The 255,915-nt window shown below is 45.8% G+C and overlaps 8 protein-coding genes and 1 non-coding gene across 29 annotated transcripts; 3 read left to right on the plus strand and 6 right to left on the minus strand.

The window, feature by feature from the left end:
• Positions 1-513: 513 nt before the first annotated feature.
• TCF20 (transcription factor 20) lies at positions 514-134,283 on the minus strand. Of its 14 annotated transcripts, none has more exons than XM_030479638.1 (7): positions 133,993-134,283; positions 121,532-121,645; positions 44,237-49,861; positions 20,893-20,986; positions 14,038-14,087; positions 10,966-11,093; positions 514-1,156 (listed from the first exon to the last, which is right to left on the minus strand). In XM_030479638.1, exons 3-6 carry the CDS (start codon positions 49,826-49,828, stop codon positions 11,010-11,012), a joined length of 5,820 nt encoding a protein of 1,939 aa, XP_030335498.1. In that variant the 5' UTR covers positions 49,829-49,861; positions 121,532-121,645; positions 133,993-134,283; the 3' UTR covers positions 514-1,156; positions 10,966-11,009. The 14 variants fall into 14 exon arrangements, 12 of the variants coding, with proteins under 12 accessions (XP_030335498.1, XP_030335502.1, XP_030335492.1 ...); XM_030479642.1 differs by lacking the exon at positions 514-1,156 and adding an exon at positions 5,615-6,957 and having other exon boundaries at positions 10,966-11,060; XM_030479632.1 differs by lacking the exon at positions 514-1,156 and adding an exon at positions 5,615-6,957.
• Positions 134,284-143,867: 9,584 nt separating this feature from the next.
• On the minus strand, positions 143,868-159,668 carry NFAM1 (NFAT activating protein with ITAM motif 1). The gene is made up of 6 exons (XM_030479646.1): positions 159,463-159,668; positions 157,007-157,345; positions 155,884-155,993; positions 153,182-153,280; positions 148,472-148,558; positions 143,868-145,831 (listed from the first exon to the last, which is right to left on the minus strand). Exons 1-6 carry the CDS (start codon positions 159,515-159,517, stop codon positions 145,772-145,774), a joined length of 750 nt encoding a protein of 249 aa, XP_030335506.1. The 5' UTR covers positions 159,518-159,668; the 3' UTR covers positions 143,868-145,771.
• A 15,696-nt stretch (positions 159,669-175,364) lies between these two features.
• LOC115605196 (suppressor of cytokine signaling 1-like) lies at positions 175,365-190,662 on the minus strand. 2 transcript variants are annotated; one of them, XM_030479276.1, is made up of 3 exons: positions 190,586-190,662; positions 180,371-180,495; positions 175,365-176,850 (listed from the first exon to the last, which is right to left on the minus strand). In XM_030479276.1, the coding sequence occupies exon 3, from the start codon at positions 176,782-176,784 to the stop codon at positions 176,101-176,103; it is 684 nt and encodes a 227-aa protein (XP_030335136.1). In that variant the 5' UTR covers positions 176,785-176,850; positions 180,371-180,495; positions 190,586-190,662; the 3' UTR covers positions 175,365-176,100. The 2 variants fall into 2 exon arrangements, with proteins under 2 accessions (XP_030335136.1, XP_030335137.1); XM_030479277.1 differs by lacking the exons at positions 180,371-180,495; positions 190,586-190,662 and adding an exon at positions 180,062-180,087.
• Positions 190,663-203,232: 12,570 nt separating this feature from the next.
• SERHL2 (serine hydrolase like 2) lies at positions 203,233-211,469 on the plus strand. The gene is given in 14 exon segments (XM_030479489.1): positions 203,233-204,646; positions 204,649-204,687; positions 204,760-204,862; positions 205,155-205,165; positions 205,968-206,009; positions 206,750-206,769; positions 206,973-207,047; positions 207,842-207,923; positions 207,926-207,950; positions 208,209-208,288; positions 208,642-208,676; positions 209,420-209,501; positions 210,257-210,348; positions 210,642-211,469. Coding segments are annotated over 14 exon segments (909 nt in total). The 5' UTR covers positions 203,233-204,540; the 3' UTR covers positions 210,759-211,469.
• Positions 211,470-212,259: 790 nt separating this feature from the next.
• RRP7A (ribosomal RNA processing 7 homolog A) lies at positions 212,260-216,481 on the minus strand. The gene is made up of 7 exons (XM_030479488.1): positions 215,536-216,481; positions 215,317-215,459; positions 214,992-215,117; positions 214,604-214,727; positions 213,875-213,972; positions 213,266-213,464; positions 212,260-212,782 (listed from the first exon to the last, which is right to left on the minus strand). The coding sequence occupies exons 1-7, from the start codon at positions 215,585-215,587 to the stop codon at positions 212,697-212,699; spliced, it is 828 nt and encodes a 275-aa protein (XP_030335348.1). The 5' UTR covers positions 215,588-216,481; the 3' UTR covers positions 212,260-212,696.
• Positions 216,482-217,787: 1,306 nt separating this feature from the next.
• POLDIP3 (DNA polymerase delta interacting protein 3) lies at positions 217,788-233,540 on the minus strand. Of its 5 annotated transcripts, none has more exons than XM_030479480.1 (9): positions 229,940-230,161; positions 228,951-229,338; positions 226,485-226,562; positions 224,575-224,670; positions 222,821-223,003; positions 221,822-221,899; positions 221,125-221,254; positions 220,165-220,231; positions 217,788-219,795 (listed from the first exon to the last, which is right to left on the minus strand). In XM_030479480.1, exons 1-9 carry the CDS (start codon positions 229,999-230,001, stop codon positions 219,621-219,623), a joined length of 1,257 nt encoding a protein of 418 aa, XP_030335340.1. In that variant the 5' UTR covers positions 230,002-230,161; the 3' UTR covers positions 217,788-219,620. The 5 variants fall into 5 exon arrangements, with proteins under 5 accessions (XP_030335340.1, XP_030335344.1, XP_030335345.1 ...); XM_030479481.1 differs by lacking the exon at positions 229,940-230,161 and adding an exon at positions 233,382-233,540 and having other exon boundaries at positions 218,561-219,795; XM_030479484.2 differs by lacking the exons at positions 226,485-226,562; positions 229,940-230,161 and adding an exon at positions 233,382-233,540.
• A 252-nt stretch (positions 233,541-233,792) lies between these two features.
• Positions 233,793-233,941, plus strand: LOC115605976. Its single transcript, XR_003990776.1, has one exon. It is a non-coding gene; the product is annotated as a U12 minor spliceosomal RNA (small nuclear RNA).
• Positions 233,942-239,645: 5,704 nt separating this feature from the next.
• LOC115605264 lies at positions 239,646-247,879 on the minus strand. Of its 2 annotated transcripts, XM_030479486.1 has the most exons (9): positions 247,645-247,879; positions 246,328-246,437; positions 245,829-245,895; positions 244,697-244,783; positions 243,680-243,763; positions 243,034-243,211; positions 242,288-242,392; positions 241,652-241,732; positions 239,646-240,800 (listed from the first exon to the last, which is right to left on the minus strand). In XM_030479486.1, the coding sequence occupies exons 1-9, from the start codon at positions 247,737-247,739 to the stop codon at positions 240,549-240,551; spliced, it is 1,059 nt and encodes a 352-aa protein (XP_030335346.1). In that variant the 5' UTR covers positions 247,740-247,879; the 3' UTR covers positions 239,646-240,548. The 2 variants fall into 2 exon arrangements, with proteins under 2 accessions (XP_030335346.1, XP_030335347.1); XM_030479487.1 differs by having other exon boundaries at positions 244,697-244,786; positions 245,841-247,695.
• LOC115605262 (heat shock 70 kDa protein 12A-like) lies at positions 246,890-254,937 on the plus strand. 2 transcript variants are annotated; one of them, XM_030479479.1, is made up of 5 exons: positions 246,890-247,064; positions 248,243-248,359; positions 250,608-250,832; positions 251,190-251,361; positions 252,322-254,937. In XM_030479479.1, exons 2-5 carry the CDS (start codon positions 248,279-248,281, stop codon positions 253,365-253,367), a joined length of 1,524 nt encoding a protein of 507 aa, XP_030335339.1. In that variant the 5' UTR covers positions 246,890-247,064; positions 248,243-248,278; the 3' UTR covers positions 253,368-254,937. The 2 variants fall into 2 exon arrangements, with proteins under 2 accessions (XP_030335339.1, XP_030335338.1); XM_030479478.1 differs by lacking the exon at positions 246,890-247,064 and having other exon boundaries at positions 248,078-248,359.
• Positions 254,938-255,915: the final 978 nt, after the last annotated feature.

Below are 255,915 nucleotides of genomic sequence, written 5' to 3' on the forward strand. Positions count from 1 at the left end.
AGTCCATCTTTACATTTGTGTCATGGTTTAAGCCCGGCCATTTAACTCGGAACCACCAGCCGCTCACTCACTCCCCCACTTCTTCCTCCCCCCGCTCCCAGAGGGATGGGGAAGAGAATCAAAAGAATGCAGCTCCCCACGGGTTGAGGTAAGAACAGCCCAGTAACTAAGATATAATACAAAACCACTACGGCTACCAACAATAATAATAATGTTAAGGGAATAACAAGGGGAGAGGATACAATTGCTCACCACCAGCCGACCGATACCCAGCCTGACCCAGGCAGCGATCTGGGCCTCCGGGTAACTCCCCCCAGTTTATATACTGGGCATGATGTGCTGTGGTATAGAATACCTCTTTGGCCAGTTTGGGTCAGATGTCCTGTCTCTGCTTCCTCCTGGCTTCCCCTCCTCCCCCGCAGAGCATGAGGACTGAGCAAAGTCCTTGGTCGGAGTAGACATTACTTAGCCACAACTAAAAACATCGGTGTTATCAGTGTTGTTCCGAGGCTGAAAATCAAAAACACAGCACTGCACCAGCTACTAAGAAGGAGAAAAAATGACTCCTGTAGCTGAACCCAGGACAATTTGTCATAAGGAATGCTTACATTTCTGCTGTAACAGCACCTTTTCCAAGTCTTTTGTGTTCCTGTGGCAGTGCGCTGCTGTTGTTCTTAATACAAACCAGTTGTGTGGCTTAAGTAGGCCATGATGACTGCAGCCATCAATACCCTCTTTTGAGGCTGCAAATGCCCGCTTCCATCTCTAAAACTCTGGAAACCTGTTTCTTCTCCCAGCGCAATCTCCTGCCCTGTGAAGCTGAGAACGTTTCATACTTGGAGCAGAACCGAACACAACCCTGGGAAATCTGCTTAGTCTGCAAAATCAGTCCATTCTATATGGCATCTGCTTTTGGTTGCTGGAAATGTCTCCATCAATGGTGTTCACATGCTTGTGCTGAACTTCTTTGCAGTATGCAGCTCTTTTGGCTTCATTTCCAAATGGTCACTTATAGTTTTTGCCATCTATTGCCTGTACAAGTAGCAGCAATTCCTCCTGCTCAGATGTTTTAGCCACACCAGGAACAGACAGGACACCAGCTGAACAGACAGACTGCAACATCTATTTATGTACGGTAACCTCCTCATCTTTGTTTCCGAAACAGTAGATATATTACAAGCCCCAGAAGGGTTACATTAAATCACAATCTTTGTTCTGCTTAGACACATGGTCCTTTCTTGCCTGTTTCAGATCCATTTCCACCTGCCAATTCCTAATTCCGTTTTCACCATACAACACTGAACAATAATTTGCTTTTCTGTATTTCTTACAACTACAAATGGGAATCATGGGATTTGTCTTACTCGTAAGGTACTTTGACACCAGCTGATGAAAAAGTGCATGAGAAGTAGATACACTTATGCCCCATAATCTAGGGCAAGTTATCTATTCAACATCCAAGTATCATTCCAACATCCCCAAAATAATGTCCTCAAAATAATCTACAATGTGTAAGAACTTCATGATCCACCTTTCTTCTGAGAGGAAAACACAGCTCAGGTGCAGGAACTCAGGTGGAAGTTAAATTTTCCTAATACAAATGCTATAAAATGTCCAGACGTTTCCCTTTTTAATACAACCATTAGATGTGGTGACACTCCTCTGATAGAGTAGCTTCAGCTCATGGTACTCTCATGGAAAGATGTGGTACTGAAAAGAAATAATTTCAATAAAACTCAGAAAAACAATATCATGACATAGCTCAAAAGCCAGGGTTGCTACCTCCAAACCTTCCTTCACAGGAGATTTGCTATGAGCTAAAAGATTTATTTTTCTTTTCCAAATTATTTAGATGGGAGATAACTCTCTCTAGGGCTCCTAAGAAATACCAGCATTTCTCTAAAGCGAGCCAGGTAAGGTTAAGAACCTGAAACCATAGCATTAAACTGAGTGAAGCGATAAATTACAATTCTAGAGGACAAGCAGGAAAGGGGAAGCAATCTTGGCTCTCTATATAGCCCCATGAAAGAAGCCAGCAAACAAGCAATGCTTTTCCTCTAATTCAGGCTGCCTCCTGTAGAGTACTTAACTAGGATACTTAAGAAATTAAATCCTACAAAAAGACTCTGTAAGCAGCACCCTGGTTCACTTTTCAGCTGGATGATGGAGCGAACTTTCTGGATCTGACCAAAAGTACAGGCAGAGTGAAAAATTAAAACACTTGCGTATAATGACAGCAACTACTCCATTGACCTTTACACAGTAAAGAAAGCCTCATTCTTTCCTTTACAGCTTTACATAATAACTTCCAGCTGAATAGTGCAGGCCAGATTGGGAGCTGGGTAGGGTGCAGGGTATCCGTATGGAGGTGATTTTTCAGTCATATGTATTAGCCGAACTCTCTTTGGCAGGCAGCAACGCCATAAAGAAAGTACTGGAGTTATTGGTCTCCCACAATACTCTAATAATTACTTGCGCCCTCTACTTTTATTGACTGAATTGTCTGACTCACAATATACTGCAGTAGCTCTATCTACAAAAATCCCTAACTAAACCAACAACCAACCAACCAACCCCCTCAAACCTATTTGTTAGAAATACTACACAGCCAAACAAGAATCTTACCCTGTTTCACAAGAGAGGGATTTCTAACTCAAAACTCTGATTGTAACTACACCTCCAAATTCCCACATGAAAGTCAGTAGAGCCACAAAATATTTGCCTTATCTTCGTATATTCTACATCTGTAACTGTCCCTCGATTACCTGTACATTTTTTTCACACAACTTTTAACCACTAAAAAGAAATCCAGACCAATGATGATTTATTCATCCTCAACCATCTAGATGTCCTGTTCCACTTCCAAAGGTCTGATATTTAAACTTCATTTTCTACATTTCTAGATAGAGGACTGCTTCTTCCAGTCATTCCGATAAGCCAGGGACTAGGTCAGACAAAGGCAATTTTTGTGTCCCTCTAAGCAAGCATTTCTACCATGTCCAGGACAACCACTGCACTAAAGATAGCACAGGTAATTCCTGATGTGATAACACTGTCATCAGGCATGATGATTTAGAAAGTTTGTATCTGAGCCCCAAAATGTTCTCCCTGTCGCAGTTTAAAGGTATTATCTTTCCTCACATATGTTCTTATGTACATTACAGTTCATACTGCACATTGAACAGTCAGAATACCAAAGCTGTCATTTAGTTGCCCATATCTTGACAAACTACTCTAAAAAATGCATGTCCCACCAAAAATGTTTTTCTTTAGCTTGGCACTAGCTGGACTCCATGAACTGGATGCACAACATGCTTTGGCAGATGCTCCGCCCTGAACCCCTTAACATTCTTTTATTTCAACACCGTTATGGATCTTCAGTTCGCTTTGGTCTAAGACTGAGGTTCAAGACCATCACAACCCCAGGTAAAATCCCACTCATACCTAGGTGACACACAAGTTAGGGAGGATGGCCACCACCACCTGCAGTGACAGCTGAGCCTGCTTTCTCCTGTGCTGCGCAATCTCACTCACTATAAACTCCACAGGAGTCTATGCCTTGGACTGACAAGGGTAGATTTCACATGCAATTGAAATCCATGATGAATGCATCAATCAGCAGCTCCTGGAATTGAGATACGCTTGCTGTACACATCCCAGGGCCTCTGTCAGTTCCTGTAGGAGGACTTCCTTTATCCTTGTCTCCAGCTGAACACTGATGAGCATATAAGACATCCTTTTCAAGTTGAATCCATTGTATATCCTTTATGGAAAACCATGTGTTTTTTTCTTTGACCTTGTTTAGCAGTGTTGGATCACTCAGGTTAGTTGTGGAGCTTCCTTTTAAAATGGCAACCACGCACTTCAGAAACACCATCGCACACGTTCCCCAGCAAACTGGTGCAAGTCTTTTTCCTCTCAGAGATCCTGATGGGAGTCAGTGTGGAGAAACACTTGAAAAATAAGCTGCCTTATCCAAAGTCTCATCAGTTCATTCCTCACCCAAACAGGTAATTCCCAAGTGGCTGGCAGGCCACTCATTTTCCTCTTTACACAATATCCATGGTTTTAATGTTCTGCCACAGGTGATTTCTGTCCCACAAACTCTAAATTAGCCAAGATTTCCAAACCTTGCAAGTTTGAGGTATCCATAATATCAGCTGTTAATTGCTGTTGCAGGATGGAGCTGGCAAACATTTTGTACAACGGCTTTCCAGAATCCGCTCAGGCACTGTGGGTCTTCTTTCCAACTGGATTTTATGAGTGTTCTGAATCGTTTCCAGGCTGTCCTAAGAAGCCATTACACATTGCTTTAGATTCCTCCTGGCCTTGGTTTTAGAGAATCATGGCAGTTCTTGGTTTCTGTGAAGATTTGACCAACAAAGACGACCAAATCACAAGACCCCCCCTCTACTAGAGCACACCCCTTACCTCTGACAACAGCACTGATGAGAGGCTAAGCAGCAGCTGATTTAAAAGCTTTAAGCACTCCCCACTGAGAAATACTTCTCTTGGAGCCAAGTGTGGTGCGTCACAGAACACCAGCACAACAGAACAATTGCCACAAGGAGCACCACAAGGAACACCTCCAAGACTCCCTCCCAGCTACCCAAACCCCTTCCTCAACTGTGTGACACCACCCTGAAGAGCCAGAAGTACCAAATCGAGCAGTTTTCACCACACAGTTCTCTGCTGTGATAGTACTAAAATGTTGATTCTTCACCAACATAAATCAGTGCGATAACAGTTACTCTTTTTTCCAGAACAGGTAGAATAGAAGAGACACTAGGAAAAAAAAAAAACCAATTTTTTATCAGTTGAAAAGAAGTCATTTACTCAATCACATTAACTATGCTAAAAATTATTTTTTTTCTGACTACACCAGCAGTTTAAATATTTTCAGCACCAATTCAGGACACATTAGTGACATTTATCACAACAGGTCTATTTCTTAATGTAGAAGGACATACTAACTCAAATAGCTGCTACTGGGAAAGGAGTAGGCAGAAGACTGCCCTTTCTTTCCAAATATTTATCAGTGAGAGTAGCAACTTTCAGAAATAAATAAATGCCAAATTAGCTCCCAAATCTTTAAATTGATCTTTAAAAATAGAGTTAAAATAGATATCTTAATATGAGCTATCATAGATTGTATTTTTTATGTGCTGAATACTCACAACTATGTGAGTAGTTGAGCAAGCATCCAGTACATAACTTTTTAAAATAGTTCTTCCCTCCCCACAATATCAACCCCATTTTTATCCAAGTCATGCTGGTTAGATCCCTATCTCTAGTGACTTCCCAATAAACACCACGCTGTTTGATATTGCTAGGATATGGTACCATCCTACGAGTGAAAGAAGTCAGTGACTTGGTGAAATACCACCAACTCACATGAACAGAAAATTCATCCAGTCATTGGCTCTTTATCTCTGAACATCATATAATTCCTAAGCTTTAACTTTTAAAAGCTTTTGTGGTCTTCCTCTTGCTGGGCCAGTTCAGAAGGTCATCACTGAAGGCAGAACTGATGAAGGCAAAGAAACCAAAAAGCAGCAGATAGTACTGTCTCTCTGTCCTTTGAAACAAATCAAGTTCGCACAAAACAAAAGGAGACAAGGTTAAAATGAAGTTTATTAGTTTTTTTGGTTTTTTTTAAGCTTTTTTTATATAAAACTGTTTGTGAAACAGCTATTTTATTCCCATGGCAGAGTGACCCCTGAAAGATGCACTAACCCCTTTCTTAAGGCCTTAACAAGAAAAAAAAAAATAGGATTTTGTTGTTGTTCCTTAAAACCCAAATGTTTCAAAATTACATAATTTACAAAAAAAAAAAACAAACCAAAAACCAAAAACCAACCAATAAACCAAACCAAACCACCACCCCAAATAACCATATAGTGTAGGCTTTTACACTGACATTCCCTCTTCCTGCCTCAGGAAAAGCAAAACGTAAATTAAATAAAGGGCTAAGTGGATTTTCTGATCAGTTTGAAAACACATTGACTCCAAGAACGTTCAGACTTCCTTTCCAGTTTCCCCATCTGGCAGGTAAACTGTATCTTCCTTTCACCTGCCTTCAAAACTGAAGGCAGCTCCCTCCAATGATTTGGGAGTGCATGTTCTTGCCACAAAGGGCAGATACTCCTTCCAACTGTGTGGTACAGACATTCCCACGCAAACAAGGTGTACGGGATCTAGCAAGCGGCAGCTACCTCGTACTTCACGAGCCTCATGACCTAAGAGTGTTCAGATGTTTTTCAAGCTTCCACTACTGATATATAGTGTTTCTCAAAAATTATAACCTCCCTACCCTGCATAGACAAGTACTGACACCCCATCACCTGCAACCATCCAAGCCTTCTTCCCAGACCCTACAAACAATTTATCACGCCCTTACTTGCCTTTTAAAATTGAACTTCCTTGGATGTTGTGAGAAAGCAAACAAGAGGAAGGGAGACAAGTCCTATCTGGAGTACTCCCAGTTCTGTTCTTTCCCACAAAACGTTAGGCTCCATAAGCCTTGCTTTGATTTTGGATTTAATATTTACTTTAGCTACAGTTTTCTTATTTAATTTATATGGGGGTTTTGGTCATTTTAATTAAAAGCATCAAAAGGGATATAGCGCACCTTTCATTTAAAACAAAGTCTTTCAAGACTAAAAAATAGATCTTTATATATATATATATATATTTATCCCTCCCTCTTGAATTCCCCCCACCTGTATCCTTTTCCCCCTCCCCTTCCCACTGTCACTATGGAGATTGTGTCCATGGAAACAGCTGGTTCAGACTCCTTGGTCAGATTCTGTGATGTCCTCAGTCTTGAGTGTGATGTAAGAATTTATGAAGGAAGTGCTGGCATTGGCAGGCACGTCGAGAGGGGGCATGGCTGCACAGTGGGAGAGATTCCATTCACTCACGAATGTCCACCGCTTTTTATCTCAACAGCCTAACCTGAAAAACAAAGTGAAAAAGTAATATTGGAATGGATCCTTCCCTCTGTCTGCCAACACCCCCCTCCCTGGTTTTGGAAAAACTCACTCAGCAGCCTACCACTGCAGTAACACCAAGAGCTCTTTAGTTCTGCGGGCGAAAACAGGTGTGAGCACCACAGTGCATAGTTTGTAAAAGCAAATCCATGTGATTAAAAAGGAAAAAAAAAAAAAAAAAAAAATAAAAGAAAAATTACTTTAGCAACCAGCAGAAAACTAACTAAGCCCAGTTATGGAGAAGGTCAAGGATGACATACAATCTGTGCCATCACAATGGCATAGCACTCTTATGGAACAGCTACCTTCAGCAGCCAGAAAGGAGCTTGGTCACCTTATTCATGTTTGCTCCTCATCTTGACTATGAAAACTGGAAACGGAGGGGCCACATGTGTCCAAATGCAATGACAGCTTCTGGGATGCCACACCTTAGGGACTGGACCCAACTGTTTTCATGCAGGTCACCAAGCTACCATCTGAACACTTGTTTTCAGTGAACATGTAGCAGATAGGGAAATTGGTATCAAAATTACGTGAGCCCAGCTGCAGGAACCAAATTTGGGAAATGCCTAGATTTCACAAGCTAAAGGCAAAGCTGCAGTTAAACTAATTGGAGGACTGATAATACTGTTGGGTTTTTTGTTATTTTAATGTTGGGATTTTTTGTTCTAATTGCCAGATGACGGAGGTGTCGGTAGTTCAGGCAAGGACTAAGCTTGTGATGTCTTTCGAGATAAATGTGGAAGTGTCCAAGGGCTTAGCATGCTCATTCTCCCTGTCCAGAAATTCTGGGAGGCGAGAAAATGAACTTCAGGAGTTTGCTAAGTTGGTGGAGGCTCAGTTCAAAAGAGAAACTGCAAAGTTAAAATTTCATTTCTCTAAGATACGGTTCTTACTCGTAAATCTGCACAGCAAGAAAGCAAAGCTTGAAACAATATATTCCTTTCTTCCCTTCTCCCATAGCACAAGGAAGCCCAGAAGCAATTTGTTTATTTAGTAGGGTTACTTACTTGGATATAGCTTAGATAAATCCCTTCTCACCAGCTAGTGAGCTTGGGAAAAGGAAAAAAGCTCTCTACATAAGTGACACATATGGAAAGCAGTTAATGGCATTAGAGGTGTGCCTGGGAACGAAGCAACACCCATGTTCATTCATAGCTGGCAATTAAACTCCCGCAACCCTAACTAAGTGTCATACAGAAGTCAACGCTGTTCCGATTATCAGCACACCAATTAGATTACATCCCAGCAAGCTTACCTCTTGGCTGCAAATATCCCCTCATAGAGGGGTGCCAGGCTAAGAGCGAAGAAAGAGTCAGGCGACTAAGTATGAAAAACAGAGCGGTAAGCCGCGGAGCTACAGCTAAGGAGGAAAGGAGGGAGGTTCCTAGAGCGTTCAGGCAGCTGACCTTTGTGGTATTCATTACTGTGCAACTGTGAGCCCTCGCTGAAGGAGTGTCAAGGCCGTGTTGCTGTCTCTGGCTCCTGTACAACTGCAGCTTGCCCATGCCTGGAATCGGTCCAGAGCATTAGGCACTGGCTCAGGGAGGAAATAGGCTCAACACACAGAGAGAGTCCTTCCCCGTTCCTGGACAACATCCAGAGCACCAGACTCACTCACACAGTCACTCCTCAGATCTGGAGTTGATCCAAATGTTCTAGAGGCAACTGGCTCAGGGAGAGAGAAGCAACAGAGACAGAATACACTGACTTGCCTGGATGTTATCCAACGTGCAGGATTTTTCTTAACTTGCTGGGCCTAGGCGAGAACCAGGAATAAACCAACCCAATAATCCAACAGCTGAGTGCCCATTCTATCTTACACCAAGGCCAGCAGAAAGGCAGCTCCTGCACTACCAGGACTGCTACAGGATTCCTCTAAACTTCTCACCACAGCAATGCAGCAATTCATTTTATTTTAAACAAGTGGATCTTTTAGATTTACATGGTTTTTTATTTTGGGATGCAAGGCCAGGTTGGAGAAATTATTTTTCAAGGCATAGTCAGCATCAAAAAGGGGAGGCTAAATAAGATCTTCAGATAAAAACTAACTGAGGCAAAAGTGAATTTGGAAAGAAGTGATGCCTTAGGGAGAATTCTAGAGCACACAGTGAATATGGTGCAGAGATTCCACAGCCTGTAAGGTCTTAAGCCAATACATCCCTACGATAAAATAGAGTTTGCACTGGAAAATAATGCAGGAAACAAAGCTGTACAAAGGTCTCTTGCACACAGTAATGTTCACCAGCGCCTCAAAGAAATGGCCCAAAAAATCATCACTGAGAAAACCTCTCCAGCGTTAAACAGTTGTAACAGACACCTTGTCTGTGAGACTATCATCCTGTTGTAACATTATGAATTCTATTGCCTTTTACACTCCAAGGAAAAGACAAAAGCTTAAAAGAATCCCAGTGACCTTTATCATGGAAGCAAAAAGTTACTCAAATAATGAACTTTAAATGCTGTTTGCATGGTAACTGTTCTAACAACACTCCAAAGCTAAGAAAGAATGCTGTTAAAAATGAGAAATCACAGAACACAGCAGAGCTAACCCAAGTCAGCTGTCAGTCTACAAAGTGTTTATATGACATACTGTCTTCTGCTACTGCACTAAAAAAAAACCCCAGAATTCTCAGATGAACCTCTCATCCTTCACAGAAAACACCATTAAAAGCACTTCACAATTACTTAACTTGAGAAACAGGTAAGATCTTAAGGTAAGGGAGGTGCCTGGGAAGCAAGGGAATGGCAGTGAGGGTAAGGAACTGTTATAATCAGCTCAGAGAACAGATATGAAAGAGTACCTTCACCTGCATGGTTGCAAGACACACAGAGAAGCAACTAGCTTGCGTAAGAAATGCAACTGAGTAGTGAAATGAAGGCACGAGACCTTCTTGGGCTGCAGTTTATGGGAAAGGGTGCCAGCAAGAGTTAATCTGAAACCTAACACTTATCTCATCTAGACCTCCCCGTTGCCATCAAATGGCAATGCACTTGGTGGAAATGAAAGAAGAAATCCCAGCCTCATCCCCTTCCCTGGGTGCTAACTCCCACCACCTCTGTGCTGCCCTCTCCCTGTGCCAGGATATTTGCCCAGCCACACCATGAACCAGATTAGGAAAATAACCCAGCTCAGTTGCTAACATGACTAAATGCAGTTTGAGACAAACTGAATTCCCCACCATACAGTTCATACATGGCTGTATGAATGCTGTGATGAAGGAGAAGGCAAGAAAGGACAGTGGGGGACCTGAGGTGTGAGGGCAAAACCGCTGCTTTCCACAGCGGTGCTGACTTACGGCAGCCACAGCCCACACTGGATCCAGAGCGGGGGAAGGTGAAGGACCAGAGGAAACATTACAAACTTAGAAAACTGGGGCCACTTGTGGCAATAGTTCCACCTTCTATCACCCACGTCTGTTTGCGAAACAGAGGAAAATGATAGTCCAAAAGGAATGTAATGGGCTCCTGACAAGATTAATGTACTTATCCCCATATTTACATTTCCAGAAGACAGGGGATTGGAGATTACAATAATCTTGAACTCATCAGTATTCTTACATGCAAAATTTAAGATACTTTGATGAATTTACTTATATGAAAGCTTACTATTAACTACTCTGAGACTTACAGTAATAAACCCTTCAGATCCTTATGGACATGACCATGGCAATATGAAAGGAGATTTCTGCCACTGGTTTAGCTGAGAGAGTAATCAGGCAGTTGTAACAGCTAACAAGATTTGCCTTTCACTTCTAAACGGAAGGAATTATTGCAGAAATACAAAAAGGTGAAGTCACTAGCCTGAACAGAATGGTAGCAGGAAAAAACCCAACCAAACAAAACACCAGTTATTACAATTTTTCTGAATGTACACAAAAACACCTTGATTTCTTATAGATATGGGGAAGGTACTGGAGGTAAGGAGCCACAGAAGAAGGCAGGTGGAAACTGGAAACTCTCCCCAACTCACCTGTGCTTGCTTTTATTTCCATTCCCAGGAGTACACTTCCCCCCTCACCCCCGTTCCGACTGCTCTGTGCTGAGGCTGCCTTTCACCATCTTGTTCTGCAAGGAGGGAAGAGAGCAAGGAAGGAGGGGCTGACAAACCAGCAAGCCAAAAGGAGGAGGAAAAGAAAATGAGGGAGAAAAGGAAGACAGGGGGGAGGGAAAGTGAACATATAGAGAGTGAGAGAGAGAAAGAGAAGTCAGTATCGGAACCAGACAGATTTTTCAGAGTGAGTTTTCCCTGTGACAAAAGCAGGCAATTCTGAAAAAGTAAAGAGTTTGGGATAAGAAAGCCTGGTTAATTTTAAAAAACACCAAACTTAACACAAAAAGGTAGAAAAAGCTGAGAAACATCACTTACAATTGCCCCATAGATGGTTTAATACAATCTAAGACTGCAGTGCCCCCAAAAGGCAAGGTTACCCCATCCCTTTTATATCCTCCTCAGTGCCTTGGCTTCCTTATCAGTTCTGTTGCACCACCACTTGATGCGGTGCAGACACACAGCGAGTTGGATTTGCGAGAGGAAGCTAACCCTTCAAAAGATGATTAGTTTTCAGACAGCGTTTTCTCTGTGATAAAAGCTGCTATTTTGCAAAAGCAGCACATTCAGGACATGGATGGTTGAAGCATTAATGCTGACAGAAGGAAATGGGAAAGCTCACTGGGGAGTACGGGGAAAGGCAGGACCAGTCCCTCTGGACTTAGCTCGCTTATGCCTGAAGTGTCAAGCGCAGTTAATGAGGCAAGAAGCACCTTTGCTCTCCAGGAGCCACTTATTATGATGAGGTGTATTTACTGATGTGAGGCATGGACTGAAAAAGGGTAAGAGGCATTACACCAGGGGACTTACTTATTATATTGTATTTATGAGGTTAGTTCTTCCACCCATTAACTACAGAAGAATGAGGTATTAGACAGCTACTAATTAGCTCCTAATGTTTAACTGGCATTACCTAAAAGCACAGTTTTAAATGGTCTAGTCTTTCTTCCTCTCGATTGCTTACATCATGCAATTTCTTCTCCAGTCATTCTAGAGCAATAGCTTTCAACCTTCCTGTTCCTGCCTCGCAACTGGCTGGAACTCCTCTTTCCAGCCAGTGCAATGGAAGGATCAGGGTGATCCTACATTCTGCCTTGCAGAAGGATCTGGAACAAACCAGCAATGATCAGTGAACTGCAGGACAAGGGCAGAGTCACAGCCAAGGCAAAGAAAACTCTGCTTGACTTCAAATAAAGGATTCATGTCTTTACTAAACAAAAGCCAACAAACTTCAGTGTCAAAGAAAGGCTGCTGGTGTTGAATTTCCATAGCGACGCAACACAGAAAATGATCTGCAGTGGGACAGTTTTGAATGAAGTTCAAAATTTTATTGCCTCATGAAGTACTTTTATCAATTTAATTGGCAGTTTTCCCCCTCCCATTCCCAAGATTACTTTGGAAATCGATGTGCCTGCTCAGTATCTTCTTCGGGAGGCTGGAGTCTGTCGTTTCCTTCCGAGGTTCAAGCACCATAGCTGTAAGGACATATACAGCAGCACTGACCCAAGCTAGCTATGAAAAGCTTAACACTACGTTTCCCTGCAATACTTCAGGCAATAGGCAGCAAAAATAAAACAGCCTTCAAAGACATAACCTTCCTATTCTCTTTAGTCAAGTATCCAAAGCTGGGCACTTAGGTAGTTCCATTCCACAGTAAGGGGAGCTCACCCTTCCCACTTTTGTCTGGCAAGATCTGCAGGTTCATGAGGCATTAATGCATCAATTTAAGCCTGCTGTACACTTTCAACATTATTCCTTAATTATGCAGCATAATTTATTTCCTTGTACATGACAACAAGTAGGCCAGTTCTGGATAACTGCCTGAATGCCCCCAGAATCTTCCACAGCATTTTAAGTACATGGGTATAAACACATCATATTGTGGTAGAACATTCAGAAAGGAATATGAGACTAATTCTTGTATGTTTACAAAAGACAGATTAAAAGATAATCTGTGAAGACAAAAGACCACCAGATGTCAGTCTAATTCTAGGCAGAGAAGAGATCCGCAGAGAAGACCTGAATGGACACTAATCCCTGCTAGAAAGAAACACCATTCTTCCCTACTATCATTTACTTTCCAGCATAAGCCATCCACGCTCTTGCACAATTCCTCTTGTAACCAACTGGTCACGAAAGTAGCCATTTTCTCGATGCTCTGAGCATTTAAAACTGATGGAGAGTTTTAAACTATCCACAGCCTCCCAGAGACATATCCTCCCTTATGGGCCGGGAGGCATATTCCCAGCACTGCACCATATTGCTTATATGCGCAAGAGAGTATGTACTGTCTGCCTTGTCTCCTCTTTCCATACGGACAGAGCAACAGCAGCCCAGCTCTTAGCACCATAGTGCTTGCAGGCTCCAGGAACACTCAGTAAAGCATGCCCAAACCCTAGGCAGAAGCAGCATGCTGAAAATGAGGATGGGTCTTCTGAAGAGTCAAAGATCTACAGAACAACTAAACAGATATATTGAAGGCTGAGTGGTAGAACTCAGTCTAGCTACTAGACTAGACTATATAAACTAGAACAAGGTGCTTCAGGTTCATCACTATACTGGTTCATGATGTAGTCTATGTGTTTCCAAAAGCTGCTTAAAACTTTTCCATGAAGCATTTTTCTTCCTCCTTGCATCCTCAGTAAATCCAAGGAGAAAACCAGTTTCAATGTAGCACTCAAACAGAAACAGCGAGCAATGTACTGACTCTATCACAAAAGACAGGAAATGAAGCCGGGTTTTCTAAAGAGTCATCAATGATCTCAAGAACAACTGAACAGATAAGGCAAAAACTTAATTTAGCTTCTTAAACTCTCTGTATTCTTCTCAAGTTGATGTTTGCCCCCAGAATATACTACCAGTACACATCACAGAAGAACTGATCTAACAGCATCTGTGACTACAGATGTGCCCAGGTATAAAATTACTAATCCAAGACTAGACACCACAAGGGGGCAGCAAAAAAATAGGTCTAATGCAGGAGAGGATTCTTACCTTGTGCTTGGGGCACCTCACTGAGAAATTCTCTTCGTTTAGTAAACAATCTAGAGGAGGAGAAGACAGCAATTTATTACTTTTTTAATAAACCCCAACTTGAATAATACATCACGTGTTAATCTTGCCTCACAGGTATATATTTTTCATTCAAAGATCTCTTGAAGGAATACTGTCTTAGTAGCAGGTTCATCCCTTCTACTCCTGAAGTTTTCGCAAATAAAATTACTGAACACCCCAAGTGCCAATGTTGCCTGGGTTACCAAGACAAGTCCAAGCATCCCCAGCCTCCCTGATACTCTGTATGGAGTAAGAATCACAACAGCAAGTCTACAAATCCTGTATCCCAACCCCCTTCAGCTATTCCAGCCTTCCTTCCTACAGCACAAGATGGATGCATCCATCCAAACTGAACAGATGATCCCTGCTCTACACTCCACAGACAAATCGCTGCCTTTCATCCTTACCCCACAGCCCTGACAACATCAAGGGGAGAAGGGGTGTATGTCTCTAGGTATGGGTGTGTATGACAGTTTATCTGCAGTCCCAAATCCTGGTGATCAGTTTACACTTTGATACTATGTCTAGTAGTCAGGTCACTCGTGCTGCTCTTGGATCTGCTTCCATGACTTCTATATGTGAAGTTCCTATGATATAAGTAGTAGTTTAATTAATGATTTAAACCTATTAGGGAAAGCAGGGTGCCTACGCAGAATTGCTTATTTAGGAACAAATCGAGCAATACTATCATTTGAAGAGCATTTCTTTCGTGGCACTGCCAGTGTAAAGTGCTGCTTCTCCTCTCAGCCTCCCTCCCAGACTATGCCTCTAAGGGACGTCAGGTAGGAAGTTCCTGAAACCTCAGGAGCTATGCCCACACCAGGAGCACTACCGGTCAGCTCTCTGCCTTCCATTTGCGTCTTCAGACGCCCTGTATTTGGGCCTCACAGCCAAGTGAAAAAGCAGCACTCTCCTGAGAGAATTCAGCTGCCTCCCCTGGACACCCTGAACTGCAGGGCCACCTCTCAATCAGCCCAAAGTTCTGACACTGTTCTTTCCAACTGCCCCATGTACCAAAGGCAGGCTGGCCAAACACTACCAATGCATCAGTAGGACTGAGCGCTATCACCACCTCAGTGCGACCACCACCACTGAGAATTCAGCAAGGTGGCTGTGACCTCCCACCTGCTCCAACCTACCCAAACAGCTAGCAAGTGAAGAAGCACAATGGTAAATAAAATGTGCTAATTTAAAACGCTCTTAAGTATGTAGCATAACCAGTGCTACCTGCTGTTTCAATCTGCTGGAAGAGTTTAGCAGACAGCAGGAGACTGCAACTAAAGCTTGAGGGAAAAGCTTTCTAGACACCCAAGCTTTGGCAGAGCATCCCTCTGCTACGAAACGCTTATGTTTCAACATGAATGCCTCTGGCCTGAATCAAAGGGAAACAGCATGCAATGGGCTAAGTTACTTGAGAGATTTTAGCAAAGGGGAGTAAAACCCTTAATCCTGCCACAGATAACAATTTCAAGTGTAGTATTAGCAAATAACAGGGAATAAATAAAATGTTGCCTCATTATAAGGGCAGGAATTGTACATTTACACTGCAGCATGAATTATCACTGCATAATACAGCAATCATCAAAAATATACAGAGCAATCATCAAAAACACACACAGTATGTTAGAACAGGATGGAGTTTTCTTCTTTCTTGGAAACCCAACATCGGTAACGAATGCACTTCTCTAGCTAGTACATCAGAAAGGAAGACTGTACCACGATCGGGAATAACTGTCAGAAACCTCATACCTCGCACTCCATCTGCATATGGAGCTCAATTTCTTACTAAGGTTGTCATTTTTGTTGCAAATACAAACAGCAGATCCAATTATGAGCGATCTTTTTGTTTCTATTAAGGGACAACTATGAAAAATTTCGTCAGCTCACTGTAGAAAATCAGCTGAATACCAATAAGGCAAAAATTGTTCATCTTTACAAAGCTGGCCTGCATTTCAGTTAGCAGTTCCAAGTACTTTATATCACAGATTACAATTCATCATGAAGTCACAAGACGCATAGCTATGATCAGCTCATTGTGGCAGAAAGGGAGAAGAACCGAGACTTGTCCTTGTTTATACAGACTTTTCTCCATAAAGTAGTCAGGGAAGATCTAAAACATTTTTAATAGAAGCAATTATTCTTCTGTAAGCTTCTCATTTTGTCTCACCCTCTGTGTTCTGCCTGTTACTCATCTTTAACAATACTTGGGAAGACACAGGATTTCTGTTCTCTGAAAATTCGTTCTATTTTTCTGCTAGTCTTTTCCTAATTTACAGTCAAAAATCTTTTGTATGTGAAACTGCCCACGATCCACGTCGTGGAGACAAGTGTGCTGCAGCAATCAGGATCTGACTCCAGGTGGGGAGGAACAAGCAGAGGGAGAGGATATAAAATTTCAGAAAACAAAGATCCTGTTTCCATGGAGACATCCCTAGGACTAAGTTATCTTGAGACACCAGAGGCTCTTCATAAATTTGGACAGACGAAAGCCAAACACAGACAATGTTAAATTAAATATAAAAATTATTTAAGTGGCACTACTGATTTTGATTTTTATGCAAATGGCTAAGAGGAGTTCAGCTCCCTTGCACCCTATATTGCCAAAGATTACTTTCTATGAAAGGAGATTAAAAGGAAGGCTGAATTAGGCTATATAAAAACATCCATATGTACAAACTGGCAGCTTATGAAGCCACGTGCCTTGCATAGCAGGCAATTAGCAACAGCGGTGCAAAAGCTGGCTCCTCACCAGCGTGCGACTGGAAACCAAGCATCAGCGCAGAAGCCAGAGCCCAGGTCACACCGCAGGGCCAGCCTTCAGAGCTGCAAGTAACTGAAGCCCTTTCCAGATATTCCACCCCCCAGACCTTTACAGAAAACGTACTGCCTTTCCAATGAGGCACAGTAACTGACAGGGCACTAACTTCTAACTCACACCAGTGAAGAGGTAAAAAGACACTTCAGCTCACAATGCAACTGCCTAGCAGTACCATATCCATACTTCATCCCAGCTGAGGCATAGTCACTTTCAGGGATGTTACAATCAAACACCAAGTGTTTAGGACTCGATGTACCCTAAAAAACACTTCAGCGAGTGTTTTCTGATTATTTTTTTTTTAAAGATACAAAACCAGTCATACATATTCCAAAGGCCCAAGAGCAGTTGCAAATGTCAACACGAGCTTGAGGATTCAGAAGAGATCTGTCCCAGAACCTTGATAAAGCAAACTGGCACCATCCGTCAAAGCAGGATAGCCACCTTCAAATGAAACTACCAAAGAACTTGAGAAGTATTTGTATCTGATTCACTACAGAAAGACAGCAGCACTGCATAACCAGTAACAGGGTTTTATAGGTAGACAGCAGGCTGAGGAAAAAGAAAAGAATGCTGATTTGCTTCTCAATAAAGCCTACAGTTTCTCCTTGCGCACAGCCAAAAACCAAGTCCCACTGCATATACTTTGCTTGTTTCTTTTATACAGATTTATTAAAAGAGTGGCTATAGATTAAGACAGCTTGATTACACCCAAAGATAAAACCAATTGCAAACAAGGTCTTTTACTGTTGTACCATCAGGCTGAAATTTTGAACGCTGAGAATCTACTTCAAGCTGGGCTCTTTTATTTGTTTTGGTTGAAAACTTCAGCTGAAGCAGCCTAACAATTTCCTTAAGACTCTTCCTCAGAAAAAGTTATTCTGCCCATGTTAAACTTCTCTGGAAAGTTCTAGCATACCTTGATTTTCAGTAGGACCTCAATTCTAGCTAAGGCATGCCCTTGCCAGCTTACCACAAAGTTAGCAAATCTAACTCTTTGAAAGGAGGAATGGGGATTTTAATCTGCACATCTTCAGGTGAGGCTTCTTAAGCTTTTAGTACTCAGATCCTTCAAAAATTCCACCAAATATACTTTTGTTTGGGGGTGAGCAGGTCTTTCGTGTAAATGAACCTCTGGGCTCAGACTTAAGCACCCGACCCAAAGGCACTTCAGCTGTCAGGGGACATTTCTAAGGCTGAGATAGTCTGAAGGACTTTTGAAGTTCTTCAGGAGGACAGTCTGAAGAACATTTCAAAAGTGCAAAATGGGAAGCACTAGTCCAGAATGCAGCAGAAGTGAGAAAGGCAGTCTGGTACTGGAGAAGAGTGGAGGCTAGCAGGATGAGGAGACCAGTGCTAGTAGAAGTTAGGAGCAGGGAATTAAGGATAAGTGCCAGCAGGATACAGCCAGAATACTGGAGACCAAGAACTAGTGGGATAAGGCACAGAATAGTGAAACAGAAGAGATCAAGGACAACAGACAAGAGCAAACAGTGTGACAAGGGGCTAAGTTAGGAGAACCACAGGGGAATAAGAAGCCCAGAGAGAAAAAACAACAAAGAGCTAGAAGCAAGAAAGGAGAAGAGTAGGTGATGCAAGAGCAGAGAGGAGGACACCAGAATGACAGCTAGAAATCTGGGCAAAGGAAAAGCTAGAATGGAGTAAGGAAATTCAGATCTTACAGAAGAGACTGGAATGAGAAATTTGAGAAGAGGAACCTGAGACCAACTAGATAAAGAACTTGTGAGGGGTATAAAGAGCCAGAGTGGAGAACATATCAGATACATCCAGACTGAAGAGGAAGAAACAAAAAGGAAAATGCAAAAAGAAACAAAGAGAAGTCTTTGTCCTCACTAAATCCTACTCTTTCAGGAGTGACACCAGAGATTCACCAGTTTTACCAACTCTTCTGCTATTATTTAAATATGTTTGTGAAACTCACAGTTCAAGTATCCCATCTCCATGCAGCTCTTGCAATTTATTACTGCTGTATTACTCAAAGGAGGGAAATTAGCTTGGAATGGTGCACTCCGACAGATGGCCACATGACAACATGTCTCGTAACAAAATTACAAGAAAATGAAGCAAGCACAGCCTTGGAACTTGAACACAAAAAGCTACTCTAAAAAAAAAAAAACAACCAAAAAACAAAACCTCAAAGGCTGCAAAGTCAAGACAAATGCAAGGAAAAGCCAAATTTAACATAGCCCTCTTCTATGTATTACAGGCAGACATATTATATTACATTTAATATGGTGCAAATAGTATGATTATGTACTATTTCTTGCAGAGGACACTGCCTCTTCCATGCATGACAGAACTGCTCTTGGGAATCAGTCATGATTGTTCAATATATTTGTCATCTGGAAGATCCTACTGCATTTGCTGAAGTGGAGTAGAGTTAATGAGGAAGGTATATCTGAAGAAAAAGGACAATATCTTAATTTTGATACCTGTATTTAGAACATGGAAAATACAACATACTGTATCTAGTAACAACAACTCAGATTAAGCACCCCAAAGTATCAGGAATATTCCCTAAAATTTATTTGGGGTTTTTTTTTCATGGTATTGGAAAGGGCAAGTCACAAACCAGAAACAAATTACTAAACACAATATGAATGCAAATCTGATGATTCTGTCTCTCAAATGTATGAACAAAAAGGTGTTCATGTTCATAAAACTCTTAGGCATGACAGAGATGAACATCACAGAAAATTTCACAGTTCTATTTTCAGAACTGAGATGGACTCATATACAGCAAGTAAAATACAGAATCAGTGACGACAACATATGTTCATGAATGAGTACCCTTCCATCCTACAGGCTGAGGCAGGGTCTTACGGAAAAAGATGTCAGCCTTTAATTAGGTAATTACTGTTTTATAAGGTACATTCATAAGAGACCAAAATCATACTTACACAGACACCCTTAATTCTGGCATTTTTGGAGCGTGTGATTTTTGCAACCCAAATAATATTTATTTAACACCTTATTGCATGTAAAATCAAGGATTCTCTATCTATGTGGTACTGGTAGCATTCCACTGCAATATTAATTTAATTAAAAACATTTCTATTAGAATAAAATAAGGTGCTCCAATAGGGTGGGATTTCACACTGAGAGGTGCAATGCAGTCATTCAGAAATGAGCATACCTACTTAAAATACTGTAACATTTCGAAAACAGCATAAAATACCTGGTGAAACAAGCGAGCTGCTGTGGAATTGGTATAACAAACAGGAAGCTTGCAATTATTTGACAGTCTAGAGTTGCTAACTGCTTGTTATCAAACTATGTTTTGTATGACAGAAGTGAGTTACAGAGGACTGGAACCATGGGATATTATTCATTCTGAGCTGGAATTTTTTTTAACCCAAGAATAAAGTTTATTTCCGTGAAAAACTTTCACCATTGTACACAAAACACCAGCTCACAACCCCAGGCTAGAGACAATACCATCCAAACCATTAGCTTGTTTGGTGATGAAAACTGGACCTACTCAAGAGACTGGCTGAAATGCTTCTAAGGCGGGAGAAGGAAGGTTGTGCTGCAAGTGGTACTGATGATTCTAACAAACCCTTTGCACTTGAAATCATTACTATGACTATCCACAGGACTGTAAACCTGAAAGAGCAGACACCTTTCTGGTTACTTGCACCCTTTTAACAAAGGGTTTCTAATTTTTGCAAGAAAAGAGTGGTCAGTTCTCATACTGCAGCCAAATATGAATCACTGCAGCTACATTCCCCCAAACCAGGTATTTTCCTGTGCTTTCAGGCAGAGTCTTTTTCATTACAAGTTCCATCTTGTCCAAATGCGTTATTTATCTGATGCCATTTCTCACCATTTATATTACTGTATCTTCATGGTAGGTGAAAAACTGAGAGGGAATAAAATCGTAAAGTACCTGAGAATTATTTTGTGTTATGTGGTTTTGAATAAACATGAAATAGAGTTAGCATGCCATTTGTTCTTACCTGCATCGATGGCACATGGGCAATGGTATCGGAAGGAGCAGCCTTTGATGTAGCAGCCTAAGGTGGCTCCCGATTCCTGGCAATGGGAACATTTCTGAAATGGAAACCAACAAATGGCAATGAAGACTGCAACCATTTTTCCAAATACCCGTATTTTCCTGGGAATTTTAGTTAACCCCATTCCAGAATAAACTTCTCAAGTATCACAATGTTAGAACTGTATCTTTCAACACCATATGACTAAAGGCCCTTTGAATAGGCAACAATATAAGCTCTTTCAAACAGTAAACTTTTCAGGTGTACTAACCAGGCAAGAGATACCAAACCTTCAAACCAACCACAAAGAACTCGAAACACTTCTCAAATCTGTTTCTCTGGCCCATGTTTCAGTACCTGACAATGACATCAGTGTTAAAATTGGAAGAAAAGAGCTTTTTTTGAATCTACAGCAGCTTTAAAACGAGAATTAGCATGACAAAGAATGATTTAGAAGACACCATTAGCGTAAAAGTAATTTGGTTACATCATTTTCATTATCACTAAGCAGCCCAAAAAGATCAAGGCCAAGTTGAATATTTTTTCAGAGATGATTAAAAAAGGTTTATCTGGAGCAGGAGAAGATGCCACCAAGGAGAAAATAGTTCACCATCACAGAAATGGCACATCTCCAAAAGAAATGCTTGCAATACTACAAGGATGCTCATACATTTATTGTCAAAGTAGTTAAGACTCATCTGATGTCCACCTTCAATTTTCATTACTTAAATCCCATTATCTCAACTGGTCAATGATATATTTAACCATATTAACAGCCAGATGTGAATGCAGCAGAATGAAAGCCACTCGCCCATTTACTTCATCCTGAATGACTTAAGGAATGACCTATGGAAGCTGGCCTATAGTGCATCTCATTTAGACAGCAATTTTATTTCTTGAAGGTATACAGTAAGTGATTTTCATTAACTAATCTAAGATTCTGATGAAAACTGATTTCTGACAGGTTGACATTCTTCTCTTCAAAAAAGAAAACAAGCCACATCTGGTAGAATGCACCAAAGGCTAAGAGACTGCTACTATTTAAAAATTAAAATCAAATAGACTATTCTCAGAAAAGATGACCTACAATAACTTTTGAGTCACACAGAGAAATTTTGGTTTTGCTGATAAACTCAACTAAAAACACAATAAGGCCTGGTACAGCTGCTACAATTCACCTTCAATTCAGGCTAAGAGAAGTTGGCTTTGGTCACTGACTGCGCACAGATAGATGATGACATGATCTAAACCCTCTTTTTCCTGTTGGGAAAGCTAGTATCAAACTCTGTGTGCAGTACTAACACTATCAGCAAGTGACACCTGTACAGCACACAGAACAGATGTGCTCAACCCAGCAGTGCGAAGACGGCACTGGACAAAAGCATGGTCTTTTACCATACAGGGAGATGGCCACACCATGCTAGACCACACTTCTTCACAGCCCCAATGAACACACATGCTGCAGTGGAGATCTGCAGAATAGATGTGGCCAATGTGGCCAATAACAGCCACAGCGAAGATCCTTCCTCTGCATACTAATCAGGGTTTTGATTAAACTATTTCAAAAACCACTGAGAATATCCGACAGTTATTGCTTATCCTACTCTTCTATGCTATGCAGAGATGACTACAGTTTGTATTTAAATGACTGAATGAGGATGAAAGCAAAACTAGCTCCAGCCATAAACCAGGTGGCCTCCTTCAAATCAAAGCAGATGCAACTAACAGAAAAGCTGGTGAGACGTCAGTTCTCACGACACCTGCAACTGCAGTCTTGAATACTGCCTTCTCTTTTTGGTTATGCCAAAGCATCCAGAGCCTGATCTCCAGTGCTCCCTACTTAAATTGTGTCCATCTTCTAAGCAGAGAATGTGTATCATGACAAACTGTTGCAGTATTCATGATGTAAGGAAAGTGCCCCTGAGGCCTAGAAAGAGACACTCAAGCAGCTTATTTTTGCCTGTCAGAAAATGAATGCTAGTTTCCAAAGATAAAAAACCCATCTAAACCAATATTTTAATGTACACCAAAATGTATGGACCCTTTTAATGCCCATCGAAATGTATGGACCCCTAGCCAAACTGCAATGTTCTTCTCTTTCTCATGGGAATAAAACCAAGTTTCATGTGCAGAAAAATATCTCTTTCTGGCTATGAAGTCAACCCTAGAAGAATATTGTGTACTGGCAATAGTCCCAGATTCACCTATGCCAAATATTCACAAAGTGCAGCTTGAGGAGTTCTGAACCAGAGCTCTTTACCTGTACACTTTATTCTTTTAGATGTGTCTGACTGAGATTAATTATTCCAACAGGACAGAACCCAAATTGTCTATTCTTTTTGAACACAGATACGAATTTCTAGGTTTTTTCCTCAGAGGCATTCTGTCCTCCCCACTTTATCTGGTCTTTGAAGCACCACCACACTGTTGCAAGAGAAGAGGTCATTCTTCCCAGGAACACTGTGTCCTGTACAGAGCAGTCAGTAAGAGCATAAGAACTACAGCAGCAAAGATTAAACTGCAGCTGTGTAAAATATTTCTTAACATTAAAAAGGCATGTCTTAGAAGAGCGTGCTGTGTGATACAACTGAAAACAAGATGACAAATTTTTTGATACTTTTCCAAATGTTAATTTAGTCTTTGAACTTATTCTTTGCTCTGTCTAGCATGGTTCATCTTGCTATTCTGAAACTTGAAGCAGAAACACGACAGGCATTTTGAAGAATTTCAAGTATGCCTATAGTGCTCAGCTGAGAATGGGTACAGAATACTTTCAAATCAGTTGTAGTTAGGGCTGCTTAGACAGTAAAAGCAAGCAGTTAAGATGCCAGAGCACAAGCATCAAGCCTTCATTTCCCTTTTTTCAGCCTGCCAGACCAACCAGATTATTACCAAGGTTACCTGCAGCTACGCCCACAACAGCAATTCCCCAGCGACTACTACACCATTGACTGCTCAAGGCAGAGATCATCTGCTGCTGCTGGCTCCCCTGCTGCTGAACAAGTCTCCATTCTGGCAGATGCTTCTGCTTTTCACAAGTCACTGACAGTCTAATGGCCCCATTTCTGCTACCTCCTGGGACCCCCGACCATCTGCTTCTTTCAGGGGAAGCTGGGGGAACCACATACACAATAACTACTCTTTTTTTCGAGTTCTTCCTTCTTGACACACTACAGAGTGACTGAACAAAGCAGACATCCTACAAAGCTGTATGATTCTAAACCAACTTACAAGTCTATCATTTAATCTTTGAAAGAGAGTATCATCAAGTAGTGCCACATGGTTTCCAAATATATCCAGGTGTTTCTAGAAAGACATAATAAAGTGATTAAAAGATTTCTGGATGGTCTCAGTCTGCTTTTGCAAGACATCATTGCTGTGCTTTAAAAGATAAAACTATGCATAAATCCTGCTGGTACTTTCTACGGCTTTGGTTAGAACCCTTATCTTAGGCATTTATGTTTCAAAAAACCCCAAAAATTACACCACAATTAGAAAACATTCTAAAGACAAAATGAAATCGTGGAACTTCATACAGGAAATGTGTGAACTGGGCTTAATGACCACTAATTGTTCTCTTTGGTCCAAGAGCAAATCTTCACCCAAACTCCACCATCCTGCAGCCATTCACCAGCAGATGGTAGCAGCTTGCTTGTCACTTGTAAAGGAATTATAGCATTCTTAGCCAGGGAAACAGCACTCAGGCTCTCGTGGGAAGAGAAATTCCTTTTGCTCAGTAAGCAGCCTGCTTAACCTCCCCTGCTTTAAAGAGCTGAAGGCTGGTACTTGGAGTGTGCTCCCAATGGGATGTGCCAATGGATAGTAATCATTGCCAGGCATCTAATCAACTCCTGTCTTAAATTAAAAAAGAGAAGGGGAAAAAAAAAAAAAGGAAAGAAAAAAAGGGGGGGGGGGCGGGAAATACCACACAGCAGAGATTGATTCAGAGGTCCTATCTCCACAATTCATCTCTGGCCACAAGGCACATATATCTCACTTAGAATAGGCTGAAGAGACTGAAAAGTGCCATTTAGAAGAGACACTCCATCCCTTGAACTAAATTATCAATAGCATTAAAGCCAGATACATTGTCTCTACCTCTCCATGCTATTAGCAGCCCATCTCTTCCTTGCTACAGCTCATCATTCTCTGTCTACCAAAATGAAGTAACACCCAACCTGGAGGCGTGAACGGTTGGGGGACAGCCACCACAGCAGCAGCGGAGCTGCTCTGATTCATTCCAAATGCTAAACCATCCACTAGTTCTACTTCTTTTGCTTGAAGATTGTGGGCTTTCTTTCCCCGTGCCGTTTGTATTCCTTTATTTCTACAGGACTAAACTCTTCTCAGAGCACACTGCTCTAAATGTAACAAACAGAGGTGTGGATTTTGGGTAGATTTCTTTTTTTTTGCCTCCCTCAGATTGGTATCCAACTCCACCTAGGTGTTATAACACAAACGTGTCCTGAGTTACCTACCTTCCTCCTCCCAGTCAAGCACAAGTTCTCAGGGTTGTGAAAAGAAGTGCCCCAAGCTGCTCAAGTGAAATACACACACCTTAACCTTCCTCTTTGGCTGTGCACTGACAGAGATGATGCCTGTCTAGGTGTACTGGAATCCCACAGTGGACAGGGTTTGGCTGGTGGGAGGATGGGAGCTGCCAGACTAGCCCTTCCAATATATTCTGGGTAGCGGCAGGAACAGTTGATGAGAAGCAGAAATTAACTGCTTCTGCCTAACAGTAATATAAGGTGTTTTCAGATGATTCTTCCACTATCTTTTTGGTGGAACAACTACAGAAGCAGTTTAAGCAAGGACATTCATGACAGATGCAACTGTATCGTATTTTCTGTATATCTATAATCTGGAGAGTCTTTTAATGCTGATTGGTTGTTTCTTCCAGTTTGCTCACCTGCACCCCACACTCAGGCCTCATTCTAACTTCCTCTCTTCCAAGCACCAGTCTTTCTTTTGCTCTATGTTTTCTTCCCTTTCCCTTTCTTTGCTTTCTAGGCACCTCCTTGGTTTTCCCCTTCTTGCATACCAGTGTCAAGAATGCATAAACAGAATAAAATGGAAAGCAACTACTAAAGGTTACTAAAAAAAAGGCAAGCAAAAAAATGAAATACATGTGGCATTAATTACATAGGTACAAGTCTTCACATGTTATATGCATTTTTCATACTCTCTCCTTCGTCTGTTTAAATTATAAGCTTTTAGGAAAATAATTGCTTCTGCATAATTGCACTGCACAAATGCAGATGTCAGATAATGAGGATTTCAGAGTCAGCTGCAATATTAGGAAGGAGGGCCTTCTGACTATTTCTGGTTAAGCAGTTGGCAGGCTAGGCAGAGGCTCAGCTTTAATATCCAGGCAAAAGGGCAACAGAAGCAGCAGGCAGCCGCATTCTCTTTCCTGGAAAGCAGGATGCAGAGACAGCTTACTCCAACAAGCTACAAGGAAAGCTAAACCAAAAAACATTTGGACTGTTTGCTACAGGAGAAAGGAATAAGTGATTCTTTCGGAAGACTGCTGCAGAAAGGGACTGAGATGAACAAGAGCAGGGTGAGCAGACATTTTTAGAAGCAGGAGAGGAAAACAGCACTGCCGCTCTGATATGCAGATACCGGTTAATGAAAAAATCTGCTTATGTGACTGGGGCTAGAGATAACAACCAGTCCTGAAGAATACAGAATTATTAGTTTCCATTTCCTGTCAAACAATTGAAGTTTTCCAAAAAAACCAGGCACAGAATATCAGAAAAAACACAAACCCCACAATTAAAAAGATAAAAATCCTTTAAACTTGCATTATTATAAAGTATCTCTTGCCAACGATGATATACTCCTGTAGCAAGCAAATCAAGTAATAACAAAGGAAAATAGTCACTGAAGTAAAATTGGGCAGCTATCTTCAAAGCCAAGAAACTAAGGACAAATTTAGATTCCAAGATTTCAGCAGACAAATCAATGATCTGGAAGATGCTATACTAATAAAGCTGCATTAGGAACCACAGTAAGAAGTCAGAACTGCAGTGCTGCACAGGCTGCTGAAGCACAAAGGGAAGCTGCAGCTCAAAATGGATGGCATGGAAAAAAATAAAAAAACACAAGAACTGAAAAATGTCTTAAAAAAGGGAAATCCTATTCAATACACACAAAACCGATTAAAGTACAACAGAAGCACTTGAAATGAAAAACAGAGCATTTTATTTCCCTCGACTCGAAAGAAAAAAAAACAATAACAAGAACAGAAATAAATTGTTCGTTTTGACAAGGAATGGTTTGCCAGCAGAAATTTCTAAGGTCTTATGCAGACATCTAACCTTTTCAGCTGTACTTATACAGACCCTCAAAAAAGGGGGTAAACAGTAAGTTGTGAAAGTTATGAAGTTTGTGAAATTATCCAAGGTAAGTCAGATCTCAAACTGGTGGTAAACAGCTGCAAAAACATCTCACAATCCTGGATAACTGTATGATAAAATGGAGATGAAAATTAATGTTGTTAAGCACAAAGTGATACACATGGGGGAAAGATTTTTACCTATGCACATACATGATGAGAGACTCTAAATTAGCTTTTACTACTCATGGGAAGGTATCGGTAGTCATCCTGGACAAAACAGTCATGCAGTCCCTGCAACCACAAAAACAAGACAGCCAGAACCTAAGAAGTTATTAGGAAAACAAATCAATAATGAAACCCAAATCTTCATTATGTCTGTCTGTTACTGTTGTAGTATCCTGACATCTTACTATTGTGTGTGGTTCTGGTCACCCTATTAATAAAGGAACACAACAGACCAGAAAAATCCCCAAACAGACTGCAGAGAGAACATAAAGAGCTTCCATATGAGAAAAAACTAAGTATTTTGGAAAAGAGGTAACTGAAGGGGGATTGAGATTTACAAAATCAAATATAGTGGGCATAAGAGAATGATTTTTGGCCATTTCCAAGAAGGAAGAGCAAATAACAGGTTTCAACTTAAGATAAATCGGCTTCCTTTTTTTTGTTTTTTTCCCCTCCACACAGCAAATAATTAAACTACAAAGTCATTGTCAAAGAACACTGCCCTGGCTAAAAGATAAGTGAGTTCAAAATCAGATGAGACAAGTTCATCAAGGATAGGTATGCCACTGCCTGTTAAGCAGAGTGATGCAAAAGAGACTACTCTAAAGCTGTGACTGCTGAAAGGAGGGAGAAAATATGCAAGTAGCACTCTGTACATGCCTGGTTTACCACACATCTCCAAAGATAAGTGCTCCTGGCCACTGCTGGAGATAGGACACCACAACAAAACATACTTTTGCACTTGCCTGGAATGGCAGTTGTTTTGTAGACTAAGATATTTGATTGTTAAATTCCACAGTGAACAACAAAAAACACCCCATGATCATTAAAAACAATGTAGGCACTCAGAAATTACAGTGTTAGGTTACAAGTTTCTAAGCCTCTTCAGTCTTACCTCCAGAACAGGAAGGCTGAGCTGAACTGTAACACCATATCAAAGAGCTGAAATCTGATCTAAGCGATAAATTCATGTTCACTACTCCATACAAGCCTAAGTGTTTCATTCACTTGGTGGAGTGATCAAAGGCTTAAATGTGCATGAACATACTCTAGGAGACGAGACTGGTGAAAAGCTGAGAAAGTCATGGAGAAGGATGAACCATCCTTGCCTCTCACACAATGGAAGGAGAAAAAGACCTAAACAAAATAAGTACCAAGCATACCTGAACCAGGATAGAGGTCTGATACTTCAGGAGTAAACTGATGTTAACTAAAACCTATTCAGCAAAATTAACAAAACCCAGTAACTATAAATGGTCATGAAAAAGCATGTTTAATTTCAAATTAAGCAGGCTAATGAGTACACACCTTTGTTGCCATTTCATGTTTTTAAAAGGGTGTTAAAGTAATACATAGACTACCAAGTCCAAGAAGACAAGAAATGTATAAATCTTGTTTCCTTTGATGACAAAGAGCCACCCTGAATGAGAGAAACGTTTCAGACAACCACTTAGATGTATATGGATTTGAATTTGCTAAAGTATGCAAGTCTAGCAGAAAAAAATTACACAGTTTATGTTATCTTGGCTATTCATTTGCGGAATTAAACGTGCAACAATAAGTGCAATTTAGTTACGAAAAGGTCTGAAAGATAGAAGAACAGACTTAAAAGAGGAAAAAGAAATTCAAATTTTCCAGCAGTGATTAGGTGATAAGGACACACAGAGTTGTGGGAACAGCAGAGTCAGCAAGAGAGAGCATTCACTCCAGTTGGGTTTTCTGCCAGTACTAGGTTTTTTTCCTGACCATCTAGGGTACTGATTACAGGAAATATCCAAATATATAGTGTATTTCCATTTAGCACAAGGTCTGCCACGTACAGTATAAAACAATAGCATGTGGTTGCCTTAAAACAAAGCAAGGGAAGAGGGTTAAATTAAATAATTACTAAAAGTTCCCCCTGTAAAGCAATACCTTTGAATATCAATGATTACACTGACAACAAAGGATAAAACTGACATTAACAAGAAAAAAAAAAAAAAAAAAATGGATGACATTATCTCCTCAAACAAAAAAAAAAAAAAAAAAGTCTAGTTCATTAAGGACACAATTACTATGTTATTAGTGGCAGTGGATTCAACAGAAGCAAAACCTTTGTAAAGGCTTAAAAATAAGGAAATGCTTTTGAGCAAAGTGAACAGTAAATGGAAGAGATTTTTACAAGGTATTAAATACCCATGCAACCTGGCAGGAAAAAGGGTGCAGCACAAATCCACCCAGCCAACGACTCAAAGACCTGTAACATCGGACAGAAATGAAGGATTTGTCATTATTTATACTAATCTGTGCAAGCCCTTGTCATAAACAGAGCCCCACTGTGCAAGACACTTCGGTAATACAGAACAAAGCGGTGGATGCTAAGGGATGAAACGGGACTGGTGGGACTGAGCCAGCAGCATTAGGCAGAGTCCATCACAGCAGCAGGCGAAGCATATCCAATTGTTCAGCTGAAATCCCAGACAAGAAAGGCTTTGAAGAAATGTGTGAAGGAAAACAAAGGTAAACATGCAGGGTGTTGAAAGTGAGGCACTTCATTTAGGAAATTATAAAATTAGCCAGGATGCAGTGAGGGGAAGCAGATCACAAGTTCTTGAAACTGAAAGAAGAAAAAGCAGCAGGATGAAGGCAGATAAAATAATGATGAGTAACTTATGTTTGGGCATAAGAAAAGAGGAAGTCAGCAGATGAATATGAAAGAAGTAGGTATTTGAAAATGATAGTTTAGAAAAAAAATATTTGTAATGGGATTCCAAATGGACAGTTGCTCATTAATAAAACCATCAATTCTGAAATTCAGACCTGAAGAGCTGCTCCTATTGCACAATCAAACTATAGCCCACTGCAAGTAAGGATAGGTGTAAAAGGTAGAATGCTAATTTTACTAGAAAACTAACGACTAGAGAAAAGGTAGCAAATAAATATACTACTGAATACTGTTAAAAAGAGAGAAGGATGAGAAGAAGACAGTTCCTCCAGAAGCAACAGTCAGCAGCAGAGCTATAATAAAGAGTAGCAAATTGCACACAAGTATTCCTGAGGTCACTGGTGGCGGTTGCTACCACCCAGGAAAAGCAGCCAAAGATGAGCAACAACAGCAGACAAAATGAATCCAAGAGAAGAGGTAAAGGTGCGATGCTTGCAGAAAGAGAAATGCCTGAGAGTCAGTACAGTATCAGTACAGATACTAGCTTATCTAGTAAGTATAAGATAAGCTGTCAAGTAACACATCAGTGTTAAAAAGAAAATTGAAAAGAAGATAGAAGCTCATGAACTACAGCAATAGATAATCACAGTTGAGGAAAACTAAAGAAATTAGTAACACACATTGATGAAATTATCTCAGATACAGAGGAGATGCTGTATGTAAAATAACGTTTGCTGGCCAAAAATCTGAATGGGTTTAAAGAGGAATATGTTATTGCACTATTCAATATTCACCAGGAAAAACCCCATAAACCATAATGACATGTGCGCTGCCTAAACTGCCCATTACAATAATAGCTACTTCTCATGAATTCTAAACTGAATTTATTCAAAAACATCTAGGGTCAGGAGGCTTGCCAGAGACACACGACCCAGGAAAACTTCATATGAGCTAGCAGCAGTTTAGAAGCAGCAGCAAATATAAATAGCAGCAGAAGTCCAAGGCCGGATGGCATTCCAGCTGGATATTACAAAGCTGCTGAGGCAGTGTCAGTAGTTTCCTTAAAGGACAGGCTTAATGTTGCTCTCCTGGGGGAAGAACTTCCTCCGATGAAGGATTAAGGAGCTGTCTGGTTCTCTGAAGGGAAAATACCTAACAAAGATCTCTTGGGCTCAGAACACTGCTGAATCATGGTAAAAGCAATAATATCTAACTATTTGCAAGCCACATCTTCAGTTTTTATAAATCGAGATCAATCTATACTAATATAGAAAGGACTGGCATGAGCCATAGACAACTAGAAATAATTCACTGTGCAAGATCAAAGAGGAATTTCAATCTTCTTTTCACCTGAGGCAGAAATTGAAGGATACAGGCATTTTTGGTTTGTTTTTCATTTATTTTACAAGGGCACACCCTCTTCTCACTACTTATTCCTCCACCTTCTGAAAGCTGCAGCCTAAAAAGCGTAAGTGTAAGTCAGCAGTAAAGTCTTTGTTAGACAGCTTCAGAGACTCGGAACAGATAATTCTTCTTCTGGCATTACCACTGAAGTTAATTTGTCCAGAAAACTGAATTTATTGGTAACTATCCAGTTACTCCAAGAACTGCCTCTGAAGATTTCTTAGAGGAATAGTACCATGTGGTACAACTAAAGAATCCTTATTCTTCCCAGTGTGACGCTTCAAAGGAGGAATAATTAAATTCAAGTATAGGGGTTAAGACTGCACTAAAACCTTGCAGAATAGTTTTATGTACCTATAATGTGCATATTGGATTTTTTCTGATCTAACCTGAAAAATTTTCCAACATCTTAAAAAAAAAAAAAAAAAAAAAAAAAAAAAAAAAAAAAAAAAAAAAAAGAGCTTGTTTTTCTGGAAAACATCAGTTATGCATTGTGTCACCTTTGAAAGTTTAGTGTTAAAATTTAACTTGAAAAGTTATTTCCCCAGAAAGCATCTAGCAAACGTAATAATGAATGTACATATGGTACCAGTGCATTCAAGTTAGGATCTTCAGCATTTTAACTTTCTACTAGAAAGGAGAAAGCCAACATCAGATGAACACCTTCTGTGGACCTGACTCTAAATGATACATGAACAAACTTTAACTTAGCCTCCTCCCATTATACTTATGCAATTAAAACAGGCAACCTTGTATCAGCTCCTTCATCTTCTCATTTAAGAAGATCTGATAATTTAAAAGCATACTGTACTTTCAATTTTCAAAGCACCCTACAAATTTGTCTTAATGGTCACAAAATAAGTGGTTTTTACACCTACTTTGCAGATTAATTTGTCAAAGGCCACATAGGGAATTTTTGATAGCACAGGCACAAAAGTCTGAAAAGTTCACAGCTCTCAAACCTGAACTCAAGTAGATGAAGTTGCCTTTCCCTCCCATTCCCACCCCTTCCTTTTCCCCGCTTTCCCTCTCCTTTTAAGTTTCCCACTGAGCAGCAATGTCCTTCAGAGAAAGTCCCCATTTCGAGAGATTCATGTCAGGACGCCCTCCTCCTTCTTTCCATTCCTTAGTAGTAAGTCTTTTATGAAGACGGACAGTCTCCTTTAATCATCAATAACTTTCTGAAACTTAGCAAGTGTGAGCTCTCAGTAAGAATAAAGGAGTCAGAGGTGCAAGAAAAGCTGCAATTAACAGCAGTACAGTGCAAAGTACCAACAAACCCACATTTTGTGAAATGATAACCCATGAGAAAAAGGCAAACAGAGCTGAGAACTAAGGGAGCTAAGCATAAATCAAAAGAAAAATCAAATGGAAGGAGCTTGAAACATAAAAAAAAAAAATAAAAATCAGCAAGTGTAGACTGCACAACCAGTTTTTAACATCAACCTTTAGTATTTCCTCAAACAGAAGGAAAGCTTAAGACAGAAAATCAGCTGGTTGAGACAAGACTTAAGTGTGTTTATGCTACAATCAGTTGTGGAACCAGACCTCATCAAGACATGCACGCTCTATTTTTACCACTAGTAGCTCAGGTACTGACGAAGGGCACAGCTGCAGCATGCAGAGCCCTGGGTGGGCTTTGACACTCAGCAGTCTCTGTGTCTTGAGTAGGGTTGGTATTTTATGCTAAGACCTACGCTGTTATGTCTACTCTTACCAACATTTCACAAGTTGAAGACAACTTAAACAGATCTTCATGATTAAAGTCACACCCTGAGCACTACTGAATTTCTCAAAAGAAACTGCAGGTATTTTTGTGCTTTTAACTGAAGACAAATGCCTGCTTTAGGTTACTCCAACTAGCAAAGTAGCCCAGAGGAGGGGAGGGAGCATTCAGTCCCTAGTGCTTCTAGATTGTGCATAACAATAATGAAAATCCCCTACCTTCTCAAATGTCTAGACAACTAGATGGTTGTGCTTGACACCAGTAAGAAATGCTGCAAAGCTGTATATGTTTGAGAACCGCCTTGGACAAATTTAAAAATGTACCTTTTACTGAATCTATTAGTTTGTGTAACTAGTAATATTGTTCTGGAAAAACATTCTATCTGAAGTCACGATCTTGACTGGTCCACTCGTTTCCAGACCACTTTATGATATCATTTTGTACTTGCACAGCCTGCTGCCCCTCCTATCCCTAAGCTGGGGTATTTCCCTGTATCAGTACTGACACTAAGAGTCAAGAAAGTTGGTCCAGCCAAAAAAATAGCTTGATAAAAATAAGGGGGGCAGGTGTGTGTCTTTAGAATTCGCTGGCCAGATCAGCTACCTGACTTGGTTCAGACACAGTGCAGTTGTGCTGGCAGGTCATTGCAGTGCTGGCAGAAGAAGGTGTGGGGGAGAAAAATGGCTTCTAACAACTCTAACTTAGCTGAGATAAAATTACTGCCATATTTCATCTTCACAACAGACTCCTCAGTGGAGCAGAAGTGGTTTACAAGGGACACTCTTCACTTTTTTGTACCTTTAACAGCAAAGGAGCCCTACCTCCCTTTACCCTCATCTTAATTCCACTTACTGCCTCATCTATTTCACTTCCCCAAGCCTAATGTCTAATCTAAATCTTCCCTCTGTCAGTTCAAAGCCATTCCCCCCATGTCCTGTCACTACATGTCCTTGTAAAAAGCCCCCCTCCAGATTTCTTGTAGGCCTCCTTTAGGCACTGGAAGACTGTTCCAAAGTCTCCCTTGAGCCTTCCCCTCACCAGGCTGACCAAGCCCAACTCTCTCAGCCCATCCTCATAGGAGAGGTGCTCCAGCTCCTGCAGCATCTGGGCTAACAACCTTGTGCCCACATCTTCAGCTACATACCTTCCCAACATGGCTCAAGCCACTTTTGCTCATCCATAGCTCCAGCAATACAAGACTGCTGTTAAATGCTAATTGCTGGCTAATGAAAACTAATCATCATGCAATTAAACTTCAATCGCCAAGCAGCTGGCTGAGATCCAATCCCTAACAATGAAGGCTCATTAATAACTTTTTTTCCAAAGAACTCTATCCATGAAGACCATACCAGAGTCCAGCTAAGTGTATGGAGTTGTTTGGAAAATATTTCCTCTGCCTAGAAAGAAAAACTACCCAGAGCATAACAGTGCAAGAATAGCATAGTTTAGATTAGCTGAAAAGGATGGTTTCAAGATTCAGGGAACCCAAACTCCGTTCCAGGCTTTTTCCATGACCTCAGGCAAAATGCGCAGCACAGACAAAGCCTCTTTTCTCCAATTCGTCTTCCTGCAGAGTAACCGAGTTTTAATTTTGCTGTAGTTTCTAAAATTATTACATGAATACTCATCATACTTCAGGTTGACTTTCACTCACCTTTCTAAATCTAGGGAAATTAATCTAACCACTTTCAGAACACATTTCTCTAATTAAAAAAATGTATTTGGGTTATATAACTAGGTTTATAATGGGCAGATAGATGAAAATTTACTTTTCAAAAGAAAAAAAGTTTAAAACCTTCTTTTTACATGGTCTTAAATCTTACACCACTACCAGTAAATGTCTCAGTTTTGTCTGCACCATTCCTACCCCACGCTACTGTACAAAGCATTATGCTTCTGTGGCTTTTCATGAACTTGGTTTGCACTGAAATATTTGGAGAGCTTTTCTTTATCACGAATGACAGAACATTAGTATAGCTGAAGCCTTATTTTTGCCTATTCAGCGATGGAAGGATTCAGGATAATGTTTATTTTAACAATAAAATAGATAAACAATAAATTTTTATTTTAAAAGTCTTACAAAAGATAGACTGTAACTCTAATAATCCATATAATATTATACAACAGAAAGTCATGAATTCTTACCTCTACAAATAAACCTCTTATCAAACTGAAGAAGCAAAGAAAAATTAAATATATATATATTTTTTTTTTCCCCAAAATCAAGGAAAGTATTTTTCAAAGTTTGCATGTTTGCCTGGTTGTAATAAAATAGAGGCCATCTTAAACACAAAGGCATGGAGCAAAATAAGCTTCTGAAGTTCTTGAGTGTCCTTCAACACTCATTTGTTAGAAGCATTCTTCTAATGAAGTTAAGGGGATACAGCTCATGACTACCATCTGGAATTTGTCTTAAGTTAAAAAAAAAAAAAAAAAGCACCTTAGTTCACTTTAAGTTAAAACAAAACACAAACAGAACAACGACCCTTCTCCACAATTTTAGGGAATCTTAATCTTTTTACCAGCCCAGCTTAAAAAGATTCAAGCTAAAATGATGCATAAATGGATTGTATTCAGTCACTACTGAGAATTTAGCAAGAGTTTGGCATCTCTACAAGTAACACGCAACTTAAAACTTACAAAAAGGATTGTGTGAGCTTACGGATGGTCAGACAAAAAGCTCTAAACCTTTGTTTAGAAATCTCCTGCACAGAGAAGGCCCCATTCACATTTGGAAGAGCTTCTTAGAAATTAAAGATACTTAAATGTATTTTTAAATGAAAATTGTACATACATTTTGAGGATCCCTGACGCTTTACAGAAAGGCCACAACTGTGGAATGAGCAAGCTGGTTTTTTACATGCAAGTTTCCAGTGCTCCTGGCTACAACTAATGTAAGTGATTAAACATCCTATTCTTTCCCAACAGTCTATTGTCAGTAAATCTATTTTCCACTTTCCTCACCCCACATGCTAGACAAACAGTAAAATACAAAACCACATGCAAGCATGGTCTTAATACCCATACTTCGGGATAAAATAACGGCAAAGGAGTCTGACAGTAAAGATGCACAAGAATTACTTCCCTGCCTACCCTCCATCTTCTCTCTGCCCCCCTACAAAAGGGGAGAATTCTCAATACCGGAGAAGTCTTTCCTCTTTTCCCAGTTATCATCTTGATGTCTGAAACTTCAACTAAGCTGTACCTCCTGCCATCTACAATTCATGATCACCAATACACTGCACCAGTTTGACCTGATTTCTACTCACAATAAAGCAAATTAAAGCCAGCTCCAGGTCACAAATGTAATCAACGGCTTCCAGTCACTCAAGATATTGAAATATTCGCATCAGAAATGTAGATGTCGATTCTGCCTGCTCACCTCTTCAGCATTTGAGGCTTGTGATACCAACACACAGAGCTGGTGTGAGCTACGAAGTGCTGTAGCACCAGTCATTCACACTTCTAGGTCTCTACCAGAGGAAGACAACAACTGAGATACAACAGGGGCTCCTACCAGGTTTTCATCTCTGTGGTGGCACTCTCTTACAGACCAGAAGTCATGACAGCACAGAGAGTTTCAGTAGTGCAGCAGATGGCAATGCCTTTCTGAGAAAACAGAATCTGAAGTTCATTATTCAGCCTGTCTTTCAGAATTTCTTCTCCACCCGAGATTTCATGCTTTCTTATTTCTGTAACACTGCGGAAGAATACTAAAGATGCTGCCATTTCCTGAGGAATGAAAATGAATGTTAAACTAATTGTATTAAAGGCTGTCATTGAGAAAGAGCGAGCACACTTCCAGCTCAGGCAAACAAGGTGTTTGGACACAGCCTGTCAATGAAAACCAAGAACTCAACCACTTCAAGGGTAACTGCAGAAGGTGCCTCAACATTCAGTGGCACTCCTCACTCGAGGTGTTAAAGCATACTAAAAGCTGTTGCCAAAGATAAAAATAAGCAGACAATGTTCTCAATACACCCCTTTTTCAAAGACTGCTAACAGTTTTTGAATTCATTACTGGTTTCTCCTTCTCCACAGTGAAAAATCAACAAGCTCCAGTGTCACTTCTTCCTATTCTGGAAATTTCTCCTTACTAGTACAGGTTTGGGTGTAAGAAACACAGGTTTTCCTTACAGTGTTTGTCAGGCACGTGGTCTTTGAAGCAGCAGATTATTTCAGCTGAACCCTGACTTGATGCTGACCTTCAGTTGAGGGGCTTTTTGGAGGGAAAGAGAAAAAAAAAGTCAGGTTCTGCACATTTTTCTTCTCTAAAAAGAAGGGTAATGAATTTAAAAGTCAGCATTCACCTCCCAACACTTAGAAACAGTAGCACTGTAGGTTTAAACCACTTTCAAGTGGTGGTGTCACCTGGGCACAATTTTGTGTTACAGCTAACTTGATCTAATGGTTCTAATTACCAGTGGAAAGGGCCTTCCCTGTCAGAGGCAGTCAACGTGGTTCAGAGAGTAAGTGGATTCAGATGGCTGATGTGGCACAAAGATCCCCACCCCAAGCTAGTCTTCTGATGGATTAGCTAGCTAAAAGTCAACCCACCGTGCAAATGCAGCTCTAGCACAGGGGAAGCAAGCAGCTCGCAAAGAGGATGAAGTAGGATCACCCCTCTTGACAGCAAATCACTCCTAGCCTGGCTTAGGGATAACAAAGCACATCTGTGCCAAATGAGACATTCAGAATAAAATGACACCTTCAGACTCATGGTGACACACTACTTAGGTTTCTGGGGCTAGAAACTGTTTTGCCAGAGGCAGCTAACCTTCCACGATTTTCTCAGTTCATACTGATTCTCTAGCTTAGGCATTTGATTAGCCACACAGTTAGGAACCTTTTAAGAGCAATTACTTACAGAGTGTGGGAATGTTTTTGTTGGGCTTTGATTTCCCAAATCTGAGAATATAAATAGTGTAATTCCTATTGATCCCTGTAGGCACCCTTCTTTACCCAATTTACAGCTAGGGTCCAGAATGGTAGAGGTAAACAGAAGAAAATGGTTCTATAAAAGCAACAGAGTAAACAAAGTAGTATAAATAGGCAATCCGTTTTCCCTCTGTGGCACAGATTCCCATGTATAAGATACCATGGGAGGTCAGGAGTCTTAAGTGGTCCAGTACAGTGTGTGAAACCAGAAGCTGTTCTCCATACAACCTGGATAGCTATGTAGGGCTGCAAGTAGGTTTACAAACTAAAGACACACTCAATGTGAGCCAGAAGGCTGCCACTGCTCAACTGTACTGGGAAAAAAAACCATTACTTTAAGTATCCATTTGCAAAGAGAGAGACATGCATTTAGGTTCTCAACTTCTGTGAGCCTGTATGTGGTTTTTAAGAACTTTCTCCAAAGCCAGTCTGACCTTCCGAACAGGCTTGTTAATGGCTCTAAAGCAGACAGATTTCTCATCTTCAGGTAAGCAGCAAACTTTGAAAGATAATGCATGGGCAGCGGAACAGACAAAATTCCAGATTGGTGAGAGAAAGCCCAGAATCTCCTTCCATTATACCGTAGACCATGGGCAGATTTTACCTTTCACCACTTGTAACTCTGAAGTTCTCCTGACTGAAACCCAAGATGATCCTTTCAATAAGAAGCAACATAGGAAACAGGTTCCAAGGACTTCTTTCCATGTATAAGGATTAAAAGATTTCTCAAGCTGGGAGCAATGCAGAGATTGATGAGAAAAGCATTAAATTCTTCAGACCTTTTAAAAGAGATCTTTAAAACAGGGATAAACAAGTTTTCCTTTCACAGAGCACTGTCAGCAGAAACAAAAGCTACATTTACCTTCAGCAAGGTCAATTCTGACAAGGGGAGGTGGGGAGAATAAAAGAAGAAGAAACAAACCCCAAAAAACAACACATGAAAAAAAGCCAGAAGTAATACCTGTGTCAGGCCAGAGCCTCTGCCTTGGAAACATAAGTGTTTTATAAAGAAATTTCACCTCCTAGTGAACAGCTTTTCAGAAAACAACAGCAGAACTATTTTCAACCTAACAATGTGCTCTGCACTGTTCTTCACTCACAGCTTCTTCAATTTAATAATGAGAATAAAGACCATAAATTCTTTTGAATGTTAAATCTGCTGACAACTACCGAAGTGACTCCATAATTTTGCCAGTTTCAAAGGTAACCAAAGATTTCATCTTGCATGAAAATAAGTTTCTGATGAATAGGAAAACAATGAGAGGATAAACAAGATGGGAAACTGTTTCCTTAAAGGTATTTACAGAAAACTACATGCAACTCTTAGTTTTCCAAATCTATAAATGCAAAGAAATGGTTGACATCACTCTAAGAAGAGAGACCAAAAATTTTCCAGAGGAACAATACGGATATATTTTCAAGCCTGCTGCAGGAATACCTGCTGTAAGTTTCTTAATATGAGAAAGCAAAGATCTAATCCCAGATCACTTACAATCTGCTTTAACTAGCCCAAAACATGGTGTCTGGATATCTTCAATATTTGAAAGAAAGCATTTTATAGGCAACAGGATCATCCAGAACTAAGGAGATGGTTCATCAGTTCAAGGTTTCATTAGCCTTGGAACCAAAAATGTCTAACTCTAAGAAGGCCAGTTAGCACCCTTACTATGGTTTTAACACAGTTTAAGAGAGAAAGAAAGGCTACTTGGCAGACAGGTCCATCTGCTGGGGTATCTAATTTGAACCTTAAAATAAGGAGAAGGATTAAGCCATTCTGCATCTGAAGCAGCGTAATTACTCTGCTCAGCTATTCACATTCTCAGAGCCAAAAAGCCTTCCAGAGAGGCCAGAGTAAGAGGAACACCTTTTCTGCCTATGAGAAAAGGAGATTCCAACACTGGGTTACTGCTTAGAAGACAATACATTCGCATTTTCAGTCTAGGGTGAAATCATACTTTAAGGCAAGCTCAAAGCTCAGGAGAGTGACTTCGCAGTTTGATAAACCTTTTTAAGATAATACCTTCTCCTCTCAAATTCTTCTACAGCATCTGGTAGAAGGTGATCTTTGAGCAACCTCACAGGCATTCTAAGCCTTCCCTGAGACTGACTATGGGGCTGTTCTGAAGAAAAACCCTGCAGTAGGAATCGGACATTTATTCATCTAAGGAACAGAAAACTTAACATAGCAAGAAAAATGTTTCAAATTCCTTCCTGATTCTAGAAGGCAAATGAGAAACAGAGGTGTTGGGGGGAGGGGGAATAAATCTGTAATAACCTTCTATGTGAGAAAACACAAGTGAGTTTGTCTGAGAACAAGAAACAGAGAATGGGGTTACTTATGCCACTACATCTGCATTATGGTTTGATGGTTTACTGCCTTTGACTAGAAGTTTAACTTTCTTATTTCTACACTGGGATGCTGCAAAAGCAACAACAGAGTCAGGTCTCTAAAGAAAATACTTCAACTCAATGGTATGGATTCCATTTAAATTTGGTGCACATTCGCCCTTTGCGGGTATTACAAGCAATTTACATAGATTCTGAATTATGGCAGTATTTCATTTGCACAGAGTGAGTTACATAAATGAATTATTTACTTCCAAGCTCATGACCCTTCACATGCTATAAACTAATGTCTTTACTTACCCCGGTCAAAATCTAACACCTAGATTCCTGTATGCTTCTGCACCCATTTGTCTACTCTCTCCTGCTAGAAGCAGCTACATGGTTTGCACATCTGCTTTTCCAGACACTAACACTGATGAACTCCATGTCACAGAGAACGAAGAGAAAATGCACTTGCAAAGCAAGGAAAAGGTAAAGAAAGAGCATAACAACAAGCATAGGAAATTAGCTGTCTGAGCCAGAAGGCTATCCTCAGGCAGTGGGGCAAAAGAGTCTAGTTCAGCACAGCCTTTCCACTGCCTGGGGATGGCTTCTGGCAGGTACACCTCTGAATACCCTGACAACCATCTTCGTGTTGCACATAACCCTCTCCTATCTGAAGAGGGAGGATATACTGCTTCCACAGGAGAATACAGAACTACAATTTGCTACTTAGGATAAAAAGGTTAAGGAGAAAAAAAACCAACAATGCTGAAAGAAAACCTATTCCATTATTTGTGACAGAGGTGAAAGATGGATTAGTCTTACAGACATAAGGCAGAAGAGCCCAGCATTCAGCTAGGACACCTCTTAATGTGTTTGTGTAAGACATAACCATAACAAAGCACACACAAGAAAATAGTCCCTGCCTCAGTTCAGAGTCTTGTAACTAAATTAAAACAGACACAAACAGAACAGTGCAGAGCACAGAAAGACTACATATTACTTCTCATACACAGAAAAGCAAGCAGCATTTCTTACAGCCTTAAACAGCCTTAAAATTAGGAAGAAATAATTTTAGAATCAAATGAGACTCTAAGTCTGAGTGACAAGAAAAATCAGAACAAGATGGTAATTGATGGATTAAGGATGGTGTAAATTAAGTCACATTTCGAAGTGAGAGTCCGAGAACTCACCACGAGTTCCAGACAATTTAAATTTGTGGCTGAAGAACATGAATCTGGACTAAAAAGGAAGCTCTACAAGACTCCAGGAAGAAAAGCTACTGGGTTACCAAAAGCTCTCCGAAGACATGGTGTTCCAGGATAAAGAGAAGGAAAGCACAAGCAGAACTTCAGTGAATGCCACATAAAAAGCTGGGAGTAATGAACAACAGCCTCTGCAAAAGCAGTGGAAAGAAAGGAGGTAATCAAAAGAGGACACAGACAGGCAACAAAGGTGGAACAACACTTCAACAGCAGCACAGCTGATGGTGATAAATGTAGCTGACAGGGAAAGGAACATTAAGTACTGGATCTGAACCTTAGCTAGAAAGAGTTCACCATTAACACTGATTACAATTGTAGTAAAGCACAATCAAAACCACAGCGGAGGACAAGAGCCCCAGACAATGCACTCAAAGAATTTTGAGATAAAAAAGGGAAAGGAAATTAAGAGGTAGCCGCAAAGGCAAAAGAGGCCACAGGCATTTTGTAGTCATCTTTTTAAAAAAAAAGGCAAACACTCATGTCTACAGGTACTAGTAGGAAAAGAAAAGCTAGGAGTTAAGCAAGTGATTGAAGGAAAGAGGTAAAGAGAAAGTACACAATGTTCAAGGGATAAGGAGATATTCTTGTACAGTGCTGTAAGAGCAGATGAAAGGGTTAAGAAAAGGAGTAAAAAAATGTTCTATTTGTGACAAAGAGATGATCACAACACTTGGAAGAAAGTGATAAAGGGTAGGCCAAAGTAAATTCAGTCAGAAAGTCATCAAGATCCCACGCAGAGAAAGAACTACATGTCAAACAACATGCAAAGCCCATAAAAAAATGTTGTGGATAACGCTGCCATTTGACAAGTTTGATTACAGCCTATCAACATAGCATGTTTCTGCTGGGCTTACACCCCTTGCAGGTACAGGAACACAAAATGGATTGCTGGAGGACAACTCCAGTGCTTCAAGAACTTGGCATTTGCTATTAGAGAAAAGCAAGAATCATAAAAAAAGAGGAAAAAGGGAATATCAGGCTGGAGCAATCCAAATTCAAAATACTGGTGAACTACAATACATATGAAAGCACGGCCACATCGCAAGTAGAATCCAAATGGTGGTGGAAATCCTGAAAGAAACCTTGCAATTATCAAAGATAAGAAATTCAACAGTTGCATCAGAACAAGCACACAGGCACGGCTCGATGAAAACCAAATTAAATTAACTGACTTTGTTTAATGAGAGGCTAGAAAGAAGAATGCAGGCCAAATCAAGTTAGGGCAAAGCAGTATGTAATTACTGTCAAAGAACAGTAAGTGAAAATTCAGAACAAGCCAGGAATCAAACTTGAAGGGAAAAAGCTCATGGGGAGGAAACGAGCACGCTGTATGTAACAATACAGAGGGAAGAGAAGATACAAAATGGATCCCAACACTGTTTAGAGAATGGAAGAATCTGAAGGCAACAGGAAAAAGTAGTCTAACACCTCCTCTTCCATGGTCTGGCTGAGGACAGAGAGCATGAAGCAAAAGGTGACCATAAATAAAGAGACGCAACATACTGATGACGGCAAACCAAGCCACCTAACTGTGGTTAGGTTTTAAAGCATCAGCTTCTGTCTTAGAAAATCAAGAATAGTGAGTGTCTCCATCCACAAACAGGTCCCTGCTTTAATTTTACCTATTTCTTCTCACGCTTTTACACATGCACTTTGGAGGAAGTCAGTTATCAGTATAATTTATGGTATAATCCATACTAATCAATACTAAACCCACCCACATTTCACTTAAAGCTTGCGGACCTCTGTGCAATTCTACTCTATCTACCTTATAAGGGCTCTAAGTTCTTCTACAGTTGTGCAATATGTATTGCAATCACAAAATAACTTAAGTTGGAAGGGACCCTTGCTGAAAGCAGAGTCAATTCTGAAGCTAGATCCAAACTGAGAGGTAAAGTGGGTTGCTTATGGCCCTGCCCAATCACATTTGCGCATCTCCAATATTCCACACCTTCTGTCATTCCTCCTTCCTTTAATTCAATGTCTGACAACCTTCACTGTGAAATTTTTTGCCTAATATCGAATTGGAATTTTCTTTGTTGCAATTTGTGTCTGCTCCTACTTGTCCTTTCACTGTATGATTCCAAAAAGAGCCCTCAAGAATATTAAATATGTAATAGGATAGAATAAGGGGGGGGGGGAGATCACTGTAGTCATCAGAAAGCCTTTAGACATCCAGAACATTTAGTAAGTAAGGAGCATCCAGCTTTTTGATGCCTGAAAAAAAAAAAAAAAAATCTATCTGATCAGGTGTGGCAGAGATCTAAACAAGGTCATCAAAAGGACATCACTAGAAATATATTCAAGATGGAAGATGATTGTTCAAGACATAAGAGAAGAACAAGAAAAAATGGTATTCCAAATGATATACATATTGCAAATGGAAAAAAAAAAAAAAAAAATCATTAGATATAGCAAGGTTAGGTACTCACCATCTCTTTTGCCATCTCCACAGCTTCCTGCAGCCCATAGAGCCTGCCACAGACCAGGTAGATTCCATTGGCCCAGAGAATACAACCCTCATGGACCCAAAATTCATTGCTGTCAAGAGGTAGTACAGGAATATGTAACTCCAGCTCAGTGCCACCTTCTGAAGTGGGCATAGACGGTTTTGAGTCCAAAGGAGTCTTTTCACCACCACTGCCACTGTCAGTGGCTGCCTTTTTACAAGCAGGTCCCCTTGAAAGTGACCGAGAGGCTCCACTACAGTCCTCAGAGCGGTGCCGCCTCTTAAAGCGGGGATGAGCAGCTAGGCTTCTTTGTTCCTTCTGTTGTTGTTGTTCCTCTTCCTCTTCCGTATCTGTCTTGGAACCATTAGCAGCACTTTTGTGCCGTACCTTGACTTTGCTCTGCATTTCTGTGGCCCTCTTTGGAGGTGGGTTCTTGGGCAAGGTGGCTGCATAATCCTGGGGGTAGAAAGGGCCAAAGAGGTCACCCATGTTACGATAGTTGGCCCATTTGCCACACAGGCAGCAAACCAGAGGCCCTAAGACAGAAGACTCTGTTACTACAGGGCCTTGCAGCACAAAAGTTGAGGTGGGCAGCACTTTGCTCTCCACATTGCTAGGAGGGGGTGTTGAAGACCGCTGTCCTTTCCGACCTCTCACCAATTTGTTCTGCTCTTCTTCCTCTGCATTAATGATTGTGCACACAGCGCCTAAGTCACACTTGTTTACCACATGAATATAAGGGAAAAAGAACTTATTCTTGGAGTCAGTTTTATCTACAGACTGGGTAGCATATTTAAGCTTGATCTCTGGTTCTTGAGGTTCCACTATTGGAGCAGCCCGTCTAGGCTTCCGCTTCCGTGGCTGTGCTGCAGGTTTTCTCCTCTCCCTCCTTTGCCTCTTCGGCTTTGGCTCACCAACAACTTCCCCATCTGAAGACTGTGAAGGTACTGGTGGGGGTGGTGGCGGTGGGGGCAGTTGCTGCTGTTGCTGCTGTTGCTTCTTCTGCTTGTTCACGCTCCCAATTGGCCTCCCCTTTTTCTTTCCAGAGGGAAAATATCCCTTTGGAGGGAAACCATCTGGCTTGGGTGAAATGTTTGTCACATCTCCGTCTTTTTCCTCAGACTTTGGATTTGGTTCAGAAGTAAACACACTGGAAGGGGAAATTGGTTTTGAGTCAGAAAAGGTCAGAGTTCCAGCTCCGCTTACAGATCCATCTGACCTTCCCTGACCAAATGACTTCTGAGAAGATGGTGCTGCTGCACTGGATCCTGCTCCCTCTTTACCAACACTGGCAGTTTCAGGGACCTTTTTCTTGGTTTTATCATCCTCACTGCTTTGCCACTCTTCTGAAGATCTTGGAAGAGTTATTTCACCAGTTGTGTCCTGGCTGGCTGGCCCCACTTGATCTGACACGTCTCCTTTTCTCTTTTCAGCCTCTGGTCCATGTCCAGTCATATTTCCTCCTTCAGGTCCACTCTTAAGGGACAGGATGTCATCAAGAGTGACAGTATCTGCACCAGTTTCAGCACTATTGGTAGAAACGCTTCTCCTAATATTAGGAGACGTAATTTTTTGAACAATAGCTTCCAGTTTTAATCCTCGCCCCTTTCTTGGGGGCAATATTTTGGTCTTAGCCGGGCTTGTGAGGGCAACAGCAGGGCAATTCCTATTATCAGGACTTGGCAGATTCTTGAAGGAATCTCCCTTTGCAACTGACTTGCCAACATCTTGGCTTTGAGATGAATGGGCATAGGAGTTGTACGTTTTATCAGCTCCTTCTTTTGCTGAAGTCATCAGACGCCCTTTATCATCACTGCCACTGTGCTTCATATCATGTGGCTGCCTTTTGGTAGGGATAGGCGAGATGAAAGAACGGACTCTCCTCCTCATAATTAATGGATTTTGAGGAGACTGGTCTTCCTGGCCAGGAAGCCTGAGCATGGCATTGCTTGGCTTGGGCAAATCTGTAGGTTCTTCTCGTCGATGCCCATCGCTTTCTTGAGGACAGTATCTTTTCTGGTTGGGTCCGAGAGGGCCACTGCTTTTGGCCGGAGAAGTCTGCCGAGAGAGGTCCCAACCAGATTCATGATGCTGCAACTTCTGGTTGCCATGTTTCAGTTCAGTACATTTGCTCTGAGTACTGTCACTCCCCATAACACAGCGGCCAGCCTCCTGGCTTCCAGTATCGTGGTAAGAGCTACCTTGAAAGTACATCATTCCATCCTTGTCATTTTTTACAGGACTCCTTACTCGTTCCAGAAACTGCTGTTGTCTTGGGCTCTTCCTTGCTCCTTCCTGCCTGTGCTGAGCTGCAGCAATCACACCCTGAGCAGTGCTGCTTGCCCAATCTTTGTACTCTTCTTGCTGTTGCTGGTACATCTGTCTCTTGTAATGGTACTGGGAATTTAAACTCTGGTTAGGGTCACTGAAAGCATGAGGCCTAGCATTTGTGTGATATGCTGAAGCCAAAGATGGGCCTTCTGAATTCTGAGGGTAAGCAGAATGCAAGGAAGCCCTGTTGACTCTTTCAGATAGTGTCATATGTGGGTTCATGTGATGCAGATCTGTCCCTGGGCCTCTGCTTCTTCCTGGTGACATTTTCAGCTTATCAGCAAGATCCTGAAACTGAGAAGGCGATTTGCCCCTGCTGCTTCCAGTTCTGCCAGGTCCTCGTCTCATCTGCATTGATCTGCTGTCCTGCTGGGGAATGTAATCTGGAGTAGCATCGGAAACTGCAGCTCCAGGGCTAGCATTGCCTCGGAAAGATTCATGCTTGATGCCAGCAGGATGACAATGGTCTCCCGTTTTTTTACTGTTGAGACTAGCTGAGCTCTTTGACTGTTCAAAATCTTCTTCTTTTATTTGCCCACTGTGAGCTTTCATCTTGGTTTCCATGGATACTAAACCACCAGGGAGTATTACTGACTGGCTCAAGCCAGGAGCAAGACGTTCGCTCCTTCCACTTCTGCCCTCAGGACCCATGTGCCCCATTGGGTGAGGGCCAGGATCTCTGACAAGTTGCCTTAATGGAGATATGTCACAGATCACTGACCTCCTCTCTGAGAGGGTTCCCCCTTCATGGGCAGAAGACTGAGACTCCACATCAAACTTTCTAGCAATAGGGTAATCAGCTAGATTTATCTGCTTCATATCAGGAGCTGCACTGCCAGACTTCCTATCCCAGGGACCCCAGTGAGGGCTTTCCAGGAGAGACCCCATGCTTTTATTTAAGAGGCCTCTATTGGTCAATTCATTGGTTTGACTAATTAAGATATTGGGCCTCATGGCTCCCTCCAAACTCCCAGCCATCCCAGAATGTTCTTGTGCGTTCCTGGAGTACCTTCTGTCTGGATGGTGGTGGTGGTACCCTTGCAAGACCTCCTGCAGGAGGCTGGGAAACTTCTCATTCCGGCCTTTGCGTTCACTGTGCCCCGGAAAATCCAGTTTTTCTTGACTAGAAGGATACTGTGGAAAGCCACCGATATTTCTCTGTATACCAGCTGCTACATTATCCTTGTAACTGTACCTTAAACTGCCAGGAGATTTGGAAGGTTCTGTTCTTGCAGGAAAATTTGGCCCAACAACTGCATGACCAGGCTGGCTGTTCCCCTCTCCATTATGGTTAGTGTTATCTCCACTTTTGCTTCCTTTGCTTCCTCCTTGAGTTTCTGGCTGCGTCCCTGCCTGCCCAGGTTCTTTTGCTCCACTACCACTAGCTGGTGCCTGAGTGGCTGTGGAAGCATCATCTTGTGCAGGTTTATCTTGTCCACCTGACTTTTCTACTCTTCCTGTCATGGCTTCCCGGGAGACAATCACCCCAACTGCCTTTTCATTTACTTTGGGGGCATTTTCTACAGCCACCACAGCTTCCTTCGCACCAGGGGAGGCCACATCTTCCCTAGCTGCAGGGCTGCTGCTGAGTTTTGATGGCTCGTTCTGAGAGCCTTGTGCTGGTGAGGAGTTGGATCTCTCCAAGTTACCCCCTTTGTAAGTGGTGTCTGAGCTGGTGCTCTGGCCACTTAGCTGTCTCACCCTTTCCCCATGGTCCTCTGAACTACTGGAACAGCCACCATCAAGGGACTCTGCCAGGGGAGACTTGAGCTGCTCCTCTGCCTGGGAGGAGCCTTCTGAGTTGGTGCAGCTGTCGGCCTTCTTTGAAGAGGATGACCTTTTGGAACTTTTCTTCTGAGGTGCCAAGGCATCCGAGAGCAACATGTGCTGGACAGTGTTGGGCAGATTGGCCACCTGAGAACTTAGAGCACTCAGGCTGCTCAGCCCTGGATCTGTAAGCCTTTTTTCCTGGAGTCCTTCCATCCCAAACCCCTTGAAACCTCCTCCATGAGCATTGGGGCTTGGCATCATAGATGGTGTAGGACTCAGCTGAGGCATCATCTGCAGGATTCGGTTTCTAGAACCCATGGACATGTTGCCTTGCCCACACTGGAGATTATCTCCACCTGGCATGAGTGGAGAAGGGGTAGAGCTGCAGCTTGGAGACTGAACCACAGATGCAGCAGGAGATGGGTTAGAGATTGGACTGAAGTTTTGGTGGAACTGCATCGGCGACCTTACAGGAACTTCGGTCTGGCTGTACTGTCCCACTTGACTTTGAAGAGAGAGTTTGGTAGCAGCATTTGAATACTGCATTACATGCTGAGGTGGATGCTGTTGCTGCTGCCCCTGCTGCCCACTCTGGGGCAGCTTTGACTGCTCAAAGCTTTTCATTGGTTGAGTCTGAAAGCTGTAGTTTGACTGGGTCCCATATGCCTGTGCATTGGAACCCACAGCATGGCCTTCATACTGCGAGCCAGAATTCACATTGTAGCTTCCGTCATAATTCTGTCCCGACTGGCCAAAACGCTGTGGGGACGGGAACGAGGAGGACGACGACGATGAAGGTGGCTGATAGTGTTGGCTGAACTGACCCACTCGTAACTGGTATCCAGAAGCAGAGGAAGGCAGGGTGGATGGACGCTGCATTGGCTGTAAGTGCGAGGTGCTAGAAGCAGACTGGCTGGAAGCCTGGGGTAAAGGCTGATGAGATTGATAGATCTGCTGTCTCAGCTGCTGCACTTGCTGCTGGCTAGAAGCCTGCTGCTGATATTGGGAACTCCCTGGAGAAAAAGGACCAGTATAATCCTGTTGATAGTGGGATACACCCCCAAGGGTTGAGTGCTGTGTTTGAAACTGGCCCACATGTCCCTCACTTCCATACTGACTCCCAAAGCTACTCCCTTGAGGGGGGCCATAGCTCTGTACTGGTCCAGAAGGCCTGCGCTGAGGTGGCTGCTGCCCTCCTGACACTACTGGATCTTTATTGGCAGCCATATAGTAAAACTCCCCTGTTTCTTTTCTGAAACCTTGATAGCTCTGATGGCCAGAGCTTTCACCAGGCATTGCTGTAGAGGCTCCTGTTGCTCCGCGACGTCCACTGCCAGCACCTCCTCCAAAGCTCTGGAACATCTGGGCCTGCTGCCGGGGGCTGAACTGCTGCAGTCGGGATGAACCGTGCACTTCCTGCGGGTAGCTCTGCTGGTTTCCGTGATAACTATTCTGCTCCCGGAAGGACTGCATGCTGTTCAGCAGCCAAGCAGCAACTGCGAAGCCCTGAATGGGGAGAAAAAGAGAGGAAAAAAAGGTATAGCATCCACATCTCCCAGTCACACCAACACCACTGTTTAATTTCACTGTTTTAATGGCTATTAAGTTTTTGTTTCCTACACCAATGTGTATCCCCTCTCCTTGCAACTTTCCATCCTTCTAAGTAGTGCAAGTAAGAGGACGGAATCACTCACTTTCAAGAACAAAAGTCACTAGCCTACTACCAGCTGGAGCACATATTCAGCATTAATAATTCCCCGCAGGCATTTACTAACTGGGACTGTTTATGTGCCCCTGAAGAAACAAACTTCCAACAATATTTTTACAAAGCAATGAAGAACAATCCTTACCCTCCAGCTATCTTTCATGGCTAATACTGGGAGTAATCAAGCAGTTGCTACCATGTTTAAAGATGCAACAAGAACCCTGCAAAACACTCAAACCACACTTGGATCTACTGCAGGAATTATATCCAAGGCCCATAGTTCATTTGGGGAAAGATCTTTGTCAGAAAACAAGATACAGTTGATCAAAGCTCAAACCAAGATACTCCAATTAAAGGATCTATGGGAACCTGTGAAAGAACTGGCACTAGCATGCCCAAAGACATCTGCTCCATGCTCTGTTCCTGACTACTCAAGGAACTCTTTAGTGAAAAGGAACATGGCAAGACAACACATGGTGTTTCCCCCCATGGAAAGTCAGAACAAGTCCACTCTTATTTGAGCAGAAGGGTCTACAGCTTTATCTCTTGGGACTTTTATATTACCCCAAATGACACTTAACTGAAAACATTCGCCAGCCAAAATATATACTTTGGAATACCATGTATGATCATCCACATTAACATAATCAACTCTTAAGCAAATGCATTTCGGGAAGGCTCTTTATGTACTTCAATCTATTATTCAGTATGTGGAACCATAACTCTTCCTTCAAGGACTAGCCTTACAGCTACAGAATTGTTCGGGGACCCTGGCTAGCCCCTTTGTAAAAGCCTGATATCACTATACACATTAAGTATGGTAATGAACAAGTATATGCATATACCCTGTCATTATTGTTATTTACATAAATAAAATCAATAAACAGATGACAAAAACATTTAATTTCTGAAACACCTTATGGTTTTCTCTTCCTGAAAACAAACTGGATAAAGCCACCTGCAGAGAGTCCTTCCTTTAAACAGAGGTTGAGACAATGCTCCTACTTTTCCAGGAAACAGAACACCAACTCCTCAGACTGGAGACTTCCTGGAAGACTTGCCTGAATTATGTTTTCTCATTTAACCATGTTTTGTGCTTACCACATTCAACTGAACCCATTTAGAATTAAAGTCTAGTTTTGCACTTTAAAAGTTTTGTTCAAGTAGATCACCAAAGAGCCCCAAGAAAACAGGAATACAAATGAAGAGACGCGGGTGATGTCTGGCATCATGCTCTTTTCCCATTTGGCTCTCAATATGTATTATATATTTTAATTAATATTTAAGTTAGATACAGAAGGCTCTAACTCTACCTTTAGAGTCATTCAGAAAGGCACCCTGGTTATAGCTGGGTTTCTGCTATCTGTGCATGCAAGCTACGGAACACACACAAAACCCCCCCCACTGCAGTGCATGTCTCCACAATCCCTCTCTGCTAACTCAATGGCATCTTCGTGTTGCAGCCTTGGTTCACGTAGCTTGATGTCCACAAGAATATTACTGAAACATCTACTAGAATAAGAAAAGAACTTTCAAATTGTTAGGAATTCCAATTCTACCTTTCCCCTTCCTGAAAGTCAACTTTATTGCTGTTATAATATTATACTCTTTTAAGTATCATACTATAAGAGAGATCTGCTGTTCTGCTGAACTTCGGCTTTCATAGCATTTTAAAGACTACACATATCACACAAATAACACTTCCATGAATGCCAGTCCAGTTTGAGCTTCTTATGGAGAAACCCCTCCTTTTCGTCAATTATTCCCTTTGATGTTTCATCAGTTTGAAGCTCCTGCCCTCAAAACTGGGATACCTAATGCAAGCTTCTTTCTCCCTTTTTGTACTACTTGCTGTTAAGATGAAAAATAGGACCAAATAATAAAAGCAGGAAAGAAAACATACATTGAAATAAAAGGGAGTTACCAAACTAAAAGTAAGAGAACATTTACTGTAACTGGCAGATGTTAGAAAGCAGCTTCTCTAGATAAGCAGTTTGGGGCTTTGCAATCAGCAACATTCATGTGCTATGGAGATGACGTGCACGCCCTGGCAGTCAGTGCTCTGCATCCCCTTCTCATGAAAGCAACATTTCCACCCTCATCACAGCCTCGGTCTCTCTCAAAATCTCAACCTCATTTTTAAATATGACTTTACTAAAGCTTACTTTACATAGCCTGAACGAGGTCTCAGGAAGTCTCTCTTGCATTACATCATACAAAAACTTTCGTCGCTGATGATATTCATTCTTCTGTAATACTAACAAAGGGTTGAAAACTGCTAACATACTTTAACAATGGTAGGAAACATCCTTAAGACTTCCTCACTATTAAAAAAAAATCATTTTAATCACATAATGGAAGAGAAACAGCACAAGATGTTGGAAAATACCTTTAGGAACAGAGATCCAGTAAAGATCAACCTCAGGCAGAAATTTCTATCCTCCATAATATCAAGCAATCACAAAATATTTACTGAGTCCAGAAAATATATACGCTAACTCAAAACATGTTTTTATCCTTCAGTTTATCGGGGTTTTGTTTGTTTGGGTTTTTTTAATCTCGGATTTTACCTTGAAAAATAAATGAAAAGTTTTCATCCACAGAACTTAAATCACTGGTGCTCTAAGCAAATGGGTTCTGTGTTCATGTCTCCTACAGACCACTTGCTTTGAATATCTCACAAGAAGCTTGAGTAACAGAACAGTAGAATAGCAGCCAATAAAACAAACAAACAAACAAAAAAAAAGGGTATTTAATTAATAACAGGAATAAGACAGGAGCTGCTTCAATCCATTACATCATTGATAACTTAAGACATAGAGTGCACTCCTGTCGTTAATGTACTATAAATATAGGACTATTACAATTACTATTGTAAAATAATCTTTCTTAATAATAACAGCCCTGTAAAGTGCTTAGATCTAAGTGCTATGTTCTCAGAAAACCACTGAGACTAATTCCATGGGCAAGCCCTGTTAATAAAATATATTCGGACAGATGAGACCTTCAAAGTCTATCTCAATTCACAGGAAAAAATATATCTATTTGATTAAATTCTTCCTGGAAGTCTTTAAAGAAAAGATTTTCAGCTGGTACACACTCCTCCAAATGCAGGAACTCTAGAGAATGATATACCAGCTGTTGACTAGAGACTACAACACGATCATGTAGAACTCCATAATGGTGGCACACATCCACAATCCCATCCCCAACAGAAGGGGACAAGTCCCACTTCCAAGTGCTCCATCAACAGCCACAAATTACACACATTTACAGTATCTTCCAACATACACAACAAAAACCCACCAAAGCCTTCCTCATCTATTCAAAGGGAAGGTAAGATTCTGGCACAGCTTCCACTACTCCAGTGTCACACCTACACTCTCACTACATGTGCATGTAGCTCTCATTAAAGCTTCGTGATTCTCCTCAAGTATTTATAGCCTGTAGCTCTAGAGCCATCTAAGCATATCCACCTAGAGATTACAGAGTACATTCACTATGCTCAGCAGCTTCACTCTGCTCCTACACATTTGTTTCCTTCCCAGTAGCCCAGTAATCAAAATTTGCCTTCAACCCAGTACGAACAAAGGGAGCATGTTACAAGCTTGTGTGGCTGATAAAGAAACAGCCTCACTTATGAAATCACTGCACAGAAGTCACGACTAGAGAGAACCAGTAGGTTGTCTTATCCATATCTCACTCGGACTTTTTTGTGAAACATCTGAAGTTATTTCAGGCGGTCTTTCAACCTACCTTCTCCACGTGAACTTATTTTTAAGCACATTTACGATAGAGATTTTTTCTTGTTTAATTGTCCAAAACAGCCTTGTAGAACTTATATTAACATAGGAGTTCCTCAAAATATGGAGCTACCGCATTGTGATCCTACTGTGAGCAATATTATCAAATGGTAGTCAACAGCATGTAAGCATCTTTCAACAGTTCCTGCATGTATATGAGACTGCCCCCAACTACTGCTGCTTAACAGCGTTCATCAGTACTCCCACACCAAGACTACTGTGTGAAATGATCTTCTGCGACATACTGTGCTACGTTTTTTAAATCCACATGAATCTTGAAAACTTTTTTGGTCCCGCTTACCAAAGATTGGACAAATACAGGACAGCTGCCCAGATCTTCCCACGTAACACTGATGCCAGTATAGTAGTGCATCACTACAGACAGAGAGCTCAAAACAAGCGAGCTAAAACCTAAAAATACTGTGGGGATATGCTTAATTTTTAATGATAAGGAGCTCCTGTAAAGGAGCCAAAGAAACCAGAATCACTTCTCTAGGACATAAGTGAGGTCTTTCTGCTTTGTTAAATTTTCTTTAGATTTGGGTTGACTACTGTGACCCATCTGTGCAGAGAATTCTCAGGCAGCAGTCAAATGCAATATATTTTCGGTGATCTGTCAAAGACCTCTCACTTCCTAGCATGCTTATCAAGAAAGAAAATGTAGTTACAGGCAGGTGACAAACAGTAAGATAGCATTTGACAGAGGGGAAAAAAAAAAAAAAAAGTACATGAACAAGTGGGGGTTTTCTAGAGTGCCCAGGTTTCTAATTAAAATACTTCTTTGCTAAATGCTGTGCAAATTAACAAAGATGTATGTACATCTCCACAGCCATTTCTAGTCACAACCCATACAAGATGCAAAAATTACCATTTTTGTCCTTCCTCACTGTATCTTCTTAAAGTAGCAGAGCACACCCACAACTAAACCCCATCAAGCCAGAGCCTGAGTATGAGCAACTCAGTGGCATAATTTGTGAGTAAACAATCCCCAGGATCTGAATTAAGCCTGAAATACAGGAAAAAAGATTTCCATGTACTGAGTGTCATTTCCATCGTCAAGGCCAAGTTTCTAACCCTCATTTCTGTAGGTACAGTTATTTGGATGCCGGAGAGGGTCTATTCATCAGGGACTGTAGTGACAGGACAAGGGGTGATGGGTTCAAACTAAACCAGGGGAAGTTCAGGTTAGACATGAGGAGGAATTTCTTTACTGTGAGGGTGGTGAGGCACTGGCACAGGTTGTGCAGAGAAGTGATAAATGCTCCATCCCTGGCAGTGTTCGAGGCCAGGCTGGACAGAGCCTTGGGTGACACGGTCTAGTATCAGGCGTCCCCGCTCATGGCAGGGGGTTGGAACTAGATGATCTTAATGTACTTTCCAACACAACCCATTCTATGATTCTATGTCTTAAAAACACCCATATGCTTACATGTCTAATAATAATATATATTAGCAACATGTCACTGCTAATGCTGGTCTTGATAAAAACCCTGAATTTTGTCCTGCTCAACGAAAAACTTCACCAAAAGATTCCTCAAATGAGTTAAAAGTTTGGCGAAGTGGATTGTAACCCATTTCCATCATTTCACAGAGACACTATGCCTTCTCCATGAAAACGTCTGTACAGCCTTCTAGAAAGTCAGTCTGTATGAGCTTAAATCCAAACAATTAAGGAACTGGTTCTCACAGAATGGACGAAGAATAGATAAGGATAGCAGAAGGAACACAGTGAGCTTTGTCACTTGAGAGAGAGGAATGTTCTGAGGAGTATTGTGCTGGATAACATCTACATTCACTTCTTATTTCATATATTTCCCTAAGTGGCCACAGAAAATTTTACTAAGCCTGAGTCATTCCATCTTCCTATCTCACAGGGGAGACGTGAGCAGATATATTCAGAGTATTATATACTGCTACAGTAAAAGGCATCATATAAACAAACAACAACAAAAAATAATCAGAATTTTGCCTGTGGCTATTATTTGACTGCCCATTTCTTCCCCCACTCTCAGAATTAAAAAAAAAAAAAAAAAAGGGGAGGAGAGGGAGGAGAGGGAGGAGAGGGAGGAGAGGGAGGAGAGGGAGGAGAGGGAGGAGAGGGAGGAGAGGGAGGAGAGGGAGGAGAGGGAGGAGAGGGAGGAGAGGGAGGAGAGGGAGGAGAGGGAGGAGAGGGAGGAGAGGGAGGAGAGGGAGGAGAGGGAGGAGAGGGAGGAGAGGGAGGAGAGGGAGGAGAGGGAGGAGAGGGAGGAGAGGGAGGAGAGGGAGGAGAGGGAGGAGAGGGAGGAGAGGGAGGAAGGAAAAAGAAAAAAAAAAAAAGTTGACAACACCAAATTAAAAATACCCAGGCAGATTTTTCACATCTGCATTCCTTATTCACTATAGAATTCAAATACTAACTCCAGTTTAGCTCTGCACTTTGAGTGAAGTGTACTGTTAAATTCATATTGTTAAACATGAAGAAATAAGTTTGACAGGAACAAAATTTTCTTGTAAGCTGGTTTTAAAGTTGTGGTACTACGAAAACATGCAGTTTTAGACATGTAATTCATGATCAAAGTTCAGCAGAATTTTATCTGATTTTACGGATCTCAGTTTCACAGAATCATAGAATGGTTCAGGTTATTACTACGTCATTGATCTCTGTCTTGATCAATATTACAGATGCACTTCAATAGCTTTCCAAAATCCAGCAACTGATTGCTGAAAGTTCTCTATCTACATTTTTAAACAGATACCACCATTTTAATAAGAACCTATGCAAATCAGATTCCATTTCAGGTCAAAGATTAAGCCAGTAATTTTGGTTTCACATATAGGGTCAGTCCTCTATGCACTAGCTGAAGAGGTCCAGCCTCCTGCTGGTGCTAACACAGGCATTCACGCAGCAATCCAGCTCATGGAACCGATACAGTCGAGAAATAATTCTGCAAGGGAGAAAAGCCATTTCTGAACTGACAGATCCATTCACTGTATCGTTACACAAACATCTGTACCAGCAAAACGGACACAGCAGGAACTGCTTAAGTGGCATGGCTACTGGAGTGCACTTGAAAGCAGAAGTTCATATTTAAAAGGCTCTTTATCTTTACACAACAGTCAAACAACCCTTCCCACCATCAAAATGAAAATAATGCTGCACCTCAGCTCCTGGTTTCTTTTCTCCAAGCTGCAGATCAGCTGACTGCACATCCTAACCCAATTCACTAGTTTTCTGAAAAGCTTGGCAACTCACTATATGCCTCTTATTATGAATTCACCTGTGTCCCTACCTCCAATGTCCCCAAACAGTCAAACTTCATGTCTGCTTTGACAGTACAGCAATATCAGAGCAACCATTTCAAGGACAACTGCTGATCTGCTCTTCATCTCCTCAGACATGCGAGATAGGAGGTTCAGCAAAGGCATCACAATTCTCACCATCTTTCAGTCACAGAACTGATGACAGTGAGAAGTCACTTATTAATTGCAAGAGGAAAGCAGAAAACAGTGAGCAGGGTTGCCAGGTTTTATCCAAGAACCTGTGTTCTAGCCAAGGACCAAGGGTTCTGTCCAAGCTCCCACCTTCATTGCAGACATTAATCCAGTACTAAAAATAGTCAGAAGCATACAGCAGTAAATAAAAATAACGTGTTAGGTTTTGGAGTTTTTTTAATTAACTTTTATAATTTGATCATACTAATTGAACCCCTGCCTTTAAAACTTTAAATGCATTATCTCTTCAAATTATGACAACTTGCGAAGATGAATACTTAGGTCATGTTTAATATTACCTGTAATACATGTCTTTCCTTTCTATTCAATGTAGTCTATACAATTAAGTCTTTTTATTCTGTTGTACAATGCTTGGTGCAATGAACCTGTAACTAAGACTCCTGGGAACTCCTCAAGGCAAAAACTCTATCAGTTAAGTGCAAGTATTATGTCAATACAGGTTAGGCACTGTATATAAGAATTAAATTCATTGATCAGGATAAAACCATTGTTGAGGATAATACCACCTAGTTACATGATATGCAATAACATTAAGATCAGGTAGAAATATAACCTTGATCTACTTAAACAAATTGAAGAATTGCCAACCAATTGCAGAAAAGGTGCATCAAATTTATGTCCCCCAAACTTCTTTCAGAGCCTTTGTTCCTTGAAGATAACACAAGAAATCTAGCTATACCACTTTCAGGTTTCACCAGCCAAGGTTATCATTCTTCCCATCGACTTAGTACTTCATCTCCCTAAAGTGACACAGATTTAAGAGCAATTTGGGTATGGAAGGTCTGCAAATACTCCTGCTATGGAAGACTTGAGAAAAAAAAATACAGTCAAGGCTGTATCATGCTTACTGATAGAATGTTAGGTGAAAATAAAGTTTTTCTCTAAAATAAAAAGAAGCAGTTGAACTTCTTTAAAATTCTTCCACCCTCTGGATCCTGCAGCACCTGCCTCATGCCAAAGCCAAAAGCTGAAGCAGACCCATTCCTACAATGGAAATGTTTTCTCCTAAAACAGACTAGCAGGGAGGGACTACAGTCACAGATCCAGGGAGACAGAAGAAACAGTTCAGATTAATACAAAATAACTCCATTATATAAAACATCACATAAGTGATTCAACAAAAAGACTACTTCTCCAGCAGCACTATTTTGAGGAGTTCCTCCCCCTTCCTACCTCCCTATCCCTAAGACTCTCATTCCCACCCCAGCACTACAGGTTGTCTTTGGGTTTTTCAGATTGGATTGGTTCCTTCAACCATCTCATTATGCATCCCCGCTGTTATAGTGGCATAACCAACAGACAGATGACAGAGAGGAGGCAGCATACTGCAGTGTTGGAGCAAACAGTTAAAAACCTAAGTTTGGTTTTGGGGTTGGTTTTTTTTTTTGTAAATTCCTGCATTACTAAGCCTTGGCCTAAGGCACTTGAATTGTTTGATTCTCACCAGCTCCCGCCATGGAGTCAATCAAGCCTTCCAGAAGGTCTCTTTTCATGCCAAGTTTATGCATATAAGGTGATGAAACGTCTAATACACCTCAGTTAAATGTCTGAAACTATATGGTATAAACTCAGGCCAGTGTAACCACCAAACAAGATACTGTACCCTGTCACTTTAACTCCACATACCTAAGTTCTGCTATCAAAGGCAGAGTGAATGACAACAGTAGTCAGACCACAGCACAGTCACAAAATTAACTCAAATGAGCATAAAGAGTTCACAAAAATTAACAAGCTACAACTGCAGATGTTCTCACAACTGGGGTCTAAAGCTTTCTCCTCCCCAAAGAGATTTCAGCATCACCACACTTAGAGTGTCAGGCAGCATTTGAGGCTGTTGTTGGAGACACACTTGGAAAACTGATGGACACAGTTTCTGCTGCATATATTCCATCTCATATCCTAGAGCATATATCCTGAAGAAAGTCAGCAGTTGAAAACAAAGAGGAGGGATGAATTCAGCATCAAAGAACAAACACTTCTATAAATACAGATTAGTGGAGGATAACAAAGGCGCTGCACTCCGAGCATAAGAACACTGGAGAAAAGATACATAAACAAAACCAGAAGACTCTACTGTTTCTTTCTCCATCCTGCCTCCCCTCAAGAGGAGGCTACAAAAAAACGGACAATTTACATAAACCATATATGATGGATTATAATAATTCCTTAATGCTGATGTATTTCTAGAGTTCTATTACAAGACCAGATACTGTTTCCTCTCTTGTTCTAAAACATCCAAACGTTCCATGAAAAACTGAAAGGTTTGCTACCTCCTTTCAGCTAGAAAGGTGACAACAAAGACAAGTCATTGACTTTTACCTTTAGAATTGCTCCTGATTTAATTTTTCACTCTTGCCAACCAACTGGGCAAAAGGATCTTGCTCCTTAGCTTATTTCAGAAGAACAATGTACACATGGAGCTAATCAGGACAGTTTTCGTGAGTAAACACAGCCTAACAACAGCTTTATAAACACTACAGTTCTGTGGAGATGCAAGAAACTTTATTTCCTAATTCCTCCTCCTGTCCATGTTTAGGAGCTTGATCCTGTTCTTGTGAAGCCAAGAAATGTGTTTTCTCCAGTGAGCCTGATTGAGATTCACTCAAATCACCTTTTTTCCCACTAACTCTGAGAGGCTTTTTAGTAGGCTGTAGAGTGTACGTACAGTTACCCACTTCTCCCCTCCCTGCCACTTTCAGCAGCTCTATTATATATACTCACCCCTTTGGTTTTCCAAATTCCACCTTTCAAACATACAGCAAACTACTTCCCTGCAAGGCAAAACTACAAGGAAACAAATACATGACAAGTCTAATTTCTGTATCCAAATTGCAGGATACTGCCATTATTATAAAAAAACATGTACTCAACTGAGTAGTTTTCAAGAAAGAAAACCAGTTTTGTCTCTGATAACTGGAATATGAGAAGATACCAAATGCAGAAAAGGCATAAGATACCAAATGTAGAAAAGTACCCCAGAGCAAAAAGAAATAAGACCAGAAGGCAAGAATCACCACCCTGCTCCCCAACTGCAGTAAACATGATGCTGGCTCAAGTCAAAAGTGCAGAGACGCAGAACACTACACTGCAGAGGAAGCCCCTGGGTCATCACCAAAGCCAATCCCCAACACAGCTCTCAGTGAAGTTCTCTCTATGCACTCTCACAGTAAATGCAAGACTAAGAAAGGCAAAGGAAAATGTTTCTCCATTACAATGCAGTGATTTGGAGAGAAGGGGAACATGGATAGCACGGTTCAGGGTTTTTTTCATGCAAAATAAATAGCTGTCACTTTGGAGCAGTTCTCGATTATGCCTCTGCTACTTGCACTCTCCTGCATTACAGAAGAGAATCTGCCACTCGCTCAGCAATGCCCCGCTATACAAAGACAATCTGCTACCACCTTCTGTAACAATTCTGCCCAACTAATTTCATTCACTGCCTGTTAAGTGCCTATGCTAGTTTTCAAGACCTATCCAAAAGACCATGCAGCAATACCCACAAGGTATGGTCAGGATCAAGACCAGAAAATCTGATGAGCACAACAATTCATGCAAATGTGTTGGAGAAGGAGGAGAAGGGAAACCTCCCTGTTTCCACATGCATGAAGAGAGAGAGGGAAAACTTCAGTGGCAAACCAGACTACACCATATGACAGAACACTGTTGACTTTGCTTCCCCCCGCCCCTCCCCAAGGCAAGATGAGAAATGAAAGACATGGTAATATAGAATTACTGAATCATTTAGACTGGAAAAGACCTTTAAGATTAAGTCCAACCATTACCCTAAGCACCACATCTACATGTCAACCCTTCCAACGAGAAAATGTTTCCTAATATCCAATCTAAACCTCCCTGTCACAACTTGAGGCCATTTCCTCTCATCCTATCATTTGTTACTTGGGAAAAGAGACCAACACCCACCTCACTGCAACCTTCTTTCAGGCAGTTGTAGAGAGCAAAAAGAGCCTTCTCTGCTCCAGACTAAACACGCCCAGTGCCCTCAGCCATTCCTCCTAAGACCTGCATTCCAGACCCTTCACCAGCTTCATTGGACATGCTCCAGCACCTCAATGTCTCTCTTGTAGTGAGGGGCCCAGAACCGAACACAGTATTTGAGGTGCAGCCTCCCCAGTGCTGAGTACAGGGGGATGATCGCTGCCCTGGCCCTGCTGGCCGCACTAGTGCTGATACAGGCCAGGATGCTGCTGGCCTTCTTGGCTGCCTGCGTACAAGCTGGCTCATGTTCAGCTCCATCAATCAGAACCTCCAGGTCCTTTTCCATGAGCAGCTTTCCAGCCACTCTTCCCCAAGCCTGGAGCGTTGCATGGGGTTGTTGTGACTCAAGTGCAGGACCCAGCACTTGGCCTTGCTGAATCTCATACAATTGGCCTTGGCCCATTCGTCCAGCCTGCCCAGATCCCTCTGTGGAGCCTCTCTACCCTTCAGCAGATCAACATTCCCGCCTGAATTGGTGCTGTCTGCAAATTTCCTGAGGGTGCATTTGATCCCCTCATCCAGACCACTGGCAGAGATATCAGAGCTGGCCCAAATACTGAGCCCGAGGAACACCACTAGTGACCGGCCACCAACTGGAGTTAACTCCATTCACCACCACTCTTTGGGCCTGGCCATTCAGCCAGTTTTTTACCCAGCAAAGAATACATCATCCAAGCCATGAGCAGCTTTTCCAGGAGAATGCTGGGGAAAGTGGTAGACAACACCCAAGTCTCAGTAGACAACAATCCACAGCCTTTCCCTCATCCACTAAGTGGGTCACTTTGTCACAGTAGGAGATCAAGCTGGTCAAGCAGGACCTGCCTTTCACAAATCCATGCTGACTGCACCTGATAGCCTGGTTGTCCCGTATGTGTCACATGATGGCACTCAAGATGATCTACTCCATAGGCTTGTGTGTATCTAAGTGGTGTAGCAGGTCACTGACCATGTCCCCTTGGATTATGGGGATTTCTTTCTGCTCCCCATCCCCATCTTCCAGCTCAGGGGTCTGGGTACCCAGAGGACAACTGGTCTTACTATTAAAAATTGAGGCAAAGAAGGCATTAGGTGCCTCATCCTTTGTCACCATGTTTCCTCCGACACCCAATAAAGGATGGAGATTCTCCTTAGCCCTCCTTTTGTTGCTAATGCAATTACAGAAACATTTCGTTTGTCTTTTACAGCAGTAACCAGATGAAGTTCCAGTGGGGCTTTGGTCCTTCTAATTTTCTCCCTGCCTAACCTCATGACACCCTCGTTGTCCTCCTGAGCTGTCTGCCCCTTCTTCCAAAGGTCATAAACAATCCTTCCCCACACCCCCCAACCCCGAGTTCCAGCCAAAGCTCTCTTCAGACAGACTGGTTTCTTCCCCACCAGCTCAGCTTTCGGCACATGGGGATGTGCTGCTCCTGCACCTTTAAGATTTCCTTCTTGAAGAACGTCCAGCCTTCCTGGACTCCTTTTCCCTCCAGGACTGCTTCCCAAGGGACTCTGTCAACCAGGCTCCTATCAGGCCAAAGTCTGCCCTCCAGAAGCCCGAGGTGGCAGTTCTGCTGACCCCCCTCCTTACTTCTGTGTCATTTTGTGACTGCTGTGCCCAAGACGGCCTCCAACCACCACATCACCTACAAGTCCTTCTCAGGAACAACAGGTCCAGCAGGCACCTTCCTTAGTTGTGTCACCCACCAGCTGTGTCAGGAAGTTACCTTCCACACACTCCAGGAACCTCCTAGGCCGTTTCCTCTCTGCTGTGTTGTATTTCCAGCAGACACTATAATGCTGATCGTACAGCATTCACTACATTTATGAGATAACCATTTACATTAATTAACAAAACAAAACACACACACAGTGATCCCACTATTCCAGAACTTCTACTCACTGTTGGACAAATCCAATCTCATGGAAATTCAAGTGTACCCAGGCATGTGACCAAAAGTAACACCAAATTGCAGATATTGAATTGGAAGCTGATTAACAACATTTCATTATGGTATACAATGGTTTATTCCTTTAAGTTCCGGCAGGTGTGACAGCACATATTTTTCTTTCAGCTAACAAGTTTTAGGTATGTTTTTCCTAGTCATTAGCAATGTTATATATGGATACAAGCCATCTATAGTCTGCAATGCCAATACCAAGTATCTAGTTCAAAGCTATTATGAAGGCAGAGTTTGCAGCACATTACTTCTACAGGAAAAGGGATATGAACAATACTTCCAATAAACTGTGTTAAAGCTTCTAGCATAGCAGCTCCCCATACAATTTCTAGCTAAGTACTAAGCTCTTATCAGAACTCATCAGAGAGTTCTGTTTATGACTTGTAATTTACGAGCAATTACATGACCGAGTGCCTACTAGTAAAATACTCCAAAATAAATCATCATACCCCAACACAGAATACACCACGATTCCATATGTAGTTACTGGTATGAACACAGACATGCTGTTTGCTCATGTGGGTGATTTTCCCAGGTTTTTTGAATTTGTTGCATTGCAACACAGCCATGAAATAATGGGCTTCTCAAATGGAGAACAGATCAAATCCCAAAGGGACTCAAGGCATGGCTCTTGAACAAAGAACCTGGGAACACTTTCTTTATTCTTCCGATATTATCACCAGTTACAACCACTGGTAAAAAGAAGAAACATAAAGAAGCACTGGGAAAAACACATGCATGTTCACTGTCACCAGGTCAAGCCAAAAGGATGCTTGTGCTTTGTTCTACAACTTCTTAACTCTGTTCTTGAGGAAATCACTAGACAAGAGGCAGGAAAAAACAGCAGTTTTACTGCAACATGAATACTTTGTTGTACCCAGGTCAAAAGAGAAGTTTGACTGTTCATGTTGTTGTTCACAAATGCAGCACAAGTTCAAGAGTGAGTAAAATTTCATTTTCATTTGTGTCTTTAAAGGCAAATAGGCAGCATATCACAGACTCCAGAACATCCTGGACTGATATGATCCTCCACAGGGATTAAGAGAATGCACATTTGATTATCCATCAGCCTCAACTTTTGAGTCTTCGAATCTGGCTTCCCTCCACCCCCTTTTTTTCAAATTAAATGAAACCCATGTACACACACAATGAAGGAAATCATATGCTTTTCCAAGTGTCCCAAACCAATATGTAACTTAGATGTAAGCAGCAGCAGGAAGGCTCAGCTGAAGAAACCAAGGAGTGGTATGGCTAGACCAGTGCGACACAGATGCACCAGCAGTGCTGTACATGGCTGAAGACAGAACCTTCACCTCTTCCAGTCAGCCAAGACTGAAGTCTAGTCAAGGACTCTAAGGAAGGGGACCCTTAAACAAGCTTGATAGAAACAGAATCTCACATTAGGATCCCATTACCAGAATACAACAGCCTCTTCTGCATGATTTTAGAGAAGTACAAACCTCTGCTTACATTGTGTGTGTCCTCTATCAGTAGTATTAAAACAGCTTTCTACAAAGAAAAATAATAATCTACATAGCATATCATTATTATTAGAAGTGGTTAAAAATACTTAAGACTATTTTTTTTTAGAAATCCAAAAGCCAGATCAGAATATTTTCTTTTTTTTTTTTTTTTTTTTTTTTTTTTTGAGAGAGAGAAAGAGATCTTGCCCAAAATAGTCAAGAAAAAACAAAAAAAACCCCTTTTGCTATCAGACAGCAGTTTAGTTACTGGAATGGGAAGCATTGGTTGGTCTCAGTCCAGTCTCTACCAACAAATCAGCATGTTAGTTGGCTCTTCAGAAACTTCTACGTAATCTTTCCTGTCTCAGAGGCCAATTGCAGGATTAGGTAACACAAATTCTCACCCAGGCAGGTAAGGTACGTACTGAAGCCTGAGAAGGCAGTGCTGCCAAAACCACCTCGAGATCTTTGAAAGTTGTCAGAACTCAGGTTCCAAAAACATTAGTCTAATACCATTCCCAAGTATAAAAAATAATTGAACAGGGTATGAAAAAATAAATATATGTTTTAAGTAAAAAGCCACCCCACCCAAACTGAGATCTGGCATACCCGATGTCAAAAGGCAAAGATATGCAAAAGCTATAAACTCTTAAATATACCCTTATCTCAAATTATAGGGAAGCCAAGCAAGCAGCATGAAATTATTCAAGTTTATTACATATTATGCCCTCATTCCAGATAGCAACCTGCCAAGCTAGTAGAATAGCAACAGGAATTGTGCAGTACAATTTCTGTGAAGGGACCCTTCCAAGAGCAGCATTATTGCCATTTTGCTGTGCTTCATGGGTGGTTTAGTTAAACATGACCTAAAAAGGAAGGGAGAAAGGGGGTATGCAATGATTTTCTTTTTAACATTGCACCAAGAGCCCAAAATGATGACTTTGCACACATTTCCACAACAGGAAGGCGGGGGGGGGGGGGGGAGAGGAACCCCAAACCTACATATTGCACTCTTTTTCCTACAGACTTCATACACATATCAATCATAGACAGAACCACATTAGGAACCTTTTTACTTAGACTGCTTTAAGTCTTTATACTTAATGCGAATGTCCTTTAAAAATGTAGTAAAGAGGTTAATATCTCCCCAGTTCTTCAGCTGAAGGTTAAGGAAACAACTTCTGACAATAAAAAGAGGCTTGTGTATTAATTGCAGAGAGACAAGTTTTCTCTTTCATTTGAATAACCTTCAGATCTTTTTTATGCATTATGGAAACAGATTTTCTCAGTTATTAAACAAGTCATCTCAAGCTTTCTTTATGAAGCATTAGTAACCAAGAAAAGGAAATCCCAGCTCCCCGTTGAAGACACTCACAACCAAGCTGCTCCTAGTGCTATCAGAGTGGGAGCCATGCTTAACCTGCCCCAGGCTGCAAAGGTATATTAAAGCATACATTTCAGCAAAAATGCAGGTTTCATCAATCCCAAAGCCTCTGATATCTGATTTAGAGATCAAAGCCCAATTTGTGTCAAAACATATACTATTCTACTAGAAAGGACACTGTAAAGCTAAGGAGTCTGAAGAATATCAAACTTGCAAGAAGGTCCAAAAAATACCCCTAGACATTTAAGTCCATCAATCAATACAAAGCCCCAAAACCATGAGCTTGTCTGAGGTCATTCTCAAAACTAGAAGCAGTAAAAATGTACAGCAGCAAGTTGTACTTTTGACATAAGAGGTGTTGCCATACTCCTGCTCAGAAGGCATAGTAGTTTGCTTGCTAATTTAACCACAAAATACTAAAATATGCATTTCATATACCAGCAGTTTACAGAAACAAGGGAATACTATTCTCCTCATAATACTAACAAAGTTTAAGACATAGATGACTAAACTAATAAATCACAGAATGGTTTGGGTTGGAAAGGACCTTAAGATCATGTAGTTCCAACCTCACACCAGACCATGTCACCCAAGGCTCTGTCCAACCTGGCCTTGAACACTGCCAGGGATGGAGCATGTACCACTTCTGTGGGCCTCACCACCCTCACAGTAAAGAACTTCTTCCTTATATCTAACCTGAACTTCCCCTGGTTTAGTTTGAACCCATCACCCCCTGTCCTATTGCTACAGTCCCTAATGAAGAGTCCCTCCCCAGCATCCTTATAGGCCCTGGCCAGATACTGGAAGGCTGCTATGAGTTCTCCGCACAGCTTCTGTTCTCCAAGCTGAACAGCCCCAACTTTCTTAGCCTGTTTCGCCCAGAAATTATTCCTTCAGTGTGCAAATCAGCTGCGTTTTTATATGTCAACTAAGCCCAATGCAAAGACAACAGATAAAAAAATGCAGCTTCAAACAACTCAAAGTGAACTAATACAGAACCTTATTTAAAGCAGTAGATCTAAGGAAAAAGCAAACAAACAAACAAAAACTCACAAGTAACAATACTAATAAGTGTTTATCAATCACATATGCTTAGCCAAATGGACTTAGTTCCGCTATGCAATACCCATCTATAAATCTCAGAAACCAAAGTTATCACACAAAAAAAGCAGTCCAGAAAATCGATGAAAAAAATCCAGCTCTTCCTGAATTGAGCTCAGCCAATATGCTACAGACCTAACCCAGGAGCTGCTGCATCTCCACCATCCCGTCACGGTATCATTCTACAAGGAATGGGTAAAGGTGAGCCAAGTGCTACATGCACACTCATTGCTCAGGAAGCATGCTAAAAATTAAACACTCCAAAGAATTACCCATGGATGAATCAACAGATGGCAACAAGTCACACAGACATGAACAGCTTTCAAAATGCTAACCTGAACACAGAAAGCTCTGCTGCTGAGCCTTAGTCCCCCCACAGGTATCTGGTATGGTACAATGCTGCAGTTTAAGCAAACTGCCTGCCCTTTTAGTGAAGGGGGAATGTTATGGCTGAGAAAATATACACAAGAAATAAAAGATTCTGATGGTGCCAAATCTACGCACGGAGACAATCACTTGTTGATTCACATGCAAATGTGTTCTTGTTTTCAACTTAATAACAGAGTGACAGTATGATTAGACAGCTCTGATACACAGCCTAAAACGCTTCAGTTACATAACTTTCTCTTATTCCTTCCTTGAAGGTAATGACTTCCAAGTGCAGTCCTAAACACAACTTCCAGCCAAACAGCATTAACTAACGACACCCTGATCCTCACAGCTGGCCAAACACTATATGCTGATCCTCTCTGCAAGTGAACAGTACTAGGTTAGTCATCCAGAGAGAAACAAGCACCTACAAACCCCAAACATTCACAACACAGCCTGTGTCCCTACTGCAATTTGTGTACAGGGTGCTCCCATCTTCCCCGACATTTTTAATTATTTATCCCTTGAACGGAAGCACCAATCTCCACATCCTCATAAGAACTTCGCATTTCTTGCAAAAGACCATTTTGGGGAGAGGAAAACAGGCGGGCACCTCACCAGGGATCACTAGGGCTTCTTTAAACACACATAAACACGGGGTTTTAATTCAAGGAAAAAACCGAGGGGGGGGCGGGTTAACCGTGCTGAGCACAGAACTTCCCGAGACCCTTTCACAAGTCCTCCTCCTCCCCAGCACTCGCCCTCCACCTCACGGATGACTCTCCCACATCCCCTCCCGCACCACCGAGGCGGCCGCGGCCTCGGCCTCCCCAGCGTGGGGCTGCCGGGCCCGGCCGGGCGCCCCCCACCTCGCAGGCCTCCCCGCACTCCGACACTCCCGGGCCCCCCTTACCTGCGACCCTCCCTCCCCACCTTCCCCCCGCCGCCGCCTTCCCCGGCGCCCCCTCCCCGCGGCGGCGGGAGGCGCGGGCGGGGCGGGGCGGGGGCGGCTCAGCGGCGGGGCGCGGCGGGCCGGGGCCGGGGCCGGGTCCCGGGGCGGGGGCGCAGCGGGGGCCCGGGGGCGCCTCGCTCCATTCTCCCCTCGCGCACACACACACACAGGAAATAACACGGGGTCAGCTGACCCCCGACAGCCAATGGCGGCGGGCGACAGGGAGCAGCGCGCGCCAGCAGGAACGGCGCGAGGCGGCGGGTCCCGGCCGGGCGAGGGAGCGGGGGGGCGGGGGGGGAGCGGCGCGTGCGCGCGCCTCGCGTGCACGTCTGTGTCTGTGTGCGAGCGCGCGGCCGCCGCCTCCCCTCCCACCACACGCCCGCTTAAAGGGGCCGCGCGCCGCCGCCCCGGGAGCGGGCGGGCGCGGCCTCCGCGCGTGCCACCCGCCGGGACTCCGTCCCTCAGCCCGGCGGCCCGGGCGTGGCGGGGCACAGCAGAGCAGCTGCCGGGCTGCCCGCGGCCCTATCGGGAAGGGCCCGCGGCCGTTTCCATTCCAATCGCCTCATAAATCAATACCCGCCGTTCCCCCGTCCTCCCCCCCCCGTCAGGTTATTTTAAGAACCGGATTTATTCCGTTTGGCCGCCCAGGCGGGAGTGAGGCAGCTGCGGCCCGGCAGCCCCCTCACCGATCCAGAGCCCTGGAGCACACCCCGAGCCGGCGGCCAGGCCGCATGCCGGGGCCGGGTGGGCCCCGAACCGGAGGCACCTCAGCGGAGAGCTCGGGAAACAACATGGAGGCGGTGGGTGGCCGGGGCTCGCCTCCCCGCCGCCCGGCTGTGCCCCGCGGGACCGGCCCCGCAGCGCTCCGCGCGTCCAGCGCCGCGGGGGCAGGTAGAAACAGCGCTCCCGAGCCCCCCATCAGCAGCGAAAGTGGGAATTAAGTACGACTAATTGCACTTCTGCGCTAGAGAAACGGCTCGGGTTTGGAAGAGTATTCACTAGGGGTTGGGTATCAGTTTGTGAGAGTGAGGCGGCAAGGAGGCTGGTGGAGGGCAGCAAGGATGCTCCTCCGCCAGCTGAGCCTGCGCGCCAGCAAGGGAAGCTCTGTATGACACTACAGTTTCCTCCATCTGGCACTCAGCATTTCACATGAAAACGCAGGACGCTGCAGCCTGAGCAGCTCCAAGTGCTGCTGGGCAGGGAGAGCTCCAGCATCATTTACAATGGGCTTTGCCAGGAACTTTACTGAGCAGGTATCACATTTCCATAACCACCCTGTTGCCCAAGCTTTGTTCCCCGCAACCTCAGAAAGCCTTATCCTGAGAGAAGGGCCCCTGCTCATGGCTTATCCCAAAAAGCAATGGACTGCTTAGAAGGACTGTGTTGTAGGCACAGCCAGGTGACAACTTCACAGATGGCTCCTCCACAGGTGACTTGCTCTTTATGAAAAATAAATACAAACCACTACATCTTGTACCATGCGTTGTCTGTCAGAAACAATTTACTGACTGAAATTCCATCTAGATAAGACTGCAACGATGGCAATAGTCTGGGGAGAACAACTGGAGCAGACAACAATTACATGTACTCCTATCATGTGTCTTCCAAGTTAACACTGTGTGGGTGTTGGGGACTCCCCAGCTGCCGGCCAGGCACCGGTGCAGCAGGAGTGTCCAGGAAGGACTCAACCAGCTCCTCTGCTCCTCTGGACTCTACAAGCAACGGCTCCTTCCAGAGGCAAGCCTTCTGCTGTCACCTATGCCTCATCTCCTTCAGATGAGATTACAGTGATGTGCTGTGCATTGGCTACCTGGGAATCACAGCTCGAGCAGGCAGGCGCTGCCTTACAGCATGTGTTTAAGGCACAGTGCTTCCCTTACAAGAGGTGGAGGTCACTGCTTCCTTTGCCTGAAGAAGAGGCTCCCACAGCACATTCACCGTCACAAAGCGTGAGGTTGCTCTAGTGGCAGTCAGCCTTAATCTTGTTGACTGCCACAGCATGCTAAGAGCTTGGTTAGAGCAACATTCCCTCTGGGGATCCAGGACTGTGATAAAAGCTGTAATGCGGTGGGGGAACTTGATAAGGTTTTTATAATTTGATTTTCCATTATCCGTTTTCTGATTTTGAAGTGAAACGTCAATTGAGGTCAATCCTTCACGTAGATTTATATGGTAAGAGTGCTTAGAGTACTCTACCTGAAGTTAAATTTAAGCTTACCTTAAGGTAGAACCCTTTTGTATATACAAATACATGAGAACATAGCTTATATAGATAAGCTTGGTATATCCAGATATTTTTTACCTAACGTTCAAAACAAAGTTGCAGCATAGATGATTTGTAAAATGTTCAAAAGGGTCCTTGTGCTTGTAAACCTACAATCACAGCTAACACAAGTCAAGCACTTCTCAAAGGACCAAAAAATAAGTGAATCTGCATACTTAAATACCTGCACCTCCAGTCTGCTGCACAGCACCATTTCCCACTTCTACATGTTACAAGGAAAGTACCAGAGGAGCTGCTTTTTAAACTATTTAAAAGCTCAAAACTACACAGCTGATTTTAAAGGATGAAATTCAGTTTTAAAAGAACCTGTGCTATATATATAGGCAAATGCCAAGCTGTTGGCAGCTCTTGCACTACAGTAGACATCACTGGTAATAGACAGAGTCATTAAAAGCACAGAATGAAAACAAAGTTACCACAACAATATTAGTTAAATAGCACATGAGCAGAGACGCCACAGCCTTTGCAGCTTTTGAAGTGATGTATCATCAGGCTTTCACGTACAACCCCACTGAGCTTAATGGAGAATTTAATTCTCTCAGAAACTAATTTTTGGCTGTCTGCAGACTCCGGATGAAAAACCACTGTCATTAGTACACCTTGTTCACATCACCGAGGTTTTTATTTGCCACTGAACATTTCATTCTCTTTCCAGAAGAAAGAAATTCACCCTTCTGACTCAGCCATTCAGTGACAACCCTTGACCACCATCAGTTACACACACACAAAAAAAAATGGTTATAAATAAAATATTGTTAGGACTAATGAAGAAAGTAACCCCATCATGCTACAAGGGCTCTGATCCTGCAAACACACTAGCAGGGCAGGAATCCAACATCCATGGCAAGCAGTTCTAGTTCAGGGTAAAGTCATCATTATTATCTATACACTCTTAGAAGCAATATGTAAGAAATTCTGAAAAGAAAAAAATACTAGGATTTAAGGCAAAAAATAGTTCCCTACCAAAATAAAGCCTTAAAGGATCAATTTTAAAATCAATGCAACAAACTAAAATGGTTTGCATGTAAATTTCATGCAGCAAATACATTCCATCTTCAAAGACTGCTATAAATTGAGCAGATGTGCTACACCACAATCGTAAGAAGGACTGCAGTCTCTGCATTTAGTGCAAGAAAATTGGCTCAGCCATAACTGTAGAGAGCCCCTACGGCACCACCACAACAGGAAGCTTACAAATCCTCTCCATTCCACCCAAACACCTTCCCCTCACCTCCCAATCAAAGTGCTTCTGAGTACAGAGGCACAAACAAAGCAGAGACAGGCAGGAAAATGGCCTCAAGATTTGGCACCCTCCTCTAGGCTGGATGGCAGATTCTGGGCAAAATAAAGACCCTCGAGTAGCCCTTGGGGTTAGTGCCATTGCTCCTACCAGTGCTGCCACCATAGCACACATGTAAGCAATGCTGACATGAACTCCTGCAACAGCAAAAGAAAACATTTGCTTGCCCTTGTGACTTAATGTAAGGCTTACCTTGCACGTCCCTTTCCCCTCTCCCACAGATCCCAGAGGAAAAAAGGTCCTTTTGACCCCAAGAGGACTGACAAATGGAGATGGAGAGTATCCTTCTGTCTTTGAGGTCATCACTTCTGATCTAGCTGTAATTCAGTAATTACTCAGTTCATGTGGCTCTACAGAAGCATACATTAGTAGCTTGGGGGGGGGGAGGACAGAAGGATGACACCATTCCTGACCCCAACTACCTCTCATCTCCACACACCCTCTGAGCTCCCTCTGCCTGGAAGCAGGGAGGACAGAAAGTGTTGCAGCCTGGGGGGGATCGATAACAAATCTGCAGGTAACATATGCTGGAAAGACTCTGAGCGCCCCAGTGTTTGTTAGAGAAAAGATGATTTCTGAATGCAGCTGCTGGGGTCATCTGAGAAATTTCTTCTCCTTTACAAAAGGTTTCCTTGCTGGTGAAAAGCACTGAACTAGCAGCACCAGGATGCTGAAGTCTCTGCAGAGTCGAGCACAGGCATGGCACATGTCCCCTCAAAGTATTACCCTTACCCTAATGCTTTCCCCTGGTACACAATTTGATGTCATTCTCACCACTGCACTTTTACAGCTTTCATCTAGAGGCACTTAGATGCTATGGGAATGGGCATTAGAGACTGGCTTGAAGATGGATAATACAAAAGATGACAGCAAGATCAGGCACCTTCAGGTCACACAACTGGGGACTGGAACTTAAATTCACGGTGGGACAGCTACATCTTTAAGCAAGTGTAAAGCAAGGGCAGCTGGTCTGTGTCTCTTTCTCCAAGACAGACATCCGCATGGCTGCATTCATTAACATTTCCTACCTCTCTCCCTATCTAGCCCCAGGATTTCCCATACCTTCCTCCTACTTCTTGTAAACCTGCTTCAGATAAAAAGTGTTACATATGACCCTCCACAAGGGAGAAGCAGTATCAGATGTCTCCCAGGGAACTGCAGCAAAGACAGGGAGGGCTCTCCTCGCGTTAATGCACCGACACTGAACTTTTCCCCTGAAGACAGCCAAAGGATCTGTGTGCTTGCTGGAAAGTGTTTTCGACAAGCACAGATTCTCAACATACTGACTGCCATGTCTTCGGTGCATCGCTCAGAAGCGGCTCTCCTCCAGACACAAAAGCATCTCCATCAGCCATAGTGTTAGTTCCTACAGCCCAATTCCTGCAACAGAGCAACAACTGGATCGAAAGACTCTGGAGCATCTCAAAGAAAGGAAAACGACAAAGCAGCTGAAGGTAAGTAGCATGAATCATAGTAGGAGAAAAATTCAATCACCTATATGGGAGACAATTCTGCTCCATCTTTCAATACTGCAACACTTCTGTCCTCTCATCTTCCTGTTACAAGGAGCTGATTCATGAAAATAAGATCTTTGTACCTTAAGACTTGCTCAGCTTCTCCTGCTTTTTCCTTTTACCTCCTGCCAAAAAAGCACTTCTGGCAGGATCAGAATTCGTTGCTGTGATAGTGATTGTGATGCTGCAGACAAAAGAATCTCAGTCCAGTAAAAAAAGCAAGAAACAAGCTCGACTTTTGAGGAAAAGCGGATCACATTTCCATGCAGATGTCCAAAGTAATAAAAGTGGAAATTAAAATAGAAAGCCACACAAATATGATTCTTAGCAAGACTGTCTCCAACAAGGCAGAAAAGGCCATCAATAGATCTTCATTATCTGAATTGCTAAACGTATCTAAATAAAAGGAGAAACTCAAATATTAGAAGAACTCATCTTTTAAAGTGGTCTTACACAAAACCAACTCTGCTTTGCCTGAACATGTTTTACAGAAAGGGATTTTTTTTTCTTTTACTTCTGCTGGCCTTTTACAGAGGTTTCATTTGCTGGGGTTTTTTTCCTGCCTACAGGGAAGTGGGAATTTCCAGGCTTAACAAGCTTAAATCCCCATGACATATAGTCCCAAATTCTAGAGGCAACTAAGATTTTGATTCTGACTTTGCTCCCTGTTGGTTTCCTCCCTGATGCATGCAATAGCAGTTTTGAATCTCGGCTGTTCCAACAGGAGGGGAAAAAAGGTCCCCGAAGAAAAAGCATTAGTTCTTCCAGTCACCTTACTGCTACCACACTCCAGAATTCAGGCACATGAAACCGCACATGAGAAGGGCTTGCAGCAGCAAGAGGACATCAGACTGGACCAAAACCAAGAGGTCTCCTACATTCATCTGGTAAGAAGGCTGTATTTATATTCGGGTAGTAGTAATCCAAGGGTCCACTGAAGGTATACATTGCATGAAATCTCATTAACTTCTTGTCATTGACTTTGGCTTTTTCTGTCATGTAGAGTGATGTTCTCTGGTCCCAGTTCATCAGAGAGATTGATTTATTAAAAACAGTTTCAAAGTTCCACCACTGTTTACTTATATATCTCCTATTGCTTACAAAACATTAGGAAAAAAAACCCTACTTCAAACACAACCACTTTAATTACTTTGTATCTCGAGACTCATAAAAGTATATTCAATGCTCAAACCCTCTAATTCTACATTTCAAAAGATGTTAATGTCTTATTTTAGTGCCCTGCATTAAAGTCATGCTCAAATCCAAGTCAGTTTAGGACACATGAGAACATACAGAACTTATGATTTTCAACACAACACATTCACTATTTATGAGCATCACCACCACGTTTGGGGTTGGAAGAAGGAAGTATATTCCCTTCATGTCACCTAACCCAAGTGATGGTAATGCCTTAAGAGCCGAGGTAGCAGAGGTAACCATCCTGGGTTAAGAAAACCAGAATTTCATTTTGTAAAGACTGGACATTCCCATCTTTATACAGTCCAAGGCACACAGTAACATCTCAAGTAACTTCTTTCTATTTCAGGATTAAAAGAACTCTTCCAGTTGCCTACTGAAGTTCAGGTTCAAACCAACAAAACCTCTGCTTATGCATCAGGGCTTCCATCATCCCTCTTGAAGAGATTGTCTTCTGCAGCTGGGAATCCTGTGGGCACCTACATTTGTCCTGAGAGGTGATGGGGACTCAAGGCCCCCATCTAACTTTCCTATAAACATGCTCAGAGTAATTAGACCTAAACAAAACACTGTGGGTTCCATCAGGGCTCTGAAGATAAGACAAGCACTTCTTCTTAGGATATGACCAGGGAGCACTGAAGCAAGAACAGAAGCCTCCTCAGCAAGCACAATTCATGTCCACCTACCAACTTAATGAGCCTCCACTGGCTTTGGCAAGTTTCAAACCCACAAATAAGAACACAAGCTATCCCAACATAAACGAGGAGCAACAGCATTCAGGGGGGCTGCAGTTCTCAAGGTGATTCCCTAATAACCCTAGCTGAACCCAGGTCTAATGAACAGACACGGCTTACACTGGTGATGAGAAAGCATTTTATCAGGGGTGAAATTTTACATTCCCCGGGGTACCTGCCTACAGCTCAGGGATGTCCCCCTCTATTAGGGCCAAGCCCTTCCACAGCTGGGAGCATGGCATGAGAGAAAGGATGACTACTCTTCTCCAAAACCAGCAATGCTTCAAGCTCTTACAGCATGATTCATTCCGCAGGCTGAAGATCAAGGTGTTGGCTTACTCCTAATATTGATGAAAAAGGGTAGTCACCCTATTTATAATAAGCCAGCATTACCTCATCTCCAGAAACAGTAAGTCAGCAGCTAGCCTCAGGTGATAAGTAGGGGGTTTCCTTAACAGTCCCCTCAACTGAGATTGAAGAGAAGGTTTGGGTTTTTTTGGTTTTGGGTTGTTTGGTTTTTTAAAAAAAAAAAGAAGAAAAAAGCAGTGGTGGTAACAAGAAAGGGAATATCTTAACAGAAAGAGGGGGGGAACCAATTAACGCTTTCAGCTCATCCCCCTTCACTACTGCCTGGAAATTCTCCTCTGATATAAGCATTGCCTGCTTAGGGCTTTTTAAGAGACCCTTGCACATCCTCACTGATTACTTCCCCTACTCAGGGAGACAGACTGTCCTTTACCCTAAACGCTTTTATCCTCTTGATGAGGTCTCTTACCCAGCTGGATCCTGCCTTCTTCTCCCACTGCAATCTCTGAGCCTGTGAGAAGACACCTGGGGACCTTCCACTTTGCTTAGGAAGGAGATTTAATCCTTTCATATCCTAGCAAGGGGCTGAAGTGATGCACGCCTCCCCCCTCCCCAAACACCTACGGTTACAGTCTTGGGCAATGGATGTCCCCAGCTGAAGAGAAATCAAAGGAAAGGGTTTACTCTACTTTTTTCTGCCTTTCAGGAGTCATTTGAAAGCAGGTGTAGATAAAGAACTGAGGAAAACCCCATAGGGGACAATCCTGCCATACCCAGACAAGATGATGAGGCTTAAAATCTCTGCCGTATCTCATCTTAGCTAAATCACATCCCCCATGTCCTCTGCCCTCAGTTTCGCATGGTGCACATTTTGCTCATTGCCCTCCACCTCCCAGGCTCACACAAAGTGTTTGGTCACACCACTTCTGCCTTCCCTGGGGAGGACCACCTCAATGGGTCGTTTGACTTAATCCTCCAAGGGAGCTGCAGGATGATTCCAGGGTTCACTTCCCAGCCAAGCCCGGGTGGTGAGTCAGACGAGCCAACAGACAGCACTCAGTACAGACAATGATTTTTTTATCTTCAAAGTGCTTTACAAACTAACAAATCCTTACTTCCCCTCTGAAAAAAGAAAGAAGTGGGGGGGAATCCCTAAACATCACCACTGTGATGGAGCAGAGATGCAAATAACCCCAAAAGTCCTTTAATGTCGGAGCAGGGGCAGAGGAGAGGAGTCCTGCTGTGCAGCAGTGCTTTGGGTTTGGGTTGTGGGGTTTTTTTGTGTGGTGTTTTTGGCTTTTACACCAAAGACCTGGATCTGAATCTCATTTCAGATCACTACAGACAACACGGTAGGACAGAGGCTATAAAGCTATGGCCAGCAGGTCCCTTCCCTAAGGGCCATGGAGGTGGGGGTCTGAGAAGCAGGCGGCAGTACATGGATGTCTTCCAAGAATCCACTTGCCTGTTCAGACTGCAAAAGTGCTGCACAATTAATTATACATCTGTGCTACAAAAGATCAGCTCTATAACTGCAGGGGGTGCTATTCATCAGCCTTGAAACGCACTGGCAGAGGACAGCCAGGGTCCAGTAGTTGAAATAAAGAAATAAATAACTACAAAAGCAGGATGCGCTCTGGGTGGTTGGGGGTGAAGTGCAGCGGCGGGACCCAAGTGACCGGGAGCAGAGAGGAGCGTGGCGCTGCAGCCGCTCTGGATGCGGGGCTTTGCTCCGGAGCTTCGCCAGCCAGAGAGGCCAAGGAGCCACCGGTCACCGGGGTGAGGTGTGCAGGCAGAGAGAGCAGTGGCAGCGAGGAGCCTGCCTGACACCTGCATGCGCTTTTCCTTCCTCAGCCCTCCTCTTTCGAGGAGGCAGCAAAACATCACGTTCCCAGTAGCGAGAGTGTGGCCCGAAGTGGCTTCATCGCAGGGGCAAATCCTGAAGGATCCCCTTTCCCCCATCCCTTTCTTTTGAAGCCCCCCTTTCCTGGAGCGGGCATTTAGCAAGTACAAATACACCACAACGTTAGGCATCCTTCCACTGTCACTCTCCACTATCCTTCCTCCTCCAGACACACACACTAACACAAAATGACGGCTTCCTCAACAGACTGAATGAGCAAAGCCCTCGCCACGATCCTTAATTGTCTCTGCTTTACTCTCTTGCTCCAGTCATATTATATCACAAAACTCAAAGCAGCCCACCCACTGCCCCGGTCTTTGTCCAAAATCTCAAGTGAACAGTAAATCGGACATAGGGAAAAAAAAAAAATGCTCAAGAAGAAGGGAGGGGCAAGCTAGCCCCCCTTTTCCTCCTCCCCCCCCCCCCTTTTTTTTTCTCCTTTTTCTTCCTCATTTTTTTTTTTTCATTTTGAGGTTGCTCTTTGCTGGTGCACCCACACTGCTATTGTGCAGTTGTCAGTTAAAACCAACAACAACAACAACCACCAAAATCCCCCCCCAAAAATATGGAGATATTAAATAAATCGTATCTCACACCCCTTGAGAACGTGACCCTGCGGCCCTGCCCTTCTCCCTCCTGCTGTCCCCACGCATGCTGGTGAAATGGCAGGCCCCCACCCCATCCACCCCCCTGCTACTTTCAACCTGCAGAGCCAGAGAAAAATGAAACCGCATCCAGAACTAAACCAAAATAACAACGAAAACCATCGTCAACGAGAGATACAGGGTAAAGGAAGGGAGGGGGGAGAAGCCCACACACACACACACACGCACATGCATAAACCCCATAACCCATTTATGTCGGTCTCGGAGCAAGCAGGAGCCAGACTGCAGCGAGCAGCCAACAAACAGCTGGGGCCTTTCAACAGGGACAAGGCGAGCGGTCCCCCGTGCCCGGCCACGCCGGACCCCGGCCGCCACGCGCCCCCGCTGCCCACCCGTCCGGGCCCCCAGCCACCCAGGCAGGCACCCACCCGGCTCCCCGCGCACCCGGGGTGGGCACGGCTGCGTCACTGGGGCGGATGACACGCACAGGGCGCCGCAGACACACGGCCGCCGCCACCGCCACCGCTGCGCGCGTGGTCGGCCAGAGCTGGCCTCTGCAGGGCAATTTTCCACTCTCAACTTTCAGGGAGAGGAAGAGAGAGATAAAGCCCATTTACTGTACCTTTCTGGCATCTTTCTCAGCTTTCCCTGCTGCTTCTCCCCACCCCCTTCCGATTTATCTCAGCTACTGGTTTTATAAACCGAGAGGGTGGAGGGGGGGGAGGGAAGAGGAGGGGGCTTTTTTTCCCCCCCCTCTTCTCTCAGCCCCGTCTGCACCTTCTTTCCGAGCCCGCCGGTGAAGTCACAAGACTCAGTCTCTGACATCACACAGAGCCCACAAACGCCGGATTGTGACTTCACTGCAGGGTAGAACAGAGAGGAATAGGAGAGGGGAGGGGAAAAGGCTCTTATTCAAACACATATCTGCAGTAGTAACAAAGGGAACTCAGGAAATGGCTGGCCAAGAAAATGGCTTTTTTTTTTTTTTTTTTTTTTTTAATTTGGTATAAAACATACTCTCTTTTCTTGTGATTTTTGGGTGGGTTTTTTCCCCAAATAAAGTTTGTGGCCACGATGGCAATACCTTTTCAAAGTGGTCTGAGCAGGACAGACAAGCGCCAGCCCCCAGCGCAGCACAGGCTCCCGCAGGCCTTTCGGGACAGAGCTGCTCTCCATGGCTGCGCTGGACCTGCCGGGGCTGGACCAGGATAATGTGCTGAAATTCGAGGGGCACTGGCAACCAAGGAAAGGCTCTGGGGGGAAATAAATGTCAGAGGGGGACTGAGGGGAAAGGACTGAAACAGGCAGATGCTGAGGGTCGCGCCTGGGATGCACTGGGAAAGCAAGTGCCGAGAGCCACCAGGCAAGCAGGGCCACCCGTTGCGACCAAAGACCCATGGCAGAGCCATGGACCAGCTGAGGTAATGCTAACTCATATGCACTTGGGGTTTTTGTTTTCCCACCTGAGGATCAAAACCCACTTTTAAACTACAATTGGAGTAAAAGAGGTAGTAAAGGTCAGGGTTAATGTAACAGAGTTGTATGTGAGGCCTATGCAAGGCAATAGGGTTAAAGAGGGAGGTTTTCGGTTCCCTGGCATATTTTTAGGGTTTAGGTGCCCTGGGGAGGGGCAGGGAGCCTGGGGTAGGTGAGAGAAAGGCCAGGAGCCTTTGAGGTACTCCCAATACAAGGCAACGCTTGGATGTTGCTCTGGGAGCAAAAGCTGATGATACAGACTTCTGTGGTCATTTCTGAAATAAAGCCCAATAGGAAAAAAAAGGGCTATTAAGTAGCTATTGGCTTACTGTGGCCTGGGAAGGTTTGGGGGTTTTTTTGGTTAGAGCTGGAGGTTGTTTTTTTAACATCGATTTCTTAAAATTTAACACAAACATGTTGGTAAATAAGACCCCCGCCTGGGGGAAAAAAAAAAAAAAAAAAAGAGAAATGTGTTATTTTTCTTTGAAATGGTTTTTTTTTTTCTCTTTTTGAAGCAAGGCAGCTCAAACACTTACACTGTGCTTAATCCTGCCTGAAGGCCAGGAATTCAGAGGGATAAGCCAAGGGCACAGCCACAGCCAAGTGAAATAAAAAAAATTTAAGAACTAAATAGTGCTAATTGCGGACAATGTTGTGTTTGTAAAGTTATTTGAACTGCAGAGCCAAAGGGGAGGGAGCCTGTGCTCCTCACAGTGTGTCCGCTCCTCTCTCCAGCCTCCATCCCTGCCCTCAACGAGACCTACAAAGCATTCCCCACCGCCGCACCGGCCTGGAAGGGAGGAGAAATCAGCACTGCCATCGCCGCCTGCCCTTCCCGCAACCTGCCAGTGCGGCAGGAGGGAAATCTGCACGTGGAGCGCGCGAGAAGTGAGGAGGAAACAATCCAGATCCCTGCCAGGAGCCAGCTGGCAGGTACGTTCCCGACTTGCGGCTGCCTGGCAGCGGGAGCACCCCACAAGTGCCCAAGGTGCCTCGGAGGGCTGGCAACACATGCAGGGGCACTGGAAGTCCAGCAGCAGGCAGGGGTGAGAGGTGCTTGTAGGAAACTTGTACCCCAGCGGCTCTATGTGCTTCCAGCATAAAACCCAGGTGGCCAGAGGATGCTCTTCTAGATGGGAGCTCCTCCATGGCTGAAGCCTCCCTTCCCACACCAACTCTGATCCCAGTGCCTTGGGGCATCGCCTGAGCCCTGGCACAGTCACAACTCCAGGAAAGATTTCCCCTGTTGTTTTATGGCTTCTCTGTGCCAGTACAGCAATAAACCAGGCTGCAACGGAACGAATAAACTCTCCTGCCTCTGCTTGCAAAAGGGAGGGAAAAGATACGAACTGCAAGCAGCGAGGTCCCCATCTGATCTTGCATCCTCCAGCAAGTCTTGCTCCTTCTTTGGCCACAACTTTTCTACCTTTTTTATACTGACTGAATGTCCTTTCATCATTTTTAATTGTTTTTTTCCACCCTGCTGACTGCATGAAACCTCCATGTTTATCCTGCTCCTCCCCTCTTGGGGAATCACTCTCAAGCCGCCCGTGTCGGGGAGGCAACATGGCTGCCAGTGTGCCAGGATGCCAGCAAGGCGAGGAGGTGAAGGCGGGAGAGAGGGAGGCACCGGCGTTTGTTGGGAAGCGGAATAAAGAATTGGGGAAGAGGAAGGAATCTAACACATGCACACCAACCAGCATGGGCTTGCTCCAACTTGGCCTACAACGCAATTACCTGACTTGGAGGCCAGCCAAAGCCTCCCAGGCTAAGTCCCTCTGCACTTGTGCAAAGTGCTGTCAGAGCTACTGGGACCATGAACAGTCAGGGCTTCGGCAGCGCATCTCGTCCAAAAAAGAGAAGGGGGAAAAAAAAACCCCAACCAAGAGACAGGGCAGGGACTGAATGGGCTTATTTTCACATAACTGCAATTGTTTTGTTGATGCGGAAAGGTAATTAAAAAAAGTTCTGATTTCAAACGTGCCACAGAATTCCCAGAGCCCGGAGGCTGCTGCTTAGAGGCAGATTAATCACACTGAATTCTCCATCTAGATATTGCATGCACTCCAAACTCCCACCGCTAATAGCTCTAATATTCTCCTCAGCGTGTGCATGCTGCTGGTGTTATGTTCCAGGAATATTAATTCCCCAACTCAAGCTCCTTTCGCTTGCGCATGTACCCTAAAGGCTTGCTGCCGGGCACGGGGAGATTATGGAAAAGAGAAAACAGGGCTAGAGGAGAACCGGGGTGCAAAGGTACTGGCTGGAACTCCTCAAGGAAAGTCATTAATGTTCTTTGGATAAGCAAGCCATCCAAATAAAATCTACCTGAAGGACAAGTTCTTTAAACAAAGACAGCCAACTACACACGCACAAGATGGTTGAAATTAAAATGAGCTCCCAATGCTGGCTTTGTGTTACCCATTCCTGCTACCCTGAGACTTGCCCAAAATTTCAGCCCTATTGTAAGCTCTGAACTAGATGTTTTGTTTGTCTTCTGCTGGTGTCTTCCCTCACCCCCCCTTTACACTCAAGCAAGGCTGCACTCATCAACTCTTGCTACCACATGCTAGTAACAGTGAAAAATAGAGCAGGGTATAATGCAAGCACCCAAAGAGCAGGTAGTGCTTTACCTGGCAAGCCCCTTCTACGCCTAGCAAAAGTGACAGGCCAGTAGGTTCAGGGTCCAGCTCAAGGTCTCGCTGCATGTCAGGGACCAGGAGGTGCACCCCTGGGATCCTCATTCCACATGGAAAATAGAAAAGGGGAGAACGACGGCAGGAGAGAAACGTGTAATTTTTCTTTGAATTCAAATACCTGCCGTTCCTAGTAAGCAGTTCAGTGTGTGTGTGATCTATATATATGGCCAAAAGGCCAGCTGCTAAGCTTTAAAACCAATGCACACTTGAAAAGTACCATTTAAGATGCCTATGATGTAATTTTCAAAGCTACTAAATGCCCAAAGCTCCCAGTGCTGTTCAGCGAAGACTGCAGGCAATCGCCAGATTAAAACACAGTTCCCTGAAACTGGCCACACCAGGACGCTGGAAACCACCACGCAGAAGACACCTCAATACGGATGGCACTGGTCACGCTTCCATTTAGTAGGATTACCTGCATGACAAGAAGCTGTGGTGGGCATGATTTTCTTTGTCAAGCAGTCAAAATATGTATCTCCATGTAATACAGATCAGCAGGTAAATAAAAGGGAGTTTGCCCCTTTCATTGCAGGCGTTTCTAAGCAGTGCACCAGCGCGGTACTTGAACCACAGGTTAATTTGGACGTACAGACCAGCCCATCAGCTGTTTTCACAGCTCACACCACCTTACCCAGCCTCTGGACTAGAACCTGCAATACCACCAATGCACAGATGTAGGTGGTGATCCTTTCCACAATCATGGCAGGTCAAACAAAAAAGGCAACATTTTTACGGCTGAACACTTTACAGGGGGCTGGTGGTGGTGGGAGGGAGACCCACTAGAACGTTGTTGAAACTTCCTCTGTATCATGCAGGTCTACAATCACACACATGCCTTGAACTCTCAGACGATTCCTTAAATTTGGCTCCTGCAGCAGGGAGCGGGAGGATGAGACTCCAACACAGGCACTGCCTGCGTAAGGCCCTTGGGGCTTAACACTGCTGTACTGGAAGGGGAGAGGCACGAGCTTCCTTCGCTGCGATAAACCAAGGCATCACTCTGTGTAGCTTAGGTGCAAATCTGTGATCTGCTTTCTCTCTTTGTACACAAAGAATGAAGGTGATAGTGAAGCTGACATCTAAATCCTCACTATTGCACATCTGAGATAACCCCGGCTGTTTTTGTTTTTCATACTCAAATGTATGAGAAGGGAGAAAGACAGGAGGATTTCAACCCTTGCCAAACCCTGTCGCCAGCCCCGAGTTACAGATCTATGAACTCTTACATGGGATGAGGGCTCTTTGCTTTTATCTCCTTGCGCAGCGCATGTCCTCAGCCCTTTGCAAACAGATGTTTTGCCCTCCGAAAGAGAAAAGAAGGAAGAGAGAGAGAGAGACGGAGCACCAGCACACAGGAGAGAGCGCGAGCATGAGCAAGAATGCTGTCTGCAGATGTCAATCAGGACTTCAGTCTAGGTCTAACCTGCCAGTCCTGCAAAAGGAGGATACATGAATTTTCTAGTTGGATAGTCAGTATCATCAAACAAGAAAATTGTGAGGTTTAGATTGTAATGCAGTCTCACGTTCAGTAAAAGGGCCTCGCTACATGGAGATGATGTGGGACTGAGGAGCCTATTCCTAGCACCTTAAAAATTAAAATTTCACTACAAATATTCTAAAGCAATGGTCGAAAATAGCACAGCATTTCAGACCGGTTTTGAACAGCATGGTAATATTGGCACGGGGGAAGTGATTGTAGGTAGAATACTGTCAGGTTTGGGGAGAGCTTTCTCTGCATTTTAAAAAATTATATGAAGGAAAATATTCTTGGGAATGCAAAGTCTAATGATTACATGTATATAGAGAGTGTCATCTCTATCTTGGCGTTTAGCAGAAATCAACTCCCCCACACCAACACCCTCCCTTCTAGCCACCCACCCTGATATTCTTCTTCACCACTTCCCACCCATTAACCCAGTACCTGCAGTGCAGTGTTCAAGTGGGACTGGCGGAGCTGCTGCCGCTGTCATCTCCTCGGAGCTGGCAGTCACCTGCCAATCTCGCCCCCACTTCCTCCTCCCTCCTGCTCCCCCCCACCCCTCGTCAGTGCAGCTTTCCCTGGGGATAGATCACTCTTCCCCCCCCTCCAGCAGCCTGACAAATAACTACTGTTAACTCAATAATATCCCCCTCCCAGGTTTTTTAATTACCAGCCGTCCGCAGGGCGCGAGACTCACACGTACAGATTGGAACGGGCCAGAGAGGGAAGACAGCAACAGGGGGTCATGGAGTTCGGGCTGACACCGGCTTCACGCCGACGGATGGGGTCCTTGTCCTCCATCCACATGGCAGGGCTGGCACAGGCAATCCACAAATCCCAGTGGGATGCTGCCGCCTGAGCAGGTGCAGCGGGGGGTAATGTGCCACTGTATTTGGGGAGGGGGGAGGTGGATTTAGTCTTGCAAGGGCTGATGTGGGAAGCTGCTCCTGCAGGACAAGGAGAGAGAGGCTTTGCTACACCTGCTGAGGAAGCACCATCCATCCAGGACAGCGTTTGTTTATACGGCATTTTAAATGAGAACCAGAAAAAAGGTGGGGGAAGGGAGAAGGGGCGGGGGGGGGGGGGGGGAATCAGGTGCATTTCTGTTTGTACATCTTTACCAAATACATCTGTGTTTTCACATATGAAATGGCCTTTTTTTTTACCCCTTTGCAAGGCAATAGTCTTATTTTGCCATTTTTATTTGCTGAAAATTCATGGGACTGTGGCCTTGTATTAAACGGGCATGGCTTTCTGACCTTTCAAACAAGCTCTCCACCTAGTATTTGTTTTTTACACTTCCATTTACACTCCCTTGATTTTTAACAGGTCTGAATAAGGCTCTTTTTTTTAAAATATGAAGTTTTATCTAAATAGTCATAAGCCTGTTAGCGCTCGAGTTGTCCATCGAACTTCCCCTCCCCCCCAGAGGTTAAACAAAACCAGAAATCCTTTTGTACTTGAAATAACAAGCTGGGAGGAAAGGAAGAAAAGAAGGATAAAAACCCCCAAGCCCCACATTCTGTCCTTTTTAAATCATAAAGAGACACTGAAAAAGGGGCATAAACACAAGGCTTCCCCCCCCCTCCTTCTTCTCCTCCTCTCCTTCCTTTGTAGGTCACCTTTACTATGAAGACATTGATGCTTTAAGTCTTCATTTGCTTAAATCAAGAGAGTAAGTTCAACACCCCCATCAGGTAACCACCATCCCCCAGGCAGGGGGATGAAAGGGAAGGGGCATCCATCCCAGCCCTCCACCCTGCATGGGGCGAGGACAGGCTCTTTCCTGGGAAGAGGCAGGTGTTTTTCGAGGAGGACAAGCCTGAGAGCACAGCAGCAAACACGCTGTGCTCAGGTGGAAGGGGAGCAGGCAGACATGTTGTATTGAGGGATAGCCGCATGACGGCCTCTGCACTCCGGCAAGGGCTGAGGAAGGCAGTCAAGGGAAGGCACTTTGGCAGCCGCCCCTCAGCTTCGGGGGAGCATCCTGGCAGGCGAGAGAGCCCCCACTTCCCTGAAACAAACAACAGCTTTCCCAATGCTTCATTAAACTAACACAGCTTCCCGCCATTGCCCCGGCAACCGACACAGGCCTCCTGTTTGCCAGCTGGGGGAATTAAAGGCAGCCTGGCAGCCAGCCCCTGGCTCCTCCGAAAGCTCCTCTTACACTGTCAGAAAGCACCCCCAGGTAGGGGATGGGGCCAGGCGACTCCCAAGGTGCTACCTGAGATGGGGCAGGAGCCTAGCAAGCTATGGTCACCAGGGACCTCACCACTGCCACCAGTGCTGGTGCTCGAGGGCTCGCCAAAATGATCCCTGGAGTGGAAAAGGACCAAGTAACCCCTTGGATAGGCCAATGGAGCAAAGGTAGACACTACTCCCCATCACAGCATCACCTCTGTCCAAACATGATCAATAGTTCACACTAATTTGCAACACACTCCTCTCACTGCCCATCTGCCAGCTGAGTTAGCAAATCACATGCCCTTGTCCCTGGTTTTCTTCCTTTCTCTTAAATCACATACACCACAAGGTAGGCCTTAGCGTGAGCCCCCCCCTTCCATTACCCTCTTGGTGGACTCTGGAGACCACAGAGGACAAGCTGCCCCATCCTTCGCTGTTCTTAAAGAAAGCCATCTTAGGAAGAGCTCCAAATGAAAACACCGATGTTGTACCGGCCTTGAACACTCAGACACCCTCCCGCCCGCCCCTCTGCCTGCTCCCGGTCCAGCCGTTCAAACTGAGTAGGCAGAGACGTCCCTCCTCACAGCCACAGCAGAGGAGCTCCTTACGCTGCCCAAATCCCAAAATTAGATCCGCTGGGCAGTGTGGGTGTGATGTGCCAGCTGCTTCCAGCACCTTCCTCCCACCACCACAAAGGAAGCTCGCCAAACTGGTGAGGGGAGGAAAACACCTCGCTGCACAACGGCGACACATAAAGGAGCACTATTCACTCGCTCGGGCATCCACATCTGTTTTGTCCTGTTTTCCATGACTACTGGCTGTGAGCAGAGGTCTCAGAGGGAGGAGCATTAAGTATTTATTCCAGCTCTCAGTTTTGTCAGCTTCTGATGCCACCACCGTGTTTCGATTCTGCTTCAAAAACAACATTGGGGGTTTTTTAATCCAGGGATCCCAAAACAACCCTGCAAAGGTACCTCCAACCTCATCAGCAGCAGCCTAGAAAGGCTTTCCTTAGCTCTGCAGCACACGTTTCACCACAAACTTAACTCCGACCCACTTGTGTCATGCCTCTAAACAATTATTATGTCCTACTCCTCTCTTATTTTGTGATAGTATTTTGCTTTGTGAAATACTGCTTAGGTACACTTAGTAGAATTAAGAAAAAATTAAAGGAGAGGAAAATAATGAAATTCATACATTCCAGAATCTGGCCATTACTCTGCACTGCACGAGGAAGTGGCACACTGAAAATGTGGAGCTGTTTTTAAGTATTAAATAACATTCTCTAGCAATCTTTCAGAGACAAATGTACAGGCAGTACATCCAAGCAACCCTACAAAAATTATCCCAGAGATCCCACCTCAGTGACAGGAGACAGCACTATAGCAAAGGGTATCTGTGCAAACCTTGAGCAGAGGGAAATAAGGGGCTGGAAAACAAAATAAAAAACACCTCCCTTCAGTCTAAAGCTCCCAAAAAGAACTGTCGCAGACCATGAAAGGGGAGTCTTTGAGGTTAAGAGGAAAAAGTATGAACCTTTTCACATCATCCACTGTAAATTATAGCAGCAGTGGAAGCATACTGCCTTAGCTTGGATGGGAGTTGCAGAAAAAAGGGGAAGCTTTCAGCTACTTGCAGGAGAAATTACGAGGCAAAATTGCACGGGGAAGATGAGGGAGACCACTGCAGGTAATGGCCATTAGACTGGCAAGACAGGTTCAAAGCTCCAGGCCAGAAGTCCTGGTTTAACCGTGTGTCTCCTACTTTGGAAGTTTCTGATATTCTGATCTTCTGGTTCTCTCCTTGTGCAAGACTCTGACCTCTCAATAACTCACACATGCATGCACACACACACACACACACACACACACACACACACACAAAAGGCAGGTTTCTGGTTCTTAAGCTTTCCTTCACAGCTTTCCTTCACAATAAGAAGTTGAATCTGGGAGACCTAAACCCAAATTCCTTCCCCCAAACAGAAAACCAATTTATGTTTAACCTTTTTTTTCTTTTTTTCAAGTAGTGCCAGGGCGTGGAGGGAGAGGAGGCTGACAACCCTGAGGCAGAGGGACACCTGCACCAATCTGGACTGCTCTGTGCCCTGTCCCCACCTCTCCAACTGGGAAGCACTCACAGCCTACTGTTGCCAAACCCACTTTTATTCTTTCCATGCTCCTCACTAATTAAACCTTCAGTCAGGTCTGCCTCTCCTCCCACCTGGAGTAGCTCAACTCCCTGCTTTCACATTTTTTTCATTCTTCCCCAGACCCAGGAGATTTAAGTTTCTTGAGTCTCAAAGCTCCTGGATGACGGGGTGGGTAAGGAACTGTCTCTCGTCTCAGGTGAAACACAGTTCCCCTCTGCCTGCCGTCCTCGGGGGCTGGATTTCAGAGCAGAAGAGACTGCTGTCAGCGAGCCAAAGGCGCGCAGGGGTAGGGGAGGTGCTGGTCTTGTGTGTGCGCCGCGTCCTCCTTCCTCGCTGCTGCCATACATGATTAATCATCCCTGAGACACGCCCGCTGCTTCCCTCTGGCTCTCCAACAACCATAACAGCAGCGGCAGCAGCAGTTGAGAGCAGGGAGACCTCCTCAGGTTCCCGGCCCCAGCCCAGCGAGCATCTCCCAGCAGGGACCTCTGATCCTCACACACATCCCTCTCTCGCACGCGCCAGCCTGCCTCATGGCTTCGCAATTAATCGCTCCCTTCCCCCCATTTTCAAACTCGGCTCGTCTCCCACCCCTCCCCCACCCCCCGTCCATCTGTGTCTAATTGCATTTCATCTGTAGTCATTCTCTGGAAAACTCACCGGGAAGGTGTCCAGGAGACTAGCACAAGCTCAAACACGCACTTGACACGGGGAGCCGGGGGGAGCCCGGCTGCTCTGCCGAGGTGGATTGGGGGCCCACCTCTCGCCTCCCTGCTCCCAGCCCGGGCAGGGGATGGGGTGCCTGCTGGCGGGCAGGAGGCTGGCAGCAGGGAGAGGCGGCACGCCGCCAGGAAGGGCCAGCAAGAGCTGGCGGGGCAGAGGTGAGGCTGCTCAGATGGCAGCTTGTGCTCCACCACCACAGGAAGCTCTTGCTCCTCTGCTTCCTCTGCCAAGCACTGCCGGTGGGCTCTGCCAAGGCCAGTGCTGGGGGAAAGGCAGAGGAGAGGCAGGGTCCTGCCAGCATGACCTGCAGGATCTGGGGGCAGGATCCAACAGCAGCCAACAGGATCTGGGGGCTCCCATTGCCTCTGCTCTCCGGGATGCTGCCCCCTTCCCCATACAGGCGCTTTCCACTTTCATTACAGGTGTTCCTGCCTTGTCCACTGCACGCTTAAACTGGCCACATCCCAGCTGTGCCTGGTGCGGTGCATGCAGCCCTGCTGGTCACACAGCTCCTTGGTCCCACCCCATCGCTTTCCTGATGCTCCAATCCCACATGGCTTCCTGTAAAATCCATACGTTAGCCAAAGACTTGTTCACCCTGGGAAGGGAGCAATAAGCTGGGCCCTGAATAGACAGCACACTGGGCACTGGGCACCAGCTCATGCCGTAACCACTCTTACTTGACACCACCGGAGCAAGCAGCTCAGCTCTTAATTGCGTATGAAAAATGCCCACACAAAATAGTCCACAACAGCAGAGCGCCATAAACTTACACCCCAGCTTACTGCATGCCAACTTCCCTGCATAAACAAGCATAAGTGCACAGTGGTTTCACACTACAAGCAAGGTTTCCTCCTGGAGAGGCAGGCCCCAAACGCAGGCTATTTAAGGTGTTAGACTAGGGGCTGGGCACAGACCACAAGTTCATTTTGCATAGGCTGGAGCCACCCGACTTCACTGCTGCATAACACAAAGGTATGGGTCTGGAGGTCAGCTTGGCTTTCAACACGGGAAAGGTTCTCCACCTTTTCCGCAAAGAGTCAGTCTTCCAGCTGTGGGAGGGTAGGGACTGAACTACTAACCCATATAACACCACCTTAAGCCTTGTCCATTCGCTGCCAGAACTTCAAGCATTCACAGCTCTGATAAGGGTGACATTTACTTCAGTAGGCCAGCATTTTAAACCCAGACTAATCTTTTTCAACTTTTTTTCCTCCAGCTAGCCAGCAGCTCTGCAGGCAGATTTGCTTCTATCCAGGCTACCAGTGAGGAGAGTGATTACAACCAGGTAACTCCCAGGTTTTCCCTTTCATTTGCCTTCCATTGACAATGGCTGCCCACCAAAATCAGTCCAAGAGATGCAAACACAAAAGTAAGCAACTGAGTTACCATGACTAATAAGTTACCATTTGCCAGCTGAGTCACACTAACACTGAACCAACCAATCTCCGGATGGTTTAAGCAAACATTTTACTGCTTACTGAAGTGAAGAAGGATCGCAAACTACTAGAGTCTAGATGACAATTTATAATCTCATCATGGTTAATCAACTTGCTGGCAGTCATCGGTTCATACACTTTGCTCTGCCAGTACCAGATTGAGACAAACCTTTTGGTTCCACCAAATGCCACAAGCCAAATGCATTTCTGCAGTACAATTGCAATACTGTTTGTGGTGAAGATGCAAAAAGCTACTATATTTTTATCCTTTTAAGCCCCTTCTCAAAACAGTTATTCTAAGGAAAAGTGCCATATTGAAGCTGTTCACCTCCAGAAGCAGATTCAATAGAAACATAAGTAAATATATCTTTAAGTAAGCACAAAAATCATCCTACCTTATTCCTAGGTATTGGACACTGGACCAAGAATCCCAGAAGTCTGGGTTCAGTTCCCAGTTTTGATGCAGACCTTCTGCACCATCTCAAACCACAGAGCACGGTTCTTTATGAAGATACAAGATGGGGACGCTACTAGTTTTGACACAAAGCAAGGTAGAATGCATGCATTGATGCTTGTTAAAAACCTTTACACAAAAGACAAGGGTTGTATAAATAATTAAATATAAATACAACAGATTTACCACTGCCCCAGAATTCTGACTTTGTAAGGTAGTCTACAGAGAAGGGTATTTTCCTGATGCTTACTCATTTAATGAAAATAAGTACCTGTAAGAGAACAGACAGCACTCCATCTGCAGATTAATTTTACCTGCTTTCAATGCTAGTTCAGAGCCAGCACATGCCGGGAGTAAACAAAATCCATTACAAGACAACAGTTTGTGACAAATGAGAGCAACACATGGACTGAGGACCACTGAACAAGTCCCCCATGCAGATCAACATCACAGAAACCACCATCACTCCTCTGAACTCTTGCAGAGGTCAGGAATTGGGCAAGACACAGAAACTTACCTATCCTTCCTCTGCTAGGGGCACTCTGCTCTGTGTCAACACACGTCCTCCGTGCTGGCAAAGGAAGTTTTTACTGGCATTGTCTGAACCGTATCGTTACAGTGCAAGGACTGTCAACCCTGTCTCTTTCATCAGCACAGAGTTCTCCTTATCAGAGAAGCACAAAAGGGAGAGAGAATTATGTACACACAAGCAGTGTTTCTCCGATGCTCAGCATAAAAATCTAATCAAAATTGTACCAGAATGGTGATGTGAAAAGCACCCTGCCAAGTCAGTAATAAATATAAAATTCATATCTTACATTTCCACAATGTATCACCTCTCATCCTGCAGTACTTTACACATTGTTGGGACTCGGATGAATCCCCAAATCAGAACAGATTTGTACTGGAATCTCACATTTTTGTTGGCTTCACGTTCATTCAAATTACACCCTTTAGTGAGAGTAGGATAGCAGCACTTAAAATGGCCCCTTGAATGCGGCAGAGGCCATTTTAAACAGGCCCAACTCCTTCCAGCCACTGGACTCGTCCCCTCCAGTTTGTCCCCCATGCACCCCCTGTCCCTCTCACTCTCTGAGCCCTGTCCTCGGCCCTGGTCCCCCTCCCACTCACCCTGTGGCAGAGGGAAGACAAAGTGGTATTCTCAGGGTGTATAAACAGCTAGCTCACCCCACTAGGCCCCATTGATGATATCCTAACTCCAAATACAAACCATCTAATTCTGCAGACTGCAGCCACTGACATCTGAGCAAGCCTCAGAGTTAAAGGGCAATAAACCGCTATCTTCTCGGCTTTCACTCTTCCCAAGCAATACCACTGCACAGATATTACACACAGCATCTGCAGAGACCAAGAGCTACGTTGGCAGTACTTCTGGCTGCGTTGAGCAGCCAGAAGTAGTAACAGCTTCTCCTTTTTGTGAAGGCCTCGTGAATTGGGAGAAAACTAGAGGTGACAAGGAGTGAAAAGTCACAGCCCACCTCCCTGTGGCTCATTATCCTAATACCCATCACTGAATCCTTCCTGACAGATGCATTTGCCAACGAGACTGATGGGAACACTGAGCAGTGACATTCCTTCTTATCCCATCAACATGCCTATATGACAAAACCATGTCCATTTTTGGCCTAAATATTTCATCTTCTGAAAGACAGATGCATAAAATGTAGGAAGTGCCAGAAAACTCTGAGGAACACTACAAATGTTAGTAGCAGGAGGTACCTTAAGACAGAAGTGCTGACTGTAGTCCTCCACACAATATACCATACCTGATCACCACAGGTCTAAATAGGGAAAGCATCTTTAAAAGCTCAGCTAACACTAACTTGTCTAAACAAACACCAGATTGTCACAACTACTCAGGAGCCATGAGCGGTAGTTCAGTTCTTCTAAATTCTGATGTTGCCTCTAAGGAGCCACAGACGATCTCAAACTCCTCTGCCTCATCACTAGCGGTAGCACAGCTAACTAGGGATGGCAGCAGTGAAATGCACTGCAAGGTTTCCCTTCTGTCAGTAAGATTTTGGAGCTCTTAATATTTTTCATATTCATATCTATTCACTTCTTTGTGGCACTGCCTACAAACCAAGTACTTAAGGAAGAAAAAACCCTTGGAAGCCACAACAATATGAATGATTTAAAGTAGCCCATCCAAAGAAGAAAAAAGAAGCTACTAATACTTGGAGATGCTTCCAAAAGGAGGTACATGATAAAGGTATTCTTTATTTCTTCTATATTTCCAAGTACATTTATCTGCAACTACACTGACAAAAAATCAGGACACCTCTGGCAGCAGAAACACAACTGTAGCCCACTCAAGAAGCAACTCCTGACATTAAAAAAAAAAAAAAAAAAACAAAAAAAAAACCCCACAAACAAAAAAAACAAAACCATAAAATAAAACCACCACCCCACCATGTCATTTAGCTTTACAATGAGACGATAAACTATACATCATTTGTCTTCCTTTTCCTAGTATAGATAACGCTGTAGAACAGCCTCACCCAAAGTGTGGTCCACAGGTCGCAACTGGCCTACAATAGGTGGTCCATGCAGCATGCTATCTGCAAACAACACTCAGCGAGCCATGGCACCTAATAAAACTCCCTATCATAGAATTATAGAATGGTTTGGGTTGGAAAGGACATTAAGATCATGTAGTTCCAACCCCTCTGCCATGGGCAGGGACGCCTCACACCAGACCATGTCACCCAAGGCTCTGTCCAACCTGGCCCTGAACCCTGCCAGGGATGGAGCATTTACCATTTCTTTGGGCAACCTGTTCCAGTGTCTCACCACCCTCACAGTGAAGAACTTCTTCCTTATAGCTAACCTGAACTTCCCCTGTTGCTCTGTGTCATTTTTCTCACCATAAACACTGAATGTTTTCATGAGTATATGACAGATAAGCATTTACATCGAAATGTAAAACATCATCCAGAGTGCATCTATTTTGACCAAAGAGAAGAGACAGTATAAGACCTGGAATTCCTGAGAGAGCCAGCCATCACAACTGAAACATCAGCATTTTCAACTCACAGTCATTGCAATGATGATGGCATAGGAGATGCAGGATGCATCGGTGGGCAGTCTCCTGGAGAAGACTGTTGTAACAGAGCTACTTTTATGTACAGGTGGGCGCTGCTGCAAGCAAATAGCTGTGCTTGCAGTATTATTAGCAGCCTCTAGAGCTGACAAGCATCAAATGTTTTGGTTGCAATAATACCTGAAAGCCAGTATTTAATTCTAGATGAAACCTACTCAAAAACCTCATGATGAAATAGAAGGTTGCAGAAGAGCATCAAGTACCTTACCAAGAACCAGAAATCAGTTTATGAACACAAGGATTAAATACGAGAGCTTGCTGAGCAGTGGTCAATGAGCTGGGAACTGAACTGTCTACAAGCCTCTGACAGACACAAACTAAAAAAGGGCTCATTCAATGCTACCTGAACTATGCTCAGGTCCAGTGGAAACCAAGAAAGGAAAAACATAAGCCTGTTGCTGCATGCGGAAAACAGGACAAATCACCTAAACAGGGAGGCATACAGTCTCTTCTTCTTATAAAAACATTGGAAATGCAATCACTTGGGACAGCTAAAACTAAGCTGAACTCAACCACCAGAAAATGTGCAAAAGGAAGAAGCACATCTACTGTGTTTTGATAATGTGAAGGCAATCAAATCAGTGGGATGAGGTTTTTTTGTTATTGCTGGCTAAAGGATATTCAATTCCACAGCTAACGGCGACTTACTATTACTTATCATTGTCTACCCAGGGTTCGGTGTGGGACAGTCCCTGTCACACATGAATGTGACACACCTGTACCTATAGTACAGTACTGTGCAGGAGGCTTCAGGCAGAACCTCCATTCCTGACTCTTTGAGGATAATCAAATAGCCATGCTGAATCAGGCTGGTGGTTTGTTTGGCTTAAAATGTATATACTCCAACAAGTAATTAATATTTTGAGTAGAGAAGGCCTTTGTGAAAGAGTCACCATGCTCAACTCCTTCAATTAAGGTTTTAAACGTTCACATTCATAGATTTACACCTCCCACTTGTCCTTCAGCAATGAGAGAAAAGACCAGAGTTTAAACTCCTGGTGCCTCAAAGATGAAAAAAAGAGAGGGAATATAAAACCAAATCCTCCAGAAAACAACAGGAAAAAAAAAAAAAAACAAACCCAAACAAACAAAAAAAACCCCACACAAAAAAAAAAAATAAAACCCCCAAAAAAACAAAACAAAAAAAAAAAACCAAAACCAACCACCAACCAAATTTAAAAAAAAAAAAAGGGGGGGCACCAAAAACCTACCAGGCGTTTTATCCATCTCCAGAAAGAAGAAATCATGTTCCGGTTGGTCCGCTGAGAAATTTGTCTCTTCCTGTGTTGATAAATGTGTGTGTAAGGTGAATTAGAGAAGCAACTTGGGCAACTGGAGGAGAAGACCTGAGCACCCCAACTCAGGTGTGGGGCTGCTCTGCACCCCAACAAGGGCACTGGGAAGAGGGCAGATGTGGGGTGAGGGGATCCAGTCTCCCTTAGTATCTTGGCAAAGGCATTTCTGCTGTGCGTGTGGTGAACTCGGTTCACCCTGGCCATGGACAGGTATCCTGGGGTGACCAGGGTGTTTGCGCATACTAACTGCAATGTCAAGGTGTTTGCACCTGCAGTGCTTACCTCTTCAGTGAGGGAAATGGCAGCAGGATGCGACTCTTACCTGCGCCGTGCTGGTGACATCACAAGCAGCTAATTCCAGCCTGGTTGCCATGGAAACCACCAGGCCTCAGCACCAGTTAGCGGTTCAATATATAATTTACTTATTCTTTTTCACCTAAGTGATTAGGACTCAAAATACAGAAGCATGTCACAGACCTTCAAATCCTCTGATCATTTCAGTGGAATTTCTTGAAGGCAAACACCAGCCTGAACTACCGAGCTGTGCACACTCCAGGGAAAAAAACCCAAACAAACAAAACCCAGGCAAATAAAAGCCAAAACCAAAACAATCCTCTCCTCCGCTGTCCCCTGCCCTCCCAAGTTTCAAGGGAGACAAACGCTGCGGCTCCTGAAGATTTCACAGGGCTGTCACTGTCTGAAGGAGATGAGCCAACAGCAAAGGAAGAGATAAAAGCCCAACGCAGGAGCTGCAGCATCGGGCAGGACCTTTGATCTGTTCCACCTGGGACACCACATCCCGCAGGAAGCTGCTGCCCGATGCTGCTGTCAGCATAAGGCACATCTGCACTGCTGGTGATGGCCAGCAGCAGGGTTCCAGAAAGTCCCTTTTGGCTCCTTCAGACAACCATCACACATTAAGGAACAAGTCTCTCCTCTCAGCAGAAGCCGTTATTGAGCACTGCTAGTCAATGCAACACCAACCAGAGCCCTGGGGAAGGCACAGCTCCATCTCCATCCCCTCTCACAACCCAGGATTGGTTGCCTGTATTTTCCACAACTTTTTTAACTAGTGCTGCAGTCAGAGGTGAAGTGATTTCTCTGCTTTTTCCACTGCCTAATTAGTCGCTGCAGAAGCTTGTGCAAGACCTAAAGGTTACACTTCAACATACTGGTCCAGTGAGAAAAAATACAAATATTTTTACTGGGAGAATTTTCAAGTGATTCATCTATCTTCAGGTAGTTTTAAAGAACTGGTCTTACTGTTTCTTATTCTGCTCCATTATGTTTTAAACCAGTATCTTTCAAAATGGGAAGTTTTAAACATTAACTTTGAAAACCAGCTGCTTTGTGGTTGAACCACGCAGTCTGGCAGAACAATAGGAACAGCAGCACTGCCTGGGCCCCCTGTTTCAACCCAGCATGAGCCACTCCCCTCTTATTTCCCAAAACAAGTCATCCCAAACTATCTCTGCTGCACGCCTTCTCCTCGCTGGTCCTTCCTCACATGCAGAGTTGGCAGTAGGGAAAAGAAGACAACTACCAGTGAGACCCAAACGAACAAAACCAGAGGCGTTATTTTGGCACAGTTTTAAATCAGGCACATGATTCTCTAAAGAGTAAAAGAAGTAAAAAAAAAAAAAAAAAAAAAAGAATCCACAGACAAGAATCTTTCTGTAGTTACTTTTTGTTCACGTTCCTGAATGCTCTACGTGTTAGAAGTTCTCATCTGCAACCCATTTGAAAGCCACCAGGACAAACTGGCAGGGAACTAAGCCATTAGCACTTTCGAGAGTTCAAGGGGCTATTTTCTAGGGAAAGGAGTGTACTATCAGACACCAGGATTACCTCAAGAGCAAATTTTAGAGGTCCTCCTACTCCAAATTATTTAACATGATAATTTAGAGTGGACCAGTGCTTTCATTTGTGCTCCACTTCCTTTCTTTCTTTGATCTGCAGCATCTCCATTCCTCACCCTTTGCATAACCCTCTACATTCCCCACAGCTCAACACCAGCTTCCCTCTGGCACCCCTTGGTCTAAACTTCCTCTTCTTATTTCCATTACTGTCACTGGTCCCCTTCTGTCCCTTCATGCTCTCACCCTAATTCTACTGGGTCACAAGGTGCTTCCCTCCTTCTCTAACATTAGGATCTGGTGCACGGTCTACCAACATCAACTGTATTAAACAGCAACAAAACCTTTGAGAGTTTTCCAGGAGCTACCCTGATTTCAACACTAAGGGAAATACAGGATCACATAGGAAGTGAGTAGTATCAGAGAGAATAAAACACAGAACCAGGCTGATCTGTACTTGGGGCACTTCATTGTCAGAACTGGATCGCACCCCTGACAAATTGGAACAGATTTATGCCAAGACTAAACCAGAAAGAACCACTAAAAAAAATGGTATTGTTTGGCTGTACATCGAGAAGTATGATTAAAAAGATGATTAAATGTTTCTATTTTGGGCAGAAAAAAAAATAAATAAAACCAACCAAAAAAAAACCCCAAAGAATGTCTTTAAAACTCCTTTGCTACAGCAGCTCATTTCATACAGAGAACGAGGCAAGAAAAACATGTTGCAGTGACTTTAGCTATGGGAAAATGACTGATACTTTGGATTGAGCTGACAGCTGACTTAAGAGTCATCACTAGGGCTAACTTCTTCCTTCTCCACACAGCCTACAGCGGTCTGGCATGTCTCAAAACTTGAAAGAAAGAAAGAAAAAGAAAGGAGAAAAAAAAGCTGCTGATTTCATAGGGAAGAAGCTTAAGAGGCTGTTTGGAGGATGAAGTCAAGTACATATGGTTCTATTTATTTGTTTGTTTTGGGGTGGGGAGAGGGAGTCAGTGGCAAATTCTCAGCCCTAACAACCAGCTCACAATAAAAAGAGCTCATGAAGTCAAGAGTTCCTCAAGGAAAAGAAACGTTCTTAAAATTTGTATTTATTACATAAATGGCAACATATTTGCAAGATTCAAAAACTCAGGCAGCGTCCAGCTCAAATGATTAAAGAGTGTTTCTCCTTGAGGCCACCATTTGAATCCGGCCCGTGTAAACTGTAATCCAAAACTGCGTTTGGATAGCAGGTCAATATAGTTTACATAAAATGCCCCGCTTGCACTGAGGTGATACAAAACAGGTACACGAGGCAGGTCATGTCCTAACGCACACTTAGACCTCTCCACCACAAACCAAACACAGCTGCATTTGAATGCATGACCAAAGTTTTCTGCATTTTCTTTTAGCAGGAGGGGGAAAGAAAAAATCTCCTTAGGAAACACTGTACAAAAATAATCCCTTCTCTGTGCTTTATGAATGAGAAGTCACATAGAAAAAGGCAGGAAATGAGGTAAGGTTGCTTTTTTCCTCACTCTATATCGTGACCACAATGCACACATACATTTCTGAGTTTAAGAATATAACCACATACTCGTATATAGCTGCATCTCATCCAAGTGCTGGTCACTTGGGAAAACTTGGGAATTCAAGAATTCTTCGCCTCTGATCCTACAGCCATTACCAGTTGGGAGCTAACATACATTTCTTTTTTTGTTCATCCTGAAGCTTTGAATTATAATTTGCTCATTAGCCTAATAAATATCTCATCGTTGTGTGGCCTGGAACAGCAGAAACAGCAGTTATTAGAACAGTTCCCCACTGCAGCAGAGGAAGCTTGTCTGACCTCAGCATCCCTCAGCACCTTAAGCAAACACGGATCCAGTATAGCCGTGATCCTCATGGAGCTTTCCTGCTAACCCAGACATAGCAAAGCAAGAGGTTGCGACTCTCCTCCCTCCAGAGCGCACATAGGCTCTTCTCCAGTCACAGGAGAAATATCCAACCCCCAAAGGTTTTCTCCATCTGCTCCCAGGGAAAAAAGGAATTAACAATCCATGGCACAGGGGCAAGAAGTGCTGTAAAAAAGGTTCACTGGCTCAAGTGCTTCGTTTGTGCTGAGCATTTCAGTAGTGACCAACATCATTTCCTGACATTCCATTTTTCCCAGGTTGCCTCTACATCTGTCCTGTGTCTATGTGAAACTCCTGTTTATATTTGGTCCAGAGCCTTGACAGAAATGCCCTCTTAGAATGGAAGGGTAAAAAAACCAAGAGGGACTAACAGCTAACAGATTTTTTGAAAAATAAATAAACCCCAACAACAACATTTCTCAAAGCATATAAAAGTGACCCCAAAATAATGAGTCTGGGTTTGGTTGGTTGGTTGGTTGGTTGGTTGTTGGGTTTTTTTAAAGCCAAGATTGTGATTCGGATTCTGTTGAAACCTCCCCTGGCCCATTCCCAAAACATATGCGTGATGAGAAGAGCGATGACTCTCCCAAACACGCTAAGTAGGGTAATTTTGGGACCTCCTCCAAGATCTCTCTCCATCTGTCCATCTCCTGCCCAGCAACTCATCATGCCCCCAAATCTCTAACTTCAGTCTGATCTCCAGCCCCAACATTAGCTGCTGTCTCTGCCACATGCTAATCTGGTCACATTCTACTCCAGAGCAACATCTTTGCTTTTCCTGGAGTTGCCTCCTTCCACAGACTGACACCAGGGAAATTCCCTGGTTTCCATTCTCAAAGCCAAGTGGTCGTCGGGGCACAAAGGGGCAGAACCTCTTGCTGGCAAAAGGGAGAGGAGCAATCCTGTGACACAGATCTTCATCAATCCCAAAAGCACAGGCATCAAGTTCTGCCTCCTTTCTACACCAGCTCACACTAGCTCCAGTAGCCCACTTGTCCTGTTTCTCTCTGAGGTTACTTTTCAAGCAAGGCTGAACGTTCTAGCATCGTTATCAGCCCTAGTTCAGCCCTGCTGAAATCCCCTCACTTGCCTGCAGAAAATATGGAAAGAATTAGCACTGATCTTAGGCCCCAACTACAAACTGTCCCTATAGACAAAACATTTAAGTACTGATGTTGCATGTACCCAGAGGAGATGGCAGAAAGACTCTTCTGCCTGCAGCAGGTGAGAGACAGACCTGCAATTTCCCTGGGAATCGGGCTTTTTCCCTTAGCCTTCTGATTTACAGCACAATCAATAGGTTTCTGCCCACTGCTGCCACCCCCTTTAGTTTCAGAATTGATGGGCGGCAGTGCTCCGGCACTAGTGTGCTACAGACAAACTGCAGAATGCCACCAAGGCGAGTGCTCCTCTGAGTCACACAAGGCCAGCACAGCACAACACAACCAGGCCAGGCAGCACGCTGGAAAGCTCTGCGCTTCTCAGCCTGCTGAAGCTGGGAAATACTATTAAATGAGGATAACAGAAGAGGGCAAAGGGTAGTGGCAGACAAGTTAGCTAAATAAGCTGAAAACAAATTCTTGGATAACACATCGAGACAATCCAAGTCTTTACTTCTGCCGAGAGGGGCAAAGAAGCCCCTCCTGTCTCTTTTCTCCCTCCCTCAGCACGTTTCCCTGACTAGATCTGGCTGAAAAATGATGTTCTTACTAGGTTAGTTTACCACAGCACACTTGCAGCAGTAACAAGGAATGTGAGAGGCAACTAGGTCCCTTCTATTTGTCAGCCATGCTGATCTGTATCTACTTCAACCCACCACGAAGCCATGCCCTTATAAACAACCTGAAACCACAACCCAAACCCCAATACTGCCTCATATCTGAGATGCAGATTTCATCTCCAAATCGGGAATGGTACAGATTAAGTCCAAGCCTGCTTCCATTCAGATTCTTCCATCTGCTTCCCTTCCTCCAGTTCAGTCAGAAGGGGTTCAAGCCTAATTCCTGCCTTCCCTCTCAGACACCCACAACCAGAGCTTACAAAGGGAAGCCCTCTGGTGCATCCTCTTCTGGAGAAGCTAAACAACATCATCAGCAGAGACAGGCTGGAGTCTGAAGCACTGCATGTTGAGTCCTCACCAAGCACCTTCCCTCCAGTGTTATGGCACACCTTCTCTCCTCTCCCTGAGATGCATGTGTTGGAAATGATACCGCATCCATGGCACTGCCAGTACCACTTAATACGAACCTGCAGCTTGACAAGCAATTACTTAGTGCATTATATCAACAAGTACCTGGATCATAACTTGCCACCCAGCCCTACCCTTTCACCCTCCAACACCTTTTGAGGGCATTTTCCAGGAAAAACTTATCACAGGCCGGCTCCCAAAGTCGAACAGATGTAAAAATGTCTTAATTACATTGCAGTAGATCACACGCCTTTTCAAAGCTTTAAGGAAACAAAACACAAAACAAAACAAGCCTTGTCTCAAAACAAGCCTCTCCTCCCCCTCCTCGCAGAAGGGCCTGAAGGCACAGCTGGATCCTGGCTGCTGGTGATAAAGCTGGTTTCAGAAGCCACTAGCGCTCACTCCTTCCCCAGGTGTGACTGGGAAGCAGGTTCTGTTTCAGTAAGGACAACCACCAAAAACACTCTCTGCCCACAGCCTCGGGCACAAAGCCATGCTCCAGCTCAGAGGATGGCCTTTAAGCTGGCAGAGTGGGGAATATTCCAGGCAGACGGACAACACTGCATTCCTTTCCCTGTGAAACTTGTATGAAATGCTGCATCTTAGACAGACACTTATTACTGTTTAACACTTGCCAAAAGAAAGAGAGGAAAAAAAATTAATCAATATTCCCAACCTGCTCAAGAGCCCATATCTACAAAAGAAGGAGAAAAGAAATGCTAAGAGGAACAAGAGAGGAAAAAGAGAGTGTTTTCAGATTAAATGAAAGAGAGAACCAACAAAACAGAGATGGTCAGCAAGTCTCTTCCAGAGACCAGCAGCTGTACAGCAGCTTTTTACAAGAGGACAGATTTTATAGCAAGCCAGAGAAGCAGCAGCTCTCTCTGAAGAGGTGCACGGTAGGGGGTGAAGAGAAAGGAAGCTAAAGGAAAACTCAAGCTGCTTAATTTTGTCACTGGGACCAGTGGACAATAAGCTATAAAACACGTTGGCTGGATGTATGGATAGGAATGAACAGAGGGATCCCTCATTTTCATCTCCAGTGCCTGCAGTTCTGGCAGGAGGCTCCCTGGACACTTGGACACAGAGTGCAAGTGAAGTTTCTTAGATGCAGGCACCACCCAAGAGGAGGCCTTGCCAAATCACAGCCTCTGCAGCCACAGGAGAGAAGCACATGGAGGTGCTTTGACAGTCCAGAAACAAAAAAAAAACCCAGCCACTATCTTAATTAAATTAGACTTTCCTACAGATAATGAAAGCATCCACAGTGGCATCAGATAAAAAAGTCAGTTATAAAGAAGTACAGACCCTCACATTTCAAAATATATAAAAGCCAACCAACAAAAACATGAAGTAGCTTCTCTCTCAGGGTTGTAGCTCCAAACTATCCATGAAGAATGTTTTTTAACTTTCCAATCAACCCTTGGTCTCAGCTCTAGCATCACAGCCAGCTCCAGTGTCCAAGACAACATATCAGACTGAACAGCTCAGTGGTCCAAGCAGCGTGGTGACATGCCTCTGGTCCTTATGCTACCACAGTAATGAAGTGAAGACCATGCTGCTTCACTTCCACTGAGATACCCAAGGACTCACCCCATCACTGGAGAGTTTTGGGTGACGAACTACTTGGTTAAAACTTTTGGCCACTAGCAGGAACCCCAAATAGTTCCTTTGAACAAAAGACTTCATCACTAATCTGCAGAAGAGTCCTACAAAAAATAGGACTAACCTGCAAATATCAGAAGATTAGATACCCCTTCCCAATATGGCTTTACAGATAAGAGTCCTCTGGGGCGGAAATGTGGCTTACAACAAAAACTCGGGGGAGGGGACCTAGAAGGACGATTGAAATGTAAGGCTACATCTATGATAAAGCTCTTCTAGGGAAACACAGCCAACAGCAGAAAGACATTTCTGCTGTGCAAAACCCAGCATGGCCTATCTTCACCTGAACTGCCCACCCACAGGGTATAATCAGCAAAAGCACATGTTCCACTGGCAAGGGACAGGCCAGACAGGCAAAGGCAGACAAAACAGAGGGCCTCTGAGAGGTCTCTGCATCCTCCGCGCTCCCAAGGCAGAGCTGGAAGTCATCACTTCAAAAAGCTAATGGAAAAAAGGGAGAAGGTTAGGGTGGGGGGAAGAGATCAGACTCTGTATTTCAGATTCCAGGAGCTGAAAGAGAATAAAAAGCTCGTTGAAGCCTAGCAATACGCTCTGCTAAAACCCTATGTGCAGGCACAGAACAATGCTGATTTTACACGAGAAACGAGGTGGAGGGAGAATGCAGGACAGTGCTGTGTTTCTACATTAGGATTTTTAAGTACACTGCAGGATTTCTGTCTCAGAGCACTCACTGAGTTACATCAGACTGTAATGGCCTGTTGATTTTGAGAGATTATGGCAGTGCTGCTGATGCAGGGGGAGAGGAGATGGAAGGAAAGAGAAGATACGGTGTATCAGTCAGCATGCACACACATTTCAGATGATCACCTACACTCCTGGGTGAGAAAGACACAGGGGATTCCCAGGACACGACCGCACACAAGACCCTGTCAGTAATCTAGGCTGGCACTGGAGGCAGTTTTGGTCCATCATAGAATCATAGAATCATAGAATCATAGAATCGTAAGGGTTGGAAAGGACCTTAAGATCATCTAGTTCCAACCCCCCTGCCATGGGCAGGGACACCTTGCCCTAAACCATGTGGCTCAAGGCTCTGTCCAACCTGGCCTTGAACACCGCCAGGGATGGAGCATCCACAACCTCCCTGGGCAACCCATTCCAGTGCTTCACCACCCTCACTGTAAAGAACTTCTTCCTTATATCTAATCTAAACTTCCTCTGTTTAAGTTTGAACCCATTACCCCTTGTCCTACCACTACAGTCCCTAAGGAAGAGTCCCTCCCCTCCCTGATCCCCATTTCATTCCCCTGAGGCAGCAGATGCCAAAAGCAACATTTCTGCAGGGGAGTCCCATCCAGGGTTGGCAGGACCAGAGCCACATGGCATGGCATAGCAAGTGTAATGGAGGAGGTGAATCCCGTGCGCAGCATGTTCCTGAGATGGATTCAGCCTCACTCTGCCAGGCTGACAACTTTTCCTGCCTGCCTTTCTCTCTCTCCTGTATTTCACAGAGAAGATGGTATCCTTTCCTTTTCCTTTCTTTGCTCCCGGGCACAAGCAATCAAGAACAAAGGATGAAAGAAAAATGCAGGGGGGTGGGGGGGGCGAGGCGGGGGAGGGACATTTGAGAGTTAAGGAGCAATCTTCAGCAGAGAGAAGAGAAATATTATTTTTTTTAAAAAAGGAGGAAGAAAGGAGATGCAAAGGCTTGGAAAAAAACACAATATGCAAATGAGGCAGAACAAAAATCAGAGCTGGAAAAAAATAAAATCAAATCACACCTAAGAAACCCACCTCGCCATCAGCTCTCTGTCTCTCAAACAGGGGGAAGCCATCGGGGTGAGGGGTTCCCAAAGCCCTCCATCTCCAGCACACACCCGTGGCTCACTGCAGGCAAGCAATCTGCCCTCTGGGGCACAGCAAGGGAAGGGAAGAGGGAAGAGGGAAGAGTAAAGCGATTCTGGAGCAGTGCAAATCCTTGTTTTCTCTCTGAGGTAGGGAGCTGTGGGGCAAACAGAACCAGCCAGGTGCTTCTAACATGATGTTTGTCAAACAATCTGATTTCAAGCTTCACTGGAGTAGTCCCTCAGCAGCTGCTTTAATCTACCGCAGCACTTCTCCCACACAGCAGGCTGCATTCCCCTTGTCCCTCCTCCACTCTTCCTCCAGGACCAAGGTCCCCCAGGAGCAGAGACCTCCACCCTGGCTGGCAGTGTGTTGCCTCACAGGCCAACCACCTCAGGCCATGCCACAAGCTAAGCAGGATCGGGCTTGAATTGGAGGTTCCTAAAGGAAAAGGGAGATCCTGCTGCTGCAGATGACATCCCGTGCTCAGTGCAGAGCCCTCACACTGCTCAGAGGTGGGTGTCAGCGAAGGTGGCCTCTTCCCTCTGGACTGTGGAGTAAATAACTCATCCATCAGCTTGTTCATTAGTGACACTGTAGCTGGTGGTGTGTTATGACACACTGTAGTGCAGTTACCCTTCTACTCATCATCATTTATTTCTTCTCCTTCCAAGGTATGGCAAAATATCAGTGTGTGCTCCTCAGCTGCAAAGGAGAGGTATAAAAGGGAACTAGGAAGCAGTAGGATTCCTGGCTTTTGGAACAACTCTGGAGCTGACTCACCTGAAACATGACTTTTTAGCACCAGCAGTGCTCTCCTTTCTCGTAAACAACAGCTTCTTTGCCACAGCTTTTTCTCCTTAATTCCACATTTCTACTCCAAACATTGTTAGTTGTTTGTTCGGTTCTGCCTGCAAACACCTGATGCTAAGAACTATAAGCTAAGAGTTGGTCTTTACAAAAACAAACCGTTTTGTATAAAGTTTATCTATATCAGAAAAATGGATTATTACTTTTACTTACTACCAAGGAGCATCATTTAACTTAGTAAAATACTAACTGCCAAGCAGTACAAGTCACAGCTGTGTTGCAAGGGCCAGTTAAAAAACAACTTCAAGCAGCTGACAAATTCCACAGCAGAGGTGTCTACGCGCTGGTGGGGCACATAAAAGCCAAAGCAAAACCTTGCACTGTATTTTACAAAGGACTATGGATATCAAGGTAAAGCAGACACAGGAAGCTATGCACAAACTGAGGGCAGTAAGTTGTCTAAGGGGAAAACAGCAAGAGTACAAAAATGCAGTGGTGAGGTGTGGAGGGAGAAGAGGACAAGTTCTAGCAGAGCTCTGTGCCAGGCAACGACCCGCGAAGGTCTCTCGCACCTCCAGCACTCAGAGCAGCTGCAGGCACTGGCAGCACTGCCCAGGAGCTCCCATGCTCCCAAGAGTGACTCCCTCACCTCAGACACCCACAGGGAGGCAGCAAGAAGACATATGATGTCTCAGTTCACATCTTAGCCAGGTCTGTGTCCCCATCAGTAAGAACCGACACCACAACTGACACTAATTGGTTCTCTTGTCATGCTGCAGAAGTGACAAGGACCACATGGGCACAGACAAGAAGCCTCCCTCTCCCCGGTCCCCCCAAGTCATCGCTAGGTACCCTGGTAGGAACAGTGTGCTTGCATAGCTGGTATTGCCATGATGTGTGTGATGCTTGCTGGTGAATAAAGAGCATCACTATCTGGAGCTGTCGAGCCTGCGTCACTCACTGCAAGAAGCAGGGGGGGGAAGACAACTACCAGCTTAAACCAGATTTTACTGGTAGGAGCACCACCAGCATCCAGGCTCTCTGGGACTGTACAAGGGAACCTGAAACGTTACCAGCTGCAGTTGCAGCCTCCATCCCCTCCTTCATCCTGGAAAAACAACAATTAGCACACGTGTGCATTAGTGCATGCATGTGTTTGCATGAGCCTGCAGTGCAAACATATACAATAAACAGAGCGAGGAAGAAAGGGATTGTTATTTGAAGCTCAAAGCAGCTATTCGTAAAAATCAGTGTGCAAGTGAGAATGAAAAAAGAGCAAGAATTACTTTCATCTTTCTGGGAGGGAGAAGGGGGGCAGGGAATTAAGCACACACACCCCCCGAGCAATGCCTAAGAAGAATTATGCCGCTCGTGATAAATGCACTTCTCTGGTTCTGTGAAAAATCTGACATAATGAAAGTACCTTGAATGCAATTACTGGCACTTGTTTAGCATGGCAGGGCATTGCACTGCCACTGGGCTCGCTCCTCTCTGCTCCCAATTAGCATGCCAAGTACTCCAGCCACACACATGGGCTCACGGGTCAGGGATTGGTGCGGAGGAGCAGCAACGAGCTACCTGCCCTCCAATGAGGGAGCAAGCGATGTGCTGGAAAGCTCCAGCTTCCTTCATTTTACATTCTCCCATCCCTATCACACTCTTTTCCTCCACTCCTCCAGGGTCTCTGGAGGCAGTGATAAAAACCGCAAATTCTCCCCCTCCTCTCTCAGCTGGTCTCATTCACGGCTCATGGCAGACCCAGTTTCCTCTGGGGACTCACTAATGAAGACGGCCAACGTTAATCTCTTTCCCCCTCCCTGACGGGTCGATTTATAGTTCCACGGAGAGTCCTGGATTGCAGCCAGAGGGCTTGACACATTCTTCTTGTTCCAAGACGGAAGGGGGGGAAAGAGACAGGCGCGCGCACACACACACACTCTGAAGACACACACACGTGCATTTATGATTTGGATTTAGCTGCAAGATGCAGCTGGAAAACCTGTTTACCTGTTCCAAAACAGCAGCTGAAGGGAACAGCAACCAACAGTGCTTTTGTATATACATGTACACTCCAAACATCTTTGTGTTTCCATAGCACCTCTCTCAGCCCAAAGACACCAAATCACAGGGATCACTCCCTCATCGCCAGGATGAAATAAAGCATCAGTTATGTGCCAGCAGCATTACCCGTGAGTCATTATGAGAGGAAGCAAATGATAACTCCTCCAGGATAAACGGCGGCGGGGGGGCCAAAGGGAAATTTTAGACAGGCAGAAAGTAATGAACTGGAATTTGGCCAGGATACCGAGGTTATTGTCCCCTCATCTTGTGGAAAGTGCAGTGGGATCTTTAACAATCGATTGATCGAGGCCTCAGCTCTACCTCTCATCCATAAGAGGTTCCAGCAGTAGTTGCAGCTTCTCCCAGGAGCAACACTAGTACATGAGCTCAGGAGGGGCTCAGAGAGACATGCACCCCTGTGGTACCCCCCAACCTGCCTTTCCTACAGCGCTCCATGGCATTGCATGCACTGGAACCCGTCAGACCTGTCATTCTCTTTTCAAAGGAAACTAGAGAGAAGGAAAGAAGGGTATATTTTTACCACTGAGCTATAAGGGAGTATCCCTTCCTCCCCATCAGCCTTTAATTCTTTCCCCTTTGGCAGTTGCTGCTGTAGCCTCACCGCATCCCCTAACTTCGCACTATTTGTTTAGTTCAGTTCCCCGTCCGCACACCGGACTCGGCCGTGATGACAGCACCGCTCTGCTAATAGGGTCAGTCAGTGAGCTACTGCTGCAGAGCCGCAGGGGAGCACAAAACACTGCCTTTATTCCTGTAAGACCTATACATTACCTCCTCACCCCCGCCCCCTCAGGAACCAAGTGGTGGATTTAAAAGGAGCACTGTCAAGTCATTTAGACCCATTATTTTGCACTAGAAGAAATGGCCTTTACATGGCTCTCCTTTAAATGGCTCTCATTCCATCTTTAAGTAATCTTGAAGGTTTCAATTGCAGGGCTGTAAACCACAATGCAAAAAAGCACAGACAAATAGATCAGATCAGATATGAGACTGCCCAGACACAGAGTTTCACTTGCCAAGCTGACTGCAGAGCAAAAATAGAAATGAACACTGCACATAATTATAGTATTTTACATTTCCACTGCACTTTCCATCCTGAAAGATCCTCAAGTGCACACACATGTGCATGCATGTGCATACAGAGAAGCAGGACATTGGGAAAATTCACTTGCTTGTGAAAGAGACCAAGAAATCGTGGTCCAGTAATAACAGCTTGTACTGAACCAAAGCCTTCATTAACACACACACAAGCTCATAGAAAATCATTATAATGTGAAACAAGACTAAGCCAAGCCACAGCAATCTGTAGATCAGCAGCTCCAGCACTTCTGCTGCTGCTCAGCGTTTCCCCCAAAACAGAAGATTAGAAACTGATCTTTTATTAGCTCTCGCCCTCCGTTTCCAGGGAAGCCCGAGGTGCCAATTCCACTTTGCTGCCGCAGGGCAGGGGCAGCTCTGCAGCAGTCGCTCCCCAACCTTCCCCTCTGCTGCTGGGAAGCGCTTTGCAGCCTGTAAGCGCACACATCCTCCAGCCCTGTGGGCTGTAACAGCCCCATTTTGCAGACAGCAGAACATCTGAACAGGGGAACCAAAGCCAGGGACAGTGCCCTAACCACAGTGCTCCTCTTTGCCTCCTGACAAGAGAGCCGGTGTCAGATACAAAGGCCCATTCTCTACCTGCGTGCCACCCAAGATGCTCTGAGCAAGCATGAAAAGGGCCAGGAAAAAAAGCGCTGGAAGAAAAGCAGAAGGAGAGACGTGATGCTCTGGCAGAAACCTCCAACTTTCTCAGGAGGCTGGAGGCAGGGAGAAAAGAGCCGGCGCTAGCTCAAGCCTCAGGCTAGGGTGCTGGGTCACTCCATTCTCTTTCCTACACATCTGTGGCAAGTCAGTTTTGTCTTCCACATATTAAATATCTCATAGCAGTTTTAAACTCCCATCTGAGCACACAGGCATTTCGATGTTGACTTGTGGCCAAGCATATGAAGAATGGGGGTAGGAAGTTCAAGAGGAGACAGAGAAGGCGGCGGCTCTGAGGGCACTACAAAAAGTTAAGATAAGTCAGGAGGAGGGAAGGAAACAGTCTGAGCTTATGAAATGATACAACAGCTGGCTAGATAGAGCTGAGAGGGTTTGTTTCTTAATGAAAACCAGGAATCTCACCAACAATACAATGTAATCAAGTGTAGTACACAACTACCCGTTCAGGGAAGAGCCTCCCTACTAGGAACCTTAGCCCTTACACTAGATGAGGCTGATACCTGCTTTTGATGCCCCTCGCAGAACAATCTATTCACCCAGCAACACACTGCAGTTGTGTCTGAAGCTCAGTGAACAACTGGCACATGCCCCTCTCAGCAGAGATTTTGGGGAAGGAAGAGATTTTGTCAAGGACACTGCAGCAACACCCTCCCCTGTACTTAGGGAAACAGCCATGGGATTGTTAATGTCCAGAGAAAACTCCAGGTTTTAATAAGGTCACATCTGAAAGAGCCCCACATAATAAGCTGCATGGAAGTCAATTTATCGACCTGAGCACACAGGGCTAAGTCAAGCCTGCTGGGATTCAAAGTTGTGGTTGCAGGGTGCATAGGTAATTCATACCTGATGCTTGAGGCCATCCCCTCTGGCTACAAATGGAAAACCAATGCGAATCCTTAAATTTCATTTAGTTTAACAGCCCAGTGCATTATTCAGGAATGCAAGGAAAAGCCTGCCTAAAACAGGATTCTTATTTTGACAACGTCACTTTATCAACAAATAGCTCTGGCTGCTCAGAGTGCTCAGCGGGAGACAGCCGGTGCTCAGCTGGCTGATGTACCAGCAGCCACAACCGCCACCACGAGCTGCTGCACGCGGTGCACAGGCTGCAATTCCCTGCTCCTCCCAACGGGACTGCAGATTCCCAAGGAGGGGGAAGGGCTAACGGGAGTGAAAGAAGAGGCACAGGGCGAAGCTTGGGGTGAAGGATTATTAAATTAAGGAACAAACCTCACTGCCACTTCATTGGGACACTCTCATTGGCCTCCAATAGGCACCCATGTCAGCTGCCTTTCCCCAGCCTTGTGCGCTCCCTGCCCCCCCAGATAAGGGAATTGACCACCATGGTCAGGAGGCTCCTTTTCCCTCCCAGAAATAACATGCCCACTTTTTATCTGCATGCAACATCAGCAAGATGTTCCATGGTCTTCTGAGACCCTACCCAGAGGCTTCAGCTCTGCCTTAGTAAACAACTAGACCACGTTGCACAGCCTTGTGCCTACAGAAAAGGAGGGCTATGGCAGTACACCTTAGCAGAGGGGATGGTACAGCCAAGCGGCATGAGGTTGCTAGAGATGACCTTAAAATAATCTTTAGAAGTAAAAATAGATGGGTGCATGTGACTTTGCGGTTTGTTGTTTTGTTTTGGGGTTGGTTTTTTTTTTTTTTGTTTTAGTTTGAGGATTTTATTTTATTCTTAAAAACACACTACATAAAGAACGACAAGACAAAAGTTCTGTCCATTTGCTTTTCCTCCCCCCTCTTCCCTAACTAGCAATGAAAGTTTCTTCTAGGCTGAAAGATTGTGACAAGTAGCGGACCAAGAAAATGTTGTTCTAAACAGCAAGAAACTGAAAGCCGTGGTGTTAAAAGGGAATGGGATTTTACTCAGCCCATGCCAAATTCTGGTTGATCTTCACTTACTTTTGCTACTGTCTGTAACAAGACTTGTTGTTTTAAGCTGAAGACAGTCAGCAGGCTCAAAATTCTCTTACCTACAATTAAAGTATTAGAGCTCACAGAAACATCCATTCTGCCTCAGCAGCAGTTCTCTTAACTAAGCCCCCAATAAAATTAAAACACAGAGCACGCTTTACTCCTCATTGTAGCCTAAGATATATCAGGTTTGATGACAGTACCATATTTTAAATCCATCATGGTGGGAGATAAATTGGTACAAGCACAGTGTAAAACAAACATTCCCTTTGGGTCATCTTTAAAACTAATCTGGGCACGACACTAGAAAGCACGCTTAAGGAGACAAAAACCTTCCAGTTGTTTTATAAGCATGCTATCAGTGGAAGAGGCCCAAGTAAAAATAACACTATATGACTGTATTAACTGACTGTTATTGTTGGCTACTCAAGCAAAGTAGGGCTTCAACAACCGAGAATTTACAGGACTGCGAGCCTGGTGGGTCTCTGGGTTTGATTTTGTGCCAATTGACATTCACTCATGCTCTTGGATAAGTCATGATGCCGTCAGCAACCTCAGCCCAGCTGGAAAACTGGGTTAAGAAAGCAGTGGACGCTCACTGAAAACTAGGGCTTGCCTGCACAGGAACACACAGGAGAGGCAAGCTGAGGCACTTTAAGCAGACGAATAAAATGGCATTAAACCCCTGTGTGGACAGATTTATCCAGAACACAAATGTGTCCCTGATTTGCCTGCTTCACTACTAAACCTATTTTTACTAAATCAGCTGAAAGTTAATCTAAATCTAAATCTAAATCAGGGTATGGTCAGATCAGCCAAGCAATCCGGTCAGCGTGGGCCATCCCTTCAGTCAGATCGCAGTAACTCACCTTATGTGTTTCCAGTCTTCTGTAACGCAAAGAAACTTACAGTGTCCTCAGAAAAATCTCCCACAAACTGTTTTTGTGCTGCTTAAGAATCAGAAGGGACAGTCTGGCTGGGAGTCAGGAATCTGGTATGTTGGCAGAGGCTGGCTACAAAGGATGTCCCTAGAGTTGCCGGTCTAGCACCGTTCCTCAGCTCCAAAATTAAATAGATAGTCAAACTTTAAATTTCCCCCCAAAAAAGACAGAAATAAAGCTTTTGACCCTGCTGTGATGCTCCCTCGGGAACAGCCAGAGAGACATTGCCACCAAGAAGGGGCATTCATCTGCAGCGGGACGTTTTCCAGCATCACAGTTATTTCACAGAAGCAAGAAGCCAAGCAAGGTCTGTTGGCAACTCTCACACACACTACTCCAGGACTGGGAAGGGACTCAAGAAAACAACTTCCCAACCTCTTCCCAACAGTGACCCCAGCCATGCACCTGCCTTAAGACATGCTGGCATGCCTTTATGGCCTTGATAAGAAGATGCCTCTCATGCACTGGCTTCCTCACTTGGAGGAGGCCCCCAAAGCGCATGGGCTCAACACTGGGTGGACAGACCTCCTGTGAGTGGACATGGAGAGCTGAGCTAGTTGCTGAACTCAGGGGAAATACAGAGCTGCCACAGCAGCTGTTTCCTGAGGCTGGCACCAGGGAAAGCACTGTTTTAGTGTCTGCCTGATTTTCTGTCCTTCCTGCCCCAGGGTCACATCACCCTCGACTGGGATTTTTTAAGAATGAGAGTGTAAGGATGGAAGAGAGATGTCAGTGCTCCCCCAACCCTCCTGCATCGGGAGCTGGCTGGGGGTGGGCTCCATCCATCATATCTGCCCATAACACCTCCCCTTCCAGCCAACCTGTCACTGTGTCACAAGGGCCATCCTCTCCTGACTTTCCATCTAATTGGCACACACCAGCACCAGGGCTGCTGTCTACCCCCATCATCAGGGCTATGCAGCATTAATTCTTTGCCGGCAGCTCTCGCTGCCCTCGTGCATGTTCTTCCTCACTGCTCCATCAAGCACACCTCTGCTCCAACCTGCTGCCCTGCACCGCAGCCCCAGTCAGCAGGCTGCTGACCCCCAGCACCCCCAGATCCCCCCAGCACTGCTGCCCCCTGGCCCCAGCGGCACTCTGCATGCAGCTGGAACAGAAAAGCAGCAAAACCCCACATCACCCCGGGGAGTTGGCTCAGACCACCAGCCTCATCCTGTCTGCAGCTTCACTAACAAGTTAAGCCTGGAAGGGGAAAACGCCCTGTGCCCCCGCATCCACACCTCCCCCTCCTCCCCAGCTAGCCACCGGAGCAGAAACCCTTTTGTTTCTCATCAGAAATACAGCAATTATTTCAGAAAAATCTCTCCCCTCACCACTGGCAGAAATACCACAGTCTGAGCCAGTAGCTCTCTTGATGATCGCAGACAGTGGAATATTCCAGAAAAAAAGAAGAAGATTTGGGGAGGGGGAGGGGAGGAGGTATCTGGGATCCAATCTTCCTCTCCCTGCCAACCCCCCTCCATCTCTAACAGATTTCATTTGGTATCATCAGGATTTCTGTGAAATATACACCCAATCCTCCCTTTCTTCCATTTCAACTCCTGGCTAAGCTCAGGCAAAGGTGCACAAGAATAACATGCTGCTCCACTTTTCTTGCAGGCTGGACAAATAAGTCTTCAGCTAGCCACATGGAAGCCATTAAAAATATATTAACATACCCAGCAGGGTCTGTCACTTTTTCTTTTCTCCCCCCCCTCCCCTTTTCTTAAACACAGAGAAGGAAGAAATCTTGCCACAGTAACAAGAGGTTTTCATCAAGTCTCATTACCTCAAGCACAGCCGCACACCACAGCCCCCACAGAGAACAGCCTTTGGTTCCCGCTGTCATTAAAGCAACGAAGATCTTAAACAAAAATTAAACCCAGGACAGCATGAAGTTGGGAGCACATGAACGGATCAGGCAGTGAAGAGTGCATGAAAGCCGATGGGAAGAGCGGGAGCAGAGAGCCACCAGACAGGGCTCTGCTCAAGCAGCTCAGGAGGGATGGGGCAGGTTAAACATGCCCTGCAGAGTGGGGCAGGGGCACTATTTTCAGTTTCAAGCTGGCATCTAGAGGTATGCTGTATTTCCCAGCGACTAAGTCACACAACAACATACTGGAACACTCATAAGGGTAGGTAAAACCAGCCTAGCAATTATGATAAGCAAGAAGCTTCTGAGATGATGGACAAGAAGGATGATTCTGCACACTTTGACACACGTCCATTTTTACTCCAGGGGGTCCTCACCCCTTCCAAACAGCATTGTGGCTCATACTTCCTGGAGCGGCTGCACAGCGCATCTTAACCTGCAGCAGCTGCTCTAAGCCTGAAGCAAGTGGCTGATGGTGTTACTGGTTTGGGATGGGGGGTTGAAGGGCAGGAGGCAACAACTCTACATTTTAAACAAGGGATTTCTATAGCAGGGGGTTGTTAGTCACAGGGCTATTAAGTCAAAGTGCTCTTAAACTGTAGTTTCTCAAGTATTTCTTTGGGCAAATCACTGGGTTAAGCAGCTTTCCTCTCTATCCTGGCTACTTTAATCCAGATCAATTCCCTGATCCAGTTCAGTGTGCAGCAGCACGTTCAGCTGCACTGGCACAGCTGAACAAGCAGCTCAGGAGCAGGAGCAGAAGCAGCAGCAGAGGCTGCTGAAAACAACACTCATAAAACTACACCCTTGGATTCAACAGGCATGGCACTAGCCCCAGGAGAGCAAGACACTGCATGCAAACCCCATGAAAACAAAGATAAGGGAAGAGGGATACTTCATGCACGGTTAACCGGAAAGAGATGATTCAAGCCAAACAGGATGTAAAATAAACCCCCAAAATCTGGTGACGGTGTGTGCATGTTTTATGCACCTCCAGATGAGATTAAGTTTTATTTCTCCCATGGGAATGGAAGAAAGCAAAACGCTCTTTGTGAAGCAGGCAGTACAGTTAGGAAAGGCAGAGTTATGAAGAGGCAATGATGGTAAAGCACCAATGAAAGGTGAACCTCTGAGGAGCAAGGAGGAGGATGAGAACCCGCAGCACATGAGGAGCAGGAACTGTGCAGGGACACCACAGAAATAACTCCCTGGCAGAGCAGTAAGGAGCAGAAGGGAGCCAGGATGAGTAAGGACTTAGAGGGGTCCACCCCAGGTGCAGAGAAGGGGATCACGAGAAACAGAAAGGAAGCTACTTCACATCTCTGGTGTCACAACCATTCCAGTTATGCACAGCTGAACAGGTCATTATCCAAACAGTTCATATACCCTCTGGTTCTGGAATAATTACATCGATTCTTAAAAAGATATCACATAATGAGGTCTACAGATACCACAAAAGCAGACAGGAAAGTAAAGCAAAATGTCTGACCATACTAGGAACAGATCAGAAAATAGTGCTTATTTCATAATGATATGATACGAGTCAAAGATATATTTGCCTCTGCAGCACTGAAACTGCTCTACTCATCCTACCTTGGAAAGAGAATTCAAGGAACTGAGGGGGTTCAGCACATGGCAACAAACAGATGAGACTTGGAAGACAGCAAATGCTTACACGAAGTCCACATGTGCAAAACAACAGCTATGTGCTAGTGGGAAAAAAAGTTTTCTACTGCAACCAGACTATACTGCATCCAGGGCTGTGACACAGTAGGTGCACACTCTTCTCCTCAGGAAACCCATCCATCCTCTCACAGCCAGCCACCACAACCTAGCAGTAACTGCCATCAGCCATGGGAGAGAGCCGTCCCTTGAAGAGGCAGTAAGGCAGACTCTATTCCCATGCCTGCCCAACTCAATACACCGCACGCAGTCTTCACTGTGGAGCTTCATGCTTGGTAATTCCACAGCCTTGCAGACAAACAGCTTGGCTGGGTTGCTCGTCCTAGCCACTTCAACATAGAATCATAGAATGGCTTGGGTTGGAAAGGACATTAAGATCATGTAGTTCCAACCCCCTGCCATGGGCAGGGGCACCTCACTCTAAACCATGTTGCCCAAGGCCCTGTCCAACCTGGCCTTGAACACTGCCAGGGATGGAGCATTTACCACTTCTTTGGGCAACCTGTTCCAGTGCACAAACTCTGTCATACAAAAGAATTCAAGAGCCCTGCTTTAAGCTGATTGCAGGAATATAAGGGAGTCTTACTCACACTCTTGAGTGTGACAGCAATGTAATTAGGTCAGGGGATAGCTGTGCTGTAACAAATTCCTTGGACTTGGCTCTATCCAAGGTAGAGCCGCACACGAATGCTGTTTCAGCTTGTGTCTGCTCACTTGCCAGCAGCCTGGATTCTTGAAAACCTACTCCAAGTGACTAGCCCGTCTCAGATCACAGCTCAGGCCCTTGATGTGGGCTCCCAGCTCTGTACTTCTGCAACAGCCTCCAACAGCAGGGCTAAGGACAGCAAAGTTTGAGCCAAGGTACAGCTGCCTGCAGCTGAAACAGGCATGCAATAAATGCCAGAGGAGAAGAGGCGGCAGGCTCAAGGCAGCACATGCAAGGAAGGCACTTGTACTGATGCAGGTTAAAGTCATCCTGGGGACCAGGAGTTTGACACCTGTGATTAAAGCGTAATCAAGAAATATTTCCTGACAGTGAAGTCTATTAGGCTGTGGAACACGCTCCCACAGGAAGCAGGGGAATCCTCATCCTACTATCTCTGTAAGGAGTGGTGGGACAAGTAGCAGAGAATCGAGCCCCATGACTGGCGAGATGGCATGATGGGGCCAGTCCCACAAGAGGCCTCTTTCAAGAGTAACACCAACTTAAGAAATTCCCTCTGCCCCTCCTGCAACATCTCCTCTCCAGTTCTGCCGACGCTGCTGCTTGCAAGACTACACCATGGACTAGATCATTGTGGTCACTTCACGTATTTGGAGGGATGGGGGGTTGACTGATATATTTTACACCACAGTCTTACCAATGGTTGCATCCACACAACTGATGGGATGGCGATGGTGGGACAGGACAGGAATGTGAAGTGGGAGGTGAGGAAATAGGAATTTCTTAGGCTGTGCTATAGGTGTCTTTATACTAACTCAGAGTGAACGAATTCATGCAAAGGCAGTGAAGGATGCAACTGGGGTGAAGGGTGTTAACTAAAACATGATTTACTATGGCCAGACTTGTGGATTTGTACATGACCTAACATATATGGAAATTTATAGCAGAGAATGTCCCTGTTAATAATATATATGGTATAAACCAAGTTTCTGACACACTGGCCTGGCACTAACTTAGTGGTTTAGGTCTTAAAGACTGTCTCAGTTTTGATTTATTTAATGTTTAATTGCCTCCCTTAAATGTTTCCTTTTTATATTTTTTGAATGGGTAAAAGATCAGGTTGGTTTTGAACCATGCAGATCAACAGGGACATGCATTCTGCCCCATTTAAAGCTAGCAGACACCTATCTCCTTTTTTGCTGGGTTGGGGTTTTTTTTGGTTTGGGGATGGGGGGAAAGGAGGTGTTAAGAACATCGCAAAGTTCAAAATTAAAGTCTCAACTTGTAACACACTTCTCCCTCTCCCACAACACCGGTTGCAGAAGCTACCCACGGCTGACACTACTCATGAAGCTCCATATGGTTCTGCTTCCCTTGATTTTTCCTCAGGCTGACAAACTTTGGCACCGCTCAGGTTTTCCTGGTCCTTGGAAAACAGGAGAGATTCCAACAATTCCACCTTTTACAAAGCTCTCATGGTGCTATCTATGAAAAACCTATTGTAATGGCAAAGCATACAGGCAAATTTGGCTTAACATCACCGGTGCTGTAGAACCTTTCATAATGCACTTAGTATTGGTAACAATTATTTACGTTGCAGTAGAGTTGAAGGACTTCAGTAACACAACATACACATACAGCAACAAATGCCTGTTCCTGAGTAACAGGCTAGTAAAGTTATTTTATTTTAGGCAGAAAGGCCTCAAAATGGTGTGTCATTTTAAAGCATCCATGATTTGACAATAGTTTTTACAATTGTCACAAAGCTCTCCAAGAAAGCTTCTAGTACACCCAGGAAGTAACCATGTACACAGTGAGTACCCTGCATGCACTGTAACTCAGCAAGTGCTTTTTGCAGCTCCCTTCTACACTCAGTCATGAAGGATACAGATCATTACAGCCTCCAGCTATAGAGCTTTAGCTCCCAGAGTAGCAGCTCACACTTTTAGCTCTGGAGATCCCCAGTTCAATCTGCTGCATGTCAGCCAAGAGGGCAGCTGTCATATAATTACAGCCACAACTTTGCATGTGAAAAAGTAGAGAGAACGAACAGAGATCTTATTATAGAATCCTGGTTGCAACCTGCTGAAGAGCTCCCTATTTAAAGTAACTTCTTGTAAAGAGAGGGAGAGGGAGGGGAAAAGAAAAAAAAAAGGAAAGAGTCTTCCAACGCAGCTTCCCAATTCTCTCTGGTTTGCAGAAGAAATCAATGCTGCTTTGCGAAAAAGCTTTTTGTTACAAATGCAAGTATATATTAGGTGCAGCATGCAAGTGCAGACCAGGAATAAGGCTCTAGCCCCTTATGAGCTCCCCAAAAAAAAGAAAAAAAAAAATCTCATTGCTGCAACTGAGACATCAGAAGTCCAACAACGCATCTTAGTGTCCTTATGAACTATAAACCCTCACCAGCAGCCAGGTCATATGGCTATGCAAGTTAAGTATTAAAATCTAAATGTAACTCAAGTTACATCTTGTTTTCTTCAACCTGTACACACTCTCAGGAAGACTTCACAGAGGATCTGGGAGAAGAGTATGTTTGAACTATAAAGGTACAAACCATGGCAAAAAATTCAGTCTCAAATGAAAAGATCTTTTAATGAGTACAGCACAAAACGATTAGACCAAGTTTCTTCTTCTCTGTTAACCTTTCTGCAGATCCTTCTGCACACACACAGCAATTTTTGAGCCAAACTTTTTGCCAAGCCAAGAAGTTCAAAACCAGAATTTGAAGCAGTGTAATCCAGTTTTAAAGACACATTAGTTTTCCCCAAACAATTATTCTAGAAAGCTGTCTTTCCTCATTAAAGCTATTTCAGGCTTAAAATACAGATTAAATGATTTGCAGAACATTCTCCTCTCCTACAGTCCCATCCATCCATCCATCCATCCAACACCCAGCAGCATGGAATCCATGGGTTCCCCATAGCCTGGGGTGAATCAAACACTGGACCATGGGGAACAGATGAGGTGGTGTTCCTTCAAACTACTTACCCGCTTGCTAAACACCACTCGAAGTAGACCGATCTGACTCAAACTGTTCAGTATCTGCCTGCAGGAACACAAACTCGCTGAAACACAGAAACCAGTTCATACACATGCTACATCAGCGGCCCTTCAAAACTCCCTGAAACACAGCGCTGTGCCTCCAACAGGATTTGAAGGAGAAGTACCTAGTAGACAGCCAAGCTGGAAGGTGTTCAAACGATCGCTAACACCAAGAGCAAGTCTGCAATAGTTAACTCCAGAATTCACTAACACTTTGTATTTAAACCAGCTGAATTCTCTGGTGTCATCCTCTCAGCAGCCTCATTTCCGAAGCCCCATTTTCATTTGCCTCAGACAGTCTTCTGCTCCTCACCTCAAGCAATACCTACTCAGGAAACACACAAACCACCTGCCCATCTCTCTCCCTTCAGGAGAGTGTGAGGAAGAGATTCGAGGACACAAAGCCCAGTTTTAAAGAAAGCTGTGTGCAGCTGCAGCAGCACAGAAACATTTGGGACTGATTACACACACGCAGCAGAACCCTGGCTGGGCTCATCCCACAGAAGGGACCCATAAAAGGTTCACCTCTCCCTCACCTACTGCAACCAGGCAAAGCTCACGAACATCTGAACCACACTTGCTGCAGACATCCAATGAAAGCAGCACAATCCTATGCAGAGATGACTGAAATGAGACACCGTTATGCTATTTTCTGGTATTAGTTCTGTAAATTTAGCCCTGCTAAAAGGTTCCAGATAGACATTCTCTGGAGACCAAAATCCTTTGCCTACCCTGAGAAGATATGCAGAGAGAACAGCAGCAAAACTTATATGTGCTTTTCTCCTCTCTCCCAGCCTGCCGAGGCTGAAATGACTGACAAAGGTCCAAAATGAGGGACACACATAAATTATTAATATTGCACTAGTAGTCTCGCTGTTGCTGTGACAGTCTAAAGACTTAACAGAGGCAGGCTCTGCAGGGAAATATTACTTTACTTCAAAATCATTCACTCAGGAAACTTACATACTGAGGAGAAAAGAATCATTCTGCAGCACGCTCTGTCAAACCCCTCAGCTTTAAGACCCTTCATTTCTAAAGCAAAAGCAATTTTAACAAGAAGAGGAAATCGGCGTGAAGCATGAGGCGCTTCAGATTTCAAGTGAGCAACACTGGAACAGCATTACTTTCGGGCACAAGCCCTAACATACGTCTTTTCATGCCTGACCTGGAAAGTCCATCCCACTTCTGAGAGCCAGGTAAGTGTTTTGTCTCTGCAGCCTCTCTGCTGAAACAGCCAAGTGACACACCAGTGAGAGGATAATGGGTAGCCATGCACCGGCAAGTGGAAGAGAGCCAGAAAGCCACTTCACTTGGCCGCTCGAGCTACAACATGTGTTTTAAGCCTGTGTGAGGCTCCAGATTTACCTTTGTTTCATTCCAGGTCTCATGCTATACCTGCTGCCACAGTAGCCATGTATCCATAAACAGCACACAAAGAGATGTGGCTCTCTACTGATCTATTAGCTTCCTCTCTCCTGTTGCAAGAGAACAGTTTATGCAGGGGTATTAGTCTGTTTTACATTAATTTCTAGAACTGGGACAAACGACCTGAACTTTGACATGTCTGAAGAAAGTTAAATTATTTTCATCTTTCTTAGTAATGAGAATAGATTTACTTCTTATTTAAAACACAAAATTTCCCTCCCAAAATATTTTAAGTACTTACTGAAATGTTTTCTTTACCAAAGCCCTGTTAAGCCTCAAGATTATTAATAACATTTTGAATAAAGAGACACAATATTGCTCCACACCAACAAAAAAAGCAGTCAACTTTTCACACAATAAAGTAATTAATTTTGAAAACTAGTACTTTCTATTAAAATTCTTGTATTTAAAATCCAAAAAGGTTTCAAGTAACTCTAGACACTGATGGGGGCAAAATAAAAACAGACCCTACCCCCAGCTGGATGGCATTCCTCTCTTTGGGTGCAATGTGGTAACATTTGATTGACGCATCTGATCCATTCCAAAACTCCAGGCGATGTTTTAATCATCAATGGGCAGAAGAATCCTAATAATATTCAGGGGAAAAAAAAAGAAAAAATAGAAAAACAGAGTAGAATATGGAGGCAGGACACAGAGCACCTGATGTTTGTCTAGCAGATCCAGCTGATTTAGCTGGGTCCAGAATAATCAACAGATTAAGACTGAGTTGATGGCATAAGCTCACATCTACCAGTATAAGCCCCTTCCTCCCCTCCACCCTCATTTTGCCATCTCAGCTCAACCCAGTCTCCCAACAGAACCTGGAATGTTAGTCCCATACCAAAGGAAATGAAATAGGAAGAGGGAAAGGAGTGGGAAGAGAGAAACCGGGGTAAATGGGGATAGCATGAAGAGCCCATTGGCATGCAACCAAGAGCCTGCACAGGCCCTTGCTACAGCAGAAAACAGGAGATCAGGCACGTACAAGGAGACGGCAGGAGAGCAGATGCGAGAAGGTGAAGGTTCAAGTGGTCCCTGAGCTCAGGGGGTAGGAAATGGCAGCAGACATAGTACAGAAGTGAGCCCGAGCATGCACAACGAGCTCAGCCTTCAGAAGCAGCAACACACCAGGCGACCTGCTAGCTTGTGATAGGCATTTTCATTATCGACGGGCACAGTACGAGAAATATATAGTGTGAACCTTCCACATTAAACAAGGCTTCTCAGTCCACCCATAAATTTATTTTCATATCAGCCAAACCCAGATCCACCAATATAAACCACTTCTGCTCTGAAACAAGCCTCCACTTACAGTCTTGTACCAAACACTTGCTGCTGTTTCGTTTCAGCACTAATGAGCACTGCAAGCCCTCAGGACCTGCCAACCTAAGAGATGGCACAATCCCAAGAGGAATTTACCTGTTCCAGCAGCAGCCAGAAGGCAAGCATCATCAGTGTGGCCCTCCAGCTGGCCAGCTGACATACGAGACCAGCCCACATCCTAGTCAACCAATCTGGAGCCACACACCTTCCCACTGGAAGTGGAAAGCTGTCTGACTGTTCAGCAGGACAGCAGGGAAATACTACTGGTCTAGCAGGCTGGAGCCAGAGAGACCTCTTTGGGAACACGAGCTGCACAAAGGTCTCCGGGCACATCAGTCAGTCACCTAGTTGGTTTTTACATCTGTTGGGTGTTCCCAAGTCTTGGGAAGATTAACAGCAGAAAAGATCTGGTTGGGGGAAGGAGGGAAGGCAAGAACAAGCTGACGCACTGCAAAGCGAAGGGAGCAGAAGGCTGAAGATGGGATCTTACAGTAGGAAAAGTGGTTGCTACAGTGCAGAGCAGGAGCTGGGGGAAACAGAAGGGGGCTGTTAGCAGAAAGAAGGCAGGCAAAGGCATACCACTGCAGGGAATGGGAAGGGCCTGCAGCTCAGGGATGATCAATCAAATGCTGCTGCCAGAGTCTTACACCAGCCCCTGAAGCCTCTATATCACTGACTGGGGGGTTCAGCACAAGTAGGATCTGCCACAAGCATGCCCATCCAGCAGCTCCAGGTAGTCATTTAAGGTATCTCAGGTCTGGATCATTAAATACCCTGAAGATAAGGAGAGAGACCTTGAATTCAAGATGACACAGTCATGTGGAGCTTGCACAATGAGAGAAGGATACGCTCCCAGCCCTGACAAGGACTACACAGCAGCAGCTCACACCTCCCTTAGGGTCCCGGGAGCAAGCAGTGGCAGACCAGCCAGACTGCCTTTGTAACCAACTCCCCAGGCCCATGAGGAGGGCCTGAACCCTGGACCAGCAGCAGTGAAAGCACAAACCTCCACCTCACGCTCTAAATAATTAAACTCTGTGGGAGCAGCAGCAGCCTCATAAAACTCCCACACAGACCAAGCCAGTCATTAATGGGGGTCAAAGATGAACGCTCTTTTTTTTGTAGGTGTGCTTTGATGTGTGAGGAGAGTGGTGAGAGGAGATCTTCATTACCCTCTCTGATACCTGATGAATTTTTCCTTTCCTGGCTATCAACACCTCCTACATCCACCCGAACCCCATACCGCTGGCAATCATCTGGACAGCGAGGGACAATCAGGTGTGTCTGGATGACATCTGCGCTAGCTGGTCACATGCAGGTAGGGAAGCAAAAGGCCTCCTTGAGCAAAGCCAGGCTCTATCAGAGGCTCAGCCAGTGCTTATTACGAGGTTTGCATTTCACACAGATGCCAATGGGTGGAATCCCAGGGCCAGTATGATGCTGGAAGTCATGCAAACCACAACCTCACACACCGTCTCCCCTTCAGCAAGGCACAGAAGAGAGCACGAGCCAGTAAAATCTGTCGGGATTATTAGCTTGGGCTCAGAGCCAGAGCTGGGAGCTGCCACAAGAGCAGGGAGGCTGCCTGCAGCCCTGCAGGTCAGCAGGAAGGAAGTGGAAGTCCCCTGACAGGCAAGGAGAGGCAGCAGGCAGGAAAGGCAAGACACAGTTGAGAAAAGGTCACAGAAACACTAGTCTGACCTGCCCCTTCTGGCCTTAAAATACATATGTACACACAGACGTGCAAGCTGCTTACTACTATGCTTTGTTCAGACATTTTAAAGGAGAGAGCGCTGCTTTTCCCACTCTCTTGCATTCCCCCACACCGGTTTTGGAAATGGTTCTTTAGTCTTCCCATCAATAACAGCCTCAGGTGGAGAGAAGCAAAGGCAGGCTGGTTTTGGGGAAGGAGTCATCACATGGACACAGAAAATTCCCCCAGCAGCATGCAGGGATGTTGGATGCTTTATCAGCAGTGCCAGTTCCAACCTGCACCGTCCAAGCCTCTGCCAGCCTGTTTTTCCTGCTGCATTTTCTCTGTGTGGAGGAGAAGCCACAGGCTGGAAGTGGCTTCAAGATCTCTGCTATTGTGCTGAGAAAGTGGCTGGTGTAGCAAAGCCAGCTTTTATTTATTATTTATAAGCAGTACTGATAGATGCCTCTTTTTTCAAGTCACTAGGAACCTTCTCCCAACAAGTCCCAATACCTGCACTTTCAGAGGGAAGTTAAGAGCTTTACATGCAATGCCAGCACTCATCTTTGCCAGCATGCCAAAAGCAGCAGCCGTTACTTCCATTATTCTTGGAAATAAGGGGGAAAATAGCTTGGACTCTTGAGCCTTGGCACCTCTCTCCCACCGTTTGGCTACCAGAGCTCTGGTTACTATTCAGAGCAGAAGTGCTCACCAAGGGCATACATTCCAGGGGGCTGGGCCATGCCACGTGGCCAGGCTCAAAATGGCAGACAGCAATGAATAGGGTAATTAGAAAGTACAACAGAAGCCACAACATAAAACCAAGCATCTTCTATTACAAGAAAGGGTTCTATGGCATGGTTAGATCCATCACCCCATATGCTGGGTCATGGTGGTGCCTTGGGAGCCTGCTGCTGTTATCTGTTTGCAATCACATTTCAGCCCATCTTTCTGCTTAATGCACGAGAAGCAGAGCTAATCAGATTCACTCTCTCTCTCTGCTTAATGTCTCCAGTTCCCAAACATGCTCTGTACTGCTTCAACTGATGTTCAACTAAACCAGCCAGGATCACGCGGGGCGAAAAAAAATAAATAATGGAACTACCTATTAATTTTAGTCCATCTTTCCACCTATTATGTCTAAAATTCCTTCTACACTTGAGCCTTGCAAACAAAAGTCAGGAAATTCCCATTTCCCTCTCTATGCCACACCCAGCTCATGTATGAGTTCCCTTCTCCAAGCTGCTCCTCCAGTGGTATCTGGGCAATTAATTCTAGCACAGACCTCTATCAGCCTTTCCTCTCACTCTCTGGGACAGCTTCTTAAAATATTTCCTGGCTAGGAACCTCCACAGAAGGATGTCTTCTACTGGCACCGTAATAGCCCCTCTTTGTTAAGCTATCTGAAGTGACCATCACATGCTCTCCTACTCCCTCTCTCCCCAGCACTATTTAATTACTGCAGTCTTACACAGGATCTCTAACGTGCCCTCAGCAGTTCCAGTCTGAAGGCAAACAGGGCCCTGGAACAGCTGCTTCTTTCACTGCATTCCTTTGCACTCCTCAGTGAAGCTGGAGCATTGCTGGAGTCAGCTATGACACCTGGATCTTCACTAAAGTGACCAACACAACAGCTGAGAAACCCCCACACTGGGCAGATTGCATGAAAATTCAGCAGAGATCCAGGAAAAGACTGGCTTACAGGAACACCCACCATCATGAGCCAGGTTAAGCAGCACAGGAGGAGAGTCACCCATTACAAGCACAATCGAAGATTTGCCAACAACAACAACAACAAAAAAAAAAACCCCAGCAAGTATTTACAGGAGATGAGAAAGAGATGTAGGTGGAAGACAAAATTGCCAGCATTCATCTCTCTATCCAGGAGGAGTGAAAAAAAGGAAGACTGAAGAGATGAAATCCCAGACAGCCCGTGCATCTGTCCGCATCCCCCAGCTCATCCCCACTACATCAATCAGAACAGTGGCAGCTCCGGAGAAGACCCCCATTATCCAGCTCCTTCACTAACATCTTCCCCAGAGGCTGCGTGCATGTGCAAGGGGGTGGAAGAAAAACATACTTCTCAATGAGATTACTTACAGCATTTTCTATATTGCCCCCTTTCTTATAAGTATGTCTTAAAAAAATTATTGCAGCTGGCTTATAAACGTGTCAGATTTAAAAAAAATAACATATCCTTGAAAACAAAGACACTTTGTGCTAAGCATATCCAGTGGCACCATTATTTAATATCAATACACTGGTTCTTTCCTTTATTCACTCCATCCTTGGAACACAAATCCACTGTAACAGCCACCCAGTGTATAATCTTACCATGCAAAGCAACACAACCCTCCAATAATCTTTCTCTTGCCATAATGCCTTCACATACCAACAAGAAGAATTTAGGCTTAAATGCTTTAAAAAAAACCCAACCAACTGCAGTAAAGCATGAAACAAATCTCTAAGAACTCTCAAGTTGGAGTAAATTCCCTCATCCCTCCCTGCTACCTTCCTTATTTGAAAATGGCTGCACAAATACTTCTCATTTGTGCACCAGACTGACTGCAACCTTCCCCTCCTGCCAGGTACAGCCGCTCAGTTGGTCCACACACGCATAGGCTCACGGCATCCCGCTGCCTCTGGCATGCTACTCTTCACTGACATCATCTTCACCTTCATGCTGTATAAAATTCACCAGACAGACACAGTATCTGCTCCTTTAGCCATAAAGCAATCACTGTAGGCCAACAGACGCCTCCATCTAGTCTCCCAAATGCACACTCTGACCTGCACCGTGCCCCTGCTAAGTAGACGCTTAGGCTTGCATCTTGTTAGGTGACACATGCCCCTTCCCCGCCGTCAGCCAGGGCTGATGCAGATGGTGTATCTGATGGATCCATCACTGGCAAAGCCGCGGCAGGAACACTGCTCATACCGATCAGCAGGAGCAAAGTTTCCACACAGGCTGAGCTTCCGCATGCCCCTAGCTGCATCGCATCCCTGGAGCAAGAAGGCGCCATTCTGCAATACCACAGCAGCGTCCCACAAGGGCTTCCCAATTTCTGCTGGTCCCTGAAAATTAGGTAGTAGCACCTGGAGCAATGGCAAGTCACAGTTCAGAGATGAAAAGACTTCCTCCTGGTACGTGGCACCCAGCTTCAGGCCTGGCTCCCCACTGGCGTGCAGAACACTCTCCAGACGTTTCACTGCCCTTGCCATCTATCCCAGGCTTCAGGGACCACCTGATCCCACCAACTCCAACTCCTCAGTCCAAACAGCCGTCACCATGTTTAGGGAAGCTCTTTCACAAACAGCCTACAAGTATCTCCTCAGCCAGTCTCTTTTTGCTCTCTCATAGGCAAGGGTTATGGCTACTATCTTTTGAGTCCTTTAAAAATAATATATGAGCCTAATAATAATAACTATTATTATTATTAGGCTCATAGCAGAGGGCTGTTAGCAATGGGCTTTCAGGAACTACGATAGGTCTTTTACTGCAGAGGCAGTGAAACTCAACATTTTCCCTTTTTTCCTCACTTTTGAAAATACTGCTTGGGACTGGAGTCAGCATCTGGAGGCACACAAGTACATCCAAAGGAAAGAATGAGAGGAGCAGAGAGGATGGGAGGGACCTGAAAACGAAGGCTGAGGGCGAGGCTTCACATTACAGCTGAACCAGGCTAAGAGTTCACTGCTGCCAAAAAAGGGGGCCCCATTTCCACCTTTCTTTCATTCCCTACCTTTCACTGCTGGGAAAACAAATCTTACCGCCCCTGCGCGGCAGCTCTGATACTAGCCTGAACCTGGCGAGCAGGTTCAGCTCTCTGTCCCACGGGAAAACTATTCACTTTTTTATATTTTTGGGCAAGTCAGTTTTCCAAAAGCTGAACAAGCTGGATCTGTTCAGTACCAGAGTGGGCACAAGGCAAGGAATACAGCCACAGAGCCACGACCAAGGCACGTCCACCCCTCTTATAAGGAGCAAGTGGTTAGATTGGTTCAGCCACAGTAAGAAAATCCATCCTCACCCATGCGAAGCTGTGATTTCACCCAGCAAGTACATCAATCAGCTCAAAACAAGGGGCCAGGCTGAAAAACCTGCAACAGAAGTGTTTGCTAGTAGTCTTGAAACAGGGAGTTTTACCTATTATTAGGCTCTACCTACCAGTAGCATTCCTGGATGATTAAAGCAGCTGTGTAGGTAAAGAATAACACTAAAACTGAGAAGACTCAAAGCAGACAGGAATATGAGAGGTTCTGCAGGACTTCCAATCATAATTGTGCCTATTTCTAAATTGGACTCTGTTATCAAACAAGATGGCTGCCTTCATCACTGTGCTCAGAAATGTCTGTTTTCATTACAAACTTAACAATTAGTTTCAGGGTGCTCTTGATAAAGCATTTTTCTTTTCCCAGCAGTTTCTACATCATCAGATGAACAAAAATAATGCAGTTCTTTTTGATTAAAAAAAAAAAACCAAAAACCCAAGCCCATTTACTCCACTGTCTTTATTCCTCTCCACCTCCTCTGCTCAATTACTAAAAGCAATTTACAGACAATAAATGTAACTTCACAGCTGCCTGTATGAAGTATTCCCTTCATTTTATAGATGAGGTTACAGGCTATACAGAAATTAATATCAGCAAGGTCTACTTCAAAGCTGGATAAGCAAGAGGAACAGATGAACTCTTAAAGAATACAGATCATGCCTGTACTCTAGTAAAACCAGTAATAAAGAATTAAGGATGTTACCAGTTGGACATAAATTCCTCAAATGTATCTGCTTAAATACAGTAAAAAACAAATGCTTGCTTTGAGGTCTTGCTTGGGTTTATTCTGTTATTATTAGGAACACCACCATCAGATTTCAGATTTGTCGCTCAGCATCCCACAGACCAGACATGCTCACTTTCCTAGTAAACACATGCTTAACTGCTACCCTCACGGGCTCAATGAGGGTCTTACCAGCTGGTGCATGATCACCAGGAATCTGCAGCTAGAAACTCAGTACATCATTTTAATCCATGAAGATAAGCAAGCCAGGAGAGACTCCAACATTCTCTGCCACAGCCTCAAGGGCTTTGGCAGGGTGAGGAGGAGCAAGAACCTATGTTTGTTGTTAAAATCACCACTGGTGACTTTGAAAAAGCACCTGGAGTAGCAACACTAAAGGGGAAAAAAAAAAAAAAAAGGTGCAGTTTTGTGCAGGCACTCTTCTCATGATAGCTGCTCCTTAAGGATTAATAAAAATGCATGGCCAACTTTTCTTCTTCCACACATTAGCAGAGCTCGGAAATAGCACCCAAGTCTGGTTACACAACTCAGCAGGCCCAGCTTCTCCTAGGAGGAAAACACCACCGGCATGCAGGTACTCCAAAGGCTGAGTCATCTCAACAGTCCCTTCGAGACAAAATAATCCTATTAAGAACTGGGGTGTTGGTATTTAAGACAAGGAGGAGTGTTAATTTTGGCACTCCTTAATTACACTGGTTCCACTCTGTCCATTTACTGCCAAACCTAACACCTGAAGGTTAGTAAATTCACCACACTCATCCATCCACCCCCAAGGTCCTTTCCAGACACCAGCCCCTCTTTCGGCCAACAACTGCCTGGTCATTGCCTTTACACTTTCTTACCCCTGGCTGACACAAACCATTTGTACAACCACAGCGCTTTGAAAACTAATTTAGGATTAAGGTCTTCATTTCTAGCCTGCATACAAATACCAGCCATGCTAAAACCAACAGAGCGTTGTGGGCTTCTGTGCTGTGACTAGCTTAAAAGCAAAAGCCATATCATGCATGCATCAAAAAACAGATAGGCTTCAAGACAGACCAGAAAAATCAAGCATAACACAAAGGATTTTGACTTGTAAAATCTCTCACAAGGGGAGAACTGATAAACACCATCACATTTCTAGCAGAACTGCCATTTTCTGCATTTTCACTGCAGCAAGTACAGATGTTTGCGCCCACTAATACTGTGTGCTTTTTTCACCCAAGCCAGCAACAGCATCACAACCTCGCACTAGCCTTGAAAATGGCTCTCAGATGTAGGTGCTGCAGAGAGCACCTGCCCCAATCCATGCACAGAGCACGCAACCCATGCTCTCCCTTCCAGGCAAGGTCTGGGGTGTTCATGCCAACCCATCAAGCCCTGAAACCTCCCAACAGCTGCACAACAGCAGCAGGAGGAGAGATAACAACCTGATGGGATTGAACAGGTAAGTCCTGTGGTTTAAATTGGCACCCTGATGCTATAGGAGTCCAGAATTTGACTCCTACCATGACCCCAGCGCAGTGGCCTCATACACTCCACCTGAGGACAGGACACGGCACACACCTCCCCACCCCAGCTCTTCCAAAGGGGATGGGCTGGGAAAGAAACCAGTGGCTCAGGCTTAGAATTCTGTTTTTGAGGTTGGTGGATCTGTTGCGAACACTGATCCACTGATATTTTCCTAATATAAGGAACATATAAGATGCCTAGAATTTGATAGCTGCTTTTTAATTAAATTGAAATAAGTAAATCACAGCCTGTTGCCATGGAGAATGAACAGACACAGCCTCTTGACTCCAGGGCAGGATCAAGCAGGAGAGGCAGACAAGGCTGTGAAATTAAAAACACCTATTTTAAAGCAAATGGTCTTGGTAATTAGCAAAAAACGTGGCACAAGGAAATAATGTAACCATATGGCAGGAAGCGGTTTTCAAGGTGAACTATAAAGCTGTTTTAAATAAATGAATAAACTGCTGGAGCTGCTGGGTCACTCGCGCAATCATACATGCAGGATTAAATGTGATTTAAAAAAATACACTGAGAAAATAGCAATTAGCTCTTCTTTCCCTTTCCTGCCTGTAGCCTGCATCTGTGTCTGTTCTTATTTTTAAGGACTTGTTTTGAGTGATTAATGTTTGCACCTATTTGCAGTTACCAGAGAGCCGTCAAACTCAAAGCCTTGCGGTTCACCCTGAAGGAAGAACCAAGTTTATGGGATATAAAATCTTTTATCTGTTACTCAGTGTCATTACACAATCGTCGCCAGGTCATCAGACACTAATAATCATTCCTGAACCTGTGCATCCCTGTTATGATGTCTACGACAAAGTGACTTTGGAGGGAATTTGCCCTCCACACACCACATATCTGACCCTGTGCTACATCTCTCAAGAAGCAGCACGGCTCAGAGAGAGTCTGTTGGTGGGAGACAGCACAGCCTTCAGCACAAGCCTGGCGGACAGACAAGAGCCTTGCACGCTCCCTTCCCAGTATGCCCAGAGCACAGGGCATCAAAATGTTCCACCCCTTTTATGACAATTCTGCTCTGCTCAGATCTAAAAGGGCTGCAGCAGGGAAGTTCCTCATCACCTTTTCGAACCCAGCCAGGGCAAATCTGAACAACTGTCTTACAATTTCCAGCAAGCATGTGGCCAAAGTGCATCAAATTCATAATAGCTTAAAAATACTTAAAATAAATTGTACCCGATGACTCAGTTTCAAAAACGTGCTGTACATTTTTTTGGAGGGAAGGGACAGATGAACAAACTTTCACTTCAAACCTCCCGTCCACTCTAGGGGAACAGCCAACCTTTTCTCCTATTTTGTGAAGACACAAATTGTCAGCCACAGTCATTAGTCTTCCATGGCAGCTAATGACACACATGAAACAAACTGTCAGGGTCCCAGTCCAGGCCCTCGTGACATAGCTGGCTGCATTAAAAAACAGTCACATTCTAAGCCCTAATCAGCAGAAGTTGAGCTGGTATTGACAAGTTCCAGTCTGTTCCCCACCATGACCAAGAAACACCCGCAAAGGGAGGGGAATCATAACAGGAATCTTGGAGAAAGAAGGTGTTGGGGAAAAATGAGCAATTAAAATCAGCATTGTCTCCTTTCACAGTTTTGCCCTGTTTTGGAGCATTTGCTGCTTTAACTGAAGTCACACTACATAAGATTCGTGGCTTTCATTAAAAATAAACTCGACGTCCAAGTTTGCATGAAGACATGCTTAAACTTGCAAATTTGGTTTACCCTGAAGGAGTAAGGACCCCAATGCCACTCCTTAAAAACGCTGGGGTGGGGATGGCACATGCAGGCTAACTCGTAGTCTTTGAACAGCTGAGGCTGACAGCAGCATCTGTCCAACCTCCTCAGTCATGCAACCCGTTTCTCTCCAAAGCCTGCAGTGAGAGGAGCTGTGAAATATCTTGGGACCCATGAGCTGCATGGGAAGGTGCTGCACACCCTTGGCTTCTCCTCTTTCCACTGCCTTCCCTGGTGTGCAATCGTTTTCCTACTGCTTGAACCACAGTCCTGCCCCCCCACCTGAAAGGAAATGGCTTTGCTGGAGCTGTTTCTGCCATTGTAGGCACTAGACATCCAGAGGGCAGCGGGTGGCTTGTTTCTCCTCACCTCGTAGCTTTACTTAAGTTTAGTTTTGATTTAAAGAGATTTAACACAATTATCAAGGCCAGCCTAGCACCTCCCTCTGAAAGGGAACTGTGGTTTCTTCTCTGTCCCCACCAGCCAAGATAACACACAAGGGAAGACTCCTTCCCAGGGACACTCCCAGTTGGACAGAGCCAGGGTTAACGGGCGTCTGTGTTAAGACTCAAGCCAGGCGGCCGCTTGGCATATGAAAGAAGATGCCAGCCGTGCCCAGGAGCAGATTATTTCCATATCATAGCAGAGAGGGCTGCAAGCCAAGAATAAAATCATGAAAAAAGAGAGAATTAAAAAAAAAAAAAACAAACCAAACAAACCTCACACATAAACCATTCCCTTCACCAGCATCGCACCATGCCATACACACAGAGGGGAGAGCACTCACGGGACTCAGTCCCCTACCCAGGCTGTCCACAGTCCCCCATTCCCATCACTTGTGTTCTCCCCTTGCTAGGTCTTCCCCGACCTCCTGCTGTTCCCATGCCACCCCAGCTCCCAGGACCCCCCCAAACTTCTCCTCACCTCTACACCCCCAACACCCATCCCAGCACCACACTCTCAGCACCCACACACAGCAAAAACGGGGGAGAGCATTTCCCAAACCAGAAGAAGCTTCAGACGCCAGCCTTGCTGGGATATTTTTCACCCACCCTGGGCTCCCACCGGGAGCTTCCAGCCATAAACCTCGATGGCTGTGAGGCCGCTCACTCGAGGAACATGTGGCACATGTGCATGCCACTGTCAACAACTTCCAGTCACAGTCCCGGTGGGCAAGCCCCGGGTGGGCGAGGGGCTGCCTACCAGCAGGAATTTGGCTTGGGAAAGGCAGCTCATAAGCGGGATGGCGCCTTGACAAAAATAAAGATCACCTTAATGTTCTTCTTAACAGCAAGAAAGGTTACGATGTGCTGGTCCACAGGGGGTTAGGGGAAAAGGGTGGGCTATGGGGGGAGGCAATGCATAAAACCGCACGGGGTTAAGTGTTTGCTCACCATAAAAAGAAAATAATACGAAGATAATCGGAGGTTAACGACGGCTGCATACAGGCAACCGGACAGAAACCCAGGCGAGGGTCGCGGGAAGCACCAGCGCCTCTCCCCGCTCTCAGCAGCCCCCCAGAGACCGCCTGCCCCCCGGCTGTGGAGGCGCCCGCTCTTCACACGCGGGGAAGGGGGCTGAGGGAGGGACGCGAGGGCGGCAGGTCCCGCTCTCCGCCCCCGGGGGGAGCTGGGGTGACGGCCCGCTTAAAAACAAATAAAACCCCCAATAAACGCCGCACACGCCGGGGGGAGGGGAAGGAACGACACAAAACCCCGGAGGTTTTGGAAAGTCACCTCAGACCCAGCGGGTGCAGAGGAGCCGAGGGTGCCGGTCCCCCCCCCGCCGCCCCGCCCTTCCCGCCAGGTGGGGGGCGCCCTCGCGCGCCAGGTAAGGCGGGCGAGCAAACGCCGTAACGGCCGCCGCTTACCTGTGGGGGCCGGCCCTCAGGGTCCCATGGCAGCCCCGCTCCGTCCCGTCCCGTCCTGCGGCGGGCAGAGGGGCTCCCGGCTCTTTGTTGCGCCGAGGGGAGCGGGTACGGATCCTGTCAGCTCATGTGACGCGGCGGGCTCGGTCTCCGGAGCTTTTCCTTGCTAGATTTTCCTCACCTCTCCCCCGCCCGCCCTCCTCCAGCGCTCAGAGCAGGCCCTGCAGCCGGGCGCGGGTCTCAGGCCCGACTGGCTGCTGGCAGAGCGGCGGCGGCGGCCGGGCAGGAGGAGGAGCCGCTGGCGGGGCGGGCTCCCTCGGCAGGGCCGGGCGCGGAGGAGGGCTCTGGTATCTCACAGCGCTGCCTGGAGGGGGAGGTGGCGGGGCAGGGCGCTGCCCCAGGGCCCCTCGTGTGTCAGTTTCCCCCCACGCCGGCTCCCGCTCTCGCCCCCGTTTCCTGAGAGGAGGCGGCGCCGCAGGCCCGTCCTCCCCTGAGGCCGTGGTGGGATTGGCCTCTACTCCGGCCCGGCGGGCTCCGCTCTGGGGCGGGAAGGCCTCACGGCCCGCCCGTTGCGGGCGCCGGTTTTCCTGGAGGAACGGCTGCCTCTCGGCTAGTGGGGTGTTGCGGGTGCCACTGGGTAGTCGGGCAGGGGCTTCCCCGGTCTCCTTTGTCCTGGAGAGGAGCGGGTAAAACCGGACCCCTGAACAGTGGGTTTGTTCCCTTCTTAAGGCTACTGTTGAAGCACTTGGGGCCCTGATGCATAGGCCTGGGGCTTGCCGCTGCAGTCGGGAAAGTAAATGAAAACGTAGTTAACGTGCTTTCCAGTTGGGGCTCGCAGTAAAAGCGAGGAAAGCCCCTCGTTTTCTCTAGAAAAGAAACAGCAGTACTGAGTCAGATCAGCATCCTGCCTCCCAGAGCGCTGAACACACAAACCGTAACATAGAGTGTCAGCTCCAACAAGCAGCTGTGACACTGCCCTAGAAGACCCCCCCCCCCCCCCCATGACCTGGTGATCTGGGGGCAGGTACTTCCTCACCCGCATCTGGGGTCTTCGCATTCAACAGCTTCCAAAGCATTTTTATTAATGAATGCATTAGGCCTTTTTTCTTTCTTTCTTTTTTAACCATGTGAAATTTTCGTCTCTGCTACATCATGCAGCAAGCATCCAGCTCTTTTCTTCAGGCAGCATTTAGTCACCTCTTGTTGTTTGCCAAGCACTAAGTGGGGGGCAGAGAGAGATCACCTTTCTGCAGCTCTTTAACACCTTGATATGCCATTTTTCTTCACAAGCCAAGTCTGAAAAACATTCCACCACCAAGCCAGGCCATATATAGGAAACAGAGATGACATTTCTATCAGAAATGCAGGCAGCTCAGGAAACCTCGGACTCTTTCATCAAATACAACCGCAAATTGAATGAGCAGCTTCCCTGCTGCTCCAGTTGGTCCTAGGATTGCTCCTACATTGGCATCGGCCTTCTAGGCACCACAATTGACATTAAAAAATGGCACCCTGAAAGCCAGCACATACACAAGAACATACAGGCGATAAAACTCCCTCTATAAAGCAGATGCAATAAGACCAGCAGCCATCCAAAACGGACCAAGAAGCTGTGAGATCTAGCTAGCCCTGCAGATATTGTTGCACCTGCTCTGAGGGGAACACTGGTGAGCTGCTTTATCCAGCAAGGTCACTCTTCCAGCAAAATAGATACGAATTTACTATAATAAAGATAACACAGCAACAGCAACGATCTTGGAAAATCACTTTTCAAGGGATCAAGGTTTATTTGGTGTTTGTCTAGTGCAACCAAAATTAACAAGGACTTGCAGAGACTCTGACCACATTAGCTTGCTGCAAATGTTTTTCTGCTTTTTAGTGTAGTCTCTGCTGTAGCATTCCTCCTGCAAACACGTGCCCGATAGCAATAATATTCCATGTTAAAATCCACACATAAAATAATCTTTTAAATTACTGTCTCTGAAAGATTATTTTTTTTTTCGCCTGTGTCTCTTCTCCTAACCTTCAGGCTCTCCCTTTTCCAGCTCATTACAGGAAGCAAATCTGCAGATGAAAACACATGAAATAGAACCAGATACTGCCAGAGCATCAAACATGAAATACGCCAGGACCGCTGCACAGACAGCGTAATCAATGCCCTTCCTCCCACAGCAAAACCACCAAAATTCTTTGTTCCTGCATGTACTTGTCCCACATCTCTACAGTTCATCGCTTCATCCCGCACGCAAAATAGCCCCACAGAAACCATGTGAATGAAGCTAAAATAATTGCTGTCTTAGAACAAGCGTCTACTGCCAGCCAGTAAAGGACAGAAAACCGTACTCATCATTAGAGCACCTTTTGTCAGACAGCAGCAAGTCGAGCCCCTCCATCCTTATCCCAAAGGAGACCTACAAAATGTTCCCAAAAGATAAAGCTTAGCGTTAAAACTTATGATCCCTAGACACTAAAGATCATGGATCTAAGGGAGATGTTGCCTTCCTAGCCTGTTACAGTCTCCCTGCTGACCTCTCCCTTTAACACCAGCACAAACAACCCTTTTCTGCCAGTGGTTCAGCAGAGCACCAGCAGCCTGTCAGTCACTTCTGTTCACACCCCTTTCTGCTTCATAGGTGCTCCTTTTTTTCCTCAAGTGGTCACATTGATTAATATAATTAGATTAAACTAAGAGCAATTGCATCTAACCTGTAGTTAGCTTGAATATTGCTGCTTTCTGTCAGATCTGATAAAGAGACCCTGAGCCCAAAAGCTTATTTGCTTTTTCCAGCTCTATCAGTTGATCTAATAAAGGATATTACCTTTTGCCACAAACCTTGCTTCCCTAGGATCTTTAGACCATCCACAGCTACAACACCTCTTTTAGCATCTCACCTGCTTTAACCAATTCTTCCAGATTCTCTTACCTGTGAAATAGAATATGATAAAATGGATTCCCTTCTGTATCGATTCTTATACTGTTTTCATGAACGTAATATCCACGTACCTTCTAGGACTGCATTAGCTCATCTGACTAACATCTGTCACATGGAGGGTGTTTCTTTTTCTTGTTCTCTCCCTAGGAAGAAGATGCATGGAGCAAAGTGTTTTGGTTTCATGAGTTGGGTTTTTTTTTATCTCTCCTCTGTTCATGTTGCTCTGTGTTTATATCAGTGATAATGAGGATGGTGGCAGTTTCTGTGGTACATCTTGTTTCCCAGGGAAGTTAATTGCAGAGTGTTGAGCCACCCATAGAAAGAAGTCTCCCGCACAAAGCAGCATTTTCATATGTCATTCCTCACCAAAGAAAAACTAATCCATATTCTCAACATTTGGGACAGAAACTTCTTAAGGAAAGAACAGCGTTTCCTTTCTCCAGAAAAAGAGTTTCAACCCGTGATCCTCAGTATGTGACGTTCAAACAGATTGTTGCAGATTATTAACATACAGGCCAGCGCTCTATACAGTTAGTTATAAATAGGAAAAATCTGGAAACCAAAAAGAGTAGCATGCCTTTTAATTGCACTGAGGCAGATTATCATAGGACAGCTTGGAGGGAAAATGGTGGAGACAGACTATTTCACGCTAAAAAATAGAGATAATTTACTTATGTGTAAGGAATCACACTGCTGTTCCTCAAAGAGGAACCCTGAACAATCCCACATGTCTAAAAAGGCAGTAGGTACAACATATGAGCTACTGAAAGATAGAAACTGAGGTGAAGAGAGGAATCATCTGTGCTCAACCACTGAAAGCAGAAATACCAGAAGACCTCAGGGAGACAGTAGACAGCAGATTTAATATGTTTTTGCAATGTGATATGGCAGCAAAAATCATGCAGTTAATTTAATTTAGGGTTGTAAAGGCAGAGACCTCTTCTCAGAGATATAGGCAATAGTCCCATTTTTTAATATAGTGGTGAGACCACAGTTTGAAGACATGTTTAGTTCTGGACGACTCAGTGCTAGCTAGATGTCAACAACTTGGAGGGAAATAAAAAGAAGAGCAACATAAAATAAAAAAGCTGGAAGGGATTGCAGCATGTGTAGGTTGGCCAATAACGACTGTGAAGAGCATCACGGGAATTGCATACGAGAACTTCAGGGGTGCAGAAGCACCAGGGAGCAAGAAAGACTGTTTAGGGTTGTCTGAGAGAATATAAATGGTATAAATGTAAATTAAATTAAGCAAAGGAAACATTAATCCAAAAGGCACAAGACTGGATGGAGCAAGGCACACAAGAAACCTGACTGCAGGAAGGGATTAGATGAGGACAATATGCCTTGGAACTGTTTAACTGCTCGCTAACTGGGACATCTGCAAAGCAATAGGTCTCAGCCTAGCACACAGTGGAAACTTTCTCTTCTCTACCCCATTGCTGGAGACACTTGTAGACCAAAATACCCATGCTTAGTTCCAGCAGGTGACCATGTAGAGAGTGCTGTATTCAGAGGGACTGGAGGGGTGTATTGTCAGAATTTTTCCCTTTTACCACTGGGATTTTCTTGCGAGATCACTGGCTCATCATCTGGTAAGAACAGTGGTGGTGGCACTCCTGTGTTTTAATATTGTCATCACAACGTTCCGTGGATTACGCAGACCTTTGAGTAGATGTCCAGGATAGCGCTTACCTCTCCCAAGAAGTCTGTGGCATCCAGATAATTGAAAAGAAAAAATCAGAGCCTTTATTATTCCTTAGTTAGTGGGGTGACATCAAGATAAGTCCTTTTTCTAACATAAGAAAGCTAACTTGAACTTGTACCCATAACACCTTTACATCACTCTGTACAATCATATATTCTGGCCTGCCTGTTATACAGAAAAATGAAACCTGACAGTGTAATATGTTCCTCCCAAGCAAGGGCTGATACACCATGTTGCTGCTCATCCTGGATGAGCTACACACACATTGCTGGGAGGGAAGGAAAAAAAGAAAAAAAGGCCAAACAATTTTATAAATATTCTATAAGGGGTTTGAATGTCTTTTTATTTGGTTTATATTTTTTAACACCACCCCTTAGGGAGTCATATGCAGTGATAATTACCTGTCCAACCATACACAGAGCACACAAAGGTATAGCCCCTTGTAACCGTTGACCTTAAATGGCCTTTCTCTACATAGAAATGTCACCCATCTTCATGAAGGAAACCTTTCTGCTTACTTATTTAAGTGAAAACCATGGAGTAACACAGATGAGCATACACCGAAGTATACTAACGGTTGGGTTTAAGATAGTTTTGTAATGAATTGATGAAGCATATGCTAAAATTAATTCATCACACCCCCCTAGTTTCTGCTGAACCTTTGACTGTTTTACTTGCACTCTGCCTAATGGCCCATCTTTCTCAGGACAACATACATTAAAATCCTCCTTGTAATTTCATGCTTCTACCTTTCAGGCTATGTTCAAAGAAAAAAAAAAGGGGGGGAGAAAAAGGAAACGTTTTCTCCTTTCTTTTAAATGTAGCTCTTCTCTAAGTGCTAGAACAGGCACTGTCAGCTCTCAAAATTCAAGATTAATCAAACAATTAACAATTGATGTCTAGTGACTTGCCATGACTGGAAATGAGAGATGCTGCATTCATTTTAGCTCTGCAAGAACCAAAAATAGCTAACCTGATTTTTATGGACAGCAAGATTATTTTAAATCTTTTCGAGAGGAGAAAAGGAAGAGTTACAACTCCTTCTATTAAACTGGTTTCTTCAAATCTCCCATTGCATGTTGCATATTCTTTAGCAAAGGGCCAGTCTGTAGAGAGGGCCATGCTGGAAGAGCTGTTGTGCTTCAGGTTCACACGCTGCCGTGACCTGAATGAGACTGAAAGCATACAGAAATCCTGAGAGGGCAAAAGCTGAGCTGAAGTTTTACTTTCTCTTCACATGTGCCAGCATAGCACTGCACTGCTTGAATAAACAACCCAACGGAGCGGGAATTACATCACCTCAAAAGTGTGGTTTCCTTTAAACATTAAAAAAGAATGGCAAGCATTTCCATTCACATAATTATCAGCATTATCACCTCTCCTCACACCTCCTTCTCCAGCATCTAACTGTTGGGATGGTAGGGACTTCCCTGCCTCTCTTCCTCATGAGCAGAGAGAGCCTCTGCAACCCAGCTGCAGCCATTTGCTCTTCCTTGTCTAAAGCCTCTTGACAAGCTCAGGAACTTCTTCAGCAATCAGGAAGACTTTATGGGGTGGATGAGGAGCAACTCAGCACATTCACTCCATAAACATTTATTTGGGGAATTACAGCATACATATTTGGGCTTTCCATGGTATTTTGGCTCTTACTGCCAAAATGGTGGATACCTCCGTAAAAGAGAGCAGTAACTTCTCCTGCAGCTCTGCTACCTCAGCCAGGCAGACAAAAGCCTGATTGATACTTGCATGGGAAATCAAAAATGAAAAGCAAAGTGCTGCAGAAACTGAGGCTGGTGACTCAGGAAGAAACTGTTTTGTTTTTCCTAAACTGTAAGGAGCTCAGCAGCTCCCTACTTACCCACCTACTGGCTCCCACCTGGACAACCTAGTACAAATAAGAACATAGGAACCTGAATTCTGTTCCCGACTTCACCTCTGACCCCCTGCAATTTTGGAAAAGTAGTTAAACCTCATGAGACTGCATTAACCTCTTGAGTCTCCTTTTTTTTTCTTCTATGTATGAAGCTGAAACGTCACACTGAGCCTTGCAAGGACTTCTAGAATCTTTGACTTTAACGGCACATGTCAGTGCCAAAAGCACCGTTAGCGATATTACAGGGCTAATTTCCTCACAAGGGAGGGAAACTCACTGTGGTACAGGTATTTTGGGTACAATTATTGCCCCTGGAAGTACTCAGATATCATTGCATAAAATTGTAGGCAGACAAATCTTTCAGATGGGATAGAAACCAGAGGCCCTGACTAGTTATTAAAAGACATAACATTTTGAAGAAGTCCATATGTTAGCTTTTCCATGTTCACCCTATTCCAATTTGGATAATTACATTCTGACTCCTTAAAGCAGGGTGACTGACCTGCCTGGCCCTACCAGCTGTATATCCAAATCTTCATGTGGCCCAGAGCAATACAGTACAACCCACATAATTCAAAGAGCTGAAAGAGAACAGGATCTCCAGGAGAGGTTCATCGAAAGACTCCCTCCCTGAATGAGAGCAGATCCAGCTCATAACACAGTTTGACAGCTTAAAGGCCTGATTATTAATAGTGAAGTACCTAGTAACATACTAGTTACTAATAGTAACCTGCATTTCTATTTTATCATTAACAAAGAAAAACATTCTACCCCTGACAGCACGTGGAGACTGGGCTTGCTCTAGAATCAAGCAAGAGAAGACGCTGAAGGTTCACATTCTCCACTTTTCCCTTGGAGATCACTGGCGCTCTCTGACCTTCTCTTATTTTCATTTGTAATCTCTTAATGATACTTCACTGTGCATAACAAATCTTGGTGACTACAGAATCCCAAACCACAGAAAGAGTGGTATCTGAGACTTCATCAGCTTCCTGACACAGCAAAGAAGAAGAGAAGCATATGCTGCAAACGATTTTTTCACCATGGACACAGTAAATTTTCCCAAACCCATGATAAGATGCCATTTCCAAATGGAAAGAAAAGTAGTGGCAGCTCCAAGCAGCCCCAAACATCTGGCCTATTTTGCATTTCAGATGCCAGTCTGACCCAATGATGGTGTCAGCAGCCACGCTTCTGGCCCTCACATGGGCAGCCCTGTGCCAAGACACTGGTATCTGATGAAGCTAGTTCTCCAGACTTCATGGGTGCAGAGGGGAACTGGTCCTATCCCCATCTCTTCACAGGTGCTGGTGGTGCCTGGGGCATGATGCAGAGCTGTGAGGGCTGCCAGAGGCACCAACCTCAGGGGTAGAAGACAATTATGGCTGGGGATGTTCTGCATGGCTGAAGGTGCCCACCCCTGGGAGTCTGTGGTCTGGGGGCTACCAGGGGAACTGGCAGGGGGATGTGGGCAGGCAGGGGACAGGAAAAGGAGCAGCGAGGACCTAGGGCACCATCTGGTGGCTTCACTTACTGCCTACCCCAAATCCCTGTCTCACAGGGTCACAGTATTGCATGGCCAACGGCTGAAGAAACACTAGGTCTTTCCAAGAGGCAGCTCAGCAGGAAGAAGACACCCCTGCCCTTGGTGCGGACTTATTCACCCTTAGGGCACTGCTGGGTAGGACAGTGGTGCAAACCAGAGCAGTGATAACCAGAGCAGTGGTAACCATTTCACTTGGATGCTGTTCAGTCAAGCACCTCCCTCGATAAAGAGCCAGTCCTAGCCAGGTATTTAGAGGTGATTTCCACTAGTGACACCCCTGAGAAGGAAAAAGGAGTAGAAGTCAGAATCGATGAAGAGCACCTTGGACTACACCTTGGACACATATTTCATTGTCATTATCCACCACAACAAGGTCTTTCTTATCTACAGGTAAAGGCAAAATACAGTTGGCATGTTTCATACAACAGAACAGTACCCATGCAAGAGCTTGTCCTCTGCAGAAAAGGATGAAACCAACAAACCAAAGATCCACTCGTGTACCCCAGGTTTTGTCTTCTCAAATTAGGATTTGCTGTAAAGCATTGTGAAGGAGTTGTTTTAAAGGGACTAGGTGACCTCAGTGTTACCAAGGCCCTTTGCAGCAATACCAGCTAAGACAACAACTGAGGATGATCATGGTAAGATACTGCATTTCTCAGGACCAAAGGCTCACACCTTTAGAAGGTGCCAGAGCAGCTCATTTCCACCTCGCACCACTGCTTACTTAGACAGTGGGTCTCCACTTCCATGAAATCCGGTCATACAAAAGGATAATTCAACACTTGGAAATCAAAGATTATACCACCGTAACCTGCAAGCATGCTCTGTGCGCAACAGCACCATGCTGGGGGAAGCAAGTGGAGCTGACTACGTTAAGGACACAGTTTTTAAGAGGAATCTCAACATTCATTTTAAAGCAAAACATGTAGAATGAACAGAACAAGCTAGTCATCACCTCTCACCTTTGGGGAGCAGGGGGAGCCCATCCTTCCTTTTTTTTGTGTAATTGCTCAACACTTAAAAATGAACTCCTTTCCTCTTGCTAGAAATACTCATTTTCTGCATCTATTCTCATGGCCCATAGAGCCAGGTAAGATGAAGAGACCAAATGGCTGGCTTTTTCCTGAACAAACCTCTGCTACAAAGTAGCTATACCAATATTATATAAATTATATTTCCTAGTCTCTCCTATCTGTGCCTGAAGGCATTTCCTCATACCTCCTTGGAAAACTCCATACCATTTAAAAGCATCCCTCCTCTCACAGCCTTCTACTTTATACCTTTCTCTCTCAACACGCCCCGATGCGACTGTGGCTGCCAGTGGCGCACAGTGCTAAAGAAACTATTAGCTTGTGGCTACATAGCTTCAGAACTTCCTTTTTCTCATGCAACAGCCTTTTACCCTTGCAGGGCCAATCCAAAACCCATTGAAATCAACGCAGCAACTCCCCTCGACCTTGGCAAGCTTTGGAGCACAGCCCAAACCCTCAGTGTCTCTTGGAGATTTTTACTTTTTCACTTAATTGATCAGAACCTGGTGTGATTCTTCCAGTACTTTAGCTCTGATTCTTCCAGAATAGCCTTTTCTGTTCCAAATACCATTCTTCCTCTCATGTTTCATTTTAAACAGCTTCAGCTACTTAATATATAGAATTTTTCAGGCATAAGTGTAAGAAACAAGCTATTTAAAAACATAACAGAAAGACAAGACAAATCAATTCATTGCAAAGTGAGATCCTTGCCAGGAAATTTCCAGTACCACCCAGTATTTTTAGCATTTGTAAAATTGAAAAAGCAAAACACAAAAACTAAGCAGGATTGTTTTGAAAGTTTTCACTTTTTATCTATTTTCCACCAGCTTCTGCTGAATATTTTATTGCCATGCTGCGACATATTTATAATTCATCTCATCATTTCTTCAAATTTGTTAAAGAAAGGAATTGTAATACCTGTACAATCCTCTTTAAATTTTTCTGTAAACACAAATGTTTTCTGGTCATAGTAGGAAACACAAAAATTCTTCAAAAATATTTATTTGTAATTGTCATGATCACTTAAATGGCAAACGGGTCTAATAAGCCACACTGTCTATTCATTCCTCTTTCTGAAATGAATTCCTCAACACTGGGAAGAGAAAAAGCATTTTCCTGTGGTTAAAGAAAGTCCAAACTGCATGTTTGAAATCTCTTCTAATAAAAAGAGCAACGCAATAAGCGGATTATCTCTTTAAACATAGTATAGGAAGGCTGGAGGCCCCGGAGACATTTTCCATAGCCCCTATCTCTGATGCATAGCAACATTATCTTCAACTAGAGAGGGTCCTATGACCCTGGAGCTCAATTTTAATTTGATCTTCTTCTTTAAAGAGGCTTCTATGATTCCTCTCAAGTTATGCTGCATATTCTTATTTTGGGTTGGTTTTGTTTGGTTGTTTTTCTGTTGTTGTTTTTTTAATCTGAGATAAAACAGCCTCAGCTTTTTGATCACTAGTTTGATCATGTTATATGGATATTTCATGTAACCTCTTCCCTATCAGAACTAGAATATGCATCAGCACAAATAGTAGGCAAGTTCCAGCTGACAGGAAAGAGAAAAGCTTGGATAGAAAATTCATCTCTAGGGCCTCCCTCCAGTCGCTCTAAATTTCAGAACTGGTCTACCTGGGCAAATAACCTACGGGATCGGGGAAAAGGAGCCTTATACCCTTGTTGGGAAGTACTGGCCACCTAAAACAAAGGCAAAGCTATTGGCTTTGGTGGGGCAGAGGTACCATGCCTGCTCCCACAGAGGCTCAAAATTTCAAGCGATAACAATGCCCATTGCCAAAAAGAACAGGAAACTGGGGAGCTCGGCTTGAACTTCTCTGAGCTGAAACCTGGCCCCAGACCCACTTGGCTTATGCGGCCCCAGTAAGGGAGTTTCCACAGATTCCCACCTCCTTGTTCCTCTTCCTTGTTCTGGAAATGGCACTGTTGCTGAGACGGGGGTATTTTCTGCCAGGCAGGGTTATTTTCTCTGTTTTCCTTTTCTTCATCTTTAATCTCTGTCTGTGCATCCAGTCCTCACCGTATACTGCTGTTATTGCTGAGGGGAAAGCATTTACCGGAGGCACTGATTTGAGTCAGCTGAGTATGGTCACAGCAGGCATCTGTGACTACTTGATGGGATTAGCAGATTATGAGAAAGCATGTTTCACTGTGGGGTTCCTGAGAAAGGAAGAATGGGCAGGTGGATGCTTGGATCTTGGTTAAACTATGCATGAAGGCCTGATGACTGCATCAGACACAGGATCAGAGGGACTGCTGCAGGTCAGGATTGGAAGATCAAGCCAGCAAGCAGGGAGGTCTCTGGATTGTCCCATCATTTACAGAGGATCGAGATTTAAGTATTTCAGTCATTCCAGGTGAGAGAAACCTGCACAGATCCCATCTGCACCATTTCTAAGATACACGTGAGTGCTTGACAATAGCAGCTTTTCTTTTGCATCAAACAGCTTTGCTGCAAAATAGCTCTGCTGCATCAATGCAGACTGAGCCCAGTGGGATTTGAACAGATGCATTCTCTTGTTAATGAAGGGCAGTTTAGAAGGAGCCAGGGGGTCACAAGTCCCTCATGGTTGTGCCCTGAAGTCAGTGTGGATCTCTGCAGAGAACTGGGGATGTAAGAGAGTAATTCTGCTGTACAGAAAGATGTCTGGTCCACACAGGGTCAGATTTTCCCTGTTAGATATTCTCATACAGTGTATCACAGGATTCTTCTAGAGTTGCTTGCTTCTTAGGTGTCTGCAGAATGATGAAAAGAAGAAAAAAGAAATGGAGGAAAATTATTCAAAAGATGATTAATTAATTCTTAATAAGCAGACCCTGACATTTGTTCTGTTAGAAATGGCTCTAAGTGGTCTGCTGAAATGGAAGCTACTACAGTGAGAAATGTTGCTCCGCCAGAGACGAATGTGACTAATCCAGCCCAGGGGATAAAGATGCCTCCTTTACTTGTCACTCTTCCCCCAAAAAGCTGTCAGACAGGGAGGGGAGGGAAAATTGGACTTGGTAAAAAAATAAATCACTTTGGATTCTGTGAAGGAGGAATTCCCTGACCTCCTCAATCCTGTTTCTTCAACAGTTGAGTCTATTCCTCACGACCGTTCCTTGTGTAGACAAGGCGCTGACAGACTGATATTTTAAGCGCTGTGTGGCACAGGCCTGCTGTAAGCAAGGTTACACAGCAAGTAGCTGAAATGCCACCGGGTGAAGGAAGCCCTACCTACGCTAGCATTTTCCCTGTTGCCACCTCCAAAGGGAAACGTTTTACAAAATGCTGACTCCAGGCACCTCCAAAGCATGTGGGATTAACCCCTCGCTACCCAAGCTGGCTGGCAGTCCAGCGCGACAGCATGCAAATGCTCTTGTTGCAGGGGCTCTCTGCCCTGCTTCCCTTTATAGCTCCCGCTCCACACACAGCATCCCGCAGCAAGGGCTGGCCTGGACTCTCCACAGCAGGGTGAGCCACCATTCAGCAATCCCAGCTTCTGCTCACAGACCAAACACACTGGCCCACAAGTCTCACTCTTAAGGAAAACACCCTGTTACATTCTGGCACAGCCAGATGGTCACAGCCCAGGATGACTGAGAGGGAAGCTGATGAAGGTGCTTGCACTAGTAGTGGAAAGTGCAGTCAAATTCTCCTGTGCAGAGATCACAGGGCACTGCCACTCACACTTCCTTCTGATCAGCACAAGAACTCAGGACACTTGGTGGTGTCTGCTCTTGGCATGAGACCTCATCCCATCCCCTCTCTTTGCTTTCTTCTCCTTTGTTTCTCCCATCTCTGCTTCGACCTTTACCTCACCCTGGCTGAGACTACAAGCACCAGACTCACTCACACGCAGATGCTTTTTTGCTCTTGCTTTGCTCCCGCTCTGTTTTACAGATCCGCTGCTCCCCAAAGCAGCAGTTGAGTGGTGTGGACCACACAGAAACGATTCAGCACAGCCCAGACAGCTCCACGCTAGGGAGAAAAACCCACGCGTACTGCATCTCATCTTCCAGACTGAATCATTCCAAAGGGGGCAGCTGAGAAAGGTATACAGAAGAATAAATAGGACAGGGAAAAGGGATCAGGACCTACTGCTCTCCCTATCCAACTAGTTCAAAATGCAGCAGGTGCACAAAACCAGGGGCACTGCCTTTTCCAGTGCGTATGATGCATTGGGCTATAAGACAGCCTATATAAAACAGCCCATCCTTCCCCTCAATGATCAGATACCTGCCACTGTCTTTGCTACCACCAACCACTGTTGTGCCGCAGCAGTAACTGTAGGAGGCCAGTGCCCTTGGGACCAGACCACATGGCAAGTAGCTCTGACACAGAGGAGGCTGCTTGATTCTAGACCACTGTTTCCTAAAATGTGGGAGTTGTGAAAATGCCTCAAATACTGGAAAATACTGTCTTTCACGAAATAGAGGGATGGTGCCAACTGAAGCTGGCACCATGCTCCACACTGCATAGGCAACCTGGGGAACTGTCCCCAACAGGACATCAGTGGGAGGAAGCAGGAGACATTTTTCAGGAACACTTTCCAATATTAGAAGAATGGAGGTATTTTTTTACAGATAAGAGGTCTGGAGGGAAAAAGAACAATGAAGTTCTGAGGACAGGAAGGAAATGTTCCCTAGGGTGCCCGATACAAGTTTTGCCCCTGTGAAACAGCTGATGCCTGCCAAAGGCAGGGTAGAGGGCTGTGTAGTCCTCTAGTCTGCTTCATGTGGCTCACACAACTGATCTGCACCTGTGTATTGCAGCTATTTTCACCATGAGTGGTTTTAGTTCCTTGTCTCTAACTCATTACTCCCAGCCGAGCAAGAAGATCTGAGCCCAAAACGTGCCCACACTGCCTTTTCCTGAGCCCCAGAGCTGACAGAGACTGTATCAGCCCAGCCTCTGTTCAGGTCATCTTATATTCTGCTACCATGAAATGGCTCTCAGGTGTTTAATGCCAGTGAGAGCAAAGCTGCATCCAGAGTCTGCCGCCAGTGCACAGATTCCTCTACCTCAGAGGTCTTCTCAGCTGCCTAAATAACCTGGAAAGGACAATAGTGGAGACCAGCATCTGGCCAACTCTCTGTGAATATCCATCCTGTTCAGAGCAGCAATGCCAAACCCCTCAATGCCTTTCAGCGTACGTCATACAGCAAAGCATCTGCTTGAAACCAGGACTGCCAGAACTGGTAGAGATGCAGGAGTGAGGTTTCTGCCGGAAGAGGGAAAATGGGCTACATGTGCAGCCCAGCTGGTTAGTGGATGCCACATCCCATTTTCCCCATTCAGTGGGCCTGCTAGGGCCATGGTGACTCTGTGGGGTTTCTTTCCCCATGCGCCCAGGGAATAAGAGAACTCTCCAAGAGCAGGGCCCCAGCCCTTACCTTCCCTGGAGGACTCTTTCTGGCTGATGGGTTGTTTGTATTGTCCTTGAGGATAGAATAGACATCAACATGCTGCAAATCCAGGCACTGCAGAGGAAGAGAGAAGAGATTAGGGGTCAAATAAATTACTTAGGTTTAAGACAATTAATGGCCCACTGGGTTGTTCCCCATCTCATGCCTGACATTTTTTAGGAACTCCTGCCATCTCCAAAATGTTGAAGTTCCTGACCTAAACTTGGGCAAACAGAAAATTCTTCTCCCCTGAAAGCTCTACAGTGCAGCTGCATCATCTTCCTTTTTCAGGCTCACAGGGGCAGGCTTTGATGTTACCTACCCTGTGTAAGGCAGTGGAGAAGAATGCCAATGCTACCGCCTCTTTCCGCTTCAAATTGTCCCAGAATGCAAAACAAAGACCCCTCTGCCTCACGGAAGGATATTGTGCACCATGCGGACCACAGGTAATGGGCAGTGCTCTGCACCCAGAACTGTTTAGGTGCCTGACACCCACAAACTCTTGCTCATGGCTATTCTGGGCACACAAAGGTAAGAAGAGGAGCAAGGCTGAAGGTCCTGAAGCACAGGGGCTGTCAAAAATGGGAAACCCTACCTCAGGCAAGATTCCTATTTATTGTCTGGGGGTTTTTTTTGCAAGCTGGATCTCTCTTTTCTTCTTAGAGTGAGCAAAGAATAATAATAATAAAAATCAATACACTCCCAGGCCCTCAAATATGCCCCTGGTCCCACACAGCTACACAAACATACACATGCCCTGCATGCATATGCACCCACTGGTCCCCCAGGTAATCATGTCACAGGAGATGCGTGTCAGTTTGAGTGATGTTCCAGATCTGCCTGAAGGATCAAACATAACAATCAGGAGGACTTTTCCATGTGTGTTTCAAGGATGACAGCAGGTTGCCAAGGTGGCTGTTTCTCTGGCAACAGGAAGATGGGAGGAGCTCCGGCCGCAAGAGGGGCAGATGGTATTAGTGGAGAGACTGCAAAGCGAGCGAGAAGCCCTGCAAACACAGCAAAGAGGATGAGGAAAACATGGAGGCTTGATTCTGGGGCTGCCAATCACCTGAAGCTTCATCATTTCAGCTAGGGTTGAAAACACTCAGCATCTTTTGGGATCATGGCCAGCAGGATGGTGGTTTGAACAGGACCAGATGATAGAGGAGCAGCATTTGCAAGAGGGGCTTGGAACAAACAAGCACTCAGACAGGAGGGGGGCACAGAGAATGGAGCACCACACTGCTCTCCCATTCCCACTCCTCCTCTGGGAACAAATTCTTTCACCTGTCTGCTTCCCACTCCCAACAACCCGCTTGCCTACACAGACATTCCCAACTATTCGCATGTACACTCGCACAAACAGAAAATCCCATTTCCCCATCCCCCTTTTCAATTCTCTTTGTGGTGCTCACAGTAAGGACTTTGTCCCACATGCTGCTCTCCCAGCAGCCTAGTACTGTGTCCCCTTGGCAGGACAACAGGCAGCCTCTTTCACTGCTCTAGTCTGGTGCCACTCACAAGCAAGAAGGATCCTTTTGGTGTTTAACCTCCAAAAAGGATTCCCTCCCTCCACGAGCCCTCTTCCCATGGAGGCTGTCGACAGTGCTGGTCCTTTGCTGGCCCGTTGGAAAGCTGGTGTCTCCAGTCACCATTTGCAAATTAATTACTTTTCCTTGGTCGATGACCACCTGCTACTGTCACAGTGGAGGCACACAGGCCTCTCTCCTCCCCGCTGGCAGATGCCTGCCCATCCCCGAGCAGCTTCCTTGTCTCCCTCGCACCATGAAAAGCTGCGGTGCTCTGGAACCCGCCTGCACTGCAGGAGTTCTGTTTGCTGCTCTAAAAAGCTTGTTTGAAGTGTAAAGTGGATGAAGCGAGTCCCTTGGATTGTTATTTCCAAGCTGCTCGTTAACAAGGCAGCTGAGCTGGAAGACAGAGGAAAATATAGGTTTGGGTCTGGGCAGTGCAGTGAGGTAGAGCTGCTCTTGGGATGCAGGAGGACAAAGAGGTCAAGGAACAACTGGCAGTGTAGTGGGAACAAAGAGGGTGCCCATTGGCCCTCTTATTATCAGGGCTTTTTGCTACCTGCTGCTTTCCACTGCATAAATCCACCCCCAGGGACTGTGAGGTGAACAGTGGCACCTGGAAGAGCCAGTGGGGAAGGCATTTGCTCCTAGAGATATTCAGCAGGATGGCTTTGCAGGAGGTGTGCTAGGACCCTTCCCACACCAGGGGCGAGCCTTGCTGCTGTGTAGGATAACACAGAGCATGTCATGAGCTGCACCAGCCCATTCCAGGCCTTTGCTTTGATGTCCAGTGCTGCCTCCTGTTGCTCCTGCTCCCAGTTCCAGGCCTGCAAGGATACTGTGGTTCCCTGATGTGACTTGTTTCCAGGGTCTGACCTCTTGCTTTCCCCCACAGATAGCATATCTGGCACATGCTGGCCTCCTGTTCCATTCCCTAATCACTGACCTCCTTCTTTATCTTGTCACTTGGAGTTACTTTTTATGTGTCCTTTTCATTTCCTTGCCTGAGTTTACCCCAGTGCTGGGGACAGATTTCTGCCCTCCCTGTGAATTAAGCAGTGTTCAACACTCAATTTAACAGCAGCAGGTATTCATAACACACCTAGTTTCAAACGCAGTGTGCAGAGCTAGGTTTACACCATGCAGAGTCCCAATGCAATTTGGCAGTGGAGCACCAGAGTCATCTTTCAAAGTAAATAAGGTTTGTCAACTTCCCACTCCCCTCATGTGTCCTGAGGGCCCATCCAACACAGGGTCTCCACCCCAGGGCTCTCACCCTCTCTCCCCCATGCTCCCCACTGCTCTCACCATGTGCCATGTGTGCGGCTGGAGCTGCTGCTTCATGTCTGAACGAGTCACCCCACAGCAGCTGCTCCACGATAAAGGACCCTCCATTGCATGGGCTCATACCCCCCCGGCACACGCAGGCAGGAGGTGGTCCAGGCTGCTTGCAGCACTGCCAAAGAGGGCTGAGCGCCTGCCCTGCACACCGGGCTGGCTGAGAGCCCCGCACAGCTGCTGAGTGGTTAACGGGCCTCAGGGAAGGCTGCCTGGGCCAGGTCCATAGGGCTGTGGCAGGCATAGAGGCTCAGCCAGCTCCAGGCACTGCCTGTGCCTAAGGCTGCCTCTGCTGGCTTGCTGGATTAGCCTTTGCGGGGCCTCCTGAACAGAACAACATGATGAAACATGTAATTAAGATGGAGCTAAGGATGCATGACGAGGCCGACTGAGCGAGAAATGGATTTGATTTTTTTTTGTCTCCTTGCAGAAATCATCCACTTCAGCAGGAAACTACCCATTCGGATTTTTATAAGCCTGAATTAAAAATAAATTACTTGATACAAATGAAAAGGTTTATAACCTGCAACCTCCTTTACCCAAAGCATTGCTTTTTGCCCAGAATAAATATATCACATACAATACATGGTGGTTACTTTTAAACCTCTACTCCAAAAATAAAGGGTCACAAAACGGTGCCCTCCCCCCGCCCTGTGAAGTGAGAATGAGAAAGGGGCAGGCCCATTTTCTTGTTCATATCTGCCCCCGATCAGGTCTCCTGCCTCCTTGGCAGAGCTTTGCTCCTCTCTGTAGTACATTCTCCAGAGCTTCGCTTTGTTTAGTTTAAATGATTAATGCAGCAGAGCTCACAGGTTTTCCTCGGAGAGACGTTTCCAGCCCTTACAGACCCTGCAGTCAGAAAGGTTCCCTAATATTCAGGAAATATCCTTCTATTCACTTTCATTTTATTCGTCCTTGTTTGTCCCACAGATCACGGGATTGGGGAAAAAAACAACCCTTCCCTTCCCTTCGTAGTGGAGCAGCCCTTCCATGGGAGTAACAAGAGAAAAAAGAATCCATTTTAAATGGAGCTGGATGGCTTCTAAATGGGATTAGGGGTCATGGTTACTTGAGGTAGCTGAGGTCTGGGCCTGACATTTCAGGAGAGACACTCCAATCCTATTACCTATAATGCTGAGCCTACTGGCCTCGAGGTGTGGGAGCAGTCGGGGTTCCCCAGTTTGGGGAATAGAAAAGGAAACCCTGCACAATGCAAATGGGAGATGCTCCAAAAAAGAGTCTCCCTTCACTTTCTTCCTGCCCTTTTCTCCCTGAGAACCTGCCCAGTACTGCAGTGGCACTGACACTGGCACCAGCACCAGTTAAGGTGTCACAGCAGGAGCTCTAAACAACTGGGGTTTTTGGGGGAAGCACATCTCTCTGCCCCTTTCCTGAGCCATCATTCTCCAGCTGGGAATGGCAAGTCCTTGAGACAGTCTACAGTACAAAGTGAGGCTGAGATCCCCTCTTCCTTCCTGCCTCCTGGAAGACCTTCCTCTTCTACTACCAGGAACGCCCTCTGGCTCCAAGCCTGCTGCTCTGTGCTGCCACACAGCTGGCAAAGGGAAGGGTGCTGCCCAGCAGGGCACAGTGGAAGACTTTGGCACTGGGGAGGCCACGAGTGGGACCAGGATGGAGACACACAACATGCACAGTCCTGAGAGGAGCTAAGCAGGGCAGATCACAGGGTCACCAGTACCAAGCTGGTACACAAGTATTGCTTATGTTTCATACAATGATATTGGTACTGTCTGCACCACGGCAGAGCAGGGAAAGGAAGGGTTGTACCATGATGCAAACAGAAGGGATGGAGGGCAATTCTGGTACTCACATCATAGACAGGAGATGGTGGTGGTGGGACGGCTAAAGGGGGCTGCGTTTCCACCTTCTGTCCCAGGATATTTAGCTGGTTCCTTTCAGGGCACAACACCTGCTCAGGACAAGACACCAAATGACACATTTGGAGCAAACACCAAATCCCCAAAGATAGAGTGAACACCAATATCATGTTGAAACCAGCTGCCTGCATACTACCTGCCTGCTTCCACAGCAAAGAGTGCTGGCAGTCTGCAATATGTAGCCTGGTCCTTTTCCTCACCACAAGGTTATATGGCGTGGTGACTTACACTGGAGCAGTGCAAAGGAGAACTGGGCTCTGTGCGTATATAGAAATCACATCTACCACTGAAACTTAGCTGGATGGAGGGTGTAAGTATTTAACAGTACATAACAATGCTGTAGGACAGAGAGGAAAGCAGGGCCCTGTTCAAAGTGTGCAGGGGAATTTCAAAGAGGCAAAGTGCAATGACTTCTACGAGAATTTGGCCAGGAAGCTTTTGCTAATACACAGTCTGGAGAGGAGCACCAGATGACCATTAATGATGACATGTAGTCAGTGATCCACTAACGTACAAGTCCAGCATGCTGTTGAAGGAAGAAGGTCTCTTCCTCTGAAATGTTTCTTGCATCAGATGAGTTCTCCTTGAGCACGTTTCATCCATGCACAGATAAAGGTTAGCCCTGCTCAGCAAGCAAGAGAGGAGGCAGAAAAGGCAGAAGGCTTTGCTAAGTATCTCTGTTCTAATTCAGAAAGAAGTGGGATGATTATATTCACATCACATGAAAACGATGAACTGCTTTCCAGTCCATTAGTAACTAAGGAGGATGCTAAATAGCTTCTCTTAAAGATAAACATTTTTAAACCAGCAGGTCTGAGCAAGCTGTGGTGAGAAATATGGGCTGTGTTCTGCAGGAGTGCAAATGTAATGTCTGCAAGATCTCTTTGGGCCTCAAGGAGAGCCCGCAGGTCTGACACTTGCTGGCCCACCTCAAAACCTAGAGATGCCAATTGGCAAGTCGTGACAGTGCCTCCCTCGTCATCCCCATGGAGACGCTGTCTAGGCAAACAGACATGGGGGCCTGTCTCCAGCCTAGTTACTCTGCTGCTCACACCCCTTCCCCCTCCATCAGACTGACTGCAAGGGAAGTCTCACGAGATTAGCAGGTCTGCCAACTGCTGCCATTCTGTTTTCAACCTCTTGATGTCTGACTGTGTGTGCAGAAGCCTGATGCTCCTTGGAGTCATAGGACTATACCAGTAGCACAGCCTCCACATAAAAATGCATGCAGAGTCTGCTGTTGTGGTGGCAGAAGGCAGTTTGAAAGAGTAAATATGGGGCATACTCTACCTAGAAAACAACAATCTCCAAATTCCATTCTGAAAAACACCAGGGGTTTTTAAGCCAGCCTGGATATCGCTGGAAGAATGCAGAGGATGTTATTTGAATGCCTGAGGGTGGTAGTACTAGGAGCAGTAGGTTTTCCCCAAACAACAGGAATTCCAGAATCACAATTCCAGAGTTTTTTCCACAGGGCCCCAATCTCATCCAGATCTTCAGCCCTACATTTGGCTTTTCTTCTCTTCCTCTCTATATCCTTTCTTCCCTTCTCCTGGTTTCCCTTTTGCCTTTAGCTACTCATCCCAGCTTCCACTTCCTTACCCAGCTGGTCCCAACCTGTGCTACTAGTCTGCTCACCTGAGGGGCCCTGTTAGACCAGTGCTAACACCCTCCTCCAAGCTCCAGTGCTTCCTTGCTCCAGATTCCAGTCCCAGTTTCCCTCCTGAGGCTCCTTCCAGCCTCACAGGATCACTGCTGTTGGAAGGTGCCTCTGGAGATTGTCTTGTTCTATTCCCATCTGCTCAAAGTAGTGCCAACTAAAGCAAGTTGCTCTTCAGGTCCTTGTCTCTCTTTTTTTCAAAGTTAACTGGGACTTCCACACAGGCTTCCTTGGCATCCTCGTCCAGACCTTCCCCTCTCATTCTGCCTTTTAATGTTTTCTCTGCCAAACAAAAGCCCAAAGCTCTAGTCCCATCCCCTCCATGCTGCACATTGTTTTCTTCTATAGTGCCTGAGCCATGGCTCAGGAACACATTTGCAAAGTCTCCTTGCAATCAGGTTATGCCCTTGAACCAGAATAGTCACCATCATGAAAGAGGATTAGAAACGGGAAAAGTCCTGCCCTCCTCCTGCCACCAAGGCTGCAACAGGCTCGCTTGAGTGCACAGGACATTACCTGTCTAAGTGGCACCATGTGGAAAACAGCCTCACAGGGGCTCCTTTAGACAACTGAGCTGCTAAATTGACAAGAGCCACGACTGAGCAGGCACAAACTGCAATTTTCCAAAAACCCATCACAAGACTGCATCTCCTTGAATATTCTCAGGGCCAGCACAACTGCTAGTGTGACTTCTTGCCCTGTGTCAGATCCTTCCTCTAAAGCAGAGCATGCTGGAGTCCAAATGATTACCAGAATTTCTTTAATGGACAAATCAATGACCCACTTTTTCTCTCCTATAATCTTTTTTTCTCAGAAAGACTCAACTTAAAAAAAAAAGAAAATAAACCTGAGGCAGACACTCAACATGGAAAATTTCAGCACAGGGACTTCCAATCCAGCCAAGTTAGAAGCAAATGAAATAAATTCCTAGAATGGGTCGTGTCAGGTATTGCTTTTTATTTGATTATAACTTGCCTTTCTTTTCCACAGAAGCAGAGCTGTTGCGGCTATGCTCAGTGCAGCAAGGAGAACAGTAAAGGTAATGAGGACTTCCCACCCATAAGAGGTCTCTACGTACCCTGTACCTGTAAGAAAGAAGGCAAAAGATTCACAGTGTGAGTGGAAGTTACAATCGTGCTGTATTTTTAACCCTGGAGAAAATCTTGAGAGAAATAAAATAGAGAAGCAGTCAGAATACAGTAGCGCAGATGCACACACCCTTCAAAACCTCGAGCCTGGCTGAACAGAGAGCAGGGTGCAGCCGAAGAATCACACATAGGAGACAGGATATAAGCAGCTGCACTTCATATTGGTTAGAGGGAGGTGACGTAACTATGAGAGCCAAGACAGGTGGTAGGTAGAGGCTGGCTAGAGTCTTTAGTGATAGGAGCAGAAAGACAGATGGAAAGCACATAGGCCACACAAACTAGCAGGGTGAGTACTGTAGGCATCCTCTGACCAGTGCAGCAAAGCCATTTCATCATGGTTCTTTGCATTTACACTTTCTAAGAAGTTTCCTATACCCAGCATTGCATTCAGTAGTGCAAATCCAGGCAGTCAGCAGCATGCATACCTGTGCATTAATGGAACAACTGACCTCTTGTACCACATGGGAAAGGGGGAGGGATTACAGTGAGACCCTGACATGTTTGTAGCCCCCAATAGTGAGTGCCTAACCTGTAGATCTGCCTATGGCAAGCACCGTAACCACTGATCTTGTGTTCAATCATCTCTGTCATACTGCTAAAGGCCAAAGCACACTGTCTCCTGAACAATGACACCTAAAAGCACGCTCTGACTCCATGCCCAGGCTCCTTGGTTAGACCCTGGCTTTAAGCCTGCTGTTCCCAGGAGGCTGCAGCAGGGCAGATAAAAATCACTGCAACTTCATGTCCCATCTGCACACTGGGAACAGTAGCACAGGTCACCTGTGAAAAGTGCATTCAACTCTAATGGCATTAAGTATTTGGCATAAAGTATTATTCCCACCTGACTTCGTAGCGTGTTTGGGTAGAGGAAAAGAGGAAAGATCATCTTTTCATAGCCAGATCCAGCTGATTTTTAACCTCCTACCCTTTCTTTCTGGTTGTTCACTTACCTCTAGCAAGGACAAACACTCCCTTTCCCATCTTCTGGATGTCATTCCATTTGACGTCGCAGTAGTATGTGCCAGTAGAAGAGGTGTTTTCAAGGGGCCTGATTATGTGTTTGTAAGATACAGTAGCAGTCTTATTCTTTTCTCCAGGAGGGATGGTTACGCTTTCCAACTTACTGTAAATGGATGTTTTCTGGCCCAGTGAATTAATCCAGTAATAGAAGATTGAAAATGTGGTGTATTTTGGCATGTAAGGGAAGATGACTGTACAGGGGATGGATATTCCTTCCTCAAGCAGTGCAACTTGGATTGGAGGCTTCTGCTGTACATCGACACTTGCCCCTGTAGGGGTAATAATTGTTAGCAGTCACCTAACATCACTTTAAGTCAGGAGCAGTCTTCTGCCCCAAAGACAGGGTCACACTGAAAACAACTGTATGTCAGGAAGCGCACCCGTAGCATGCAGCGTTGGCCCTTGTCAGAGAGGGACTGATTCAGAGCACGTGCCCTGTGTGATCTGCCACATCTCTTAGGTAATTGCTGTGTGATTTGCGATAGCCTGTTGCATTCACAGGCTTCCCCTTTTCCCTTGTGAGCTCCTCTGTACAACGCCAGCGTGCAGAAAGACAGGAAATGAAGCAGGAAGTGAACTGATTTTGCAGTGGTGTGAGACTGTATTTACAGCAGATGAATAGAAAGCAATTTTCCAAGACAAGTGCTAGCTGGGCATCTCCTGAAGCTCCTAAGTTACAAACCTCTGCTTGGGCATCTCCGTGTGGCCATGTGATGGCTGCGCCAGCGAAGGTGCTGTAGGCAAAGCAGGTGTTGTCAGTGGGACTCTGTATTTCTGAAGCACGACTGAGGAAGGAAATTACATATTCTGTACAGGGGCCAGCACCAGGGCCATGAGAAATAAGACAGCTTAATCACTCCAAACTTTTACTGCTGTAAATGGGCAGCAAAGCACAAGACTCGATGCTAGATACGGGAACTATCTGCAGAAGACTGCAGATCTTAAGTATCTGTATGTGACAGTATCTTAGGCAGAGAGATGGGAGATCATACCCTTCATACGCTTCCTCCTTACACAGATAGGGCTGTTGAAAGTGATCTATCACTGCAATTCTGTAGACAATGATGTTAGGAGTTACAAGAGAGAGTGAATAAGCGCAGATGGGAAACCACAACATAGTTCACTCCCTGTTTTGTTTAATAAAAAATAAAATACTAAGAGTGAGCCATGGACTCGTAAAGAGCCCAGAGTGCAGGACCTCTTTGGCTTCCCAGCCAAATCCGGGTTTAACATCAGGCAGTCTCAGAATCTGTTTGTTTAACAGCTGACATGACGCTACATATAAAGCAACTTAAGAGGAGGCCCCTGCAAACTACTGTTGTCTTTAAAAAAAAGGAACTGGAAACTTACACACAAGTCTTCTTACAAAATGAAGGATTCTTTCAGAGACATGAAAATAAAAGGCGGGGGGAAGAAAGAGTAGAGAGAGAAAGTAGGGGATAGGCAGGCTTTTCCATTCATGCTTTTGATGGGATTCCCTGGAGTTCTGCATTTATAAGCAGGCTCATAACAAGGCATTAAAGCTGTCCCTGAGCACAGCTAGGCTTGCTTTCCTGTCATCATGCACTAATGCTGCATCGCAACAGCAGCATCACCTCTGCACAGTGGGACTCAGTGTTGGAAAAGGCAACACAGCCATAGCACAGCTGAATGCTGAGCACTGAGGAAGGGTTGTGGGGGGCAATAATGGAGGGAGAGCATGGCCACTGTCCAGAAAGGACTGTTGGGAAGTAACGTCCATTAAGGAAAATCCTCTACAGATGATATAGCCAGGGACAACAGCCAGAGAGTAAGGAAGAGCTTAGATCACATCACTAGAAAAAGGTTCTTAGCTGTAAAAGCAACTGAGATACAGTCCAGTCCTAAGGGACATGCTCAATTCGTTGTGAGCACGCAGTCCTGTGGACACTAGATACAATATTATGGAAAGATGGTGACAGAAAATCCTGCAGACACTGTAGGAGTGATAACACGAGTGGTCTCTTCTGGGCCTTATTTTCCAAAATCATTCATCATCCTTCTCCTGATCCCTACCCAGCAGAACACACATGAATATAGTTTCTACGCCAGACCTGGCTAAGCACTGCTGTAACAAAACAGAAGAGAGATCCATCTTCTTACAGTATCCCAGGGGCCATTAGCTTGAGAAGAACATACCAGGGAAAAAGCCAAACCATTTTATTTAGGTTATCTAACCCTTCTCCCATGTTCCTCCTTTCCTGAGGATTCTCTCTCTCTGCTTTGAAATGCTTAAAAGACAGAAATAGCAGCAGCATGCCAATTCCTAGAGGGGATCTCTGGAAATTAGCAAAAGATAGCAGCTGGAAACACTCTAATGTGAACAAACGTGAGAGTAAACAAAAGGAATAAAAACCCACGGGTTTACCTCCACACTGAAGCAACCAAAGAAACAGGAAGATGACTTTTAGAGTAGAGGCCATGATGCGGGGGTCAAAGGCTGGAAGACAACAGTCAGATACAAAGATCCAAAAGGCGAAAGAGATGGGGGTTGTCAGGTATTTCCACACCCAGGCAGCTGGTTGATCCCCTCCTGTTTGCGAAGGAACATCAGGATGGACACACACTGCTTTTGGCAAGTTGGTCCTGGCAGCTGCAGCTCTTCTGCTTTTCGGTGAGACTCCTCCCCGCACCAGGCTTCATTTCTCTGTGCTGTTACAATGGTGTTACACCTACCAGTGGGTGTCCAAAGATTAGACCATAAACTCTTCGATGCATTGAGCTTTGTCTCCCGATGACTGTAAAATATCCCACTCATTCCAAACAAACTTTGTCACTTGCCACAGTGACCGAAGCCCCATGTTGGAATAGCAAAAAAAAAAAAAAGTGTTTTGACTGGTGCTGAGGCCATTTTTGGTGAATGTGGTCAAATTCAGGGAAGGATTCAAACGATTCTGGAGCAATGGACAAGCTTAAAAGTGGCACAGTGGGATTTTTACCATAATTTTGCAAGGATTTGTTTACACAGTTGTTTTAGAACAGCTACTCCTGAATATCTCACTGCATGGACCAGATTTTGGAATAAGGGCACATTGCTTCTACTCACCTTAATCAAATGCTTTGTTCACATGGGGAAGCTACTGAGCAGTGCCACAGGGTGTGGGTTCAGGGCACAGCAGCAACATCAAACTCCGCCTTTATGTGAACACTCAAGTGTGGGATTCCCTGTTTTGCCTTCAACACAGGAAAAAAGTACCCACATCAGCAGTCAGTAGAGAGGAACAGCTCCGCTGTAGTCTGGACTGCACAAAACTTCCCTCCACAGCCAACTCCTCCACTAGGTCGCTTTGGAGGAAGGCACTCGTATTCCAGAAGTGAGAACAACCGGACAGCAAATTCATCCCTAACGGCTGGGATGTTTCAGATCCACACGGCTGGCTCTCAATTAGCTTTGTAATACAGGGAAGCCTTAAGAAATCTATTGTAGGAAAATCTAAGGAGAGCCCTTTGAAGAAGAAAACCCTCTTTTTGTGGGAGGATCCTGCCGCCTGTGCTCATGAAGAGTCTTTGATTTTGATGAAAGCTTGTTTTTAGCTAAGACATCTGCAATGCAACAGCTGAGCAGCATCTGACTCAAAAAACCCCTAATGTCTGAAAGGTCTTCACTTCTCTCTAGGCAGCTTCCTCCTTTCGCACTTCTTGAGACAGACATTTGTGCTGTCCACAAGAAAGCACTTTGCTGCAATTTCAAGGGTGCCTGCACACATGGGGTGCTCTGCTGTGGAGACTGGTGGGAGATGGCTGTGCAGAAAATACTGAAGAAGGAAGATGAGCCTGTCGTCAAAATTGCTCTTTATTGGTTGTTTTATCCCTCCAGCGTTTGTAGGAGCAAGGTTTGCTCCAAAACCACCTTTGGTTTACAGCATTTTTCCTTCTGTTCAGCCTGGGACAGGCCCTCAGGAGGATGGGGTCTTGATACAGGGGGTGGCTTGCAGCTGCAGCCACTGCAGCCCCCTGAGCCCAGGGATGACTCCAGCACCTTTCTGAGAGAGCGCCCTGAGAGATGGGGAGAGGAGCAAGTGGCTTTGTGTGGCTCCTGAAGGCTGGTGCAGCAGCTGCACTCCTCCAGGGAAGGTTTAGCTCAGATTAGCCAAAACCAACTCTTCTCCCCAAGACATGCTGACGTGAGCTGCACAAAGCTGGTCTCAGCTGGAAATTGCTCCTCGCAGGTCTTAATGCTGAACAGCAAGGACAATCAAGAGCGGTAACAAGACACTTGGGGCTCACTTGGTGTTTCAGATATGTAGGCACAGATCAGGCAGCTGTGGCTCTGGGGGGCTGTTGGAACACAACAGTGCTCAGCAGTGTTTCTCAGGACTTAACAGCACCTCAAGGTAGTTGGAGAAGGGAGGGAGAAGGGGGCAGGGTCTTACTACCCTCCTGTGGAAGAACTCTGCTGAACAGTGAGGGCTTCCTCTGCTCTTCTATCATGCTCATCCCCATGGTAGCACACAGCTTTGCAATTTCCAGCATTGATGTATTTCTAGAGGACAGAACATGCTGCTCCTGTCAGTGATGTGTTTTAACTGTTATCAGCATTTATCTGCTTCAGGAATTCAGAGCGATAAGTGGATTAAGTGCGGTAGGTTTGTAGGGCTGCTGGGTCAACACCATCCTTCCGTCTTTTCCCTTCTTTTCCTATAAACAACCCTGTTGCCACTCTAAATGCCAAGTCCTAGAAATATCACTGTCTGGAATTAAAAAAAAAAAAAAAAAAAAAAATATATATATATAGATCTAGTATTTCAAAAGAGATCACACGTAAGACCCAGCTGTGGGATTAGAGGCACGGCATGGCCAGAAATACATTCACTGCTGGGATTTGCTACGGTAGAGCTCGCTGGAAAGAAATGGCTTTGAAATGACTACCCAGCAGCTATTAACTGCGAGACAGGATGACATTCTGTTCCTCCGAGCCTAAAGGGAGCCTGAATCTTTGAATGTTAAATTCTAATTCAATTTGGTCTGGGGATTCTGGACTGGGTTTTAACCCTGGAGAGATAAATGGGGGGCAGATGAAGATGAGGAAGATGGAGAGTTTTGTGTTTCTGTTGCCAGCCTGTAGCAGGGCTGAACTGATACCCCCAAAAACTTAGGCTTTGGAACCAACCAGAATACCTGTGCCAAAGGAAATAAATTACAAAGCTTCAAAGGAATAGGTCATTGTATGACCTTCACTCATGCATTATACAGTACACTGCTGCATGTGAACTGGTCCCTGCAGCATGATGAGGAGGGAACTGCCTGCCCAGCTGTAGCCCTGCAACAGCATGGACTGGCCAAGATCGGTATGGCTTGGTCCTTTCTTTGATTCAGGGAATGCTGATCACTTCCTGAGACTAAATACATGATTGGGCTAGGTGCTAGCAACAGTTTCTGCTGCTAGCTGGAAAGTGTCCATTAATTTCACTCAAGCGCTGTTAAAAGCCCGCGACAGTGGCCAGCATTCCCAACTGTGAGGTAAAGCACATTGTTCTGGCGCGCACAGACAACAAGTTTGGGCAAGTGCTGAACGTACCAGAATTGCCTGTTCACAGCTGTGTCCAATGTACACCCACAAGTAAAGGCACACACACACACGTGCCCACACATGCCCCCCCAGCCAACTCCAGGGAAAGCATTTATTCAAACAAAAAGGCTGCTGCTAGCCAAGGCAAAAGCAGTGCTGCAGAGACCACAACAAAGCCTCTTTATTGCTGAAGCGTTTAACACCACAACCATCCAAAAGAGAAACACCGCCTGGCGCAGAGAAAAGCTGCAGCAACTCAGCGAGCCTGATTGCAGAGAGCGCTTCAGAGCATTCCCCAGCACGGCAGCTCCGGATTTGCTGCCTTGTCGGAGACCAGCTCAATCCCCCATCGCTGGAAAGGCAGCCAGCGGCAACACACGCACCTCTGAGGATTCACAATCTCTTTGACTCCTCTAACTCCAGACTCCGAGGCGTACAGTTTCCCCCTGTCTGGCGGCAGAAGCGATAGGAGAGCCAGCGCACGCGGGGCTGTACCTCTGCCAGCAATTTTACCACTGTTGTGTGTCGAGTGCCTCTCCAGCAGGGCTGGATGATGCCGAGGTAAAAGCTGCCAATGCCCTCGCTATGTTTCTACCCGTTGAACTGCTCTAGGGAAGAGAACAATCAGCAACTCGAGGGGAAACCAGAAAAAGAAAGGTGTTGACACTACCGTGGGGAAGGGAGGGGGCACTTCTGAAATTCCCTTTCACCAGCGGAACGAGCCTGCCTCAGAAATCACGCCGCTCCTGCTCTTTTTCTGTTCATCTACTGGAAAGATTCCCAGAGACTAAATTATCGTCACACGCCTGCTGCGCTCGCAGGGGCTGACGCTGCGTGGCTGTGCCTCAGCCCCGCCGTGTTCCGTGCGGCTCCCCTTCGCGGGCTCCTCGTACAACCCGTGTGGCAAGCCGGGCCGAGCGGGACTTATCCTGGAATGACTCTTTGCCTTCTCAGGCTGACACCTTCCCGCAGCACACCTATCTGCCCGGGCCTGGGGCTGAAGCGGAGCCAGGCAGAGCCGCTCTGCTGACGGCACAGCGGGCCACGCTTCGTCCACTCGTGCAAGGGCGGATAAAGCTCGCCCCAGGCAGCTCACCCGCACCGGGAGGAACAGCAGAGCCGCTTCGGCCGAGGCGGACGGTCACTCGCCCGCCGTCACCGAGCCCCGGCCTGCCTCGGCCGCGGGGGCTGAGGGGCGGCGGCCGTTACCCGCCAAACCCGCGCCCTTGCCCACAAGATGGCGCCGTCGTCCCGGCCGCGCACCGCTGCCGTCCCTGCTCCCGCCCGCCGGCGGGGCCCGCCCCGGCCCCGCGGGCAGAGGGCGGTCAGCAGCGGTGGCTGCAGTTGTGCCACCGGCGTTTCAGCACAAGCCAACTGCAGACACGGGGCCCGGCTCTGACAGGTCCCATGTGGAAAGCCGGTGTTGTGCCGGGCCCGGCCTCCCCCTCCCGCCTGCCCACACCCGCCCACCTACCAGGTCACCGGGAGAGCCGCCGTGTTTCACACCCGGTACCGCTCGGCCGAGAAAACGAGCACCACTAGCATCCGTTTAAGGCAAAATTAATGCTAATTAACCGTAATCAACAACTCGAAGAACAACATTTACTCAGCAAGCTGCAGATACTGCAGCAGCAGTTCTGCAGGAGCAGGCAGAAGATGGGGTGTGGGAAACGAAAAGGGTAGGCTCTGTCAGACGCACAGCCCCACTGCAGTGGGGTTAATCCATTCCCCCTGCCTGCTGCCCTCCTCACCCCTCTGCTGCCACAGGTCCCTGCAGCGGACCGGACCTGTCACCTCACACACACCTCTGCCCCAACCGCTCACAAGCCATCCTTCCTACAGCAAGGGCGCTGTGGAAACTCCTGACAGCACTCGTGAGGAGCACAGTTTTATTATGAATGGTACTTCTCAGCTTGCAGAGACCTCCTGACACCGCGTGTGGGTATTTTCCATGACCAGCAAAGCCCAGGCACCTATTTCACGCTGCTAACTAGCGATGCTGCACTAGTCAAGGCTCCAGTGATGATATTTAGCTTCCCGTGGTTGCCTCACCAGGGGCAGGCTTAAATCAGTGCCTCCACAAACAGTGGCAGACCCGCTGCAGCACCCCAAGGGCATGCGTGTGGCTGCTGCAGGGGCGCTCCTGAGAGCAGAGAGTAGGAGTCACAGGCACACAGCCCTCCCACCGCCATGGGATGTGTCACCAGCCCCAGGGTGCCACAGCCAGACCAGACTGGACTTTCTCACATTAGCAGCAAAAATGCTGGCGGTGGGATGCTGGGCAAGAGCAGACCATGATGCTGACAGCTCCCAGCCATGCTTTCTTAACACAGGAGCCCCTGGCCCCTCTCCTCGCCAGCTGCATGCCTTGAGGTGTGCACATCATGCTCTGAAATCCTCCCAACTGAAGGGCTGAGCATCCTCCCTGTAAGGGGCACAGGGTGTGACGCAGGCAGGTTTGGCAGGGGCTGTGTCCTCACAGGGCAGACACAGGGAGGGTCATGTTGGACAAGGTTGCAGTAGTTGGGAGGGAGCCACAGGACCACTCCCTGCCAGCAACAGCCTTGCCAGATGGCCTGTATGGCCTCGTCTGCACAGGGAAGCTGCTCTGGCCTCAGCAAGCCCTGCTTCGAGCCAGACAGCATGCCAGCCCTGCTCCCCACAACCTGGCAGGGAGCAGCTTCTGACCACCTCCAGGGGCACAGGCCTGCCCCACAGCTGCCTCCAAATCCAAACTCCTTCTCCCTGAGCTCCCCTGCACTCAGACCATGTAATTCCCTCCCCTGTTTTAACCCTCACTTTTTTATGTGGGTTTGGGGTTTTCTTTTCTTTACCCTGCAGCAGCTTTCCAGCTCAGGATGTTGGGAGGCACAGCACAATGACAGCAACCCTGGGAACCAACATGGACCCCCGCAGCAGACACATGCATGCAGTCACACCCCACTTTAGATTGGCACAGCTTTTCTTGCACACCAAGCCTCTGCCAGCTCCTGGGAGGAAGGCTGGGAAGAGATTAAGTAGCTAAGAATCTCGCTGGCAAATGAATATGGCTCTTTTTTTTTGTCTATTAGTTCCTTAACTTTGCTTTTATCATGAAATGTGGAGAATATGCAGACTGATACAGCTGGTTTAGCACACTCTCCTAGGGTAGAAAAATGTCTTTTTGCCACCAGGGCCTATTCTGGCTATGCAAGCTAAATAAAGAATCCTGGCAAAAGCATTTGCTGGAAGAGCCACCTCTCTGCTAGGATTTTTGCCAATATAGAAATGTATGTCATTCTGTCTTCCCTCCCCACCCCCAGTTTCCCACCTGCCGTCTACATCCTTGGCTGACAGGACTACAGGACAAGGATCTGTAGTCTGGCCTCATGCAAGAGGGTTGGATTTTGTTTTTCATAGCCTTGCAGACCACTCCTGAGTGCACTGGGAGCAGCCAAAGCTGCTGTGGGGCAGTGGGAGACCTTGGAGGGGTTTTCTGAACATCTCTGTGGGCCTGGAGGTTGGACACTGAGCTTGAACCCACTCCGTCCCCTTCAGTGAAAGGCATCACTCCTGCCTGGAAAATCATGTGGTGGTAGATGTGTGTCCCACAGGGATGGGAAATGGGAAATACAAAAAGCCCTGGAGTGCAAGAGGAAGCATGTCCTGTCTGCATAGGGACATAACCTCAGTGAGAACAAGTGCATGGAGGTGGGACGAGGTGGATACCAGAGCAGGGTTCAGACCTCTTCTCCTGTGGCTAAGTATATCTCCACTTCCTCTTCATATATATATGCATATATGCATATATACATGTGTATGTATGTGTATATACGTATGCATGTATATACACATACACACGCATTTTATACCTGGCCACTAACACTTGCTGAGGTTTCCCTAAGGCAGCCCCCTTGTATCTCCCATAGCCCAAGTAGCCATGCAGAGACCTTCCACCACAGCCAGGCCCATGGCTTCTCCCACAGACTTCCCTCTTCCTGCTCTGCACACGCTGGGGACATCCTTCCCCACTCCTATACTGCTTTCTTAATTATCTCTGCCCAGCTGCGGTTTATAAAAGTTGTTTAAATCTTTTCTAGGAACAGATAGAGATCGCAGTTACCCAGAATCCAAAAACACAGACAGCTTGAAATGTGGTTAGGCTCTGCCCTACTTTCATTGAGCTGAGAGCAAGGCTCTGCCAAGGTGCTCAGGGGAGAGGACAAGAGGAGAAAAGGAGAAAAGAGAAAGACCCATCTCAGCAAACCACTCCTTCCTCCCACCCCAAGAAGCAAACCCAACCTGTCACCCCCCAAGCCTGCTGTGTCTGTTTGAACCGCACCACTTCTCCTCCTGGTTTGCCCAGGACATGCAGGTGAGCAGGGCACAGAGATGTGAAACCTGGGAGAGATGCTCGCCTGCCTTGTAACACTTGACACAGGCATGGGCATCTCCCCAAGCTGAGAGAGGTGTGAGGGTTTCGCTAATTCAGAGCCATGAGGATGGCAGCGCAGGGAGTGCTGCAGATTAAGGATGAGATGCGTCAGTAGTTTTTACTGTCCACACTCACTGACAGCTTTTCCCTATACCAAGTTGTTCCGAGGCTGGGAGAGATGAAGTGGAAGAGCCGCACAGGACTCCCCTGCCATGAGGAATCCCCTGCCTAGGAAGCCCACCCTGGGTTCCAGAGTTGCTGTGAGGCTGTGCCTGCATGGTAAGCACAGCTCCCTTCCACCGTCAGGCCCCTCTGACAGCAATACTTCCAGGAATATGCACTGACCTGGAAAGGGATACTGCTGAAAAAATCACCGGGAGACCTTTTTCCTTCTCTCAGTGGGGCCGGCCCACATGACCAACCTGCAGACAAGGAAGCGCATTTCCCAAACGTATTTTACCCAGGGTCTGATTCTCATAACCCTGGGCTTTTCTCATAAACACCAATGGTGCGCAGAGGAGATGGGACTCAGTTTGGGGAGAACAACTTGCAGATACATACCTTCAGCTCTGTGACTTTCTCAAAAGTAGAGAGTATTTGCTAAGTGATTCCACCTATATTCCTCCAGCTGTGGAGCAGTTACATAGACAGACAAGCCACTTGTAGCCACTGATATTTTAAGGGCATTCATTAACCCTGCTTGGAAGGGCATGTATCAAAGCAAGGATCAGAGCAGCAGTGGGATATTTTTGCTGGTGCTTTCACTAGTGGTAGCAACAGCAAGGCGTTTCAGGAGACAGGTTTGCTGTAGCCAAGGCCATTAAAAGATGCTAAAAAGGTATCGTCTGAAAGACAATATAGTCCAAGACCATTGCAGTATTTATTAACACCATTTACACGGACTGACTTAAACAGCCTTGGAAGGAAGAATGAAAAAATGCCAGCAAACACATTACACTTTCCTGCAAGAAGTTTTTTCATGCTATCGAAAAGCTTTGTTAGAAAGAATGATGAGAATGGTAATAATAAGGCACTATAATTATACCTGATCCTTCTATAATCTCTCTCTCCGCAGAGTTCAGGAGCACTTTACTGCTATTATTGGATTTCAACAGTCCCATCTGGATAACATACGACTGATTTGTTTGCATGGCTTATTTTAGGTATTTCGGGATGTACATTAGAGATGCTTTCCTGTCTGGCCAATTCCCTGCACAGTCCGTAAGAGCAGGAAAAGACCTTCGGCTCCTGTTCACCACCACCCTATTCTCCCATCTCGATGCCTTGGAAAGCTCTTCACAGAAATCCAAGGATAAAAGGACTCATCAGTCCCTCCCTACTAAGTATCGCAGAATGAGGTTTACAACCAAGATGCTGGATAATACCTAGAACATGTGGATTTGCACTTGTATTATTTTAGGCTTGAGATTCAATGAATCCCAAAACAAGCCCAGATGCACCTAAAAGTCTAGTGGCAAAGGCCCGGCACATACCTTGTGCTAATGTACATGCTCTGTGGTCAGAATAGCTGCTACCTTTTAGGCTGATGCCTTTAAACAAGGGGATCTGCTGCATGCACACATTCCAGGCATGCACAGAACCAGGGAAGGTGTGATGGAAGCTTGCGTCTTTCCGGACTCAGCATTCCTTGCAATGCCATCTCAGTTACAGTGACGCTGGCAAGCTCCCACCACAGCTCCCATTCCCCGTGGTGGCTAAATGAGAGAGGAGCTCCAGCAACATCAAGAACTTTGTTGGCCTCTTGCAGGAGTTCTTGGGTGTGTGAAGGTGGGCACTTGCTACTTCACTCTGCAAAGGCCAGAAGAGAGAGAGAACTGAAAAGAATTCAACTCATGTTTAAAAATGTTATTACAAAAAATTAGGTTAAAAAAAAATATTAATAAAAGCAGGACACAAAAACTGTGGTTTACATTACCTGAACTGTTTTCAGTCTGAAATTCACACAACTGTCTCTAGCTTACAGTGCAGGGAGTAAGACTGAATTTCAGACTGAATCCCCATAAACCTTAACAAACACAAGTTGCCCAATTCTTTTGTTGCTCTCACTGCTTTTTAAGGGCCCTTTTTTTTCCTCCTGCATCCTGCATGTCCCGCCTGGCCTCACCAGCACACACAGGTGGGGTTTCCAGTGTCTACCCATCCCCAAGGCTGTCAGCACATTTTGTTGAGGATTTAAAAGGATCCATTAGTCCTGCCTTAAGTTTTCCTCCAACTTCATTTTTGGAGTACTACATCCAGTCTCCTCGCTTTCATTCTTTTAGATTCTTCAGAGCCGTCTTTGTCAATTTGTTTACTTCTGGTTTATTTTTGAAAGACAAACCCCCAATGGACATAAGCTCTCAAGTCCCTTTTGAAAATGCTGTCTTGTCTGTAAGTGCTTTGTTTGTGATCCTCTCCAATCCTTTAGGCTATTGTTTGCGAGCTGGAAGGCATCTGTGCTTGGGCTAATCACGTCAAATGCCAGCAATTCCCCCAGCATGATTTGTGCACAAGCCAGGGGGAGCAGGGTTTGTTTTGATTACATTTAGTGTGGAAAACCCACGTTTGCTCACATTGGCCTGACAAAAAAGAGGGAGTGGGGGGGGCTAATCCAAAATCATGCCAGGGAAGCAACAATCCAGCTATTGACTTCAATGGCGTCTGGGACCAGCTCAAAAACTGAGAGCTGTGATGGCAACAGTGGTGTCTTGGGAAAGCAGGTAGCCCAGGAACTAAAAAAATCTTGCTTTAAAAGTGCGTGCACATCATTTGCTCTGGGTTGGATGAATCAAACATAGACCTAGGAGGCTGCCAGTGCTATATGGTGCTTTGCGCAGCTTTTTTTCAAAGCTCTGCAGCTCCTTTCTAACATGAGGTTAGTCAGGCCGGGACCCCCCAGGCCCATCCCCAACTAGCATGGCTGAGCAGACCATCCCAGCCATCACCTTGGGCTGATGTTGGCCACCCCTGAGGCCCTCAGCTGACAAATCAGGCTCTCGCTCATTCTGGATGATGGCAACATTTTTCTCCCCAGCCTATGCTGGTTCTTGCCTCCAGGCATCAGGTGGGAGTCCTAATTTTTCTGCTCATGGAAGCCAGGAGGAAGCGCCCGAGGGCTGCTCCCGCTGAGGCTGCTGTCAAACCGCTGTGAGGGTATACATCTGCAGTCTGTGCGGTGGGGGTAAAGGTCTGCCATGTGCAGACACCTCCTCTGCTTCAAGAGGCCCCAGCGCAGGTACCAGGAGCTCCACACATCCGCAGAGCTCAGCACAGCTATCTCCTGCTGAGCTGCCGCCTTTGCCGGCCTTGGCTGCATCCCATGCAGCCGAGCCTAAGTCTGAGCTCAGGTTGGGTTGTTCTGCACTCCTCCCATAGCAGAGGGGTGCCCAATAACGCACAGAGCTCAAAGCCGCACTTGGATCCCAGCTCTCCCCTATTCCCCAACTCAGCTTTTCCTCCTCCAGAGGTGCTCCATTAGTCACCATTAATCCCTTTCTGTATTCACGAAAGGGTTAACCTTGCCAGTGGTCTGTGGCAGGGACTTCCACCCCTTAAGCTATATGTTGCGTAAAGAAATGTCTCCTTCTCCTTACTCTGAGTCTTGCACTTGAGTATTTTGTCGGATGCCTCCTTGTTTAATAAAACACACTTACATGGTCACCTACTCCATGGCATTTAGGCTTCACAGATCTCTGCAGCAGAGCTCAGCCAGCTCTTTTCCGGCTGAAGAGTCCTGGTTTATCTAGCCAGCCCTTACGCGGGAAGCATTTGGAAGTACTCTTCTTTGCCTGAATCAAAACCCCAGCTCCACCAGCCCTAGCTGAGATCACAAGGCAGCAGGAGCATGCAGAGACCAGGCAGCTCTGCAGGGAGGCATCGGAAGTTGCAGAGCAGCTCTGCCACATCTCCCTCTCCCTTTGACACCTGCTTTTTCTTTGAATGCTGCCCTTAGCAGCCCTGTGCTCACTGCAGGGCAGGCAGAAAGCTCCAGTGCATGGAGTTACTGATGCCAAACATCTAAGGAATTGGTGCAAAATGAGCTCAGTGAGAGAAAGCCATCATACTCCCCTAACCAAGGTATCCTTGTAAATTAAGGGGTTTAGCACGTTTAAAGACTAATTATGCAGCTACACATTTTCAGAGGGCCATCAGGATAAGGGTCCAAAACCGAGACCCAGCTGTGTGTACACAGAAGGCTTTATTTTGAAGCTTGACTAGGATGCCCAAATATTAATACATTTCTGGAAATGCTTTTGCACAAACTTGTGCTTTTAAAGTGAATCCTGATGGCACACAGACCCTGATGTCAGAGGTAATCAAGTACTATTACAAGAGCTGCTGGCTGTGGGGCCCCTCCTGCACACACACATGGATACATATGGAAGTTATTAACAAGTTTCAGCGAAGGATTTTGGGAAATTAACCCCTGGGGCCCCAGAGCACTGCTAACACACAGCTAGCTGGGAGCAGACGAAGAGCAGTTTCCAGCTGGATGCCTGCAGTGTGTTGGGACTGAAATCCAGCACCTTTGCAGCCTGGTAGAGGAAGTCCCTCTTGCAAGGACTAAACTTTTCAACTTCTGCTGTTAGGAAGAACGATTGAAAAAAAACATCTGCGAGGCTGTGTAAGTTTCCTCAACAAACCGAAATGAGTCAGCTGGAGAAATGTATAACATAACATATAAAAATGCAAACAATTTTCTTCTATTCCCCAAATGGCGCTCAAGAGCTTGTGAGGAAGTTTGTAATTTCTTTGTAAGTCCCTTTAGGAGCCACCAAAAGAAACATTTGGATACGGGCCACCAGGAGCTGCTCCTGCAAGGCAGAGGGACTGGTTTAGAGGCAGGGTGATTAAAGTGAACATCTCCCACTCAGTTACCCCCAGGATGTAAATTCTTACAGTTTTTCTTTGTACATCTTCTCAAGAGTTGAAAGAAAAAGGCTTCTCTTCCAACATCCAAGCAGAAAATGAAGGAGGACTCTGTAACACCTACCACAGCCCGTGCACTTTTCACGTTCCTGTTCTTCCCAGATTGGTTTCCTTTCTTGCACCAATCCTGATCTTCAAAGTGACCTCTCCTCAGGAATAATGAGGATACTCACCCATAATGTGCTTTAAACTTCCGTAATATAACAATGCTTGGCAGTCATTCACTGCTTTTCATCCACAGATCTCAAATCAATTCGCTGCAGCCCTGCATGGAATTGACTGACTTGTAAGATGGAGATGAGCACTTGCTGTGCAATTAAAAAAAAACAAACAAAAACCCCAAAAGAACAAAATAAAGTAGACTTCATTAAAATCCAAACCATTTCCTCCTCCCTTGGAGAGATTTTCCTAAAGCACAATACTGCCTGCAAATGGGGCTCTTCTGCAGCCCCCAGCCATACAACCCAAGATGCTCATTTTCAGCCAAATAAGAACAGTTCACAGCCAGGTCAGAGCAATCTGGTCAGAAAGCTCTTCCCTCAGCGAGGTACAACCACAGCCATAAACCAGAAGCATTCCTGTGCTCAGTTATAAACATGGAAGAAAGGAGCCTGCTCCTTCTGCCTTCCCGAGTTTCTGAAAGGAAGGTGGGAAGGCAGACAAGGCAGCTTGGCATCAACACCCCCAAGGAAGAAAAGAATCAAGGGGACAGGCAGGGCGCTTGGGGTGGCAGACCCAGTCCCATTCCTCCCGCAGTAGACAGAGAGGGAGGGCAGCTGTGTTGCTTACCCCACTGAGGCAGGGCCTTCACCTGGAAGCCAGGGAACAGTCCCAAAACACAGGTGCCCAGAGCCACCTGAGATGCGCGCAGGGGATGGCAGGGCAGGCATAAGAGCTATAGGAGACTTGTGCTCTGCTGGAGCTCTGCACACAGCACTGAGGGTGAGCAATGGGATGGCGTCTGAGACCAGGGCAAATCCATGGCAGGCAGCAGCACCCAGAGCACATGTGTGGCCTGGGAATGCTCCCAGGAGCACGGGAGGTTTCCCTCCACCACCACGCCATGCCGCCGTCCTGGTCTGGAACACCAGCCGCACACTCCCCATGCGGCATCCACCCTTCCCTCCACAGGGGGCTTTGCAGCCACAGCCCCTGCAGTGGCAGCACCACCACCACTCTGCCCCATCACCTCCTCCATCGCCTGTCACACGTCCCTGCCCTATGGAAACACAGGATTGCAGAGCTGTTCAGGGGAAGGTACCCCAGAGAGTGTCCTCCAGTCCAACCTGGGGCTCACACCAGGTTGCTCCAGGCTTGACCTGTTAGGCCTTGAAAACTTCCAAGTGTGGAGACCATGCAACATCTCCAGGCAACCCACTTCCCATCTGGACTACCTTCATAGAAAAAGTGTTTCCTTGTAGCCAGCCTAGATTTGCTTCCCCTCTGTCTGTTGTGGCTTGTTCTCCCACTGTGCACCACTGTGGTGAGCCTGGCTCCTTGCTGACCTCCTTGTAGGTGCAGGCAAGCTGCTGTTAGGTCCCTCTGAAGCTATGTCCTCTCTGGGCTGAACAAGCCCAACTCTCTCAGCCTCTCTTTGCAGGGCAAATGCTCCAGCCCCCTGACCTTCTTGAGGTCACCCTCCCTTCCAACTTCACTCCAACTTATTACATTTTTGTTGCACAATGGAGCCCAAAACTGGATGCAATATTCTGACTGGGGTCTAAGGAACGAAGAGTACTGGGAGTTAATCACTGCCCTCATCTGCTGGCAGTGCTCCTGTTAATGCAGCCCAGGATGCTGCTGGCCTTTGCTGCCAGGCAGCCTGTAGAAGGATTCAGCTTTGCAGTCTGCCATGACCCTCTGGTCCTTGCATGGCCTTTGCTGCCAGGCAGCCTGCAGAAGGATTCAGCTTTGCAGTCTGCCATGACCCCCTGGTCCTTGCATGGCCTTTGCTGCCAGGCAGCCTGCAGAAGGATTCAGCTTTGCAGTCTGCCATGACCCCCTGGTCCTTGCATGGCCTTTGCTGCCAGGCAGCCTGCAGAAGGATTCAGCTTTGCAGTCTGCCATGACCCCCTGGTCCCTGCATGGGTTACAGTACCTGGTCAGGGCTGCTTCAGGAGCTGGAGATACCAGTAACCCTAAGTGATGGGGTGTGTGTTTGAGCAGGGGATGCACAGGACTATTCTCTTAGGGTGGGCTGAACCCCAACCCTACATGACACTGCCTGGGGTAAGGCAGGACACCCAACCCTCACTCAGGGCATCACATCCTGACTACGGCATCTGAGAGGCATCACCACCTCTAATGAACCCAGCGATGATGATAGATGCAATTACCTGCTTAGCTTTTTGCCCTGGCCCTGCACCAGACTACAGCTCTGGCAGCAAACACCACCATAGCCACACATCAGCCACCACGCTGCATGTGGACCCTGTGGTAGTGAAGCTCATGTTTTTGCACTGGCCCGAAAGCCACAGCAGCCACAGAGCCACCAAGGTGCCCCTGGCCCCCCTGAGACCAAGAGGAGCCAGTGGCAAGTAGATGGCCACTTCTCTGGCACTTATTTAACTACCTTGGTTCATAAGCCAGTGCCCTGAGGTAGGAGGGCAGGCACCTTGCTGTCAGCAGAGCGACACAGCCCTCCAGAGAATAATTCAATGTCTAAGTTAGGCTCCTGTGATGAATCACACCAGTCGCTGTCTCTCTGCTGACTGCATGCTTGGGTTCCTCAGATAAGATACCTGAAGCCAAAAGAGCAAATTCAGAATAATCTCTCCCCACATTTGGCTTTTTCCCCCCTGTACAGGTCTGAAGGGGAAAGCGTGAGCTCAGCAGGCTGCCTGCCAGGCTGTGGAGGCTTGGGGAGGTGCTAAACGGTTCGGCTCAGATTTTACGGTATCCGAATTTCTCCTTTCACGTAGCTGGTTTTAGTCACTTATTTCAATGACATCACACCTGCCTGCGTCCCTGAAATGAACCATAATCCTGTTTAAGCCGACCCTCTCATTTGTACTCATGCTCACCAGTTTGAGTTCTCCGATGCTGTGTCCTGTTCTAGGATCTTGAATTACTCATGCTTCTTTCAAACACTCTGTACAAGTTTTAAGGTATTAAAAATACTTCTGAAAATCTCACCCCTATATTTTTAGGAAGTTTCTTCTGTTTAGAATTAAGCGTATTGTTCCCAACTAGGACCATGCATTTGTACTCTGCTTTTGGTCTTTATAAGAAATTCACTTGTTTGGTTTCAGTTTGATTGCCATGTCTTGGCACTAAACTGAGTTTCCAACGCTGCAAGGGAATGCAAATATCACCATGTATTCACTGACTTTTAAAAATAAGTATAAAAACATGTTTATTAAAATTTTTAAAAGTCTTATATAAAAAATTCTTTTGCCTTTTTGAAGGCAAACCCAAAATGTCTTTTTATGCTCTCTAGGTGGCAGCAGCATACTACCAGATGAGCATAAGAAAGGGTGCTGGATCCCATCTCTTCACATCCTCCCAGGGCAGACCTGACTCTTCAAACCAGGATTACCTCTGCAGAAATACCATGCCCTTAGTATAAGGTAACTCATCTGCACTCCCAAAAATCTGTTCAAATAAAGCAATGCAAAAGCCAGCAAAGCTGCACATAGTGTACATGGCTGCAATGGTTTCCCTCTAGTGCAAACATTGGCCTCTGAAGTGGCAGGCACCACATTCATGCTGCAAGGAGCAAAATATGGTCTCGCTCCTCCACGGCCACATGCGTCTGCCAATGCCCAAGCTGCACTGCTGTCGCACTGGACTCAGCCACACCACTTCATGAGGACAGATCTGTAGCAGAAACGAGCTTAGGCATTTTGGGACAGAAGAAAATGCAGGGCTGACCTGGGAGGACAAGCAACTCACCTTCTCAAGCTTATAAGTTATAAACGGAGCAAATAGCACAACTTGGAGGGGGCGGAAGGGGGAAATCTCTGCTCTTTGGGTTTGGCTTTACCCCAGGCATCTCTGGGGAAGGCCACACACACGCTGTCACAGCCAGAGGGTTCAAGCCCTGCTCTCCCCTTCCTCTTCCAGCAGCCAGTCCAGCCCCACCAGTGTGGCATGTGCCCCATCCAGCACAGCCACCTAACAGGCATCTCCCTTTGTCTCTCACGTGCATGGCATCATCTCCCAGCCCAGGGCAGAGAGGGGCTGGGGACGATGCTCCTGTCTGACCTCCCACTTCTGCCCGGTGGTGAGACCACCTCCTCCCTCAGGCACATCCCTGAGGAGCCCCCCAGCCCTGCTCCATCCCCTGTTGCAGCACCAGCAGGCAGGCTCCGGCAGCACAGTTCTCGCAGTGTAGGCACTGCCCGGCGGCTCCGGCACAGGGGCTCAGAGAAGACCAGGGGGGTTCCCCCCATCTCATCAAAGTGCAAGGGGTTGTTCCGGGTCCCTGCCACCACCAGCTCCAGCAGCCGGACCACGCAGTCTGAAAACCAGTTCTTCAGGCGGAAATAGCCCTCCTGGAAAGAGATTCGGAGGCTGACGGGCCCTGTCGGCATCCGCACGCTCAGGCTGAACAAGCAGTTCCCCTGTGAGCTGTCCCGCACCAAGTAGGTGCCAACGGGCTCCCGCTGGAGCTTGGCGTGAGCTTCCCCCACAGACAAGGGGCCCCAGTAGAAGTCGCTGGCCTGGAGGATACTGAGGGATCGCTCCAGGATTTCCCACTCGCAGCTGCGAAACATCCGGAACCGATCGGGCAAGCTGGGCGGCACGGGGCTGGGAAGAATGCTCCGATGCTGCCTTTGCGGATGAGAAACAGTGGTGTGCGTGTTGTGCAGATCATCTGGCCTCCCTCTGATCATCTCTCAAATTGCCCATGGATTCTGGAAAGATGCTGCCTTTACCATGCTTTCTCCTTTGCATGCAGCCTGTGGGACAGAAGAAGAGTGAGGCAAACCAAATACCTTCTTCTAACTCGGCAAGTGAAGACACTTCACAAGGAAGAAAGACCAGCAAGAGTACCAAAGAGGGTACCAGGGAGTTACTGTATGTTACTAACCCCCAGTTGTAGGGATAACCAGGCATATACATGCAGGAAAAATGATAGAACAGAATCATAGAATAGTATGGGTTGGAAGGGACCTTCAACGGTCATCTAGTCCAACCCCCTTGCAATGAGCAGGGACATCTTCTTCCACATCAGATTGCTCAGAACCACATCAACCCTGGCCTTGAATGTCTCCAGGGATGGCGCATCCACCACCACTATGGGCAACCTGTGCCTGTATTTTACCACCCTCATTGTAAAAGATCTATTTAAAACCATTACCCCTCGTCCTGTCACAACAGGCCCTGCTAAAAAGTCTCTCCCCATCTTTCTTATAGACCCATTTTAAGTACTGAAGGGCTCCAGCAGGGTCCTCACCAGCACAAGGTGGCACCTTACAGAGCTCTGCATCCATTGGGTCTCAGAGATTCACAGCTAGGGCTCCCTAGTACACCCTACAGCAGGCTGGTATGAACCAAGCACTGGTTGGTTATTTTGACACTTCCCTCTGTTGGATGCTAAGGGGATTTTTAGAGTGGCCTTGAAACTGGCAAAGGAAAATGGCATCCCAAATCAGAAGGGAACCATTTCCCAAAGCAAGAAAGTCTCGCTTACGTTGTGATTCAGTGAAGGGTGGAAAGGTTTCCTCACACCTCTCCAACCCTTTCTCTGACAAAAGGAGAGAAAACAAGACTTAGAAAGAAGATGGGAATGACCCTTTCCCACCAAACCTTATGAACCACTCCCTCATCCCATGACATTCCTGTTTTACTGTGTCAGGAGAAAGCAAAGGTCTCAGATCAAGACCTTTTCGAGAAATGTTACACCATCAACTTCAGGGCTTGGACTGTCCACTTAATGCTGGTACCAGACACTGCTGATGTCCAAGGAAGAGTTCTGCTCAGGCCCTTCCAGCCCCTTAACTGCTGTTTCTGGTGGAAGGATATCTCCCCCTGCCAGCAGACAGTGTTGCCCTCCTCCTCTGCTTGTGTGCTGCATTCAAAGGGCCCTGCCTTACTGTCATGACCCTGCTCATCTCCTGCAGCTTGTGTCATCACCAGGATGTCTGTTTTCAGAAATGCAAATTCCTGAACTCAGCGTTGCCATCAGCCAAGTCATTTCAATTATATAAAAAAATACATATTCCACATGTGTGTGTATATATATGCATAAACATAAAAACAGCAGCCCCAAGCCAGAGAGGCTCATTCTGTGTGAGAAGCTGAGCTGTTACATACCACTTCCCCAGGCCTGACAAGTCAGTAGCTCACTGCCATGGCCTGCCCTTGGTCCCTTGACATACTCCATTAACCCAGTCACACTCACTGACAGCGCAGCCATGCTCAGAGCAGAACAGACTGCTGACATGCAGCCTGCAGTGGAGGAAGACACATGCTCCTCCATCTCTGTGGGCAGTCCTCCCACCACAGACTCGCAGGAACATTGGGGCTCATGCCGGGCAGGCAGGGGCCTGTGGAGGGCTTGCTCTGGAGGGAGAGCTTCAGGTCAGGCTTAGCTCCTTGTGAGGTTTCCCCTTATCTTGCCCCCTTTGCCAGCTATTCAAAAGCCTCATGCTCCTTTTGGTGCTCGTACCAACTGGATGGCCACATAGACCCCACTCTACACCTGGGGAGAGGACATGGAGCAGCAGGGCCAGATGTCTTTCCCTCACACACGCACAGTAGTTTTGGAAAGGAGACATCTGCCCCCGCCTCCCCCCAACATCTCTCTCAAAACTTAACAGTAATACCAATAATGCAGTTGTCAGGCAGGTCTCCACACCTAAAGCCATAAACACTCTTTCTAAGAGCAGCCTGGGAAGCTTCTCCAGTTTCTAGCCTCGTGATTTGAAGTCCCTGGTACTGCTCTGAATGCTGACAATCCTGCCTTTTAGATCCTGCCCTTTAGCTATGTGTCACAGCAGGAGGGAAATTCCACACTTAGAGAAAGGTGGGAGGGGTAGGAAGGAGTTAATCAAGCTGGGGTTTTCTTTTCCATTAAAAAGATAAAAAAAATGCAGCAGTTGAAAGCTGCTCGGATGGTTCAGCAAGTCAGAATAAATCTTAGGGGAAGCTGATTTAGTGAGCAGAACACGACTAAACACAGTCACCACATGCAGCGACTAGGGCCATCTATTACCACTGAAAACTCGGCACTGTAGATGTCACAAGAAGTTGCAGCATCTCTGCCCCTTTCTGTCTCCTCTCTATTGGGCAAGGAAGGTATAGAGCCCTCTGACATTAGCTGCTGTGGAAAAAGAAGGTCATACTCCTGAAAGATGCCTCCAGGGCTGCAGCTATAGCCTCGAGGGGAGCGAGAAGGAGCCCTGCTCCCACCAGCAGCTGCTCTTCCTGGACTTCTCTTGGGTCCAAACCGAAATTTTGCCAATATCACGGGCCTAGATTGGAAAATGAATTTGAGCAGGAAAACAGAAGCAGGCAACTGTCTTTCATTTCCAGGCTACTTTTAAAAATAACAATACATAGGTAATATGTTTAAAGCTGCTTGTTTGTCCCAGTTTTCAACCTTGAGTCATTCACCCAAGTCTTTTAAGAAAAATCCACTGCTACTAGAAGTCTGACTGACTAAGAACTGAGACTGCCATCATTATGAATTCAAAGTAAATGCAGAAATAGCACCCTCACAATTTGTTCACTCAGTTTGAAATCTACATATGGGTCAGAGCCTCAGAAAGCATGAATTTGTTTAGCTTCAGTGACCCATTTCCAACAGACGACTGCCTGGCGTGCAGCACCGTATTAGTTAATTATTAATACTAGCCCTGGAAGTGCTTCTTGATATTACCTTTAAGGTTCACTTTTAATGAGTCAACAGGTCCTATGTGTACATGGCCTCCCATGTCAAGGAGGATAGACAGACTCTCAGAATTAGGAACAAGCCAACCCAGGGTTGTAATGGAATACATATGTATAATTAGTTATATCTAATTAGTTCTGCTTCTCATTTGCCACACCATGATTTGCTCCCCCCACCCACCCACATACGAAAAAGCCCAAAAAACCCCAACACTCAAACATGTTACTACCTCCCTACTGCGAGACAAAACAGCACTTGCAGCCAAAGCAACATACCCTAAAAAGCTGGCATCCTGCTAATTAAAAGGCTGGATAAGTTTCCCCAGACCTCCTGATTTACTGCAAGTTGAAGAGCTTTTCAAAATAAGTGCTCTTGACACAGGGCATTCTGCTTTCCTCCTCGCTCACTACTCAGGCAACGCAGTGTATTTCATATAAGGAGACAATTCTAGTAAAGGAGGGGACTGCACACAGGCTCTGGTATCAGCCACAGCTTGACAAATCTGGCATGCTCAACCACAGCTTCAAGTACTCAACTATCATGTGTTCTTGCACTCTTCCTCCAGGATACTTGAAAAAGCTTACCTCTTGATATTTACCACCCATAGGGATGAGTTTCTGGATGTCAGGCTTGGAAGTGGTCCAAATTCAAGAGCTCCGATGCAGCACTTCCCAGTTTTTGCAAAGCTTTACTTAAGAGCACATCCATCCTTTGAAAAGAAAGAGACATCCATCAAACAGGTGACAAAACCCATTAGTTTGCCCAAATGTGGATCTAAAATACAACAAATCTGGGGACAGGTTGTCTGTCTCAACCTGTTTGATCTGTACTATTGTAGAAGGATGTATACAGCACTTCAGTTAACAACAGAGACAACAGATTATTGTTGTTGTTGTTATTATTATTGCTCCTTACAAAGCTGTGAGTTGATTAGGTCCCCACAACTCACAGATGGCCTAAGGACAAATGCAAAGACCATAAAGTGGCCATCATCTTCTGGAAATGGAAACCATAAAACCCATATGTTAAGAGATGACAGCAATAGGAATAAGTTTAAGGACTTGGAATAGCAAACTCAAACTTGTGCTCATTGCAACTTAAAACATTCAGAGTATCTTACCTGAAACCATGTAGGTGGCCATTCACTGCTGAGTTATCTGAACGCAACCCAGTCCATTCCGGTCTGCACCCTTCTGCCCTGCTTCCCCAACTCTCAAGGCTTTCCTTTCTCACCTCATGGAAGGAAAACTAAACCCATTGACCTGGTGGAGCACTAGACCACCATGTGTGCAATTGTGCATCTGTCAGCGGACCCATCAGCAAGCTGAAAAAGCAAACCCAGCCTTCCGCATGCCTTTCAGAGGCACTCCCTGTAAGGCTTCACTTATCCCTATGCTCCCTTACTTAACGTCACTTCTCTGCATCCCCTCAGCAGAGACCAGACCAGGCACGCACCCCAGAAGCCATGTCGACTTGCAGGTAGCAGAACTGTGAGTCTATCCCATTCACTACCCACTGCATTCAGCTTCAACATGTCCCACTTATCAATCCCACAGTTCTCAGAGCAGTAAGATGGAGGCTGGGATAATCTGGAAAAGCTCTCCCTGAGATACCCTGCAAGCCCTTGCAGCAGCGTCTCCATTCCAAGCAGCAGAGCCCAAGCAGACGTCTTTTGCTTGCACGTCTGCATCCCACAGAAATGCACTGCCTACTTATTTGTGGCTGGAGAGGATGTTTCAAAGGAAAGCTCGAGCAAACAGCTGGAAGAAACCTCCATGGTAAGAGCCAAGCACGCAGCACCGTGTTTTAATGGTGGGCCAGCCTGGTTCCCACGGCCACCATCTGCCACATGCTGGCACTGGTTTAAACCACGCTGTCACCACCACGGTGCGTGACCACACCAATGCCCCTTGTTGCAAGTGATCAGGGCAGATCCAGAAAGGGTTTTGTGGAGTGGGAAGGGAAAGGCAGGAGACACACAGACAGCCGTGTGCCAAAGAGCATAGAGGGAGCTGTGGTTAGGCAAGGAATGTGGCACAGCTCAGCTAAGAGGACCAATGTTAATAACAGCAGATTTCTCCAGCACAAAGCTGGCTAGGAGACATTGCAGTTCCCTCTATCTCTTATGCCATGGCTAAAAATAGAGTTTGATGTGAGGCTGCCATTATGGGTGATACATGAGGGAATATGTAGAAAAAAAGAAAAAAAACCCCACACCACACATACATATCCCAAACCAAAACTGTGTTTGTTTCCCTATAAAACCAGCATTCAAGGATGCAACATTTAATAAGATAATACAAGCTGAGGCAGCACACGCACTGTGACAGTTCCTGCTTCCGCACAAGTAGAGACGTCGAGCATGAGGATTCTGCATGCAGGGAACCAGCTGCTGGACACCTTGCAAGAGGACTGGGTCTTATCAAAGCCCTCCCAATGTTTTGGGGTTGGAGAACATACTTCAAAACCCACAAATAAATTCCTGATATTTAGGCTTTATACTTCTTATCATAGAAAAATATGACATGTGTTTTCTGCGTTAACGTGACACTTTGCTGATACAGGCTAAAAGGTTTTTACCCCAAGAAAACCCACAAGACAGTGTGATATGCACCAAATATTCTTCAAGGCAGGGAAACCTGCAAGCATGTTTGGTTTCTGCATAACACGTTTCAAAGTGGAAGAAACAAAAAAGGAAGGTGGTAATTTACAGGGAAAGATAATTGCTTTTGCTGGACTAACTGAAGAAGCTGGAAGAAAGACCCTGTTTTCAGGGTCCCCTCCTCACACCCTGGAAATACCATGCACATTCAGAACAACTACTTCTAAATGAAACAGCCAATTCCTCACAGGAACAGCCCAGTGTGAAACTGTAATCCTGCCTTTTCAGAGTAACAGAAGCCGCATCGCTTCCCTGAACTTGAAGGCTGCTGTGCAGCAGCCACAAGCAACTATAGCATGTTCCACAGCAAGTAAAACTATCAAAGCTACCGACTTCAGGCAAAGACAGATTCTATTGCAGACTGAATCATCCCCCATCCCCTGTAACTGAGGAAAAAAGAGTTAAAAATAAAAAGTTAGAAAAAGGAGATCAGTAGGGGTTACTGCTAAGTTTCAAAGCTGCAGCTGAGCCTACCCTGCCATGATTTAAGGAAAGAGAGTTGTTGTTGCTTACCTCTGGCCAACCCAACAGCATTTTTGGTAAGTGAGGGAAGCCTAGTGGCATCGCTCCTGACCTTTCCAGTTTCATAGCAAGCAACCATCCCTGCAAATGTCAGCGCAGCAGAGCTACAAGAAGCCTCAGCGCTGCGCTCAGCTGGAGAACACAGCTCCTGTGGGGCTGCCTTGCCTTCCCTTCACCCCGCCACCCGATGGCTGGGGAAGCAGCCTTCCTGGAAGGTCACCGGGGCTCCCCCCAGTTTGGGTGCAGAAATAAGGAGATGGCGAGAAGGCACGAAGAGGAAGAAGAAAGAAGCCAAGACAACACCAGTCCCTTATGGCTCCCTATTGGAAATGCTGTGTCCCATCTCCCCACTAAGAGAGGCATCAGTGGAAAGCCGGTAGTGATGCTGGTAGAGGGCCGGATCCTCGCCCTCCATTGAAGCAAAGCTCTGCATCCACCAGTCATGGCTACTCAGTCTCACCAGCTTCCCCTACCCCCAGTACAGCAGCGCAGGTATGTTTCCTCCATTCCAGCCTCTCCCACCTAAATTGACTTTTTTCAGTTGCCCCAGTACCCTGTCTGAGGAAACAAGTAAATCTTCAGAAGTAAAGGCCAGCAGTGGTCCCTGCAATGGCCGTGACCTCTTACCAAAACCATCGCATTTAGCAGGAAAGGAATTCAAAGCAGCAGCTAACTTGAAGAAATGAGCAGTGTCTGCAGCTCAAACCGGTTCAGTATCATGATCAGAACTAGGATTTTAAAGAAGAGTCTCAGGCACTTAACCAACATGAGCCAGAGCACAGAAGCACAGGGGAGAGGGATCCTCCCTTCGCTCTTCAGGAGGACCAGCTTCCGAAGGTGTGAGGGGCCGTTAAGCAGTGCCAGTTACCGTGCCTTCAGAGGAAGGGGCGAGGATCAGAAAGTACAAAGTGCACCACAACACTAAGTTTTATAATGGGGATTTCCAACACACAAAATAAAGAAACTTGTCCCGAGAGTCAAAAGTCAAAAGAAAAAAAGTTGTCATGAGAGGTTATTTAGGAAATCTTAAAGTGACAGAGCATGCAGAGCTCCCACAAATGATGGCGCCAAGATGCTGCCTGGCCCAGAGGACAGGCTCAGGGGACAACCCAAGTCACACCACAGGTATTAGCTGTAGGTATGAGTGCTTGTAAAGGCTCTGACATGGATCAGAGGCACCAAACGCACACATTACGAAACCACTGTCCCTGTCCAAATCTCTCAACAACCTCAGTAATCCTTCAAGATGAAAAGCTAACCCTGGTGGAGCTGATATAAAGAAATATAAATTACTGACAGTAGGGAGCAAATTTACATGAGGATGGCTGCTATGAAACTAGGACAGTAGGTGGCCAAGATGAAACAACAAACAGAAACCAAATGTCATTTTCAGTTTACCAAAACTAGAAAACCTCTGGGGGAATCATTTAGTTGACAGGGATAGCAGCAGTGGGGATGAGGACACCACAGAAAACTTACACAAACAAGCACGTAACTTTTTTTATTAATTTTCTTTGCTTGCACAGGATGCTGAGGAGATTCCTCACTATTTAACGTTGTTTAGCCTGAAGTGGGGCAAGGGGGTCTTCTATCAGAAGAGATGGGGAAAAGTGACACTAGAGCAGAAAGTCAGGTGGACACAGTGGACTACACCCAGGAATTCTGAAGGAATTTGGAAATTTGGAAATGGTTGAGATGCAAAGAGAGATGGAAATTTGTTGAGATACAAATAGAGGTGTTCTCAATCAAATCAGCTGCTGCTACCAATTGCCAGAAGGCTGCAAGTGCTGTAAGGAAAATTTTTTGACATGCACTGCTAAGGCAGGAGCAGCACATGGCTACCTAACTGTGGAGAAAGGTAATCCCTAGACAGAGCTCCCCATCAGGAAGATGGTATGTGAGAAGCAACAGTTGCTGGAGCATGCCTTGCATTTCCCCAAGGCCCCATACTAGAAGCAAGTCAAAAGTGAGACATGGTGCACGAGGTAGAGAGCCAGCAGCAGCCAGGTACTCGTAAAGCAGATGGACAGAAGATAAACAGAAGTCACACCCCAGGCTGATGTGAGGTGGAAAAGGGGTGTCCTGAGGAAACCAAGGCACTTCAGCCTTTGCACATCTGATCACCTCTCTGCCACGCTCTCAAATGCTCCAGCTTTTCGCTGGATTGACTCAGCCCGCTTTGCAGAGCATCCCTCCTGCCTGCTCTACCTGTTGGTGGGTACAAGCAGTCCAAAGCCTCGCCCAGCTCAGGCACAAGCAGCTCTCCTCCCCCTGCCCATGCAAACACATAAGCTGACCTAGGTCCCTTTCCAGAAATCATTACCCCTGTCTTCAAGCTGCCATTGCCCACAACATCTCAAGCACTGGAGGTCTAACCTTGCCCCCCAGCAGGCAGCTTCCAGCCTCGTGCTACTGAAATCTAGACAGCCAGCTGGAAAAGCAACAAGCCCCCTCCATGCCCTTCCCAGGTCAAAGAGTGGCAAAATCACTTCGCCCTGCAAGCCAGAGAAGTCAGAGGTCGCTCAAAATTCAGCAGGTTGGCAAGCACCAAGAGGCCAGGTAAGACTCTGTCCTGGCAAATGCAAGCGCATACAGACTTTAGGGAAATAAATGGGGTCTATATTTTTAAGAGCAATAAATTAAGTGGCCCAGCTGACCAATGAGCCGAGTAACTGTGCTGAGGGTTCGTTAAGGAAAGCTCTGGCTCCGAATGCAAAAGCAGTTATGAAAAACACAAGAAGCAAATATGAGTGCGAGGTTGCAAAATGGATGGGTGGGAACGTATCAGTAATGTCACCACCTGAGATAATACCTTGCATTCCAGTCACCTTAAATAAAAACAGACAGAGCTAAAACGAAGGGGATGGGCCTAAAGATGGGTGATAAGAAGTCACATGTAAGTGTTCAGAGAGGAGAAACTTCACGCTCAGTTTAGAGAGCAGAAAGATGCAAGGCGATGCAAGAGAAAGAGTACAATCAAGCTGTTCTTTTCATGCTCTTTCATAAAACTAGAAGAGAGGAAGTTCAAAGGTGACTGAGATTGAAAAGTAACTAATTTTAAAACTCATAAAAGGAAAAACTCCAATCACATAGACTTTAAAATGATGCTGCTGGGGAAAGTGAGAGAGCTGATCTGAGGAGTCTCATTTTTCTCTCTGCTTTGTTTCTGTAAAATACCCACCACACTATGCTTTAGCAACCTTAGGCAGAGGAATCCTGCAGCAAAGGGCTGGGTTTTTTAGCATCACCTTTTAAAGCTACCTCTTAACCATTCAGACTTTACATCGGGCTAAGGGGAGCCCAGCACAAGGCATAAACATCCTTTAGTCATGCAAAACTGAAGAACTAAACAAGGGTATATAAAGTCACTGTGAGGAATCAACTGTGGACCTGCTACAACAGTTAAAGCAGCTCAGCCTGTTTTTTCCTTATTTTTTTAATGACTAAAAAGAACGGCACCTCTCACTTGGATGTGCTGACTTGAATATTGGTGCACATCCTACACACATGGGAGATTTCAGCTGATTACTGCTAAAGCAGCTCAGAATCAGAAATGGCTGTAGCAAGAAGGTTAGAAAGAGACACTCCCTCTGCCTCAGCTTCCCCTTGAGTGGGGCTCTTGGTCCATTGTGTCACTTAGCTGGGCCTCGGAGGACAAACATAACTTCTAGCAGGGTGGATTGAAGAATATTTCTCCAGCCCCAGCTTCCCTCCCTCCACACCTCAAAAACCTCACCAGAAAACAAGAACTCAAATATAGATGAAGAACAATATTGCTGGTCTGTCAAAAAGCATGTTCGAACCACTCCTAAGGGCATCTGCACATCATCACTAGCGTGCCAACTTAGGCAAACCTATGCTGAACCCTCCTCAGCTTTAGCAAGGCACCTTCAGCAAGCTGTGGAGAAGCCCAGCTATGCAGTTCAGATGGCAGGAACAGGAATGGAGATCTTCGACATTTTCCAACTGCTAATAGTCACACTTATTTTCTTCCCTGACAGCCTTAGCCTAAGTTTCCAAATAAACTTTGCTACTGAGGAAGTATGAAAGTACATCCAAACTGTTTCTGAACTGCAGAATCACACACACGCATAAACCCCTGTTGCACAAGTCACCATCTGAAGTCAAAATTTGTCTACAGCATTTGCAGGGAGTAAAGGGGAGGACAAAAACTCTCTGCAACAAAGGCAACTGAGTGCTGCCAGCTTAACCCAATTTTGCCAGCCACAGCTCCAATGTAAAGCTGAAGCAACCTATCTGCAAACTTAATATTGGCACCATTTGATTCTTTCCCTTGTGCTTCACATGTGTTTGTGAACAAGCAGAAGCACAGAAAGCACATGAGGAGCAGGAAGGGAGAAGGCAGAGAGAATGTGCATTATCAAAATACCTTGAGAGCAGTTCTTGGAAATGTGCAGCCTGCAAGCCTGTATCAGACACTCATTTCCTGTGAAGTGCACACAGGCCTTTTCATTTCTCCACCGAAGAGGACGAAAATAAGGGGGCAGCTCGATAGTCTCCAAAGGCAACAGCATTTAGCGATTTTACCAGCATTTAGTGATTTTACTAAAATGGAATTAACATTTTTATACTACTAATTACCTATCAAACAGAAGCAGATTCCCAGAAGTTTAAAAAGTAGGACTTTCTGTACCTCTTGCTTCTAAATCTTAACTTGCAATCTTGCACTTGGTCGGGGCAGGGGGATGGGATGAATTTTACTCAAATCATTTTGACCACTCGCTAACACAAAGCCACCAAATCCTGCTACATCAAACACCACTGCACTTTTTAGGGTTTTTTTAAGGGTCTGAGACCAATTTCAGCAAAAGGACAGGATAATAAATACTTCACTGAGGCAGAAGGCTACAGGATATGCACAAATGCAAATGAGAAGAGCAGGCAGTAGTGTAGACTGACAGTACAGAAGGGGGTAAGTTGATATCACGCCTGCCTTCTGCCTCTACTTACATGTAATCAAGGATCTAATTAATGCAGCATTTAGCTGCATTATTTTAAATAAATATAAGATGTATGATGCCTCCTAATGACACACACACTTAACACCTTTATTCTGTATAAAGATATCACCCCTGTATGACATACTCAGCTTTTGTTTGTACCATTCGCATTTTCATTTACAAAAGGAGATGCAGCTCTCCTGGCCTGGGAGCTTTTGGGAAGCACCACTAGCCAAGGTCTGCAGCGACCTGGAATAACGGCTCATGAACATCCCACCTCCCCACAGCCTTATTAATCTAACCACAGTGTCAACTTGACCCAAATCATGTCATATTTAAGTATTAGCACTATCTGTTTATTGCTGACCAAACTAAGGTAGGAGAAACCAGGGGAGAGAAGCCTGTGGGTGGCAGGGGAAGATGAGGGTGGTGAGAAGCTACAGGGAAAGACTCAGAGGAAAGAGCGAAACATCCCCAGCGGGGATGGAGAGAAAGAGGAGCAAAGGAAGAAACACAGCTCCAAAGGCACATTTTCTCCTTTGTTTCTCAGCAATGCAACCACAGCATTAGTGGCAGCAACTAAGAATTTACACCACCCAACTCCAGCTCTATCCTTGCGCAAACAGACCACCAACTTCACAGAAATCCCAGCTGGATTGAGGGTAAGAGGCACTGGCTGCATGTTTGAAGCTGTCAACTGGAAACTGAATTTGGTCTTCTCTGAGCAGGGAGGGCAGGGACAGGGACACCCACCTGGGAGTATGTGCTGAAGCTCAGCCTTTCCCTGGTGCTCCTCTATGCCTGCTTTTTGGGACCCCAACACAGTTGACTTGTTCCTTCCAATGTGCCGCCTCTCAACCCCACTACACTTAAGTAAGTGACAAGCCAGGTTATTGAAAGACATGTAACATACTGAACCCTAACAAGGAGCACAGAAATAACACAGGCCAAGATCCCAGTCTAGCTCAGGAAAAGATGGGAACCTCTGTAGGAGGTTGGCATCCCAGTAATCCCATGGGTTTGTGCCCAAGAGTCTTCCACTCTGGAGGGGACAAGAATCCCTACTTCAACAACTACATTTTAAATCACATACCCAGCACAATCACTCATGAACACAGAAACAAAGCTTGGCTTCATCTACAGCAACTGGCCACATCTCATCGTAATTTGATTCAATCAAGACCAACATTATGTGATAGTAGAGCCTCAGTCCCACAAACTTCTGTGCATGTGCATAATTTTTAAGCACATGACCGTAGCCGTGCTGTGACTGAATGAGCTATTTGATGTTCACACAGCATCTGAACTGCAGTCCCAATTGTTTGGAGAAAGAAGATATGCCTGCATAGCCCCTTAAGGGCACAGTCAATAGAGAATGAAGCATCAGGAAACTAGTTATTTCTGATCCCACCCCATTTTACAGGGCTGAGCATGGTCAACATGTGACTGGGGTTTTCATTTAAGTTTTCTGAAAGCTGCAAGGACTAGATCTAGCAAACAGCACTGTCTGGACCACACAGTCCTAAATAGCAGCTTGCTAACAATACTCTTTACCCTCAACTTTACAGAACAATGGTCAAGCCACATCCCCCTCCTTCACCCATGCAGGGAAGTAAAAAGCCAGGGACATGAATTTAACATTCTTGAGTTCCTTTCAGTTACCTCCAGGGTTCATTCAGATCCTGTTGCCAAGCTTCTACTGAACAGGAAGGAATACATAAACTAGATTTAAAAAAAAAAGAGGGGAGAAGATCATAAGAGTAGCACAAGTTGAGGTTTTAGGTGGTAACTATTCCAAAATTCTCAGTAAGAGCATGTGTGTTTGTGGGAAAAAGTGAGTAGCGGATCCTACATGGCTGCGAGCACCATGACTCAGATTGCATCAAGAAGGAGGTTTCAGTGATAACCTTTGCCGACGAGGCTTTTCATGGGCACCCAGCACTGATATTCTGAGAAAAGGCAGGTGTGAGGCTGCGTTCTGACTGTGCCGCGTCTGGAGGATGGCAAGTTCCTCTCCCTTTCAAGGGCAACCCCAACGGGCACGTATGCTCCGGGTTCACAGTTACCCCGTTTCCCTGTAACGCCTTTGGTTCTGGCAGACAGCTCGCTTTTCCAGCTAAGTTTAACACCCTGCACACCACTCCGCCAGTGGTTTACGTGAAGAGTGAAAAGTGGCATAAAGACCAGGTTCTCCCCTCTCCGGACCCGTGCGGCTGCATCCCTACAGACCCACCCGAGACATTGCATAATTCGCAGGTTTCACTATAAAACAAGCATCTCCCTTGCCCTGATGCTGTGGAGAACACGCTGACGGCAGGACAAGCCCCAAGCCTGTCGGAGCCTCCCAGGCTGCTCCCAACACCCCATAGCCACCCCAGCAAGCCACATGGCTCCCTTCAGGGCCGGCAGTGAGTTGCCAGCACCACGAATCCTCCCCTAACACTCTCCCACCGCCGGGGAAGGCACCCCAAACCCCAGCACGCTCCTTCTTCCCCTGCCAGCAACAGCCCCAACACCCCCGGTGCCAAACAGCAGCTCCCGCCGTTCTAAGAAGCCAAGGGGGGGACTGGAGACAAACAGAGACAGACAGGCAGACGACACCTCCACACCCCCCACTCCAAAAGGCCGTTTTCGGTTAACGCCGCACAACTTACTCTCGGCACCTCCGGGGCCGCCGGTGCGAGCGAGCGCTCAGTGCCGGGACGACAGCGGCGCTGCTCGGCCCTGCCCCCGCCGGCGCTCTCCCGCCCCGAAGCGAAACCGAGGCGGCCTCGCTCCCCGCCGCCCGGCGCCGCTGCGCTCCGCATCCCCCCCCCGGCCCCTCAACTCACAAAGGGGCCGGTGGGCGGCTTACCGGGGGGGGGGGTGGCGGCGCGGCTGCTCGCCGGGCCCTCCTCGGCAGCGGGGCGGGCGGGCGGGCGCCGCGGCGGCGGCGGCTTGCGGCTCCGGGGAGCGGAGGGGAGGGGAGCGGAGAGGAGGGGAGGAAACCCCCCAAGTGTGTCTTTTCCGAGGAAGGAGCCACGGGGGAGGGGAAGGGGAGGGGTTTCTCCCTCCTCCACCACCACCCCGTCTTTCCACAGAGTGGCTCTTGGGGGGGGGGGGGTAAAGAAGAAAAAAGTTTGTGTTTTTTTTTCCTTTTTAAAGAAAAGTTGGATGGATTTAGGGAGAGGGAAAAAAAAATTAGAACAAAGAGGCTATGAAAACCTCTTCGCTGCAGACGGGCAGAGGAGCCCCACCGGGACGGTATCACAGCATCCCGCGGGACCCGCCGGCGGCAGCGGGGACCGGGGCTCGACCCCTCCTCCCAGTGCCCCTCTGCTGCCCTCCGACACTGCGCTGGGGCACCGGAGCTGGCAAGCGGCGGGTAGAGGGTGCAGTGCCCAGGGCTCGGAAGCACCGGTGCGGGAGGCTCTGCCCAGGGCCGGGGGCCGTGCACGGCCCCGGGGCAGCAGAGCCGGCGAACGGGGGCCCTTCATAGCAGCGGAAAACGGGGTGGCTGTCCTGGCCTTCACTGATGGGGTTCTCCCAGCTCCTCTTGGGCACTGGAGGAGTCCCCAGAAGGGCACCGGGCACCCTCGCAGCGCAGGGCGTGCAGCAGCGTAAGGCGCTCTTGGTGGATCGAATGAAAATGCTGGAAATCACAGGGGAAAAAAAGGAAAACACACAAGAATGTTATGATGTAAAATACAAATAGCGCACCATATGGTGCATACAGAATGAGCAGATGTAATAGGAGAAAAGATAAACTTCAGAATTCAGTGCAAACCCCACAGTTGTTAAAGGCCAAGCCTGCATTTAGGCTATGACTTGGTTGCACCATTGGAGCTCTCATTCACCTACATACTTTCTCCAGACCCCGCTGAGGCTGCCACATGCTTTCCCTGGTGCGTGCATGCCAGGTGAACTGCCCTGTTCGAAAGCTGTATGCAAACCCTGAACACGGACATGCTCTGCCTGCTGTGTACCAGCCTAGTGATGCAAAGCAGCTGTAACTCCGGGCTGAGCAGCTGACTAAAAGAGCTTTACAGCTGCTTTGCATTGCTAGGGAGCACAAAGCAGTCAGAAACACACCACTGAATCTGATCTGCAGCCTTGCCAGAAGTTCCACTGAGTATTGAGACATTCAACCAAGCATGAAGATGCTGCTGACCACAGAAGAATTTCTGAACTTCCATAAGAGTCTGGGCAAAGCATTTCTTTTTTTTTTTTCAGGGACGCTTCAGTGGGAGGACCTGCCGCTGGAGCCCTAAATCACAGCAGAGATGAAGTGCTCATCTGGTCCATTTTTGGCTTTTAAGTAGGCTTGTCACACTTTTCTTTGTATTTTCGGATGGCAGCTTCAAAAATATCCTGTGGTTTGCTTTACAGTTGCCTAGTAGGGAGTCCGTTTCCCTCTGTAGGTATTTATAGCATTTATTGGGTGACTTCATAGACTCTACCAGCCACCTTGCCTTAACATTATTAAATGGACTAGTTTCATTCTGCCTTTTAATCTTCATCTTTGCCTGCAAAAAGTAGCAGCCAGTCTTACTGCTCGGAGATTGTGGGTCTCGTTCTTCTCTCTTTTAATCATAGAATCACAGAATAGTTAGGGTTGGAAAGGACTTTAAGATCATCTAGTTCACAGCCCCTGCCATGGGCAGGGATGCCTCACACTAAACCATGTCGCCCAAGGCTATGTCCAACCTGGCCTTGAACACTGCCAGGGATGGAGCATTTACCACTTCTGTGGGCAACCTGTTCCAGTGCCTCACCACCCTTACAGTAAAGAACTTCTTTCTTATATCTAGCCTGAACTTCCCCTGTTTAAGTTTAAACCCATTACGCCTTGTCCTATCACTACAGTCTCTGATGAAGAGTCCCTCTTTGGCATCCCTGTAGATCCCCTTCAAACATTGGAAGGCTGCTATTCCCTTGAGACTGTGACCTCGCAACAGTTAGAGCTGAAGTGCATTGCAGCAATCCTCTTCAGTAATAAAAGCTGGTCAGACACATCATGATGGCACCATTGTCCACAGTTTTCCAAAGCTCAGACTTGACTCACAGGACCCAAAATGTGTTCAGGATCAAGGTACACCTGAGGTGGCTTCCTTATAGGTGGAAAACACAAGGATGCTGAAGTTGCTTTGTGGCTTGTGATACAAAGCAGGAGATGGCAACCAAACCATGCTCAGCTGCATTTCTTCCCTGCTAGCATGAAACCAAGCCTGGATGTGTTTTAGGTGAAAAACAAACCCTGCCTTTAAGTGAGTTCTCTTAAGAAAAAAAGAATACAAGTAAATTCCCTAGAACCAAAAGACTCCCCACACTCTCACCATTGGACAGAAAAAAACATTGGGGTTTTTTTCCCAACTGCTTTGGGCACACAGATAGCCACCTGAAAGGCTCTGTGTAATGACAGTGAGGACGCAGGCAAGCTAATGGCCCTGGCATGAGCAACTCACTTCGAACACTGCACACTGGTGCATCTCTGGAGAAAGCTGGATCCATCCCAAAGACAAGGTTTCTGAGATGCCCAGGATGCTGATGACAGCGTGGAGAGGAATAGCTCCCAAGAAGAGGCCAGGATTTGTTCTTACGATATACAAGTTTTATCCTACCCCTCATTTTTTCCTCTGCTTAAGGATACACAGACCCTCACTATCCCTGATTCTAAAACTTTAAAAAACATTAAACATGAAAGCATTAATTGATAGAGCTGCCAATGGAATGAACCATTTCCAAATAGGTTTGTCTGAAATCCAGCTGCTGAGGGCAGTAGGTCTGAATTTATCCTACCTTTGGATAGTTCTTCTTTGTGGAATTTCTCTGCTTGTTCTTCAGCAAACCCTGAGTCTTTGGTAAGTCAAAGATGATGATATCCAACAGCCCAAGAGCAAGTAACACCTGAACAGCTTTTTTCCTTCTCAGCGTGTGAATTCCTTATGGGCTGCACAAGGTAGAAAGAGCCATGAGCTGCCTATTTGTTCCTGTCAGTTTGGGAGGTGTGAGAAGAAGAAAGGTATTTTGGTGCAGGTCATTGCAAACTGCTTAATAAAGACGATTTTCTGGGAAAGCAAAAGGCATGTATTGCCCCAGAAGAAGGGAGAAGGTAATGCAGTCGGGGAAACAACTGAGGTGGAGAGAATGAAGCACTGAAAATCTGCAAAAGAAAGGAAGAGAGGAACAGAAAAGCAAAAGGAGAAGATCATAGAGGGCACAGGGGAGGGAAGATGGGTGATCACCTTAGATGCGTCAGTACTGCTTTGCCCTTCAGCCAGCAAACCTATGAGTGGAAGCTCAGCTGGGGCTGGAGCATCATCTCCAGACAATGAGTGACTCCAGATGATTATTTAGGGGCTCAGTGCCTTATTGGGCTCCCAGCCAGACTCAAACGCGTTGTCACCCACAGGTGTGCACACTGGCTTTGGGATGGGATATGAGTGGGAGGTGAGACTGCCCTGGAGATGGAGGGATCTGAGTAGCTCAAACATAAGCTGGGGGGTTCTCGACAGCTGATCAAATGGAAAGGAAAGGGAGAAAAGAAAGCATGGGGCAGGCCTGGGTACCTAGCATGAGAGGTGATGCAGGCAGTGCATGAGATTTGGTACAGAGAGAAGGCTGGAAGGATGCTTGGGGGGTGGGTAGGAAATGACTGCCATGATCTCCTTGTGTGCTGTGAGTCCAGCCTGCAAACAGTACAAAACGTACAACGTTTGACTGCATACAGCCTCAGGTGGTTTTTCCCTTTTGACCCTTCCTCTCCTTTCTAGATGGTTCCCCTCATAACTTCTTAGAAGTCTCCTTTTAGGAGATGCTAGCAGCAATGCATTAAGAATAATTAAAAATAAAAACAACAACCAAACCAACAATAACACAAAAAGAGAAAGCCAGGAGGACAAAACCAACACACAAAAATCCCCCAGCCCCCTTCCTCTGCTCCCCCCAGGAAAACCAGCCCAAAACAACAAACAAAACCACCTTTCTGTGGTTTAGAGTGAGTGGAGGCTGTATTAGTTTAACTCTCCTGAGAAAAGTTAGCACAAGTAGTGGCCCCATTGTGTGAAGTGGTGGCCAGGCCCCTCCTTCCCCTCCGAGAGCAGGTCTTTTCTCAGTATTGAAGAGAAACTGCTTTCCAGGAAAGCGAAGGTACAGGGGCTGCCCGGAGCAGAGTGACCTAGCGCAGCTGCGGGAGCTGTGCACCGCTGCTTGCAGGCTGCCAGCCTCTGGCACAGAGCTGCCGCACCCCTGTACCAAGCAAGGATGCATGGAGGGCTGGAGGGCAAGGAGGGCTGGAGGGTGGGGAGCCACAGCCACGACTGTGCCGTGGGCGATGGGCACCCCAAACATGACTGCTGATGCACCTTCATTCTGGTCTGCAACAACCCTCTGCTGTTGTGGCTTACCCCGCAGCTGTGGTGGGCACACGGTGTTCATGTGCTTCAGCCTGTGCTGCTAGCCCAGCTCCGGACTCCTGCATCCTCCTCAGCTGGGCCGGAGCCTCATGGAGCAGCAGGGAACAGCAGCCCATTCTCCTGGTGCCAACGGGCAACATGCAACCCAATGTGCCTGCAAGCAGCAAGGTTGGAGGCAAAGCTGGGAAGCTGAGAGAGCCGGCACACTGCTGAGCCTGGGCACAGTGGTTGCCATCAGAAGGCTGGGCTTCACACAGTGCAGTAGCCTGGAGCTGAGCTGCAGTGAGCAGCAGTTGCAGTGCTGGGCAGAGACACCCCAGTGGGAGGATGGGATGCTTTGCTGGTGGCTGTTCAGGCTGCTGTTTCAAGGATGGAGCTTCCTTGTGCCAAGCAGGGCAGGCGGGCACAACTATCTCCTTTCCCTACAATCGTATAGGCCCAATAAGCCCAATCTTCTGCTTCAGGTTTTTATAACAGACACAGTTACTTCTGTGAGAACACAAGTCTAGCAATTCCCTGTATGTTTATTATTGTCAAACTCCAAAAAACAGAGTAGGGGAAAAAAGTTCTAACTCATCAGTGCAGTTATGGCTCTGTTCGTGCCCCTGGTTCATTTGAGGGAGGAAGACCCAGCAGTCAGTGACCTTCTAGGTTTTCAAAGAAAGCACCAGGCTGCATAGCCTGGAAGGTATTTAGGTCAGATGTAAGCAGCTGCAGAGAAAACAAACAGCCTTTTATAACTCTATTGCAAACTGTTCCCTCACCTCTGAATCTGGCCTATATATCAAACACCCCAGAGCAGTAACAGAGGATTATCCGGGACAGGGGAAATGAGGTACCAGCCCCCTGCAGCAGTGGACTCAGGTGTGAGCTCCCTGGGGCTCTGTGGCCCCATAAATCTGTGACCACCTCAGATAACTCCTCCTAACGTTGCTGCCCACCAAACATGGAGGGAGACACTCAGTTAGGATTTCACTGTGAGCCGGAGCCCTGTTGTTTCTCCTTGTTATCCCACATTTTCAGGACAAGTTTCTGGAGTGCTGTCCAAAAGTGGTGGACCTTACCTGGAGCCCTCTGCTCAGAATCCTTTGCCTGGAACATGTAGCCTCAGCCCTGCCCATGCTTTCCCGGATTTGTTGCCCCACACTGAGATGGGAAGTGATGCTGAACCTCACTCACAGGACACAAGCACTGAGTTCTGAGCTGTGCCCACCCGCTTCAGGGTTATCTCCAAATTTAAAAAAACCAGCCCCAAAGGAGCGCAGAGAGTGATCCAAGACACTGACCCCATAGCAGAAAGGTCCTGAGTCATTGCTGGACCTAGAAGCGGGGGCTACCTCAGCTGATGAAGCTGAGCCTCTAAATGAAGAAAACATAGGAGGCAGGAAGGGAGTATAAATATGGGCTGTAATTTTCAGAGCAGTTGTAGCAGAAGCATTGCAGGCTGGTACCATCTGACAGCAGTGTCTGTTGCAGTAGACTAATTTCCAGACTGCTCTGCTTTCCAGATGATCACAGGACAAAGGACTCTGTCACATTAATCACTGTTGTTTTGTTAAACATCCCGTCTTAATTCAAAAACTGCCAATGGCTGGGAAGCTGCCACCACCCTAAGTAAACTGCTCAAGTATTTAACTGCTTTTTCTGTTATAAAATGTATACCTCGTCTCTAGACTATTCTTTCTTCTACCATTGTTAGGCAGTGCAGCAATTAGAGGAGCAAAAATTTAATCCTCCAAAGGCGTATTTAGGCTTTGATCGTATCAGTTCTAAGTGCTCCTCCCCCATAAGATGTCTTCCAACCCCTTATCAGGCCTTAGTGCTCTTGCAGGAAGCCTCTCCAACTTGTTAACTTCCTCCTTGAATCACAGATGTCAAAACTGGGAATTCTTTTACATCAGTAATCACATCCATGGAATTAGCAGACACAATACAATCTCCTGCAATGTAATCTCATTACACCTGCTGTGTAGTCCCTGCTTATACATCCAAGGATGGAATTAGTCTTTCTGACTGCGGTGTTGCACTGGGAGCTCACATTCAGCTGCTCCTGCACCATGAATCAAGCTTTTGCCAGAGTCACTTCTTCCAAAGACAGAGCTGCCAGACCAGAAGAGTGGCCCGTGCTGAGTAACTCCACCATTGGGCTGTTTTAAAAACACACATTATGGCTGGTACTAACTTTAACATTTTGACACTTGCTAACTAGACAATTTTCAGTCCAATTACCACAAAATGTGTTAATTTGGTATCATTCCAGTTTTTTAAAAATCAAAACAGAGTGTAAGACTATATCAATTTCCTTGCTGGAGCCCTATTATATCAACAGCTTTTACATTTATCAGCCAAATCCATAACCCAAACCTATAACTTAAATCTCCAAAAGTTCCCAAGCAGTTTTATGGATTATTTTCCATAAACTCGTGAGACATAACATTAACTAGAACTCTTCCCTTGTTTTTAAATGATCCTTGTATGTTCTATTTTCTTATTCTGAGGTCAATAAGGAGCTCGTAGGCCTGTAATTACAAGTGTCAGATTACTCCTGGTTTTTGCTATTATTTTGTCTCAGCCTATGGGGAATCTGCCAGATTTTCAAAGTGAAGGAAGGTTAAGTCTAGAAAAAAGCTGGAGAGAAACTCCTCTTTCCATGCTACTTCATACATTAAAATAGGTGGTTACTCTCAAGGTGTGTGTGGGTTTTGTAGAGACCTAGAGAGTAGCTCACCTCAGTAGTTAACCAAACAGGCCCAGGGGATGGGGACCAGCAGAGACTCCTGAATCTGTCCCAGACATAAAAGACTTTCTGATTAAGGAGGAAACGCAAAGCTGAGACAGGAAAGAGTTTATTTGTATGATGGGTGCTCATATATAATTTATATGCAATAAATGTTTCTAGCTATTTCATTAGTTGCAAATAAAGTGATACAAATGTGCACCACTTGGAGCTGATGCATGGTGCGTGCCTGGGGCTGCTTCCAGCTGAATGGTGGTGGTTCACGTGGGGATGATTTAACACTCCAGCAGCCCTATGTCAGCTATGTTACAGCTGAAACCAGGACACTCTACTATCCAAATTCTGCTGCAGGTTAGTCCCTGGAGCAGATGCATGCCACTTTTTCAAACACTCAGACCTTGTCTTATTAACTTAAACAAAGATTTCCATTTAAACTATCACACTGGCCCCAGACTGTGATGGATAAAGAGCCAGCATCTATTTGTCTCTCACAGCTTCTGCAGGGCTGGAGAGCTCTGGGACAAGGAGCACAACAGGCACATGCCTGGAGCAGAGGGAGAGAAACCAACTTAAGCCATCACAGCGCTTTTTTAGCTTAATATGTCAGCTGCTTTTACAGTCATCAGAAACTCATTCACATCAATGAAATTCAACACAAAAATAGGGAAAACCCAAGGAAAAGCACACCACACGAGGTTCCTTGATGGGTCTGCCTCTGCCAAGCAGCACCCAGGGATGGCAGGACTTTCATGTCCTACCTCAACTCTTCCCACGTGGGCAGCTCATTTAAACCCTGAGACCATCTCCAAAGCAAACAAAGTTTGTGGACAGAGCTCAAGAGAGGAGATCTCCACTGGGAAATGTCCACAGGGTGCAGATCTGTGGTTCAGCCTCTCATTGAGGTCTCTCATTTCATAAGTCCTGTTCTCCTTCAAGAACAAGTCACATTAGTGGATAAGGTTCTCTCCTCCCCAACCTTGTGCAGAAGGAAGAGATGAGAAGGCAGCTTTCCTCAGGCAGGGGGACATCAAGCAGTGTGTGTGACGAAGTGCAGAAGACTCATTAGGGATCCATGCACTGGGAAGGTAAGGGCTTCCCTGTGGTCATTAAGCGTCTCTCTGTTCCCCCTGACCCCATTGTGTGCCCAAGCAGTGCCTGCATCCAACACCAACAGCTCTGCACTCCCTAGATTTTGCCCCTCTCCTTGCAGGAATCCTTGCCCTGCTCTGGGCTGCTGAAGCAGAGAAGCATCTGGTCCTTGTCGCAGAGGAAGAACTGTTCTGTGGGCCCTGGCAGCACCCCAATATTGCCTGCTGCCCACAAACCCACAGCCTGGAAGCCAGCATGCTGGGGCTGGTTACATGATAAATGCTGCCCTGTGATCACTTGTATGTTCCTGTCCACTATAGACTGCAGCATATGCTCACAATGTGAGGCTTTATACAGAGGTATATCCTCTACATATCCTCTGAAAGAAAGCAGTTAAGCTAGCTATAGCATGCTTTTTTACTTGCATAACTTCAGAAGAGAGTTTGGGGTACAGGGCTATTACTAATAAATCACCATAAATAGATCAATATGTCAGTACTTCAGTGCTTGAATCCAACCAGCTATGGGGAATTTGTCCCTTGGTAGCAATCAATCTGCTGTACTTAAAGTTTCCTCACCAGATCTGCAGCTAGCACAAACGGATCAATGCTGTTCCATGCCAGCGGAGCATAACAGCTCTGCATGTCCCAGTGTTCACCCTTACAGGTCTCTTCCTCCTCTGCAAGGACATAGAGGTTACATTACCCTTTGCGCACGGGATACCTCGAACTAACTCCCAGTTCTTTATGCATACCAGCCTTTCTTACCACCAGCCCAGCCAACACCCCAGCACCCTTCCAGGTGGAGTCTAATTTGGTCCTCCACACACAGCAATTGCACTGCAGTAGCCTGTGACACTTAGAAGTAGATGCAGCAGAATGAATTCTGTGAGCCATCCAAGTTTTGCCATGCATCATGCACAGGGCTCTCCTCCTGAGGGGTAGTTTGCCAAGCAGTACCAGAGGAGATATGCAGTCTTGTAAGATGCTGGGCTGCTGTTTCAGAGGGCTAAGTAGCATTGCTCTAGAGAAGATAGGAGGGACCTGAAGAAGATCTCAACAATCTGGCTTTGGCTAATAAGATGGCAATCCTGCTGCTGAGGGAGGGGCCACGGCTACATCTCAGTGCAATGTTCCCCACTTGCAGCTCTATCCCACATCACCAATTGCCAGTGATTTCTGTGAGGAATTTTTCCTTTCCCATGAGGTGCCTGCTGATGCAGCTTCCTACCAGAAGTGACTTGGGATGCAGGCTGCAGAAGTCCAAATTCCTAGAGTGCATCATTCCCACCTAAGCCCCAGAGGTCATCTCTGCGACTCAAAGCAGAGAACCCAGACCCTACTGGCTGCTGGAGTGGGGCAGAGGGCCCAAGATGGTGGGGGAGAGAGTCCAAGACCTGTGAGTGGTGATGCACATACCAGCATTTACAGCAGGATCCCAGGATTATCCCAAACAGGCTTGTGCCCAAAAACTGGTACTGAGTAGAGGTTGAGGCTGCCAGATAAACAACTTTGGTGACTACCACCTACCTACAAGCTCTGTCAAGAGCTCTTGGCTGTTAATGAGCTTCCTGGGACTAGCTGTCCTCATGTAGCACTCAGAGGATATTACTTTTGGGTACAAGTTCTCTGAGGGGAAGTTCCCTGTGCCACAGGGACATGTGGCGGCCAAGGCCTGGGGACTGTGAAGGGGATACCCTGTGCTGTGCTTGCATGGCTGGTTGGACAGTGCCACCACCTTCGATTGGCTCATTCCACTGCTCCCCAGAAGGGGGTCTGGCTCAGGAGGATGGGCAGCGTGTCATGCTTCAGGTCTGCACACCCGATTTTCTCTCTTTTTCAAATTGCAGTTAAGTGGCAGTGGATTTTCCAGGCCATTGCCTGTTGTTTCACCAACCACAGAGGTTTCACAAAGGGTTCACATCACTCCTGCTCCTGACACAGGGTCCTCTTCCTCAAGAGCCATGCCACAAACAGAAGAATCACAAGCCTAGCAGCCACTGCTAACAATTACACTGCTTTCTGGTGACTTCTGAAAAAATCCCAGCAATTCACAGGAAGGCCCTGCCCTGCATTAGCAGCAGCAGCAGTGATTGATTATTGAGTGCATTTTACAAATCTGTTCTGCCAAGCTGTCTCTTGCTTTTCACCTTTTGTAATCAGACACACATCTCTGACAGCTCTAGGAAAGATGCTTCGACAGTACTGTGGCCTCTTCCCCTCTGCATGCCTTCCCAGCACTTATGGGAAGTGCTGCTTTCCTCTTCCTCCTCCAAGGAGGCTAAAAGCAATGCACTGGATTTTCCAAACCTATAAGATTCTGGTTTCCTTCCTAATGGCTCACCTGGAGGGAAGGCTGAGCTCCAGAGCTCTCATTTATTCTCAGTGATGGGTCCTCAGGGTTACCTTTCAACTTCTGTGGTGCAGAGCCTATTTTGCCAGGAGAAACAAGGTTGTAAGCTTCTACACCGGTTTCTTTCAAGCTTTGCAAGGTGTTCTGAAAATGTATTGTGTAATTTAGGAGACTGATGTGCTGAACTGAGCAGAGAGTTTTCAATTACCAATATAAAAATAACTCCTTAAGAACAGACATTCATTTTGCTCTCTCCAAGTGTTCCAGCAAGACATCCCACTACTCACAGCACACTTTGACTTTGCTTCATTTGACAGCAGAGACCTTGACTGAAGGGGAACGGTTGTGGTCTGCGTTAGGCCTTGTAGACTCTGACTGCTGGAGGGAATGCACAGCACCAGCAAGCAGTATTCCCAGCCATACTCAGGTATTGACTTTCTTGAAGCCTGGTCTAATGAAGAAAACTGGAAACCTCCCCAGCTGAGAGGGGTCTGTTTTTGCGGAAGAGGAGTACAGCAGCTAAGGAAGGCAGTGCTGTCTGCTGTTTATCTGCCGCAGCTTGGCCCTGCAGTAGTCAGTTCACTGTGACAGGTCACAGTATGGGAGAGTGACTCTCGTCCCTGGAGCAACACGATTCCAGCAAGCATTAAGAGTTCAGAAGAGTTTGTCTATCAGAGAGCGACCGAAGTTCAGCACTGGTGTCAAGCACTGAGCCTGTGTGATGTTGCTACAATGCTCCTGGGTCACAGTTAAAACATCTCACACTGCGCTGCTGTAGTACAGGCAGTTTTCATAGTCAGTAACATGTCTGCTGGAGCTAGTCAAGGATGCAGCCATACCTCCATGGCTGTGACTTCTCACAGGTCCCTGTCATGCCCAGTAAGTAGGCTGATGGCAGCCGCAGACCGCACAGACATCATTAACTCCTTGTCACACTTACTAAGCACCATCCAAACACAGGCTCTGTACAGGGCACTGGCTATCTCCCACAGCATCTCCCTGCCCTGGGCACCCGAAAGGAGAGCTTGCAGGAGGTGGGTCAGGACAGGGGCTCCAGGAGGCTGCACTGGTTTCACCTGTTCAGTCAGGCAAGAGGTTTCTGGGTCTGGAGGAGAGGGCAGGCTGGGTTGCTGTGACTGGAGCAATAGCTGGGCCACGAGGAAAGCAAGAAGGAGTGATGCTGTGGACGGTTGAGGGTTTCCCGGGCTGTCCCCTTGCTGCAGGGCAAAGGCTGAGGAGCAGTGAGGAACGGGGAAACGCTCCCCGAGCAGGGGAGGCCGCGCTGTTACGCCCTCACCCGCTGCCCCGTTTCCTTTCAGGATCCCCGGAGCCACGAGGCTGAGGGAGGGCAAAGATGGCGGCGCTCTCGCCCCACTGCCTCCCTGGGGCCGCAGCGGCCCCGGACCGACAGAGCGGCGGGAGGCGGAGGGCGGGGCGCCCGGGGAGGCGGGGAGCAGGGGCGTGCAGCCGGCCCGGCCCGCCCTGCCGCCGGGCTGCTCCCTCCAGCCGCGGCCTTGCTGTGCCGTCCCGGCCGGACAGAGCGGTAGGAGGGGGCCGGGGCGCAGCGGGGAGCGGGGCCGGGGCGGCCGCCAGCGGCCGCGGCGCTCCGGGGGGCTGCTCTCGGCGCCGGGCGAGGGTCTGTCCCCGGGGCCGGGACCTGGACCAGCTGCCTCAGGGCGCCCTGAGGCGAAAGCGCGGGTGTAGCGGCTCTTCCCGCCCGCTGGGGGGGAGCCCAGGGCCGCAGCCCCGCTGGGCTCAGGCAGGGCGGGCCTGAGGAGGGCAGCTGGGCTCTGCCAGGAGCCCAGATTCTCAGGCAGGTCTGGAGGAAGGGGCAGGTCCATGGTCACACCAGGAAGTCACCCCATGGTTGTCAGAATCAGGCCGGGCAAGGGTGAGACAGCCCCATGATCAGCAGGCAGGGCCGTGGTCCTTGCAGCTGCAACTTTGCCACTGGAGACCAGCACTGCTGGGGCTGCTCCTGGGCTGAGCTCATGGGCAGGAGGGAAGGATGTAGGGGAGTCCCCACGTAAAGCTGAGGGGGACCATTAGGGCTTGTAAGTGATCTCAGGGCCTTGACAGCAGCTTCCTCTCTCAGCCCATCCCTTCTGTCTTCACACCATACAGAGGTATGGGCTCAGGAGGGGCTTGCTATAAAGTGATTTAATTGTTGTCTGGTCTCAGAGGTTATTTAGGAGCAGAGGCTCAAGACAAGTTACTGGGAAGGCAACTGTGCATGAGAAACCTGGAGATAGGATAGTCAGGTTGCCCATGAGGTCAGGGCAGGGCCCCAGAGGTCACATGGGCTTGGAGGTGAAGGGGAGATACTCAGACAACCCCTGGAAGATCCCAGAGGCTCGGGTAGTTCTGAGGGGTTCACTTAGAGTCTGGGGTTGAGTAAGGGTCAGATGTAGCTCCAGCCAGGCAGAATCGGGAGTGATGAGACAGGTTTGAGGTCGAGCAGGTGTCTAGCCAGTTGTGGACTTGTATCCCATGCTGGGGTGCAGGAGGGTGGCAGCAGTGACCACGGCAGTGCTCTCTCGAAGGTGGCGACTGGTGGTGTGAAAGAGAAGCACGAGGTGAAAGAGGAGTCTTGTACTGGAGGCAGCATCCTTATTCTTGAAATTGTCTTTTTAGTCCAGGACAGGTGCCTGGCTGACTGCAGCTAGCTGGGGGAATTCTGCATGGTTCCCTCTTGCCAGATCTCCTGTGTCTTCTGTTTGGCTTGCAGCTTGCTGCAGAGGACAGAGAGGAGGCTTTTTTTCTCCTGTGTAGGGAAAGCTTGTTTCTCCTAGGAGCATCGCTACTACGTGCTGGGAGGAGGATTCCCCAAACAGGCAGGCAGGGATGGCATTCTGGGATGTTGAATGGAGAGCTATAAATCAGCAAGCTGCCTAATTAAGACCACAGGAGGCTGGTGAGTTACTAAAGACCTGTATTACTCTTTTCAGAGCTCTGGGCCATTAACAAGATCCCTGGGACCTGCTCAGAGCACGTGGCTCTCTCCAGGGACATACCTTGTGAGCACTCTATTTTGGGCATGTTCTCAGAGGTGAAAGTTCCCTGTGCCTGGGGCCATGTGGCAGCCAAGGCCTGGGGATCCTCAGAGGGACACCCTGTGCTGTGCTTGCATGGCTGGCTGGACAATGCAACACCTTTGACAGGCTCATTCCACTGCTCCCCAGAGGTAGGTCTGGCTCAGCAGGATGGGTTCTTGTTGTGTTGCAGGGCTGCATATCTGACACATTCTGCCTTTCAGGTTGCTATTATGTGGCAATGGATTTTTCTGGCCATGGCTTGTCATCCCACCGACCTGCAGGCTGCCCCTACCATTTTCTGGATTATGTGAGCGATGTGCGCCGGTGGCAGCAGGTGGGCAGCTGAAAGGCCCCTTGAGAGGATGTTTGTGCAGAGGGTGCTACATGCTCCTTAGAACAAGCAGCAGCTTTACTGCAGGAGAAGGGTTGGTTGGTTCCCTCTGCTTCTCCCCAGCCCTGATGTAAGCCAGTGCTTTGTGACCACAAAGTGAATAAGGCAGTCTCTTGCTCACTTTTTGTGAGAGAAGAACCAGTAAGCCTTGTGTACTGAAGCAAGTGTTCTATACTAAAAAGCAGTAGTAGCAAAGTGGTGAATGCAACTGAATAGTTTTGCCAGACTGGCTTTTTGTAAACAGTCAGTGACTCTAACCAGTGTTAGGTGTAAGCTGGAGACTTCTGGTTCTCCCTGATGGCAGGTGGCCGCTTGCTTTACTATCATACAAAGAAATCTGACAGCCAAAGTGTATTGGCTCCTAATACTCCTGATCTAAACTGTCCACCTGTATGCTGATCTTGCGGGAGGTTGTGGCATGTGCGTTTTGCATCCCTCATTCAGTATACAAAGAGCCTCTGGAAGTTCTTCAACGGTGCCAGGGGTAAAACACATCTTTCAGTGAGGTGCGTTTCAGATGATGCAGCACTGATGAAGCATAATTTTCCCATAAGCCTCTCGGGGTGCTCTAAAAATGGACTGAAGAGGCCTGGTGGCCTAAATGATGCAGAGAGCTTTCACTTGGGATAATCATACTTCCCTCAAGGCAGCAGACCTGGCTCTGTGTCCTCACGGCTTTTGTGGAATGCCCATGCAGCAGGATGCTCTGTCAAGGTCTCTCTCTTTGGCAGATGCTGCCAGTTAGACTCCTTTCCTTCCTGCCAGTCCTGTGTCTGGCAATGAATGGAATTTTGCTGTAGTTTGTTTGCCATATAGAGAGAGCTTGAGAGCTGCGTGACTTAACTACTAAGGAAATGAGGTGGTGATGCTCTCTTTCTTTAAACTGGCTACTTAGCCACCTCATTTTCTGGATTGGAAGCAAATTAAGCAATGCAAAAGCCCTCCGGGAGAAGGGGCCTGTGTTGGTGGAGAAGCTTCAAGATGCTGCTGCTTTAGTTTCTAATGCAGCTCTGTCTGTTTTTGTCTGTTGCCACTTAGCCTTGCAGTGGAGACGGTTCACCCTGATGGGTCACAGTATGGGTAAGTGGCTCTTGTCCTTGTAAGCTGTGAGATTCATTGGAAATAGGAGTAGATAATTAACTTACAGACATACCGCTAAGAGCTGGTTGGAATATTTATTATATTGTGTCAAATACCAAGTTGCTGCTTGAGCGATTCAGAAATCTCTGTCCTTGTTTGAAATACCTCTGGCTTCCAAGACCCTGTAGTACAAGCCAGTGGTAACTCGTGCTGTGACCTATCTCCAGCCTCAGGAGGGAACAGCAATGGGCAAAGAGGGGTGGTCTATGGCAGGAAAAATTCACAGAAGCCTTCCTGCCTGGTCCCCAGAAGGCCACAAAGCCTGGGAGAGAAGGGCCCTTCTTCGTGGTTCATGGAGCTTGCTGAAGCAAACCAGAATCCCAGGCTCTGTCCCTTTATGCTTGGGTTTTGCCACAATTCAGGTTTTGCTCCCCAGGGCTATGCTGGCTACAGCTACAGAACCTGCACACCATAGTGTGTAACTAGTAACTTCTCCTTGGCCTTTGCTGCCTGAGAGGGAGATGGGGATGGCACAGGAACAGGGAGTCCAGCTGGCCAACAGCCCTGCTCTCTGCCTGCTGGGAGAGTTAACTACTCTAGCTGGGACTTTGTTCCTTGGTACTACGTGCATTTTCTGCTTTCTAAGGCAGCTCCTGCTGTGGGTGAAGGGAGTTTTTTACCAGGGGTGGGGGGTGTGTGTGTCTCCTGGCCATAACAGAGGACTTTTCTCTCCTTTGCAGGTGGAGCTGTGGCAGGAATGGTGAGTAAAGCATCCTTTCTTTATGGGGTTTGTGACTTCTGTGGCTGGAACAACAATGGGAAGGAAATTGAAGGGATGAACTGGCTGTGGGACTTGGATTACAGGGGAGGAGAGGCCCTTCTCAGACTCCTCTCCAGTGCAGCAGGATGAAGACGTCACTCAACACTCAGTTTTTTCTCTCATATTGTTTCATCTCTTCTCAGTTCTGTTTCCTTTATCCTGAGATGGTGGACAAGCTGATCCTGCTGGAAAACCTTGGCTTTCTGCTAGCACCAGAGGTTAGATTTCATATGTCCTTTCCCTCGCTTTTTAAAATAAAAAGTAGATGGTTTGGTTTTTTTTATTTCTCTCATTTGCTCAGAGAAAGCACTGATGTGACCAGTTCCTGGCAAATCACACAAGTCTCAGGGCTCTTCCTTTTGGCAAGCACAGATCTGCTCCTTGTTGCATGGACCGAAGTCCCTGTGTAGGGTGGCCCTTGGGGGACACTTGGTAGTGCTCCACATCCTACAGTCTCTTAGCACCGAAATTCGCTTGTCTATGCCATGCCCTTGTACAAAGGGAATTGGAACCTCTGTCCAAGCAACTGCCAGCTGAGGTTGTCCTTTTGCCAACAGCTTGTTGGTGATCTGGGTAGATTTCTTTTTCTATTCCTGGCAGGATGGAAAGCTACATTCCCAACCTGACCTCATCGCTACCAGATGCTGGGGCTTTGATTGGCAGAAGTGGAACAGAGGCCCAGGGTCAAAGAGACAAAAGATACCAGATTTCCCTTGTTCTTTTGGACAGTTGTCCTCAACTCAAAAGTGAGGTAGGAAGGGGTAGAAAAGATTGCAAGGGTAAAAAGTTAGTAAGTTCTTTACAGCAGTGCTTAGCTTTCTGTTCCTGCCTTGCCTTTTAAGTATTGCTGTTCCCTTTTCCCCAGAAATAGACATTTTTAATATGATGTCCATAACTGCTGAGAGTTCTGAAGGATGTTGAAGGGTGAAATGCCCTCTTCTACCCTTTGATAAGGGGTAAAATGGTTCAGAAGTGGGGGGTTACTCCTATGCCCTACATCTCTTTGTTTCAGGACACTGAGGCGTGGCTGGAATCAAAGCGGTTGGCGATTGACAGATTACTGAGTCTGAGGCAAAGCAGCCAAACTCCCAAAGCATGGAGCCCGAAGCAGCATTGCAGAGGTTCAGTTCCCTTCTGTCCTCTTCATCTGTTGCCTGCCCTCACCTTTGGACAGAGTTACAGCTGTGTGAATGAGAAAGGGAAACTGTCTCTGCACTTCCTCTTTCAAGCCCTCCTGGAATCTCACCAAGACCTTTTGCTTCTGCTGCTTCCTGCTCTTTTCCAAAGCAGCCCGAGTGCTTGCTGTCACCTTGTCATGCCATTTTCGCTTCGCTTCCTCCCTTTTCCAGCAGCACAATCTCTCTGCATGTCTCCCCCAGGCTCTTAGAAGCAAACAGACATCTGACAGCAGAGGGTGGGGCAATCCTACTGCAGCGAGGAGCAACTGAGACACCCGCTGGTAAGGGGCTGCATGGAGACAGGGCTCATCGCAGTGCTGGGCCAGCCCTGGTGTGGACGGGAGTGGTGCCAACAGCCATTGTTTTCCACAGGGTACAGCGTGCCCTAGCTACATTTTCATGCAGCCTGAATGGGAGCAATTAAGTCTGGAGGCAGAGCTCTCCATTCCCAGCAACTGGGGTTGGTGCTTGACTCCTAGAACACCTCAAGAAATGAAATTAAGGAAGGAGAAATCTGAATTAATCCTATTCCTCCTGTCTCAAAAAATCTTGGGCAGACCGCTAAGGGGAGGAGAAACAGAGCAGCTCCTGCTTCTGTGACACATGAAAACCTTCTCTTGTTTTCTCATTCCAGGGCTGGTATATAACAGAGACATGAGAGTCCGTATGGTGAGCATTGCTCTTCTGGCGTGCCCCCTGCTGCTTCTGAGCCCTGAGCTTGTAGAAAACTCAGCTGTAGTAGAGACCCACTCCCTGCTTCCACTCAGCTGGTTGCTTTCTGCTTCTCTGATTCCTGCCTCCTCTTTTAAATGTTGCTGTTAAAAGAGCCCAAACATTGACTCAGCTTACAGAGTCACTGGAAAATGTTACTGATTTTTCTTTCTGGCCGTTCCTCCTGCCCCAGGGCCTCGTGGCCACATTTTCCTGCCCATTATAACTCTTCAGGCACAGCTGGATGGTGCTTTCTGTCAGCTTGTCAGGTCACCCATATAAGAGGGAGAGTGTGGAGCAAAGTCTGCATGTTTGATGTTTTGATAGCTTTGTGCGCTTTTGAGCAAGTAGGCCTCCTCTACCTGTGTCTCTGCCAGGGTATGAAAGCCAGAGTAGTGTACTGTCCTCCTTTTTAGTAAAAGGGATTTTTAAAGCTTTCTCTGCTATGAGATCATTCCCATATGTGCTGCATCCCAGCAGGCAGCGTTGTTGGCAGCCCTGAAATGCAGCTGGACAGAAGGAGCCTTTGCCAGAGCCAGCTACTCTTGTGCGCGGCCTGGCTGCCCTGTCATGTCCCAGCATGGCAGCTTTGGGGCTGCAGCACTTCTGCCTTAAGGGCCACTGGTGCAGCAGGGGTCGGGCACACCCTCTGTCCCCAGCTGCTGTCCCTGACCTTTGCTGCTCTGTCTTTGCACCTGCAGCAGAGTCGAGAGTCCCTCACAGTGGAGCAGTGTGTGAAGCTCCTGCAGAAGATCCAGGACCGTGTGCTCATTCATTGTGTGAGTGAGGCACGAGCCGAACCAACCCTTGCTGCCTCCCTGCAGCCCTGGGTAGAGGGAGTAAAGGTTAGAAAGAGGTTCCTCAGGTACCCCCTCCTCTGCAGCAGCCACCCTGACCTTTGGGCCAGTTGGCACAACAGCACAGTCTCACATGTGACAAGCATGTCGCAAGTTCTCTACCACTGCCCTGGGCTGGGCAGGCTCCTGGAGCAGGCAGAGAGCAGCTGGAACATCCTCCTTCTGGCCTGGGCTGTGCTTTTAGGCTGGGCCTCCCTTGTGCAAGGCTGACTGAGGAAATGCCAGTCCTGCCCTGTCTTCCCCCTGCTCTTGCCTTCACGCTCCCAATCCCATAACTTTTCCACCCCTTTTAAAACAGCAGCGTGGAGGGGGGAAAGGGACAAAAGGGAGATGTAGAAGCTGTAGGGAAGGAAAAAAGGCAGAGAACATGGTGGGGCTAAGAAATTGATGTATTCAGAGCCAGCCCTTGGGGGGGGGGGGGGGAGTGTGTGTGCCCCAAAATCTAACCAGTCTCCACTCTGATACTACCAGGCAATCACCAAAGGTTTTGAACAGATAGTTTGATAGAAAATAGCTGCTCCTCTGACTGCCATGTATCCCTGCTATTTACGAGTAGCTTGGAAAGAACAGTTGGCTCTGTCACCCCGCTGTCCTGGGAACAATGCTTCTGCCCAGGACAGCAGCAAAGACAAATGGAGACACACTATGTGCTGTACTGAGCCTTGCTGTTGCTTTTCAGAGCACAAGATGGACTCTTGGTACCGTACAAGCTGGACAGCAGAAATCACTTTGTGAAAGACCTGCAGGAGGCATTTGAGTCTACCCTCAAAGAGGTGAGAGCCAACTCCAGCCTTGCATCTCTACTCTGCGGGCCCCTAACCTGGGAGCAGCAGCTCACCTTGGTGGGCGCCCCCCACTAGGCAGTTTGTCCTGAACCGCACAGCCCTCATGCTGTGGTGAAGCCAACTTGGCCTCTGCTGCCAGAGTCCCAAGTTAGTACTGCACTCTGGACCCAGCTCTTTCCCTGGTCCAGTCCTTCTAGCCCTGTCCTGCCTTCCCCCCACCCCACAGCTTGTCTAAGGGAATGCTTTCCCGGTCCACATCTTCTTGTGTCCTTTCTTTCCAGCACATCCAGCTAGTAGAGGTGCCTGGGAGTCATTTTGTGCACCTGAACACGCCTGAGGTGGTCTCTGGGATCATCAGCAACTTCCTGATAGCACAGAACACCAGAGCCAGGCTCTAGGAAGCCCTCACTGCTGCAGCAGGCCAGGAGAACAGGGAGCTAAAAAGCAGGCTCTGGAGGAATTGTCACCATTCTTACCTCACATCCAACATCAGTTTCATGACACTTTTTCCTAAACTTGGCTCACTGCAGGGTGGAAGCAGGTCTGCCAGGGGCTCCCTGAAGGGGAGCTGAGCAAAGTACCTCAGTTGTCAAAGGCAAAATGAATCCTTCACTTACAGCTCTGAAAGTACAGGAATAGAGGCCCAGAGTGGGCCTTCCCCTTGCTTGCTCCCAGCTTGCAGCCCGAAATGAAGCAGGAATACAGGCAGAGGCATCCTCAGTGGGAGCAGCAGCACCAGCTGTAGCTCAGCAAGAGATGGGTGGCTCATCTCACCCCCTCCCTTAGGATGGTGTGACCAGTCTTCTCCCAGAATTAGAGCTACTGGAAAAACAGGGAAGTATTCTGCTTCTCTGCTTACTTCCATGTATGCCTGAGCTCAAAGGGCCTCAGTGTCTCCCTTCTGCTGTGAGACCTGTAGAAAAAAATCAGCTTTTTTAAAAAACAGCTTAAATAAGAGCTCACCTGAGCACAGAAGGCCATTTTAATGAACTCCTAGGGAATGAGTCACTAATCCTCTATCTGAAGCAGCTGGGAGAATTACTAATAATGGAAAAGTTGGCAGAGATTATTTTTGTCCTTCTAAATAAAGATTAATTTCCTAATGTTAACCCTGTCTTCTTGACTCTATAGGAGAGTGAACCTCCCTTCTTTTGGGATGCTTGCCCAAGCAGCTAAAATACTGATCTTGGAAGCAGTGATTTTTACATGCAGTCTGCTTTAGTTGAGGCATAATTAAGATCCATCTGCCTCCTAGTTAAATCATTGCAAAAAGCCAGCTGAAGCAAGCAGGCTTGGCAGTCTCCCCATGCAATGGAAACTGCATTGGCAGTGGGTTTTCCAGGGGAGGGTAAATCCATTTTAACCCACCTCTGTGGAAATTCCCAGTATTTCCACCTTACATTCATGGTTATGCCCATATGGAGGCTGCAGGGTGACAATGGGCCCTTTCTGATCACAGTGCACAGGGGTGAGCCATCAAGTCCAAAGCTGCACCAATGTTCTGTGGGCAGTGCAAAAGCACTGCCCCACAGCTGGATGTGCCTGTTGCCACCCGTAACCCCCTCCTGCAGGCTGACGACAGGTTAAGAGGAAACAGGCCTTGGAGAGTCTGGTTGCTCCCTCCAAAGGCAGGCTGCCAGCTTACCTTGTTCTAGTGACGGTGCTGAACACCAGGAGCTCCTATAGCCCAGACTAGACATGGCTATAGCGGTTCACTCACAGCCACAAGACTGGGCACCTTAGCACCTGGCTGCAAGGGAAACACTGAGGGAAGGGTCTGTACCAAACCACCTTCCTTGTGACAACAGGTCTGGAAACTTCCCAGTTGAGCTTTTCCAAAGGTCACCTCCCTCCTTTTCTAACTCGGCCTCAGATAAAATGTGCAAAGGAGCACGAGCATACAAGCCATGACTTTTATTGCCACCCCAGCATACAAGAAGCTCCAGCTCTCCCCAAGCAGACTAAAGGGGAGCGAGAGGCATCCCCATGTTTTGAGAATATAGCAGCAGTTCATTTACAGTTCTTCAGCCATTTCTACCCCTGAAGAGGCGGCAGAGAGATACAGGTTGTCACAGGAAAGGCCTCAGCCCCTTGGCCTGAGCACCCTGGGAAGCGATGCCACAGAGCCAAACTATGGCCAAGAGAGCAGGAGGATTCCAGCCCAAGAGAAAGAAACTCCTCCTCCAGCGACAGTTGCTGGGATCTCCCATTTCAGATCTAAGGGCAGGGACAACCTGAAGGTGCCTCAGTTCCTCGAAATCCTTTGGCACATGGAGTCCATAGGCATCTCTCCCGCCCTCTCCAGCACAGGCACCTGAGGAATAGCTCAGCACAGCTTAGTACGGCCGAAACTTGCGCTGGGCTCGCATCAGTGCGATCCTCTGCTTGTCCTCCTCAAATTTCTTCCTCAACTGGGCAATATCTGAAAGAGGCAAAAAGAGAACAGGTCACAAGGGACCAGCAGATCTCCCTCCCCTGGGGAGCTTCACTTCCACACGCCAGGAAGGGCTCAGTCCTGACACCCGCTGACACACGCTTCCCAGAGCAGGTCGTTTTGCGCCTGGGCCAAGTGCCAAGCTGGGGCTCTGGCGTTCCTCTCTGGCAGTGCTGCAGCTCCCTCTTGGGGAAGAAAATGGCTAGTTTTCCCTTTGAATTGCTGCCTTTGTGCAAGCTGAAGAAACATCTATTGGAAAGCCATGATCTGTGCGCTCTCCCACGAAACACTCCAGCAGTCCTTGCTAGAAGAGGTGGTGGCAAGAAGCTTCAATAGCTGGCAAGGCTATCTGCACAACCACCCAGCCAACTGTTCACCTGCAGCTGGATGTACCCTCCACTGAAGGACAAAGGACCATGGTGTGAGGGACAAGAGCCACGGGCAGGGGCCAGAGGAGGCTCAGACACTCACGTTCTCTCTTGGTCTCACGATGCTGCCAGGCATAGAAGTTGAGCAGCTCTTTGCGGGCCCTTTTCTGTTTCTCCTTTTCCAGCAGGCGCAGGCTGGCTGCCTCTGTCCGGGGCAGACCAGGCTTCCGGCCCCTCCGCGTTACCTTCACCCAGCCCTCCTCATCTGGAACACCCTCCTCCTTGGCTGCTTTGGCTTCTTCCTGTAAAGACAGGAGGGTGAGACAGCTCAGTGCAGATGGACTGACAGCAGCCTGAGGCATGGCTCCCCCACACCTCCCTTAAACACATGCAAAGCTCCTGCTTCTACACAAGATTTGAAGGCAGGCATGGAACCAAGAGCAGGCATTCAACTCTCAGTCATAACACTGCACGCAAGCCAGAACCCAATTTATTTGTGGATACCTACTGTAAGCCTTGGGTGGAAGGGTCAGGTGTTGTGGACCAAACCAGGACCTGACCGCCCACCAGCAACTGGGAGTAAAACAACCCCTGCCAACCAGCATGTTTCCCACCACCCTTTTCATTGAGGCCAGGGCACTGAGATTCTCTCTCTTCCTTTCCTCTCCCTTAACAAACTGCTTAGCGGGCCCCCTCCCCAGGCTGGCCTCACCTCTTCTATCTTTTTGTCATAGTCCTGCATGTAGGCATCCACCTCAGCCTTCAGCTCCTCCTGATCCACAATGGAGGCCGCATAGCTGGCGATCCACTCTGAGGAAGAGGGCAGAAGTCAGCCGTAGCCTCTGTTAGAATATAGCCCTGGTCTGATGCCTTTGGGCAGCTCTAGAGAGAACTGCTGTGGGGAACGACACACTGTTCCCATTTCCATTCAGCCTCCCCACAGCACAGCTCAACCAACTTGCAGCCCAGGCCACAACCAGTAAGTGACAGGAAGAGCTTGCAACTTTCCCAAGTAGGAGCAGGCTAGCATTAAGCCCAAGAGGTGCAACACTAAGAGCTGTGTTCCTGTCAAGGAGTCACATCTGAAGTGCTGTCACCTTGACACACATCTGGTGCCTATTATTGAGTCGGGGTTCCATTTTGAGGGTAAGACACAGAGAATTTCTCTGAATTTATGCAATACTGAAAAGATGTTGGAAAAAATTGCCCTTCCATTGTACCAAGCGACTCCCTTCTTGCATATGGTCACAGGACCAGACTACAACATCCACTAAAACAAGATTGTGAATAATAAAACTAGGGCAATGAAACACTAGACACATTCCAGCTCAGCACAAAATGGTGAGAATTAATCTGGGACATGCAAAGTAGGATTCAGCAAGGAATAAGCATAGTTCTTCCCCAGCACTAGCTAACAGGAAGATAGCCAGGCCTGACTTACTGCTAATGCCGGTTTTCACGGGGTGGCTCTCTGTTGAGATCAGCAAGGGACCTTCCTGTGACAGAGCCTTGGCTGCCTGGACTCCAGCTGGTTTCTTGAACACCACGTATGCTACTTGAAATCCCTGAAAGTAAAAGACATCTACGCCAGTCAAGATACATCAGAGAAACTGGTGATGCTGCAAGGAGCTGCAGTACAAATATAATAAAAACCAAACTTCAAGTTGCAGTGGGATAGCAAAAAAAGATAATGTAAACTTATATAAGTAATCACATCACCCAGTGCCCCCAAATGGTTTTCCATATCTCACGTTTCAAATAGCACCCTTCAGCGCTCATGATCTTTTCCCATTCTAACCATCAGGATTCTCCTCCCCAACGAGCTTTACCGTTACGGTTTTGCAGTTGAAGAATTTGGACTTCAGTTTTTCTTTTTTCTCCCTGGGCCCTGGCTTGTCACACATGTCCACAGACTGGACGTGCCCGCAGCGGCTGAACAGCCTGGACAGAGAAGCCTTAACACAGAGAACGAGAGAAAAGTGGTACAAAAAAGCAATTCCTCTCCTCACCCTCCCAAGGCTGCCCGGCACAACCCAGCCCCTCAGCCCACCGCCACCGCGAAGCACGCCACGGCGCCGGGCGCATGAGGCGATGCCCTCGGCCTCCAGCCCCACCCCCATCGGTGAGGCGCCTCCCGGCGCCAGCCCCACTCACCGGGGTGCAGTACGGGGGGACGTTGAGGATGAAGAGGGTGCGGTGAGGGGGGTGCGCGGTGCCGGCGCCTTCCCGCACCTGGTGCTCCTTCACCAACAAACAGTGGGGGGACCGCTGCCGCGCCTCGAACTTCACCGCCAGAGCTGCGAGCGACGCACCGGTTAAAGACCCCGCTGACCGCCCGGGCCCCGCTCCCGCTCCCTCCCCGCTACCCCTCACCCGTGTAGCCCGCCGGCGCCTCTCCCACCACACGTTCCACGGCAGCCGCCATCTTAGCTCGGCAGGAAGCGGCGTGGCGCGGGGACCACCGGGAGTTGTAGTTCCCAGCGGCGGCGCGGCGCTGCTAATGGCCGCGGCGGGTCCCTCAGCGCCGGTAACCAACGCCCTCAGCGCTGCTAATGGCCGCGGCGGGTCCCTCAGCGCCGGTAACCAACGCCCTCAGCGCTGAGGGACCCGGCCGCGGCCCCATGGTCGAGTTTAACCAGCAAGTTTCCCCATCCAGAGCATCACTCTCTGTAAGAAAAGCTTGTTACACACCAGTATTTAGTGTAACGGTTCTGAAAATGAGGACCTGAATTGCATAAAACAGGCACTGTGCTTAATCCTAGAGAGGCAAATAAAAGAAAAGAAACTTAAATATACATAGAAACATTCAAAGATAACTGCAAAAACAACTATTTTTAAAGACTTGTTAACCAGGACAAGGGGGAAAAAACCCGACCTTTCCAGAGAAACTTGTATTTATGACTGAATGGAAGACAAGACCACTCCAAAACTAAAGATACTGAAGGAAGACGTATGTACAAGGTGAAAAAATGATGTAAAAAATTATACGGACAGTTGGCTCAACCAAATATCTAAGTTAATGAATATTATCAGTAGAAGCAGTACATGCAAAACCCGTGAAAATATGCCAAACTTGCAAATTGTGGCATCACTTCACAAGTCATCACGTTTTTGAAAAAGCAAAGGAAAAAAGAAAGAAATTCTGTTGTAAATTACCTACCACCCATCCTGGCCAAGCATACCAAATTAGTACCAGCAATCAGTGTTTGCTATGTGAGTTTATAATCTCTAACAGGCCAGAAATGAACTGAACAAAAATATACCAAGGGAAGATTTAGATTAGACATTAAGCAAAAAATTATTTACCATAAGGGTGCTGAGGCTCTGGCACAGGTTGCCCAGAGAAGCTGTGGCTGCCCCATCCCTGGCAGTGTTCAAGGCCAGGTTAGACACAGGGGCTTGGAGCAACCTGCTCTAGTGGAAGGTGTCCCGGCCTGTCGCAGGGGGTTGGAACTGGATGAGCTTTAAGGTTCCTTCCAACCCATACTGTTGGGTTTGATTCTATAATAACCAAGCTGCCTGAGGGCAAATGGGCCCAGAGGTGAGGTCAAAAGGTGGTAGGTGAGCTCAGCGGAATGCAGACAGTCAGGAGAAACTGGAGAGCTGCAAGGTCAGCTACTTGAAGTAGGAATAGCTAGCTACTCTTCTTTCAGTGTCCGGCAAAAGAAGCCACACTATGAAGTATTAGAAAACTAAAACAACTTTAGAAAGCTGACTCAGAACATAATAGCAATGCACGCCAAGACATTGCTGCAAGACAAATAGTAGAGTGGTGTTTAGACAATCACTTTCTTCACCAATTAAAAAATAAAAACACTCCCATAAGTCACAGACCTAGAGAACAGAGCAGTTCTTCTAAGGGAGTATGTCAATATCGTAATTTCTCACAGATAACCTAACACAATGCACAATTTTAACAGCAAGTTACAGAGGACATCTTGCTATTTGGCTTTTGGAATGGATATCAATCTATTAATAAAAAAAATGCTTGAATCTCTCATCTTTCAGAAGAGAGAAGATAATCATAGAATGGTTTGGGTTGGAAGGGACCTTAAAGCTCATCCAGTTCCAACCCCTTGCCACAGGCAGGAACACCTTCCACTACACCAGGTTGCTTAAAGCCCCATCCAACCTGACCTTTTTCTTTAAATCAAGTGGCCCTTTGCACTGAGGAAGTCAGTTAATCCCTTGCTTGAGGTGAGGTCTGCAGTCACAATACATGCCTCCACATCTCCACAACTTTCTATCTAGCCAACAAGGAAAGTACTCTACTTCATCTAGAACAGGTACCCTGATTTCACAGCTGTATTATTTTTTAATAAAATAATTTTCTTAATTACTAGGCTGTCAATAACAAAGGCCATTTTCTTTTCTGTGATAACAGAATTGGAACTAAGCCAGTATACAAATTGCTCCCACTTAGTAGCAATCAGGTACTAATCAGGTACTATTTCAATCATCCAGATTAAAAGGCATATAAGGATCAATTCTCTCATCCATATACTCCTCTTGCTCTTCATAACATTATCAGTTTTAAAGTTTCTGTATTGATCTATAAGCATGCTTGACTGGAACAACACCTATTCTCAGTTGCTTCACAGCATCTAAAAAGGCTTAGAATCCACTCTCTGTATAACAAACGTTTATTCAGAAACAGATAATACATTTTCTCCAACCCTTAATGTTTCCTCCCCCTCCCCCATTTTATTTTTTTTTTAATTAAAACACAAGTGTTTGATGGGCAATCTAAAAAAGGAGAACAATAGCTGTTTTAGGTCCCCTCCCCTACAAACATGTTGTTCACATGAAGCACCCTACCAATAATGATGTCGGCGGCTTCCAAACCAAAGAGAGTACTCTTTGGAAAAAAAACAAGTCCTGCCAAGTCCTCAGTTATTTCAATGGCTAAAAGTGATACAGTGAGATAGAGGAATGGTTTGCACGAGCTAGGTAAGAGCAAAGAGTTAATACAGAACAAGAAAGCAAAAGAAACATAGGATTGATTCCAAGAAATGAAATCCGGACCTACAATGGTTACGGAGTTCACTGAAGTTCAGCAGAGCTGAACAGAATGGATTAGATTAATCTCCTAGCTAGAAGGATCAAGTTCAAACCCCAATTAGATTCTGGAGGTGGCTCTCACCTTTCCTCTCTTACAACACAATTTGAACAAATACAAACGAATGGAGCTACTGGGACTTGAAATATCCACGGCAATTACGCTGTAATAACAAAGGGAAGTGTTGGAAGTGCCACCTAGTGGCCTGTGGCTCCTCACAGATGCTCACTGGCCCAAGGTACACCCTTGTTGCCCTGCATGGGACTTGCTTAAGGCTCCTCTCTTTTGTGTTCCTTAAGAGTGCTAACTGCTTTTCTCTCCAAAAACGCCCTCTGAAGCCATGACGTGCTGCAAGCATCCTCCAAATCCAGGCATGTGAGCCCGCATAGCAGCCAAACATTGCCAAAATGACATCTTCCAAAGTGAGTTCTCAGGTGCAAGAAAAGACTGCTTCCTATGTTTTAGCATCTGAAAAAGGCCCTGGCTCCTTCTTTTTTATAGGAGACTGGGCAAGTTAGAAAGTAAGGGGGGGAAAAAAAAAAAAAAAAAATCACCTCCCTGCATCAGCAGGAGGATGCAATACAGTCTAATGGGAATGAAACACTCAGATTTCCTCTAGCTCTGAACACAAGACTGATTCTTATTTTTCAGTCCAGAAGAGAGAAACTGACCCTGACCCTACAGGACTAATATGTTTATTGTACAAATGCCAGAGCCTTTCCCCGCTCCCCCACCTCTCTACAGAATTAAAGCCCCCTCCAGTAGGGCAACAGGTAGAGCACTTGTGCATATGTCCTTTCTACCTGATGCCTCTGTTGGCTGCTACACACAGCAGGAGGCTGTTTTTTACACTTCTCAGTTACAGCTGCTGAGCAGAAAAATGTCCAACAGCCAGAATGAAGTAATATGCCACCAACTGCAAGTCAAAGATGCAAGACGGTGCTTCCTTTACAGAGCCACAGCTGACTTTGTACCCAGTGCAGCAATTTCAGACACAATGCGGCATTCTTGCCTGTTGATAATCAAGGGGATGCATCTTTTAGTTAAAGGTCAGTCAGAAGAAAAGAGAAGGAGATCACCACTCCTTCCCTCAAAGTCTATGTGCACTTTTAATGGCCACTAGGGGCTTTGGAGTAAAGGATGGAGTTACATGGTATATGGTTGGTAATACATTACTGGCAGAAGGGGGAGGTTATTCTTTTGGAAAAAAATCATGGAAGAAAACTCCAACTATGAAAACAGAAAGTACACACACAAGAGGGAACACTATTGTACAGTAAGGTAGCGATCATAGAAAACAAAAAATTTCAAGGCAGGCAAATGCAAGTAACATCTGCACTCCTGCACTTTTCTTTCCCCAACTTAAATGGGTTTCCAGTCCACTTCTTGCTCCCCCTTCTCAGAGTTTGATTTTGAATTCTGTGGGCTGCACAGAGGCAGAGACCCCTGAAGATTTGAAGAGTGCCTTCAAGATTGTGTCAGGGTCCACTTCAGCTGGGGGATTTGAGGAGGCGCTTGCACTTGACCTGCGTGGTTCCCCTTCCTTCTTTACTGAAGGGGTATCGCTCAATCGGCTGGAGGATTAAAAAAAACAAAAAGAAAAGAAAAAAAAAAAGCGGTATTTAACATCTCATTTATGAAATAAAATTTAACATTATGTCTGCATTTTCTGTTACCAGTGTTGCCCCCTTTCCAATATCAGGGGTTTTAAATACACTTTCCTCACAAAACATCCTCATCTCTGACTCATTTTGAACCTCAGGGCTGGGAACATTATGGAGACAAGCTGTATTTCACTCAGCTCAACACAGAGTGGCACAGAGAGGAGAAGAAAAGTATTAACGGGACAATAATTTGCCAACAGTTTTCCTCCCCTCAGGTTCCCCTCAAAACAGAGCCTGCAAACGTGTTTGGTTCTTCCCCCTCACCCACAGGACACTTACAGCAGTATAGGCTGGTCTGAGGTGATGACATTCCCATTCATATGAAGATTGCATTTCATTGGTTGACCTAAACAAAAACACAATAAAAAAGTCATTTTATCAGAATTGTGATAAGGCAATATCACACAATATCACTACCAGAAACATCACTCAACAGAGAAAGAAAGAGTTCCACATGTTGGGAAAACGTGAGAAAGAACAGCTGATACACCTTTTATTGCAGGTGTATTCACAGCAACAGAAGAGCCATAGAAATACTCAGTACAATGTGAACAATGACACTAATTAAGAAGTTACATACAGGTACAATTCCCCTTAATACAAGGGGTTTGTACCTAATATGTGGGAGGCACAAGAGGATTTCCCATTCTTAGCTGTCTAGACCTCTTCTGATAATCGTAACATATCACTCATCTAGAGAAAGAAGCAGCACCCTCTAAAAATTAAAATTTTTAGAAGCTAAAAATTAAAAGCTAATTTCAGTCTATATTAACATTGGAGGTGAATTCAGATTAAAAATCCCGTTGTTCAAAGTTTATGGAGAAGCCAGTACTAATTGTTTTACAAGTCAAATTCAATATGTCTCTGGTGACACCTTGAGACTTCTGAAAATACTAGATTTACTCGCACTTTGCGAACAGTTATTCTCTAAGCAGGTAAAGCCTTTGTAAGGACTATCTAACTCTTGGCACTGAATTAGAAACAAAAGAAATTTAATTTGGAAATTAGACTGGTGGACTCCAGGACCCTGCCTCTAGCTTTCTAGGGATGCTTTTTTGTTTCATTTAAACTGTGCATATATTTAGCTGGTTGCACAAGTGTATTACATTATTTAGCTCAAACTGATTTTCTGGCATTTCCTCTCTCTTGATAGCATCTGAGATGCTTTTAAACTCTCCACTGAGGAGGCAAAAGTTGTTGCTTTATCTATCTTAAATGCAACTCTGGCCTTGAACTTACCGTCTAAGCACCTGTTGTTGTATTTCTTATATGCTGTGATAGCATCTTCTTTCTTCACAAATACTACCTCAGCCACTCCAGGGTGCACTAGACGGGCTCGCTTCAGGGCACCACACACACAGAATAACTCCTAAGGGCAGAGAGTTAGTCATGACTACAGTCACATCAAAGATACCACTTCAACCAAAGACACTGAGTAAGAAAGGCTTAGTTTCCTAATTGCACCACCCATCATGCTTAGTAAACACATGGCAGAATCTTGATGCTTGTCTTGCTGTTTGCTATAGTGTGAGTACTTGGCATTAGTAATACAGGTTGCACAAGCAGAAAAGTTCAAGGCCAGTACTCTATACTGTTAATCACACATGAAGATGAGGCTTGTTCTCAGCCTGCTGAGAATGGAAGTGCCTAGATAATTTGGATGAGGGCAAGAACACCAAGCATCATTTGGGGGAATTCTTCTAGTGATATCGGGTATCTCAGTACACCCTAGAAATGGGATTTTGTCCCATCTTAAGCACAGGCTTAAGAACAAAGCCCAAACTGATGAAGAACCTTCAAAGTTTTTGCAAGGAAAGCAAACCCACGTCATACCCCTCTTCACTGCATTTCACCACAGATCAACTGACTTATCAAAAGAAGTAGGATAAGGGAAGAAGCATCACTCATCCACAGTTTGGCAGTAAACAACACTCACAACAATGTCTTCCTCTGTGACTCGAGGATGCAGATTGTTAACTGTCATCTTGGTACCTTCCAAAGGACTGAACGCCAGCTGCCAACACAAACAAATGCATCCCATAAAAAGGGCAGCAAGCAGGACAGCAGAGAAAGCATTACCAAAAATGTCACTAAAGGGATGTCTGGGAAAGTCTGTACACACACACAAAGGGGAGAGGTACAGCTAGTAATGGGAAGCACCAATGGTCACAAAAGCCCAGCTCATCTGATGGTGATAAAGAAGCCCCTTTTCCATACTAATTTCTCTCTGAAGTAACTTTTTTCTTTCATTCCCAAGTATAACACTTAACTTAATCCACATACATATGCAATACTCTCTGGTCATGCCCACACTTTTAAGCCCATGTCTGCTTCATTCTGCATCAGCCAGCAATCCCCAAAATAAGGCATGCTGAAGTAGACATGCCTGGGAACATCTGGTGGGTTACCTGTATCCAACATCTGACAGTTTTGCAAAACACTTCCAGCCAGGTTGTCTACAAATTGCCTGAGAGGTCTCACGTGTACAGCAAGAAGCTGTATTTGGAAGAATCCTGTTTCTTCTTGCTAACAGGAGTGGACAGAAGACAACATACCTAGTACTGTTAAAACACTACTCCTAGGGACATGGAAGCCAGTCTCCAAACAACTGGCACCTCCCTGTAACATGGATTCCTCCAGGACCATGAGCTCTCTCATGCTAGAGAAAAGTTGAGAGAAACAAGATGTGCTATCTGAGAAATCCCAGTTTCTCAATAAACTCTGAAGAAAAGAATGTTTAGACAAGTTTCAAATTCTTGAGACATGGGTTGCAGTTGCCAGAATAGCTTGATGGAGTTCCAGAAATACTAGTGGAAGGCAGGCAGAAATCAGCTGCTCACATGACCGATGAACAGTAAGTTTCATATCATAGAATCATAGATTCAGATGTTTCAGAGACTTCTATAAAAAGCATCTCACACTTCCCTAAGCTCACCTCAATGGGTGCTGGTTCTTTTGGAGGCTCTTCTTTTGTCACCAAGGTCCGGGACATGTTTGCCAAGGCCTTCGTTCGCATAGGAGAGGGAGGTGCAGGTGGAGCTGTGTATGTATCATTCTGGACCACTTTAGTCAGGGGAACAGTCTTGGACAGAGAGAATTTATTGCCACTCAGCCCAGTCTAAGGAAGAAAGAAAGTATCTCTGAGAGCTGCAGACTACAAAAGTCATCCCTCTCTTTAAAGTACCAACAGCAGGAGAGTATTACTAGCAGGCACTAAGAACTGCGAGTCCTTTCCAGTGTCAAAACCATTACAGTGCTGGAGTTTAACTACCGGAGTTTAAAAAGCCAGACTAAAAATCCTGCTTGGTAGCTGCTGTGAACACTGGAGAGAACACATTTACTCCTGCAAAACCATAAAAAAGCAGACAACCCATAAGGCTGTTTTTCAAGGATCACAAACGGCCAGGAGGTGTATTCTGAATAGCCACGTGAGAAAAAAGAAAACGGGATAATCATTGCACTAGACTGCCTGTGTGATGGTAAAACCACACGAATTTGCTTTTTTCAGAACCACAGAATAATTTAGCGTAAACATATGTCCAATCCTCATGTCTGAAGCAGGGCTAACTTCAAAGGCACATCAGGTTAGCTCAGTACACCCTACTTTGTCCAGTTTGTCCAGCTAAATGCTGAATATCTGGGAATGGCAATTTCACAACCTCTTTGGGTCTCTGTGCCAGATTCTTATCAATATTCTGAGAACTTCACAACTTTCTGTGTCCCCATCCCCCTGCTTTTTTTTCAACACATTTGTTGCTTTGTCTTCTCCCTGTTCACTCCTGAAATGGGCGAGGATTTTGCCTTTTCTTTGACATCTTAGGCAGTGAGAGTGGACAGATCTCGCCACAGCCTTCTCTTCTTAGTCTTAAGAGGCACTGCTCTCACCCTCTCACACATCATGTGCTGCAGCCCTCTGACCATTCTGTTATACTGGGTTCAGTCTGCCAGTGTCTGTCTTGTATCACAGAGCCCCAAAATAGGCACAGAACTCCAGGTGCACTCCCAAAACACCAAACAGATGGGAATAATTATCTTCCTTTATTTGCTGGCTATGATCTTACTAACATACAATCTACAGCTGGCCTTCATTGCTGGAAGGATGCACTGCTAACTCACTCTTAGTGTATCACTCAGCAGGACCCCCAGGTTCTTTCCTACAAAAGCTGGTTTCTAGCCAGCCACTTCTTAGCTTAAGCTGCAGAGGGTTATCCTATCCCAAGAGCAGGACCTCACATCTGTCTGTGTTGAAATTCCATCTTCTCCAGAGCATTAGTACTCCCCAAAAAGCTGCCAACTAAGATTTTGCATGGAAATAGATTTCCTGCCTTGATGTCCAGTCTCTAGAAGCAGCAGAAAGCTTTCCTTGCTTGCTTGCTTAAACAATATAGGTTCAAAGCACTTCAACAAGAAGAAAGCCAAGGACTAACATGCAGCAACCTGACAGCAAGTGAGAAAGCACATTCTGGCTGCAAAAGGCCTATAAAACCACAGTCAGCCTAAAAGGAATTGGTCCTAAAAAATAACACTTAGAAGCATTGGCACAAAGAGAAGGGTGGGGCAAAGAGCAAATATTTCAGGAGAAAGCATCGTTTACATACTTTAAAAGAACATAAGCCCTGTAAAGCCGCAGCCTGTGTGTCCACCCAATGTGAGCATGGTGTGGTGGGGACTGTTCAGATAATCCCTTACCGCGTTGTGCAGGAAACTGTTTGTGGTGGTGATTTTCATCTGTTTGCTAGTAAGGGGAGAGACAGTTTCATCATCATCTTCCATGTCATACAGACCCTGAAAAGAAGCAAGGTAATAGTTTAGAAGCAGGTAGATTTAATCTAGACATACTTTCCAAAATAAGCAGTTTTCTCCTGTCTTCAGCCTTCTTCAGGTAATGAACATGACTACATTGGACTTTACTCCTGTCCTTGCAGCCTGGGGACACAAAAGCTGAAGATGTTCAAGTCCATTTCAAAACATCAGTGTAAAAACTATCCAACTTCTTTTCCAAAAATGCTGCTGTAAAGTTATACTGAAACACATATGGATTTCTCTAATCTCTAGACCTCATCAGGACTGGTGAAGCCACATTAATGGAATAAAGCCTCAGTGTCTCACTTTTTAGCACCCTGCTACCTTTAAAGATGAAGCCTTTGCATCCGATTGGTTTTTTGTTTGTTTGTTTTTAAATTAAGCAGATGCCTCCCAAATACATCTGAACCAAACATTCCTTTTGAGTAGTCTGCTTTCCAGCACATATCCATCCAGCACTAGAAAACACCGCACTAGGAGCTTTACTGAATGAATAATGCATTTCCTAGTTCAACTTAACGCTCATAGCCCTGCCTTATAATCTTGACATAAGCTCTTACACAAATATTTTTTCATGGACTTTGAGTAATGTTAAGAAAAAGTTTATAAACATATGGCACTGCCCAGAATATAAGAAGTCACAACTCAAAACAGCTTCCCATTAATTCAGTAGAAAGGTAAAGAAAAATGGAGAGATTCGCAATGAGAGCTTGCAAAATAAGTGGGTTTTCATACTCAGCAAGATTCTGGTTTACTATCAAGAAAGTTGTTCCAGTCACAGAAACGCTATGAAGGAAAGAAAAAACAAAAGGGATGGCAGAACAGAGGAGAATTGTGCAGAAAACCCCTGAAAAATGCTAGCTATCAGGACAATAGACTTGAGTTTGGAACAGGTGAAATGGATTCAAGGCTTATAGTGGTGAGGTCAGAATAATGAAGACACTTCCTTAAGTGACAGCATCTGGGACAGGTGAGGGCAGCAGGTCAGAGGTAACATACACAGACAGCTAAAGTTAGTATAAATGAGGCAAAAAAAAAAAACAAACCAAAACCCAGGACATGATGTTGGAATACTGACATTCACAGTATTTCATGTAATACTTCATGTACGCACACACGCAAAATAAAATAAGTAATAAAACTGTGTAATTCCTCCCTGAAAGCACCCAAGGTGGTCCAGGTGGTCGAATGGCTGGGGGCTGTGACAAAGACCTTTACAACTGATCCAGAAGAGACAACACAAATTCTCAGCTCTCCTCAGAATCTGCTTGGCAAGGAATATGGCAACTTTGAAAGTTCATCAGAATACCAGTTAACACCATTCACTGTCAGGTTTCCAGCAGGGACCCGCAGTGGGGATTGCACAGAAAGGTTACACCCTCTCCCACCTCACTGTAGAACATTTGACCATGTACAATCATATCCATTCTCTGAAGAGGCCGGCAGGATGCTGAATCAAAAAACCAGCAACTGGATGTGAAGTGCTGTCACTGAGAAATTTACAGAAAGACATCAGAGCTAAAGGTCACACTCTCTAGAGAAAAAACATTAGCACACTGAGATAAAAACTGGGAATACCTACTTCATATTCATGTAACACAGAAGGAATCAAGATTAATTAGACCAAATGAAAAACGCAATTACCATGGCAGTATCTTAACCATGCAAGAATAGGGAGCTAAGCTGTTAGAGAACTTCCACTTTTCTATTTAAAGTTTTCTTTGCATGTTCCAATGTTCATGAACACCTTCCTTCCCCCCAAAAGGTAACAAACAGCACTGAGCAGGGGCACACACCTGTTTGTGTGTATGGTTGTTCACCACATTGATCCTCATTCCTGCTGGATGAGAGTGTCCAGGAACTGGAGCCTTCTGCTACAGTTAGAGAGAAAGAACCAAAGCATTAAACACTAATGTCCGCCAGATCCTCACTTCAGAGCAAAGCTGTTAGCTGATACCCTGAGACCACTTAAATGAAACTCACTCTCCTGGTCTTGAAACATTACCACAAAATGCTATTAAATAATATCTATGTTTGCTGTAGTGTGTTTGATATGAGATAGCTTTGCTTGATAGAAGAAATTAAGACTTAAGGCCACACAGAGAAACTGATTCAAATTACTTCAGTTTTAGTCCAAGATTAGTGGGAAGGGGACTTAACTCCAGCCCTGCCAGCACTGACTAGATTTACATTTCTGCCAACATGAAAACAGGAATGGGGCAAATCTTTCATGCTAGAAGGAACCAGATACCTATTTCCATCAAACTCAACAAGTTGGGATACAACACAATTTAGTTCAGCTCTATTTCAAGCGAGTAGTATATACTGCCTGTTCCCACTAGAGCCGGAATAAGCTGTAGTGGAATAAAATGATGCACAGGGTAGTGTAGCTGACCTTTCTGCAGCCTGTTGCCCCAAGAAACAGGGAAACCACAACAGAAGTAGTCAGGGAATGCAGCTGTACTATTCAACAACTGTAATTAAGCAGCAAGTCTCCCCAAAAAAAGTCCTTTTGGTTTTGGAAACTGTCCATTACAGAAAAAAATGAGTCGTCTTCCAAAAATGCTCCATACAGGGAGTAAAATCTTCAGATCTGCATTTTCTCTAGACTGTAACTTACATGACAGCACCCTCATGTTTCAATTTGCTAATCAATTCAGAAACAAGGGTACCTGTCCTACAGAAACACAAGCAGAGCTATAGAAATTCTTTAGCTTTCTAAGACTTATTTCCTTCCTTTATGAGAAACAAGATCACAATACAGGACATCAGAGCTGTGTGCTGCATCTCAGATCAAAATACTTTGGTTTGATTCTGCTCCAACATTTGGGAAGAGAGGAGGGCCATGAGAAATTTGGAATTTTAGTATAAATACTAAAACAAAAAATAGTTAAATCCTCATGTGCACGGTTTTGTCTACAGTCTTAATCACCATTTTATTTGACAATATTTTTTCTTGCACGATGTTGTCTAACAAACAGAAAGTACCACAAATTAAACCAAGTCATAAAAAAACCCAACAAACCCAAGCAGGTGAGGGAAAATTGCTACTGTACCAAGCCTCTGGAAACTATTTTAACTCCCAGAAACTTTGTAGAAAATGTTCAACTCCTAATGGCTGATGGTGGTGATTTGGCTTAGAAGGACAACATGAGCACTAATTACACTCCTAATTAAAATACTACTGAACAGACTGCTTTATTGCTCTGTGATTAGCCCTTCTTATTGTCACAAGAGTCCTTTCTCTTTCTTAGGTCAGCCTGGCAGTCATTTTAGCCTGGAAATTTCCTAGGCTAATTTACAGAAGAAATACGTTGGATACTTTTGAGCAAAACTTACAGCTGAACAGAAGGTGGACTCATCTAGGCTTCAAATTGATGAGAATAGGAGATTTTCTAGGTATGTGTAAGCACACTGTAGATCTTTGCGAGGAGGAACATGAAAGAGGTAGGCTAGGAACTTCAGTTACATGCTTGTAGAGGTGAGGAACAAAACCACTCCTCAAACCACAATCCTGACAGCCTGGAAACTTCTCTTTTGACTCTACCCACAGTACCTAATACACTCACATAGTTCAACAGCAGTTGTTTCTCAGAGACATTTGCCAAGAATCCTGCACACACAGCAAAGTGAAATTAGAAAACTGTCAAAGGAAATCAGCAGGTTAGTGTGAGCAAGTGATTATACTGCAATTGAAATAAAACTTGAGCCTCAGCAGGAATGCATCATGTAATCAGGCAACTCCCTGGAAGCGAGGGCTTCCAGGCAAGTAGAAACAAGAGATATTGTGGAAGGGCTCACTGAATTTTACATCTTCTTAGATACAAGCATAGCTCTGTATTCTAAACTGTTACCCCACCACTAGGATAAGCCAGTTACCTGGACAGGACAACCCACTGCATCAGACTTGCAAAGATGGGTGGTGTAAGAATGACAAAAAATACATACATTTTCTTTCATTTTAGGTGGGAAAGAGACTACTTAACTATTCAGGACAACTACTTTAATGCTGACAGGAGCGTTGCTTTAGTCTTTATTGGGCCCAAAATTCACAGGAAAACTTAAATGAAAGCTGGGATTCTACAAAAAGCTCCAAGCAGCTGCAAGGGCACCCAGAAGGCTCTGAATCCTGCCCTACAGGCTGGACTGGACTGTATTACCGTCGCTTCTATTGTAAACATGTGAACACATTCATGCATGATCATTTCTACTGGACTGCTATAGAATAATCGAGGGGCTCAGAGGTGACTTGCTTGACCTACTTGGATAGTTTTGGTGATTTTCACAGCTGGATTCGCTGTTCCCATTGTTGGGCTGATAGCAGCTGGAGTGCTCCTTTTTAAGCTGATCTTCTCTCTGGCATCCACCACTTTGGTCACCTTTTCAGTAGCAACATTTTGCTGTTTTCGGGAATTCAACATCTCTCGAGCATCCTGCACCTTCCCTTTGATTTTAAACCGAGCATCCTTTTGAACCAGTTTTTCACGGGCATCTTTAACCCCCAGTTTGTGTCGGGCATCCGTGAGGCCTATCTTCTGTCGGGCATCAAATGTCCGCTGGAAGCTGACAGCTGGGGATGATCTGTTTAGGAGATTTTGTTGGATCCCAATGCGAGATCTTACACCTCCGTACACTGGCCTTGTGTTAAGCCTGGAGAGGAAAAGAGTTTCAGACATTGTAAGACGTGATACGGTATCAATAAAAGTATTTGTGTTGCTGCAAACAAAAGCTCATTATTACTGCACAGAAATCCACTCAGGTTAGATGTCCAAATACAACAGTAGAGTTCCTAAACTGTTTTATGCTTGATTTTACATTCTACAAAAACAGCTAAGGAGCTGATTTTCAAAATGTAACCTTAAGCTCACATTTACAAACTTAGGTAAAGGGTCTGACTTCAACTATGTTAACTACATACTATATTTATACAAAATTCATCAACAGCTTAGGTATGTTAGGGAAACCTTTGAAGACAAAGCAGAACAGAAACACATTTTCTAGCTTTAGGACTGAGCAGGTCTGCTAAAGCATCTTTCATAATACAATAGTATGTTCTGATACAAAGGAAACATGGAGCTACATGTGATTTCAAGAATTCTGGGCAGCAAATTCAGATTTGTGGGAGTCTAGAAGCTTGGATTTTAAGATGTATAAGCACCAGTACCTATCTCAGTTCAAAGTCACCAGTTCCAAACGTGATTAACTACCAGCAAAAATACTTATCAGTCAAATCACTTTTTAACATCACTGCCTTTTCTTTAATCTACTAACAGAACTATTGCACTCAATGGCCTTTACTCTTAAGTACATCATCCTCACAATGCTGAGGACGGAAAGATAACAGCCCACAGAAAGGGAAGCAGTTGTACCTGCACGCAAGTATTACTAAGCAGCAGCCCATTATGCAGTGAAAGCTGAAACTAGCTTCTTGTTACAGGTTTGATTTGCTTTTTCAAAATCTCCCCTTAAAAGGAAACCGCTTGTCTAATGTTCTAACACAGCTCGTCTTTTAAATATTTTTTAATGTTTTCTTTTTTCTTTGGGTTTCTTTATAAGAAAACAGGGAAAAAAAGATTACGAAGTAGTAAGAGAAATTTTAAAGTTAAGGTACTGAAAGAATATTCTTGCTGTTGGCTTTTTAAAATTCAGAATAAGCTACAGAGGGCTACAGTGTTCATCTGCTTTCTTAAATGTATTATCCAGTATTATGAAGTTTAAAAGTAGATATCTAGAATTTGTTGAAACACTCGAAAGGCTAACACCAAAAATTCAAATGATGATACAATTTGAATTCTTTATACAGCTTTGTATCAGTATTTCCAGATCTAACCCCACAATCTTAATGTTATGTACAGATATGTATTTTCAGTAGAGAGATCTGTAAAAAAAACTCAACCAAATGAGCTGAAAGACTGAACCTCCCCTTTCATCTCTTTCGTTCTTGTGTCCAGACAACTGGAGAGCTAGGACTGGAGTCCCATTTTGTTATGTAGCTGAGAATGCTATGGCTGCACTCTCCTACATTCAAAGCACACAAGCTAGAAGAAACAGGAGTATTACTAAGAGCATTTATTAAAATATATCCAGAATAATATGAGAGACTAACAATATCCATAAAGTAACAGCCACACAGAACAAGACTTCCCTTGCAATTTTAGCTATGCTGAAAGCATTTAGGTAGAGTGCTGCAGAAGGGCTGGATGAGTGGGTCTTTTTAATGAGCCTAAAAGAGGTCAAAGTAAAACGAGAAATATATGTATCAGCAGTTAAGCCAGAATTAATTAAAACTGTTACAGACACAAACTAATGAACTTGGTTAGGAAACTCTAATACTGCCTCTGACAACTAGTGTTCATCCTCATAAACAGCCCTCTTCTGTTGAGAATTGCTTACCCTATAACAGCATTAACTGTTTAGGCATTTTATGTCACAGCACCTGAAATAAAAGGAAATCTCAAACACCTAACTAATTTTCCAGAACTCCACACTCTGGCTTGGATATTTTGTGGATTAGTACATTTTACAGGCAAAGATTTTTCTGCTATTCTAGATGCTATTTTCAGCATCTAGACTACTGAGCAGCAGATATGGTGATTTTCGTTTATTCAGTTTATCCAACCTTCACAAAGTCAAGTTAGCTACCTCAGAAATGCTATAAAGTGATGTTGTGGCTTAAGCCCAGCCGGTAACTCAGCACCACATAGCCACCCACTAAGTCTTCCCCTCCTTCCCTCCCCTCCAGGTGGCATGGGGAGGAGAACTGAATGAGTTCAGTTGAGATAAGCAGTCCAATAACTAAAATATAATATAAAACTATTACTACTACTACTACTACTAAGGGAAATAACAATGGGAGAGAACAAAAGGGAGGGAAAGGGAGAAAAAACCAATAAGCACAAGTGATGCACAATACAATTGCTCACCACCTGCTGACGGATACCCAGTCTGACCCAAGTAGTGATCTGGACCTTCCGGGTAACTCCCCCTGGTTTATATACTGGGCATGATGTGCTGTGGTATGGAATACCCCTTTGGCTAGTTTGGGTCAGGTGTCCTGTCCCTGCTCCCTCCCGGCTTCCAGTGCCCCTCCTCACTGGCAGAGCATGAGGCTGAAAAGTCCTTGATTAGGGTACGTGCTACTGAGCAACAACTAAAACACTGGTGTGTTATCAGCATTGTTCTCAGTCTGAAGACCAAACAGCACTGCACCAGCTACTAGGAAGGAGAAAAATAACTGTTACAGTTGAACCCAGGACAAGTGAACTGAACATGACAAACAAGGCACAAAAATTCTTACAGTGCTGCAGAGGGACTATTGTTCAGCAAATAAAAGCAGGAAGAATTCCTGGAAGAAATGAAAGTTAAGGAGGGATTTGAAAAAGGATCTAGTAGGTGCCTGGCATATTAACCAACATAAGATTGTTCCAAATATGCAGGATAACATGAATGAAAGTGCAAAGCCAAGGCCTTGTCTAGACTAGGATTTAAACGTGTTTGAACATTTTGCTAGTATATGTTAGCAAATAATCTTCAAAATACTAGACATGTTAAGTGGAGATATTCAGATTTGAAATCTCAGATTCCCCAATGACCCTTAAATAAAATAAATTTTAACACACACACCCCCCCAACAACAAACTAAGAAAAAAAAGGAGCATGCTTAGCTAACACAGATGAGGAGAAACCCATGGACAAGATATTCAGAAGCATCATGAAACCATGGACAAGATTTTCAGAAGCATCAAGAGACTACCGCAAAATGGAAGATGAAAAGCTACTAGAAGAGAAGCCAGATACGAACTGCCACCAGCTGTGCTAGAGTAAATGGCCCAGCCTACACCGGAGACATCTGCTGTACAAGGAAAGAATGTAATCTTGTAGCTAACATGTAACACACTCGACATCCACCCAAGCATGAAACAATCTGTCAGAGCACCATTACCTCTGCTACAGAGACTACAGTTTCCAAGGGCCAGGCAGCAATCCTGATGGAGCTGCTGCAGCCTGGAGCCTCGCCTGTGCGGATCCGGATCAGCTTTGCTACAGTTACGGCTCCCTGTGGCACAACTCCACCTCCCACGGCCATCCCACAATGCACCGTGCCGCTCCTCAACGCGCCGCGCAGGGAGCTGCGGGGGGACCGGGCACCCCCGGGGCACTGCAAGGCGGAGAGCTCTCGCTGCAGATGCAGGGCGGCCCGACGCCGAGAAGGATGGGGGGGCTGCTGATCCCGGCTTGGGGGACACTGGGTTAATCAGCGGGGAGAAGCAGGGGGTACCGGGGAAGGCGCAGATCTGAGGTACCAGTGAAGCAATGGGCTGTGCCAGGAATCTCAAGCGCAACGAGTAGGGCCCGAGAAGGGCGGGGAGAGGCAGCGGCTCGACGTGCCCTGCCGGGGCCCGAGCCCACGGGGCAGAGCCAGGCACGGGAGGTAAGGTGGAGGTACAGACCCCGGCCCCAGCCCGCCCCAGCCCGCCCCAGCCCTGAGCGACGGCCACCACCGCCAATCTGCACCGGAGGCACGGCCCCGCAGAACAACGCCTAAGCCAATGGGAAGGGGAGAGCGAGAAATAGGGCCGGGCCGCGCTGAGGCAGGCTGCGACCCGCAGCCCCGGAGCGGAACGACCAGAAGGAAGAGCAAAGGAACCACCGGAGGCCTCCGGTCGCGGGTCGCCGCCCTCCCGGCCGCTTACCTCCCTTTCACGGTCATACCGCGCTTCCGTATGAGCTCGTCCAGAGACAGGTCCGCCATCTTGCCGCGGGACCCAACGATAAGACGCAGCGAGCCAGGCCCGGACGTGACATCCCACCGCTTCCGCTCCTCACCCCGCCTCCAGAAGCAAGGCAGACCCCGCCCAAGTGGGGCGTGCGTCCCAGAACCCCCCGCGGCGCCTGGGCCCGCTCATTTGCATACGGTCCGGCACGTCCCGTCGCGGTTCTGTCCGCGGCAGCGGGTACGCGACAGAGAAGGGAACGGAACAGGGCGGGATAGTCAGGGTAATAGTAAGTTAGCGTATGCGCGGTGGAACCACGTGCGGATCTTCTCGCCCTGACTGCGAGAGATAACTCGTAGAGTTCTGGTGTCGGGGCGGAAAACACTCATCATGCCTTAAACTTATGAGTAAGGAAAATAACGACCCGGGGTGACGCCCGGGTCCTCACTGCCAATGTGAGAGGAATTTTTGCGCGGGTACAGGTCGCCCTCGGGTGCCCCGCTTACTTCGCGGGATGCCCGGGTGCAGTGATCTGCCCGTTCTCTTCGAGTTCCGCGTTTGAACGACAGACCTGCCACGGCTCCGGTGTTAGCCGCGTGTCGTGTGTTTGGTTCATAGGTCTGCAGGGGGAGCTGAGGCAGTGGCGGTTGCTGCAGCGCTTTCCTGACGCTTCATGTGTCTGCGGGCACTGTACCTCTCTTACGCCTCCGTGGGAGCACTTAACGCCACCAGACTAGTCAAAAGCAAACTTCAGCGGAAGGGAGGAGCCGCCTTCCCGAGCAGGCGTGGCCGGGGCCCAGCTTTCCTGCGCTCTTCCAGCGCCACCTCCCGCTCTCTCCTGTCCTGGCTCGGCTGCTGCGCCTGCGGGATGGTGGCTCTGGGTTTCACCTCGGCCCCCCGGTGCTTTTGGGCCTCCCTCTGAGCGCCCTTTGCAGCACGGCATATCCAGAGGGCCCTGCAGCGCCGGCTTTCTTCCCGCCATTAGAAAACGTTAGATGAGATATTAGGAAGAAATTCTTCCTTGTGAGGGTGGTGAGGCGCTGGCACAGGGTGCCCAGAGAAGCTGTGGCTGCCCCTTCCCTGGCAGTGTTCAAGGCCAGGTTGGACACAGGGGCTTTGAACAACCTGGAAGGCGGAAGGTGTCTCTGGTCATGGCAGGGGGGTTGGAACTAGATGAGTTTAAGGACCCTTCCAACTCAAACTGTTCTGTGATTCTGTGGTGATTGAAAGACACATTGCCAAACACTTTTGCTTCTGCCCACAGCTCCCTCTCTCCCGCAGCAGCTCTCAGGAGAATCACTTGCATGGTTCCCCTCTGTGCCCTCACCATTGGCTTCCTGCCATCTCCCTGCCACAATGCCCTGAGCTGCAGTGACACCGAGGCATCAAGCATTCACAGCAGCATTCGCTGCATCTCTGCAGAGCTGTTGGTCCACACATGCTCCATGTGAGATCCGCAAGAAAGGTCCTGGGAGGAAGCTTTTGGACTTCAGCAGAGTGGGAACTGCCCCAGCAAGGGCTGGGGACAAATGCAGAGCAGGCGGGTGCAGCTGATATGGTGGCTCACAGCCACACTGTCCAGTTGCCACCCTGCCCGTCCTCCATTCTCTGTCCAGTTCCCGCCTCTTCAGGGCAGGCCAAGGATCCCAAAGCACAGATTTTCTGTCAGGAACATTTCAAGCCTTTGTGAGTCTGCAGCAGTGATGCCAAGTCCGCTGGGACTTGATCCAGATGAAGGGTGGCGCATGACTGCATTGCTGTCAAATTAGGGTTCACTGTAATAAATTTGTGTCCTTTCTGCAGCTGTCTAGATACTTGATCAAACTGAAGGGGTGGCGATAGATGGTGTGACAATCATAAAGCCTGCTGGTGCAAAACTAAGAGGCAACAACATTTCTTTGAGCAAATTTGTATGACTATAAGGGCATCCCAAGTCGTTCCAAACTAGAGGGCCATTTACCCACTATCCCATTTCAACCTGCAAGGACCCCCAGTGGAGGTCTCTTCCAGACACCCATCCAGATACACATTGACCTTGGGGATATTTGTGCAGCCACAACACCCTTTGGCAAGCACCTCCACCCTGCTGTGCGGTGAACCACCTCCTCCTGTTCATTTTGCTTCCATCAGCCTAGTTCTTGCAACTGAAGGTAGAGAGCCCATGTGTAGCTCCTACCCACCCTCTCTTCCACCTGCGATCCCCTAAGTCAGCTTCTCTCCAGGTGAAGAGTCCAGGCCTGCTCACCCATTCCTTCAGGGAAGCTCCCTTCCCACAGCAGGCACCCTCCTTCCCACACTGAAGTCTCACTGGGAAGCTGGTTAGGGGTCATCAGCCAAGCATGCTGTTGTGGGAAGGGTCTAAACCTCAGGATCTTCCATTCTCTGTTTTTACAATTGTTGTAGTTTTCCTCTGAGAAACAAGAAGCTGCAGCTCAGGTTTCATGGGTCTCTCCCTGGTTCCTTCTCAAAGCTGTGAATGAGAAGTCAAATATTTGCTGAGGGATGGGCCCAGGCCTCTGCTTCCCTTCCTGTGGCTGCGAGATGGGGGAAGGTGCAAGCAGCAGCAAAGAGACCTCCCTGAGTGCAGGGGTCTCCACAAAGCGGTCCTTCTCCAAATGTGGTGGGAAACTTTCAGGCCTGCCCTTGCTTTTCCAGAGGTGAATTCCTTGAGTGTGTCTCCCTTGTTGGCTGAGACCCAGGGCACGGAAGTCAGAGCAGAGGAGACTGTCCCTGTCTCACACAAACTTCCTTTTTAAAACATTAAGTAGGAGGTTATGCAAAGGACATCATATTAACCTTGGGGTAGTGCATGGCACAGCATCCGACTTAAAATGTTACCTTTGTTGGATCGTACAGAGGCACACGAAGCAGCTAAAAGCAGAATGACATGGCCAGAGAAAACATCACATAAGTTGCCAGGGAACAAGGTCACATCACTGCCCAGTCCAGATAAAGTCCATCCATCATGATGACTGATCGCAGTGTTAAATGTGTTTCCTTGCTCTTCAAAGGACAGAAACCAATGTGCCCAGTGTGTCAGAAGCCAAATAACTTTTCTAGCTGACTTCAGTAAAGAAAGCTCCTAACCATCTAAGCCATTAGAAACCTTCTTAACTCTTCTCTATTAATTATAACAAAACTATTAAAAATATAATATGTTGGCAGAACACTCCCCCTTGATTGCATTAATACCATCACCATAATCATTACTTTGACACAGAAACATTTTGTATGAAAATGATTAAGCAATTTTGTAATTAAACTCAAGAGGGAATTAACCGCCATACGGGTAATTTTTCTATGTCAGATTTTGTACGCTGAAGTAGAATCCTAATAATTACAATAACAATCTCCTGACTTATTATATATTCAGATTGAAGACACAGAGACATTAATGTTTTTGAAGGTTATACTAGAAATGTTGGTTAATGTGAGTTCTGTTTGAGTTCTAGTTCCTGTTTATGCCTAGAATCTGAGATTTTTGTTTCCTAGCAGGAAAAAATAACAATTTAAAAAAAAAAAAAAAAAAAGAATAGAAAAAGGACCAAGTTTGGGATTTAGCTTGGACTAAAACATTTTCAGAAATAACAAGATATTGTGGTAAAAGTATAAACTATTAGCAAATATGCAGGACTGGCCATCTCCTCTTCTAATTTCTTTCCTGGAGAACTTCAGTTATTTGCATTGCACGTAAGGTAGAACAGAACAGGACTTGTTGTGTTGCTGTTGCTTTTTGTCTGGGTTAGACATGGGTGTTTCAGCAGGTAAGGCAAATTCTTGGAGCCTGGGTGTTGGCTGCTGGGGGATATGTTTGTCCTGCCTGTGTGTCAGAGGAGGCACATGCTTGCTTCTTCCTTATCCTTCCTTATCATATGAGTGATATTTTTAAATTCCACTGGGAGCAGTGTCTTTCTCCTTCCAGACAGTGGAGATGTTGTAGGCATATAGTTAAAAAATTGGGACTTATGTTACGTAGACATATAGTTAAAAATTTCATCTTGTGTTACTATGGAAAACCCTAAACAAGGGCCTCCTAAAAGGTCAGGATGACCTGGGAACAACACTGACTTATGAAGAGAATTAATAGCTGGGGAGAAGGTTTTGGATTTGTGTAGGTGGATTAAGAAACAAGGCTAATGAATCTCTAATCAGGAAAAACTAACCTTGAAGACTGGTACATCCTGAAAACACATGGACATCTTCAAGATATGACTTCGACATGTCAGTACAACATGATTAGGGTATCCTTTAGATGAACTATCCTCATTATACCCTCATTATAATACTGAAAGGTGGTATAATACTAAAAATTATGCCTACAGGTTGAAAGACCCCTGCCCAGGTTAAAAGACCCTTCCCTGAACATGTGTAATAAGGAATCAATGACGTAGTTTTATGTAAGTTTCTTGACCAATCATTAAATGTTAGGAGAGTTACGGGAGTTAGTAACCTGAACTGAATTGTATAAATATGTGAATTTTGTATGGGGTGGTGTGCTAGCTTTGTGGGATACCACCTAGCACCTCTTTTTGCACAAACTTGGAATAAACAAATGCTGTGGTTCTGTATGGGAGAATTGGCTATTGCCAACCGGGTCAACAGGGAGAACAGAAGGGAAGAGGACACCTGGGCTGGATCTTTGGTGAGAACAGACAGACAGATCTCCCACAAAAGTCTGAAGGACTGAGGCAGCAACTAGTTGCATTCTACAGAGCTGAAAAAAAGTCATTGTGCCTCAGCTCCAGGGATAATCCTGCATCACTGGTAGGATGATAGTAAACCACAGAGGAATCCTTTCCGGATACCAGGAGGAGGATCTAACCCACTTGGCTGTCTGAATTCGTTTGTACACAGCTCCTGTCTTGCCAGAGATGTTGTCTCTTGCTGAGATGAGCAAACTTAGACTCCGATCATTTTCCGTCCATGTGTGAGATGTAGAGATATGGGTAGACTTGCCCCTCTTCTTCTGGATGAAGAATCTGTGAGCAGGAAAAAGTCTAAGGGTCTCCAATGAGATTTGAAGAAAATCTAGGTCAGAACTGTCTTAGCTTGGCTTAGATAGCAAATGAGACTGAGTGAGGGAGGGTTTCTTGCATAGTTGTGTTGACTGATGAAAAGGGAGAGGAGGAGGGAGAGGAGGTAATGGGAAATGCAATACACTTCTCAAGCTCTGGAAGAGCTGCCTGGTGCACAAGAGGTACAGGGTGGAAGAAGTTTTGGGAGAACAACATTTCAGCACTAGCAGCAACATTTCTCCAAGTCTCTTAATGATGGTATAGAGCCAAAGAATGAAGGGAAGACAGCTCTGGGTTATTTCGTGATTGTATCCTGTACAACATGGAGGAAGGCAGGATGTGTGTGTGTGACTCAACCTGTTCTTCAGGGACATTCTTTTCTGGAGGTTTCAGGCTACCTCAGGACAGCCAGCAGCAGCAGCCACAACCATTATTCTTGCACCCAGTGACCTGTCTAGAACAACAGTGTGTTGTTGATTGCTCCAAAGTGCTAACAAAAGGCTAACAAAATTTCTAAGCAGGTAACAAATAGAGCATGGCAGCTTGCCATATATGTACTATTACACCGATATAATCACATGGCATTTGGCTCAGGGTCATGCTGAAGCTCCTACTTGCTGCTACTGGACAACTTCCCTGTCATTTACCTGGCAAGATGAAGCGTGAATGCACTGCCCACCTTAGTCTGCAACACCTTACAAGATATGAAAAACTAACTACTGTGGTTCTTTCTTTTTGAGAAAGTTGTAGGAAATACGGGGCATGTGTAATTTTAATTCGCCTGCTCTATTCCCTAATAAATATTTCCAGTAAAGGTCTTCTACAGCCAGTTTCTCAGAATACTCTGGTTTTCTAAAAGCCAATTTCCTTGCACATAGCTGGATTCCATCTGGTACCTCCCTCTCTGGAGGCATTCAAAACCCACCTGGACACATTCCTGTGTAACCTGCTCTGGGTGGCCCTGCCTTGGCATGGGGGTTGGACTGGATGATCTCCAGGGGTCCTTTCCAACCCTAACAATTCTGTGATTCTGTTGTCAGTGACCTGCCACATGCTCACAGAATAGTGGATTCCTGAGAGAAGCAAAGCAATTTGCTTGCAGAGAGCTACACAGCAATTTGCCTTTCTTTCTAGGGACCCTTGGGAAAATGCCAGGAGGGTTGTGCAGCCGAGGAAACTGCTGGACTAGAAAGCAGAACTGGAGGAAAGGACTCATCAGGCACACAGCAGGATTTCCAGTCTATTTTATTTGGCAGATCTCAAGATTCACACTGAATATTTTGTCACGTGAGCACATAAGCATACTTTTGCCCCATTGCATCCCCCTTACGCTGTGAAATACACCTTTTAGAGCACTTTGATCAAGAGCTGTGGCAGATACGAGCTGAAGGGCTATGGAGGGGTAAATTGCACAGACATGGGAAAGCATCTGAGTAGTAACAGGCAGGAGGCATTTGTGCTGAGACAAGTGGCCTTTCGGCATGTAAGAGTGGGCCTCAGTGTCTGTGCCTGGGTACACATACCTATGCACACACCTGCCTTCTGAAAGTCCAGAAGCCTTTGTGAATGTTGTCTTTTTAGTGCCTTCATCTATTTTCTCAACTAAGGACATTTTTACCCAAGAAGGATGCCTGCTTCCCAACAGGCCATCTTCAGCCTCACTGCTGAAGAAGAAAACGTGAGCCTACAGTTTGTGTACCTGCTATAGAAGCAGGGGAGGGCAGAGATACCACTGCTGTTAGGGGTCCCGCAAAGTGTTGGTCCTACTACTGGCTGTTGGTAAGGAGGCAAGTGAGGTGGCTGAGATCCTTCCTGTTATCTGAAAATGTCATAAGCATTTGTGAAGAGCAGGTAAGGTGGGCTAGAAATACAGATTCTCTTTCCATACAAATGCTGCTTAAGAGGCAGCAAAAAAGAAATGTTACATAAAATATGTGCATGCTGCTGAGGCAAGCATTTTCAATTTTTAATAAGTTTGTAAATAATGATTTATCCTAGGGGCCCAAGCTCTGTGTCTAACTTACTAACTCTGAAAAGCAGGCAGTTCACAGGAGAAAGAAAAGCAGCATATTGTGCAGCAGCTGTTTCATCTTGTGGTCATGTAAATGAGTAGCTTGACTCTGAAGTCATGCTACTTTTTATCCCAGACTACACCTTTCACAATGACTTCTTCCCCACATTTCATTATGGGCCACAGTAATGTTGTTTTTCTCCAGCGGTTCTGTTCTTTCTTATTGATGTGCTCTATATTTTGCATTTGGCTTCCCTGTGTGTTCCACTCAGCTTTAACTGGTGGGTCCTGAAGATACAGCAAACAATAAACTCTGCAGCACTTCAGCATGAACTCGCTTTCAGTGTCGGTTGTTGGGGCAATGCCAGCTTGCTGAAAAATCAAGTGAGAACACTTTACAAAGCTTTGTAATGTTATGTTGACGTAATGTTACATTGCCTCCCTGCTCTTGTTCTGTGTAGCTGCTCCACATAAACTTAGCACTGAAGAACTTTCTTTGTCAAAGATGATGGTACCGTTCGAGTGGGACAGGCAGAGGTCTGAGGATTACTTTGATGATTCTTTTGTTTACTAAGTCCTGGCTTCTGGACTGTTCTGGCATCCAGCAACTGTCTCTGTTTCCTCATAGAGAGATCTGCAAATTGCTACAAGGCTGGCAGAAACCACCCTTGGTGTGAAAAGGAGTTATGAGAAGCCTCATCTCCAACCACAGATGCTCCACCACTTGTCCCATGAGCTGATTTAAACTCAGTGGTAGCTGGGTGTTTGCCCGAGCTAGATGTTGGGATGCCTGTGCCCAGCATTGTTGACCCTGACCCCACAGACTGACTTCCCAGCTCAGTCTTGACCTGCATGGTCACTGTGGGTTTGCCTAGTGATCACTGGGCTGTGGCTGATCCTGATCACCACCACCAGTCCTGCTCTTTGCACCTTGCTTGGGTCCAGCAGGACTGTGGCAATGTTGGTAAGGGCACTGTCCTGCCTGTCCTGCTGTTCCCCACTGCTCCCAGCGCAGCTCTATATCTCTCTTACAAGGTTACATGTATGCATGCCTCTGAGAATATTTTGGGAGTATATGGACTGGAAGACCCTCACCACAAGTGGTAAACAACCCCAAACAGAAGGGACACCTCTGCTGTTTGGTTTTTTTTAAATACCAAGCTGCAGACACATGCCATAAAATTGAGCCACTGCCCCCATTCCTGGTCTGTATCTTTACTCACCGTGACAATTTTGCTGTAAAACTCTAGTTGCTTTTGGTAATACGAATGTCTGAGGATATTCCTTATATCATGCATCATCCCCTACAAAGCAAGCACAGCACAAAGCAGACTGTTAGCATGTGGTATAGTCAGCAGTGCAGTCCTTGAGCACTGGGAATTTTTGTTTCTCAGATTGTGTCAATCAGCAATGAAGAAGTCACTCATTTCAAGCTTTGGAGGAAAGTCCCATTAAAGCAACACACGGCTGGAAAATGCTTTCTGCACTTGTATATGCGCCTCAGCCAGCTGGAAAATTCAGACACATAGCATGTGTGTGCCTATTGTCGGACATAGAGTCATAAAATCTCAAGCTGGAAGGGACTCACAAGGATAGAGTCTAACTCCCTGCTCCTCACAGGAATAGCTTACCTCTTAGAGAGAAATACCTGTTTTATCCATTGCTGCTCTCATACTTAGGGTTGCTGGAGCTCAGCTTTCCATACCCCCATCCCTCTCAGCTCATACGTTATCCTCACTGTCATTGCTGATATATTTTGAGCAGTGTCCCTAGCAGAAGCTAAATTCTAAATGAGTGGTGTATGCAGATGACCGTCTTATCCCACTGCCTAGGTCCAGTTACACAGAAACATAAAGTACCTGTTTGCTGTCAGTCATAACATCATCCAAAGGTGGAATGTCAAGAACTTCAAATATTTTGGTTGTTGTCTCCTGGATATCTGTCTCACAGGCAACAAACAGCTCCTGCAGTGCAAAGACAACAGTTGATTACAGCAGCAGTCACAGTGAAACGAGAGGTGTAGTGTGGAAAGCATGTGCTGAAACCACATTGGCAGTAGAGTAAATTGTAGGGCCACTAACTGATTGAAATACGTCTTCAATACATGGTAAATAAACTGTTTAATCAGATTGTTTGCATGTTGAAGCCCATTCTTCAGCATCTGTGGGGCCTTATCATCACAAACAATGCTAATAATGCCTCATCTCAGTCTCATCCTTTAAGGTGTTTAAGTACCATTTTGGTATTTTCTTTCAGATACTCCCAGCATCAGAGCAGTGAATCAAACACCAGAATGAGGTCTCCCATCTAGTACTTAATGCATTACCTATAAGGAAACTGGACTGTGTTTTCCCATTTGTGCTTGACATGGGAGAGATCTGGGGCTGGGGTTTGAATGTGCTCTTCTGAAAGGCAGGCAGGAGCAGGTCACTGTCAGTTTGCTCTCTACAGCATTACACAGGCCCTGCTGGACTGGAAAATCAGAGGCAGAAACTTAGTCCCCAACCCTGTCTGATACAGAAGTACTAATGCTCAAAGTCTGCTATACTGGCTACACCATATTGATCTGATAAGAGTCAGATTGAGAAAATGGACATAAACATACCTTAATCATGCAGCTGCCATCTTTATTTGTCAAAGAGGGCATGTTTGTCCTGAATTTTTCCCAGTCGTGTAGCCTGAGCATATCATACATGCGCAGCACAGCAGACAGACGCGAATCGTCGTTCATGTTCTCAGACTGCTTGTGCCTGCCCATCGCTTTAGACAAGAGCTCTTTGTTTCTAGGGCAAGGAGGATATTAAAAAACTTAGCTAAGACAAGAGTAACAATGAGTAAGCATAACTACTTTACAGCATGTTATGAATTTATTTCATGACTCCCATGGTTTCCACAGTGTGCTTCACAACTATGTTATATAGCTTGCAATCAGCTTTCATGTGGGAAACAGTACTTTTTTAGCTCAGTTTTACATGATCACAGTGGAATGTGATCAAAAAGTGGCATTTTGACTCTGTCATTGTAGGCTGATATCTTTTATTAAGAATTCACCCTGGGAATGTCTCCTTCCCTTTCCAGAACAACCCAAGCCATCTTCCAGTTAGAGGTGACAGCAGGTTGAAAATCTGGGAAGAAGGAGTCTAGGGCATCTGGTCAGAAACAAAGAGCCCCTAAGGACTGGATGAAGCAAGAAGTATGTGGCTCTTCAGTGTAGAAGCACATTGCATCAGAAGTCTGAATAAACACCTTACCTTGCCTCTAGCACTATGACCATCTCTTTCAGCTTCTCATTCTCTTTCTCCAAGTCTTTTTGGGTGACCTCTCCAGAAAATGCTCTGAAACAGATTTCTTTTGTGAGATCTCTTAATTTGTACTTGGACACTGGGACAACTGTGAACTTGCCCCTACTGAATAGTCTGAATTCCAGAAAAAAAGCTCAGGTGGGAAAGCACAGAGCATCCAGGAAAAACTCCAGGAGAGCTTAACAACCACCCCTGAAAGCTCCCACCTAGGATTTATGCTCAAATCAAGGGAAAACTATTTACATCACAAGAAAGGGAAATGGAGTTGTGAGGACCAGAGGTTGAAGGCTTGAAGAAAACACAAGTATTCTCCACTTGTTAGAATCTATTCTTGTCTTTCCTCTAGTTGTTTTCTCCATCTTTAACATCAAAATGTTATCATCAAACATGCCAACCCCTCCAGACAGTTCTATTCTCCTCGATTCTTTTCTCCACAGATGTCCGGGTAATGTCAGTTACTATTCCTCTAGTGGGCGAAATTCTCCCATTTCTGTTTCCAATGCCTGTTTTTTAGGTGATATTATTAGAGCTTAGAAAAGTCCTCCCTACATGATGACTCTAGGTTTATTGCAGACTTACTTACACTGTAAAAGTGCTAGAGTGTCAGCTAGAAATATTTTGCTTATCATTCACCAGAGGTTTTTAGAGATTGTGTCTTCTGTATTATAGATCTCAGAACAAGTACATGCAGCCCTAATATGAAGGAGACCTCTTGTTCCGTGTTTCTTTTTCCTCCCTTCAGAGTAAGCAATACCATTTTATATTAATATTATGATCTTGTGAATTATCCGATGAAGTTTCTGGTGTTAATGAAATTACCTTCATTACTGCACAGAGAAATATTGTGTTCAGAGCTTGTCTAAATTTGGAGGTGGTACAAGTATTATGGATAGTGGAGGAAGATGACCGGCTGTAGCTGAAAAAATGATACTGAAAAGAGGAAATTCAGCAAACCCCAATACTCACTTCTGATAGCTTCTGTATCCCTGCTGGTAAGGATGAGAATCATTGCTAATCTTCTGTATGTGGTAATTAACAGGTGCAGTACACTGCCTGGAGATAGAAGAAAAGAATCTATGTTAAGCAGCGAGACCTGAGAACAAACCAAGAATGAGGACCTGAATTTGGCCGGTGTAATCTGAATCTAGACTGGTTTCCTGACAACCTTCTGTAATTAGGCAAACAAACTCAGGGACACAAGTTACTGAGCTTGGTCATCATTTGAGTCTAGGTCTAGTGTCTGAGAACTTTTGCCTTACATCAGACCAAGTCACAAACTTGAGCTACTCTGGAAGAAAGCTCCAAGGTTTCAGAAAGTCTGAGTATTCCTTTATTATCAGGCTATCAATGACTGCACACCTGCAAACCCTTCATGACCCCACACATACTTCAGCTGTGATCAGAAACTAAAATACCACAGCCTGTCTTCATGGAAATCCCAACAGGAAAGCCTCTTCTCTACAAAACTGCTCAGCAAGGGTATGGACATCCAGCTATACTATTTCAAGTTTATTCGCTCCTGGCTTAGTCACCGAGAATGATTTATGTTTGCATTTTATCCCCAAGAAGCCTTCCATTAGGCTACTATTTCACTTTCCTCCTGATTAACAATTTCCATCCTTCTTGCCAGTTTTTCCGCCACTATGTCTTCCCTCAGTGCTTGCCTAGTTCATTAAAAGGGCTTCTGCACATCTACTCACTGTCCTCAGAGCTGCTTTTACCAATTCTCCTTTCTGTATTAGGCTGGATGCCTTTATATTGTTGGCTGCTGTTGTTAAGGCAGCCATTACATATTCAGAGAAGAATTTGCATGGAAATGAAAGTTCATGTAACAACATGACATGTTTTCATGTCACATGCCCTAGTCACATACCCTGCATTCCAAGTGCAGACACATAGTCTGCACTCCAAGACAAACCTGTTTCAGAGGCAGCTCATTCCTGGACATGACAATGCAGTCAAACAGAAGAATGAAGATTTGGCTGTCTTGCGGGACAGAGCTGTGATAAGTAAGGCTTGAGTATGTGTCAGTGACAGTTGCAGAAGCATTTATGATTTTCTCTCTTATCTATATTTTTAATATAAAGAATCACGTTACCTATGGTAGCTCTCCAGTGACTCCAGTCGAGTTTCAACAGAGTCAGACCAAACCATTTTCTTCCTGTCTGTCCATCCATCAGGGGAAGAAAGAAATAATAAACCACATCCAGTCAGTAGGCAATTATCCATTACAGTCCTAAGAAATGCAGAAACATTTCTCCCTCCAATTCCTGATCAACCCATAAGGAAAAAAGTCGAGAGACCAAAACTTCTCAAGGCTGTCCTTTGTCAGGTGTGTGGTTTGTGACTCAGTATCAATAGTGCAAATAAAATACTCTGAAAGTGTAAAATCTGCATGTTATATGGTGCAGATCAAGTGCCTTCTGTATATTGTCTCTGGGTTCCCTATATAGCCCTGAAAAACTTGTTGCTAACTCAGAGCCCTCCTTGTGTCTGACTTATTCATAATCTTCTGTCCAACCTGTCCTAGCATATACCAGCTAAGCTGATCATTAGGGGCCATGCTAAACATTGTGATTTCTGGCCACTGGACTCACAGTGTTCTTCTATCCACGTCACCCTTTCTTTCACTTCATAACATAAGGTCTCCAGCGCTGAAATCCTGTTTTCACAGGCTGATAGCTGCAACGAGGTGTCATACGTTTGTCTGATGAAAAAAGAAAAGGGAATTCTTCAAATGAAGGGAAAAAAGATCACATACTTTGGACAGGTACCTTTTAAATGACAGCCCCATGAGCAGAGGCTTCATGGCTACATCCATGCTAGCAAATAGACCAGAGCCAGGATAGAGGCTTCAGGGCACAGGATGGCACAGCACACACCTGGATGCAGTCTTGGCACAAATGAGCTAGCACTCCCCCAGATGAGGCAGTTCAGAGGACTGCACAGGCCAGGGTTTGCCAAAAATAGATGGAGGGTTTGAGCAATCATTAGGGCTGGATGAAGTGGGCGATATACAGGAATAACTCCTGAAAAACAAACTCAACCCAGACCTGCAGAGTATGGGGAACAGCAAATGCAGGTGGATGTTCTGTTAAAACCAACTTTGCAATGTATGAGTGTGGGGTCTTTTTAATAGAGAAGAACAAAGGTCTGTGTTCTCAAGGTATTTTTTTATTTCTAGAGCTGCTCTGTGTCCTATTTCCTATGGAGGATACCAAATATCAACTATTATTGCAGAGACAATCTCAGGTTGAGATGCTTCTGCAGCTCAGACACAGGCCGAGTATAGACAGCAAGCTCTTTCCTGCAACCCAGCAACATCAGAGAAAGCGTAAGTGTGGGGCTTCATCATCAGTGTATGCTGATCCAAGTCTGTACAGCTGCTGCAAGGGATTGTCCTGCCCTTCTCTTTTAGCACCTCCCCTCTCCTCTCCTGCTGAAACTGCTTTTGGTTTTGTTTACTTGTATTGATTCCTTTCCAGTTAAATAATTTCATTTCCAGTCTTTCACTGAGGACTCTTTTTCCTTTCTTTCTTTAAGCTCAACAATCCAGTATGAGATTTGCATTTATGTTAGTGTTTCCCTGCAAAACTGATGAGCTCAGAAACTGAGTCCCCGAAGTCCAGGATCTGTTACACTATTTATACTGTTCTTTCCAATTTCTCTTGCTCTTACACACATTTAAAATCTGCCTCACCCTTTGAAGCTGAACTTCAACTGAATTTGAGGAAATTAACCATCCCTGTGATGGATAGAAAATAGAAAACAGTTTTTACTGAAATATTTTACAGTCAGGAAATATTTGCAGTCCTTTGTTGCAACCCCCCAAGGGACTTTGTAAAAACATTCAGATCTACTACAGTAAAACTTGATAAGCTTAGCCAGAGACAGACACCCCCTGTGCAACATACCTGCTGCCTTCTGCAGTCATCTCTCCAGGATCGATGCCCTTATGCAGTCCTTTAGATACCTCTGTCCTGCTGTAGTAAGAATCGGGAGTGTCCATAACTTTACGGCAGCAAAAAATGTTTGCTGAAATGAGTGCCAGCACAGGGGACTGACTGCCAGCAGAGGAGGAAGATACTGCAAGTGGCAGGCAGTTGCTTGCTTTCACAATGGGACTTTTCTGTTCTGAATAACAGAAACAAGCCCTTCCTTCTTTATGGGAAAAGGCACTATTTCTTTGCATTGTTTCTAGCATTACGTCTCTCGCCAGCCAATAAAGTCAGGGGAGGAAGTCTTCACCCTCCAATGTTATCCAGGGCAGTTTCAGTTTCACCCCAGTACTATCAGTTCGTTCCTCTGTAGCTCCCTGAGCTGCGCACATCTGCACTGCCATCAGACATGACTAGCAAGTCAGTCTTCATCATTGCTATAGATTTTGGCACGTCCTTCAGTGGGTACTGTTTTTCCCTTGCTTCGGGTGCAGACCAAATCCGGCAGGTGTACTGGGGGACAGAGTACGGGTTCAAGACCTCAAAGACACCCACATGCATCTTGTTCAACCAGAAACAGGAATTCAAGAAGTTTGGCTATGATGCTATAATGAAGTACAAGAGCCTGCCCTCCAGTGAAGCTGACAACTGGTACTTCTTCCAGAACTTCAAAATGAAGCTGTACAACACGGTAGGTGGAACAGTTACTGCTAATGGGAGTCAGAGCTATTAATTGACTGAGAAGGGGGTTTAAAGAAATTGGTGAAAAAAGGCTGAGTAAATCTGGATGATGAGGATGACTGAACAGAAATCGAAGAGTATTCTGAGGAACTGAAGAAATTATTTATTTTCTTAATTAGACAAAGGCTTCATGGGCTCTTCATTTATGATGCTGTTCTTTGTCTAAAGATGATAAAACCTAACTGCACACTTCAGTGAAGCCGAATATTTGTTCCTGTCAAAAAGCTGCCCTGCTCCAGAGCTTGGCAGAGAAACTAGCCAACTTCTGGGGCTCCCTGCCTCAGTCCTTGACAGGGAACAAGTGAAGTTTCCTGTAATTCAAGTAAGGTGGGCAATTTCAGGATCACCATGGAAGGAGCCCTTATTGTGATCCTGAAATTGCCCACCTCACTCGAATTACAGGGAACTTCACTTGTTCCCTGTCAAGGACTGAGGCTTGGAGCTACCTCCTCCTACCTTATCTCTCCTTCCCCTGAAATGGTATGATGAAGCTGATTTAAGGGTGGCTAGCTGTCCTTCAAGCATGTGTGATAGCCACTTGAAGTAGTGGCTATCATTGCTCTCTGAAGGCTCTGTGCTAGTTTAGAATTGTTCACAGCTTCTTCTGGGTTTGGTCATTCGGTCAGAGATTAGGCTACCTTAGGGCCTCCTTGTCTGTGCGCCAGGGTACCACAGGGCCTCCCAAAGCTCAGAGTAGCCCACAGCACAGGGACAGCCCCTGGGACAGCCTCAGATAATGTCTTGTGTTTGCTCTTTAGTATCCCCCAGTGCTAAGCAGTGAGCGTTGAACTGAATGCCATAGGAGGTGGGAGGCCTCTGTGAAGACTTTCGTCTCCAGGAAAGCTGGGAATGATGTGGTCTGCCACAGTGTCACCTGTGGAGTGGTGGGTTCTCATTCACTTTTGGAGGGGGCTGGAGAGACCTTTTACTTCAAACCCATCTCTCTGCACTCAAGCAGCAAATGGTTAAGGGAAATTTCATTACAGAATCAGAGAATGGTTGAGGTTGGAAAGGACCTCTGGAGGTCATCTTTTCCAATCCCCCTGCTCAAGCAGGGCCACCTAGAGCTGGTTGCTCAGAACTATTGTCTGGCCAGCTTTTGAATATCTCCAAGGATGAAGATTCTACAGCCTCTCTGGGAAACCACTAGAAGGGCTCAGCAACAAGAAAGAGGAGCACCAGTTCCCAGATGCATAACTATTTATTTCTGAATCTCCATAGAAAGTGTCTGTAGACAGCTTCCTTATACCACCTGCTTCTAACTGAGCCAGGAACAGTGACAGGAAATGAAGTTGTAAGTAAAAATGGATATAGATTCCTTTTCTCTACAGTGGCAGCACTTACAGAACAGGATTCACCTCACCTTTCCTGGCTGTGTCTCATTTGAGATGGGTAGCACATGGGCTTGCCCATTTTTCTCTAGTGGCTGTAAAGGATCCCAGGTTACTGGAGCTGATTATCTAGTTGATAAAGCTTGTGATTTAGGGCCACCTTTTCTGGCTGCTGAAGCAAAACAAAGAAACGCACGTGCAGTAAAGGCATGCAGTGAAGGCTGGCTCCTGAAACTTCTTTGGATACAGGCAACAATTCCCACTCTTTCTAGACAGAGCAAGCAACCAGGGACTGATGGAGGGAATTTTGGTCTCATGAGAGACACTGAAAGTGTCAGAGTAGCCACCTGCCTCAAGCTTCAGATACACCTAGGGGGACATATAAGCCAAGAGGACACAATAGAGAGAAACTGTGTCAGACCAGAGGATTATTTGTCTACGTGTTTGTCCAGCATATGTTTCGTTAACGCCATACACAGAAGTATAGGTACAACCAGAGAGCTCTGAAGTCTCTATACAAACATGAGGCAAATGTATGGTAGTGTCGCATAGAAAATACAACTTTCCGCACTGGCTCTTCAGGAAAATCTACAGGGTTTGTACAAAATTTGCCCTATGAAAAACAGCTGACTTATCAACCACATTGGTATTTTGCCTACTGAATCACAGATGTCATAGATAAGCAGTTTGGTAGCTAACCTGTGTCAATTAGGCTGCAGTTAGCCACAATACTAAAGCTATTGCTGGGAGTTTACTCAGATTTGGAGACAGGCCCTCTTTCTGTGCCATATGTTGTTCAGTGCTCAGTACTCAGGGGACAGGTCTGTACTGAGACTGCAATGGGTGACCCTGAGACTTTTTTTGTAGAAAGTCACATCTGACATGGGCCTGAAAGCCAGCAATGGAAAGATGCTTCCCGCCCTGATGGTCTTTTCCGAAAGCTTGCGCTACCTGAAGGAACATGCCCTGAACACCATCCAAGAGGCTTCTTTCCAAACCGTCTACAGCGAGGAGGAGGTCACCTGGGTCATTACTGTCCCAGCCATATGGAGTGCTGCTGCCAGGCAGTTCATGCGGTGGGCAGCAAAAGAGGTAAAAGCAAGGGTTATCCTACCTCCCTGAATTATCTTTGGAGATTTCTTTGCCCATGGGGCAGAAGAACTCCTCAACATTTAAACAACCTGTATTTAAAATTTCAGTTGATCAGGGAGAGAAATGTCTCGTGTTGGGAGTGGTGTGGGAGAGGATGTCCCAAGCTGGCAGTAACAACCACTCTGCCCTTTCCCCCCACTGCTGTGTAGAAATGAGCCCCACAGAAAACAGCAGTGCAAGAACTACCACCCCAGGATGGGCTCCTGGGATGAGAACAGCCTCCCTAGCAGGTGGCATTTGTGCAGTGGTGATCTCACCACCTTTCCTTGAACTGACACCTGTCTCTTGTGATTTTAGGCAGGACTTATCTCTGACATGATCTCTGAGAAGCTGATCATTGCTTTAGAGTCAGAGGCTGCATCACTGTGGTGCAAACAGCTTCCACAGGAAGGGTTTATGACAGCCAGCAATGCCAAGAAGAAGTTTGAAGACTCTCCTGGGATCCAGTATATTGTTGTTGACTGTGGAGGTAAAATTTTCCCTGTTTAACAGGTATCGTCTTTGCTGGGCATGGAGCATGGCTCTTTTGCAGTGTCCCCAAAAGTCTACAGTGCAGTCCCAGAGCCTAGACTCCACTGCTGTGCTTGTCATGGGGTTTTTATTTTTATTTATTTCTCACTTATTGAGATCCTATGGCCTGGCAGAAAAATGGGAGAAAAGGGAACGACTGCTAAAGGCGCGATCCATGGCAAATGGAAGTCACTGAGTGTCTCATGCCGTCATGCACTTAAGACCAGACAGTCAGAGCAAGAGCCAGATGAGTCTGCACCATGTCCCAGCATCAGGCATCAATGCATACCCACATGCTCTTTTTTATTGCCTGAACTCACAGCTTCCTCTGTAGGAGCATGTGCAGTGCCCAGTGAACTGAGCAAAGAGATAGCTAGCAGGCCTTCTAGAATAAATCAGTAAGGATATTTGATGAAGCACCTCTTTGTAATTTCTCTAGTTTCCTGTGTGAGACTTTTTTGCTGTGACAGGAATTTCCTGCCAAGATCAGTCTGGTGATTGTGAACAAATACTGAAAAGTCTTCCAGTGGCCCACAAGTTTCTGAGAGACTCACCACTGCTGCTTATCTTAATGTAGAACTTTTATATCAAAAAGCAGGAGTCAACTCTCTGAGTGAGGAGGCCAGTCTCCTTTTGTGATCAGAAAGGAAATCAATTTGTGCAGGGAGCAACTCATCGGCAATTACTGTAGGAACCTTGAGAGAGCAGGCTTGTAAACAGAAGTGCATAAATTTAGGAAATCTAGAGGTGTGCAAACAATAGTGGAGGAGTGAGGATGAGAAAAAAAAGAAAAGAAAAAAAAGCACACTTGTGAACCAGGAGTTCAGAAGGTAGGATTACATTCAGTGGAAAGTAAGGACCTCGTGTACTTTAAAGAAAACAGCTAAGTTCATTTGTGTTTGTGTGTGTGTGTGTTTAGGTGGCACAATAGACATCACGGTACATGAGATCCAAGAAAACCATTACCTGAAGGAATTACACAAGGCATCTGGAGGTGGATGGGGAGGCAACAGAGTGGATGAAAACTTCATTGATTTCCTTAGGGAAATATTCGATGATGGCGTATGGGATGAATATGAAAAGAAACACCCTACTGAATTACAATATATGATGTACAACTTTGGTCTACAGAAATGTTCTACTAGCAGAGAGGGAGTCTACATACGTTGCTACTACAACTTGACCAAACTGGCAGAGCTCAAGAAGGACATCTCCCACTTCTTCAAAAAAGCAAATGGAGTTGTGTGGTGTGATGGTGTATTCATGGTTACATATGAGAAAATGAAGACCTTTTTTAATTACAGTATCAGAAATATCATTTGTACTTTGAGGGTAATTCTTGACAAGCCTGAGATGGCCAAGGTCCAGTACATTTTGCTTGTAGGAGGCTTTGCATCTAGCATCATCTTGAGAGATGAAATCAGTCAGGCCTTTAGTGAGGAATATCATATCCTTTGTCCATTGGATGCCCAAGCGGCCATTGCAAAAGGGGCTGTTTTATTTGGAGTCAATCCATGCATAGTTGCCTCAAGAGTCAGTGCTCAGACATATGGCATAGCAGTAAATCAGGACTTTGATGCTGCTATCCATGACTGCCATAAAAAAAGGATCTCAAAAAAGGATGGCTATATTTATTGCACAGATCTCTTCAAGAAATTGGTTGGAATTAATGAGTCAGTGAATATAAACGAAGATGCTCAGTATTATTTCCATCCAACAGAAGCAGATCAAACACAAGCAAAGTTTTCTTTCTATTGTACAGAAAAGCAGGATGCTCAGTATGTAGATGAGGAAGGGATGGAATGCCTTGGCTCCTGTATAGTGCCAATGCCAGACACAAAGCTTGGGAGGAAACGCCAGCTGAAGCTGGATATTAAATTTGGGCTCACTGAATTTAAAGCCACATGCACTGACATTACTTCCAAACAAAAAAAGACAATTACAATAAATTTTTTATCTGTGTAAATTCTCAGTACATTGAGCAGAAAGGACAATAACTCAAAGGAGAACAAGGCTTCAGTGAGTGACAATAACCCTACAGTAGACAAGGCAAATGGACCATAAAGTTCATTGTCCAGCCTTCTGCTTGCACAGATAAACAATTTTCTACTCTGATTCTCCATGATTCTATGATTCTACCGTTCCTTCCATTATTCACCAACCACCCTTTCAGTCTAACACCTCTCCTTCTGTTGTATCTGACAGCAGGATTATCTGCTGATTTATCTCTTGCCCTTCTAGCTTAGCCATATTGCATCGCTGAATAGTCCATACCATCAATATAATCATCTGTACTCTACCTGTGTTTGATACAAAGCTTCTGGACAGGTATCTTAACTTCCATATATACCAGACTATTTCTTTTAGCCTGACGTCTTCTACATCCTTTCTTCCTCTGATATCAGGTCTCGTTATCCGGAGTCCAGGTTTAACTCTGCCAAGGGTGACACTGAATGGATTTCAGTTCTCTTCAGGACATCACTTACATAGATTGTGTGTAATTTACGTGCTCATATCTCAGTCAAGGGTGCTATGTGCTGCAGTAACTCAATGTAGTCTGGGAGCTTATATCCAAAACCTGTGGGAGTGCTATTTCCATTAAACCATTGGGTGGTTTGATCTTACTAACTGAGTAGATAAAAATGACAGATTGTAACATTACAGATATGAACAGTGCTTATGCTGATGCCTGAGCTCCTCTGTTGGGCTCTGTGTGCCGTCTACATCTCTGACTTGGGCTTGGTAATTTCCATGTTCATAAAAGCTCATTTCTTTGCCTCCTGCCTACAGCACCTGTGCACAAGTTCAGCATAGCGTGAACTGTGTGAGCCCAAATTTATCCAAGAAAACAATGTGATCATGCATTGCACTGGCTCTGGCTGGGGCGGAGTTAGCTTTCATCACAGCCACCCTTACGTTGCTGTGTGATTTGTGACAAAAACAGTGTTGATAGTACACCAATGTTTTAGCAATAGCTTAACAGTGCTTGCACAGTGGCCAGGCCGTTTCTTGCTCTACTCCTGCAGCAAGGAGGCTGGCGGGGTGGGAGCAAGGGGCTGGGAGAGGAACACAGCCAGCACAGCTGACCCCAGCTGACCCAGGCCATGTTCCGTACCCTGTAACTCCATGCTCAGCAATAAAACCAGGGGGAGTTTCTCCAAAGTAGCTATTGCGTGAAGACCAGCTGGGCATCGGTCTGGTCGTGGGATGTGGTGACTACTGTTGCCTTACTTGGGGTTTTGTTGGTTTTTGCCCCCTTCACTAAAGGTGTAGCTCAGCACCAGCCTGTCCCAATGCAAATACTTGGTTAGCTGGGTACACTGCATGAAAACTCAGTGCTGTCTTCTTTATTAGCTGTAATGACTGTGTTAGAATCACTGCTAGCCATGTTATTTAATGCTGTCAATCATTAAAGCAGCATTCAGAGAATTAATCCGTATGTATACTATGTCCCATGACGTAGAAAAGCTGGACTGTTTTGAATACATCACCTCTGTTTTCACATTTAAAATCATATGTGCAAAATAAAAGTATTCTCAACAGAAACCTGTGTAAGTTTGTAGCATGTCCGATCGTATTGCTTTTAAACTGTGTGAGGGCCATTCTGGGTGACTACGTCCCAAGAAGATGAGTACGCCTTCCTTTTTCTTACTCTTTGGACCTGGTAGTTTCACCAGTGCAGATTGCAATACAGCTTCACCAGAGCCTGCCACTACTTTCTGAACACGAGGGGGAAGTATGGTCTGGTGGCAGCTGGGAAAGCTGCTTGAGTCAGCCCCAGGTCTTTCCCACCTGTGTGCTACGTGGGCTTTGGCATTCAGACATTGACACCAGCAGCTGTGATTACAGCTCCTAATTTTGCTTGGTTTGATGAACTTATAATGTTGATAACCTCAGATAGCGAGCATGGAGCAGATGCTGGTGTTTGTCATCTCTGAAAAAACAGCACTGAGTGTCAGCATCTCAAGCTAAGCATCCGAGAAACCTGGCAACACCTGCTCTAGGGGCCTCTAACCTCTGCCTGATGGTACAAGGTGTGCTAGGAAAATAAGAATTATAGCTGCCAACCCCCTTCCAGCCATCCTCTACAACAGGCATGTCTGCTGAGCTGGGGATTAAGCCCTGTTGCCGAATAAATAGGCAACAGGTTTATTTATATTAAACATTAAACTTAATGAACTTTCAAGGAGAAGAAATCATGGGCAGCTTTGCAGTGCCTGTGACTGGGCCATCAACAAGATCTGCAGGCAGTCAGCACTGCCGGATCCTGAATGGCTGGATGGGTAGAAGATGCCATCACCTGTTTCTGTCGCTGGAACCTAAAGCACGTGGTTTCTCAGAAATCAAAACAAAACAAACCCCACTTCGCAGAACCACCGCCGTTTCCCTGCACTGCTGCGGAAGGCACATCTGCTGCTTTCCTGGCTGGGAACAGAGCCAGGAAAAGCTTGTCTGCCACACCCAACTCAAAATACCGTGGCTGTGCTCCCTGCTTGGGATTTCGCAGCACACT

Source organism: Strigops habroptila, chromosome 3 (assembly GCF_004027225.2).
Source record: "Strigops habroptila isolate Jane chromosome 3, bStrHab1.2.pri, whole genome shotgun sequence".
Lineage (NCBI taxonomy): Eukaryota > Metazoa > Chordata > Aves > Psittaciformes > Psittacidae > Strigops > Strigops habroptila.

Excerpts from the sequence above, each read along its gene's own strand:
- LOC115605264 (XM_030479486.1), bottom strand. The coding sequence starts at position 247,739 with ATGGACACTCCCGATTCTTACTACAGCAGGACAGAGGTATCTAAAGGA. Across the intron at positions 246,438-247,644 it reads ATGACTGCAGAAGGCAGCAG|ACAAACGTATGACACCTCGT; the intron begins GTATGTTGCACA and ends TTTTTTCATCAG. Across the intron at positions 243,212-243,679 it reads GTCATAGTGCTAGAGGCAAG|AAACAAAGAGCTCTTGTCTA; the intron begins GTAAGGTGTTTA and ends TCCTTGCCCTAG.
- POLDIP3 (XM_030479480.1), bottom strand. The coding sequence starts at position 230,001 with ATGATGTACTTAAGAGTAAAGGCCATTGAGTGCAATAGTTCTGTTAGT. Across the intron at positions 223,004-224,574 it reads ACAGTTTCCTGCACAACGCG|ACTGGGCTGAGTGGCAATAA; the intron begins GTAAGGGATTAT and ends TTTCTTCCTTAG. Across the intron at positions 221,255-221,821 it reads TCACAGAGGAAGACATTGTT|GAGTTATTCTGTGTGTGTGG; the intron begins GTGAGTGTTGTT and ends CTCTGCCCTTAG.
- RRP7A (XM_030479488.1), bottom strand. The coding sequence starts at position 215,587 with ATGGCGGCTGCCGTGGAACGTGTGGTGGGAGAGGCGCCGGCGGGCTAC. Across the intron at positions 215,118-215,316 it reads TCCCCCCGTACTGCACCCCG|GCTTCTCTGTCCAGGCTGTT; the intron begins GTGAGTGGGGCT and ends CTCTGTGTTAAG. Across the intron at positions 214,728-214,991 it reads TCAACTGCAAAACCGTAACG|GGATTTCAAGTAGCATACGT; the intron begins GTAAAGCTCGTT and ends TTTTACTTTCAG.
- LOC115605196 (XM_030479276.1), bottom strand. The coding sequence starts at position 176,784 with ATGATCAGAGGGAGGCCAGATGATCTGCACAACACGCACACCACTGTT.
- NFAM1 (XM_030479646.1), bottom strand. The coding sequence starts at position 159,517 with ATGGCCTCTACTCTAAAAGTCATCTTCCTGTTTCTTTGGTTGCTTCAG. Across the intron at positions 157,346-159,462 it reads TTGGTTGCTTCAGTGTGGAG|GGGCAAGTGTCGATGTACAG; the intron begins GTAAACCCGTGG and ends TTACCCCTACAG. Across the intron at positions 145,832-148,471 it reads GAAAGAGTCCTCCAGGGAAG|ACACCTAAGAAGCAAGCAAC; the intron begins GTAAGGGCTGGG and ends ATCATTCTGCAG.
- LOC115605262 (XM_030479478.1), top strand. The coding sequence starts at position 248,078 with ATGACTAGCAAGTCAGTCTTCATCATTGCTATAGATTTTGGCACGTCC. Across the intron at positions 248,360-250,607 it reads AAATGAAGCTGTACAACACG|AAAGTCACATCTGACATGGG; the intron begins GTAGGTGGAACA and ends CTTTTTTTGTAG. Across the intron at positions 251,362-252,321 it reads TATTGTTGTTGACTGTGGAG|GTGGCACAATAGACATCACG; the intron begins GTAAAATTTTCC and ends GTGTGTGTTTAG.
- TCF20 (XM_030479638.1), bottom strand. The coding sequence starts at position 49,828 with ATGCAGTCCTTCCGGGAGCAGAATAGTTATCACGGAAACCAGCAGAGC. Across the intron at positions 20,987-44,236 it reads TGGAGATGGCAAAAGAGATG|AAATGTTCCCATTGCCAGGA; the intron begins GTGAGTACCTAA and ends TTTCCATTTCAG. Across the intron at positions 11,094-14,037 it reads TGAGGTGCCCCAAGCACAAG|CCCCTCCTTCCTTGCTCTCT; the intron begins GTAAGAATCCTC and ends CTGGTTTGTCAG.